This window comes from Rhinoraja longicauda, chromosome 1 (genome assembly GCF_053455715.1).
Source record: "Rhinoraja longicauda isolate Sanriku21f chromosome 1, sRhiLon1.1, whole genome shotgun sequence".
NCBI lineage: Eukaryota > Metazoa > Chordata > Chondrichthyes > Rajiformes > Arhynchobatidae > Rhinoraja > Rhinoraja longicauda.
In genome coordinates this window covers 115590428-115878785 of record NC_135953.1, presented here as the reverse complement: position 1 = coordinate 115878785, position 288358 = coordinate 115590428, and the positions used below count along the sequence as shown (strand labels likewise).

Here is a 288358-nt window from a genome sequence, read left to right as displayed (position 1 = left end):
AGAAGAGGGCATGGGATCCTTGATGATAGATGCCACATTTTTGAGGCAGTGCCTCATGTATATGCTCTCAATAGAGGGAGGGGAGACTGTGCCTCAATAAACTGGCCTGAGCCCACCATTCTCAGCAGCCTCTTGCATTCCTGTGTGTTGCAAATCAGGCCATGATACAACCAGTCAAGATACTTACTATACATCTGCAAAGGAATATTTAGAGACAAGCCAAATCTCTTTAAATTTCAAAGAAAGTTTAGTTGATTGCATGCTTTCTTCATAATTACATCTGTGCATTACATTTATGCATTCAGCAAACCGGTATTCTGTAAGGCCTAAAACTAAAAGCTTCATGGCCTTGCTACTAAACAACAGTGGGAGAGGAGGTAGGGGATGGGATAAATGTCAATGAACACCAACAAAGTAAACAACATTTACAGATGTACTGTAGAAATAGATCAGACAGCATCTCTGGAGAAAATGGATACCAACTTACTGTGTTTTGAGTGCAGGATGTGATATTGGGATGTAAATGGCCAGTGTTAAATTGTCTGAAATCCTGTTCTGTCTGAAATTCCTTTCTATGTTATCTTTGCAAAGATAACACTATTTATTATATATATAATATACAAGATATTAAATATACTAAATATCAAAGAACCTTTTCCTTAAATGTAACTTTTCAACTTAATCACTGCTTGAAAACATGTAAGATAAAACAGTAGAAAATTCAGAAATAAAAGACAAAATCCTGTCTTCGGGAGTTTGGGTTGAGACCCTTCTTCAGACTACATTTTGTTACTCCAGTATTTCATGTCTTTCGTTGATATGAGTCTGCATCTGCAGTTACATAGAAACATAGAGACATAGAAACATCGACATAAAGAGACAGAGAGACAGAGAATCATAGAGACATAGAAACATAGAGACATAGAAACATGGAAACGTAGAAACATAGAGACATAGAAACAGAGACATAGAAAGAAAGAAACTTAGAAAATAGATGCAGGAGTAGGCTATCTGGCCCCTCGAGCCAGCACCACAATTCAATATGATCATGGGTGACCATCCAAAACCAGTATCCTAAACCAGCTTTTTCCCCAAAAAAACCTTTGATTCCATTCGCCCTAAGAGCTAAATCTAACTCTCTCTTGAAAACAGGCTCCCTTGGAGCCAGCTCTTTTTATTACTACAGAAAATATCCTGATTGGTTGCATTGTGGCCTGGTACGGCATTTCCAACATACAGGAACACAAGTAGCTGTTGATAAATCGCAAAGTGGAATCAAGGCACAATATAAAATTTCAATATTTGCTTTTTGTTAAAGTTTACAATAACCAATCATTATCAGTAGCTATGGATCATAATTAAAGACACAAATTGCGCCTAACGCTCCAGTGATAATTCAATTTATAAAGTTTTTGAGATTATCCTTGTCCTTCAAATTCAAACTTAAATAATCGAAAGTTTGATCATGGTCACATCAAAGGTTGCAATTATCATCCATATCGTTGAGTGGAAGATGTACTGAAATCAATCTTAGCTAGGATTTTGCCTTTTATTTCTGAATTTTCTAGTTTTATCTTATATGTCTTCAAGCAGTGATTAAGTTGAAAAATTACATTTAAGGAAAATGATCTTTGATATTTAGTATATTTAGACAATAGACAATAGACAATAGACAATAGACAATAGGTGCAGGAGTAGGCCATTCGGCCCTTCGAGCCAGCACCGCCATTCAATGTGATCATGGCTGATCATTCTCAATCAGTACCCCGTTCCTGCTTTCTCCCCATACCCCCTGACTCCGCTATCCTTAAGAGCTCTATCTAGCTCTCTCTTGAATGTATTCAGAGAATTGGCCTCCACTGCCCTCTGAGGCAGAGAATTCCACAGATTCACAACTCTCTGACTGAAAAAGTTTTTCCTCATCTCTGTTCTAAATGGCCTACCCCTTATTCTTAAACTGTGGCCCCTGGTTCTGGACTCCCCCAACATTGGGAACATGTTTCCTGCCTCTAACATGTCCAACCCCTTAATAATCTTATACGTTTCGATAAGTTCCCCTCTCATCCTTCTAACTTCCAGTGTATACAAGCCTAGTCGCTCCAGTCTTTCAACATATGACAGTCCCGCCATTCCGGGAATTAACCTAGTAAACCTACGCTGCACGCCCTCAATAGCAAGAATATCCTTCCTCAAATTTGGAGACCAAAACTGCACACAGTACTCCAGGTGCGTTCTCACTAGGGCCCTGTACAACTGCAGAAGGACCTCTTTGCTCCTATACTCAACTCCTCTTGTTATGAATGCCAACATTCCATTGGCTTTCTTCACTGCCTGCTGTACCTGCATGCTTCCTTTCAGTGACTGATGCACTAAGACACCCAGATCACGTTGTACGTCCCCTTTTCCTAACTTGACACCATTCAAATAATAATCTGCCTTCCTATTCTTACCACCAAAGTGGATAACCTCACACTTATCCACATTAAACTGCATCTGCCATGCATCCGCCCACTCACACAACCTGTCCAAGTCACCCTGCAACCTCATAGCATCTTCCTCACAGTTCACACTGCCACCTAGCTTTGTATCATCGGCAAATTTGCTAATGGTACTTTTAATCCCTTCATCCAAGTCATTGATGTATATTGTAAATAGCTGCGGTCCCAACACCGAGCCTTGCGGTACCCCACTAGTCACTGCCTGTCATTCTGAAAGGGACCCATTTATCCCCACTCTTTGCTTTCTGTCTGTCAACCAACTTTCTATCCATGTCAGTACCCTACCTCCAATACCATGTGCTCTAATTTTGCCCACCAATCTCCTATGTGGGACCTTATCGAAGGCTTTCTGAAAGTCGAGGTACACCACATCCACCGGCTCTCCCCTGTCAATTTTCCTAGTTACATCCTCAAAAAATTCCAGTAGATTAGTCAAGCACGATTTCCCCTTCGGAAATCCATGCTGACTCGGAACGATCCTGTTACTGCGATCCAAATGCTCCGCAATTTCGTCTTTTATAATTGACTCCAGCATCTTCCCCACCACTGATGTCAGACTAACTGGTCTATAATTTCTCGTTTTCTCTCTCCCTCCTTTCTTGAAAAGTGGGATAACATTAGCTACCCTCCAATCCACAGGAACTGACCCGGAATCTATAGAATATTGGAAAATAATTACTAATGCGTCCACAATTTCTAGAGCCACCTCCTTAAGCACCCTGGGATGCAGACCATCAGGCCCTGGGGATTTATCAGCCTTGAGTCCCAATAGTCTACCCAAAACTTTTTCCTGCCTAATGTGGATTTCCTCCAGTTCCTCTGTCACCCTAGGATCTCTGGCCACTAGAACATCTGGGAGATTGTTTGTATCCTCCTCAGTGAAGACAGATCCAAAGTACTGGTTCAACTCTTCTGCCATTTCCTTGTTCCCCATAATAAATTCCCCTGCTTCTGTCTTCAAGGGACCCACATTTGCCTTGCTTATTTTTTTCCTCTTCACATACCTAAAAAAGCTTTTACTATCCTCCTTTATATTATTGGCTAGTTTACCCTCGTACCTCATCTTTTCTCCCCGTACTGCCTTTTTAGTTATCTTCTGTTGCTCTTTAAAAGAGTCCCAATCCTCTTTTATTTAATATTTAATATCTTGTATAATGTATATAAACCAGAGAAGGACGTCATATAGATTAACCTTGATTAATGTTATGGGATAAAGCTAATCATCTTAATCTGAAATTTCTCTCAACTATATGATAACTTCCTGGAAAATTTAGTTGATTAATGCCTTTACAAAGAAAACATAGAAAGGAATTTCAGACAGAACCGGATTTCAGACAACTTAACACTGGCCATTTACATCTCAGTATCACATCCTGCACTCCAAACACAACAGGTCTTAGCAAGTTGGTAAGCAGAAGATCAAAATACAAAACTTTGTTATTTGTGTGAAACAAAATCCCAATAAATTTGAATGTGAGGCATTTTTTTAAAATCCTACAAAATCATAAACTATGCAATTAACAATTACAAATAACATCAAAGAGTCAGTCAGCAAGAACTTTCCACAGTAAGCACTGCATAAGTACCCGTCCTAATATTACATGTACCCCCTGGTTCGTGATGAGCCTCGCTGCTCATGTATTATTGTCTACCCATCATCCACACCCCTCAGAGGAAGCAGGATACAGTGAAACGTTACATTACAAAGAATATCCCAAAGTCAATCTGTTTGCTTCCTTTCCGATCATCCCAATATATAAGCAACAAAAGCAACAAAAGAATCCAGCAGCTGATAATTGCACTGCTTACCAAAGCACCTATTCAACAACCATTGGGGTCTAGAGGTTTGACTGCCTTTGCATGAGGTAATCTTCAAATTATTACAGAAATAATCTTGATACATAAACTATACCTGCAGGATGATAAATGAACATTAGAGGGCAAGTTGATGATTCCTCTCAGCCACAGTAACTGGAAAGTTTAGACATTTTTTGGAAAACTACAAAGTAGTGGAAATTCCAACCATTAAACCTATAAACCTGGTGAGTGAATTATATCCTGAGTATGTTATTGTATCAGAATGTGCCTATTTAATGAAAAGAATAATGAAAAAAAAGTGTATAAATGACAGCTGATCTGATATTACCAGATTTCTGCCTTGTGAAACTTGAAAGGTTACCCATGTACAGAAGTACATTGAAATGAAGAACAGGTTAATGAATAACTCACATTTCCAGAATCTTTTTTTTATCCTGTAGGAATGGCAATCCATTGACTAGCCCTGCACACACAAGAAATACACTTTAATTCTGCAGTTTTGATTTACATTTGATGTAATTAGTAGTGTGCTTTCACGAGTGGGCTGTTATAGTGAATACAGGCTATTAATGATTACTCTTAACTATAGTCCTACCAATATGCGTGTTCCATAGAAATTCAGAATTGTTTTAAGTCAGCCTTGCATAAGATTCACAAATTTGTACTGTAATTCAGTGATATATGTACATAGCCTCTATTATTGTCACAAGATAAATTGCAAGTGCAAAATGTGCACCTTCCTCATAAAAAGATAAGTAATTCCAGCTTCTCTAGTTTCTTCACATAAGGAACAACTGTTGTCCCTGGCACCATTCTGGGAAATCTCTGGACTCTCTGCAAAGGTTGGATCTTCCTCAAGTTCAGTGGCTGTTAGGCTCAACACAACATGCCAGCCTTGATCTTAACCAAAGATTTATACAGACTTACCATATTACATTCAATTTTATGCACCATTCTTTCTAGGATGACTAAAGGGCCTGTCCCACAGGCGATTTTAAGGCGACTGCCGGCGACTAGGCTGTCGCCGATAGTTCGCCGGGATGTCGCGGGCATGATCGTGAGGAGTCTTCAAAGAATCGTAGTGGATCTCGGCGCGTCGCTGAGAAACCAACCGGTATGAAATTTCTCAGCGACAGCTGGCTTGTCGCCAGGTATCGTTGCTTATTGCGGGCGCTGTCGCATGCTGTCCCCAGGCTTGCTAGGTTCTCTTAGATGCATTTAGAAGCACATAATATTAAAATAAGTAAAGTCATTTGAAGATACCACAAAATACTTGTGTTTAACCAATTTATTTACCGTCAGGTTGTTTGACAGGTAAATTGGAGGCGACAGTTTGACAGTCAGGTAAGCGTGGGAATTTTCGCGATGTTTATGGCCATCAGCGATTACATTTAAAGTAGGCTCCCAACCCAGATATGCAACCCAGAAAACAGATATGCATCTCCCGTACATTTTCAAAGAATGCCCACACTCCGCAAAAAAATCCATTTAACCACTTTTAAAATTAAGTTTCTTAATACTACTATTTGTAAACTGGAAGTCAATCCAGTTTATGCCTTGTTACCGTTAAGCTTTGTATTCAGGTAACCCGGGCAAGATGTTATATTTCAAAACTCTCAAGTACTTACCGACTTGTCAGTGATTTCAGCAAAAATTAGGACGCCGGAGAAGCATTGACAGCATGGGAATTGCTCGATGTTTCCGAAGACGGTGTAATCTCGACCTGACTCGGCATTGTCGTGGTCATTGTCGTCGGGTAAAAGAAAATGTTGGCAATCTGCTACGACTTTGACAGTCGCCGGCAGTCGCCTAAAAAAATCGCCTAAGTGGGACAGGCCCTTTAGAGTCATCGAGTCATAGAGTGATACAGTGTGGAAACAGGCCCTTCGGCCCAACTTGCCCACACTGGCCAACATGTCCCAGCTACACTAGTCCCACCTGCCTGCGTTTGGTCCATATCCCTCCAAACGTGTCCTATCCATGTACCTGTCCAAATGTTTCTTAAATGTTGGAATAGTATCTGCCTCAACTACCTGCCTCAACTACCTCCTCTGGCAGCTCATTCCATACACCCACCACCCTTTGTGACTTTTTATGCTTTTATTTTTTAAGCACCATTTTTAAATCTTGCTGCTATCAAAGTTCTGTAAATTAAACTTTGGTCTCACTTTCTGAAGTTTGCTTAAAATTGTACTGTGTAGTAAATACTACTAAAGATTTATTTAACGCTTCCTTACAAAATTTACACTTATTATTAAATTGCATCTGACGTTTACTTGCCACTTCTTCGAATTCTCTCTACCCTCTGAAATCTATTTCTATCCTTAACATTGTTTACTACATTTCCAAGTCACTGTATGTGTCAACTGCAAATATTCGCATTATGTTCTTAATTTCCACCAGTAAGAAATTAGACCAGAGGTCATTATGTATTGGGAGAGAGGTTACTAAAGTAAATGAGGTTTTGGGATTCATAAATGGATAAATAAATTACAAAAGCATTGAAGATATGGTGAACTCAGGTTAGAAAATCAAGCATTCTTCATTAAATTCTTCCTTATGTCTCTTTGCTAATTTCATATCCACATTCAAATTAATCTTTTAATCAAAGAGTCATACAACATGAAAACTGGCCCTTTGGCCTAAATCATCCATGCTGACTAAGATGACCCTTTATAATGGTCCCATTTTTTTGTGTTTGGTCTATATCCATCAAAATCTTTCCTATAATGTTGTTATGGTACCTGCCTTAACTACTTCCTCTGGCAGTTTGTTCCATATATGTACCACCCTCTGACATTGTTATCCGTCATGTTCTTATTACTGATGAAGGCTAGGGGAGTGGGGGAGGGGAGGGTGCTAGACCCAATGCAGGAGAGGATTGAGGGAGTTTTAAGGGGGATTGAGGAGGGGATGGAGTGGGTGGGGGGGAGGAGTGGGGGATGGAGTGGGTGTGGAGTGGGGGAGGGGAAGGTGCTAGACCAATGCAGGAGAGGATTGGGGGAGTTTTCAGGGGAGGAGGGGGGATGAAGTGGCTGAGTGGGTGTGGAGTGGGGGAGGGGAGGGTGCTAGACCAATGCAGGGGAGGCTTTGGGTTCACGGCTCGCTCTGGCTGCAGTGCTAGCGGCACGGGGCCGACGTGAGTGGCACCCTCTCCCGTTCCCTGTCCCCCCTCACCTGCTCACTGCCCCGGGGCACACTCCCCACCCAGCAACGGCCTTCGTCAGTTGGAGAGGGTTGCCGCAGTTTAGATGACCAAAGCAGATATTAAGCAATAAGCTATTCATGGTGGACTGACACAACACAATAGACAATAGACAATAGGTGCAGGAGTAGGCCATTCAGCCCTTCGAGCCAGCACCGCCATTCAATGCGATCATGGCTGATCACTCTCAATCAGTACCCCGTTCCTGCCTTCTCCCCATACCCCCTCACTCCGCTATCCTTAAGAGCTCTATCCAGCTCTCTCTTGAAAGCATCCAACGAACTGGCCTCCACTACCTTCTGAGGCAGAGAATTCCACACCTTCACAACCCTCTGACTGAAAAAGTTCTTCCTCATCTCCGTTCTAAATGGCCTACCCCTTATTCTTAAACTGTGGCCCCTTGTTCTGGACTCCCCCAACATTGGGAACATGTTATCTGCCTCTAATGTGTCCAATCCCCTAATTATCTTATATGTTTCAATAAGATCCCCCCTCATCCTTCTAAATTCCAGTGTATACAAGCCCAATCGCTCCAGCCTTTCAACATACGACAGTCCCGCCATTCCGGGAATTAACCTAGTGAACACCTCAAGCAATAATACAAGCAAACATGTTCTGTCCTTCACACACCAACTTCACAGTTTTAAACTGTACAATTATCATATTCTTTTCTTGTAAACTTAATAAAACTATCAGAGATAATTCATTTCTATTAAAATAAATTCATATTCTTACTTCTGATCTAAATAACAAAGTGGCAGGAAAATTAATTGTGCGCTGTCAGTTGTCTGAATGTTATGATGTGATTGTCAGTGTTCACCAATATCGTAGATTCAATCATAATGTAACTTCCATTATCATGGGCCCTGGTGAGACCGCACCTGGAGTACTGTGTGCAGTTTTGGTCTCCAAATTTGAGGAAGGATATTCTTGCTATGGAGGGCGTGCAGCTATTCATTAGAATTCACTAGGTTAATTCCCGGAATGGCGGGACTGTCGTATGTTGAAAGGCTGGAGCGATTGGGCTTGTATACACTGGAATTTAGAAGGATGAGGGGGGATCTTATTGAAACATATAAGATAATTAGGGGATTGGACACATTAGAGGCAGGAAACATGTTCCCAATGTTGGGGGAGTCCAGAACAAGGGGCCACAGTTTAAGAATAAGGGGTAGGCCATTTAGAACGGAGATGAGGAAGAACTTTTTCAGTCAGAGAGTGGTGAAGGTGTGGAATTCTCTGCCTCAGAAGGCAGTGGAGGCCAGTTCGTTGGATGTTTTCAAGAGAGAGTTGGATAGAGCTCTTAAGGATAGCGGAGTGAGGGGGTATGGGGAGAAGGCAGGAACGGGGTACTGATTGAGAGTGATCAGCCATGATCGCATTGAATGGCGGTGCTGGCTCGAAGGGCTGAATGGCCTACTCCTGCACCTATTGTCTATTGTCTATTGTCTATCATATGTGGTTAAGTACCAAAACCTGAAAGTTGGTAATTAAGATACTTATCTTTCTGTGGGTTATGCTAATAGACTCAGCACTGAAGTTTGCCTCTTTCTGTTCATTGACTGTCTCATGATCTATTTATGCACTTAAATCCTCCATTAGTCACTTTAAATCTATGCCCCCTGCTTTTTGACATTTTGTTGGAGGGGACAATTCCTTCCTATTTACTCGATTAAAACTTCTCATAATTTTATGCACCTCAACTTTCTTTGTCCCAAAGAAAATAATAACGTAATCAATATTTCATCAAACTTACAATTTTCTTGACATGCCAAGATAAATCTCCACACCCTCTCCGGTGGAAAAAAGAGCTCTATTCTGTAATATGGAGACCCAAGGGACAGCGGTTGCTGGAATCTTGAGCAAAAAAACAAATTGCCAGAGGAACTTAACTGATCAGTCGGCATTGTATTGTATTGTAATTCATTTATTAGCCAAGTATGTAAATTTGAATTTGATTTGCCATACAACCATACCAAAAAAGCAACAAGACACACGACTACATAAAAATTAACATAAACATCAACCACAGCGCACTGTGATGGAAGGCAATAACATGACGGAAGGCAATAACGCATCTGTGGAGCCTAATGATATTTCGGTTCAGGACCCTTCTTTAGACTTCTGCATTGTGGTGACCAGAACTCCATGCAGTTTTCAACCAAGTAGCCCAGTCAGTCCCAATAATATACTTGTGCCATAATCTTCCTGCTCTTATATTCTGTGCCTTGGCTAATAAATGATAACTTCCTGTATGATTTTTAACCACTTTATTGACCTGCCCTATTACCTTTAAGGTGGGCATACAGTTTATGATCCATTCTCCACACAACTCAGCACCCTCCCATTAATTGTTTATTTCCTTACCATTTATTTCACATCTCCCTGGATAAAATTCCATTTGCCATTTTTTGCTCATGTAGTGGCAGCATCCATATCATTTGCAATCTAAAGATTTATTTCTGTCTCCCCCTATTTCTGTCAACTGCCAGAATTTGTGTTATGTGCAAACCCCTTCTTCCTACCCCTTACTTTAAGTGTAGTTCATGAATGTATATAACAAAGAATAAGCAATTGAGTACGTGCTCTCTGTTGAAGCTAACTAGTAATAACTTTCCAGTCGTTAACATTTATATTAATGATTACCCTTTGCTTCATGTCCCCATGACAAATCTGGATTCTATTTTCCACTTTCCCTTGGATGCCATGGGCTTTTTACCTGTTTGACCAACCCAGTTGAATAGTGTTACAATATCTGTGTATGCTATCATGTGCAAAGTGCGATCTGCATGTCATAGAGTCATACAGCGCAGAAACAGGCCCTTCTGTCCAACTTGTCCAAGCTGACCAAGATGCCCCATCTACGCTAGTCCAATTTGCCTGCATTTGCCCCATATCCCTCTCAACCTTTTCTATCCATCTTTTAAATGTTATTTTAGTACCTGCCTTAACTACTTTCTCTGGCAGCTCATTCTACATATCCATTACATATATGTGTGTATGTATATATATATATATATATATATATATATATATATATATATATATATATATATATATATAATGGATATATAAAATGAACTGTGTGCATATGTATGTATACATATGTATGTGTATATATGTGTGTGTGTGTGTGTGTGTGTGTGTGTGTGTGTGTGTGTGTGTGTGTGTGTGTGTGTGTATGTGTGTGTATATATATATATATATAATATATACAGTATATTATATAAATGTAATGCATTATTATTATTATTATTATACATACACATCTTTCCCTTCCCACCTGAAACCACTGTCATCTGGTTCTTTATTCCCTTCTGCGGGTGAAATATTCAGTGCATTCATCCTATCTATTCTCCTCATGATTTTATATACCGCCATAAGATCACCCTTCAGCCTTCGGTTTTCCAAGGAATAATGTCATAGCCTTCCCAACCTCTCCCTATAGCTCATGTGGACACGGAAGCAAACGGCCTGTTTCCATGTGACATCAGTAAGACTAAAACTAAAAAACTAAGATCAAAGTCGATGGCTCCTGGATTGTTGGCTGCTTCTCTCCTTCCTGGGCTTCACAAGCTGATCGTCAACTTTCAGCGGTGTTTGGATTCAATGGCAACCTTTGTCTTAAAGAGGCGAAAGATTGACAAGAATTATTGCATGAGTAAGGAATTGCAGATGCTAGTTTACAAGTCCAGACCATTCCTTAGATTGATTGTAGTAGAGGTTGGCAAGCTGGATAACAGATCAGGACAGCTCAAAGCCAGGCAATTGATAGATGGATACCCCCTTAACCTGTATCCACCTATCAGTTGCCTGGCTTTGTCCTGTCCCAGCCTCTTTTGCCGCTTTCAAACCTCTACTGCAATCAACCTGAAGAATGGTCCCGACCTGAAATGTCACCCATCCATGTCCTCCAAAAATGTTGCCTTACCTGTTGAGTGATTCAAGCAATGTGTTTTATCCTGAATTATTGCAGGATAGTTTCTGGTTGTGCATGGAAATTCTGTAATGACTTGCATTTAATATAGTTTAATGGGTAAACACCAGCACTGATGCTTATAACTTTGCTCAGTGTGTGTACATATAAACCATTCACCAACAACATCAGGACATCTAGAAAGGCAATATCCTTTTAGCTCATGTGTTTATGGTCTATTGAATTTTTGTATAAAACATTGGAAAAGTGAAATTCCATCATGTTTCTGGGTCATTTGAGTAACTGACAAATAAGAACAAAATGGCCTATTTCCTAGACACCAACAACAGTATACTCCCCGGCAAATGATTGAGGCTAAAGCCAATTGTTTATAGTTTTAGTTTATAGCTTATTCAGAGAAAAACCTGGCCAAACATTGACTCTAATTTCAGTTTAGTTTATTGTCATGTGTACCGAGGTACAGTGAAAAGCTTTTGTTTCGTGCTAAATAGTCATCAGAAAGACAATACATGATTACAATCGCTCCATTTACAGTGTATAGATGCATGACACAGGAATAACGTTTAGTGCAAGGTAAAGCCAGCAAAGTACGATCAAGGCTAGTCCGAGGGTCACCGAGGAAGGTAGATAGTAGTTCAGCACTGCTCTCTGGCTGTTGTAGGATGACTCAATTGCCAGATAACAGCTGGGGAGAAACTGTTCCTGAATCTGGTGCCGTGAATTTTCACGCTTCTATACCTTTTGCCTGATAGGAGAAGGGAGAAGAGGAAGTGGCCAGGGTGCGATTCGTCCTTGATTATGCTGCTGACCTTGCCGTGGCAGCGTGAGGTATGAACTAAGGTATCATTAAGGGTCCACTTCTGTAACATCGCCTGCTGCAGACATTAACTGCAGAAATGCTTTCCTTGTTAACTCTGTGCTGAAATAAAAATTCTGGATTCTGGATTCAGCAGGCAAAGCAATATTTTTTTCTAATCTTAATTATTCTAATACACACCTGGCAATCCATCCATCATTCTTCAACTTGAGATCATGCAAGCTTATGTCCTATCTCACATCAAGTTCCCATCAGCCCTGTGCTCACGAACTTAAAACGGTTTATAATAAGCCATGTCCCAATATTCCAATATAATAAACAGCGGAGAAAATTAGCGAGTTGGGCAGTATCTGCTACGAAAGGAACACAATGTTTTAACATGAATATTAAAATGAACAGAGTTAATGTTGAAACATTATTCCAGTTTTTCTTTATCCACAGGCACTAAATTCACAGGCTTGCTGAAATCAGTTTTATAAGTTCATAGGTTATAGGAGCAGAATTAGGCCATTTGGCCCATCAAGTCTACTCCGCCATTCTATCTTTCCCTCTGAACTCCATTCTCCTGCCTTCTCCTCATAACCCTTGACAGCCTTACTAATCAAGAATCTGTCAATCTCTGCCTTAAAAATACTAAATGACGACTTCTACAGCTGTCTGTGGCAACAAATTCCACAGAATCATCATTCTCTGCCTAAAAAAATCCCCTCTCATCTCCTTCCTAAAAGAATGTCTTTTAATTCTGATGCTTTCTTGGAGGCGCAAGAGACTGTGGATGACGGAATATGAAGCAAAAATAAGCTGATGCAGTCACGACTCAAAACATCAAAGATCACCTTGTTTCCACAAATGCTGCTTGATCCACTGAGTTTCTTGAACTGTCTGCTTTTCCATACTTGACTGCCTCACCTATTTTACTGTCCCACTATTTTCTGGAGCTCTGACAGAAAAGTTATATAGCCCAGTGTACTTGTGGGATTCTGTGATGTAGCGATGTAGCAATTAGGCCCCTTGCCAAATCCAACAACTAAAGTGACCTAGAAATCACATCCAGCTTCGTGCTGACTAGGTGCTGACACAATGAGAATGTACAAATAGTTTAATTCTATCTGCATCACAGTTATTTCATGTTAACACACCTCCTGGTGCATCCACTGTACTAAAGACTATTGAATCATTATCCACTTCGACTCATATTTTCCAAAGTCCTCAAAAATGTGAGCTTTCAGCCCCTTGTTCATATACTTTCTCCAACACTACAAGTTTTTCAAACATAAGCCTGGGATCAATTAATTATTTGTAAGCCTACTTATGCATATATTCTCTTCATTTACAACTTTGTTGCCATCCTAAGCATTTTACGGGCTAATGTTTTAAAATTCTTAATCCTGCTATTCTCCCTGCCCCCTTTTGTCTTCCTTTGCCACAACAAATCACTGGGGAAATGCAATCTTGCTGGCTCTGTACTGGACCACTTGCACAATAAAACCATACGTCAGGTTGTTGTTCATTGACCACAGCTCAGTGTTCAACTATCCACTTCAAACTTGTTTCCAAGCTCAGGGAACTGGGTCTCTGTGCACCCTTTTGCAACAGAATCCTCAAATTCCTCATCAACAAGCCATAATTAGTACGAGTTGGCAACAACACTTCCTCCTCGATAACCATCAACACAGGGGCATCTCAAGGCTGTGCGATCAGTCCTTTGCTCTACTCACTGTTTACCCATGATTGCGTAGCCGGACACAGTTCCAACTCCATCTTTAAATTTACCAACGACACCACCATTGTTGGATGATTTACGGGTAATAACAAATCGGAGTGGAGGGAGATTAATCGTCTGATTGAATGGTGCCAGAGCAGCAACCACCACCTGATCAATGGGTTGGTGGTGGAGAGAGTCAACATCTTCCTTTGAAGATTGAGCAGATTTGGTATGTCGACAAGCACTCACCTGAACTTCTACAGCTGTGCGGTAGACAGTATATTAACTAGTTGCATCACAACTTGGTTCGCCAACGAACACACAGAAATGAGGATTACTGAAAGTGATGGACACTTCAAAGTCCATCAGGGGTATTGATCTCCCTACCACAAGAGGTACTCAGCATCATCACAGACCCACACCACCTTGACCATTCCTTCATTTCGTTCCTGCCATTGGAAAAAGGGTGTAAGAATCTGAAACTGTGAGCTCCTGGTTCAGGAATAGTTTCTTCCCAAAAACTTTCAGGCCAGATTTAATAAGGGAACTCAAGGTAAAGGAACCGCTTGGAGGTAGTGACCATAATATGATTAGTTTTAATCTGCAATTTGAGAGGGAGAAGGTTAAATCACAAGTGTTAGTGTTGCAGTTGAACAAAGGGGACTATGAAGGCATGAGAGAGGAGCTCGTCAAGGTAGACTGGAATGGGATCCTAGCAGGAATGACGGTGGAACAGCAATGGCAGGAATTTCTGGGCATAATCCAAAAGTTGCGTGATCATCTCATTCCAAAGAGGAAGAACGATTCTAAGGGGAGTAAGAGGCAACCGTGGCTGACAAGGGAAGTCAAGGATGGAATAAAACTAAAAGAAAAGATGTATAACATAGCAAAGAGTAGCAGGAAGCCAGAGGAGTAGGAAACTTTCAAAATACAATAGGAGGTAACAAAAAGGGCAATATGGGCTGAAAAGATGAAGTACGAGGGGAAGCTGGCTAAGAATATAAAGAAGGACAGTAAAAGCTTCTTTAGATATGTTAAGAGAAAAAGAGTAACAACGTCAAATGTGGGTCCATTGAAAGTAGAAATGGGTGAAATTATTATGGGTAACAAGGAAATGGCAGAAGAGTTGAACAGGTACTTTGGATCTGTCTTCACTAAGGAAGACACAAACAATCTCGCAGATATACTAGAGGACAGAGGATCTCGGGAGACAGAGGAACTGAAAGAAATTTGCATTAGGTGAGAAATAGTATTGGGTAGACTGATGGGACTGAAGGCTGATAAATCCCCAGGGCCTCATGGTCTGCATCCCAGGGTACTCAAGGAGGTGGCTCTTGAAATCATGGACGCATTGGTGATCATTTTCCAATGTTCAATAGATTCAGGATCAGTTCCTATGGATTGGAGGGTAGCCAATGTTATTTCACTTTTCAAGAAAGAAGCGAGTGAGAAAACGGGGAATTATGGACCAGTTAGTCTGACATCGGTGGTGGGGAAGATGCTGGAGTCAATTATTAAAAAGTTAATAACGGCGCATTTGGATAGCAGTAAAAGAATTGGTCCAAGTCAGCATGGATTTATGAAGGGGAAATTCTGCTTGACTAATCTTCTGGAATTTTTTGAGGATGTGACAAGTAAAATGGATGAAGGAGAGCCAGTGGATGTAGTGTATCTAGACTTTCAGAAAGCCTTTGATAAGGTCCCACACGGGTGATTGGTGAGCAAAATTAGAGCACATGATATTGGGGGTAGGGTAGGTGGGACTGTCATATGAGGAAAGATTGGATAGACTGGGCTTGTATTCACTGGAGTTTAGAAGAATGTATGGGGATCTTCTAGAGACATAAAATTATAAAAGGACTGGACAAACTAGAAGCAGGAAAAATGTTCCAATGTTGGGGGAGTCCAGAACCAGGGGCCACAGTGTAAGAATAAAGGGGAGGCTATTAAAAACTGAAGTGAGAAGAAACTTTTTCACCCAGAGTTGTGAATTTGTGGATTTCTCTGCCACGGAAGGCGGTGGAGGCCCAATTCAGTGGATGAATTTAAGAGAGAGTTAGATAGAGCTCTAGGGGCTAGTGGAATCAGGGGATCTGGGGAGAAGGCAGGCACAGGTTACTGATGTGGATGCTCAGCCATGATCACAATGAATGGCGGTGCTGGCTCGAAGAGCCAAATGGCCTCCTCCTGCACCTATGTTTCTATGTTTCTATTGAACACTACAAACACCAACTAAACGTCGAACTATGAATTGTCTTGTTTGCACTAAGGACTTCTGGCTTCTGTTTTGTTTTGCACATATTTTTTTCATTAATTTAACTTTTTGTTTGTTTTATTATGTTATCTATTGATTACTGTGTTTACAGACCTATTATGTGCTTGCACGTAAGAATCTAGTTGTTCTGTAACGGTACATGTGTCAATTCAACAATCTTGATGTCTTTCTGTGTCTTCTTATATTTCCTGTCTACATTGTGCATTGTTAATTGACCTTCCCTTTATTTCCTGGTGGCTCCTGTTTTCTACTCAGCCTTTCTTGCCTAACCTCCTCTCACCAATGAATTGTTACTGCACTGAAAAGAAGCCGAGCCTTCCATATTGGCATCACTATTTTCAAAATCCCATCAAACCAATGTTTAGCCACATGCAGCACATCACCCCTGATGACCAATTTTGTCCTCCTTCTGTGTTCCCACAACGTGAGAGAAAGAGAGAGGGGGGGGGGGATTGAGGGAGAGGGAGAGAGAGACAGAGTGGGAGAGAGACAGAGAGAGACAGAGAGAGAGCGAGAGAATGTGAGTTGTTTGTCTGGTCATCAATACAAAGCCCCTTGTGCATTCTGAGGACGGTGGAACTGTCTTTTTACCATCATTATTCTCTAAGGTCCTTTCCTCCAGCAAGCCAATCCATCCAGTACATCACCCCAATTGCCAAAACACTCCATCTGTGTCACCAAAACAAGATGGTTTACAGCAAACCTAACTGCATTTTGTATCTAAAACTTTCCACCAGAATATTTTCAGTAATTTCAGTGATAATAGATTTTTGCAGTTTAAAAGCAAACCTCACAGTTGGACGTGAATGTAGAAGTTCCCAGAGTCAGTTGATAGTCCAAGGACTTTGGCAGCTGTACTCCCATGCTCAATGTTGGCCCGCCTGCATGTACACTTCAATATGCACAAGCCCTGACACTTCCCACAGTTTGCTTTCAGCTCGGAGTCAGAATGTAATAGGAACAGGAGGAGGCCATTCATCCTCTCAAGCCTGCTCTACTATTCAACAAAATGAGTGGTGATTTTCTGCCTCAGCATCATTTCCCTACCAAGCTGCATATCACTTGTTTCCAGAATATTATCCTTCACAGTTGTGAATGCAATCAACGACTAGGCTTTCACAACACTCTGGTTCATCGTTTTCTGAGTGAAGAAATTCCCCCAGAAAGGAAAATCTTTTATATTGAGATTCAAGCGAAATAGATACTCTGGGTCTAGCCTGTCAAATCCTCTAAATTAATGAAGGCCCAATGTGCTGACATCTTAAGCTAAACACAAAGAGCTGGAGGGACTGAATCTGTGGAGGGCGACATTTGGGTCGAGACCTTTCATCAAGTAGTATTGGAGGAACAGCACCTCATATTTCGCTTGGGCAGCTTACAGCCCAGTGGTATGAACATCGACTTCTCCAACTTTAGATAGTTCCTCTGTCCCTCTCTTCCCCTCCTCCTTCCCAGTTCTCCCTCTATCTTCCTGTCTCCGCCTATATCCTTCCTTTGTCCCGCCCCCCTAACATCAGTCTGAAGAAGGGTCTCGACCCGAAACGTCACCCATTCCTTCTCTCCTGAGATGCTGCCTGACCTGCTGAGTTACTCCAGCATTTTGTGAATAAATACCTTCGATTCGTACCAGCACCTGCAGTTATTTTCTTATACTACCTCTGCTCTCATTCTTGTAAACTCGACATATTAGAGGCTTTGACAATTCAATCACCTCATATGACTGGCTCACTGTCCCATGAATAAATTTGATGAAACCTCATTAAAACTGTCTTTCCAATGAGTAAAGTCTTCCTGAGGAAAGAAGACCCTCATTATACAATACTGGAATTTTCCTTCTTCCACCAACTGGCCTTACGGTTATTACATTGGGACACTTCCTTATGACAGATAAACTCAAACCAAATCTCTCATTTTATTCTCCCAACCATCCACCACAATCTCTAAAACTCTCCCCATTGTCCCCACATCCTCCTACCCATGTGTATCTCCACCATTACCTTAGCCCCATTGGAAGAACCAAATTTCAGGTTCTTCTTCCAATTATATTAGCTCTACTCAATGCCAAGTACGTCCTTTCTAAGAGGAGACTAAGGTTCCTCAGCTCTCTGCTCACTTCCACACAAATCTACTTCCATGGAGTTCGATAATCCCAAACAACACTCTGTGGTTAAAATAAACTGCTGGAGGAACTCAGCAGGTCAGGATGTTTGTTTTTTTATTCAAGATTCCAGCATCTGCAGTCTCTTGTGTCAACATCAGACATACACTGGCTTTGGACAAATAAGATAAAAATTAAATAGTCAGGTGAACCAATATCTTAGTTTAGAATTTGCAATTGTAATTAGGTGAGAAGTATCTTTGCTCACAATCATTGTTCTTTAAAACTGATATTGAAATATTGTGCACAGCCTATTAATCATTCTTGAAACATACTGAAGAGTAAAATCTCCCCAGGAACCATTAGGCTTCTGAACACTACACAATACTAACCTCAGTAAGTATGAACTTCTATGAATTGTGTCTCTTTGGTTGCACTATGGACCAGTTTATTTTGCATTAGTATTACAATTATTTTATTTAATTATTGAACTTTATGTGTGCATTATGTTTACGGGCCTGTTAAGTTGCCACAGATACGATTTTCATTGTTGCATTGATGGTACAAATATTCAATTTCTCTTTGAATCTTTTTTTGCATCTTCATCCCAAAAGCATAACCTCATGTAGATTTGTATCATCAGCAAACTGGAAAATACGACATTTTCAGTCCTCCTCAAATCCCACCCCACCCCCCAACTCCAGGAACATGTTTATGTTGAGCGTTAAGAGCTAGGGCACATACACTGATCCCCACTGGTCAAAGTGCACCAACCTGAGAAAGGTTTCTTTATTCCCATTCTTTGTTTTCTGTACAATAACCAATTTTCCAACTATGTCGGCATATTGCCCCCAACTCCAAGTGAACTAACCTTCTTAACCAATCTCCATTGTGAGATCTTACTAGAAGCTTTCTGAAAATTCAAATATGCCAAATAAATTGGTTTTGCATTGGTAGTCACATCCTCAAAGTGTACACCTCAAAGAACTCCAGCAAACTGGTCAAACGAGATTTTCCTTTGTGCCTTTGGTCAAACCAATTACACTTTTCAAATGATTAATCTTTTGTTATAAGTTATGTAATATTCCCGATTGCTGATATTGCATCATCAGTCAAACACATTTTTATACAAATTTATTTCTAGGTTTACACTTAACAATATGACAAATGAATGTACAATCACCACTTGATATTAAAATGTTCTTGGTGAATGGAAAATATCTATTCTGAAGCTTTGTTTTGTATTATGCAGATTGATTGATTAAAAAATATGGACCAGGGAGATGATTGTGTGTGATAAACAGCATCTGCTTTCAAACCTGAGGTTTTAATTTGTTGCCATAACAAAAGACTGTACAGAATATTTCCATTCCCATTATAATTGTGTGCCAGGACTTCTTTGGTAGCCAAATCTGGAAAGAAGTATACAAGCCACAAGAGCAGGAATAAGCACCATGTCCCCTTGAGCCCAGTCCATCACTTAATATGTTAAAGATCTGATTATTAGCCTGTTTCACATATCTGCCTAAACTCCATAATCCTTTATTCCATGTAGTTCAAATATCACTTTCTGCCATCAACATATTTCATTTATAGAGGCAGGTACAACTGTGACATTTAAAATATATTTAAACAGCTACCACACACTGCCCAACTCCGCCCCGCCCCGCACACACACCGCCCCGTCCCGCACACCGCCCCGTCCCGCACACCGCCCCGTCCCGCACACCGCCGTGTCCCGCACACCGTCCCGTCCCGCACACCGCCCCGTCCCGCACACCGCCCCAACCCGCACACCGCCCCAACCCACAGCCACGCCCCGCACACCGCCCCGCCCCGCACACCACCCCACCCGCCCACCGCCCCGCCTGCCCACCGCCCCGCCTGCCCACCGCCCCGCCTGCCCACCGCCCACACACCGCCCCACCCGCACACCGCCCCGCCCCTCCACACACAGCCCCACCCCTCCACACACCGCCCCGCACACCGCCCCGCACACCACCCCGCACACCACCCCGCCCCGCACAGCGCTCCGCACACCGCCCCGTCCAGCACACGCTGCACCGCCCCATCCCATGCACGGTGCAACACCCCGCCCTGCACACGCTGCACCATCCCGCCCAGCACAAGCTGTACATGCTGTACCGCTCCAGATCTGCACATGCTGTACATGCTGCACCGCACCAGAACTGTACACGCTGCACTACCCCACCACAGCACCGCCCCAGACCTGCACCATTGTAAACGCTGCACTGCCCGGACCTGCATCACCCAGCGCTGCACATGCTGCACCAGATCTGTTGCAAATACTCAGCAGGTCAGGAGACTGTAGAGAGGGACACAGAGTTAATGTTTCTGTTTGATGATCTTTCAACGATTTATTCCTTTTCTTGCTCCAGAGATGCTGGCCGACCAGCTGAGTAATGTATTTCCAACATTTTCTGATCCTATTTCAGGTCATAGTCATACATTATGGAAGCAGGCCCTTCAGCCCAACTCGTCCATGGTGACCAAGGTGCCCAACTAAGCTAGTCCCATTTCTTCACATTTGTCCCATGTCCCTCTAAACCTTTCTTATCCACATACCTGTCCAAGTGCCTTTCCAGTACTGCTTTTGAGCCAGACGATTAAATGTTGTTTATGTTTTGCTGTTATCCTTTTCTCTTTGTACCTTCAATCAATACAATACAATACAGAGCTTTATTGTCATTCGGTACCGAGATACCGAACGAAATTACATTTCCAACAGTCACAGAACACAACAAAAAAAGAAAAGAACACAAGACACACGACCCCAACACAAACATCCATCACAGTGACTCCAAACACCCCCTCACTGTGATGGAAGGCAACAAAACTTCCACTCTCTTCCCCCCACGCCCACGGACAGACAGCTCGACCCCTACCAAGGCGACCGACCCGCACAGCCCCCGCAAGGGGATGGAAGTCCCCGCGGCCGAGCCGCACCGAGCACTGAAACAACCTGCGGCCGTACCGGGCGATGGAAGGCCCCGTGGCCGAGCCGCACTGGGCGATGGAAGGCCCCGCGGCCGAGCCATACTGGGTGATGTTAGGTCCCGCGGCCGGGCCGCGCCGGAAGGCCCCGCGGCCGAGCCGCGCCAGCGATGTTAAGTCCAGCGGCCGAGCCGCACCAGGCGATGGAAGGCCCCGCGGCCGTGCCGCACCGAGCGATGGAAGGCCCCGCGGCCGTGCCGCAACGAGCGATGGAAGGCCCCGCAGCCGAGCCACACCGAGCGCTGAAACGTCCCGCGGCCATACCGAGTGATGGAAGGCCCCGCGGCCGAGCCGCGCCAGCGATGTTAAGTCCAGCGGCCGAGCCGCACCGGGCGATGGAAGGACCCGCGGCCGTGCCACACCGAGCGATGGAAGGCCCCACGGCCGTGCCGCACCGAGCGATGGAAGGCCCCGCGGCCGAGCCGCACCGAGCGCTGAAACGTCCCGCGGCCATACCGAGCGATGGAAGGCCTCGCGGCCGAGCCGCACCCCGAGGAAGAGACCTAAAAAAAGAAAGGTTTCCCCCACCCCCCCCCCCCCACCCCACACATACACAGCCAAAAACAAAAACCATCCCAAAACCAACACACAAACAAAAAAGGAAAAAAGACAAACAGACTGCCAGCGAGCCGCAGCCGTTAGGCGCCGCCACATGTGTGGACGGAGGACGTGGAAGGAATTATTTTAGTTTGGGAAATCTATGGACTTTGACAAATTCCACACAGCCCATATAATTTATTAAAAGGCAGACCATAAATTTGCTTTAAGATAGCATATCACCTCATTGTGGAATAAACATAAAAAATGCTTGTGAAATGTTGAGCTGCAGTTTTCCTTTGCTGCAGAAAATTCTGAACTCTACATCTCAAGAGAGAGAGTTTCAAAATAACTCTTGCTGTCTGCCCCACCTTTGTTTTTTCCTCAAGAACCTTGTTCTAACTAGCCACTATAGCCTGGGACATTTAGGTAATTTGTCTGCATTATGAAGGTTAAAATTATAAGTCGTTAACCAAGCATCTTGTTAACTGCTGTGGTGAAATAATGACAAAATTCTAAGGCTGAGGTAAGCAGAAATGACAACAGCAATCATTTATGACCCCTTTTGGAACACCCGATTCTGGCTGTACTTTGGTGCATCTAAACTGTTGAAGATTAACCAACTGTATAAAAACTAGGTCAGCACCAGTACCTGTACAGAGCAGTCAGAAGGCAGTGAGAACACAGTGTAATCGAGTGTCCATCCATTCAAGGTAATTTTGAAAGACTTTGAGATAAACCATATATTTAAAATATTTACAATATTTTTCTGTGGTGTGGGAGGGTTACATTTATTCAATGTCATTCTTTAATATTTTACACTGTTGATCATTTTGATTTTCTGTACCAGTTTTAAGAGAGTAGCTTAAGTATGGGAAACATCCAAAAAGACATTTATCTAATGAAGAAAAAACTATAATAACGTTCGTAATGGTTCAGTGAACACATCGAGTGCATGGAACCTGTGAGGATGAATTCTGTAAGGATTGGAGACAGCATTATATTTTGCGCAGAGTTGGGTCTCTTGATTATGCTACTTAAGTGATACCACCTCAAAAGAATACAGGGAATATTGGAAATAGTTAAACTCGGCTGAGGATGATTCTTCCATTCCACAAGTAGCTTTCCCATTTTCTTCATCACGGGCGATCCCTCGGTTTAGAGGATGTCCTGCTTCCATTCCAGTTCTGAAGAATGGAAGTTGTTTTTCCATTTATCCTTTCAGTGTGGAGTTGCACGTCCGCCAAGGACTTGACAGAGTGAGATCTTGGTCCATTTACAAGGAGATCCAAGATTAATGGGTTCTGCTGTGAACTCTAACCTTTATGCACGAACACGCCCAACATAAATGCTCACCATCCTGCCCAGAAACCTTCTTGCGCCAACTCACTGCCAAATTCCACAATCCACTGTGTTCTTCAGTCTCATTTTTCTCCTTACTGACTCTTCTCTCTGAGCTCTTTCCCCTTCCATCTCCAGTTCTCCATTCTCTTGCGACCATTCCTCGTCCCCTCTCCAGCTTCCCCTGATCCACACCTACCAACGTTCTCCCAGAGTAAGACCATTGTTCACCCTCTCGGGGTCATCCCCCAATTGCTGACCATTCACTCTCCTACCCATGATCCTAACCCCTCGCCCAGATCCCTCACCCAAAACGCAACTGGAAAGGCGTGTGAAATTTTTCAGGCACCCAATCATTTTGCATTCTGTCAGCCTCCAGGGGCTCTGAAGACAGGGCAGGACAAGTTTCAGGACAGAACAATCAAAACTGTAGGCCAATTATAAGGTTAAAACATTTGATCAGGTGAATTCCTGAATTATGTTTCACAATGTTGTAAGTTTAGACAATTAAAACTTGAATGTTAATAATGAGGGTTTTAAGAGAATGTTGCCAGGACTCAAGGGATTAAGTTCTAGGGAAATGTTGAACATGCTAGGATGTTATTCTTTGGAGCATAAGAGACTGAGGAGTGACCTAATAGAGGTTTATAAAAGCATGAGGGACAAACACACAGGGTGAATGCACTCTGGCTTTTTTCAAGGGTTGGAGAAAGCAAGAAATAGAAGGCATGTATTTAAGGTGAGAGGAGAACGATTTAATAGGAACCTCAGGAACAACTTTTTCACGCGGAAGGTGGTGAGTATATGGAATGAGCTGCTAAGCGAAGTAGTTGAGGCAGGTCCAATATTGAAAAGACATTTGGTAAGGAACATGGATAAGAAAGCTTCAGAGGGACATGGGTCAAAAGTGGGCAAATGAGATGGGGCAGCTGAGTCAACATGGACACGTTGGTTTGTTTCCATGTTGTTTGACAAAATTTAAGTGAATAGACTATTAATTCCAAGGATTCAAAAGTTTGCTGTACCTTTCTTGGTGGTTAGTTAACAAAGATGTTAACTACATGGTTGGAAGGCAGGTTTTTAAAGCAGCTAATTTTTTGTGTTTTTCCAGCCGCCCTGCAATTGTGTTTTTTCAGTGTGCTATCTGTAAATCCTTTTTTATGAACAAGATTATGTCATTTCAGCCCCTGCCCCCGTCCTAATAGAGTGTTAATAAAAACACAAAAATAATCACAATCGTCCATAAAATCAGTCTAGGAGACCAGACAGATGCTTATGTAATTCGCAAACATTGCAGCCTAATCTCTTGGCAAATATTCCCAGCATGCAAAATTTGTTCACAACATCTCTGCTATAGTGTAGGAAGGAACAGCAGATGTTGGTTTACACCGAAGCTAGATACAAAATGCTGGAATTAGTAAGTGGGACAGGCAGCATCTCTGGAAAGGAATGGGTGATGTTTTGGGTTGTCACCCTTCATCACTCTCGACCCAAAACATCACCCATTACTTTTCTCCAGAGATGCTGCCTGTCCTGCTGAGTTACTCCAGCATTTTGTGTCTATCCCTACTATTGTGGCGATACAGTTTGTGATTGATCCACCAGGACAATTGATAATATGTTTTAGATATTTAGATATTATTAGATAATATTACAAAAACTACAGTTTTTCTTGCTTTTGATAAAATGTGCTTTGAAAAATAATATTTTGTATTATGCGTTTATGACCAAAAGGCAGCTTTTACCTTAATTTTGAATTTGTCGCCAAAATGTGGGATGAATAGATTTGTCATTTTCCCTCCAAGCCTGTGGTAAGGAGCTTTTCCCTCTCCCCAAACACCTCAGTGTAGCTTGACGAACATCAAGTGCTGTTGGAAGATCATCAGCAAGTGAAAGATGCACTTTGGTCTACCCAAACCTTGCTGGCCTTCCAGTGTAACTGGATGCCTGCAGGTGAGTGCTGCCACCTGTCTCATTTGAGGTTGCAGGAGGATGTTGCTATGGGACACAGTGAAGGTCGGAGCAGCCAACACAAAAGGTTTGTGGGGAAGGACTCCAAACACCAGTCCTGTCACCGGAGTACTGAGTACCCTGCATAACACAAATACCTGAAAGGTGTTTCATTCAAAGGGGCCGAGTGAGTGGCAATGTACTTTGTACATAGAATGTATTCACTTGACGGTACGACAAATGTCGATTCTTGACAACATTGAATGCATAGAGTGGACAATACTATGAATGTAAAGAGAGTCATGCACTGTTATGTAATTCTTGTAAATATTATTTATGAATAACGGGTTTTTTTTGATGGTTGGTATATGGAATGAGCTTCCAGAGGAGGTAGTTGAGGCATGTGAAATAACAATATTTAACAGATACCTGGATAGGAAAGGTTTAGGGGGATATGGGCCAAGTGTGGCCAAATGGAACTAGCTCAGATAAGGCATCTTGGTCAGCATGGACAAGTTGGGATGAAAGGACAGTTTCCCTGCTGTATGACTCTACAAATATAAAACATGTAGCATGACAAATTGTAGGGATTTGGTGCCGCCATTAGGAAATGTGAAAATGGTATAACAATGTCTAAAAGGCTGCCCATGATTACCATCTGAAAGAGATCGTCTCCTGACCATAGTTTGGCTAGTGTGCCGAGTGTTCTGAAAACCCTGAGGTTGACACTATCCCAGCATGCACTTTGTCACCTAAAATCATTGATCGCCACAATGATAAAAATCGCACCAAACTAAAATCAAAACAACCAAGATGTAGGAGCTTAACTATAACTATCATTAACTTTCACAGTATTAGGAGAAAAGTGGCTGAATTCCATGCCTGCATTGACAGTAAATCTCCTGATATAATCCTTGACTCAGAATCATGGTTAGACGAGAATGTTTCTTCCTCAGAAATTTTCCCCAGCTATTACCAACTGACTAGAAAAGACAGGAACACAAGGGAAGGTGGAGGTGTTTTCATCGCCATCCAAGGCACCATCCCATGATCAAAAGACCTGACTTGACCCAAGAAGGAAGTGAACAGGTTTGGTGCCAGCTACTGATGAGCCCCAAAACCAACTTTATTGGGAGTTGCTACTGTCCTCCAACTGCGAGAGATGACTTAGATTTGTTAGACGAACCTAAGCCTGAACAAAATCAAGCGAGAAAATAAATCAACCTACATCATAGTAGGTGGGGATTTTAATATTCACAAAATGACGTGGACTACCAAAACTATTGATGCCCATGGACTTCTCTAAGAAAAGATAGTCAATATCGCAACTATGGTATGGATCAAATTATGACTTTCCCGACACGTAGAGATGCAAATGGGATTGAAAATCTACTGGATCTCTGCTTCACAACACATCCGACACATGTTATTAATGTTGACCCGCACACTTCTTTTGCCGACTACAGTACTGTTATGGTTGCAATACAAACCCAGATTTCTATCCCAGTGAAACGACAAGGAACTATTTATCTTTGGAATAAAGTGGATGAGCAAAGTATTGAGGAAGATGCTCAAGAATTTACCAGAGATTTTCTGGTCAGCAAACCGAAAGACAAGACTGTTAATGAAAATTGGCGCGCTTTTAAAAATGCTATCATATATTTGGTTAAGAAACATGTTCCAAGTAAGCAAGTAAAAGGCAAGCAACGTCCACCTTGGTTTACACAGAAACACAAAAGACTTTGTAGAAAAAAGGAGCGCTATTATTTGAAGGCCGTAAAGCACGGTGATCAACAACACTGGAACCAATTCAAGAAAATTCGTAATAAAGTTGACAAAGAACTTTGTAAAGCTAGCAGAGAGTATGTTGCTGACCAGTCTTCCGCTGATGACACAAAGAAATTCTGGAACTCCATAAGATCTCGTAGAAAAGACAATGTTGGCATTCAGACATTGAAGATTGGAAATTAGATATTTGTAGATGACCAATCCAAAGCTGACAAACTCGCCAACCAATTCCAAAGTGTTTTCTTAAGCGAAGACCCAAACTTTCCCTTATTACCAACCAGTCCATACCCAGATATGCCAGACTTGGAGATCACTGTTGGTGGTGTCGAGAAATTGGTTGCCTCGCTTCAAACAAATAAGGCTGTTGGACCAGACGAATTACCAAACGCTGCTTGCTTCAGCTGAGTTAGCACCTGCCCTAGAGTTCAGCTTTAAACAGAGTTTGGACCAAAACACATTGCCTGAAGACTGGAAGAAACCAAATATTTCTCCCATCTAACAGAAAGGCTCTAATTCCGACCCGGTTAAACACCGTCCCATTTTATTGATGTGCGTCTGTTGTAAACTAATGGAACACATCATTGACAGCCAGATTATGAAATTCCTGAGTTCACAAAACACTCTCACTGATGCTCAACATGCTTTTAGAAAATCCAGATCTTGTGAAACACAATTAATTGCAACTCTTCATGACTTGACTTAAACCCTAATAAGCACCAGATGACTGACATCGCCATTCTGGACTTCAGTAAGGTGTTTGATGTTGTGCCCCACCAGCGCTTACTGCTGAAGCTCACGTTTTATGGTATTAGCAACAAAACATCTCTGTGGATTAAAGCTTTTTTCACTGCATCTCCATAGGGTTATAGTCAATGGTTGTGCATCAACATGGAAACCAGTCCTGAGCGGTGTCCCTCAGGGACTGTATTGGGCCCGCACCTTTTTATCCTTTTCATAAATGACACTATTGAAGTTGTTAAATCTACCACAAGACTGTTTGCAGACATAAATAAAGCCATCAATTCTCAAGAGGATGAAACTTCTCTTCAGTCTGACCTCACAAGCCTTGTTAATTGGTCCAAAGAATGGGGCATGAGTTTTAATGCATCAAAATGTAAAGTGATGAGGGTGTCCAGGAAACGTAAACCAGGATCGGCAAAGTATTCTATGCTTGGCCAAACCTTACAGGAAGTCACTGAAGGCAAATATCTTGGTGTCTTTATACAAAACAACCTGAAGTGGGATAAGCAGTCACATTATGATGCTCAACTTCGTCCAGAGAAACTTCCACCATTGTTCCAAAACTGTTAAAAAAAAATTGTACCAAACTATAGTCCAACCACACTTGGAGTATGCCTCTGCTACTTGGAACCCCGGTACCAAGAAAAATAATGATGTTCTTCAAAATGTTCAATGAAGAGGAGCCCGGTTTGTGTACGGCAACTTCTACGACAATCCAGTGTAACCAAAATGCTCCCCGACTTAAACTGGGACTCCCTTGAAACCAGATGCCAGATGCTCAGGTTGACTACCCTTCACAAGATCATCAACAAGGACATCGACCTCGACGCTGACTTATATGTCAAAGAGTAAACAACAAGATCCAGAAGAAGCCACAACAGGCAACGTAGTTCAACAACACACATCTACTCCCTACATCCAGTCATTTTTCCCTGAAGCAATTTCCCTCTGGAATGCCCTCCCACAATCCTCTGTTGACATGCCCACCTATGCAACCTTCTAGCCCTCCATCCAGGCCCACAGACAGCACAGCCCCCACTAGACCAGACCCACTCTCGTCAACTTCCAGTATAGTCCCTGGTCTGTGGTGGACTCTTCTGAAGTGATAACCACAAGATACAAGATACAAAGTGGGAGGGGATACTGACGGCAGTGTAATCATGTGTTCTAGTCTTCAGGAAATGAATGGAGTAGGGACAGGTGGGGGTTGTAGGACTGGTGAAAAGACTATGAATACATGGTGCTGGAAGTTCCCATGGACTTATGAGAGATGTAGACTATTTACATATGGGAAAAGAGACGTACAATGTGTGAAATAGGACAGATTTATTTTTCTGTTCCAGTTAAATCCAATGAATGTAAAAAAGAACCTTCAAAGACAATGCATCACCCACATTCGTAACCTGAGCAGCCATCGACGTGCCTTCGTTCCTTCTCTCTAGGTCCTGGCGAGGTTTGGCAATCTTTGGTTAGGATGGTGGGGTTGAAACCATCCATAGTTCCTCCAACTCCCGGTGTGCGGTTCCTGAGTGCTGGCACGGCAGCTTGCATCGCGGATCTCATCACTTACCCCTTAGACACGGCTAAAGTTAGATTACAGGTAACGAGCAAAACAAACAAAACTATATTATTTTTTTGTACTCTCCGAAATGTATTTTGAAACTCAACTAATCGGAAATGTCTCGGTAAAGAAATCAGATTCTTGGTTTTAGCGGGGAAACTGAAATGAGAACATGTGCCGTCAATCTTTCATGTTCTTGTTATCCACGAGTAACTCGCGCGTCTGCTTTAGATTCAAGGAGAAGCTGCAAGTTGCCAAGGATCCAAAAGTATCAAGTACCGCGGGGTTTATGGGACCGTGGTTACAATGGTCAGAACAGAAGGACCGAGGAGTTTATACAGTGGTCTGGTGGCTGGGCTGCAGAGACAAATGAGCTTCGCTTCAATTAGAATCGGACTGTATGATTCTGTAAAGCAGTTTTACAGCAGAGGCAATGACCGTAAGTAACAATTTCCCGGGGAAGCGGAAATATCAAACACGCGCTTAAATTGGGCAATAAACTCTACATTTAGTATATAAAAGCGACGATCATATCAGATACTGTAGTAATGATATTGGATAAGATTGGGATATTTCTGCGGTACAAAGTAATTAATGCAATGAGTGAATGCACACACATCACAGGGCGAAGACGCACTGAGAATGAACGTTTAGGTCTCTTGACCAATCGGTTAACATAATGCGCGGAGAAATATCTTGGAGGGTCGAATATAATTAAAACCGAGTGACTGGACGGAGATCATCGATAGACGATTCAGAAGAGCGAATAGTTGAAGGCAGATTCCTACTGTGGTTGACACAACGATTAAGTAAAAATATCACATGATATAACATAATGAGAGCATAAACACGTTAGCGGCGAAAGATACATAATAAACCCGTGCGAGTGCACAATACTCCTGGTAGGAGTAGAAATATTTATGTTAGAAAGAATGTACAAACATTTCTAGTAGAAAGTTAACAGCGAGTGTGCAAATATCTCAGGTAAAAATATGTTCACAGTGCCCGAGTGCAGAAATTTATAATCACAGAATTTACAACTCTATCAACCAATGACTCTAAATGGAACTACCTCAGATGGGACATCTTGGTCGATTTGGGCTGAAAGATCTGTTTCCGGGCTGCAAGACTCTTATGGGTTGATGAAACAATTACAATGGCACAGATGGGGGTAATTCGACGCATCGAGTCGATACCAGCTCTCTTTACAGTTATCCGGTTCCTTCTATTCTCCCGCTCCCGTCTTGTAGCCCTGCACATTCATAGTGTCACGATGTTGATCAAGGCAATGAACACAGTAAGTACACATATTTATCAGATGGAAGAAAGTTGATTGAATTAATGTATTCCGGGTGGATTAATGAAATTCCGGGTTAAAAGATACAAATATCTTCCAGCGAAGCCTGTTAAAACAATAAATATCTCAGTAAAAAGTATTGCTAGGTAGTGAATGTACAGGTATCTAGAGGGTACTAATACTTAAATATAAATATGCTGTGCTCTGTTTCAGTTAGTATGAAACGCATTTTGGCCATTTTAAAGAGGATTAAAATAAAATGTGGAATATAGTCAACGGTAATTATATCTGCTATAAAATAACACAAAGATTTTTTACTATTAAACAGTTTGTAAATGCGTAGTTCAGTCCTGGTGTGAAATACTGATTAATCCCATCTTTCCCTGCAGATACCAGTATAGGGACCGCCTCACTGGCAGCCTGCACTACGGGTGGACTTGCTGTGGCACTGGCTCAACCAATGGATGTGGTTAAAGTTCGTTTTCAGGCACAGAAGAACATTCAGGGTGTTCGGAAACGATACACTGGAACCCTTCAGGCCTATAAATTAATAGCCAAAGAGGAGGGAGTTCAAGGACTTTGGAAAGGTGCACATGACCGCAACATTGATCTTGGTTGGCATATTGTGTATCTCGAGGTATTTCAGATGCATTAATCAGACCTTGTTTATCTTCCCTTAGGAACTTTCCCTAACATTGCTCGAAATGCTATTGTCAACTGTTCAGAGCTTGTAACCTATGACATAATTAAAGAGGCAATTCTGAGGAACAAACTGTTGACAGGTAGGTTGACAACCTGGGACTTTTTGGCAAAGTTAATGTTGGTTATTTTTCTCCTTTCACTTTCGCTTTGTTTAAATGTGCAAGGTAGTTCATAGAATGTAATACATTGCAGTTGTCTGTGTCATTAACAAACTGGTCAAGGTGAATGTGTGGATTATATTTTGTACTGTAGGCTAATTTTAGCAAAAATGTAGGTGCAACCAATGTTGGTAGTAAGTAGCTTAAGCCATCTGGTATTGTTCCAGAAATAAAACAGTGAAGAAATCCTTGCAAGGGAGAACAATTCTATTTAAGGTAATTGATTATTCTTCCATCGACAATTAAAATAAAGAGTATGTTTTATTTTGGACAAAAGGACACAAAGTGCTAAAGAAACGCAGCTGGAGAACATAGATAGGTGATGTTTCAGGACTTGACTATATTCTCCAGAGATGCTGCCTGACCCATTGAGTAACTCCAACACTTTGTGTCCTTTCGTCTATTAACCAGCATCTGCAGTTCTTTGTTTCTGCTATATTTTGGATATGCATTAAAAAAGGGGAAAATATATAAGGACCATCAAAGTGATGAGAAGTAAAAGGTGCAAGCTACAAAAGCTTTAGTGGAGCATATAGCAGCCCGGTAAACAGACAAGGAATAAACAGTGGTTTAGTGTGATAATGGATGAGAATGTTACCAAAAGTATCATCAGGTATAATCACCCAGTTTCAAGTTTAATGCTCCCTATATTACTTGATTATTACAGAGAACATGTTAAAAAACTTTTAACTTTTAATGCCACTGTTTCAAGGATAAACTATTTGCAGAGTTTTGTCTCAATAACAAACCTTGATTAATGATGAGACCATACAGTATAAGATGAGTGTACTTTCCCCCTATTAAATATCTTATAGCATTAATATTTAGGTTATGCTTATTGCCAGCAAATAAATGTATCCAATATCAGATTATTTAAATTTTCATTCCAGCAATCATTTGCATCAAAATTTAAGAATTATGATTATTCCACCAGAATATTGGATAGAGTGATTTCTCAGAACTACTATTTCCAGAAACCTTGGCACACTACACACATTACAATCCTAAAAAATCTTTATATTGAAATCACAAGATGGAACTAATCTTATGCCTTCATTAAAACAGATTCAGAAATTGATGTGTTTTTTCTCAATTTGCAGATAATTTTCCGTGCCACTTCCTCTCGGCCTTTGGTGCAGGGTTTTGTACAACTGTGGTAGCTTCTCCTGTTGATGTAGTAAAGACAAGATACATGAACTCTGTACCTGGACAATACAAGAGTGCACTAAATTGTGCCCAGACTATGTTATTTGAAGAAGGACCAACAGCCTTTTACAAAGGGTAAATACATTTATTTCTGATTAATTAGCAGTCAGGTACATCTGCTTAGTTTGGTTTTATATTTTTCAACCTTTATCCTCTGATTTTATCCCTCACTTTTCCTTGCTGGATGATAGTTGTATAGGAACCCAGGAGCCATATTGGCAATTATTTTCTTTACAACAGCCATCACTGATAGTTTCAAAAGTATTCAACCCAATAAAAGGAAGTTGAGGGTTGGGTTCAAGTCCATCTCTACCCTACCTCCAATCAGACAGATTCCTACTTTCTTGAGTACTTAATGTTCTGTGATTTATAACTTTTTATCCTATTCCATGTTCCATCCATAAATCACCATGCCAACTGTTGAATTAGATGTTGTTTCTGTGGAACTTTGTCACTGATGGGCAAACTTTCAACAATTTACATTTGCTGGACAACTATTTTATCTACAGATGCAAGTGACATTCAGTTGGCACTGTCAACTCACTTGTTAACTATTTTATATTTGTTTTGAAGGGATTTCTCCAAGTTGGATCTTGAAATGAAGCATTGCAATTTTTATTGACCATGAATAATAGGCCTGGTTTTATTCAAATTCTGATGCCCTTTCAAAGTACCTGTGCATTGTTTGCTTCTAATCTTCAGGGTCGAACAAGTGTTTAATAGTTCACATGATCAGCATAAATCTCTTACCTTCAACACCTTAGAACATTTACTATCTGGCCAAGGGATTCACTAGACTTGAAACATTGCAATTTTCATGTTTGTCAGCCCATTCACCTCTGAAGATCCTCCAGGATACTGGGCATGTTAGTTAGATAACAAATTAGCAAAATATATACTCCAAACATTTCTACCAATACAGTATTCATGTATATGTCAATTTTTAATCTTAAATTTTTTTTTTTGTTCTTTCAGCATGGCTGAAAGCAAAATAAGATAAATATGAAGAAGAAACGGAAGTGTTGATAGTTTCCTTGCAAAGAGGCTCAAGTCAAGCATAAATAATTGACTGACCTATTGTGCCAAAAGGCTCGTCTCTTTACAGTAATCTCCAAATAATAAAGCTTTAAAATTTTCAATTGGCACAGTCTCAACAAACCTTTATTTTGGCTACCTCTAGAAAGAATTTAAAACTCAATTTTTAACATCTCTATATAAATTTACATATGATTCCTCTTCATGTTTCTCCTAATATTTGCAAACCACTAGCAATTTTTTTTAAAAAGGACAGTGCTGGCACAACTCAGCAGATGAGACAGAATCGCTGGAGAACATGAATAGGTGTCATTTTGGGTCAGGACACTTCAGACTGATCATATGGGGGGGGGGGGGGGGGGTGTTGCAGAAAGCTGGGAGAATGGAGAGGCAGAGCAATGTGTGGCAGGTAAATAGGTGGAGCAATTTCCAACAAGGATTCCAGTATATATTTTTGTATTTGTCTGTGTGTTTTGTACTATTTTGTTCCCATTTGTGTCACCCCATTTGTTCATTTTATTTGCACTGCTTTTCTTGGCAACATTATATTATTATTGTAAAAGTACTCTCCTCATGCAAACAATGCCATCATGTTGTTTTATCCTTATCTTGCTTGAAGATTGGGAGATCTGCAGCTATCAATTATTTTACAATCATGCTTATTCGTCACTATATACTGGTTTCTCTGGATTTATAGGTTTGTTCCCTCTTATCTACGCCTTGGTTCCTGGAACGTGGTGATGTTTGTTTCATATGAGCAGCTTAAGAGGGCAATGATGCTGGCCAGACAAAGCTAAGATTGTTCAAACTAATGATCTTAAGACCCATTCGGCACTTCACTAAGCACACAGACCTACATGGACATGAAGAACTGGTGTTATAACATGGACCTCTTCTGTATAGGTTTCTAATATTTACAAAAAGGTTCTGTATGAAATGTACCTCCATGGGCAGCATAAAACAAATATTGGAAGTAAAACTGCAGCAAGATAAGGAGTCTGCACCCAGAAATCTCTACTTCTCTTTGCACAAATGCTGTTTGACCTACTGAATGTTTCCAGTGTTTTGATTTTATTCTGTTACATTAAAGTTTGTACACATTCATGGTAGACACTTTTAACCGGAATATGACTGAATACTTCATGTTCATATTATTTGTTATGTCAGGCAAGCAAAACAATCCAATGGGCTTTGTATTAATCATAAAGTGATACAACGTGTAAACAGGCCTGTCGGCCCAACTTACCCACACCGGCTAAATGCCCCAGCTACACTAGTCCCACCTGCCTGCGTTTGGTCCATATCCATCCAAATCTGTCCTATCCATGTACCTGTCTATTTCTTAAAAGTTGGGATAGTCCCCGCCTAAACTACCTCCTCTGGCAGCTCATTCCATACACCCACCACCCTTTTGTGTGAAAACGTTATCCCTCAGATTCCTATTCAATCTTTTCCCCTTCACCTTAAAACATATGTCCTCTCTTCACCTACTCTGGGCAAGAGACTCAGCATTTACCCGATCTATTCTTCTCATGATTTTATACACCTCTATAGGATCACCACTCATCCTCCTGCTCTCCAAAAAAATAGAGTCCCAGTCTACTCAACCTCTCCTTATAGCCCAAACCCTCTAGTCCTGGCAACATCTTCATGTTAGTTTAGTTTAGAGATACAGCCCTTCAGCCCACTGAATCAGCACCGACCCCCCCACAACTATACCAAGCAATTTCACCTACAAACCTGTACGTCTTGAGTGTGGGAGGAAGCCAAAGATCTCAGAGAAAACCCATGCAGGTCACGGGGAGAATGCACAAACTCTGTACAAACAAGCACTCAGTCAGGATTGAACCCGGGTCTCTGGCGTTATAAGGCAGCAACTCTACCACTGCATCACCATGCCACCCCTATTCTTTAAAATATATACTGTGTAATACGCACTTTACTGCCATTGTTTCATAATTTCAAAATCATGGATGCATAATACATAGTACATAATACATAGATGCATGAATACATAGTTTGAAAAGCTAATTTCAGTCCTGTCACTGGGCAATTGCTGTTAACTTGCATTGAATCTTGATAATATTAAATTATATTAAATTATAATTTAATAAATTTATTTATCAGTGTTCATATTGAATTGTTCTGAAAGCATATTTTATAGTAAACTACATAAACTTTCATGTTAATTGAGGGGAAATAAATGTTTTTTTGTATTACTTTGTATAAATACGTAATATAAATACTTGATATATTCCCACAGTGAAAGTTGATAACACTCTCCATGTGTTAGTGCATAATAAAATAGAAGGAAGCTTGGAATAAAGTACACTAGCTAATTACACACAACCAATGGATGAGTCATTCCTGATTACATTTTACTTGAAACAAGATCCTAAAGATGGTGTACTTAGATCTTTGATCCATTAAAATGTACTTGGCATCAATATTAACTGATTACGTGACATGTGCTTCCTGTAGCCTAACTCAACACCAAATCCATTCCCATCACTGACTTTAAAACACACTTCCTTTTTCCCCCCCAGACACAGGCAGTTACATCGTTCATCCTCCGTAAACTCCTCCAGGTTAATAACCTTCTGAGATATTGCATTTTCATTTCTGCTCCTTATGCATCCCATGTTTCAATCTCTTTACAACTAATGGTTTCACTTTCACCAGACAAGGTGATAATGCTCTGGAATTGTCGATGAACCCTGTGAAGATGCTCCTTATGTCCTACTCTGTCCAAACTTGTGACAATCTGTACTATTTAACAGCAAGGCACGTTGTAGGACAGTAATCAGGAATGTGTTGGAAGGGTCCACAACCATCAACTTCACTCAGGAATTGGATACACTGTTTCTAGTGCCTCTGCTTTACATTAGTGTCAGTGTAGAATTGGTGTAAACTCACAAAATTAAAAATATGCCGTTTTTAAAGAAACAAGGGTAGACTTAAGTTTGCAAAAATGCCTCTTTGCTGTAAACTTGGCAATCTGCAAATTAATTGCAAAAATTATAGAATGGAAGCCCAATTCCTCCAAGACAGATCCCAGATATGCTGCTGCCTCAATACAGTAACTGGAGCACATCTCTCAGTCCAAGGTATTTAGTGCTCTTTAAGTGGCAACATCCCTTTGCAATTATTAAAAAGGCTCAAAATTCAAAGTAAAAGAAAACATGCAAATAAATACATTTACACTTGGTTATTGCAGGTATATTTTTAATTGAGCAAACATTCATAAAATAAGTTCCAACCTCTCACCTATATAGAAAGCCATCTGGTACAAATCTATATAAACTTTAAACATCAGAGCATCTTTTTTGGTGGGAAGTATTTTGTTCAATAAACTACTTAATGTTCAATTACAAATGTATTATCTAGATTAATCACACCAGTAATAAATACAAAACATATGACCGGTGGTCATACACCAATAAGCAATCCTCAATAAAAAGCAGGAAAGGTGCATGGAACAACCATCACCTGCTACGGCCATCCTGAGTGAGATGAGGCTCAAAACAAAAAAATAATGTACATCTTCCTTGCATCTCTTCAAAACTTCTACCAACAATCATTGAAATTACTTTTTAATTGTCTGTGTACTTAATTTGTCTTCATGGAAAGTCATGATGAATACAATGTGGCATTATCAGCAGCTAGTTCACACTTCATATCACGTAACAAAAGCACTAAAAGATGAAATGTTCATACTTCATGAAGACCTCCACTTAATTGTACAAGCAAGATTGTCAACAATTTGAACTTGGCCACGGCTCTTTGTAATTGACAACCAATGATAAGGTTGGTTTATAAATTAATCTGCAATTAATAATTCTTATGTAATACACAGAGGTTTGGAAAATAAACACGTCAGATTAAAACTGATTATTGCTAGAAATTTTAGGTTTACAGTATATACAAGTGATAAACCATTCTTAAGGTACATGGAAATGCCCTGGTAGATTTAGCATGCTACCCATTTTCCCTTCAATTCTGTAATGCATCTTTATCATGAAAAGACTCATGGAATAGAATCTAAAACAGTAATTTCAATTGAGGATTATATTCTTAGAAATGTCAAGCTTTGGCTCTCGCAGTCTTACTCCAAAGATGTCCTTTAGTTATTTTAATGTAATAAAATAAAAACTCAAGAATTGTTGAAATTATTTTCAATTGGATTTATGAAGCTCTCTGCACTATCAGAAAAAATAAACTGTAATGCTTTTTTTAAAAATGCGATATAACAGGTTGTGCATTGAAGGTAAACCTGAAAAATCACTCAAATGCATTTCAGTGTTTGCAACAATAATTTTGAATCGCACTATAAATAAATTCTCCATATCTGCTATCAAACACAAGGCACCTTGAAATAATTTTGAAATATTTATATTGAAAAGGGGTTAATTCTGAATTCAGTCACATATTGTTCACAGGTTTCAATTTAAGAGAAACAAATCCATTGAGACCACAGATCCACTGCATAAACTCACTTTGTTCAATTAATCCCAAGCGGCACTTCATGGGTTTTATGCAATTTACTGTCTCTCTGCTTTCAGGATAAGCACTGAGTTAGGATCCAGCAAGAGCTCTTTTACCCTTTTGTGAAATTGTTCTCTGTAGTAGTTGAATTCCATAATGCAGGCTGGTTTCTCCTTGAACCAGAACTGATTAAACTCATACATCAGATAACCTAAAACAATACAGAAACTGTTATTCAAAGAGACTGGACACACTATTTCACTTCCATTCTACCCATTCACCAAATAGTTACCGATCTAAATGTGCTCATAAACATACCTAACTGAATATCTCTAGCAAGTTTTCCATTGTACAAATCGCCGATAGTTGAAATACCATTGTGCCCTCTGTATTTGAGCTCAAAGAGTAGAAAAAGCAATTAAGGCAAAGTAAGATTTAAAAAAAGTAAAGAATAAAATTTAAGTTTGCACAAAAATTGTCACAGGCTGAAGAAAGTTAATATCTAGACAGCCAGGTTAAAACAATTCACAAGGCAGCAAACAGCATAATTAACAAATCACATTCCAGGAACATCACAGAAATGTTATAAAGAAAATTAGGATAGGAAACCAAAATATTGGCAAGTTTTATACAGAATCTTAAAACAGGGAAGGGTGGTAGTGTCATTGGGTGGGAATTTGCAGTTTAACAGTCTTAGCAGTGGAAGGCATTGCTGCCAATGATGGGGCCATTACATTTGAGGCACGCTTGAGAAATTACTGAAGGGTCAGTAATAATTCAGAGGGTACCGACATGAAGACTCAACTCAGCATGCAGAGTAAATGGCAAAATTACCCAGATGTCAGAATAAATTCTGCCTGGGTTATACACAAGAAATAGATATTTGAATTTTCCACACATAAGAATATTTTTGGAAAAGCCAAACATGGAGAATATTGAAAATTGAGTGAAATACTCAGCAACATGGGCAACATTTTCAACAATCAACATTTAAAATCTGAAAAGTTGGAGAGAAAAACATTTGAAAAGGAAAATAAACAGGATGGAATGCTAGAAAAATTAAATGATAAAGCAGTGACAGTGAGGTGTGAAAGTAGCCCAATACCATTAAAATTAAAAGTCAGACGAGCTGACCTCTACCACACCAATGGCAAGTGCCAGCTCTTGGACACCTCTTAATCACCCCTGGACCATGACCCCACAGATGAGCACCAGGCACCAATCATTTAGCAGGCTCTCTCTAATTTTATTACTTCTGCTGTCTGCCCTCCACAACCTCCAACCTTATCGTTCCCCAGAACCACACAGCTCGGTTTTACATTTTCCCCAAAATCTAAACACAACTGCCTTGGCAAACCCATTGTTTTTGCCTGCTCCTGCCCCAGAAATAATTTTCACGTACCTCCACTCCATCCCATCCCCCTGGTCCAATTTCTCCTGACCCATGTTCAAGCTACCTCATGTGCCCTTTGTCTCTTTAATAACTTCCGTTCTCCAGGCCCCCGTTCCCTCATCTTTACTATGGACGTTCAGTCACACTACACCTCCATCCCCCACCAGGAAGGGTTTAATGCCCTCAATTACTTCCTTTACCTCAGAACCATCCAATTTACCTCTACTAACATTCTCCTCCATCCAGCGTAGCTGGGCCTCATTCTCAACAATTTCTTCGACTCCTCCCACTTCCTCCAAATCAAAGACATAGCCACGGGCACTCGCATGGGCCCTGGCTATGCCTGCCTCTTTATAGGGTACATCTAACAATCCCTGTTCCAGACATACACCAGCCCTATCCCCAAACTCTATCTCTGCTACATTGGCGACTGCATCGGGGCTACCCTCTGCACCCATGTAGAACTCATGGACTTCATTAGCTACACTACCGATTTCTACCCTGCACTAAAATTCACGGACCTTCAACACCTCCCTCGTCTTTCTTGATCTTAACGTCCTCATCACAGGAGATAGATTATTGACTGATGTCTATTATAAACCTACTAACTCTAACAACTGTCTAGACTACTCTATCCCATCCTGCCTCCTGCAAACACTATCCCGTACTCCCAATTCCATCTATGCCACATCTGCGCCCGATGAGGCTCTCTATACCAAGACAGAGATGTCCTCATTCTTTAAGGAACATTGTCCTCCCGTTCACCTCATCAGCTATCGCAAACAACACATAATCCTCCGACATGTTTGCCACCTCCAACAGAATCCCACCACCAGTCATATCTTCCCATCTCCACCCCTTGCTGCTTTCCGCAGAGATCGTTCCCTCCACAACTCCCTGGTCAACTCATCCCTCCCCAACCAGATCACTCCCTCCCCAGGTACCTTCCCCAGCAACCACAGGAGATGCAACGCCTATCCCTATATATTCTCCCTCAACCCTGTCCAGGGACCCCAATAGTCCTTTCAGGTGAGGCAGAAATTCACTTGTACCTTCTCCAACCTCATCTACTGTATGCACTGTTCCAGGTATGGACTCCTATATAATTGGTGAGACCAAGCGCAGACTGGGCAATCATTTCGCAGAACACCTTCGCTCAGTCCGCCTTGGCCTACGTGATCTCTCAGTTGCCAAACACTATATCTCCTTCCCATATTGAACTTTCTGTCCTGGACCTACCTCCTCCATTGCAGAATGAGGCCAAACGGAAATTGGAAGACAGCACCTCATATTTCGCCTAGGCAGCTTACTACCCAGCAGGATAATGATTTCTCTAACTTCAAGTAACACTTGCATTCCTCTCTCTCCTTGTCCCTCCCCCACCCTAGTCGTTGTACATGTTTCACTGTTGTCCTGTTTAGCTTCACTGTCTGTGCAACCCATTATCACCTACCCCACAGCCAACAATGGACCATTGTGGGCTCCACCTTTTCTTGATTGTTGCTTTTTGCACATCTTTCATTCACTTGTTCTATGTGCCATCTATATCTCTCGTTTCCCTCTCCCCGACTCAATCTGAAGAAGGGTCTCGACCCGAAACATCACCCATTCCATTTCCCCAGAGATGCTGCCTGACCCACTGAATTACTCCAGCTTTTTGTCTATCTTCGGTTTAAACCGCCATCTGCAGTTCCTTCCTACATTATTAAAATGCTTGAGGATACTAAAATATGTACTCCCAAATACTTCCCCATACACAAATACCCATTGATTTCAGTTAATATTGTACTAACAAAGTAATAATGATTGTAAAATAAATTACAGATAACACATCATTAAGGAAAAAGTGACATACAAAAGCCAAAGATAGCAGAAAACGTAATGACATTAATTCAGTTAAGTAAAATGTTGCAATTTATTGGCAAACTTTACATGCCATTTTCACCAAAATGTTGTTTAAATAATAGCTGTTAGTTTCAGTTAAAGTGATGGGCACTACAACAGTTTGAATATAATAATTAAGGTAATATTTTTTAAATCAGTAAATGCATTATCCAAAATTCATTTTTTAATGCAACATTAGTTCGAGCAGAGGTCGATTTTTTTCAATATCCTAGCAAGTTTGTTACAGCAGTCACAGAAAGACATGCACAATTCGCAAAGGAAAATAGGAGTGTAAAGTACAGCATTAGGTTTAGGTGAAGGAGAAAATTTGATATTTTGTAGCCCAGAATTGAGCAGGTCAATGTTTGAAAACTTGTCTGTGGTCATTAAATGGTTTAATGTTGTTTTGACCATTGTTTTTATTGGAAATTTCATCAATTTGTTTGTAGGACTTTATGACAATAACCCAGATCAAGGTTAGAATTGAAAGTTGGCCTTGCAAACAATGACAAAAAGCAAATAACAGGGGTCAGATATGCGAAATGACCAGATGACACGTTATTAGAATGCACAAGTTACAAAGATGTTTCTTTCTGCACGGTGAGGTGAGAAACACATTATCCAGCTGTAAAGCAGTGACAATCTAAGGCAGGAATATGCTGCAAGGTAAGAATATATTTTCACTGAAAATTAACTTTTTATATGCATGTAACAAATCACAGGACAATTTTAATTTCAAACAATTTACACAAATCTGGATATGGAATTCACTGAAAGTGTAATTTAACATTACAGTAAACAATATACAGTCTGCATGAATGAGAAACAGGCAGTAAATAGTGGAAGGAAACATTAAATTACTTACAATAAAACTCATGGAAATGGTGCATCCGAGGAGCCTCAGAAACTACGTTGTAAAGATGGGTTTTTAATATCCCAGTTTTCAGCATACTGTAAGCCATTTCAGTGAGATTTATTCCGACAATAGCATAAGAATATCTGAAATTGATAATACAAGATAAGATCTGTCAAAAAGATCTAAAGTACATTCACATTCCATGTATTCAAAAGGAAGCTAATTTTTAATTTACAAATCACAATTTTGTTAACTGTAAATTCAAGTGCAACTATAATGTAGATCATTTTCTTCACAATAGAAGGCCAAATCACCTTCCATCTATTGAGTTTTTTGTTTTTAAACCTTCACTGAACTTCACATTTGGTTCTCCATGCTCAGAGACTCAAAAAACTGATGATGCTGAAGTTTAGTTTAGAGATAGTGCAAAAATTGGTCCTTTGGCCCACCAAGTCCACGCCAACCAGCGATCCCTGCACACTAACCCTACATACTAGGGACAATTTACAATTATACCAAGCCAATTAACCAAAAACTTGTGCATCTTTGGACTGCGGGAGGAAACCAGAGCTCCCAGAGAAAACCCATGCCGGTCACATGGAGAATGTATGTACTCCATTGAGACACCATAATCCTCCAGGACTCTGCTCCAGGACACTCCAGGACCCAGGCGCTGTAAGGCAGCAACTCTACCGCTGCGCACCGTTCCGCCCTCTTGAGTAAAATATAACGTGTTGGAGGAACCATTTGCAGAGCAGATGGACAGATGATTTTTCAAGCTGGGATCCTTTAGATTGATAAGAGTGTGGGAGGGAGGGGGAAGAAAGGTGGGCTAAGCCTGGCAAGTGATAAATGGATACAAGTGAGGGGAGGGGGCAGTGAGTGTCAATGGGTGGAGTAAGTGACAAAGGCTTGGAGTGAAAAGGGTGTGAAATAAAGAGAGAGAAGGTGAAATAAAAAGTCAATAAGGATGGAAGGGGAAAGAGGGGACTCGAAGATGTGAAATAAGCATACACGAGAGGAAAGGAGCAGGGTGACTAAGGTAATGGAAAATGTTGGAAATGTAAGAGCAAGTGGGGTGAAGGAGAGAAGAAAGGGAAGGGCAAGGTGGACGCATTACTTGCAATTGGAGAACTCAATATTCACACCGTTGAGTAGTAGGCTAACTAAGTGGAATAGTAGTTGCTGTTCTTCCAGTTTGCTTGTGGCCTCACTCAGGCAATGGAGCTGATCAAGGACAGAAGTCAGTATGGGAATGGGAAGAGTTCAAATGGTTAGCAACTGCAAGATCCACAGACCTCGGAGAACAGAGAGTGAGCGGTTGGTGAAATGGTTGCTTGGTCTTGCCAATGTAATGGAGGTCACCGAATGCAATTGATAAGGTTGGAAGAGGAGCATATGAACCCGTCTTATCCAGAAGGGCTACCTGGGTCCCAGGGCCGTCTTAACGCATGGGCCTGATGGGCACTTGCCCGGGGCCCCACGAGCATAGGGGCCCCATGCTGATCTGTGTATGTTAAGTGACTTGCAATAAATAAATACTACTTTAAAAATGTAGGTTCAATAAGTGCTTTTTTCGCAACATTTTCCATCCCTAAGTGCTTCTCACAGCGATCTGTAAGTGCTTTTCGCAACAATGTAGCACCCTAAGTCCATCGCTAAGTGCTTTTCGGTAAGTGCTTTTCGCCGGCACGACAGGGGGGGGCTGGTAGGGAAAGGGGGGTGGGGAGAGTAATGGTAGGGGCCCCAGTACACTGCTTTGCCCGGGGGCCCATAATGCTGTAAAAACGGCCCTGCTGGGCCCCCAAGATGAAAGTTAGAGGTGTAGGACCAGGTGTTACATCTTCGGTTACAGGGAAATGTGCATGGAGAGGGGGTGGTTTGGGTGGGAACGCATTCGCGAACCAAGGAGTTGCATAGAGAGTGGTTTCTATGGAAAGCAAAAAGGGTAGAGACCAGAAGATGTAATTGAAGGTGGAATCAGCAGCAGGCAACAAATATGTAATCAAATGATCTGTTGGATCCGAAGGTTGGTGGGGTGAAAAGAGAGGACCAGGGGATCTCCATCTTTGTTCCGTCTGATTAAACAATTAAACAAATAAAACAACATCTGGTAATGCCACTGCCAGGAAACATAAAATAAATGCTACATCTGAATGATGTTATTAACAATGAAAACCTTCATCCAAATACGTATAATTTTCATATTACCCATTTGCAATTGAAGTTGCAATAGCAATTAATAAGTACATCCTCATTCTCTGAAAATATACTAGCAGTAAGTATGTCTTAAAATTGTACATAGCAAATTTGTTAATCAGGCATGCCCAAGGCTTTAGTGGTATCAGACCAGCAGATTTTCTGGTCTATCGGATGTTATTCTCATGAATACTCCAACACACTTCGATATTATGTGATAAAATTCTCCACCTGGGAAGGCACAAGAAATCACAGGAAAAAGGCTGCAGCAAGTGGAAGGGAATACAGGAATCAGGACATGGCAAACCAAATGTTGAACCGTCAGGATTTCCAAATAGTTGGATAAAGGATTATCAGATTATCAGAATTATTTTTAAGAGGGAGAGTTTTCTATTACATAAATAAAATCACAAACCTTGCTAAAAATGACAAAGTACTGCAAAAAAGGTTACTTGATTGTTATTGTAGCTAATATGTAGCTTGAATCTTCTATCAAATTTTGAAACTGAGAGTATAAAGATGCATCAAAAGGATCCATCAGACTCAACAATAAATTCTAGTTTTATCAGACCCCTTTATAACAGATGCCGGATATAGTGGATTGACCTGCCGACCCACTCCCGGCTTACTCCGTCTCCTGGCTGTTTAAAGACCCGGCCTCTGATGCCATTCCCGACTCACAAGGTGCAACAGCGAGCCCTTCTTCACCCACTGCATGGTCCGGTGACATGGCTGCTGTTGTGGCTCATGTTGTAGCCCAGGGAGATGGTGCCTTCTTCAGGCCGCTGCGAATGGCAGGACACGCTTAGTCCTCATGGGGCTCCCTCCACTCTCACCTGCTGCTGCTTCTTGCTGTTGGCGGTGGCTTTATCCACTCCCTGCTGGACCACTGCTTCCTCCAGTCTCTCTGCCCACTAGGCCTCGCCCCTATCTGCTTCTCCTTCTATCCTGGTCACCGATAAACTCCACCTTGGAAGCAGCAGCAGCTGAGAGGGGAGGGAGCCCCATGGCAACCAAGCATGTCCGTCAGTGGCAGTGGCCTGAACAAAGCGCATCCTGTGGGGGGCTACAAGAAGAGCTGCAGCAACAGACACGTGAACTGGCGAAGAAGGGCTCACTGGTGCAGACTAGGACCGAACTTTAAGGTGAAATGACACAAAATGCTGGAGTAACTCAGCAGACTGAATCAGTCTGAAGACGGATCCCAACGTCACCTATCCATGTTCTCCAGCAATGCTGCCTGACCTGCTGAGTTACTCCAGCACTTTGTGCCTCTTTTGTGTATTAGCTATCATCTGCAATTCTTTGTTTCAACTACATACAATGATAATCTATTACAGACCCACTGACTCCCAATCTGGACTACACATTTTCCCACCCAGCTTCCTGTAAAGACTCTATCTCCTACTCCCAATTCCTCCTTCTACTTCACATCTGCGCCCAGGATGAGGTTTTCCATACCAGGTCATCGGAGATGCCCTCATTCTTTAGGGTACGGTGGTTCCCCTCTTCCATTATAGACGAGGCTCCCACCAGGGTCTCCTCGATATCCCACAGCTCCGCTCTTGCTCCCCCTCCCCCCATTCATAACAAGGACAGAATCCCCCTTGTCCTCACCTTCCACCCCATCAGCCATCACATACTGCATATAATCCTCCAACGGGATCCCACTACTGGCCACATCTTCCCATCTCCACCTCTTGCTGCTTTCCGCAGAGGCCGTTCCCTCCGCAACTCCCTGGTCAACTCACCCCTTCCCACCCAAACCACCCCTTCCCTAGGTACTTTCCACTGTAACCGCAGGAGATGCAACACCTGTCCCTTTACCTCTCCCCTCAACTCTATCCAAGGACCCCAACAGTCTTTTCAGGTGAGGCTGATATTCACTTGCACCTCCTCCAACCTCATCTACTGTATTTGCTGTTCCAGGTGTCAACTCCTGTATATCGGCGAGACCAAGTGCAGGCTCGGCGATCGTTTCACTGAACACCTCCGCTCAGTCTGCCTTAACCTACCTGATCTCCCGGTTGCTCAGCACTTTAAGTCCCCCTCCCATTCCCAATCTGTCCTGGACCTGCTCCATTATCAGTGAGGCCCAACACAAAATGGAGGAACAGCACCTCTTATTTCAATAGACAATAGGTGCAGGAGTAGGCCATTCGGCCCTTCGAGCCAGCACCACCATTCAATGTGATCATGGCTGATCATTTTCAATCAGTACCCCGTCCCTGCCTTCTCCCCATACCCCCTGACTCCGCTATCCTTAAGAGCTCTATCTAGCTCTCTCTTGAATGCATTCAGAGAACTGGCCTCCACTGCCTTCTGAGGCAGTGAATTCCACAGATTTACAACTCTCTGACTGAAAAAGTTTTTCCTCATCTCCGTTCTAAATGGCCTACCTCTTATTCTCAAACTGTGGCCCCTGGTTCTGGACTCCCCCAACATTGGGAACATGGTTCCTGCCTCTAACGTGTCCAACCCCTTAATAATTTTATATGTTTCGATAAGATCCCCTCACATCCTTCTAAATTCCAGTGTATACAAGCCTAGTCGCTCCAGTCTTTCAACATATGACAGTCCCGCCATTCCGGGAATTAACCTAGTAAACCTACGCTGCACGCTCTCAATAGCAAGAATATCCTTCCTCAAATTTGGAGACCAAAACTGCACACAGTACTCCAGGTGCGGTCTCACTAGAGCCCTGTACAACTGCAGAAGGACCTCTTTGCTCCTATACTTAACTCCTCTTGTTATGAAGGCCAACATTCCATTGGCTTTCTTCACTGCCTGCTGTACCTGCATGCTTCCTTTCAGTGACTGATGCACTAGGACACCCAGATAACCTCACACTTACCCACATTAAACTGCATCTGCCATGCATCCGCCCACTCACACAACCTGTCCAAGTCACCCTGCAAACTCATAGCATCTTCCTCACAGTTCACACCACCACTCAGCTTTGTATCATCTGCAAATTTGCTAATGGTACTTTTAATCCCTTCATCCAAGTCATTAATTTCGCTTGGGTAGCTTACACCCCAGTGGTATGAACATTGACTTCTCTAACTTCAAATAGTCCTTGCTTTCTCTCTCTCTCTCTCTCTGACAATGGAACAGGCTCAGGACAGAAAGGTCACATCCCCTCCCGTTCTCCCACCAGTCTTACAGTCTCCAACTACATTCTATCTCTGCCCCGCCCACTCCCCTGACACCACTCCGAAGAAGTGTCTCGAACCGAAACGTCACCCATTCCTTCTCTCCAGAGATGCTGCCTGTCCCACTGAGTTATTCCAACATTTTGTGTCCACCTATTATGCCTTACTCAGTTACCACCGACAATCGGTAATAACGAACACAATTCCCTCCCTGGATGGTCCGTTACAACGAGGCTTACTGTAACTATTTTTGATAATCTTTCTTTGTGGGAAAAAAACATGCTTTTACTTGCCCCATCTTTGGGTGACTTGATTGAGAAAGAGTCTGGCGTGCCGTTTTGGGATAATGCTCTCCAAAGAACCTAAAACAACAAATTAAAATTCACTTACACCATTTCATGTCAAAAATCTAATAATTTAGGTTTTACTTCTTCCTTTTCCAAAGCAAAACATCTATATGTCAGACGCTGTAAACAGTAGGTCAGGCAGCATCCACAAGAGAGAAGCAAGTTGAATGATGAACATCATGTCATCACCCAGAAACACTAAACCCTTTCCCAGGAGCCGCGTATCATAAACGCTACAACCCAAACCCCGTCCGACCCACATAGCACCCCAGCATTCCACAGGAACTAGCTACTTCTAATAAACTGGAACGGCTGCCTTTCTGACATAGTTGAATTCAGTGTTGAGCCTCATGGACATCGTGCCAGAAGGTGATATGTAGGTCAAGTTTATACAGCTCAAATGAAGCCTAACAACGATCAGAGTGAGAGCGAAATGCAAAATTAAGTTTTTAAGCAACTGGAAGCTCAGGGCCATCATGCAGAGTGAACAAAGGTGCACTGCATAATGGTTACCAACCTGCTCTTCATTTTCTCAGTCTAAAAGAAACCACGTCTCGTACAGTAAATTGGAAGTAGCAGCAATTCGCTTGCAGTTGGCCTAGAAGCAAAGTTTGGGACCTTGGATGGTGGGAAGAGAGGTAAAGGAGTCAAATTTCTTCTGACGGCTTTACAAGACACTGAGAAAAAATGGAAAAGTGGATGTTTATGGAGAGAAGAATAAACTAGGGAGTTGCAAAGGGAAAGTCCCTTTGATATGCCAAAGGGAGAGAGAGATGTGTGTTTGCTGGTGGCATCTCGTTTAAAGTGTCAGAAATTAGAGACGATCCACTGAACGTAGAGGCTAGTAGGGTTAAAGGCAAGCATGCTATCCTGAAGATGAGAGGAGAAGGGAGAAAGCTAAAATGCGAGAAAACTGATCAATCATATTGACTGGTGTCCTTTTAATCATTGAAAATTAAGATGGTCATTCAGCAAGAAATTATATTTTCCTTTAACACCAAAGGATTTGAACATAAGAATAGGGATGTTAGTTCCAATTACAGAGAGCCCTAGTGAGAATATATCTTGAATATTGGCTAACTCTGATCTTCCTACTTAAAAGGATAAAATTGTGAGGAAATGCAGTAGAGGTTAAGCAGATTAATTCCTGGGACGGCAGGCTTCTCAAATGAACAGAGGGGTAACAGAATAGTTTAGAAGGATGAGAGGTGATCTTACTGAAGGATACAGAATTCTTAAGAGACTCAACAAGGTATATGTGAAGTTGATGCTTCCCCTAGCTGGACCATCTAGAACCGTGTACAAATTTAGTTTAGAGAAACAGCATGGAAACCGCCCCTTCGGCCCACTGAGTCCGTGCCAACCAACGATCACCTGTACACTAGTTCTAGTCTACACACTAGGGACAATTTACAGAAGCCAATTAACCTACAAACTTGCACCTTCGGAATGTAGAAGGAAACCAGAGCACCCGGAAAAAGCCCACATGATCACAGGGAGAATGTGTAAACTCAGTGCAAATAGCACCCAGAGTCAGGATCGAACCAGCAACTCCACCGCTGCACCACTGCGCCACCCCAACATCACGTTAAAACTGTCTAACTTCATTAGGATTTTCTAAGCATCATGTTATTATTTCCTTAATAATGAATTTCAGCAAGTGATATGAGGGTAACTAGCCTGTAGATCTCACCCTTTCTTGAATAGTCATTACATTTGCTGCTTTTCAATCCATTTCAATCATACATTTTAGAACATCCAATCCAGATTATTAGTTAAGTTCTACTTTCATTAATTACTGCTGTTTTTTAAATTAATATTACTTAGCTTCTCATTCCCATTAGACTATTTCATATGCCTTCACACTAGAAGTGACGTTATTTATTCCTTCTACTGGTTGACATAGAAAATATTCAATTAATTGTCAAAACACTTCCTTTCTCTCCCGATTATTTCTCCATGGGTTTACTTCTCTTCTTGCATACTTGCAGACCTAACAATCTGTGTTTATATTTATTATTTGTTCACTCTCCTTTATTTTACCCACAATTAAAAAAATCAAATCCAAATTCTCAGCCTTACAACTCTTAGCAATACCACCATCCACCATTTTGTCCTTAATCCCTTTATTGAGCCATCAATTTAATAAAGTTTTCAGTGATGCGTAAATTATATATTGAGAACGTCACTTCTAATTTCCAAAACTAATTTGATCAACTCCTCCATACACCAATACACAGTAACACAAGTTCTCTTCATTCAGCAAATGCAAGCATCTTGCTGATATGCATGCATTATCTTCTTAAAAAGTTACTCAAGTAACTTAATCCCAAATTCAACAAAAACAATCAAATATTGAAGCTCCCACCAGCTTAAAGGTGGGGGTTTTGCAGAGTTTAGAAAACCACAAAATTGAAATAATGGTATGCAGAATACAGATCCAACTGGAGGAGCTGCACGAAGCTCCCATTTTAAACCAACCTGTCTACCCCTCCTATTGCTAATTGCAGATATTTCAAGTCAAAAGTAATTCTTCAAAAAGTTGAGGATATCATACCAAGCCGTTTTTTTAAGACAATAAACAACTAAAAGATCACTTTGGTATCAAAATATATATTTTGTTCGCAAAAAACATTCTGGGTCACCCGAAGACTATAAATGGTCCAAAGAACAATTGTGTGTCCCCATTATGAACATATCTGAACTAATTAAAAGTTCGAAAATAAAAGCACCTAGTATGGAGATCATTTAACTAGTATGTAGTTAAAATGTTTTCAGATAATCACACATAAAGATGCAAGAACTTACATTAAATTATGCAACCCCAGCATTCCCATGCCTCTGAAGTCAGTTTTAGGATCTTCACCTTGGAAACCAATATCACCCCATTGCTTGGTGATTCTCGATTCCAAGGGTATATGGGGCATTAACAATTTCCACAGCTGAAAGACAGAAGAAATAAACAGTAATGTGATAATCCACCAGTCTCAGAAAATCATAATACAGCAAATCTTTAACCAAAATTACAATTATTAAAGAAAATCTGTGGATTTAAATAGAACTGTTTCTACTTTAAGACAGCTTGGTTATATTCAACTGCAGAAAATCATGTGTTTGAACCTATTCCATTCAATCAGACACAACTCAGTGTAAGCTGGTTTTAAAAATTGTGTTTCAGCTTTGCTTCTTAATAAAATCAACACTTAAGAATTTGTTTCATTTGCAAAGAGAAAGATTTGCAAAAAATCTTTTAGAATACATTTGCAAAATAACTGATCCATTATTATTTTGCATGCATCAAAATAATATTTCAGTACAAGGTACAACATAATGATCATAATGTAACTCACTTTATAACCAAAAATGAATCTGGTGACAAATGCTGTCTCCTCAAAATGTTGTGGAAATAACTGCCTCGGTGGTAATGCATGACAATGAAGGAGAAACATACCTTTATTAGCATATCTTCATGATGCTTGTTTGAAGAGTCAAAGGGCTGCTTGCGAAGGTTTTCTACATCAACAAAAAGTTTTTTAAAGCCCGTGACTTGATGTAAGCAAATCTGCAAACTTAACTTGAACCTACAGGGAGGAAAAAAACTGCCTTAATAATAATAAAAAATTAAATTCCAAAGTAAAAACAGCAAATGTTGCAAATATTCAGCAGCCTAGGCTGCATCTATGAGAAAAGAATCAGTGAATATTTTAGGTCAAATACCTTTCGTCAAAAGTGGAAAGGATCAAAAGAAGCTTGTTAAGCTGCAGGATGGGTAGGCTAGGGGAATGTCTCTGACAGGGCAAAGCCAGGGCGACCATGAGAATAAACTGTAATTAAGGTTAGCTGGTAAATGAGTGAGTGGGAGCAGTTAGAAAGCAGAATATACACACAAGAACATGGAAGTGGCAAAATACAGAGCAGGAACACATGCCCGGCAGGTCCGGCTGGGCATGTACCTCACTTCCAGAGGGAAAATAACACACGCTGAGCCAATATCCACTGATACAAAGCAAGTTAAGTTTCTTGGAATTTGTAGAATTAAATATTGGTTCAGATTGGTTTGTCATCTCCCCTTTCCCCCACATAATCAGTTTTAAGATGTTAAGAACCATTTAGAAAGCCATGCTGCATCAAAAAACATGATCACTGTGTCATTAATAACAGATTATAGCAAATTCTTCATAGCAGATGTTAAGCTAATAGACCAATAATTTCCCCACTTACCCTCCACTTCTATCTCAAAGTGGAAAAAAAAATACTCTCCCTGTCAAAGCTGCAGTTAGTTCGGAATTCAACAAAGCCAATATTGAACTTTTTTTTCGCCTTCCATCACAGTGAGGAATGCGGAGGAGTCACTGTGGTAGATGCTCATGTTAAAATGTATTTTTGTGTCCTGGTGCTTTTTATTGTTATGACTGTATGGTAAATTAAGTTCTTCGTATGTTGCAAAACATACTTGGCTAATAAAGTATTATTGTGATTGTGATATTTTGATTTAAATGTACTGTTTGCATCAAAAATCTGCCATTCTTTCAAACAAATACTACGTTAGATATAATCACTAAATGTTGGTCCTTTTTGGTTCTTCATTCATTCGACTACAAAATTAAATTGCCAGGTATGGAATTAAAACCCAAATTCAAAATGTGTACGGTTAATTGCAGCATTGTAGCATTTTTCTTTACAATAGTGGGTCTGTCACTTGTTAAAGAGAGCTTTCAAGGAAAAATGACAATAAGAACTACTGTATGACCAACCAAGAGCGAGGTTTAAATGAAAAATGCTCTATTGATATTTAATACAATTCACAATATAAAATTGAGGCACAAAGTGCTGGAGTAACTCGGTGGGTCAGGCAACACCTCTGGAGAACATGGATAGGTGTCATTTTGGATTGGTACCCTTCTTTAGAACAATTGCGGTAACCACAATCAGAAAGGTCCTAACCCAAAACATCACCTATCCATGTTCTCCAGAGATGCTGCCTGACCACAGTGTTACTCCAGCACTGTGTTTATTTGTAAACCAGCATCTGCAGTTCCTTGTTTCTACATACAAATAATATGAATTAGCAAGATTACCAATGTCTTTATTACTTAAATGTGCAAAGTATAACAAGTAATGTAGCTTAATTTTAGTGAAAATGGACAGTCTATAATCAGAAGATCTACTCCTTTGGCTGGTTACCACACCAAAAGACGATAAGTTAACTAAGCAGTTACTGGCATCAAATCTGAAGAAATGTTTTGAAAATACCAGACATATTATTTTTGATGTAGTTATGTAATGGATTGCAATGCATTTGAAAAGGGCTCAACTGCATAATGGGATCATTACAAAGGTTGTGAAATAAACTAACTATAGTTTATTTTATTTCTCATACAAGTTTTATGTTAAAATAGCAGTTTGAAAGATTAGTGCTAGCTTACAAGCAAATTTATTAAACAAACATTTTCCAAAATCCAAATCGCCATTAACAACTTTGTTATGGAACAAAAGTTTAGTTTAGTTTATTGTCCCATGTACTGAGGTACAATGAAAAGCTTTCTTTTATTGCATGCTATTGTCAGCAAAAAGACTATATACGATTACAAAAACTTCATCTAGTTTTATCACAAGATATTCATTGAAATGCTAATTATTTTGCAAACTGGCTCCCTCCTTGGCTCATCTAATTAAGCTAAAGAGCAGCTTGCTCATACTATTTTAAAAATTTAATAACTTGTCAGTCCGTATTCTATGGCACACATTTTGCATGATCCAAATGCACCATAAAATACCGCAAGTGGAAAGTAGACTCCTAGTCCAGAGGAATGGTCTCCAACCAAAAGATCTGTAATCTATTTCCCTCCACAGATGCTGCTTGACCCACCATATTCCTCCAGTAGATTGTATTTTGACAGAACAAATGATAGGTTAGATCGCACAAGGTCCAAGGAGAGATAGCTGAATGGATAGAAAATGACTTCATGGAAGGAAGCAGAGAGCAATGGTGGAAGGTTGTTTTTGTCAGACTGGAGGCCTGTGACAAGAGGTGTGCCTAAGGATTCAGTACTGGGCCTATGCTGTTTGTCAACTATTTCAATGATTTGGATGAGAACATATATGGCATATAGTCATAGAGTTATATAGCGTGGAAAACAGCCCTTCGGTCCAACTTACCCACACCGGCCAACATGTCCCAGCCACACTAGTCCCACCTGCCCACGTTTGGCCCATATCCCTCCAAACCTTTCCTATCCATGCACATGTCTTACTGTTTCTTAAATGTTGGGATAGTCCCTGCCTCAACTACCTCTTCTGGCAGTTCATTCCGTACACCCACCACCCTTTGTGAAAAAGTTACCAATCAGATTCCTATTAAATCTTTTATCCTTCACCTTAAACCTATGTCCTCTGGTTCTCAATTCTCCTGCTCTGGGCAAGAGACTGTGAATGAATGAATACGTTTATTGGCCAAGTATGCATATACAAGGAATGTGCCTTGGTGCTCCGCTCACAAATGACAACACAAACATACAGTTAACATACAGTTAACAATTAACAATTAAGAATAAAGCATATACACATCAAAACAAGAAGGATACACCATTACAATCTAAACATGTGGGTGAAAATAAACCAGAGCAAAAAAGAGACTACAGACTTTGGTTATTGAGTAGAACTATCACTCGTGGAAAAAAGCTGTTTTTATGTCTGGCTGTGGCTGCTTTGACAGTCCAGAGTCACCTTCCAGAGGGAAGTGCTTCAAAGAGTTTGTGGCCAGGGTGAGAGGGGTCAGCCCAATCCATTGGGTGTATCTACCCAATCTATTCCTCATGATTTTATACACCTCTGCAAGATCACCCCTCATTCTCATGCGCTCCCAGGAATAGAATCCCAGCTTACTCAACCTCTCCCTTTAGTTCAGACCCTCGAGTCCTGGCAGCATCCTCGTAAATCTTCTCTGTGCCCTTTCCAGCGTGACATCTTTCCAATAACACGGTGCCAGAAACTGAACACAATACTTGAAATGCGGCCTCACCAAAGTCTTATACAACTGCAACATGACCTCCCAACTTCTATACTCAATATGTAGGAAAAGAAAACTGCAGATGCTGGTTTAAATCGAAGGTAGTCACAAATTGCTGGAGTAACTCAGTGGGTCAGGCAGCATCGCAGGAGAGAAGGAATGGGTGATGTTTCGGGTGGAGACCCTTCTTCAGACTGATGTCAGGGGAGGGGGCAGGACAAAGATAGAATGTAGTTGGAGACAGGAAGACTGATGGGAGAACTGGGAAGGGGGAGGGGATAGAGAGGGAAAGCAGGGACTATCTGAAGTTAGAGAAGTCCATTTTCATACCACTGGGGTGTAAACTACCCAAACAAAATATGAGGTGCTGTTCCTCCAATTAGCGCTGGGCCTCACTCCGACAATGGAAGAGGCCCAGGACAGAAAAGTCAGATTGGGAGGGGGAGTTGAAGTGCTGAGCCACCGGGAGATCAAGTAGGTTAAGACGGACTTCCCAAAAGGCAATGCCTTCCATCTCTGTATTAAATGCTGTCAACCATTCCTCAGCCTATCTGATCCAGTTCCTGCTGCAATTTTGGACAACCTTCTTCACTATCTTTAATACCACCCATTTTTGCATCATGGTCATGAAGGTTAGATCACAGGGGATCCAAGGAGAGTTAGGTGAATGTTTAGAAAATTGGCTTCATGGAAAGAAGCACAGAGTGACGGTGGAAGGTTGCTTCGCAGACTGGAGGCCTGTGACTCGTGGTGTGCCTCGTGGAATTCGGTGCTGGGCCCGTTTCTGTTTGTCATCGACGTCAATATTTTGGATGAGAACGTGCACGGCAAGATTAGCAAGTTTACAGATGATACAAAAGTCGGTGGTATTTCAGATAGTGAAGATGGTTGTGAAGAATTGCAGCAAGATCTTAATCGATCGGCCAGATGGGCCAAGGATTGGTTGATGAAATTTAATACAGAAAAATGTGAGATGTTGCATTTTGGGAAGTCTAACATGGGTAAGACCTACATAGTGAATGGCAGGGCTCTGTTGTCGAGCAGAGTGATCTAGGAGCGCAGGTGCATGGTTCCTTGAAGATAGAGTCGCAGGTAGGTGGTCTTCATCAGTCAGAGTATTGAGTATACAAACCTACTGACTCCCATAGCTATCTTGACTACACCTCTTCCCACCCTGTTTCCTATAAAGACTCTATCCCCTACTCCCAATTCCTCCGTCTATACCAGGGCATCAGAGATGTCCTCGTTCTTTAGGAAATGGGGGTTCCCCTCTTCCATTATAGATGAGGCTCTCACTAGGGTTTCCTCGATATCCCGCAGCTCTGTCCTTGTTACGAATGGGGGGGGAGGGGGAGCAAGAGCAGAGTCCCCCTTGTCTAACGCAGGCAGCACCTACGGCTCCGGGAAGCATTGTAGAGCAGAAGGATCTAGGAGTGCACATACATAGTTCCTTGACAGTGAAATTACAGGTGGAAAAGGTCGTCAAAAAGACTTTCATCAGTCAGAGTATTGAGTGTAGAGGTTGGGAGGTCATGTTGCCGTTATGCAAGGCATTGGCAAGGCAAAATTTAGAGTATTGTGTTCTGTTTTGGTGACCTTGTTATAGAAGATATTGTCAAGCTGGAAAGGGTGCAGAGATTTATAGGGATTTTGCCAGGACTCACGGGTCAGAGTTATAGGGAGAGGTTGAGCAGGCTAGAACTTAATTCCTTGGAAAGCAGGAGGATGAGGAGAGATCTTTCAAGGTGTACAAAATCATGAGGAATAGATTTCGTAAATGTATAGTCGTTTGTCCAGAGTAGGGGGAATTGAGAACCAGAGGACATAGGATTAAGTTGAGGGGGGGGGGGGTTGGGGGGAAGAAGATTTATTAGGAGCCCAAAGGCTCGCTTTTTTTTTTACACACGAAAGGTGGTGAGTGTATGGAACAAGCTGCCGGAGATGTAGTTATGGCAGGTATTATCTCAATGTTTAAGAAGCATTTAGACCGTTATTTGGATAGGATAGGTTTAGAGGAATATGGGCCAAATGCAGGCAGGTGGACTAGTGTAGGTGGGGCATGTTGGTCGGCACGGGCAAGTTGGGCCAAAAGGCCTGTTTCCACACTGTATGACAATCCAATTCACAAATTCGGAAATCAGCAATAAAAACAAACTTCTGGAAATACTCAGCAACATCTTTAACATTTTCGGTCAATGACTAGCAAAACTAGGAGGGGGGGGGGGGGAATTACAAGTTTAAAATATAGATGATGCCTTTATCCAGTTTCTCTTTCTTTCCTTGGTATTGTCTGACCTATCAAGCACTTGTGCAATGACGTTTATAAATTATACATCAAGTAACAGTTACCCAAGTGTTACAATTCAAAGCATGCAAAACTTGGTCTGAATTGAAATGTTTAAATGGACAGTAAACGTTTGTAAAAATTTCAAACCGATTCACAACTCAAAGAAACATACTTGGGATCTTTCCGAGTGGAAATCTTTTTCATCTTCATTATCTCATCAACTCTGTTCTCCACATGCTCCTCACTGATGGCCACTGAGCCCTTTAAAAACTAAATGTGAAACGATTAACAGAGAGACACATTATTCAGCATAAATCTATTAAAGAGTAATGGATAAACATTTAAAATAGTGAATTATAAAAAATCATACAAATTATATTTTCATTTGTTTCATTTTTCAAATAGTAATTACAATACCCCCCAAAAAATAATCCTGGGAACACAATATCAAAAATGTGAAAATAAACAATAGACAATAGGTGCAGGAGTAGGCCATTCGGCCCTTTGAGCCAGCACCGCCATTCAATGTGATCATGGCTGATCATTCTCAATGAGTACCCCGTTCCTGCCTTCTCTTCTATTAAAAGCTTTAATATTATATTAGGATTATCAGAACATACTACAAATTTTACAGTAAGTCAGGTACATTTTCTTGATTACAGTCTAATAACTGCGAAAAAATTAATACTTAAATTTTGGAAAAAACCAATAACCCCCACAATTAAAATGTGGACTCCGGAAATGACAGAGACCCTGCATTTGGAAAAAATAAGGTTTGCCTTAATCGACAAACCTGAGTTGTTTTTAAAAATATGGTCTCCATTTATTGAATTTTTAGAAAAGTAAATGGGTTTGGCACAGGACTAAAATAAAAGATTTAAATTAAAAGTTGAAACTTGAGTTAGGGGTTGGATGTACAACTGTGGTTATTGTCTCCCGGATCTACTCCCTTTAATTTTTATTGTTAGATCCCTTTTTAAAAAAAAATTTTTTTAACCCTCTTACTCTCTCTCCCCAAGTTTATAGTTTTTTATTTTTATTTTTACTTTCTCTCTTCAAAAATTTTAAATTGAAGCTATGTAAGAACTTTGTAACAAATGTGTTTTTTCTTATTTCTATTTGTACATATGCTTTTCAAAAATAAAAAATATTAAAAAAAAAAAAAAAAGCTTTAATATCTATTTGAATATTTTGATTTTTTTTTTCACCTTATTCGCTCACGGCCAAAATGAACTAATAAATATTTTGGTCTATAGAACAATTCCAATCCTGGTGCTTAGATTGATATATGAAGGGATTATAATTATACAAATATAAGAATATTGTTTCCCAAATATTCCTAATGTACTGGCCATTATCATTATTATGCTTCAGATCAATATTTTTCCTACCCACTTCTCAGTTTGCCTGTTCGCCTGCTACAACCATAATTGTGATCCATGTGCTCGGATTAATATATGCATTTTAATAGGCCTGAATTAACTTCATAGCAAGTTCAACATTCTATCTTTTATGTACTAATGAAGAATGTTGTGAACTTCTGCTTACAGGAGAACAGGAAAGGAAACAAACTGGAAAATACTCATTTACATCTGATTTACTTTGATGTTCTCATGATTATCATCAGTTAGGAAGTCCAAAGTTAAGTCAAGTCCATTTCAAGCATATTATTTCCACACTATAATGCAAGAGGAATTTATAATCAGTTTTAATTTTTTTAAATCTCTCTTACACACACATATTAAAGATGAGCTTCACTTACTTCACTTCTGGAGGATTCCAATGAATATTCTATTGAATAAAAATGTTAAATGGTAAATGTTTTGGTGAAACACATTGAAATAATTCATAGATTTAAAAACATTTAAGAAATAAATTAAATCACAAATGAATTTGACAAAACAGGAAATTAAGCATATAAAAGACCGATTCGAAACTTCATTCGATTTGCTGTCAGAAATTTAAATACTTTTAAGCTTGATGAATTGCCTCAAGTATCATTATCTACAAATAAAGTCCAGGTCTTCATTTGAAAAGAAAATCAAGATGATTGTGTGCAAGTATGGACCAATTCCCTATTAATGATTATAAAATGTATTGGTTTAAAAAAAACCCCAATTAGATTCAAAGTAATATGTTCCCCAAAAGTTAATTTGCAAGTCGGGAAGGCAAACGCAATGCTAGCATTTATTTCAAGAGGACTAGAATACAAAAACAGGGATGTAAAGCCAAGGCTCTAAGGCACTGGTCAGGCCGCACTTGGAGTATTGTGAAATGTTTGGGCCCCATATCTGCGGCAGGATGTGCTGGCTCTGGAGAGGGTCCAGAGGAGGTTTATGAGAATGATCCCAGGAATGAGTGCGTTAACATATGATGAGCGTTTGACAGCATTGGGCCTCTTTTCGCTGGAGTTTAGAAGGATGAGGGGGGGACCTCATTGAAACTTACCGAATAGTTTAGTTTAGAGATACAGCGCGTAAACAGGCCTTTCAGCCCAGCTGGTCCGTGCAGACCAGCGACCCCCGTATATTAACACTATGCTACACACACTAGGGCCAATTTTACATTTATACCAAGCCAATTAACCTACAAGCCTGTTATGTCTTTGGAGTGTGGGAGGAAACTAAAGATCCCGGAGAAAACCCAAGCAGTCACAGGGAGAACATACAAACTCCGTACAGACAGCACCCGTAGTCAGGATCGAACACAGGTGTCCGGCGCTGCAAGCATTATAAGGCAGCAACTCTACCACTGCGCCACCGTGTCACCCTGCCAAATAGTGAAAGGCCTGGACAGAGTGTATGTGGAGAGGATGTTTCCACTAGTGAGAGAGTCTAGAACCAGAGGTCATAGCCTCAGAATTAAAGGACATTCCTTTAGGAAGGAGATGAGGAGGAATTTCTTTAGTCAGAGGGTGGTGAATCTGTGGAATTCTTTGCCATAGAAGGCTGTGGAGGCCAAGTCGATTGATTTTTTTTGAGGCAGATATAGATAAATTCTTGATTAGTACAGGTGTCAAGGGTTATGGGGAGCAAGCAGGAGAATGGGGTTTGGAAGAAGAGATGGATCAGCCATGATTGAATGGCAGAGTAAACTTGATGGGCCGAATGGTCTAATTCTACTCTTATCACATGAACTTATGTTGTCATAAATGCTGGGTTGCTTAATTGGTTATAAAGGGAACAGAACTGCAATTCAGATGAAAGCAATCATATACCACTGTACACAGAATTATTGAGTACCCAACCTAGAAGAGAATCTGGATTTTGAGAAAGAAGACATTTGGAAAATGCTGTTAAGCTTTTCATGTAAATATGCCACAAATGTGAAGAATCAAATCAGTTGGCATGAGCACAACATCGTATATGAGGAACAAGGGCAAAGTGAGAGTTGTGTATTAAGTTTTATCAGAAGGATTATCTATTCTATATAATAGCCTATTTAAAAAGAGTTTAGAAGAGTAAATTGTCTAATGAAATTGGAGAAAGATAACATATACAAGGCAACAACAAGGACTAATGGTTTAAATATCCAACGTTTCTCTTTCCCAAATCAAAATGCTAGATTTTCTGGTTGTTCTACATATGAATGGTAATTAACTGAATTATTTACGTACAGATTGACTGAAAGGATCAATAACACGTTAAAATATGTTCGATATTCAACATTTCATCAAAATTAAGTATGTGGCACTGATTTAACCAAAATACCAGAAGCCAAATTTAAGAGTGTAAAGTTATGCAAGACAACTGGCTTTGGTGGATGATTTTGTCCTAAACAAGTTAACTAGTTACTACCAATGCTTACCTATTTTCATAGTTCGCTCTGCTCCCTGAATAGTATTGGCACAAATGCGTTGAAGTTCACATCTTCCAGTGATCTTACGTAAAATCCACTTCACCCAAGACCTTAGAAAGGAGCTGTATAGGTAATGCCAAATTAAACTAAACATGCCCTATGAGGAGAAAAAAAGGGTCCAATTAACCCTTTAAATAATTTTACTTTAAATTAGAATTCCATGACAATATGCCTTGAAAATGAACTAAAAATATTAATAAACTAGGTTAAAAAAAATGAACAGCTATCATTACATTTTGTAACATGGTCTAAATTTAAAGCAGTCACGTAATGGCAAGAATTAACTACCAGGCAGTTGAAGCAGCTCCAACATTAAATTCCTCCTACTGCCCACGTATTCCATACCGTAAAGAGAGCAGGGTGAAAGACAATACAAAAGTTATTTCTTCCACTGTTTTGTGCACTGTTATTTATGTTTTAACTTATCTGATCGCTATAATTGGCTTCACCCTTTCTAAAGTGAATTGAATCTTGCAAAGAAATCAGAATTGAGAACAAAAGAAAATGAGCAAGTCATTTAGCTCAGCCGTTTCACCGTCCATTTATCCAACAATAGTTTCTCATTTCAATACTAAACAGTCAAACTTCTTATTCCATGATTGAAAGTGGAACAGAAGTAAAAGATTTGCCATGATTTTATTTAATTGCAGAACATATATGGGGGAGCTGAACAGCCTATTCCTGCTTCAGTTTATATTCTTCTTAAAATGCCTCATATCGCTCTTGTGCAGACTGAATACTGTTTGCCTACTGTGTGCTCACCCAACCAGTCCATTAATATCTTCCTGCAGTTTCAAGAAAATTCTTCTTGTAGACTGCAGCACAACAAAAAGATGTAAAATTATCATCTTAGAACAACTGTCACTTGTAGAAGTACTCTACATTTCTACTACCATTAGTGAAATCATTCCTGAAAGGCCCAATGCTCATTTTTTACATCAAATTTTCTTAGTCCTCAACCAATGAGAAGTTAAAACATAGTCTAACTTCCAGGGAAGACTGTAGTTTGTAAAACTGGTGCATTTCATTTTTGTCGTCCATGAATCATTCAGACAAACTTACTCTACAAAAACCAGAATATCCCTCCTTACGTATGATGTTCAGAAATTTCCACCAGAATTCAGAGATTACCTAATTAATAGAGCAAAAGCAGCTGCTTCTCGGGTTTCAAAAAGAATGCAGACTTTTTGAAATACAAGCGGTGGAGTCATATTTCAACGCGAGAGTGCGTTTTGCCTATTGATCGACTTTAAATGAAGAGTGGCTCGCTGGTAAACGTTCAGGAGTCAGCTTCAGCTGGTAACTTCCAGGTTACTCCGGTTTACACTATTGTAACAGAAACTACGATAACCGTGAACGAGTGCGAATAGACCCCGGGACAATTCTAACACCAGATGCATTAAAAGATAAACGGAGGTGTTGCAAAAATAATGCAAACAGGTTCCAGTAACTCCTATCATCTGGCGCATGTAAATGGAGCAGGATGAAGCCATTTAACTTAAGCAAGTAGACAGACACAAAATGCTGGAGTAACTCAGCGGGACGGGCAGCATCTCTGGAGAGAAGAAATGGGTGACGTTTCGGGTCAAGACCCTTCTTCAGACTTTGAGACACGCGTCCCGTGACGGGCACTGGTGCTGAGTGAGAGCAAGCGGCCCCGGCCTTGAATCAACAGAGCGGAGCGACAGTGCAACAAGTCTGCTCCGCTCTCCTCTCTAGGTATTAACGCCAGCGCAGGCCGACAACCCACACCGTATGCGGTGTTTGAGGGCAGTCGGGGGGAATGTGCTTGTACTCACAGGTCTGGGTCGGGTCGAGACAACGAGACGCGGCTCCAATTAACTTTCTCCGCGGCCCCGAGCTTCTCCTCACTCGCCGCCGTCACCAGGCCAACGGGCACCGGAAGCGCGTCACGAGCGGCCGCCGAGCGCGGAGAGGGGGGAGCGCTCGGTCCCGGGGATGGGGGGAGCGCGCGGGCCCGGAGATGGGGGGAGCGCGCGGGCCCGGGGAGGGGGGAGCGCGCGGCTCGGTCCCGGGGATGGGGGAGCGCGCGGCGCGTGCCCGGTCCCGGGGTGCTGGAATAACTCAGGAGGTCAGGCAGCAGCCCAGGAGATCATTGACAGGTGACGTTTTGAGCCGGGACCCCTTCTCCTGACCAGTCTGAAGACGGGTTCCAACCCGAAACATCGCCTATCCGCGTTCTTCAATGATGCTACCTGACCTGCTGAATTATTCTGGCATACGTGTCTTTGGTATAAACCAGCATCTGCCGTTCCTTGTTATTACAAGCCCCAAGGAACAGTGGGATTTGTGAGTTCTGCAGCTCGTATCTGGTTTATCAAAAGAGCATCTTAAACTTAAATAGCATCTTCACCATAGAAAGAGGTCCCAAAGTACACTACGACAAATGGACCAAAATAACACGGTTAAATTAGTCCACCCAATCAATGAGTGGGGGTTGGGAGAATGTAGGAAAGAAGTTGCTGGGAGTTAGGGAGAAAATACCAGAGCTTAGAACCAGAGCAGAGAGAACAAATATTCCATAAGTCATTTCCAGAAAGGTTTTGGTTCTGGTTGGTTACTGCGCAAACACCTCATAAGTGGTTATCTCGTGCAGGTGAAAACAAAACAGAAAAATGGAATTAAAAAAGGTCTGCTTCACAAGGAGAGAAATATTGAGGAATATATCCTGTCTATTTTCAGCTCTGAGATGAATTATTTACTTTGATATAAAGGATTAAAACAAAAACAGACTTTAGAAAAATGTTAACATTCTGCTAAATATCACCGTAAAGAGTTGCAAGAGTGCTGATGCATAAAACATAGAAAATTAAAATGCTATATGCTAAACGGTGTTTTGGCCTATATTTCCAAAGGGAAAAAGAAAAAAAACAGAATTTGAAACAAAAAATAAAGAATAGTGAGAACACTCAGCAGTCAAGTAACATTTCATAGAATCATAGAGGAATATAGCACCAAACAGGGCCTTTGGCCCATCATGTCCTGCTGATCACCAACAACCTAGCTATATTAATTTAATCTACAGTACTTCATTTATAGTCTTGAATACTTTGGCAATTCAAATGTACGTCCAGCCCTGTCTAATATCTCTCTGACAATGACCAACATTGTATCCTCTATGGGGTCAGGCCCTGCAGGAAAGTCTGTCCCATTTTCATTAGTTCTTACTACCTCTAATTGCAGAAACTTGTCTTCTACAAGAATGAGGAAATGTGGATTATACTGGGGTGGTGAGATTGACATGGTTCTACAGGCAGTGTATGCATGTTGTGGTATGAAGTGTGAGGTTTGCAGCTATACTAAGTTTATTGGGATGAAGTTAAGCAGCCTGATGTGATTAAGCACTGTAATTATGTGGTGCCATTCATCAAGGATTTTGGTTGGGATTGATGTGTTGCAAGTTTAATGCCGATTTTGGCTTCAGAGTCTCTGGCAGAATTCTGGCAAAAAACTGTGACAATTCAACGGCTGCTGGGACCGAAGATGGTCCCGCTGTACCGGCAGCCATTGTAAGTGCTTGCCTCCAGTACACCGCTTGTCCTCCAGAATGCGTTGCGTGGCAACATTATGGATCAGGGGTCGTGACCTCGCCAGCCGTGCAAGAGCCCTATTAATCAAGAATCTATCTATCTCTGCCTTAAAAATATCCATTGATTTGGCCTCAAGCCTTCTGTTGCAAAGTATTCCACAGATTCACCATTATCTGACTAAAGAAATGTCCCCCCCATCTCCTTCCTAAAGGAACCTCCTTTAATTCTGAGGCTATGACCTGTAGTCCTAGACGCTCCCATGAGTGGAAACATACTCTCCACATCCACTATATCCAAGACTTTCACTATTCGGTAAGTTTCAACGAGGTTCCCCCTCATCCTTCTAAACTCCAGCGAGTACAGGCCCAGTGCTGTCAATGCTCATCATATGTTAACCTACTTATTCCTTGGCTCATTCTTGTAAACCTCCTCTCCAGAGCCAGCACATCCTTCCTCAGATATTATCCATATAGAGCCGTACAGAGATCCTCAACAGGCATTACATCCCTGTTTTTGTATTTGAGCACTCTTGTAGTAAATGCAAGCATTGTGTTTGCCTTACTACCGATTCGACCTATAAATTAACTTTTTGGGAATCCTGCACCAGCACTCCCAAGTCCCTTTGCACCTCCGATTTCTGGATTCTCTCCCCATTCCAACATCTGCAATCCCTTGTGTTTCCTGATCTTTCGCACTTTAATTGTGTCTGATGCAGATGGGATGTTCTTCCTGGGAGCGAGAAAAGTGGTTAAAAAGCAGGGCTTCAAAGGTTGTAATCTTGGAATTAGTACTTTTACCACATATTCATTGCATTGAAAGAGGAGGTTAGAGCAAAAGCCAGTGTGGCTGGAGATGGTGCAGGAGAGAAGGCTTTATATTTCTGAGGCATTGGAACTACTTTCTTTTCAGGCAGATTGGGCAATATCCTTGTGTGGGTGATACAAGAAACTGCATATGCTAGTTTACAAAAAAAGACACAGTGCTGGAGTAACTCTGCGGGTCAGGCAGCAGCTGTGGAGGGAAATGGATCTTTGAGATCAAGACCATTCCTCAAGACTGGAGTAGGAGGAAGATAACTGGGAGAGGAGAAGTTTGTGTGGGCAAGAGCTAGCAAGTGATATGTGGGACCAAGTGGAGTGGTTGATTAACATGATTCAAATGTGGAAGAAAGTATGGAGAATGTAACCAAGGATGGTGTGACAAGTGGTGAAGACAAATGGGTGCACTTGGTAGTATCTGATAAAAGTGGGAAATGAAATGTAGAACAGAGATGGATGGTGAGTAGATGTAAACAGATGGCGGGGGAGGGGAACAATGGGGGTCCTGGTGTAGGGAGGGGTGGGTGATAAGCAGATGGAGGAGGGAAAATGAGCTGGGTGGGGAGATGGAAAGGGAGGAGGGAAAAAGTGCAGGAGTGAGGAATAACCTGAAATTGGAGAGTTCAGTGTTTATCCATTGGGTACGAGATTACACAAACGGAATATGAAGTGTTGTTCCTACAGTTTGCTTGTCACCTCACTCTTGCTAAGGAGGAGGTCAATGCCAAATACAGTGCATTCAGAAAGTATTCATACACCTTCACCTTTTCCCCATTTTGTTACGTTACAGCCTTATTTTAAAATGGATTAAATTCATTTTTTTATCATTAATCTACACACAATACCCCATAATAAAAAAGTGAAAATCTGTGTTTAGAAATTTTTGTAAAGTAATTCAAAAGAATTACTGAAATGTCACATTTACATAAGTATTCAGACCTTTTGCTATGAATGGTATGTGAAGAGGAAAAAAATAGTCAAGGCAAATGTGGGTCCCCTGAAGACAGAAGCAGGGGAATTTATTATGGGGAACAAGAAAATGGAAGACGAGTTGAACCGGTACTTTGGATCTGCTATGAGGTTGCAGGGTGACTTGGACAGGTTGTGTGAGTGGGCGGATGCTTGGCAGATGCAGTTTAATGTGGATAAGTGTGAGGTTATCCACTTTGGTGGTAAGAATAGGAAGGCAGATTATTATCTGAATGGTGTCAAGTTAGGAAAAGGGGACGTACAACATGATCTGGGTGTCCTAGTGCATCAGTCACTGAAAGGAAGCATGCAGGTACAGCAGGCAGTGAAGAAAGCCAATGGAATGTTGGCCTTCATAACAAGAGGAGTTGAGTATAGGAGCAAAGAAGTCCTTCTGCAGTTGTACAGGGCCATAGTGAGACCGCACCTGGAGTACTGTGTGCAGTTTTGGTCTCCAAATTTGAGGAAGGATATTCTTGCTATTGAGGGCGTGCAGCGTAGGTTTACTAGGTTAATTCCCGGAATGGCGGGACTGTCATATGTTGAAAGACTGGAGCGACTAGGCTTGTATACACTGGAATTTAGAAGGATGAGAGGGGATCTTATCGAAACGTATAAGATTATTAAGGGGTTGGACACGTTAGAGGCAGGAAACATGTTCCCAATGTTGGGGGAGTCCAGAACCAGGGGCCACAGTTTAAGAATAAGGGGTAAGCCATTTAGAACAGAGATGAGGAAAAACTTTTTCAGTCAGAGAGTTGTGAATCTGTGGAATTTTCTGCCTCAGAGGGCAGTGGAGGCTAATTCTCTGAATACATTCAAGAGAGAGCTAGATAGAGCTCTTAAGGATAGCGGAGTCAGGGGGTATGGGGAGAAAGCAGGAACGGGGTACTGATTGAGAATGATCAGCCATGATCACATTGAATGGCGGTGCTGGCTCGAAGGGCCGAATGGCCTACTCCTGCACCTATTGTCTATTGACACTCAAAATTGAGCTTAGGTTCATCCTGTTTCCATTGATTATCCTTCAGATGTTTCTACAACTTGATTGGATTCCACCAATGGTAAATTAAATTGATTGGACATGATTTGGAAAGGCACACACCTGTCTATATAACGTCCCACAGATGACAGTGCATGTCAGAGCATAAACAAAGCCATGAAGACGAAGGAATTGTTCGTAGACCTCCAAGACAGGATTGTATCGAGACACAGATCTGGGGAAGGCTAAAAAACAATTTCTGCAACATTTCAGACCCCGAAGAGCACAGTGGCCTCCATCATTCTTAAATGGAAAAACTTTGGAACAACCAGGACTCTTCATAGAGCTGGCCGTCTGACCAAACTGAGCAATCGGGGGAGAAGGGCCTTGGTCAGGGAGGTGACCACGAAACCGATGGTCACTCTGACAGAGCTTCAGAGTTCCTCTGTGAAGATGGGAGAACCTTCCAGAAGGACAACTATATCTGCAGCACTCCACCAATCAGGCCTTTATGATAGAGTGGCCAAATGGAAGCCACTCCTCAGTAAAAGGCACATGAGGCCCGCTTGGTTTGCCAAAAGGCACCTAAAGGAACCTCAGACCATGAGAAACAAGATTCTCTGGTCTGATGAAACCAAGATTGAACTCTTTGGCCTGAACGCCATGCGACACGTCTCATCACCTGGCCAATACCATACCTACGGCGAAGCATGGTGGTGGCAGCATCATGCTGTGGGGATGTTTTTTTTCAGTGGCAGGAACTGGGAGACTAGTCAGGATTGAGGGAAAGATGAACGGAGCAAAGTACAGAGAGATCCTTGAAGAAAACCTGCTCCAGAGCGTTCTGGACCTCAGACTGGGTGGAGGTTCACCTTCCAACAGGACAATGACCCGAAGCGCACAGCCAAGACAACACAGGAGTGGCTTTGTGACAAGTCTGTGAATGTCCTTAAGAAGCCCAGCCAGAGCCCGGACTTGAACCCGATCGAACATCTGGGGGTAGGGTACTGACATGGATAGAAAATTGGTTGGCAGACAGAAAGCAAAGAGTGGGGATAAATGGGTCCCTTTCAGAATGGCAGGCAATGACTAGTGGGGTACCGCAAGACTCGGTGCTGGGACCGCAGCTATTTACAATATACATTAATGACTTGGATGAAGGGATTAAAAGTAACATTAGCAAATTTGCAGATGACACAAAGCTGGGTTGCAGTGTGAACTGTGAGGAAGATGCTATGAGGTTGCAGGGTGACTTGGACAGGTTGTGTGAGTGGGCGGATGCTTGGCAGATGCAGTTTAATGTAGATAAGTGTGAGGTTATCCACTTTGGTGGTAAGAATAAGAAGGCAGATTATTATCTGAATGGGGTCAAGTTGGGAAAAGGGGATGTACAATGAGATCTGGGTGTCCTAGTGCATCAGTCACTGAATGGAAGCATGCAGGTATAGCAGGCAGTGAAGAAAGCCAATGGAATGTTGGCCTCCATAACAAGAGGAGTTGAGTGTAGGAGCAAAGAAGTCCTTCTGCAGTTGTACAGGGCCATAGTGAGACCGCACCTGGAGTACTGTGTGCAGTTTTGGTCTCCAAATTTGAGGAAGGATATTCTTGCTATTGAGGGCGTGCAGCGTAGGTTTACTTGGTTAATTCCCGGAATGGCGGGACTGTCATATGTTGAAAGACTGGAGCAATTAGGCTTGTATACACTGGAATGTAGACGGATGAGAGGGGATCTTATTGAAACATATAAGATTATTAAGGGGTTGGACATGTTAGAGGCAGGAAACATGTTCCCAATGTTGGGGGAGTCCAGAACCAGGGGCCACAGTTTAAGAATAAGGGGTAGGCCATTTAGAACGGAGATGAGGGGAAAAAAATTCAGTCCGAGAGTTGTAAATCTGTGGAATTCTCCGCCTCAGAAGGCAGTGGAGGTCAATTCTCTGAATGCTTTCAAGGGAGAGCTTGATAGAGCTCTTCAGGATAGCGGAGTCAGGTATGGGGATGTAAGATTTGAGAAGTTTCCCCTCATTCTGCAATCAACATCAAACCAAAAGCTGCAGTTTGGACATTTTACATGGGAGGCTGGGGCTGATAGCGGAGAAAGGCTGCGGTCAGTTTACCAAGGGATGTCACAATCCGTGGGTCCTAAGATGGGCGCAGGACCTCGTGTCCAGCCACAAAAGCAAAAACCTTACAGCCCAGTCTCTAGGTTTCTGCAAAGCCACGGCCAGAACAATGGATGGATATTGGCCATGCAGAAACCTGCGAAACCAGGTCGAAGTCCAGACACTGGGGCGCTGACATCAGCATACTCACAATGCCCCAAGCCGAACTACACAGTTAATCTCGTTAAGGGGGCACAATAGCCCATAGAAAACTACCTGGTAGGTGATGGGAAACCAGTTAAACCCATCACCTCGCTACAAAATACCAATTAACACCGTCTGGCCATCCCCGGTACCCCCGGACATAACGCAGGACAAAGGGAAAACTCAATACATATCTTTTAAACAAAGAGATCCCGAGATCTGGCGGGAGATAGGACAGGTCAGAATAGTATAACTGGCCACGACTTTTGGGTTTTAAACTCAAGAAGAAATACTGCAAGAAAACCTGCAAGGAACGCAAGCCAGGAGGAAGACGAAAAGACAGGCAAGAAAGACACGCTCGCAGCAGGGACAGCAACGCTCGCAACGACTGGCCAGGAACGCTCGCAGCAGGGACAGCAACGCTCGCAACGACTGGCCAGGAACGCAAGAAACGGAAGGAAGAAACTCACGGGACAAGCACGACCCTCACGGAAAGCAGCGGAGAAGCAGCACGAACAGCCAGTAACCCCAGTAATAGCCCCATGGTGAGCATGTACCCCGATCCTTCACATCCTGGACATAGTTTTAGTGTAGAGGAGAGGGTGGTTTGAATAAACGTGGGTGTGTAAATGAATATGTGTTGGTCAAGTTTGCGATGTGTCGTACGTTCCCCATCTTACAGTCAAGAATATGTCTAATAGAACTGTGTCTAAGTATTCGTGTAGTTATGCATATGTCTTTTAGAACTGCGTCAAAAGTGTTCGTGTAAGTGTGCATACGTCTAGTAGAACTGTGTCTAAGTATTCGTGTAGTTGTGCATATGTCGTTTAGAACTGTGTCTAAGTATTCGTGTAGTTATGCATATGTCGTTTAGAACTGTATAAGTATTCATGGACAATAGTCCCAAGTGCTCAATAAAAGCCTTTTCCATTTAAACCCTGGTCTTCAAATCTGGTCTGGTTGAGTTTTTCTGCACTATCAACGCTCCTGCATCTAAGTCCAGTGTCTAGAACCATAGGGGGTGAGTGGGTCGAACCACTCACGGGGAACCAGTGTGCGCGGCCTGGTCAAGGGATCAGAGCAAGGCACGGGGACCTTAGGTCGGGCGAAAGCTCGGCGCAGAAACCCCTTACAGGGAGAAGGCAGGAACGGGGTACTGATTGAGAATGATCAGCCATGATCACATTGAATGTTGGTGTTGGCTCGAAGGGCCGAATGGCCTACTCCTGCACCTATTGCATATTATCTATTGTCTATCTCTGGAGAGACCTGAAAATAGTTATGCATTGACGCTGCCCATCCAACCTGACAGAGCTTGAGTGGATCTGCAGAGAAGAATGGGAGAAATTACCCAAATACAGGTGTGCCAAGCTGGTAGCGTCATACCCAAGAAGACTTGAGGCTGTAATCGCTGCCAAAGGTGCCTCAACAAAGTACTGAGTAAAGGGTCTGAATACTTATGTAAATGTGATATTTCAGTTTTTCTTTTTAATTACTTTGCAAACATTTCTAAACACCTATTTTCACTTTTTTTATTATGGGGTATTGTGTATAGATTGATAATTAAAAAAAAGAATTTAATCCATTTTAAAATAAGGCTGTAACGTAATAAAATGTGGGAAAAGTGAAGGGGTCTGAATACTTTCTGAATGCACTGTACGTCTGTATGGAAAGGGGAATTGAATTGGTTAGTAACCATGAGATCTGGCTGGCTTCGGAAGTTCGGCATGTCCCCACCAACTCTTACCAACTTCTGCAGATGAGCCATAGAAAGCATTCTATCAGGATGCATCACAACTTGGTTTGGGAACAGCTCGATCCAAGACCGCAAGAAATTACAGCGAATTGTGGACGCAGCCGAGACCATCACACAAATCAATCTCTCTTCTATTGACTCCATTTATACCTCAAGCTGCTTCGGCAAGGCCAACAGCATAATCAAGGACAGGTCGCACCCTGGCCACTCTTCTCCCCTCTCCCATTGGACAAAAGCATGAAGTGTGAAAACGCACACCTCCAGATACAGGGACAGTTTCTTCCCAGCTGTTATCAGGCAACAATCATCCTCCCACAACTAGAGAGGAGTTTTGAACTATTATCTACCTCATTGGCGACCCTCAGGCTACTTGATCAGGCTTTACTGCCTTTATCTTGCCCTAACCGTTTTCCCTTATCATGCATCTGTACACTATGACAGGCTCGATTGTAATCATGTATTGTCTTTCCGCTGACTCGTTAGCACGCAACAAAAGCTTTTCAAACTGAAGAAGCACAAACTTCAGACTGAAGAAGGGTCTCGACCTGAAAGGTCAGCCATTCCTTCTCTCCAGAGATGCTGCCTGACCCGCTGAGTTACTCCAGCATTTTGTGATACCTTCGATTTGTACCAGCATCTGCAGTTATTTTCCTACACATATTTGAAGCTGCCTCTTATTTATCACAGAGGGAGGAAAGATACTGTCCTTTGGATAAGATGTTAAATTCTGTCTCCGTCTGAACTCTTGGATGAGCAAAGAAGAGGTTGTCCCCAATGTGTAACTCATAATTTGTCTTAAACCAATATCAGTAAAACAAAACATCTGGTTGTGGGCTTTCTTGAGTGTTATCTCAGTGACTACACTTTGTAATTATTGAATTTGCTGTAAAATGCTTTGTGAAGACCTGAAATTGTGAAAGGGGTCATGTAAATGCAAGCCTTTAGAAACAGCATCAAAAGATTACAGTTCATCTGTCTAGACCCAAAACAAAGTTGTATGCCTCAATAGGAAGATAGAAAAATCTTGAGGTCAGTATACAAAATGTCATTGAGACATGATTTATTTTTGCAGTTTGTAAATATGTAAGCTGAACAATTGTGGAAACAAGGAACGGCAGATGATGGTTCACAAAAGAAGAGACAAAGTGTTGGCGTAACTCAGCGGGTGGTGCAGCATCTCAGGAGAATATTGATGCGTGACAATTTGGGTCAGGATCTTTCTTCAGATCTATTGTGTTACACTTCATAACATTTTCCATTCTATAGTCTTTAAAATTATTGCCATCTGAATTTACGGCAATCAAAATTAACGGGAACAAAATTGTAACCTGTGTGCTAATCAACTGTTTTGATTGCAGATATAATATTAACATATTTTAGAAGTACTTCAATGTTCCTAGAGGTTTTGGGGAAATTCCGAATTTGTGCAAGCAAGTCAATTTATGAATGCAAATCTATATTTTTTTGCACCAAATAAGTAAAGTGAACTCTTGCTGTGAATGCCCACTTCTCACTTCATTTATTATAAACATTGCACTGTACGAGAACTGCCACCAAGTGGCTCCATAGCACTTTTCAACATAATTCGGTTTCAAGAGTCAGGAGTGTTTACTTGTCATGTACTGGGAAATAAACAATTCCATTGTTACTTGCTGCAGCCTGAGAGGTATATTAACGCAACAACAAATAAATATACCATAATCAATAATGCACTAAATTAAAAGTAATCCTAAATTTAGATAACAAGACCATAATAATGCAAACCAAAGTACATAGTGCAATTTATGCAAAGTCCATAATAGTTTGTTGCAATGGTAGAGTTGTGGTTAGGGTTGTGCAGTGCGGTTCAAGGGCTTGATGGTTGATGGGAAGAAGTTATTCTTGAACCTGCAGGAAATGGTTCTCAGGTTTCTGTAGCTACATCTTTGTGCAAATTAATTGAATCATGGGGTGACTTTGCTATTGTTTTCACATTGACAAGTTTCTATGTCAACCATTTGTTCTTGTATTTTTCTGAAACCATATAAATCTCTTCGAAAAAAATTCTTCTAGTCTTTTTGTATTCTCTGGGTATTAATTTTGAGCTCTTTCTGTGAAATCTGCCTTCAGCTGGATGGATGATGCAATATTGCAACATCCCAGTGTGGCAATCAAGCAACATAGAAAATCGGTGCAGTAGGCCATTCGAGTCAGCACCGCCATTCAATATGATCATGGCAGATCATCCAAAATCAGTACCCCGTTCCTGCTTTCTCCCCATATTCCTTGATTCCGTTAGCCCTAAGACCTATATCTAACTTGAATAAAACAAAGCAAAATAGATATCACCCCAAGGAGGAAAACAAAGATCATAACCTTGCACCAACATTGCTTGAAGTCACAGTGAGAGATTGCAGATTGGCTGGGGTGGGCCAACCTTTTGTATCTAGGATTGTCAAGCGAGTCTGAAACCAGATCACTATCACCCAAGAGGACAGGCAGATGTGGCTGCAAAAGGAAGATGACTCCAAGGCCTTGCTGATTTGGGAAAGCAAGATGGATCCAAGAAAGAGAAGTGATGCCCAGAAGAAACATTTAGAGGCAGCAAGAGTCACCATAAACTCAAGCACCATGTTTGGATGCCTCATTGAGATCAGTCATATCACCAGAAGACCTTTGTAAAAACAATTTCTAACTGCTGCGAACACCAGTGGGCCTTAAAATATAAAGATTGGGCATGGGAGGACTGGAGAAGGGTGTTATTCAGTGATGAAAGCCATTACTTGGTTCTGGATCAACGTAGCCAACATCTTCAGAGATCAGTCAGAGGTCCGGTGAGAAAATGCATCATCAACCAGTTCATCAAACGACCTGACAAGAAGATATTCTGGGGTCGTTTCAGGTGTTGGTCTGCTGCACCCAGTGATGGAATGATGAGGCTGCTGCAATATATCGATGTATTATAGAGAAGAGTGGTGATAGCGAAGACTTATCCAGATGTATCTGGGACATTTCAGCAAGACCTTGCACTGTGCCACACATCAAAGATGGTGACCCAATTTTTCCAGCAGAAGGGGATACATGTCTTGGACTGGCCTGGTAACTCACCTGAACTGAATCTGTGGCTAATTATCAAGGAGAGACTGAAAGGAAATGACTGCACCATGAGACAGAAGCTCACCAATTCAGCTGTGGTATCAAGATGAAAAAATCCTCAGAAACTGTCAAAATCAATTTCCCTCATCAGCCAAGCTTCCTTACATTTGCCTGTCTTGCCTTTCACTCTAACAGGGATATGCCGAATCTCCACAAACATTTGAAGAAGTGGAGGTGTTGATGAGCTTTCTCAGCGTTTACATCAATGTGTTGGGCCCAAGGCAGTGATACTGTATGCATGCCCTGAAACTTGAAGCTGGTGATTCTCTCCACCACTGTCCCATCGATGAAAGCAAATTCTGCTTCCTTTTCTGAAATCAACAATCACCTTCATGGCCTTGCTAATGTTAATCGCAAAATTACTGTACTGGCACCAATCAATCAGATTATCAATCTCCCTCCTTTACTCTGACTCATCAGTACCCATTATTCATCCAACAATGGTGGTATCATTGGTGAATTTAAAGATTGCATTAGAAATGTGTTTAGCTACATAGTTGTAGTATAGAGAGCAGGGGACTGATAACATAGCCTTGAGGTGCACCTGTACTCATGGTCAGTGAGGAGGAAGCGTTTCCAATTCCTACAGTTTGTGCTTCATCAATGAGAAAGTTGAGGATCCAATTACATAGGAACAAGCAGTCCCTGAGTTTGACACTAGGTTTAGAGGGGATGATAATGTTGAACGCTGAGCTGTAGTCTATGAACAATAGCCTGACACGGGTGTTCAACAAACAAATTAAGAACACCGTTTACTTAATAATGTTATTCTGCATACTTCACAAAGTAAAATATATCGAGTTGCATCCTAGAAGTATGATACAATTCTGGATATCAAATTTAGATATATTATGACAGATAGCTAGGAAAAACTTTAAAGAAGCTTTTTAGAGAAGGACAGAGAAGCAGAGGAGTTGGGAATTCCAGAGTTAGGGTGGTGGCAAGGGAGGCACAATCACTGAGCCTAGTGTTGTTTAGTTTATTGTCATGTGCATGGATGTGGATTTCAGCAGCAAGGACCAAGACAATGAAATAAATTTATATTCTTGAACTCGGATAAACATTCTGAGAGTGTACAGACAATTAAATGAGGGGTCAGGAGAGGTGACAACATGAGAGAGCTGAGTAACACCAAGAAAGTGGTTAAAACTGAGCAATTTTCAGATGATCTTGCTGGCTTTGGCAGACACTAATTTGATCAATTTCTCTCCTGGGATGAATAAAGTTCTATCATATCATATCGTAAATGAAAAGAAAGTGGAGCTTGGAAGATTTTCGCAGTGGAAATATCAGTTATAATGATGTCAATTTAGGAAGAGAAACCTTTCTAGGAAGTTGTCTGGTTACAACTGGATTGGGGAATTAAAGTTACATTTCAATTGCGTTCATAACCCCTGATGTGGTATTTTCTCTTCCAATGTATTACGTTGCATTCTTTGCATTTGCATTTCTTATGATGAGAAAGCAAATGCAGATTAGATGACCAAAGATTCAACAATTTTTGACCTGAAATGCTTACTCCTGTCAGAAGGCCCCAAAATGGAAAGGACTCGAATGCAGACTCACCGAGAAGTACTGAAGAAAACCCAAAATCCAGACACGAATGGAACCAAAATATATAGACCTGGAACCGACAGAACTCAGAACTGCTATCGAACCTGCAGAATGCAGAACTGATTAGTCGGCACCAAATTGATGATGCTCTCAGATATTTATACCGTGATAGATTAGGGGAGCAGATTAAATGCAGTTATAACTCCTAGTAGCTCAGTGGAGGCGTGTGGAAAGAGTCTCAAGTGTCTGGAGGCATGGCAAGTGTGACAGGAGCCCCCCCCTCCCACGGACGCCTCCTGGCGTCCTCTTTTGCTTGTCCGCATACTGCTGATGACAGTCACAGATCAGGGAGGAGTCCAGGATGTCACGGGCAGGAATCCAGCTCCTCTCCTCTGGACCGTAGCCCTCCCAGTCAACCAGGTACTGGATCCCTCTGCCATGCCGCCGGGACTTCAGCAGCTGCTTCACCGTGTACACTGGACCACCGTCAATGATGCGGGGTGGCGGAGGGAGCAGAGGAGCGGGAGACAGGGAGGTGGAGGACACAAGTTTTACCCAGGATGCGTGGCAGGTGGGGCGAATCCGCATAGACTGGGCCAGTCTAAGGTGGACAGCAGAACAGTTGATGATCTTGAGAATCGAGAATGGGCCAATAAATTGGGGTGCCAACTTACGGGACTCAACGCAGAGGGGGAGATCTCGGGTGGGCAGCCATACCCTCTGACCAGGGCGGTAGCGAGGGGCAGGGTTCCGGTGATGATCCGCCTGTTGTCTGTACCTGGAAGCGGTGCGGAGCAGGGGAGAACGGGCCTCCTTCCAGGTCCGACAACCGCAGCGCACAAACTCCTGGGCAGAGGGAACGGAGGGAGACCTTCTCCTCTTGGTCTGGGAACAGAGGTGGCTGATAACCAAGGGAGTTAGTGGAATGGAGACAGACCGGTGGCAGAACTAGGCAGAGAATTGTGGGCATATTCGATCCATACCAATTTGCTAGACCAGGTGGTAGGGTTGGCGGACACCAGGCAACGTAGGGTGGTCTCCAGGGCCTGGTTGGCTCTCTCTCCGACTGACCATTAGATTGTGGACGGAACCCAGATGAGAGGCTGATGGAGGACCCAACCAGGGAGCAGGAAGCCTTCCAGAACTGTGAGGTGAACTGCGGACCCCTGTCTGCGACGATGTCTCGAAGGAAACCATGGAGTCTGATGACCTGGTTTACGATGAGGTGAGCGAGTTCTGCAGCAGGTGGGAGCTTAGGAAGTGAAAGGAAATGAGCCGCCTTGGAGAAACGGTTCACAATGGTAAGAATAACCATGTTACCCTTGCACGGAGACAAGCCGGTGATGGTCCAGGGCAATGTGGGACCAGGGACGGCGGGGAACAGGCAGGGGATGAAGGAGACCCGAGGGACGTCTTATTCTGTGCACAGGCAGAGCAGGTGGAGACGGAAAACCGGGTGTCGGCCTCCACGGTGGTCCACCAGAACCGTTGGCGCAGCAGGTAGAGGGTGCGGCCAGCGCCAGGATGACAGGCGGGATTAGAGGAATGGGCCCACTGGAGTACGTCAGAGTGAGCGGAGATCCGGACAAATAACTTATTAGGAGGTCCAGAACCAGGATCAGGGTGATGACGCTGGGCATTGCGAACTGTGGTCTCGATCTCCCAGGTGATGGAGCCCACCAGGCAGGTGGGAGGCCGAATGGGTTTGTGGGAATGGCTGTCCTGGTCAGAACTGAACTGGTGGGAGAGGAAGTCGGGCTTGACATTCTTGGACCCAGGGCGGTATGACAAGGTGAAGTTAAACTGGGTGATAAACGGGGCCCACCGGGCTTGACGGGTGTTGAGACCCTTCGCCGAACGCAGGTACTCCGGGTTTTTGTTGTCCATCCAGACCTGGAAAGGCTGCTCAGTGATCTCCAACCAATGCCTCCACTCCTCCAACTCCAGGAGCTCTCTGTTGCCGATGTCGTAATTCCTCTCAGCCGGGGAGAGGCGGCGAGAGAAGATGGCACACGGGTGCATCTTCTGGTCCTTGGAGGAGCGTTGGGAAAGCACCGCCCCAACTCCAACATCAGAGGGGCCAACCTCCACCACAAACTGACAGACTGGGTCAGGATGGGGCGGTAGTGAAGCGTTGCTTTAGGTCCTGGAATGTCCTCTCAGTGGCAGGGGAACAGGCAAACATGATGGCGGTAGACGAGAGGGCAGTGAGAGGAGCAGCCAGGATGCCGTAGTTGCGGATAAAGCGGCGGTAAAAATTGGCGAAGCCGAGGAAGAGTTGTAGCTCCCTCCGACTGGTAGGCTCAGGCCAATCTACCACCGCACTCACCATTCCTGGATCCATCTCGACATGGCCAACAGAGAGGATGTATCTCAGGAAGGACACCATGGGCTGGTGGAACTCACACTTCTCCGCCTTGACGAACAGCTGGTTTTCCCAAAGCCGTTGCAGGATGAGACGAGCATGGCGGGTATGTTCCAATGCAGAGCCAGAGTAGACGAGGATGTCATCCAGGTACACGAAGACAAACCGGTTCAGCATGTCCCGGAGCACATCATTGATCAGGGCCTGGAAGACAGCCGAGGCGTTGGTCAAGCCGAAGGATGTTACGAGGTACTCGTAATGTCCGCTGGGTGTGTTGAAGGCTGACTTCCACTCGCCTCCTTCCTGGATTCGGACCAACTGGTAGGCATTGTGTAGATCCAGCTTGATCAACATGGTGGCATGCTGCAGGCAGTTGAAGATAGAGGAGATGAGTGGCAAGGGGTAACGGTTTTTGACAGTGTTGTCATTCAAGCCTCGATAGTCAATGCAAGGACGAAGGCTGCCATCCTTCTTACTCACAAAGAAAAATCCCTCCCCGGCAGGAGAAGAGGATGGACGGATTATACCAGCTGCCAGAGGCTCAGAAATGTATCTCTCCATGGCGTTGGTCTCAGGAGCAGAGAGTGGGTACAGGTGGCCGCGGGGTGGAGAGGTACCGGAAAATAAGTCAATGGCACAATCATAAGGGCGGTGAGGAGGTAAAGATGTGGCTCAGAACTTGCAGAAGACCTCTTTCAGGTCATGATACTCGGATGGTACTTTGGACAGATCAGGATTGTCACAAGGAGCAACAGACACAGAGGTGAGGGGAAGACAAGCGGAGGGAAGGCAATTAACGTGACAAACCTGCCCCCCAAGTGGAGATGTTGCCAGTAGACCAGTCTACGGTGGGGTTGTGAGTAGTGAGCCAAGGCCGACCCAGAACGACAGGGACATGAGGTGAATTTAGCAGGAGCAACTGAATTCTCTCCCGGTGGTGTCCATTAACACAAAGTTCTAGAGGGAGAGTAGTGTTAAAGTTTAATCCGCGCTTTCAGACAAGCCACATTAGACACCTTAAGAATGAAACAATGCCTTTTTATTTACGCATGCAGGTGTGGGCCAGCAACACAAGTATAGCCAGAGGCATACTTGCTGTCCCTCGTGGTCCCACACAAAGGTCTGATCCAAAGCCCTGCTTATTTATACAGGGGGGGGAGGTCACATTCCTCTTTCATCCTCAACACCCTAGAAACAAAGCCCCTCATGTTAAGACATGCTCGGACTGCTCGGACATGCTCCACTGTACTCACACTTAACCCTTTCAGTCCTGAAACCCTTTCCGTAGAGAGTGAAACCATACCAATTATTCTTCCATCAAATGCATTGGCTGGGTGGGGCTCTTCTACTTTAACGGTGGGAATCAGAAATTTCTGAGCAACAGTGATATCAATGAAGCTATCATCTGCCCCGAGTCAATCAGAGCATTAAGTTTCAATAGCGGGGACTATGTATAAACACTGCTGTAATTTCTACATAGTGAAACCAAAATGTATAAAAATACCCTTTAATAACATCTGACAATGTGCACTTTAACCACATGTGATTTTTTTCTATTACAAATCTCAAATTGTGGAGTACAGAGGCAAATAAATAAATGATGGGTCTTTGTCCCAAACATTATTAAAGGGTATTTTTATACATTTTAGTTTCACCATGTAGAAATTACAGCAGTGTTTATACATAGTCCCCCCATTTCAGGGCACCATAATGTTTGGGACACATGGCTTCACAGGTGTTTGTAATTGCTCAGGTGTGTTTAAATGCCTCCCTAATTCAGGTACAAGAGAGCTCTCAGCACCTAGTCTTGCCTCTAGTCTTTCCACCCCCCTTGGAAACTTGTATTGCTGTTTATTAACATGAGGACCAAAGTTGTACCAATGAAAGTCAAAGTAGCCATTATGAGACTGAGAAACAAGAATAAAACTGTTAGCGACATCAGCCAAACCTTAGGCTTACCAAAATCAACTGTTTGGAATATCATTAAGAAGAAAGAGAGCACTGGTGAGCTTACTAATCGCAAAGGAAGACCTCCACAGCTGATGACAGAAGAATTCTCTCTATATTAAAGAAAAATCCCCAAACACCTGTCCGACAGATCAGAAACACTCTTCAGAAGTCAGATGTGGATTTGTCAATGACCACTGTCCACAGAAGACTTCATGAACAGAAATACAGAGGCTACACTGCAAGATGCAAACCACTGGTTAGCCATAGAAACAGGATGGCCAGGTTACAGTTTGCCAAGAAGTACTTAAAAGAGCAACCACTGTTCTGGAAAAAGGTCTTGTGGACAGATGAGACTAAAATTAACTTGTATCAGAGTGATGGCAAGAGCAAAGTATGGAGGAGAGAAGGAACTGCCCAAGATCCAAAGCATACAACCTCATCTGTGAAACAGGGTGGTGTGGGTGTTATAGCCTGGGCATGTATAGCTGCTGAAGTCGCATGTATAGCTTCTGTTGTCGTAGGTTGCTGCCTGTGTGGTCGTAGGTTGTCGTAGGTGTGGTCGCAGGTGGACGTCCTAAGCCGCGACGTGGGTTACTGGTTGTCGGTAGCTTGCTGTAGCTTAACGTCGACTAGGTGGTAGGTTGTTGGAGCTTGTCGTAGATATTGTCATAGGAGGGGTCCAGTCGCCGTTTTTTCGGCGAACTGCTAAAAGCCGCCTAAATTTTTTTAGTCGCCTAAAAATATGCCTAAATGTGACAGGCCCCTAATAGCTCAGTGGAGGAGTATGGAAAGAGTCTCAAGTATCTGGAGGCGTGGCAAGTGTGGCAACTCTATTCTTCTTTCCACAGGTGCTGCCTGACCTGATGAGTGTTTCAGCATTTTCTGGAGATTAGATAATTACATTGCAATACACTTTTTTCAGTTTGCAAGATTGTTCCACTGTTTACAGTTCCTTGGCACTTCTGGTCCCACTTCACCTTTGCAACAGAGTTTAATGAAAACCCAGACAAATGCCACCTATCTTCCTACTTGCTATTCCTTTGCTGTTGGATTCCTCTTGTTATTTTCAAGCACATCAAAAATAGAACTGTTAAACGTTATGAAAACGAATGCAACCTTCAGAGGGCTTTGTAAAAATATGTGCTCTCCAGACAGGCATAAGCTGCAAGTGCCTTGGTTTTTTTTTTCACGGGGAAAGCTGAAATGCAAACAGATATACGAATAGTCAATGGAGACACGAGAGACTGCAGATATTGTAATCTAGCGCAAAAAAACACAAAATTTTGGGGAACTAAGGTCATAAGAGGTCATAAGATCATAAGTGATAGGAGCAGAATTAGGCCATTCGGCCCATCAAGTCTACTCCGCCATTCAATTATGGCTGATCTATCTATTCCCATTCTCCTGCCTTCTCCCCACAACCCCTGACCAGGCAGCATCTGTGCAGGCAAAAGGATGGTGGACGTTTCGGACGGAGCCCCTCAACGGTGATCCGGCAGTTTTTGCATTGAGCAACTAAAGCACACAGCAGGAATGCCAAGATCATTGGTGACTACAAGAGAGATTGGCGTGCAAGGTGTGACAAATAAGGAAGAAGGAATAGCAACACCGAGAGTGGAAAAACAAGCAGGAAGCATGATCGGAGGGACGAACCCAAAGATCATCATCTGAGAGAGAAACACACACGGACCAATAAACGACAGAGAGCACAATATCTCGAACCGAGGGAATAATCGAGTTAGCAACAGTTGAGAGAGAGCGAGAGAGAGAGACAGAGAGAGAGAGAGAGAGAGAGAGAGGAGTGAAACTTTGCGTGTGTCTGTGAGAATAGATAGTTAGACGAGAAGGCAGTGAGGGCGGCGAGAGACGAGAGACCGCGGTCGGCTGGAGATTGAAACAGTGGCGGTGGTCTGAGCGGCGGGGGAGAAAGAACTACCAGATAGATAGCTTACGAGCCTTCGTGGGAAACATCGTGTGTGACTGAACTGACCGGGAAGTACAGAAACAGAAGCTGCCCGAAGGAACAAGACATGGATACATTTGGAAATAAATAGCTAAAAATGAACTGAAAAGAACAGGGAACTGAAAATACTGACACTTAAAAAGAGAGGGGATTTGAGGAAATGAATGAATGAAGGCGCGCCGCTCGCTGTCCCTGTCAGATTCCCCACCGGCTCGTTGTGTGTGGAGAGCTCGTTGTTGAGAGCGGGACTGTTGGAGAGAGTGAGACCCAAGTGCCTTCTCTAACCAATACCGCACAAAGTGTCCGATGCCCACCGTTCTGGGATGACATGAAATGAGGCTCAGGAATGGAAGGATTTTAACAGTTCTCTGCCTGGGTGCATTTCTTTCAGTGTCCTGGTTCACCTCTTGGCTGAAAATGAAAGGTAGGTGAGGCATTTCCAAACTCGGGTGCATCTATCTCCGCCCCGCTGGGATCGAAGTAACTAACACCATTCCAACCTGTTTTCGGTCCTTCTGAGAGCAGACCAGCAGTTTCGGATTGAGAAGATATTGTACACACCACTTACTTTGCGATTATCTATCTGTCCCTTTACCCGAGAATCGTTACTCAATCATTTCGCTCGTAGTAAATCCAAAGTCCGACCTAATATGATTCTCTTTGTCGCAAGAGGGTTTAGATGGCGCTGTGTGTTTGTTATCAACGACACGGGATATAGAATATGAAAAATATTAACAAACAACTGCTTCTTGTTTTTTTCCCTTAATTTTCTAGATCGTATTTAATGCTGAATCTCTCTGGCACATACACTGCTAGGGTATTTTTAAAATAGTTCTTTTACCATGAAATTGCAGAGATTCTGGTAGAAAAATCTAAATTCTCAGAGAAATCCGATAAAGAGCTAGATGCCCCCACCAGCCCCGGAAGGCTTATATTGGTGTCTGAGGGTAGTCGGCCCAACTTTGTCCCCCTTTGTTCATTCTCAATTAATTCTGAACTTGACGTGATGTTTATTCTCCCATGGCTGCCTGCCACTGTATGTTTCTTTTTTTTCCTAATCAGATGTGCAGCACTTTGGTCAACGTGGGTTGTTTTTAAATGTGCTATACAAATAAAATTGACTTGACTTGACTTGACTTCTGATCCCATTTCTCTGATCAGGCAGCTTCACTGCAAACGGTGGACCTTTCACATCTTCAGTATCCACCTGAATATCCCCCTCTGACCAAATACCCTGTCTAGATCTACTCATTGCTAATTGCTGATGTGGCATTGACTTTGTCTTGATTTTTCCACCCATTTTTAACCTATCCCTGACTGAATGTGCAGCACACCATTCACTCAGGCAACCTCGCTAATGAGGTTGGTGACATTAAGGCCTAACAAACTGATCTCTATGTTGCAGAAGCCACACATCAGCTCGGACACCTCCTCGTTCTTCCCTTTAGATTATGTGCCCAGCATCAGGACATGGCCACCCTGACAGTTGTGGACCTCATTTCCTCAGGAGATCTTCCATCCACAACTTCCAGTCTTATGGTGTTCCAGCCATGTGCAGCCTGTTTCTCCCTTCTGCCCAAAATGCCCAAGGAGGACTGCCCCAATAGACCCATTGTTTTAGTATGATCTTGCTCCACCAAACATTTTTCTTCTACCTTGGCTTTATTCTTTCTCCTCTGGCCCAGTCCCTTCCCACTTACATCTGTGAAACGTTTGATGCTCTCCACCATTTTGATTGTTTCCAATTCACTGGTCCCAGTAAACGCATCTTTACCATGGACATACAATCTCTGCACACCTCCGTCCCACATCACATTGCTCCCCCGGCATTTTCCTGGAGCAGAGAACGAACATGGACCCCTCCACCAACATGCACACTTGCTTGACTGAGCTTGTTCTCACGTTGAATAATTTGTCCTTTAACTCCATGCACTTCCTCCAGCTCAAAAATGTAAAAATGTAGCAATGGGCAGTGACATGGGCCCAAAGTATGCCTAGCTTTTTGTGAGGTATGTGGTAGGTAATGGCAAGCTCAGGGTGGATGGTGAAATCTTTGAAAGTTGCGAAATTTGTGGAGAATGATCTATTGAATCAAAAGGCTGGTGGGTGGAAAGTGAGGGCCCACTGGAATAACTGTTCTTTGTTCTGTCCTGGATGGGGGTGGGGGGTTGGGGTGAAAGGAGAGGCATGGGAAATAGATGAGGTACAGTCAAGGCCTCTGATGACTCCATCTCATCCATTTGATTCAGTCCTACGTAGGCCCATTCACTCAACTCTTTTTCTAGTACATTGATGACTGCATTGATGCTGCCTTCTGCAGCCATATGGAATCAACAGTTTCATTACTTTTGCTCCACTCACCTTCACATGAACAACATCTCTCTTCCCTTCCTTTTCTGGGTCTCAGTCTCTCCCTCAGGAGATGGGCTAGCTGCTAACATCCATTGTCTACTGACTTCCAGAGCTTTCCTTTCACCACTTTTTGTCCCACCCTCCCCCCTGTAAGAACTCTATTCTCCTAGTTTCTGTATCTTTCCACATTTGCTCTGATGTTGAGACTTTCTATGCAGGTGCCACTGAAATGACTGCCTTCTTTCTAAACTGTGGCTTCCCCTCTACAAATGTTAACAAAGTACAGCTGCACCTCATTCATTTTCCACACCTTTGCTCTGATCCCCTCTCCCCCACGTCAGAACAAAGTTATTTGTCTAGTCCTCACTTTACACACAACAAGCTATCTATAGAGCATGACATAAAATGGCGGAGTAACTCGGCAAGTCAGACAGCATCTCTGGAGAAAAGAAATGGGTGATGTTTCGGGTCGAGACCCTCCTTCAGACTGGTCTGTGCTCTGTGGAGTATGCGCTTTCTCCTCAATCACAAAAAACATTCTCTGCAATTTCTGTCACCATCAAAGAGACCAGGCACATCTTTCCCTCTCCTCCACTTTCAGCATTTCCCAGGTACTGTTCACTTCATAACTCCCTGATCCTTTCTTCCATTCCCCGCAGCCAACCCCCTTCTTATGGCATTTTTTTAACACTTATTCTTTTCCCTCTTTGCCCCCAACCATCCAGTGACCCAGCAGACTTTCCAGGTGAAGCAGTGATTTACGTGCACTTCGTTCAGTCTAATGTACTGTGTTCGGAGTTAATAATGTGGTCTCTTCTACATTGGGGAAACCAAACACAGATTGGGTGATTGTTTTGTGGAGCTCCAGTGTTCAGTCCGCAGAAGTAATTCTGAGCTTCCTGTGGCCTGCCCCTTTCATTCTCCGAGAAATCATTGACCAGAGGTATCATAGATAATCAGAGGCCAGGATAACGACAAGTGACTAGACAGTTGTTCTAGAAAACGTCGGGGCATTTTGGAGATATTAGAACTTAGGCAACATTTGCATCAGATCCCAGTAATTACAGATACCTAGCAGCAAGTTAAAGTGGTGGACCATTTGTATTTTGGTCTATTATGTCACTGGCAGCAACCATCAGACAAGGTTTAAAAAGTGGGTCGAGATCCCACTGAAGGGGTGACTGAGAGAAGGGCAAATGAAAAGGTAAGGATGACTAGGAAGTTGTGATTGGAAGGGGGACAAGGCTGTGGTTAGGTTATGGATGCAGTAAATTTGAGTCAGAGTGTATGTCATGGTCAAAGGGTGAAATTTGTTACTACCCATCCTCTGTCTTAATGCCAAGGAGCCAGTGCATGAAAAAAACATTCAAACAAGTACAGTATTTCTGATAGAGTGAATGGTGAACACCTGTAATGTTGATGGGTTGCACTGAATGCAGACCTGAATGCATCAAACTGATGAAAGGGGTATCAAGTGGCATCAGCTTCTTAATTTGCAAGGGCATTGAGCTTAAACACCTGTTTCAGGCATATGTCCTGAAAACCTCTTTTGATGCCTTTACCAATCTTGACAGGTGGCACACTTCATGTTCAAAATGTAAGCACGTAAGCTCACTGACATCTTAGATGCCACAGTGTTTATTTTAAGGGGAAAAATGGCAGCAATGGGAACATTGGTGAGTTGATTGGAGCTGGTAATATATGAGAAACCCAGAACCCCCCAGAAAATGGATTCAGTCTGTATAATGAATTAATAAATAGTGACACCCTGTATGTTATAACAGAGTTATTATCTAGCTACTGAATTACGAGTCTCATCTGATTTTAAGCACATGTCTGTGAATATCTCTGTATACACACAAAGGGTGGTGGGTGTGTGGAACAAGCTGCCAGAGGAGGTAGTTGAGGCAGGGACCATTAGGAGGTAGTTGAGGCAGGGACAGGAAACAGTTAGACAGGTTCACAGATAGGACAGGTTTGAAGGGAGATGGACCAAACATGGGCAGGTGGGACTACTGTAGCTGGGACATGTTGGCTGGTGTGGGTAAGTTGGACAGAAAGGCCTGTTTCCACACTGTATCACTCTATGACTCTACAAGCTGGGTTTGCAGTCTCTAAGCGTGTAAGTCCAGTGCATATCTGGATACTTTTAGCTGCTTCCAATAATAATATAAAACAAATCGCCAGAGGATCTGAACAGGTGGAGGGCATCTATGGAGGGAAATGGACCAGATGACATTTTGGGTTGGTCCACAATGTCGTCTGTCCATTTCCCTCCACAACTGCTATCTGATCCACTCAGTTCCTCCAGCTTGTCATATTTCACTCAAGATTTCAGCATCGGCAGTGTCTTCAATAAGGTTATTATAAGGTTATTATAGGCATGATGGTTTGTCCTTTCCTTTCATGATGGTTCTGTTTTGCAGTTCGAGTGGCAGCATAACTCTTTCAATAATGGGGCTCTATTAGTGACATTTGTAGTTTAGATTTCCTTTGGAAACACTAATAAAAGTTAAAGCTGGGAGGTTCAGAAGAAATATGAAAAGACATTTCTTTGCACAATGGAAGTCTAGAACTCACTTTCACAAAAGAGTGAAAGTCAACTGAAAATGTAAAAATTGCAGTCTGACTTTTATTTGGCAAAATAATTAATAAGTATGGAAGTAAGATGGGTGGGTGGAGTTAAAATAAAGATCGGACATGATTGAGGAATTAAATGATTACAGTTAAATATTTTTAAATATTTAAGTATTTTATTTCATTGTAAAATTTGACGGTGCAGAGGGTCAGCGAGTTCAAGTTTCTACATCCAACCCAGGTAAGTGTCGGGACTATTGGCAGCGATCCTGGGTATGGTTCAGCCTGGAATGCATTTTAGTGTTTGCAGAAATTTGGTTTGGATCAGGGCAGCATTGCCAGCTCAATGAAACAGGGTACAGATGTTTCAGATGTGACAGAAAAGAATATAAAACAGGTGAGAGAGTCGCACTGCCGATTAGGAAAAACAATATGTCTGCACTAAGAGAGGACTTTGCATCGGTATTCACCAAGAAGAAGGACATGGATGATGGTGAGATTTCGAAAGAGGTATGTTCATATTAAGGAGGAGCTGTTGGGTGCCTGAGAACCATTAAGGTGGATAAGTTGTGAATAGTGAGGAAGGTAGTCAATATATAACGCAGGGTATAGATCGCTTGAAAATTTGGGTGGAGAAATGGCAGATGAAGTTTAATCAAGACAAGTGTGAGGTGATGTATTTTAGGAGGTCCAATAAAAGAAGAAAATACACAATAAATGGCAGGACTCAAAGGAGCATTGATGTACAGAGGGACACGTTGACATAAGATGCTTGCCTGCAACCAATTTCTTGACTGTAAACTTTGCTTCATAAAAGGTTTTTCAGCTAGTTTTGGAATCAAACTGCAGCTTCAATAGATTGGAAACTCTTCAACTGCGAGGTCTTGTACATCCCATTGTATCTGATTGTTGTAGTCTGTGGCCTATTAGAAAAAACAGGCAGACAACCGAATTAGTTTAACCTCTTTATTCTACTCACCCGGGTGGGAGAGAGTCTAGAAACCGAAGCGTTCAGAAACGCTCAGGAAGCTAGTGTAGTCTCTCTCTTCGAATGCTCACAATTATACACATTTTATACCCTTAATACATGTGCCAGTACATTTCCATTGCTACCTTATATGGCAAGTTTTACAATGTCCTATAAATCTTTATGTGTCTTTCGGGACCTCCGTGTCCGTTGTGTCCTTCGTGACCTCTTCTTTCTTGGGAACAAAGGGCAGTCCATATGGCAAGATGTTCTTCTTAACACTTCAAAGGATGGCTAACCATCAAAGCCTTAAAGCCAGTTGCCCGTATCAAAGGATACCCTTAGCCATAAACCGCGCTTCCATGCTGACAACAGGATGTCCTGGCAACATAATCGAGCTGGAGCTTTTACACCTTTTTTACACCCCTGCAATAAAACCCACATGCCAAATGTTCGCCCTTACATTCCCCTCTTTGATTATACTATAATCACTATACTATAATCACAGTCTTTTAAAGTGGTTGATTGACAAATATTTGGCATATACATGTACCGAACCAATAACAGATTAACAGAATCACAACAATTAACGCAATGATACTGCCATCATGGAGAATCAGCCCCCACAAATATCCTAAACCAAACCAATCCCATCCTGAAGCATTAATTCGATCTTGGGCTAAATCTGCCCCTATTTTCTTAGTCAACTCAAGTCAATTTTATTTGTGTAACACATCTAAAAACATCCCACATTGACCAAAGCGCTGTACATCAGTTCAGGTATTAAGAACAAACATACAATGGCACACAAACATAACAGCACATACATAAACAGTTCACAGCACCCCCTCAGAGGGCTCAAACGCTAAATGCTCTTTCTATAACCTTCACATGCCCCGCGATATTGGTGATATCAGAGGATACATCTCGTACAAATGTACAAATGTTCGGCTAGCAGGAAATCTAGAGCCATACGATTCTGGAGAGCGACAAGACGCAGGGCCATCATTTCAGTTGTTAGCTGGCCTATTTGTTCCTGAGTCTCGTACAGTCCATCAGCGGTACAATTTGCTAATTGTTCCAGGGCACTAGCTAAGTTTCAAATTTCAGTTCCCGCCCGAGCGGTTCCCCATCTCGGGAATATTATCCACCAAAACCCCTCAAACTCCGATACAGCTCGATTAGAGCTCCACTCTGGATGCTATAGAGAATGATTTATGATTCGTAAATGTGGGATTACAAAAGCTAGATAACAGCACCCTGTCCAGGTCTCATAAGATCCCTGATCATACCGTGGCGAAAGACCTGGTAACCAGACATATGCCCGGCTCCCACATATTAAGTAAGTCCCATTAAGAGGTCTTGGGGGAACTGCAGTACTGATATGGGTGCATGTGCTGAATCCCACAGACAGGCTAACTTTATTTGGTCTAGATCCCATTCTACAGAAACAAGTTGTATTTATTGGTGTTTCTGGAGAGTCATGAGGAGAATTAACTTGTATCCGGGGCCAATTCTCCTGTGTTTGATTAAGATAGGGTCTCAAGGACCACCCATTAAAACATTGACATTCACAGTCATCTGATTGGTTGTCATAATCCGTACACCAATTATTGGGGCCAGGGCTCTGTGAGTGATTCAAAAAGAACCCGGCAGACCTGATGTTCTAAAGCATCAGCTCACCCTCCGAGCAAATGGTTATCGCTCTCAATACTAGGCAGTAAATAAGACGATAGTAAAGCGGCACGGAATAGGAGTAAGGAAAGGTGTTATCCATAAAATAGTTCACCATGAGGTTGCTATGCCTGATTAAAAGTTTTGTCAACTTGTAACATGAATTTTAAAATACCTGGACTGAAAGACAAAAACAAAATTCCCGTGTAATCTCCAATTTTTCCAAAGTACAAGGCCAATTTATTTCATTGTGTGCCATTTGCTCTTTCCACTATACCTGCAGCTTGTGGATGATGTACGCAATGGAACTGCTGGCGGATATTTAACTGTTCGCACATTTCCTCATTAACTTTGGCTGTAAAATAGGGTCCATTGTCCAAAGTGCTCAATGTACACAGTACTCCAAACCTCAGCACTATTTCTTTCATCATACAGTGGGTGTAATTCGAATTTAACTCCGTTTGATCCTGCATTACCCTTTCCAGTTCTTTTTCTACCTCTTTACTCTGTCTCCAAGTCATTACATCGGATAACCATCCTGAAAATTGCGTTTCTTGTAATCCTTTATCCCAAGCATTTCGTAGTTTTATTCCTTTTCCCATCAATCCTCCTACTATCTGTATCTTATTTTGTAGGGTCTCTATATCGAAGGAATTTAATGTTCCTATTGCAGTTCCAACACCTCCGTGTCAACGTGTCAGCAACGTTACATTCACTCTGCTTCCTGGATTCATATTCTATCCTGACGGTCAAATTTAACACATTCGGGGATCTAACCATTGGGGTACAAGATGTATACATTCGTCTTAAATGTACTACATTGGATTCTTCCTGGGTAGTCTCTCGTACTGACCAGATTATTACTAGGGGGTGCCTTCCTTCTATCTGGGTAGCATTGGTACACGCCAGCCAATCTTCTTTCTTCAGAATGTAAGTGCTGCTACTTGCCCCCCCAGCCATTCCAGCCCTTTCTGCTCCATCCCCTTAACGCAGTTTGATTACTCAACCATGCGGTTCCATCTCCTCTTTCACAAGTCATACTTACATTCCATTTAGTGGTCAAATTGACCTTCCCTTGGTTATGTGAAATAACCATTGGTTGTCCTTTTGCTGCATACCCTCCGCACCCCTCAGGGCATTGTACTTCATACTTCTCTACTGCGCATGCTGTGTTGGCTGGACATGTAAAGCTCTCCTGCGTTCTACTGCAAGAGTCCCTTCTCCAGTCTATTCTTCCCCTCATCTCTTCTCGTAGGGACGACTGATGTAACCCTCGAGTTCGTCTAGACCGACCCTGATATGGCTGCTGCTTCTTACATGGAAAACTAAATTCATCTGTCAGGCATTGGAAATTAAACTGGCACAAAGAGTGTCCGCAGGGTACAACCCAATAGGCTTGGACTCTCAATTGTTTAGCTCTGGTCTTATTAAACCATCCTGAGCAGGGTCCTATTCTTTCTGCCTTCCAGGGTATTAGTATTGTGCCATTGCCTCCTCTGCACATCATCTGATCGTCTTTACATAAATGTCATGAAGTAAATACAGATTAACCACAATCCCATATAGATCTTGAGTGCACTTCCCCTAATAGCGGGAGTAACAATAGCAAAATAGCAACATCAATAGCAAAATCAATCTATCAGCTAAACACATCAACAATAACTAAGCAATACTTATAACTATGTACACGTGGCAATTCAATAAAATCAATTTGTAAACCCCAATGTATTTTGGGGTGATACCATGTAGCATTTATTACATCCAACATTCCCCTCTTACCAGCATAGGTAAGAGAGTGCACATAATGCAACAAAACAGGTAAAAGCGCGTTAGGGACACAAACTTTGCCAGAGGCAGTAACCCAAAGCGAGTCAGATTCACGAGGGGAACACCCATCCTGGCTCCACTGGTGTCTCTCAGCCTCGGGGGCGTCGCCCTGAAGCTGGCAGAATTCCGAAACACTGGGCATAGCGGTAGTTGCAGAAAACTGCTGTTGTTCACCTGAAGAAACTAAAATGGTAGGGGTCAGGGCCTCTGTGCGTGCCAATGTGTCAGCCAATGCATTCCCGAAAGAAATGGGATCCTTGACAGATGTATGCGAATTACATTTAATGACAGCCAAGGTTTTCGGGAGTGTTAAACTCGCTAGTCGATTTCGGACAAACAGGGCATTTTTAATAGGAGTGCCTGCTGCAGTCAAAAAGCCCCTGTGCTGCCACAGGTTACCAAAATCATGTGCAACCACAAAGGCATATCGTGAGTCAGTGTAAATATTAGCACGTTGGTCAATGCAAAGGTGGCAGGCCCGCGTGAGGGCAAATAATTCAGCCTGCTGGGCAGAATGAGGTGTACTGAAAAAGGCGAGGGTAGGCAGTATCCTCAATCTCTAGCGCCGATCGTGCGGATTCTTGTTCGTGGCGCAACTTAACCCTTTGTCTGGGACCTATCCATATTCCCTGATGCTGTCTCATAATCGGGGGGTTATCCCCAATATTCTGGCGGGGAGGTAGAACCGGTATTGGCACCACCGCAGCCGGTGGCTCTGCCTGTGGGGCTGTGGGGATCAGACACGTCCAGGGTTCCTCATCACCCTCGGATTCCTGATTACCTAATAAAGCCGCTATAGACTCCAGTGGTTCGGATTCTGACTTTTGTTGTTGTTGTGCGGGATATATCCCTTTGGTACCAGTTTTAAATTCATCTCGAGCTCGGGTAGCACAGTCAAGTCTTAGATCATACACCTTACATTCCGCTTGCAAAATATCGCATGTTTTCGGTATTCCCAACCTATCACACACTGATATCCCTCTACTACTTGCATTTTCCCTCTACTACTTGCATTTTCCCTCCAACTTCGCTCCCTCGACTCCTGGTGGGGCTTCTGCACCCCCTCTCTCCATTCTTAATTCCTCTTTGATAGTCTCTACATTCCATTTACCTCCCACCGGCCAGGCCTCGTTTCCCAATCTTTTCATTAACGAAGCAAATAAATAAATAACACATGTGTTGTACCAGGGGCACCGCCATCACTCTTATCCAAAGACTGTCCCATATGTCTGATTGCCAATTATCCGAAAATATGTTATCAATAAATACTACCAATAAATATTACCAATAAATATTAATTGCACCCAGACCAAGATAATGACAACAAGAGTGACCGCCCCCTTATCTTCCAAATCCGGAACCTTATCCTTGTCCTTATCCTTGTCCTTTTCCTTATCGGTTCGTCTGTGACCCCAAACGAGGGACTTCAGTGTCTGAAAGACGTCAACGTCCGGGGTCTCGAACAACGGTCGAGAAGTGCACTCTGTCCCCTTCGGACGTGTTTCAGCCACCGATGCCGCTTAGTCGTTCGTGGTTGACGGTGCCAAAGAGATCCTGCCGACAACGCCAAATGTTGTAGTCTGTGGCCTATTAGAAAAAACAGGCAGACAACCGAATTCGTTTAACCTCTTTATTCTACTCACCCGGGTGGGAGAGAGTCTAGAAACCGAAGCGTTCAGAAACGCTCAGGAAGCTAGTGTAGTTTCTCTCTCTGAATGCTCACAATTATACACATTTTATACCCTTAATACATGTGCCATTACATTTCCGTTGCTACCTTATATGGCAAGTTTTACAATGTCCTATAAATCTTTATGTGTCTTTCGGGACCTCCGTGTCCGTTGTGTCCATCGTGACCTCTTCTTTCTTGGGAACAAAGGGCAGTCCATATGGCAAGATGTTCTTCTTAACACTTCAAAGGATGGCTAACCATCAAAGCTTTAAAGCCAGCTGCCCATATCAAAGGATACCCTTAGCCATAAACCGCGCTTCCATGCTGACAACAGGATGTCCTGGCAACATAATCGAGCTGGAGCTTTTACACCTTTGTTACACCCCTGCAATAAAACCCACATGCCAAATGTTCGCCCTTACATGATGACCATTGTGAATTAAACCATCTAGACCTGGCTCTTGAAATATTGTGACATTTAATTCTCTTTGATCTGATTGTATTTCATTGAGGAAGTAGTCAGTCGGGTGTGCCTGTCATTTCCTGTGAAATGTAAATTAGAGATTGTGGTCAATAACCATACAAAGCATTTTTTTATGAATCCATTAACATACAATAAATATATTATGGAGCTTCAAATTTAATGCCCCGGTTTTGCATTTGTCTCAATTTCCAGCCACAATTCCATCAGGTATTTTATAGAAATCATATCCCACCCACACCAGCAAGAAAGAACATAAATAATCACTTCCTTTGTGGGTTTGGGAGAAACCTCTTGCACATTAATGGCCTGCAAACATAAACTAGAAACTTTAGTCCGTATCTCAGAAACATTGCAAAGCATTTGGCATGCAACGTATTCCTTTAAAATATATTATAGTGGTGCATAAAATTGATAAAACTGTCATAATACTGGACAACATGTATATGGATGGTGCATAACTTCTGATGGGAGCTCATTTAAAGATTGATATCAGGTAGTCCAATAAAAGGAATATTTTCTGATAGAGAACTTTAATGATGGGAAGTGGTTAGATTGGCTCTGTGCATTTTCCCTGGAGTGATGGAGACCTAGGTAGTAACAATGGAGATATTTTAAATTATAAGGTTATAGACAGGGTAGATGGTCACCCTCTGGAGGGCATGGGCTTAAGGTGAGAGGATGTGGTTTTAAAGGGGGTTCGAGGAGAAAGTTTTAAACACAGTGGTTAATATCGGAAACTCGCTGCCAGAGGAGGAGGTGGAGTCACATACATTCAGTTTAAAAGACATTTATATAAATAATTCAGCAAGGCTCGGTAGGAATGGACGTAATGCAGGCAAATGGCATTATTGTAGATGGGCAAAAAGCTGACATGGACATAGTGGGCCAAAGGGCCTGTTTCTGGGCCAAAGATTCAATGCTATGAGCCAAGTGATCTCGGTGAAACACTAGGGGCAGCACAATGGTGCAGTGTTAGAGCTGTTAACTCACAGTGCCAGAACCTCGGTTCGATCCTGATTACGGGTGCTGTCTTCAAGAAGTTTGTACATTCTCCCTATAACCGCGTGATTATTTCTCTGCTAGATTCAAGCCATTTTGTTCACCGTTGATTCATTAGAACCTCAACTGCAAAATTATGATTTGTTGCATTTTAATTGGAACTAGACTGAGGTGGACCCGTTGGGTCCAAATCTCTCCTGTGGGCCTCTCCTGGGGCAACCCTCCCCCAACTGACAATCCTGCGGGCCTGGCAACCCTCTCCAACTGATGAAGCCTGTTGCCGGGCGGGGAGTGTCCTCCGGGGCCGTGGATGGGTGAGGGGGGACAGGGAAGGGGAGAGGGAGCCACTCACCTCGGCCCCGTGCCGCCAGCGCTGCAGCCAGAGCGAGCCGTGGACCCAAAGCCTCTCCTGCATTGGCCTAGCACCCTCCCCCACTCACCCACTCTATCCCACCTCAACGTCTCTTAACTTCCCCCTCCCCCTCCCCCTCCCCTCCCCTCCCCCCTCCCCTCTCCCCCACCACCTCCACTCCCCCCACCTCCACTCCCCCCTCCCCCACTCCCCCCTCTCCCCCCTACCTCCACTCCCCACTCCCCCCTCCCCTCTCCCCCCACCTCCACTCCCCACCACCCCCACTCCCCACTCCCCACCACCCTCCCCCCTTCCTCTCACTCTTCCCCCCTCTTCCCACTCATCCTCCCCCCCTCTTCCTCCCCCCACTTTCCCCCTACTTTCCCCCCATTCTTCCCCCCTATCCCCTCTTCCCCTTTCCCCCTCTCCCTTCCTCTTCCTCCCCCTCCTCTTTCCTCCCCCCCCTCTTTCCTTCCCCCCCTCTTTCCTTCCCCCCTCTTTCCTTCCCCCCCCCTCTTTCCTTCCCCCCCTTTCCTCCCCCCCTCTTTCCTCCCCCCCCCTCTTTCCTCCCCCCCTTTCCTCCCCCCCTCTTTCCTCCCCCCCCTCTTTCCTCCCCCCTTCCCCCCCCCTTTCCCCCCCCTCTTTCCCCCCCCTCTTCCCCCCCCTCTTTCCCCCCCCTCTTCCCCCCCTCCTTCTCCCCCCCTCCTTCTCCCCCCTCCTTCTCCCCCCCTTCTCCCCCCCTCTTCTCTCCCCCCCTCTTCCCCCCCCCTCTTCTCCCCCCCCTCTTCTCCCCCCCCTCTTCTCCCCCCCTCTTCTCCCCCCCCTCTTCTCCCCCCCTCTTCTCCCCCCCTTCTTCTCCCCCCCTTCTTCTCCCCCCCCTTCTTCTCCCCCCCTCTTCTCCCCCCCCCTCTTCTCCCCCCCCTCTTCTCCCCCCCCTCTTCTCCCCCCCTCTTCTCCCCCCCCTCTTCTCCCCCCCCTCTTCTCCCCCCCCTCTTCCCCCCCCCTCTTCTCCCCCCCTCTTCTCCCCCCCTCTTCTCCCCCCCCTCTTCTCCCCCCCTCTTCTCCCCCCCTCTTCTCCCCCCCTCTTCCCCCCTCTTTCCCCCCCTCTTCTCCCCCCCTCTTCTCCCCCCCTTCCCCCTCCTCTTCCCTCCCATCTCCCCCCCTCTTCCCCCCTCCCTCTTCCCCCTCCCTCTTCCCCCTCCCTCTTCCCCCCCCTCTTTCCATCCCCCTCAACCCCCCTCCTCCCTCCTCCCCCCTCTCTTCACCCCTCCCTCCACCCGCCCCCTCCCCTCCTTCCCTAGGAGATAGATTTAAACTTTAAAATGTGAATAAAAATAGAACACCAATTTCAATGAAACTTCTTCCATCAGCACCAAAGGGACGACGGTGAGTAAGGTTGGCTTAAAATTGTGGTGCTACCGTGTACCGCTTTGGCTGTAGTTCAGGAACAAACAAACGACAGTTTTAGTAAATAGAATATAGATTGATAGATCGATACAGCATGATGCTAGATTGTGTTAAATGGAAACACCTGCAGAAAGATAAGGTTTACAATATAGATGATTATACACCAAGTAATGTTAAATGCAGGTGTTCATTTTCTTTGAAGTGTACTATTTAAAAAAATAACAAGTACTTCATTTGCACACCTTAAATACACAACAGAGTTCAATGGCTCGGTGATTTAAAAAAATGTACCTTGCAATGTTAATGGTTTACCATTTTCTCCACCCCAAAACCAAAGAATTGCAGAACACTATTTTTTGTTGTGGATCATTTTACACTCTTAATAGTGGGAGGACAGGAAAAAATGGAGTGGTGTTTTTTGTCCTTTGAGTGACTACAGAAGCAGGTATTCATTAAATTCAGCATGGAGTTTATAAAAAAGCAGGTTGTTTGAATGGTGTGATCTGCTTAGTATTTTGAATGGAAGGAGTATAAGTTACCCAGCTGCTCACTATACATTGCAAAAGATGAGTAGCGCAAATAATTGAATACCAATCATGAGAAAAATCTACAGGAGACAATGGAGTAGATCCCATTTAAGTGTGTCAGCTTGTCTTACAGTGATGCAACAAAAAGTCTCCAGTCACATAACAGCTTTGGGTAGAATGATTTAGTTGTTAAGTTACTGACCTGGTATCCAGACATCTGTATTATTGATCTTGAGGCATTGGGTTAAATTCCAGGTAATTAAATAAAATCTGTAATAAGAAACCTAATATTGGTAAACTATCAGGTTGTCTTAAAACACACATGATTCACAGACGCCCTAATGGAGAGGAAGTCTGCCATCCTTACCTAATTTGGTCTACATGTGACCTCAGACTTGCAGAAATTTCATAGACGATTAACTGCCCATTGAGATAGATTGTCTGCAGTTCACAAATGAGTCAAAAGATTAGAGAATCTGTGCAAATGTTCTTCAGAGATTTTTATTTGTAAGTTTATCTTTAATTAACACGAACATAAACTTAGATCTCAAAACATGACACAGGAATGGGAAACAAAGTTCTAAAATATTTTATTCCAAAGTGAAACTCTTCAAAAACTGCAGATGCTGGAAAGCTGAAGTAATATACACAATGTGATTTGTGACGAGTTGGAAAAATAACCTTTAGCCCTGCTGACTATTTGGAGCTTTGCAGTCACCCTCTGTCTGTTCTTTCATAATCTTCGAATCCCACTACCTTGAATTCGCTTCTAAATTTAAATTCACTTCTAAATTTAAATTCACAAGCAATTTGACATACATCAAACGGACATACTTCTATTAAGTTCAAGAGAGCTAAATGTTGATGGTGTGGTTGATATGTCCATATAGAGCCAGATGTAGTTAGCACCAGCACTTGGGAATACATTTCTTGCCCATAAAATACACCTGAAAATTAAATGGGGCCTCAGTTTATATCATTTCAACCAGGCTATTCTTACAAAATTAATTTATTTTTAAAATGTTGGCTTGGTACCATCATTTTACTTCATTCATTATAGAATGTTTGTAGCCAATTTATTTTCTGAATATTTTTTGTTCTGTCTCCAAAGATTAAAACCTGAACCACTTGAAGAAGAAAGCAGTAACAAACACAACTATCCTCTTTCATGAATACTGGAACACCCTCCTGCAACTTGTCTTGAACCTGATTGCGTTAATTCAAGTGTAGATATCATGTTCTATTCAGTTGTCAGGGTGTTAGTAATTTTAATTTAATTTCTTGGGATAAAACCAAGGCAAATCCTAAGATTTTTATGTCAGATTGATTTCAGTGTCTATAGAAAGGAATATGTCAACATTGGGAATGTGAGATGATCCTAATAATTCAATGAATTAATAGTCCAAAATGATATTCAATATCTATAGAAATTTCATATATCATATTCTCAATATATGTTCGCTAGAGATTCCAATGCACCCAAATAAGTTCATAAGTTCATAAGCAATAGGAGCAGAATTAGGCCATTTGGCCCGTCAAGTCTACTCCACCATTCAAACATGGCTGATCTAATGAGTTCCTTCTGTGAATGTTCACTGGGCACTAGCATTTAAAGATCAATGGCTGTGAGCTCAATTAGGGAGTATTGAGTTGATCAGTGTGAATGGGTAGGGAGAGGAAGAGTGTGGATTGATTGATTCCTTGCCTGAGGGCATTGGGGCAACTGAACCAAGCGGCACCTGGGAATGTGGTGTTGAGAATCCTGAAAGGTGGTGTTTTGGACTTGGAAGTTGGTGTGGGTGGGAAGCCTGCAAATATCAGGCCTTAGATTTGACAATTATTTTGGGGGGGGATCATGAAAGCTGGAATGATCAGTGCCTTGAGTTTGGGTTAAGTTCTGGAACTGGAGTCTGATGAATCGGTGCCTTAGTAGCTTAATTAGTAAAGTGCTCTGGTGTGTGGGTGAGTGGAAGATTCTTGGCGGGGGGAGTTGATGAAAATGCTGAGAGAATTCCCTCTTCTTTCCTTTCTTGTTGCCACTCATTTTGTGGCAGTGAGGGCAGTGGCCTGTGATGGAGCTGACTGAGTTCACCACTTTCTATGGCATAGGATTAGAGACACGTTCATGCATGGGCCTAGTGGGCCGCAGGACCTGTTTTCTTGATTATATCATTCCCTTTAATGCAGAAATATAAACGTTTCAATTCATTCATGTAACATAGCTTAACTTTTAACATCAGAAAATATTTCAAGTTGTAAAGCATGTTCATCTACTGTCTAAAGGGCAAGTCAGTTCGATCCTTGTGCAATACTGTATCAGAATGCGGCTTTAAGGCCCCTTTTGTGAGAAGGCTAAAGGAAAATTCACCATTTTGCCTTTTGTGGATCGAACTTCATAATGATACCTATTTCAATATGCCCAAATTAAATTTGATTCAACATGTATATTCATCAGAACCATTCATTTACTTTGGAAAGTTGTCAGCACCTTTGTTTTAGCACAAATTAAGATACTTGGAACTCTTCCAGTTTGACTTGTAGGTCAGATATTGTACAGTCATATACAAATTTAATAGACCCAGAGTTTATTTTCCTTTAGTTTGGACCAATGCAAATCATTTTCTCCATTTCCCACACAAGTCAACCTGCAGCCCTTTTGAGTGTCAGTCAAGTCTGAAGAAGGGTCTCGACCCGAAACGTCACCCATTCCTTCTCTCCCGAGATGCTGCCTGACCTGCTGAGTTACTCCAGCATTTTGTGAATAAATGGTGTTGCAGTAACTAGATTGAGACCATTCCAGGTGCAGGACTCAATTCCCCCATTCCATTGCATTATAAAAATTATTAAGGGAACAAGAACACATTGCATCGACTCATTTGTATCGACTTGCAATTTATGGAAATTCAATTCCCATTTTCTTTGAAATGCAACACTAACAAGATGAACGTACCAGCACCTTTTGCACACAGTGAACTCTAGCTATTCCCAGAATCTCTGGTTATCGGGGCTCTGGAGTCCTTGGAGCATGCTGTGTGTCTATTAGGAAGTCCATTATGCAAAAGAGTGCTAAGACATTGGTGGACACTAGAAATTTAGGCATATAATGCTGTTTTATTTCTTGTCTCAGTGCGCCTTTTTTTTTTCATCATTTATCTTTGCAGTGGGAATTGGACCAAGTACTTCTGGCCAAGTTTCGCCCTGGCAACCCTGTTATACATTTGTTAACTCTCTTATTTGCATTCATGGGTTTTGTGCGTATGCACAGGACAAATATGTCTGAACATCTTCCTGCCATCGCCAGATGCGTATCAGATGTTTCAACAGTAAACATGCACAGTGGATCTTATGGCTGCAGCCTGAAAGAGTTTTGGCTTCAGCTAAGTACTGGTGTGAAATGAGATGAAAAACCATTTAACTCAGTTTTCTTTGGTGACATTGGTTAAGAGAATAATATTAACTATGATATTACGTCAATTTAATTATTTTTGGATAATCTACTGAGATCTATAGCAACCACCTAAACGAACTATGTAATGGTCCTTTCGTCAATGTATCCCTTTATTGAAGTTACTACTCTAAAGTAATCAAAGTGAATTTCCAATCAAGCACGAGATATTTGACACCAGCACTTCAGAAATCTGACAAGACTGTGTAAATTGAATGCATGTTGTTTTTGCTCCAGGACCTTGGCAGGACACTTAGGTTTGGCTGAAATCATCGCCTCTGTTTCTGTGCTGTATCTCTGAACTAAACTAAACATAACTGAACTAAAAAATCCTCCTCTTCCAAGGTTTACAAACAGTTTGTTTTGCTTTTCACTTTTCCTGTCCTTATCTCTGTCTGACTGTGTCTATTTCCCCAAAAAATCAACTAATAATTTACTTTCCAGGAAGTTCCTTTGAGACATTTCTAGCATTAGGTAATGTGTTATGGAGAGAATTATTTTCAATAACTTTGCGTTTATTTCGCCTCATTGCTTATGTTTGGAAGACAGATAGTCTATGAAATAGCCTACTATTTTAATTGATCATTTCCTGTGCTGGATTTTGTTTTCTCTTGTGTATGTTTGAGTGTGATCACAAAGAAAATGTAAAAATAATAAAATGTTTCACTTATGCACAGAAAAATGTGTGGATCGCTTAGTCCACAAACCTTTCTAACTTATGGACTTTACTAATATGCCGTTTGTTCACAGTACATTTGTAAAGTCTATAGATATAAATTAAAAGATCTGCAATGGGAAATAATACAGCAGAAATATCTCGCAAGTAAAAAATAATGAAAAATTTAAGCAATATATTTTAATGAGGAAAAGCGATCATGCATAATCATCAAAAATGGCACAATGGCGTAGCTGGTAGAGCTACTGCTTCACAGGCCAGACAGCTGGGTTCAATCTTGACCTTGGGTGCTGTCTGTGTGGAGTTTGCATGTTTCCCCTGTGACCGTGTGCATTTCCTCCAAGTGCTCCGGTTTTCTCCCACATCCCAAAGACATATGGGTTTGCAGGTTAATTGGCCTCTGCAAAATTAACCTTAGTATGTAGGGATTGGACGAGAGAGTGGGATAACATAGAACTAGTGTGAATGGGTGATCGATGGTCAGTGTGGACTACGTGGGCCAAAAGACCTGATTCCAAGCTGTATCGCCAGATTAAAATGGGAGTTCTCGAGAGGATTAGCATCAGCCCAGTCAATCATATCAACATTAATAGAATCTACAATAAATGACCGGGGAAGTTGAGGAGTTTGTAGAGGAATCTGATGGCGGCAGGATCCTCAGTGGTGATAAACAAGGGTAATATCAATCGTGGGAGAATGGACAGTACGTGCTCTAAATTTCCAGAAGGGAGAGGCTATAAACCAGTTTAAATGCTATGATTGGAATTTTAAATTGTCAGTGGTGGAGATCCCACGACTGAATGACATTAACCACAGAGGTGATAAATGAGTGTGGAGTACAATATGAGCAGCAACAATATCGTCATTTAGATGAGCTGCAGTTAAACGTGTGAAATCATGGCGATTGCATTTTAATAGTACATTCTAGAAATGAGATAAATGTTCCGGTTGCAGATAAACTGTAATAGGGTTAATGGCAAAGATAATGCAAGGGTCAAGTCAGCCAATTTTTCTGATGAAGAGGACATAATGTCAAAGGTTCAGCTAAGGATCAAAAATGATGTAAGGACCGAAGGAAACAGTGTAGAAGGATATGGTCCTAATGAAGGATTAGTGCAGATAAACAAAGAGGTTGGCGTGGATGTGGCGAGCTGAAGTGCCCGTTTCATGCCTCCCTCTCTGCCTCTCAATACTAGTTCTATCTAAAACGATCCTTAAATTAGCAGCTAACTTATTCACGAGGATATGGAGTTTACAGCAGAACCAAAAACCATAGGTTTAATTCTTCCAGATATTTACTTGGCGGATCTTGGAGACCATCCAGGATTGAAATATCAGAGAAACACAGCCTGACGGGAAGCACTGGATGATGAAGTGCAGCAGAATAGATTGGCATGAGTTTGAGAGGTGGCAACACGTTCAAGAAGCTTGCAAGGAAGGGAGGATTGGGTCAGTGGCTGATCACTGGGCAAGGTCAGCATACTATGTAGTATTGATTGCAGGTCCAAGAAATAACATGGGCTTAGTAAACAAAGACCAAGCATATTTTACTGACCCAGGTGTGTTCACCTTGCCCCTCTCCCCAGCTGGTTCCATCAGCTGGGTTTTCTTTCCTTCTTAATTTTACTCCTACCTAAAGATACTAGAGGAGCAAGATAGACCACTCGACCCTAAAAACCACAGTACACCACGGTGCCATTTTAGTAGGCAGAAACTTGCAGAAACATTTAAAAAGAAAAATAACAAAAATCTGTGAATAGATAGATGAGATATATTCTGCATTTTAATGGTGTCATCACACAAACTGTTCCCCCAAAACACTGATTACACTGCGAGAGGCAGAGCGAACGGCGGGTTTTGCATACTAAAATGGCTGCTTTGCGTACTACACCAGTATACGCGATTTCAACGGAGTGATCCATCTTGTTCCTCTAGTATCTTTGCTCCTACCCCTTCCCCACCTGGCTCAACCCATGACCCTTCACCCTTCTTAGGTCCACTGCTGGGCCCTGTCTCACCACTCCTCCCATCCTCTTTGTACTGGCTATCTTCCCTCTGAACTCTTAGTCCTGATGCAGGATTTCGACACAAAATTAGATGTGGCTCCAGATTCCAGCATCTTTTGTCATGTCAAGTCAAATTTATTGTCATTTACACAACTACAGTAAGGTACAGGTACAATTAAAACCTTGCTTGCAGCCAAATTTATTGTCATATGTACAATTACAGTGTGGTGCAGGTACAATTAAAATCTTGCTTGCAGCAGCATTGCAGACAAAGCATTTTAAGCTGTTTCTTGGATCTCCGGTTGGTCCTTGGGACTCAATAAGTTAAATAATCTCGGATAACCAGTCTTTCCTGTTTGTGTCAGTACAAGCCATTCTATTATCCACCCATAATTCCATTTTATCCACCCAAAATTCCATTTTGTTTTCAGTTTCTACCCATTGCGATATATCCTACAGTTTAATAATGTTCCCTTCTTGTATCTACTTCTCCTCATTAACTAGAAAGTAATTATGTTAGCGATACAGACTTGATATTCACTCCAAGGCAGATTATTCTTCTGTTTTCTCCATTCCTCTCCCCCTCTCTGAATTTAAAACACCTTATTCTCCCATTCTATTGAAGGGTCAGTGATCTGTAATATTAACTGTTTCTTCACAAATGCTGCTTGACCTACTGAGTGTTTCTGTCAATTTCCATTTTTTCTTTATTAACCCAACTTCCTTTGAAAGCATGTGTAGGAAGAAACTGCAAATGCTGGTTTACGCTGAGCTATTCCAGCATTTTGTGTCTATCTTTAGTGTGAACCAGCATCTGAAGTTCCTTCTTTTGTAACAAAACTCCTTGTCGTTGCCTTGTTCATATTATATTTTGTCGCTTTGAATTAGCTGCCGATCATACCAGCTGGGTTAGATTATAATAGTTGGATTAATTTGTGACACATCAGTTAGGAATGCTGTGCGGCATTGGAAAATGTCAGTATTGGGGTTGTAGTGCATATGAAAATCTGATGGGTCGTTCTGTATCTCCCAGTTAAAGTTACGATACAATACGATAGAATTTTATTTATCCCAGGGGGGAAATTGATCGATTGATCTGCCAACAGTCTTAAAAAATACAAAATACATGGACCATGAAATTAAAGTGACGAGTGGAAAGGATTGGGGATGTGCAAAGATTGGGAGGGGGGAGGGGTGGAGAGGGGAGGGGAGTCAGTCAGTCTCAGTCTACCCTTCGACAGAAGGGGGAGGAGTTGTACAGTTTGATAGCCACAGGGAAGAAGGACCTCCTGTGGCGTTCTGTCCTGCATCTAGGTGGAACCAGTCTGTTGCTGACGGTGCTCCTCAGGTTGACCAGTGTGTCCGATTAGCTTCCGCAGCCTTCGCCCTGCTGTCCCAGCCCATGGCAGCGAAGAAGATAGCACTGGCTACCACCGATTTATAGAATATCTGCAGCATCTTACTGCCGACATTGAAGGACCAGAGCCTTCTCAAAACGTACAGCCGGCTCGGTCCCTTCTCTTACAGGGCCTCATCATTCCTGGACCAGTCCAGTTTATAGTCTAGGTAAACTCCAAGGTATTTGTACTCCCTGGTAACTACACTGATTGAGATGGGACAGGGGTGTTCCTCTCCTCCTAAAGTCTACCATTAACTCTTTAGTCTTGTTGGTGTTGAGCTGCAGGTGATTCAGCCCACACCACTCAACAAAGTCATTGACAACATCTCTGTATTCGGCTTCTTTGCCCTCACTGATGCAGCCCACAATTGCAGACTCATCTGAAAACTTCTGCAGGTGGCAGGAGTCCGAGTTATATCTGAAGTCCGAGGTGTAGATGGTAAACAGGGAGAGAGGACCGTCCCCTGTGTTACTCACTACCATGTCCGAGACACAGTTCTGTAGCCTGACATATTGTGGTCGTCCAGTCAGGTAGTTGGTGATCCATAACACCAATGGAGCATCCACCTGCATCTTCGTCAGTTTGCTCCCTAGCAATGCAGGCCAGATGGTGCTAAAAGCACTGGAAAATTAAAAAACATGACTCTCATAATGCTTCCAGGTGAGCATAGGAATGATGGAGCAGGTGGATGAGGGCGTCCTCAACCCCCATCTTTGTTTGGTAAACGAACTGCAGGGGGTCCAGGTAGGGTTTAATCAGGGGTCACAAGTGAGTGAGCACCAGCCTCTCCAGGGACTTCATGACGTGTGAAGTCAGCACCACCGGTCTATAGTCATTCGAGGAGCTGGGGCACGTCCTCTTTGGTACAGGAACCAGGCAGGATGTCTTCTACATCACAGGAACCCTCTCCAGGCTCAGGCTTGGGCTCAGGTTGAAGATATGCTGGAGTACTCCACACAACTGGCTGGCACACGCCTTGAGTACCCTAGGGCTGACACCAGCGGGACCCGTGGGTTTGCCTGGGCGGAGTCTGCTCAGCACCTTCCGTACCTGCTCAGCCTTGATGGTCAGGCGTGACAAAGAAAGGGCAGAGGAAGTGGACCAAGGGGATTGAGGGGGAGAGTCTTTTGGGGAGCAAAGATGTTGGCCTCTGTATGACCTTTGGAGAGTTACATTGATCTATGATACTCTAATGTCAATTAAAGGGAGGAACGCAATTCATAGCCCCACATATCACATAAAGGAAGTCATCCTCTTTGGATTTAAGGGGAATGTTTCGTACAAGATACAAAGTTGGGAGCCTTGGAAGACCAAACAGATTTAAGGTCCAGGCTATGGTTCACAATGCCTTTTGGCAATTTCAGTCAATGCAATCTGAATACTTCATTGAACCTTTTAACTCTAATATCAAAGGGTTGAAGGAATTCTACATTTGCATATAATACTGCTTGGGTCTCAGCTGCCACACCACATTTTCTGTTTAGGACATTGCATCTCAGGAAGGATACAATGGAGATGTTCAAGCAAAGATTAATCAGAATGATCTTAGCATTTAAAAGGATTTAATTGAGAGGATAGGTTGCATTCACTGAGGTAGGCCAAAAAGATTGATAATATCATGATCCCTTGCATATACACAGTCTTTTAGCCAGAGTAGGGGAATCAAGAACCAGAGGACACAGGTTTAAGGTAAGAAGGGAAATTTTTAATAGCAAATTGAGGGGCAGATTTTTCACACAGAGGGTGGTGGGTATGTTGAACAAGCTGCCAGAGGAGGTGGGTTGCAGCAGGTACTATAATAACATTTAAAAGACATTTAGACAGGTACATGGATAGAAAAGGGTTAGGGGCGTACGGGGCAAACACAGGCAGGTGGGACCAGTGTAGATGCGGCATCTGGATCAGTATGAGCAAGTTGGGTCAAAGGGTCTGTTTCTGTGCTTTGTGACTCTATCACTAAATGTAAGATTTAGGCGATTAAAAGGTTCAGTAGGGTATAAATAATTTCCTCTGGTGTTCCAAGGAAAGGGTTGCATACTTTTAGTTTAAGTGGGGTCATTGAGGGTGAAGTACTTATCATACAAAGTATAAATCTAGAATGCTCTTTATTAAAATGTCATTGAGGTTGAGTAGGTTTGAAAACTGTAATGGATAGACAAATGATTTGAGCACAGAAATATTGCAGGGCAGACAAAAAAGAATGTATTGTGGGAACAGATGGAAAACTGAGTGGCTCCTTCAATGAGGTGGAGCAGGAATGTTGGCTATGTGGCCTTCTTCTTGTTCCTAGGGCACTAAAACCTCCAACCTTGGAAGTCTTTGCTTTAAGCTCCATCTTCTTTGTCCGAGTCTGAAGAAGGGTCTCGACCCGAAACGTCACCCATTCCTTCTCTCCCGAGATGCTGCCTGACCTGCTGAGTTACTCCAGCATTTTGTGAATATATACTCTTATTTAAAGTCGGTGCTCAATAAATCAATTGTAAACTTTTGATGAAGGTTGAGGACTAACATTTCAAAGTCATCATTTTTAATTAGAATTACGATGTAAGGGCACCAAAATCAATGCCTGTTTTTTACTTTGTGTCTGATTCATTTACAATGCTAATTATGGTGCAGACAAGGTAAGGTGAACATTGACAACCACCCAATTACTTTGGTCACAAGGACCTGTAGTCGCAGAATTATTTGGATTTTGCATGTCAGACTACTCATTCTACTCTTATAATGGAGTCATAGAGTCAGAGAGCATGGAAACATGCCCTTCGGCCCAACCTGCCCACACCGATCAACACATCCCATCAACTCTAGTCCCATCTGCCTGTGTTTGGTTCACATCCTGCTAAACCAATCCTATCCATTGTTGAATCAAAATTTGTGGGAACAGATGGAAAACTGAGTGGCTCCTTCAATGAGGTGGAGCAGGAATGTTGGCTATGGACAAGATTGATATTTGGCTGTGAAATGCATGCAGATGTAAATTTATCCGGGGTTAAATCATAGAGCCCCCCCTCCCTCCAAAATAGGCATGCAGATCTTGGTGTGCACTGTTTGCACATCATGTCAACTTAGTGCTAGCTGCTCATTTTGAATGATTTCGGTATCTCGCCAGTGATAAGCACAGTGCTGACTGTCTCATCATGATAGTTTATGATAAAATTGAGAGGTAAGCTCCTGTTAAAGTTAGCAACTGCGCGGTGCAGAAGCCTTGAAGTCAACATCGGTGGTGAGAAGCCCCAAACACAATTCAGAGTCTGAACCGTGTTCAAGCAGTCACAAGCCCATGAGGGCAGGATGACATCTCAAAAATTACCACGGTATGGCAATGCAGAGAAGAGGGTTCTCCTTCTGCTGAACCTTTTCAGCTTTCCAAGGTGAAGAAAAAGAGTTGACTGGAGGGTAAGCTCCAAAATGATTCAGGAGCCATAAAATAATTATCTATCATGATCTGTCTGCTCAGAGCAAGTGTGATAACCCAACTCCCCCAGACCTGCCATAGAAGAATAGAACTGGTGATTCTTAGTAACCTCAGACTCTAAGGTTACGAATAACCTAAGATTCTTAGGTTCTAACTTGGTACATTTCAATTGAGTATTGTGTCATCCGAGTGGCTGGATGACCCAATATGTGTGTTGAAGTTGCACTCTATTGACGAGTACAAAAAATCTATGTTGAAGCTCCAATGCAATGTGGAGGAAACTGCCATAGACAGATGTTCTATATTTCTATAGAGACGTTACCTCAAGTCCAATCTGTAACTTGGTGGCGGCGCCTAACGGCAGCGGCTGACTAGCAGTCTGTCCGTCTTTTTTTTGTTGAGTGTCGGTGTTGGGGTGATTTTTATATATATTTTTTTGGTTGTGTATGTGTGGGAGGGGGTGGTGGTGTGTGGGGGGTGGGTGTGGGGGGGGGGGACTTTTCTCTTCCTCACGGCGCGGGGTGCGGCTCGGCTGCGGGGCCTAACATCCCCCGGTGCGGCTCGGCCGCTGGACTTTACATCCCGGTGCGGCTTGGCCGTTGGACTTTACATCCCGGTGCGGCTTGACCGCTGGACTTACATCGCCCGGTGCAGCTCGGCTGCAGGGCTTAACATCGCCCGGTGCAGCTCGGCTGCGGGGCTTTACATCGCCCGGTGCAGCTCGGCTGCGGGGCTTTACATCGCCCGGTGCAGCTCGGCTGCGGGGCTTAACACCGCCCGGTGCAGCTCGGCTGCGGGGCTGAACACCGCCCGGTGCAACTCGGCTGCGGGACTTAACACCGCCCGGTGCAACTCGGCTGCGGGACTTAACACCGCCCGGTGCGGCTCGGCTGCGGGACTTTTCACCGCTGGTGCGGCTCGGCTGCGGGACTTAGCTGCGCAAGGCTTGGTCGCGGGCCTTTCATCGCCCGGTTCGGCCGCGAGACGTTTCAGCGCCCGGTGCGGGGACTGTGCGGGTCGGTCGGGGACGAGCTGTCTGTCCGTGGGCGTGGGGAAGAGAGGGGAAGTTTTGTTGCCTCCATCACAGTGAGGGGGTGTTTGGAGTCACTGTGATGGACGTTTGTGTTGGGGTTATGTGTCTTGTGTTCTTTTTTTTTTTCTATGACTGCTATGTAGTTTCGTTCGGTACTTCGGTACCGAACGACAAATAAAGCTCTGTTATTATAATCATCTTGGGAAAAAAAGTTTAATTCGGTTGACTTGGCCAATATTGTTCTTCCAACACTGGGCAGTATGACATTTCTATTTAAGGCTTCGCTGTGTGCAAATTGGCTGTTGATTTCAAATTTACCACTTCCTTATTGCTTCAGCCCGAGACCAAAGACAACCATCAATAACCCTTTCACATTAATTCTATGTTATCCCACTTTCTCATCCACTCCCTACACACTAGAGGCCAATTAACCTACAAATCAGCACGTGTTTGGGATGTGGGAGGAAACCTGAGCACCCGGAGGAAACACACGTGATCACAGGTAGAACGTGCAAACTCCATTTCGACAGCACCAGAGGTCAGGATCGAACCCAGGTCTATGGGCACTGTGAGACAGCAGCTCTACCACCTGCGCCAGTGTGCCACCTGCACAAGTTCATTAATTATTTGGTAGAAATGCAATGCTGAGCCATTGGGGGCCCAGCATTGCTATTTATTTCCAAAGTGAACTACAGTTTGAAAAACATGTAAAGGAAGTGTTTTATCATTGACATGCATCAGTACTAAAAGTCCTTGGTTCCCTGCCAGAAAATTTCTACTAATGGTTTTTCCGATACCGACAATTATAATGAAGATTTGATAAAATAACATATCTTTGTAATTCAAGTAAATCAGACCTTTTGTATTTATTTCTAGATGATGTGGATGGAGTAACTCAATACCAACAAGAATTTCTGGATTTTGATAACAGATTGCACAAAGCCGAGAAAGAAATTTTGACTTACTCCCAGAAATTGAAGCTTCTCATGGACGAGGTTAAACACGGAAATGCTATCAGGACAAAGCCAACAATTATTGACACATCCATAAAACTGTCCAACTTTTCAGGTAAGCGCACCAGCAGCTCACTTACATTTTATTTCTACGAATTCAAATGATAAATAGTGCTGATCTGATCTCTTTAAATGCTGGTAAAGATTGGGAATAAGCAGGACACCGATGTTATTAATTAAACAAATGATAATTGTTCATCAAACGCTAGGGAACAAGAATCCAACTAAATTAAAATCAGAAATCTGCTAATGCTGTAAATTGAAACTAAAAACAGGAAATGCTTGAAGCAGTTGGTTGACTAAGTGGCATTGTTTTTCTTTCCGTGGATGATTTGCTGAATGTTGACAAACACCGACTGATGGCAGGAATGCCGTGTGATAACCTCTCAAAACCAGATGAAGAGATTTTGGGTCCAATTATTTTTTCTTACCGCACGGTGGCGCAGCGGTAGAGTTGCTGCCTTACAGCGAATGCAGCGCCGGAGACTCATGTTCGATCCTGACTACGGGCGCCGTCTGTACGGAGTTTGTACGTTCTCCCACACTCGGTTTCCTCCCACACTCCAAAGACGTACAGGTATGTAGGTTAATTGACTGGGTAAATGTTAAAAAAAAATGTCCCAAGTGTGTGTAGGATAATGTTAATGTGTGGGGATTGCTGGGCGGCGCGGACTCGGTGGGCCGAAGGGCCTGTTTCCACGCTGTATCTCTAAATCTAAAAAAATCTTACCGCCTTGAGAATTGTTTCAAAAAATTAGATCAATTCTTAACCTGGGGACTGGGTGAGACTAAGCTGCGACAATATTTAAACATTAAAGTATCCACGTAAAGAGAACATCTTTCTTTGACATTTCCTTGTGTGGCTTATACATAAATACCAGGAGGATCTTGTGTTCTTACCCTGGTGTGTGCTTAATTGAACAATTTAAGTCAAAGGTAGAGTAGAGAAACAGACCATTCAGTTCAACTAGTCTATCTTCATGATTATTGTCTCCTCATAATTTGTTGTTCAGTTTCCCTTTCTTTCATGCACTTGTCTGGTCTCCCTTTGAGTGCATCCAAGTTACTTCCTCAAGATTGACCCTTGGAGGTGGGTTTTACAATCTGGCCATGCTCTAAGTCAGTCGCTCCCAAACTTTCTCATCTACGGCCAAAAATTAATCAAACATTTGGACTTACGACTGATGATAGCACAATAATGAATTGATAATCCTGTCAAAATCATTTGCTTTTTCAAAACATTTTTATTTTGGCTTTGCAGCTTATTAAACACACAATGAAATCATACATAACATCATATTAAATCATTAAAACAAAATTAAAGCATGAAATGAAATGTTTTGGGCATCCTCACAGAATTGGGCCGCGATTGGAGGTTAGGAACCAGCACGCTATGTGAAGTTTGTTGCAATTGACATTCACAGACAAGCAGAAAGGTAAAGATTGGCTGACCTAAAACCTATTCTTAGTTTTGACACATATTCTTCAATACCAGTGGTTATTGAAGAATTATCAATCCCAAATTTTTAAATTAACACTTGACCTCTCGTCAGGTGCTGAGTTTGAAGTTTCTACTCCCCCTTTCACACAAATATTTCCTCATTTTCTTTGCCCCTCCTTTTTAGACTATGCTCCATCTAACCAACAGGAATAATAATTCTCTCTCTACCCTACTAGTTCTCTTAATACCAGGAAACTTTGAGGACATTTTCCTGTAACCTAAATTCTGGGTATGCAACTCTTGTTTATGCAATCCCTCTAGATATCGAGAAACCGAGTATATCCACCCAAAGGTGAAACACTCAGGTGTGCTCCAGGTGTAATCTTACCAGGACCTTTTACACCTGTAGCATACCTAACACCTGCATTCTAATCTTCTGGAATAATAATAATAATTTTCTAGTGTTAGATAAGACTTTATGATTACTTTTTCTGTGCCTATCCATATCTGTTAATGTATATGCTTCTCAATTTTTCACAATTTTATCGTACTCTTCTATTCTCTAATTTCAAGTAAAATCCCGCAGCCCCATCCCCCATCCCCCGAGCAATGCGCAAACATTTCTCCCTCCTCTCCCGTTATCCTGTTCCAATCCCCTCCTTCTTAGGTTTATCTCCCACCCTTCCCTTTCATCCCCCTCCTTCCAATTCCCCTGTCCCTTTCCACCCATATCCGTCCCTCCTACTTTACATTTCATTTCTCGTTTTCTATCCTTTTGTCTCCTTTTCACCTCCGGACTTTGTCACTACCTCCACCCATCTGCCAATCACTCTCCTCTCATCCGTATTTGTCACTACCTCCACCCATCTGCCAATCACTCTCCTCTCATCCGTATTTGTCACTACCTCCACCCATCTGCCAATCACTCTCCTCTCATCCGTATTTGTCACTACCTCCACCCATCTGCCAATCACTCTCCTCTCATCCGTATTCATCTATCACTTGCCAAGCTTTGCCCCATCCCTACCTCTCTTTCCAACTTTCTCCGCCGTACTCCAATCAATTTGTAGAAGGGCCCCAACCTGTAACAATGCATTTCCTTTCCCTCCATAAATGCTGCCTGACCCGCTGAGTTCCTCCAGCATTTTGTCTTTTGAGCAATAATGGCATGGAGAGTGAATGAATATAGTGTATGAGAACTCATTTCTCGATCGCTGTGCAGAGAAACCAACAAATCAACATGCTATTCTAGACCTAGTACTGTGTGATAATGAAGGATTAATTGATGAACAGGAGGTTCAATGGGCTTTCCTGAACACGGATGATAATGTCGAGTTGCAGATTCTGTGGGTAGAAACTTGCAGTGTCAGAAACTCCCATTATGCCTGCTGTCAAACCAATAGTGTAGTTAACACTACCTGGGAAAATGGTGCGGTCCTACAGACAGCAAATAAATAAATAATATGCTGCTCTGTTTTTAGTGATGTTGTTCAAGATAAAAGTTCACCTGTGCATATGCATTACATCCCACTTCCTTCAAAACATACCGTGGGACCTGAGTGGAAAAACAAGGCCTTGATTCATCAAATGTTCCATCTAAATAAATGCACTTTCAACATTCCTGAATCATGCAAAGACATGTCATCTTAAATTAAGCACTCAAATTTTAGCATGCAGCTTGAAATTATGATTTTCTGATTCGGAGGCCAGCAAGTCTAAGTGACACTTAGATAAAAATCCGAAAAAACATGCTAATGGATTTTGCTACAAAATGAAAATCATGCACCATTAAATTCTCACTGGATACCCTTGCCCAAGATGTCCAGTACAGATGCACATGATTATACTGGAGTGAACTGTTGCTGTAATAATTGTTCTGGCCATTGACCCCATTCCAATTTTTTATCACACCCAAGGATTTGGGCATCATGATGATTAAAAATATGGAATCCTGGTTTGGGTTCATGAAAGGGGAGTGAGCTGGCTTGATTGGTTGCTGGGAAGGAGGATGCAATGGGGACTAGAGAAGTGATGTGTGCAAAGAAAGATTGAGCATGGAAGGCTTCCGAAGAAGAATCAGGACCTAGTTTAGGGCTGATAAAAAAGGATGTTTTGCAGGACGGATTGGTGTGTGGGGTTAGGTTAGTGGGATGGTGGAGAACAGGGTTTGCATTAGAAATCATGGGATGTTGGACTCGAATGATCATATGAGATAGTGGGAGAAGAACAATTGAAGGTGGGTCATGGCCTTCGGATATTGCACAGGGTTAGAATTATCAGATGGCAGGACCAGAAAAGATCAGAGAGTTTGGCTGCCACAAAATAGGTACTGGGACTATGAGGTGATTGAGGAGATGTGATAAATGGTAGGCGGGGTAAGGGTATTGGTTTCACTTCAATGGGATAATTGAAGTGAATCTGGAGACTCTTTGCAGAGATCCCAATCCAAAACTGTGGATCTTAATCTGGATGTGCCAGGATTGTTGAATGATATCTTGAAACCATTTAAAAAGAGCATGGCATAGGAGATGATGTCATACTACTTGTGACTGATGCATAAGTTACATCACATGAGTAAAGAAGAATCACTGCAAATTGTTCAGTTAACATTATTGGAAAAGTTAATTTTCAGTTTAGTTTAGTTTACTTTGGAGATACAGTATGGAAACAGGCCCTTCAGCCCACTGAATCAATGGCAACCAATGATCACCCATACACTAGTTCTATCCTGCACACCAGGGACAATTTACAGAACCAATTAACCTATAAACGTGCACGTTTTTCGAATGAGGGAGGAAACCGGAGCACCCGGAGAAAACCCACGCAGTCACAGGGAGAATGTGTAAATTCTGTACAGACAGCACCCGTCAGAATCGAATGCGGGTCTCTGCCGCACGGCGGCAGCTCTACCATCACGCTACTGTGCCACCACTCTGCGTTGAATAATGCATTAAATACCATTATGTGAGCACATTTCATCGCATGTTCTTTCATGAGGCTGTGTATACTGTTTGTTTTTAATCATGCCCACGCAGGAAGCATCTTATGTTAATGGGTCTTTGGCCATAGTTCTGGCAGATTTTTTTTCTGTTATAGTACACTAAGATTTCCATAATACATCAAAATAGGATCTGTTCCAAAAATATCAGTGACTGCAAAACAAATAAACAATGAACTGAAGTTCAATACTATGAGCATGGAAGGAAATAGACATTTCGGTTAAACAGAGGTTTGAAAATTGTCCAACCAAATGCCATTGCATAGAAGCAAATCCAAAATCTGATTAAAATTAATCAGAGAATCATATGCCAATTAAATCCATGTTGGCTGGGAGAAAATCAAAGAACTACAGATACTGGAAATCTGAAATATAAAACAGGAATTGCTGGAAACTCTCAGCAGGTCAGGTGGTTTCTGTGGAAAGAGAAACAGTTAACGTTTCATGTCAAGATCCTTTCATCAGAGCCTTATTACAGTTACAGTTTAGTTTATTGTCATGTGTACCGAGGTGCAGTGAAAAACTTTTGTTGCGTGCTATCCAGTCAGTGGAAAGACCATACATGATTACAATTGAGCCATTTATAGTGTACTAAACCAAGTGGACCCATTGGGCCCAAACATTGGTGCAGCACCCTCCCCTCCCCTCTCCTCCCCTCCCCTCTAACCATACAAAATCTTGTTCACCCAGCACAATTCCATTACCGTTCTCCGTCCTTACAATGTATTAAAATACGTGTCTCTCGATCATGCCAGAATGTAATTTTTCCACCATTGGCAGCCACACCATTGGCTGCCATTGTTGAAACTTCTGTCGTTATTTCACTAATCGATTCTGTTTCTCCTCCTTTCATTCCTTCTGTAAGATATTCCTTAAGATCTGAATGTTTGAGCAAGCTTTTTGGTCATTTGCCCAACTGTCTCTTCATGTGGCATGGTTGTACGTTTTGTTGGCAACTTCACAGGGAAGTGCACTGAGAGGTTTTCCTATGTTAACGTGTTTCTGTAAACACAAGATATTCATTCTCATCTTCACCAGCCTGGTGCGGTTTTGGTTACGAAAGAATTCAATTTTCTTAATGTGTAGGTTTTTCAAACATGGGCAGAACAACATGATGATCTCGCCTCAGTTTTCTGGCAGTGGTCAGAATTTATGTAAGCTGTGACAGTACTCTGCGCCACCTTTACTCCAACTGGGCCATCAGCTACAGGGAGACTCCCATCACAAACAGCATTGTTCGTAGTCGCAGAATACCCTGCTACCTTCCATATCCAAATGATTGCTTCCAAATTGTAGTTGGTGCTGCTTATTGTGCAAACATGGACGCTCATTTCATGTTGCTCAACTGTGTGCACTGGAAGTGAGTTGAATGGCAAATGGGTGCACATTGAGGGCTGGGTGTTGCCCAGGACATAAAGAGGCTTTCCAAACCAGTATCAATAATGCTTTGGAATTTTTGTCCCATCTAGCTAACAAGATTCCAGTGGACAATTTTATCTTCAATACAACGTCTTCAACCAGTTGAGCACTCCCTATGGGAGCCGGGAGACACGCCATTCAGCCCTTCCACCCGCCCCCCCCCCCCCCCCCCCCACGCTGACCAGGCTGCCTAATTGATTTAGTCGCACTTACTTGCACCTGGCTCATATCACTCCAAACCTTTCATATTCATGCACCTATTTAAGTGTCTTTTATAAGTTGTAATTGTACCCACTTCTACCACTTCCTCCAGCAACTCGTTTCACAGAAGCACCACAGTCTGTGTGAAAAAGTTGTTCCTGAGGCCCCTTTTATATCTTTCTCCTCTCATCCTAAACCGATGGTCTCTACTTTTGGACTCCTCCACCCTGGGGAAAGGATTGTGACTATTCATGTTATCTATATCCCTTATGATTTTATATACCTCTATAAAGGTCATCCCTCAGCCTCCTACACAGTAGGGGAAAAAAAGTCCTGGCTTATCCAGCCTCTCATAACAAAGCTTCCAAACCCAATAACATCCTCGTAAGTCTTTTCTGCGCCATTTCCAGCTTAACAACATCCTTCCTATACCTACATGACCTTAACTAGAACATTATTCCAAATGTGGCCTTACCAAGATGCTGTAAAGATGTAATATGACATCTCAACTTCTCTCATCGGCACTTTGACCGATGAAAGCAAACATACCAAATGCCTTCTTCATGGTCCTGTCTACCTGTGTCGCTACGTTTTAGGAACTGTGTACTCCTCTGAGTGTCGTACTTCAATCTTGCTATTTAATGTGTGAGTCTCGGTTTGAATTTCATGCCAAAGTCGTGACGCTGAACTTGCACCACATGCTGCACAATAATTATACCAGATTGCCACAATCAATAATTATACCAGATTGCCACAATCAATAATTATACCAGATTGCCACAATCAATAATTATACCAGATTGCCACAATCAATAATAAACAGTTGGGGAATCTCAAACTCAAAAATAAAACAGGCTGAAAGCATCTTAATATTGATCTCCTTGTTTTACAGGTGCAGTGAAGATGGGAAAACTTCATGTTCAACTATCAAATATTTTCTATTACTTTCCTCATCTGGTTACTAATAAGGACAGCCTTCAGCCAAAAGTACTAATAGGACAGGGAAGAACTGGAGGTAAGAAATTAGGAGCTTAGAAGAGTGTAAAAATTAACATGAATAGGTACATTTAGAAACCTTGCAAAAAACTGTTCTCACATTATCCTGTCGTACTTGAAACAGTTCAATGATTAAATGTCAATTCCTTTTGCTTTCAATTTTGCGAAACCTTTCACCTCGAATTTTGCAGTGGGACTATTGCTCCAATCTAGACAGGATTTGTCAACACTTAGATTCTGTGAATGACGGGGACAATGTGTAAAAGTTTAAAGAAAGCCTTGGATTTGAATAACATTTTCCACAAACTCTGGATGTCCTAATGTGATTTGCAGTTGAAACACCTCTGTGGCTTCAGTATAGGAAATCAGACTCATTTTGCGCATGGTTTGTTCCTAAAAATAGCATTTAATAATCTCCTTGAAAAATAAACCTTGGATGGAACACAACCCTTCAAAATAATGCCATGGGTTCTTTTATTTTGCCCGAGAGGGCTCTCCCGAATGATGGTGTCACCAATAATGCAACCACTCCTTTGTCCTGGATGGGAGTGTTAACCTAGGTTTTTGTCTTTCTTCAGTGGAATAGGACTTGAACCACTCGATAAGAATTTCGCATTGAGTCATAATTGATTAGCTCTCAGAGGCCACAAAGCCGAGAGAAACTATTTTGCCAATTTAGGATAAACCTAAAAAAAAATCCTCCATGAACATCAAAGGCCACGATGTAAACTCCATGGCGACTGATGCATTTCATCATATCAGGCATGCTGACTGGCTGAGCAATCTTCAGTAACTATAAGGAAGTAATCCATAAAACAAATCCTAGCCCCATACATAGCTTCTTTATTCTGAATCTCCATAAATTATCTGCCTTAAATCTTATCCATGTGGACATAATATGTATTTTATGTTAAAGTTTAAATCTTTCATTATTTAAAAAAACTCAATCACTTAGGTTCGTGCATTTTGCAGATTAAACTCCCCAGCTCTCTAATTTTATTGGTAACAATAGAGTCTTTTAATTACGTATCTGGCAGCTCTTAATCCACCTTGTGAGGGATTTTGAATGAGGCTTTGCACTGAGAAAGAGTATTACTTCTTATTTAGGAAAGAAAACTGCAGATGATGGTAGACACAAAATGCTGGAGTAACTCAGTGGGTCAGGCAGCATCTGGACAGAAGGAATGGGTGACGTTTCGGGTCGAGACCCTTCTTGAGTCTGAAGAAGGGTCTTGACCCGAAACGTTACCCATTCCTTCTCTCCAGAGATGCTGCTTAACCCGCGGAATTACTCCAGCATTTTGTGTCTACCTTCCATTACTTCTTATTTAATATCCAAGCATCCTGGTAATATGTTGAAGTGAACAGTGAGGTCAGTTTTCACTTTTCATGCCTCATGTTCACAGGGTACTAATTGCTGCAAAATGGGTTGGGTGGCCTGAACCCCATTTCAGCAGTTTACTGTTGGATGACTGGTTCAGTGTGTAGTTGCTTTTTCCAAGGTTTCAAAGGTCTTTTATTGTCCCATGTACCAATTAAGGTGCAGTGATATGCGAATTGCCATACAGCCATACTAAAAAAGTAACAAGACACACAACCACATAAAAGTTAACATAAACATCCACCACAGTGGATTCCCCACATTCCTCACTGTGATATGGAAGGCAATAAAGTCTATCTTCTTACCTCACGGTCGGGGCAGTCGAACCATCCGTCGGGGCGATCGTAACTCCCACATATGGCGGTCGTAACTCATGCGTCGGGGCGATCAAAGCTTCCGCATCGGGGCAGTCGAAGCTCCTGTGGCTTGAAGTTCCCGATGTTGGTCTCTGACCAGAGACCGCGAGCTCCACGATGTTAAAGTCCACAGGCACCCGCGGTAGAGCTCAGAGGTCGATCACTGGCAAAGGGATCGCAGGCTCCGTTATGTCAAAGTCCCGGAGGCACCCACGGTGGAGCTCTCGAAGTCGGTCTCCAGCAGAGGCCGCCAACTCCTTGATGTTAGGCCGCAGTGCGGACGGAGATACGATACGGAAATAAATCGCATTTCCGTCGAGGTAAGAGATTAGAAAAAGTTTCCCCCAATCCCCTTCCCCACCCCCCACATAAAACAAGATAAAGAACACTAAAAACATATATTTAACACATACTAAAAAAAACACCAAGAAGAAAGGGACAGACAGACTGTTGATGAGGCAGCCATTGCTGGCACCTCCCAGTGATAATAGGTAATTCAGGGTGAACATGATCCTGATTTGCCATCACCACCCCCACAGCACACATGACAACTCACGGCAGCATTTATTTTGCTGGTAGCTTAGACCATGCCACAGTTGGAGAACCCAATACTGGCAAGAGGCTTTGGACATCCATGTGACAGCTATAGGTTTAGGTCTATTATTGTCACGTGCACCAGAGAACAGTGAAAAACTTTGTTTTGTGTGCTAGGTTTTTGGGGACAGTACCATAGGTTATGGAAGGACTGCTCAGAAGCCTGATAATGAACAACATTAAACCAAAATGGAGCAAAGAAGTGGGAGATATTACTCATTGCCATCCCAGATATTTGCAGTGCCTCACTGCACTGATGTCAATGAATTCACTACCTCAGAATCACAACTGTGAGTTTCAGAGAGCTGTTGATGTAGCCCAATTCATTACACAGACCAGGCTTCCCATCACTAACATGATCAAACAATTGTCCCACCCCTGGCATTCCTTCCTCTCCCTGCTCCCGTCCAGCAGAAGGTACAGAAGCTTGAAAGTGCGCACTGCCAGGCTCGGGAACACATTCTTCCCCTCTGTTATCAGGCTTCTGAGCAGCACTTCCATAACCTGTGCTACTGTCTGTTTCACCTCTACCCATTGTGGACATTGGATTTTTTCTAGGGGAACTAATGCACTACAAAATTGAGAACTATATTCTGCACTCTGTATCTTGCACTTTGCTCTATCTATTGTACTTAGGTTTGGATTGATTGCATTTCTATCTAGTTTTATCTGATTTGATTGGATAGCAAGGATAGCTATTCACCATAACTTGATACACGTGACCATAATAAACCGATACCTAAAGTTGGACCTTCAGTAACGATGAACATAACAGGATGTCCTCTGCCTTCTGGGTGCAAATAAATCAACCCCCCCCCCTCCAGGTCTTGTGGCACTAATCATCAACTTTGATTCATTATTGAGCCTACTAAAATTATTTTTGTGCCTACTAAAAAGACAAGCATTCTCCATTATGCTAACTTAAGAAAAGGGGTGTGCATTCACATAACAATTGCCATGATCTTGGGATATCTCCAAGTGTATTTCAGAACCAATGAAGCCCTGCTGATGTCACCAAAGTAAAGAACCGTGACTAGACACAAAAAGCTGGAGTAACTCCCAGCGGCATAGGCAGCATCTCTGGCAAGAAGGAATGGGTGACCTTTCCGGGTCGAGACTCTTCTTGAACCGTGACCATCCCTTCAATATATGCCTCCATTATTTTGTATTTATGGACGTTATCCAATTTTCACTTTACGACAGTATGAAAAGGCAAATGAAAATAAAAGAAAGATTACAGATGCTGGAAATGGAAAAAAATAATCAGAAAGTACAAGATGCGGCACGGTAGCGCAGCGGTAGAGTTGCTGCTTTACAGCGAATGCAGCGCCGGAGACTCAGGTTCGATCCTGACTACGGGTGCTGCACTGTAAGGAGTTTGTACGTTCTCCCCGTGACCTGCGTGGGTTTTCTCCGAGATCTTCGGTTTCCTCCCACACTCCAAAGACGTACAGGTATGTAGGTTAATTGGCTGGGTAAATGTAAAAATTGTCCCTAGTGGGTGTAGGATGGTGTTAATGTACGGGGATCGCTGGGCGGCACGGACTTGGAGGGCCGAAAAGGCCTGTTTCCGGCTGTATATATATGATATGATATGATATGATAAATTCAGCAGATCAGGAAACAAGAAATAGTTAACATTTTAGGTCAAAGATCCTTCATCAATTTTCATGTCAGCATGAAACAGTTTAAGCCACTGCTTCAGTTATCCTTCAGCTTTGTTCTAATAACTGGAGAATTTGGTAGGAGCAAATCAAGTCCAATGACCCAGTACTTCAAAGAGATGGTATGGTGAGTCCGGAAAACTTGTTGGTTGTAGAAGAAGTTTATTGCAGCAGCAATATTCGAATACAAAGTTAAACAACAAGGTAAAGGACAACCATCAAAAACTCACTGTCTTCCTTGAAGACTTCTCCGAACTGAACATTTCGGGCGCCAAAAGCGCACATGACAACGCTGGCCAATCAGCGATGTCGCTCTCTGGACCAATCCCTACGGTCGCGCTCACACGTGACCTTTCTGGCCAATCTGAGGGTTCGACGACCCGGACCATTCTCTATGGTCGCTACAATGGGAGGATATCAAGCCTAATCCTGTTTAATTTCATCAGATGTTGAACGTAAGGAGCTAAAAGACATTGAGCTTGTGTTTATTTGCTTTGTATCTTAATTTCCAAGAAGCTTGAGTAAGCTGTTTGGTGCACCATCTGAAATGATCACAGCAAAACCACAACAGTGTGGTGCGGCGATAAGCCCGAAATGAAGGCGGGGAGCCAGGTGTTTCGGGAGGAATTTTATTAGCTGTTGTTCACTTGTCCAGTTGGGTCTGCAAGAGAACGACCCCTGCCCTTTATCCCAGTAGCTAAGGGCCGCCCCCGGACTAGTCCATTCCCGTGCCGAGGGATTCGATAGTGGAATGGCCCGACACTTGGGAGCCGCTACAGGACCCCCCCCAGAACAGGAGGCACGAAACAGACTGGCGGCCGCACAACCTGACCCGACCGCATACGGAAGTCGGCCGACAGAGGCACAGGTGGAGAGACAGGTGGAGGGAGCCGCGAAGGGGGGCGACCTCGTGGCCGAGGCTGGGCAACCAGCACTGGCTGGTCAATGTACAAATGTGCCGGCTTTAACCGGTCAATCGACACGGCCTCTGGCCGGCCCCCCATGTCCAACACAAAGGTTGTCTGCCCGTGCTCCAGCACCCGGAACGGGCCCTCATACGGCCTCTGGAGTGGTGTCCGGTGGGCGTCACGGCGCAGGAAAACATAGGGGCAGTCCCGGAGGGACGTGCGGGCGGGCAGATGGAATGTCCCATGGCGGAACGTCGGCACGGGTGCGAGCCTGCCAACTCGCTCACGAAGGCGCTGTAGGGTGGGTGAGGGCGGTCCCTGCTGCCCCGGTGCCGACGGCACAAACTCCCCAGGCACCGTGAGCGGCGACCCGTAAACGAGCTCCGCTGAAGATGAGGCCAAGTCCTCCTTAGGGGCAGTTCAGATGCACAGCAAGACCCACGGCAATGTGTCCATCCATTCTGGGCCGGAGAGTCGCACCTTCAGTGCTGCCTTCAGCTGCCGGTGGAACCTCTCCACCAGGTCGTTTGCCTGTGGGTGATAGGCCGTGGTGTGGTGCAGCAACCGGAACTGTGGGGTCAGGATGTCCGGGAACTCGGCCACAAGACCCGAGCAAAACAGGAATCCACAGACGACAGGGGGCGTGCAATCGGCTCATCTAGACGCAGCGCGATTGGTTTCATCGTGGCAGCGTGGACCAGGCGCTGCCGCCTGACGTCCACCAGGAGGGAGTGAGCCCGGAGGAAGTCGGCACCGAGCAACGGCTGGGAGACTTCGGCGATGGTAAACTGCCACGAGAAATGACAGGAGCCAAAAACCATCGGGACCGTGCAAACCCCATATGTACGGATGGGGCTGCCATTCGCTGCGGTGAGAACGGGCCCCCGCTTACCAGAACGAATGTCTGCCAACGAAGGGGGCAGGATGCTCAGCTCCCCCCCGGTATCCACGAGGAAGCGACCCCCGGAGCGCCGATCCCAGGTGAAGAGGCGGTGAATCTGGCCGGCCGCCACGGGGACTATTGGCAGCCGGCCCTGACGTTTCCCGGGAACGTGCACGGCTGGCGGCACTGTCGGGCTGCAGCCGGGGGTCTTCGATGAACTGGGTGACTTCTCCAGCCGTGTCCAGGTCGAGGACCCCCACCAGGTAGAAATAGCAGGTGTCGTCCACTGTAATGCCCCGCAGCTGAAATTGGGCCTCCGCCTGCTGAAACCAAACGCGAGGCCGGGCAGTCCAGAACATCGATGTTTAACCCAGACCACTTCAAGAAACAGGGCCCGGTCGGGCTGTGAGGCAGACGGACAGGCGGCTCTGTCTTTTGACTCCATTACGACACCAATGGAGCGTCGGGGTCACCAATGTGGCACGGCGATAAGCCCGAAATGAAGGCGAGGAGCCAGGTGTTTCGTGAGGAATTTTATTTGCTGTCGTTCTCTTGTCCAGTCGGGTCTGCAAGAGAACAATCCTGCCTAAACCCCTGCCCTTTATCCCTGTAGCTAAGGGCCGCCCCCACTAGTCCATTCCCGTGCCGAGGGGTTCGATAGTGGAATGGCCCGACCCTTGGGGGCCACGACAACAGAGGACAAAAGAGAAAGTATGTTAGAGATTTAAAGATTATATGTTACTGATTTAAAGATTGAACGAGATAACACAGTCATGAGTCATACAATGTGGAAACAGACCCTTTGGCCCAAATTGCCCACGCTGACCAACAATACTATTTGTGTGCTAGCCACAAAAAGTAGATCAACAAACGCATATTACAATCGCTCCACATCTTAAATCTCTATTCCTACAGCTATACACTGTAAATGGCTTGATTGTTATCATGTTTTATCTTTCTGCTGACTGGTTAGCACGCAACAAAAGCTTTTCACTGTACCTCGTTACCCATGACAATAAATTAAACTAATCTGAACTCTACATTAGTCCCACCCACTTGTGTTTGGCCCATTTCCCTCTAAACATATCCTGTCCACTTGGCATGAAATTGTCTTTCTCTTATCATATGTTATCCCACCAAGTGGAAAGAGCAGCTCATCCGTCTGCCCCCACATCTATGACAGAGGAATGTGAAGAGCTATTAAAATCTATTCACTACCCAAGCTGTCAAACATCCACTAAGTCACAATCACAGAGTGGCTCTAACTAATCATAAAGGCTGACTTCATCAAACATTTCAGAATAATAAAGCTATTCATTACCCAGGACTCTTTCTCCATCCAATTAAGGCTTAATTGATCAACATTCAATCTCCCTTGGTACCCCTATGTAATGACAATCTATTGATTCCATCCAAAGCCTTTTGGAGGTTCCAGATTCCCACTACTACTCAGTGGAAAAAGTGCTTTTTAATTGGGCTCTGGTGTCCGTCGATCAGGAAACAAGAAATAGTATTAACATTTCAGGTCAAAGATCCTTCGTCAGTTTTCATGTCAGTATGAAATATGCAGTATAGAAAGCTTCTATCTTTCAGTGAATGCAACTATTTTCGAGGAATGGAAGAGTGTGGATCACATGCAGACAGAGGAGATTAGTTTAACTGGACATCATGTTCAATGCGGGCACTGTGGGCTGAAGTTCCCGTGCTGCACTTTTCCATGCTTTATGCTTACTGCACTGGCAGCAACAAGGTATCTGGTCAATATCCAATTTACATTTGGCCTCACTCTGACAGAGGAGGAGGCCCAGGTCAGTATGGGAATGGGAGGGGGGGTTAAAGTGTTTAGCAACCAGGAGGGTGAGGCCCAATGCAAATTGGAGGAACAGCACCTCATATTTTGCTTCGGCAACTTACAACCCAGCACTATGAATATTGACTTCTCTAACTTCAAGTAACCTTTGCTTTCCCTCTCTCTCCGTCCCTCCCCATCCTAGTTCTCCTACTAGTTTCACTGCCACCCTGATTAATTTTACTGTTTGTATGCCTTGTTGTCACCTTCCCAACAATGAACCATTCTACATTTCCTTGATCACCATCTGTCATTTTCGCACCTTACCCATCCATATTTCTAGTCTCCTTCCGCCCTGACTCTCAGTCTGAAGAAGGAACTCGACCCGAAATGCCACCCATTCCTTCTCTCCAGAGAGGCTGCCTGAGTTACTCTAGTATTTTGTGTGTATCTTCTGTGTAAACCAGTATCTGAAGTTCCTTCCTACACAAGGTATCTGGTTATTCACAAAATGCTGGAGTAACTCAGCAGGTCAGGCAGCATCTCAGGAGAGAAGGAATGTGTGATGTTTCGGGTCGAGACCCTTCTTCAGACAGTCTGAAGCGGGGGGGCTAATTTTTCAAGGGCTACCATTAGTTAAAGTTACCCTGCATTACTCAAATCCAGCCTGCATCCCTTAAACTGGGTAATGGATTGTAGTTATGGTCAATGGAGCAGGTGTTCTGGAATTGAAAGTACTTGGGTGACATTCAATAATAAATTAATAGATGTTCCTTGTCGCATTGTTTTCCATGGTTGCATGAGAGGGTGCGCTGCAGGAAATTAATGGAAGTAGAGACTTACTTGTCCTGCAACAGGCCAACAAGACCTGGAGACATGCACTTAAAAGACCATGAATGGTGACAGCTGCAGTGGTAAGGCCAAGAGTCAGTCCCCAAAGTTCTAGATTCATGTTAAATAGGGTTGTACAGAATGGATAGAGGCCATTTGACCCACCACATTTATATCGTCCATCATGTCTGCCTATACTATTCCCATTTGGTTTAATTCTGTATCACGCTACACCTTACTAATTCTAATATCTGCCCAGATGCCTCGTAAATGTTATTAATATCCCTGCCTTCGCCATCTCCTCTGGCAGCTCATTCCAGAAACCAGCTACCCTTTGTGTGAAAGCATAGTGGGTTTCTCTCTTTTCACAAGGAGTGTTCCTTCTCACATTAAACCCAGGCACCACTGTCATGGGAAACCTGGGACTCTGAGTATCTACCCTATTTATAACTTTCATATTTTACTTACTTCTATCATTTCACATCTCAGTTTCCTTTCCTCATGGAAAGCAGTTCCAGACTATTCAATCACACTTTATAATCTGAGCCCTCCTATGCAGGCAGCATCCTTCTGAATGTTTTAGTTTAGTTTAGAGATACAGCGAGTAAACAAGACCTTCGGCCCACTAAGTCTGCACCAACCAGTGATCCCGCACATTAACACTATCCTACACACACTCGGGGCAATTTACACTTATACCAAACACACCTACAAATCTGTACGTCTTTGGAGTGTGGGAGGAAACCGAAGATCCCGGAGAAAACGCACGTGGTCATGGGGAGAACGTACAAACTCCGTATAGACAGCACCAGTAATCAGGATTGAACCCGGGTCTCTGAGGCTACAAGCTCTGTAAGGCAGCAACTCTACTGTTGTGCCACTGTGCCGCCCATGGTGGCACCTTTTGCACCTTCACCTGGTTAATCGCACCTTTCTTATAGTGTGGCTACCAGTGCCTTGGTCATTGAAGGCAGGCATGCCATATTCCGTGTTCATCACCCTGTCTACCTGTGTTGCCACTTTCATAAAACCATGTAATTGAAGTGAAATATCTCTGTTCAAAGAGCCGTCGGAAAATGCATCCGCAGTTCCTTCACTGCTCACCTCAGTAAGAGCTCATTATACCACACACCCATTGCTCTCTACCGATATTTTTTGTCAATATACATTCATATGCTACATTGCATCCTCAAACACTTATCAATATTGCAAGATGAATCTCACAGTTTAGCAATTTTGTTGTGATGACTACATAATTCAATCAGGCTGCACAATGTTCACTGACACACTCCTTGCACTTTTACGACAAATGGGCACAATATCAGGGGTATTGCCTGCAGCCAACGGTTGGTCTCAAGCCCAGTGGTTTAATCTAAACCTCATACAGATGGTGCTGGTCAACTCTGGAACAACCACAACTCTGTGCACAACAGCTGCTGGGGAGGTGGGGATGGGTGCAGGGTTTAAGAATGTAAAAGGCAATGAGATCCTGATGGTCTCTCATTCTCCTCACATTCCAATTCCTCCCACAATCTCTTCTGATTTAAACAATACAGTACGTATAAATGTATACCTGTTCTTCCCCACACACCCCAATGGTCCCTGCTGCATCTTTCTTTTCAGATATCTACAGTCAATAGCAATGGTAGATGAGTGAGAAAGGTTTTGAGATAAAGACATGAATCACATGCTTGAATGCATTCACTCACCAGCTCAGATTCGGACACTGTATTTGTTTATTATTGTCACATGTACACAGATACAGTGAAAGGCTTTGCATGCTATCCAGTCAAATCACAATATACTTGGGTATAATCAAACCTTGAACCAGTACAACAGGTAAAGCAAAGATAAAAAATACCAGAATACCAGAAGATGGTGTTATAGTGTTATCGTGTTACAGTTGCAAAAAAGGTGCAGATGAACAAAATATGCAAGGCATCACAAAATGCTGGAGTAACTCAGCATGTCATGCAGCATCTCTGGAGAGAAGGAATGTGAAGGAATGTTACATTCCTTCTCTCCAGAGATGCTGCCTGGCCTGCTGATTTACTTCAGCATTTTGTGATACCTTCGATTTGTACCAATCTGCAGTACCGACTTGTACCGATCTGCAGTTAATTTCCCCAAACAAAATATGCAAGATCTGCAATAAGGTAGGTTGGGAGATTGCAACTACACCCTTAACTTATGGGAGGTCCGTTAAGGAGAGCTGAAAGGCTGAGTCTGTACTAGGGTAAGGTATGAGAAATTAACGGAGAGACAGGAATAAGGATAGACCAGGGACCGGCTGGCTGTAGGGTGCGCACCAAGTGAGTTCTGTTGCAGAGGACATAATTGAGCAATCTGTCAGGCAGGCCACAAACAGAGGCAAAGTGAAATGCTTGGTTCAGTCTATTGTTCCAGAAAACCCATATAGTGTCAAGCCTGCAGTAGGAGCCTGGGATCGACTTCACACGTTGTATTTTATGGAACGGAGTCAGTCCTGGATGCAGTGGCCAGATCGGTCATCCAACAGGTGAAGCCAACCATATGTAGCTGCTGTTGGCTATGGTGCAGTTTGGAGAATGACACAAGTTGAACCTGAATCCAGCAGTGGACGTTGAGGTGCAACGATAGTTTAATCAAGAAGGAGCTCAGACTATCCCTCATATGACTGTAGCACTTAATAGGACTGACAAGACTCCTCCCTCGGGAAGTGACGCGTCAGCGGCCACATTAAGATAACTGCATGTCCTCTCCAACTGTTGTGTGTCAGCCAGCCAAGACTGCCCTTGTTCACTCCAAAACCAGGCCTTTAGACCCGGAGCTGTTCAAGGTTGATTCTAAGAGCAATCTCCTCTCTTGATAGTCAGCAGCCTTACATAGTTTTACCTCTATTGGTTGAGAAGCACTCAAGGTCAGTTGTCTTTTCTACAAAGATGCTATGGTTTTAATTATGAATTGGGAGTTTATTATTTAGTGCTGGCTTTTACGTTTGGAGGACAGTAGAAGAGGAAGGTACAGTGTTGGTGAAAGGAATCACTTCCAGTGAGACATTCTAAATAATTTCAGTCTTCTGAGAGGTGTGCATTTTATGTTTTTTCTTTGATCTGCAGCTTCAGTAATTTTGTTAATTGTTCATGTTTATTACAACTTCACCAGCTCCCATTTATTGCAGCAGTGAAAGATCGGGCAGGTGTTAATGGAACAATGTCTCACAGCTTTATCTGTTCAATATGTTGCAGCTTTGTAAATATGTTTGTTTCCCACCAATTATAGACCATCTCTGCTGAAGTTTGCTTGTGTAACATTATATTATTGGAAGTTTTGTGCTGTGAATGTACAATTACCTGAAATTGAGCTGAAGCCCCCTCAATTTACTCCATTATGTGGGTCTTCAGAATCAGGAAGCGATAAAACATGGGAACAGAGGGTTCAATCTGCACAGACCATCAAGCACTCAATCACGCTGACCTACATTAATCCCATTTCATTGTCCCTACATTCTCAGTAACTCTCCCCCAGAGTCTACCCCTCATGTATCCATGAGGGGTACATTTACAGTGGCCAAATAAAATAGGTGATGGTTTGGGACCCTTCTTCAGACGGAAAAATGGGCCCAACCCAAAATGTCACCTCTCCATGTTCTCCGGGGACACTGCCTGGCTCGCTGAGTTACTCCAGCATGTTGTGTCTTTCCTTAGTGAACCAGCAGCTGCAGTTTCTTGTTTCTATACTCTGAGAGCGGAGCACCAAGGCACATTCCTTGTATATGCACATACTTGGCCAATAAACTCATTCATTCATTCATTCATTCATTCAGATAAAAGGTTGCTTTCCATTGGCCACAAGCACAGCCTCACAGAACCTCATAGCTCCAGCCACAATTAAATCCTGCCCTTCAATGCTACCTGTGTGGAGTTTGCACGTTCCCTGTGACTGTGTCGTGCAGCAATTTCCTCTCACATCTCAAAAATATATGGGTTGGTATTTTAATTGGCCACTGTAAATGTACCCCTCATGGATACATGAGGGGTAGACTCTGGGGGAGAGTTACTGAGAATGTAGGGACAATGACATGGGATTAATGTAGGTCAGCGTAATTGAGTGCTTGATGGTCTGTGCAGATTGAACCCTCTGTTCCCATGTTTTATCGCTTCCTGATTCTGAAGACCCACATAATGGAATAAATTGAGGGGGCTTCAGCTCAATTTCAGGTAATTGTACATTCACAGCATGAAACTTCCAATAATTTAATGTTACACAAGCAAACTTCAGCAGAGATGGTCTATAACTGGTGGGAAACAAACATATTTACAAAGCTGCAACATATTGAACAGATAAAGCTGTGAGACATTGTTCCATTAACACCTGCCCGATCTTTCACTGCTGCAATAAATGGGAGCTGGTGAAGTTGTAATAAACCTGAACAATCAACAAAATTACTGAAGCTGCAGATCAAAGAAAAAACATAAAATGCTCACCTCTCAGAAGACTGAAATTATTTAGAATGTCTCACTGGAAGTGATTCCTTTCACCAACATTGTACCTTCCTCTTCTCAACCAATAGAGGTAAAACTATGTAAGGCTGCTGACTATCAGGAGAGGAGATTGCTCTTGGAATCAACCTTGAACAGCTCCGGGTCTAAAGGCCTGGTTTTGGAGTGAACAAGGGCAGTCTTGGCTGGCTGACACACAACAGTTGGAGAGGACATGCAGTTATCTTAATGTGGCCGCTGACGCGTCACTTCCCGAGGGAGGAGTCTTGTCAGTCCTATTAAGTACTACAGTCATATGAGGGATAGTCTGAGCTCCTTCTTGATTAAACTATCATTGCACCTCAACATCCACTGCTGGATTCAGGTTCAACTTGTGTCATTCTCCAAGCTGCACCATAGCCAACAGAAGCTGCATATGGTTGGCTTCACCTGTTGGATGACCGATCTGGCCACTGCATCCAGGACTGACTCCGTTCCATAAAATACAACATGTGAAGTCGATCCCAAGCTCATACTGCAGGCTTGACACTATATGGGTTTTCTGGAACAATAGACTGAACCAAGCATTTCACTTTGCTTCTGTTTGTGGCCTGCCTGACAGATAGCTCAATTATGTCCTCTGCAACAGAACTCACTTGGTGCGCACCCTACAGCCAGGTCTATCCTTATTCCCTGTCTCTATGTTAATTTCTCATACCTTACCCTAGTACAGACTCAGCCTTTCAGCTCTCCTTAATGGACCTCCCATAAACTAAGGGTGTAGTTCCAATCTCCCAACCTACCTTATTGCAGATCTTGCATATTTTGTTTAGGAAAATGACTGCAGATGTTGGTACAAATCGAAGGTATCACAAAATGCTGGAGTAAATCAGCAGGCCAGGCAGCAACTCTGGAGAGAAGGAATGTGACATTCCTTTTCTCCAGAGATGCTGCCTGACCTGCTGAGTTACTCCAGCAGTTTGTGATATCTTGCAAATTTTGTGTATCTGCACCTTTTTTACAACTGTAAAGGCCCTGTCCCACTTAGGCGATCTTTTTGGCGACTGTCAAAGTCGTAGCAGATCGCCAAACTATTGTTTTACCCGACGACAATGACCACGACAATGCCGAGTCAGGCCGAGATTACAGCGTCTTCTGAATCATCGCGAAAATTCCCACGCTGTCAATGCTTCTCCAGCGTCCTGGTTTTCGCTGAAATCACTGACAAGTCGGTAAGTACTTGAGAGTTTTGAACTATAACACCTTGTATGGGTTACTTAAAAACCAAGCTTCACTGTAACAAGGAATAAACTGGATTTACTTCCAGTTTACTAATAGCTGTATTAAAAAGTTTTTTTTAAAGTGGTTCAGTGGATTTTTGTGAAAAGTGTGTGGGCATTCTTTGAAAATGTAGGGGAGATGTATATCTGGTTTCTGGGTTGCATATCTGGGTTTGGAGCTCACTTTAAATGTAATGGCTGAGGCCAAAAACATCGCGAAAATTCCCACGCTTACCTGACCGTCAAACTGTCGCCTCCAATCTACCTGTCAAATGTCCTGACGGTAAATAAATTGGTTAAACATAAGAATTTTATGGTATTTTGAAATGACTTTACTTATTTTAATATTATGTGCTTCGAAATGTATCTTAAGAGAACCTATCAAACCTGGGGACAGCATGCGACAGCGCTCGCAATAAGCAACAATACCTGACGACAAGCCAGCTGTCGCCGAGAGATTTCAAACTGTTTGATTTCTCGGCGATGCGCCGAGATCCACTACGATCCACTACGATCTTTGGAAGACTCATCACGATCATGCTCGCGACACCCGCTGTCAGAGTATAGAAACAAGAAACTGCAGCTGCTGGTTCACCAAGGAAAGACACAACATGCTGGAGTAACTCAGTGAGTTAGGCAGTGTCCCTGGAGAACATGTTCGCCTATCCATGTTCTCCAGGGATGCTGCCTGACCCAGTGAGTTACTCTAGCATGTTTTGTCCAACCATTGATGTCACACAGCCGAGACTTCAGTAAACCCAATGTAGGATGGGAATCATCCATTTAGTGCTGTCTGTAGTACAGACCACTGAATAAATGTGGAAGAATGTGGACAGTGCTCTAACTCTCCTTGGTCAGGCAATTTCACACGTTTTGAAAAATCAGACTCAATGGCATTGGCAAACATACATCCCTTTTTGTGGACTGCCCAATTGTTTCCACATTTTCATATTATTAGCACCACCAAGGGCCACATACAAGCTGCAATGAAGATGGAATCATCTTCAATAAATATAGCAAAATATAACAACAAGAAAGGTTTCAAAGGTCTTTCATTGTCACATGTACTAATTAAAGTACAGTGATATGCGAATTACCACACAGATATACGAAAAAAAGCAACAAGACACATAAATACATAAAAGTTAACATAAACATCCACCACAGTGGATTCCCCACATTCCTCACTATGATGGAAGGCAAAAAAGTCCAATCTACTTCCTCTTTATTTCTCCCGCGGTCGGGGCAGTTGAACCATCCGTCGGGGCGATCAAAGCTCCCGCAGCCGGCAGTCGTAACACCCACGTCGGGGCGATCGAAACTCTCGTGTCGGGGCGGTCGTAACTCTCGCGGCTAGGAGTTCCCGAAGTTGGTCTCTGACCAGAGACGGCGGGTTCCGTGATGTTAAGTCCACAAGCACCCACGGTTGGAGCTCCGATGTCGATTCCTGGCAAAGGGATCACGGGCTCTGCGATGCTAAAGTCTGCAGGCGACGGCAGTGGAGCTCTCAAAAGTCAATCTCCAGCAAAGGCCGTTAATTCCACAATGTTAGGCAGCAGTGCGGACGGAGATACGATACAGAAAAAAATCGCATCTCCGTCAAGGTAAGAGATTAGAAAAAGTTTCCCACAACCCCTCCCCCCCACCCATCCCCCACATAAAATAAGCTAAAGAATACTAAAAAACATACTTTTAAACCAAACAAAACAGACACAAAAGAAGGAAAGGACTGAAAGACTGTTGGCGAGGCAGCCATTGCTGGTGCCACCCACGTCTTCATTATTGGTCTTGTGCTAATGAAGGCCAAGTAGAACTTGGCTATTGGCCATGCACATGCACATTGACATCAAATGGCACACAACTCACTGTTGATCTTTCTGGCAAATACCTGAGAGTCAAATGGAGCTTTGGACCCCAGAGGGGTTCCATCTTTTATGTTTCCATCATCAGTGACTGTCCCCTTCACTGCTGTTCCTCGTCATACAGTGAAGTATGTTAAACTGGAGGTCTCATACAAAAAGACATAGACCTGTGCTGTACAGTATGTTGTACACTATTCAAAAGCTTGATAACAGAGTGGAATGAGCCGTACCTCAGTCTGGTGGTGCACACTTTCAATCTTCTGTACCGTCTGCTGTGAAGTATGTTTTAAAGTGCAGTTGAATTTCTGTCCTTGTATATTTGGTGCTTCATAATAACATGTAAATTTGTGTAGAGGTGCCATTAACTTTTGTTGGAAGTAAAAGCCAATCTCATTTATTTCTGTTCAATGTAGATAGAGATCTACATGCTGTGAATTCAGCATAAAATATCTTGTATTTGCATGCAGTCGTTTTTGAGTTTACAAATAGAGTGATAGTTGTGCTTTATTACTTCATTGCCACCTTTCCATTTCTCTTGTTGTAGTCACAATGGTGATGGGCATACCTACAGTAAAGAGGGAGTCGCACAATTACCTTCTGGACACGTTGAACTCCCTTATCTATGAGCTCTCTCCTGATGAAAAGAGAGATTGTGTCATAGTTATTCTCATTGCAGAGGTTAGTTAACTTTTCAATGTTATTGCAACTTCAACGATGTCAATGTAAATTTTATTTTCAAAGGAGGTCAGAAACATTATCATCTATCCATGAGAACTACCAGATGTTTGATATTGTTCTTGGAATTCAAGGTTATTCTATTGACATTTGTCACTAGTCTAATTGTGTGAATAACTCAAAAATGGGAGTGAAGGCACTGCCTGTTAATTATAGTTCATTACTCCATCGATTAGGTATTCAACACAAAGCAGGCATTTCCAATACGCAAACATTAATTGATCAATATTTGCTCTTGCACGATACCATAAAATTTGCTGTGCATTTGAAATACTTTTTGTTTTGGTCAAACTAATTTTCTAAATGGTCTCTGAGCTTGCAGTAATTCTTCAATTATTTGATGGCCTCATTGTTTTGAAAACGCAGACCTCACAAAAAGAGAGGCTCCCATTGTGCAGCTCCCATTGCGGTGGTTATTCTCATTCCCACATTGTCTGGCACAATGGTTCAGATTCTAAGTGGTCTGAAATTATGCTCATTACTTTCCTCAAGAAGTGCAGCTTACAGATATTCAGCAGTCTCAGTGGCATTATTTGTCCATTTCCCCAAGTCGCTAAGTTCAGGCGTTAGCAATGGGTGATCTCTGGTGTTCACCAATAGTGATACCATCAAACAACCTGAGCTCCCATTGAAATAGTCCTAGCAAACCTCTCTCAAGGAAGGGAAAAGCTTTACATTTTATCCAATTGTAAGGATTTTGAAGCCTGCAAAATTTTAAAATGGAATATACAGATAATATAATTATTAAATGAAAGAATTAATCTCCATGCATATAAAATTAGTATTGTTCAAGGCCAAAGAATAGTGCTTGAACTTTGAGTTATGAAATACTGAAGAAACAAAACACTATAATTGCTGGAAATTTGAAATTAAAAACAGAAAATGCTGGAAATATTCAGCAGGTCAGTCAACATTTGTGAAACGAGAAAAATTGAGATAATGTCACATTAACTTCACATCACAATTGACCCGCTCTGATACAATCTGGGTAGGTCATTTATATGTAATTGGTACATTCATTGTCCTGTTCGTGCCGAGTAGGAATTAGAGATGTTGTTCCTTGAATTTCACTAAGCTTTGTAGAAATAAGGGCATAGAAACCAGTGGGAGTATAATGGACAATGTGTTCTTTTCACTAATCTGAATTTCTTGAGGAATTAACATTGATAGCATTGACAATAAAATTAAATGGGGTTATGTTCTGGTTTCCTCCATCACTTTGGATACGGATTGATTGTCTAGAACCTACCAGAATGGAGAATTAAAGTGATTCCTGAATCACCTGGAAACAGGAACCGGATCCCTGGCACTGAAGTAGAGATGGTCCATAGCTTCAAGTGGCTGGTCCAGCAATATGTCCTGGACCAGCCACATCGAGGCAATGGCTAAGAAAGCGCTCCAATTCCTCTACTTCCTTAGAAGGCTTTTGAAGTTCAACATGTCCACATCAATCCTCACCAATTTCTACAGATGCGCCGTAGAAAGCATTTTATCAGGATGTATCACAGCTTGGTTTGGGAACAGCTCCATGAAAGACTGCAAGAAATTGCAGAGAGTTGTGGACATAACCCAGACCATCACACAAACCAACATCTACTCTTAAATCTACACCTCACGCTGCTTTGGCAAGGCCATCAGCATAAACAAGGACCAGTGTCTTTCCAGTCAATACCTTTTCTCCCCTCTTCCATCAGGCAAGAGGTACAGAAGATTGAAAACACATACCTCTAGATTCAGGGACAGTTTCTTCCCAGTTGTTATCAGGCAACTGAACTGGCCTCACACCAGCTAGAGTTCAGTCCAGACTTGCCATCAATCTCATTGGAGAGCTATGAACTATCTTTATTAAGACTTTATCTTGCACTAAATAATATACCCCTCATCCTGTATCCGTACATTGTGGATGTCGTAGTTGTAATCATGTACAGTCTTCTCGTTGACTGGATAGCACAAAAAAAGCTTTTCACTGTACCTTGTTACATGTGACAATAATAAACTAATCTAAAGACATAGTTAAGAATCGAAGGTATTTATTCACAAACTGCTGGAGTAACTCAGCAGGTCAGGCAGCATCTCGGGAGAGAAGGAATGGGTGATGTTTCGGGTCGAGACCCTTCTTCAGTCTGAAGAAACGTCACCCATTCCTTCTCTCCCGAGATGCTGCCTGACCTGCTGAGTTACTCCAGCAGTTTGTGAATAAATACCTTCGATTTGTACCAGCACCTGCAGTATCTTCTTATACACATAGTTAAGAATTTTCTGTTTTTGTTTTCCTACCAAATTCTTACAATCTTGGGGCCTCCTAGCCAAAGCAGGTAGACTTCCATAATCTACAAATTGAAATATAGTTTCACCTGTTATTATTCGAAGTAAACTCTGATAACAAGAGCAACAGTTGAATGGCCACCAGTGATTGATGGTACCAATTGTGTGTCTGTTTAACTCGTGAGGTAAAGCAGCAGAGAAAGAAACAGGAATAATGGGCAAGGAACAAGAGTGAATTAAAGTGAAATTAGATACAGGAACAAAAATAAAAAGAGAGAACGAAGAATGGACAGTTCGGGGGCTCTGATCTGAGTTTCAGATAATCTCATGTTGAAACTTAAATGGTTTGAAAAACTCCTGAGGGATTTTCCAGCAGTAATGATTTGTCATTCATACTATATTTTAACATTTTCCATCTAAAAAGTCAAAGCATTCAGTTAAAATTTATGATTGAACATATTAGTTAATTAGACACCACTGTTGGAGTGACGATGAGCCAGTGTAGTGTTGCCAAGATATGATTAAAAACATAGAAACATAGAAACATAGGTGCAGGAGTAGGCCATTCAGCCCTTTGAGCCAGCACCACCATTCAATATGATTATGGCTGATCATCTAAAATCAGTACCCCGATCCTGCTTTTTCCCCATATCCCTTGATTCCTTTCGCCTTAAGAGCTAAATCTATCTCTCTCATGAAAACATCCAGTGAATTGGCCTCCACTGCTTCTGTGGCAGAGAATTCCACAGATTGACAACTCTCTGGGTGAAGAAATTTTTCCTCATCTCAGTCCTAAATGGCCTACCCCCTATTCTTAAAGGTTAAGGTTGTGCTGGTTGATTGAAGAATGTTATAGGTGTAGGATAGAAGCTCTTTCTGAACCTGATGTTGTGGGGCTTCAGGCTTCTGTACTGCCTATCTGATGGTAGCAGGGAGACCACTGACCTGCACAACCCTAATCGTACTTTGGCAAAATAAAACTTTGTTTGGCAGCTGATTATGTTATTAAACAGAAGATAGACACAAAATGTTGGAGTAACTCAGCAGGACAGGCAGCATCTCTGGAGAGAAGGAATGGGTGATGTTTTGGGTCGAGACCCTTCTTCAGACTAGACTGGGGAAAGGGAAACTAGAGATATAGACTATGATGTAGAGAGATATAGAACAAATGAATGAAAGATATACAAAAAAGTAACAATGAGAAAGGAAACAGGCCATTATTAGTTGTTTGCTAGGTGAGAACGGGACCATTATTAAACAGTTTTATCCAAGTGAAAGTGATAGCAGCAGGTTCCCAGCTATAGTGAAGGGCTTGCAAATCAATTAGATTGACTCCAATGACAGCAGACGTTTAAAATTTCAAAAACACACAGTGTGAGGAAATTTAAGGTCCCAGAAAATAAACATGTAGCCACCACGATTCCAGTACCGCACACTCTCATTTCAACAAAACGTTGTGGACTTCATGAGAGTCAAGGATCAAGAGTATTTAATTTTCATATGCATCTGGAACAGAACAATGACATTCTTACTTCCTGCAGCTTTACAGGGAACAACACAACAAATAAATACAAAATAAACAATAAAGCAATAAATTATCATTTATACTAGTTAAGAAGACTGTAATACTGCAAACTGTAGCACGTGGTGCAACCTCATGCAATGTCCATAGTAGTTCAGTGCAGAGATAGTGTTATGTTAGGATATTGCAGGATGGTTCATGCACTGCTAGTTGAAGGGAAGAAGCTATTCTTGAACCTGGATGCAATGGTTTACAGATTCCTTCATCTTCTTTCTGGGGGACCAGGTAAGAGCCAGGGTAATGTGGGTCTTTAATTTTAGCTGCCTTCATGAGACAATCCTTCCTGGAGGTCCCTTTAAAGGTGGGGAGGTCAATGCACTTGATAGACTGAGCACACTTCATGCAGCCTCCTTCATTCTTGGTTACTCGTTAGTGTGATGCAACCAGTTAGTATGCTTTCCACTGTACAGCTATACTTTCAATTGTGTATTCTGCAATATGCTAAATGCGGAGAGGATGTTTCCACTGGCGGGAGAGTCTATGACCAGAGGGCTTAGCCTCGGATTAAAAGGATGCACCTTTAGAAAGGAGATGTGGAGGTATTTCTTTAGTCAGAGGGTGGTGAATCTGTGGAATTCATTGTCACAGACGGCTGTGGAGCTCAAGTCAATGGATATTTTTAAGACAGAGATTGATAGATTCTTAATTAGTAAGGGTGTCAAGAATTATGGGGACAAGTCAGGAGAATGGGGTTGAGGGAAAGATAGATCAGCCATGATTGAATGGTGGACTAGACTCGATGGGCTAAAAAGCCTACTTCTGCTCCTATGACTGATGAATTTATGAACCATCTCGAAATGTTTGAGGAAGTAAAGGCATTCATGAGCTTTCCTTGTGATTGCATCAATGTGCTGGGGTCATCATAGTTGTACACACCCAGGAACTTGATTTTGCGCATTCATACAAAACTCTAGCTGAGAAGGATCTTGAAAGGACCATGCAAGTGTGTAGCTCTGTTATTTTCTAAATCTAAATATTTATTACTACACTGAGTTGCAGGTGAGGGGGGGAGTATGACTTACATTAATCAATAGTCAAAGAGAGAAAAAAAACCCAGATCTAATGCCTTTGGTGTGGCATTGGACAGAAACTCCTTAATTCACCATGTTCATCTTTATTCACATTCTAGACTAATAACAAGGCACAGCCAAACATCTATAACAGCTTCAGAGAGAAAAAAAAATCATGATAGTATTGGTTTATTTAAAAGATGATCAAAGTCAACAGGTTTGTGGAAGCAGTTATTTCTTGGTATTCCACATATACTTAACCTACCTTTAGAGATAATAAATCTCTTTATTATCTCTAAAGATCGTTCCGATATCCAGCACATTGATGCAATCATAAAGAAAGCCGTCAACGCCTTTACATCCTTGGAAGATTGAGGAGATTCTGTATGCCAACGAATATTTTCTTGAACTTCTACTGGTGTAGAGTAGAGAGCATATTGACTGGTTATATCATGACCTTGTTGGGCAACTCAAATGCCCAGGAACAAAGGAGATTACAAAAAAATGGTGAACGCTGCCCAGTCCATCACAGGTATTAACCTCCCCACCATCGAAGCGATCCATAGAAGGCGCTGTCTCAAAAAGGTGACCATCACCATCAAGGATCCACACTATCCTGGTCATGTTCTCATTTCACTCCTGCCAATGGGAAGAAGGTATAGGAGTCTGATAATTCTAACATCCATGTTCAGGAACATGCTGCAAGTAAGAATTTCATTGTTCTGTTTCAGTACATATGACAATAATGCACTCTTGACTCTCTTGGCTAGCTGTTACTGACCCAAGGTTACAAACAAGATGCACAATTGAATCATGACTAACACTGGGCATTACATTTCACCACGAGCAAAAAGGCTAAGGACACATTCAAGCGTCTTTGAGTTTCCAGAAAAGCGCTATACAAATGAAATGTATTATTATTATTATTATTATTATTATTATTATTATTATTATTATTATTATTATTATTATTATTATTATTATTATTATTATTATTATTATTATTATTATTCAGAGATTTACCAGAATGGTATCAGGGTTGAAGAAAATCGAGAGAAAAGAGAAAGTTATGGGGAGATTTAACAGAACTATTCCAATTATGAGAGCTTTTAATTAACAAGGATAAATAGTCTCATGATAATTGGAGGGGTTGGGTGGTAGATTGGAGGTGAAGGAGCATAGGTCAATAACAAGAGGGCATTAATTTAACAAAAGAAACAGAAGAAATTGGTGGGGAATTATTTTACCTGACCTTTTTACGACTTGGAATGCATTGGAATGGATAGTAGCAGCAGATTCAGTTGTAATTTTCAGAAGAAAGTTGGATAAATACTTTGGACAAAGAGTGATAATGAAGAAAGAGCAGGGAATGTGATTAATTGAAAAGCTGTCAATAAATGATACAGACATGATGCGCCAAGCAATCTAATTATATGTTGCACAATTTCAGGCTCCTAAATGAGAATACGGTGAAAATTTTAAAAATGTATAATACATGACGAATTTTCAACCATCTTGCACATCAGAACTGTGTGCACTACATCAGCAATGTTTACTACACCTGGATAGATTTTATTGGTCTTCACTGATTTGGTGGGAATCTGACAAAGCTGTCTTGCCTGCTGTTATTAAGTTCACTTCAGTTTCATTCTCCCAAAACAAGAAACGAAAATCAGATTAATTCTATATCGTGTGAGGCCTTTAAATCATGAGGCAAGAAACAAAATCCATCCATAGTTATTCCTCCTTATGTAACTATGATACTGCTTGGGATTATCTTTCCATTCATGGCAAGTGAAGTGCACGGTTAATCATCTTTGACTGAACATGGTATGATTGCAGCAAACAGAATTCTTGGATCATATTTTAGGCTACAGCATGCGACTTGTCACAGTAACTAGAATCTCTCCAGTACTTTGAGCTTTTAATGTGTGTCTAACCAGAACATTTGTCATGCTGACCTATCTGAATTGTCAATTTTCTTATTCGGTTTGGCTCCTGTCCTTTTAGCCTTGAGACCTGGCATCTATTAGCATTTAGATTGATGTCTCTACTAGTCCTGTTTAAAGTCAGCTCAACAAGTTCTGACTGTGCCCCACTGGTGCGAAAGTGCCATTATAAGTGAACAATGGTGCAGAGGAGAGCACTATTTTAAAGTCAGGAATTAGATTAAATTGTTTGGGATTGGAAAGAAAACTTTACTCTGCAGGTTTAATTCAGTATGAATTATGCCACTCATCTGAAACATGGACCATGAATGAATGAATGAATGAATGAATGAATGAATGAATGAATGAATGAATGAATGAATGAATAAGTTTATTGGCCAAGTATGTGCATATACAAGGAATGTGCTTTGGTGCTCCGCTCACAAATGACGACACAAACATACAGTTAACAATTAAGAATAAAGCATAAACACATCAAAACAATAAAAACAAAACAACCAAATCATAAAGCTGCATGATATTCTGAGCTCTGTATAATGAGATTTTGTCTTGCATTTACTGCTCTGTACTTGACCCAGCGGGTGACTGCACGTCCAAAGTATAAAATGCCTTCTGATAGTCATCAAAATTAAAATTAATAAACATGTTGTGAAACACCTCGTGTTAAATCTACATTCTCTGTTTTATTGCACAGGTGGAAGAAACGTATGTAAATGAACTGGCAGAAAAGTTACAAGACACGTAGGTATTATGTAGGTTGATAACACGTAGGTTGATAACACCAATTTTTATCGTTTCACAAGAAATGTCTTAATATCTTAATGAGCTCTAATCTCACTAAGGTAGGTGAGGAAGTGCTGACCAAAGGTCAGGAGGAAAGAAAGATTCCATTCACCTCCGAACAACAACTCGACAGTAATCTTAGTGGAGACCTTGAAAGCATATAATTCACTCGTCTTCCTTACCAGAGCAAAAGGTGTGCCTCTGGGAGGCCAAGAAAGTAGGAAAACGGTTTTAAAGATTAGACAGATTACATCAGGGTGCTGCTGGTAAGATGTTATAGGCATGGGCTTTTGGTAAATGGAAATCAAGGATGGGACATTGCTGGTAATGATGTTTAGTGAGAAAATCAGAAATTCTGCTCATTTTGACAATTAATTATTATTTTAAAAATTGTTGCACAACAGTCAGGAAGGAGCCTTGTGTGCCACAACTTCATTTTGGAAATAAACTTAATGCAGACATTTCAGATTCCTTTCTCTGTTACATTATGGAGTTAACCCCACACTAAATGTTGGTGCTATAAACATACACTGAATAATGAAATTTAATTTAAATTACATTCTATTTTTCAGTGTATGTTTTAAGTGCACTTTTTAATTTTGCATCCTAATTCATATAAACTATCTTATTATTCCATTTATTCATAGTTCATTTCCTTAGTCTGGTTCTCATGGACCATAATATTTCTGTTTAAAATAATTTACTCTTTTAAAATATTGTAAGGTACAGCAAACTTTGTGTGATACAAATGAATTGAAATTGCTCCATGGGATGTTGTAAACTTGTTAGTGCGACTGTTGAAGCAATTCTTGTTGCAGTGATAACGTTAACCTTTTTTAACGAAACTAATTATTGATAGTGTCAAATTAGCTGCAAGGTAATGTGCTGATCATTATCATAACTGCAATTTCAGCTTTTAAGAACTTACAACAAAAAAAATCAGTGGGGCAGATTTTCCACATAGATTTGCAATTCTCCACAAATGTCCCAAGTTCCAGCGCTAACTTGGGCTTATGCCAGCCATGGTATCCCACGCTATGTTGCTCATGCGATTTAATCCCTAGGACTCCATAAATGGACTCCCAATAGAAGCCAACAGTACATCACAAACTTGCACGGACTCTTTAGGTCACGGAAAATCTGCAAACTGAGTCCTCGCTGGGTTAAGTCTGGTGCCAGTGTGGCAGTCTCACTGAAATCAAAGAGAAATCAGAACTGTCAGGAAAATGGAAGCCTGTTTTATTCGGTTATTTTAATTGTAGGTCATTCATTTTACATATGTGGTCAATTTTCAATCAGTGTATTTTTAATAATTCAAGGCTCAAAGACATTTGTAGGTGTTCAATTTCAGTGATAGCTGTAGCCATTACTGAATCCGGTGCCAGGGTCTCAGTGGCTGTCAAAGCCATTGCATCAGTGCAACTCTTGAGTGGGAAGAGGCCCTGGATTCGGAGTGACCCTGGGCCCGGAGTGCCGCTGGGCCCGGAGTGTTACTGGGATGGATGGAGCTGGGCCCTTTGCTGGGAGAGACCCCAGGCTGGAGGTACACTGGGCCGCGAGTAGACTGGGCCAGAAGTAGCTTGCTGGTCCAGGAGAGGGCCTGGGCTGGGAGTGGTCTTGGGATGGGTGTGGCCCTAGGCTGGGAGAGACCCCAGGCCAGGAGTGGCCCAGGGCCAGAGCCAGGAGTGGTTCTGGGACGGGAGTGGCGCTGGTGTGACCCTGAACTGCACCATGCTGTGCTGGGCCTTGGGAAGTGCACTTGGGACCATGCTAGAACAACGGCATGATCCCGACCAACTATCTCAAGGACAGCAGTAGATCTGCCACTTTTTTAAAGTTGTTCGCATGGCAGAATAAATGTCTGCTTGTCTTTGGCATGTGTCTTCTGAAAATTGGTAACTCTGGTTTCATTGATATGTTGCAAAAAGGTACCCGAAAGAAATACAATCAGGACTTTTGGAGATCATCTCACCTTCAGCAAATTTTTATCCAGACCTCTCGAAACTGAAGGAAACCTTTGGAGATTCACAATCCAGAGTAAAGTAAGTAATTCATGAATATAAAGATGGTCTTCCAAATTATTTTTCTAATTAAAAGTAATTTTACAGCTAACTGGGCTCAATGTTAGTAAGCATCAGGAAGCATTTCTGACACTTTCCAAACTTTATTAATAGAGTTTGTGACAGAGTTTTGTTCAAAATGGAGTTTATACAGAGTGGCCTTTATAAAATCCAGTTGCATAGCATATAAATGGATAAACTAGGAACTTTAGATGGTGGAATCTGGAGTAGCTCTGGAGTAGCTCAGCAGGTCAGGCAGCATCCATGGAAAGCATGGACAGGACAGATGACGTTTAGAGCCTGATTGTGATACATTGTGTCCTCTGGATTTGACACTGATGTGACATTGCAGCAGAGGAGCAGCAGAAACATGTGGAGGATTACAGATGTTAGCATGAATGATGGGGCACTGAGTGTCATTGGAGGTGGATTTGAAAAAATACATATTCAATGGCACGGACTCTTGAACATCAACTCTTCCTAATAGTAGAAAAGCAAGATACCAACCAAAGAGACTTCTTCCTAACCCCAAAAATGTCTCACAAAAAGCTTATGGCTATATCTTTGACTGCAGAGAGTTTATAGGCAGTGCAATTACAATGACTGCAAACCCTTGAAACTGCAGATGAAACCGTTACTGAATTTAATTTGAGCAGTGTGTCCGGTAGATGTTTACTGGAAGAGTTCAATGTTACCCCAAGCACTGTTGCATATGATCCCTCCTTAAAAACTTAATGGACGGGAATGAGTGAGGACGGAATTGGGCTTAAGATGGCGACTACCTGGGAGAGATTGCTGACAACTTCTAGGTACATGTGGAACTCTGGATCAACATCAGCCACAAGAATATCTTCAGGAGAGGAAAGAGAAAATGATTCCACGAACAAAACAATAGCTCAATGGTTCTTTATTGTCACATGTACAGATGCTCCCCGACTAACGAAATTTCGACTTTACGATGGTGCAAACGCTGGGCAACGGCAGCAAGCCACAGCTCGCTTCCAGCCACGTGATCAGGTGTATTAAATGCATTTCGACTTTTCTGTTTACGATGGGTTTATCGGACCGTAACCCCATCGTAAATTGAGGAACAACTGTACTGAGGTACAGTGAAATCCTTTTTTTTTTGCATACAGTTCAATAAATTATTACTATGCCCAAGCACAAACCCCCAATTAATTAGAAAGTGTATAGAAATAGTCCACTGACACAGGATTTACGAGTCGGCAGGTTTTGGCACCATTTTCAAAGTCGAGTTGGGTCCGGTTCACGCGCTCGGCCTACGGCGACAAAATAAATACTTTATTGCGGTGACTTATCAGATGCTTCTGTTCATTTTGATCAACTGGGACGAGTTTGTGAGATGAGGTATGACCGGGCATGAACTGAGTCATGTGTCGTGGCACGTCTACAGACAAAAGTGAAACCTTTAGGGACAGCTACTTTATTTTCAGGGAGGAAGATATCTGTTGTTAATGACTGGAAACATCTGTGGCACAGTTAATTAAATCACTGCTACTAATTCAATATAAATCAACCCATGGCAAAGCAGCTGTTAGAAAGCTGTGGTTTAGTTAGTTCCCTAACTGATTATAAACTAAAATAAATAAAGTAATATTTAGACACTTGAAGCAACAAGGTGTCATCCCTCACAAAAAGCATATGAAATCTCACTTATCAATTCACAACAGATTTCAGGAAATTGGAAGGCAGTTTTGCTGCAGTCATTGTAATGCATGGTTATTTGCCTTGTACGCTGTTAAACTCTGTTGGCCTAATCATTGCAAATGTGTTTGAAATTAAATACTGAGTGAATGAACTCCATGCTCTGCTGCATTTAAAGTAAACTTACTCATCATCCAATGAAAATTGGTATTTTTAAAGATAAAATGCTTATTAATGCAATGTAAACATACAGCACTTGAGATCATTGAGTCATAGACTCGTGGAGTCATGCAACACGAAAACAGGTCCTTCGGCACAACCTGTCCTAGCCGACCAAGGTGCCCCATCTCCACTAGTCCCACCTGCCTTCGTTTGGCCCAAAACCATCTAAGACTTTTCTATGTATGTAGCTGCCCAAATGTCTTCTAAATGTTGTTATCGTACCTGCCTCATCTACCTCCTCTGGCAGCTCATTCCATATATCCACTATCCTCTGAAAATGTTAGCCCTCAGATTCCTATTAAATCTTTCCCCTCTCACCTTAAACTGTCTTGATTCATGATTCCCCTACTCTGGGTAAAAGAATCTATCTATCTATATAGTGCATCTACCCGATCTATTCCCCTCATTTTATACACCTCTCATCCTCCTGCACTCCAAGGAATACAGTCCTGGCCTCTCCAACCTCTCCCTATAATTCAGGCCCTCAAGTCCCAGCATCATCCTCATAAAATTACCATGAATATTCTTTAAAGAATGTACATACAATTTTCAGGGTTAGAAAAACATTTTCACTTTTATTTGCTGGGATTTGGTCATTGTCTGTATTTAATTACTCTTGAGACACATACTCACAACTACACACATATATACACACACACACACACACACATATATATATATATATATATATATATATATACACACATAACTCCAGCATTTTGTGATACTATACATATACACATATATAACACGTGTGTGTGCATACACACACACACGCACACATATGTGCACACAATAAACAAACAATAGTAGTGCAACAATAACAATAATAGTCTATTGTAGTTCAGAGCTTATTTGAGGTTGTAGAGTTTAATAGCCTGATGGCTATAGGGAAGAACCTGTTCCTGAACCTGGACGTTACATTTTTCAGGCTCCTGTACCTGCTTTCCAATTACAGGAGTGAAGTGAGTGTGTGGCCAGGGTGGTGTGGGTCTCTGATGCTGCTGGCTGCCTTTTTGAGGCAGCGACTCCGATAAATCCAAAGACGTACAGGTATGTAGGTTAATTGGCTGGGTAAATGTAAAAAATTGTCCCTAGTGGGTGTAGGATAGTGTTAATATACAGGGATCGCTGGGCGACACGCAGCCTTGAGGTGCTTCTGTACTGATTGTTAATGAGGAAGAAGTGTTTCTGCCAATTCGAACAGACTGTGGCCTGTCCAATTGCAGTGGGATGTGCAGACCCAGTTCCATGAGCTTGGTAACCAGCTTGGAACGGATGATGGTATTGGAGGCCGAGCTGTAGTCTATAAACAACAGCCTGACGTAAGTGTTTTTATTGTCCAAGTGGTCCAGAGCAGAGTGGAGAGCCAGGGAGATCGCATCCTCCGTTGACCTGTTGTAACGGTAGGCAAACTGTAGTGGCTCGAGGTTCTTGTTGACGTAGGAGTTGATAAGCACCATAATCAACCTTCAAAGCACTTCATCACCACGGACGTTAGTGCCACTGGTCGATAGTCGTTGAGGCACGTCACCTTACTCTTCTTTGGCACCGGTATTATTTTTTTTAATTATTTTTTTTAAATTTTATTTAAATTTTAACAAAGCACATACATGTTACAACTCATAGTACCCAATGATACCTACGTTATAAATTCGATTATACATGTATTGTTCTGTATTATCTCCCCACCCACAACCCCCCTCCCCACCACCCCCGTTAGAAAAAAGAGGAAAGAGAGAAAGAAAGAAAGAAAGAGAGAGAGAGAGAGAGAGAGAGAGAGAGAGAGAGAGAGAAAGAGAGAGAAAGACAGAAAGAAAGAAAGAAAGAAAGAAAGAAAGAAAGAAAGAAAGAAAGAAAGAAAGAAAGAAAGAAAGAAAGAAAGAAAGAAAGAAAGAAAGAAAGAAAGAAAGAAAGAAAGAAAGAAAGAAAGAAAGAAAGAGAGAAAGAAAGAAAGAAAGAAAGAAAGAGAGAGAGAGAGAGAGAGAGAGAGAGAGAGAGAGAGAGAGAGAGAGAGAGAGAGAGAGAGAGAGAGGGGGCGTGTCCAATGCTTGGCTGAGTAGACATAACTTTTCAGCACTCCCGAAAATAAAGCCCTATTCTGCCAAAAAAAGACGTACTACAGGAAATCAAGTACTTTAAATTAAATCTAAAAGTATACAGAACGTACTGATGCCTTGCAAGTAAGAAAAAAGAGGAATACAACTGCCACAGAAGCAAAGAAATCCAGCAAAGGAATCAAGGAAAAAAATCGAAGATAGGCCTACAGGCCAGATGGAGCAGGGGCCTAGATTTTGTGAGCCCTCAGCAGGCGGATTGTCTGGGGAGGGCTCCGGTGCGAAGCTGGAGTCTACTACTCCCAGGAATCGCTCTTCGACTGGGGGCGAAAGACAATGGGGTCTTCGCGAGCTAACAAGAGGGCGCACTGTTCGCCGAGAGGTTGCTGAAGTCGTGTCTGAAGCCTCGGACACGAGTGAGGATGAGGGAATGGGAGACCTCATTAGCAGTGATAGTGGATACGAGGAAGAAGGAAATCAAGAAGATACAGAGACTAACTTTAAAACGATGTTGGAAGAAATTATTAACAGGCTTAAGAAAATTGAAGGAGATAACAAATTGATGAAAAAAGAAGTGAAAGCACTTAGGAGGGACACCAAGGGAATCCATAAGACTTTGAAAAAAATGGAGGAGAATTTTCAAACAGATAGTTGATGATATACAAATGGAATATGAAATGTTAAAATCTACAGTGGAAAAAAATGAAGATAGTATTATTGCGGCAGCAATTGAAAGCAAAAAGATGGTGGAGAAGTTTGACGCCATGGAAAATTATAACAGGAGAAAAAATGTTTAAATTGTTGGTTTGCCAGAGGGAGTGGAGGGGGAAGACCCAATCAATTTTTTCCAAGATTGGATAGTGACTTGTCTGGGAATACATAAACAAGGTGTGATGGAAATAGAAAGAGCACACAGGGCTCTAAGACCGAAATCTTCAGCTAATCAAAAGCCATGATCTGTTTTGGTTAAATTCCTGAGATACCAAGATCGAGAATTGGTTCTGAAGTCAGTCGGGAATAACATAAGAGCAGGGAAACCAATAGAGCATGAAGGTACTAAAATAATTTTCTACCCAGACATCAGTAATGCCTTGTTGAGCAGAAAAAGAGAATTTAATAATGTAAAAAATATTTTATGGAAGAAAGGTTATAAGTTCACTTTACTGCACCCGGCTACTTTGAAGATTACGATCAACCCTGGAGAAGATAAATTTTTCAAAGACTTTGTCCAAGCACAAGATTTTGCTGAAGAATTGCCATGGAGAAAAGCTCAAGAAGACTCAATGAATAATTATTAACTATTATCAGTTTCAACAATTTTGATATTTTTGACACCGATTTGAATCTTTGCTCAAAGTTGACAAGAATTAAGAATATAAAACCAAGATAAGATAATGAATGGTTGTAACCTACTTCCTAATGTATTCTATTAATAAGATCTGTATACTATAGAGGGGACTAATTGGATTATCGATTGTTAATTTTCAGAAGTTCTTGATATATCGGGGGGGTTGGAGAATATGGATGCTCCACCATAAATCATGGGCACACCTCATATAATAGAGGGGGGTAATGTTGTTAATCTATTTATTAACAACATTAGAGGGAGGGCTTACTTTTCTATCTTTCTTTTTTCTTTTCTGTTTTTGTACCTGGACCATGGAAGGGAGCACACTGAAATACGGCGCAATGTAAATATCAGAAGAGGTATCAAGGTAAGGAAGGAAAAAAAAAATGGAATGAATGGATAAAACATTAAATTTTTAAAGTTATAATGCGAATGGGTTGAATGGACCGATAAAAAGGAAGAGAATTTTAACACAGATGAAAAAATTGGAAGTGGATATAGCTTTTTTACAAGAAACACATCTAACGGAAAAAGAACATCAAAAGTTAAAGAGAGATTGGGTAGGAAGTATGGTAGCATCTTCTTTTAATTCAAAAGCAAGAGGGGTTGCTATCTTATTTAAGAAAAAGCTGCCAATTAAGATAGAAAATATTGTAAGTGACCCAGTAGGTAGATTTATAATGGTACATTGTCAAATTTTCTCAGAATTGTGGACTTTAATGAATATATATGCACCAAATACAGTTGATGAGAAGTTTGTGCAGGATACCTTTTTAAATCTAGCGGAAGCACATGAAAATATATTGATAGGAGGAGATTTTAATTTTTGTTTAGATCCAGTAATGGATAGATCATCAAGGACAATGACAAGGACAAGAGCAGTGAAGATAACCTTGAACTTAATGGAAGATCTAAATTTAATAGATGTTTGGAGGAAAAGCCATCCTAGGGAAAGAGACTACTCCTTTTATTCCAATAGACATGATACATATTCTAGAATAGATCTATTTTTGATTTCAGTTCAAGGGGTAGAATAATACAAAGAGATTATAAGGCTAGATTGTTATCGGATCATTCACCATTATTAATGAAAATTACAGTGCCAGATAAAGAACAGTCAGTATATAGATGGAGACTCAACTCTTTACTATTGAAAAGGCAAGACTTTTGTGATTTTATTCGAGGACAAATTGGATTATTTTTGAAAACAAATTTAAATTCAGTTAATGATAAATTTATTGTATGGGATGCAATGAAGGCTTATTTGAGAGGCCAAATTATAAGCTACTCATCTAAGATAAAGAAAGACTATAGGAAGGAATCTGAAAGATTAGAAAAAGAAATCACCGTACTAGAAAAAGACTTACAGAAAGCTTCTTCAGATACGAAAAAAATACAACTTGCAAATAAAAAATTTCAATATAATACTTTACATACTTACAGAACAGAAAAACTAATATTACGAACTAACCAAAGGTATTATGAATTAGGAGAAAGAGCGCACAAGGTATTGGCATGGCAATTGAAAGAAGAACAAATATTAAGAACAATAAATTCAATTAGAACAGATCAAACCATTATTACTTATAAACCTAGAGAAATCAATGAGGTATTTAAGCAATTCTACACTAATCTGTATCATTCTGAATCTGAAAAGGATGAAATTAAGATAAATAATTTTTTATCCAAGATACAATTACCAACAATCTCTAATGAGGAGCAGATGGGACTAAATGCCTCCTTTACTTTGAGAGAAGTGGAGGAAGTATTCCATTCTTTACCAAGTAATAAATCACCAGGGAAAGATGGTTTCCTGCCTGAGTTCTATAAAAAATTTAAAGATTTGTTGTTACCAGTATTTATGGAAGTGATACATCAAGCGGAAAAAACTTCTACATTACCAGAATCCTTCTCAATGGCAATTATAACCGTAATTCCAAAAAAAGGGAAAGACCCTTTAAAAGCATCTTCTTATAGACCAATATCATTGTTGAATGCAGATTATAAAATAGTTGCTAAGCTTTTGGCAAGGAGATTGGCAGAATTTTTACCTAAGCTGGTTAAAGAGGACCAAACTGGATTTGTCAAAAAAAGGAGAATATCTGATAATGTAGCAAGATTTATAAGTATTTTACATTTAGCACAGAAAAGAAAGGAATTAAGTGTAGCAGTTGCTTTAGATGCTGAAAAGGCGTTTGACAGGTTAGAATGGGATTTTTTATTTAAAGTATTAGAGAAGTATGGATTGGGAAATGGTTTCATTAACTGGGTAAAAGCCCTTTATAAACAACCTAAAGCCAAAGTGGTGACAAATGGCCAATCTTCTCAATCATTTAATTTGGAAAGATCTAAAACATAGCACAAAAAGTAAGGAAATTTGTGTTTGGTAGATTATTTCTTTGTTGTAACAATGCTTCTTGGCAATAAATCTTATACCGTTGGAAAGCCTGTTTATTTCCCTTTTAAACGGTGCCACATTTGTAAGGAACATGCATTTGTGGGATGAGCAGCAGAGCTGAGTATGTTGGTTGCGCCCATGAAAAACCTGCCAAATCTTCTCTGCCAATGCCAAACAGCTTATTCTGCCATTGACTCTTGTTCGGTGTTGTTTGGTGGATTGGATGATTGAAGTCTGAAGAAACAAGACATATTGGCAATTTAACAATTTATTCATTTAATAAACAGGAGCCTCAGTAGTTTGTGGAAGAACCATACACAGCCACAACAGCCTGGCACCTCCTCCTCATGCTGGTCACCAGCCTGGTCACACACTGTTGTGGGATGGCATCCCATTCTTCAACCAGCATTTGTCGCAAGTCAGCCAACGTGGTTGTGTTGGTCACTCTGGCACGAACAGCACGCCCAAGCTGATCCCACAAGTGGCAGAATCTGTACTCATCGCTGAACATAACGTTCCTCCACATGTTCAGGTTCCAGTGCACGTGTTGCCGACACCAGCGCAAACGGGCCTGACGGTGAAGGGCAGTCATGGCAGGCCTCCTGGCAGCCCTATGAGGCCGGAGATCAGTCTGTTCCGAATTGTCTGGGCAGAGAGCCGTCGGCCATATCGTCCTGCAAACCTTGACTGCAAATCTGTCAGGGTGACAGGGTGAGAAAACGGTCTTCTTCGGGTGGCGTCTTCTTGGGACGCCCACTTCGCGGCCTGTCTCTGACATCCCCCGTTATATGGAACTTGGCTTTCACTTTGGAGATGGTTCTAGGGCTCACTCCAAATAATGCCGCAACTTGGTTTTGCGGAACACCAGCTTGAAGTTGCCCTATCGCACGGGCCCTATCCATATCAGTCAAACGTGGCATGCCGATTCTTGGAGCAGACACCTACTGACCACTGTAGCAGGGCCCATGCTCACAGATGCTGCCAATCAGGTGCCAATCAGGCACCTGATTGTCAGCACCTGGGGGTACCAGAAACTCAAAACAAGAGTCAATAGCAACAGCAGAATAAGCTGTTTGGCATTGGCAGAGAAGATTTGGCAAATTTTTCATGGGCGCAACCCATATACTCAGCTCTGCTGCTCATCCCACAAATGCATGTTCCTTACAAATGTGGCACCATTTAAAAGGGAAATAAACAGGCTTTCCAACGGTATAAGATTTATTGCCAAGAAGCATTGTTACAACAAATAAATAATCTACCAAACACAACTTTCCTTACTTTTTGTGCTATGTTTAGTAGACAGGGATGTCCCTTGTCACCAGCTTTATTTGTACTGGCTATTGAACCTCTGGCAGAGCTAATAAGATCCGATTTAGACATTGAAGGATTTAAAGTTAATCAGGAAAATCACAAAATTACTTTATTTGCAGATGATGTTTTAATTTGTCTTACTAGACCATTGGAATCCTTAAGAAAATTATATTTCAGACTGGAAGAATACGGGAAAGTATCAGGATACAAAATTAATAAAGATAAAACTGAAATAATGCCTCTTTTTGAAGGCAATTATGATCAATGTAAAAGAGAAAGTCAGTTTAAATGGCAAAAAGAAGGCATTAAGTACCTAGGGGTTAAAGTAGATAATAAGTTAAATAATCTGTATAAACTAAATTATAAACCACTAATTAAAAAAATAGATGAGGACCTGAAGAAATGGATGAATCTTCCAATTACATTGCTAGGGAGAGTGAACTGTATTAAGATGAATATTTTTCCGAGGATACAGTATTTATTTCAAACACTGCCTATACCTTTACCAAATAAATTTTTCCAAGAATTGAATAAAATTGTGAGACATTTTCTTTGGAAAGGTAAAATGCCAAGAGTGTCTATGGAAAAATTAACATGGAAATTTGAATTAGGTGGATTGCAATTACCAAATTAAAAAAATTACTATCTGGCAGCACAAATGAGTTTTATTTCATCCTTTTATCAAGAGGGTGGAAAAACAGCATGGGTTAAAATTGAAATGGATAAAATAAAAGAATTATGCCCAGAAGAATTTATCTATAAATGGGAAGCGAAGCTATTAGTTAAGGATAAAGAGTCACCTTTGCTAAAACAGTTAATTAATATATTGTTGAAAACAGTGAAAGCTAATGATAAAATATTTTTTTTAACAGCTAAAACTCCATTAGTAAAAAATAGATTACTGCCGTTTGCTTGGAATAATCAAATATCACAAGTTTGGGAACAGAAGGGTATTAAACATATAGGAGATTGCTATGAAGGAAATAATTTTTTGACATTTTCTCAATTGAGAAATAAATATCAAATTCCAGGGAATAGTATATTTTTTTCTATTATCAACTACAATCTTTTTTAAGGGAAAAGTTAGATAATTCAATGTTTCTATTTCAAATTAAGGGAATTGAATCCTTGATTCAGGGCAAGGGAACTAAAAAAATTATATCTTCAATGTATAAATTATTACAAAAATCCAGTCCAAAGATAGGAATTCAAAAATCAAGACAAAGATGGGAAACAGATCTGAATATTAGCATTGATGAACCAAGTTGGGAAAGATTGTGTTTAGACAGTATGAAAAATACTATTAATGTGAGATATAGTTTAGTACAATTTAATTTTTTACATCAATTATATTTAACTCCGAAAAAATTAAACAATTTAAAACCAAACTTATCTGAAATTTGTTTTAGATGCAACCAAGATGTGGGTACTTTTTTTACACTCCACATGGGCATGTCCGAAGGTAACTCCATTTTGGAAAGACCTAAAAAAAATTTGGAACAATTGATGAATAAGACCATACCATTGGATTCAAGGTTGTTTTTATTGGGAGATACTAAAGGAATATTACCAAGGTTAATTTTAGATAAATATCAGGAAAGATTTCTCAAAATAGCAATAGCAATAGCAAAAAAATGTGTAGCGGTCACTTGGAAAGATCACAATGAAATAAGAATTGAAAGATGGTACGCAGAAATGCGTAGTTGTATCCCATTAGAAAAAGCTACTTATAATCTGAGAAATAGATATGATTTCTTTTTGAAAGTTTGGAACCCATTCATTTTAAAACTAGGACTAAGAATGGGAAATATTTAAATTCAGGATTGTTTTGATACCCTTAATAAGAATTTAATAAGAAGTTAGCCGGAAGTGTTTCCTTCTTGACTCCAGGTTTCTTTCTTTCTTTCTTCCTCTTTTTCCTCTTTTTTCTAACTGGGGGGTGGTGGGGAGGGGGGTTGTGGGTGGGGAGATAATACAGAACAATACATGTATAATCAAATTTATAATGTAGGTATCATTGGGTACTATGAGTTGTAACATGTATGTGCTTTGTTAAAATTTAAATAAAATAAAAAAAATTAAAAACTCCATTCTCCTGCCTTCTCCCCATAACCCCTGACACCCTTACTAATCAAGAATCTTTCAATCTCCATCGTAAAAATATCCATTGACGGTCTCTACAGCCTCCTGTGGCAATGAATTCCACAAAATCACCACCATCTGACTAAAGAAATTTCCTCCTCATCTCCTTTCTAAAGGGACATCCATTTATTTTGAGGCTATGACCTTTGATCCTAGACTCTCCCACTAAGTGGAAACACCCTCTCCACATCCACTCTGTTCAGGCCTCGTAACAAAATGGATAACCTTGCATTTCCCCACCCAGTACAGTTGCCAAATCTTTGCCCACTCATTTAACCTATCTATATCCCTTTTTTATTTCTCTGTGTCCACCACACAACTTGTTTTTCCGTCTGTCTCTACATCTTCAATGAATATCCCAACAAATAGTTTCTTCATCTCTGTCAGTAATGTAAATAGTAAACAGTGGAGGCCCCAGCACCGTCCGGCACGGCCTGAAATAGGCAGCGGGATTTTCTCTGCCTGGCGGGGGCTTCAATGTCAGGAGCCACGACCGCCCCGACGTGGCAACTTCAACAGTCTGACCGCGGGAGAAGATGGCAGGGGAAGAGAAAAGACATTCTGGCCTTCCATCACAGTGAGAAGGTGACTGGAGGAGACTCACTGTGATGGATGTTTCTTGCTTATTTTTCTTGCTTATTTTTCTTGGTCTTATTGTTGGACTGTGGGTAATCTTTCATTTCACTGCACATCTATGTGCATGTGACAAATAAATTGACTATTGACTATTGATCCCTCTGGTACCCAACCAATTACAGCTTGCCAACCTGGAATGCGTCCATTTATTCTGACATTTGTTTTCTGTTTGTTGCTGGTGGGCCAAAGGGTCTGTTTCCACGCTGTATCTCTAAACTAAACTAAACTAAACTAAACTTAATCCTCCACCCATGCTAAGAACCACAATGCCATGAGGTCTGGTGCAGTAGGCATTTGCATGGAGTCTTTCCAAATGACCCTGATGTGCAAGTCTTCCTTTCAGCATTGAAAAGATATTGATTTACAAATTTGTGAACATAAATAATTTCCAAAATGATCCCCATCGATTAAAAAGAAATGTTTAATAATTAAAATTGAGCAGATGCATATTGTAGTTATCTCTGCATGCAGGCCAGTAGATTATGAATCTGTAACCTTGGCAAAAGGCATCTATACATTACATGTTAATGAAAGCTTCTAGTTTGTGCTCTGCTGCTCTAAAAATGACGAGTCATTATTGCCTTTGAATATCTTACTACATTATATAACTTCCTCAGAGTGTTATTATGTTAAATGTTCAAAAATTAAGAACATTTTTTTTTAAATTGAATATTTTTGCACCATGATATACACCCATTTAAAAATAGTCTGTGAGGCTTGTCCAGAGTTACTATCATGCAATGGATGGAAATATGCCTTATGTTAAGCTGCTGAGGTATGCAATGTATTTTACAATGGGCACATATGAGAATGTGGCTCGAATCTCCAGTCAGAAATCTGGGAACTACTTACATGCGTTATAAAGAACAGCCTACCCGAAACGTCACCCATTCCTTCTCTCCCGAGATGCTCCCTGACCTGCTGAGTTACTCCAGCATTTTGTGAATAAATCGATTTGTACCAGCATCTGCAGTTATTTTCTTATACTATTTAGCCTACTACCTACTTTTCTTTTCTCATAGCCTAAACTTTTTGCTGTTTTAGTGAGTAAATTGAAAAGAACAGTGGGCATCTTGGCAAAGATTGGCAAAAATGAGCCACTATAGAGCAGCAGTAGAGTTGCTGCCTCACAGTGCCGGGTTCGATCCTGACTATATGTGTTGTCAGTACAGACTTTATACCTTCTCCCTGTGACCACTTGGGTTTTGTCCGGGTGCGCCATTTTTCTCCCACATTCCAAAGACATGCAGGTTTGTAGGTTATTTTGGTTTTTTAAATTGTCCCTGGTGTGTAGGATAGAACCAGTGTAAGGGCGATCGTGTTCGGAGTGGACTTGTTGAGTCAAAGAGCCTGAACCCACGCTATATCTCTAAACTAACCATCTTCTCTAACTTGTGGAAAACTATTTCCCAATGGAATTTTTTTCTCTCATTACTCATATTGTATTAAATATTTCTGTCAAATTTGAATTTACTTCCTGCTGATTCTTATTCTGAAGAATTTACTTCTATCCATATCTTTTTTTCCACTCTCCCTGCCTCCGTCACATTCTCACTGTGGAAGGCTTCCCATTTTTTTTACCAGGCAATGGAAAGCCGAGTCGTTTTGTTGACTTTTATTTGAAGAGAAACCAAGCATTTCAAACACCTACCCAGAAATAGAAGGTATTTATTCACAAAATGCTGGAGTAACTCAGCAGGTCAGGCAGCATCTCGGGAGAGAAGGAATGGGTGACGTTTCGGGTCGAGACCCTTCTTCAGACTGATGTCAGGGGGGCGGGTACCAGCATCTGCAGTTATTTTCTTATACCTACCCAGAAATATTCCTGCCCCTTGATACTGATGGCTGATTGCTGAAATATTTAAGGGAGGCCCCACTGCTAGTGATGGGATGGTAGGGATGAAGATGTGAGGCTTGCAGGCTTGGAGCAGCTCTTTGCAATTTCAAGTGGCTTCCTGTTGTACCAGGAGCCAAAGAAGAGACACAATAAAACCCACAAATGAGCTTCTTTATTTTAGTTTGTCTCTCTCATTTTACTCTCAAGTGGCCTAAATATACCAAAACATATGTATAGGAAGGAACTGCAGATGCTGGTTTAAACCGAAGATAGACACAAAAAGCTGGAGTAACTCAGTGGGACATGCAGCATCTCTGGAGAGAAGGAATGGGTGACATTTCGGGTCGACAACCTTCTTCAGAAAAATGTATAATTCTCCTTCTGCCACAATGTGCTGGCATATCATAGCCCATCAGCTAATCAGCTAACAAATGGATTGGCATTTAATGCCATATCACCATAGGTGGACATCTATTATTTGTGCACAAAATGCTGGAGTAACTCAGCAGGTCAGGCAGCATCTCGGGAGAGAAGGAATGGGTGACGTTTCGGGTCGAGACCCTTCTTCAGACTGATGTCAGGGGGGCGGAGGAATGGGTGACGTTTCGGGTCGAGACCCTTCTTCAGACTGATGTCAGGGAGGCGAGATGCTGCCTGACCTGCTGAGTTACTCCAGCATTTTGTGAATAAATCGATTTGTACCAGCATCTGCAGTTATTTTCTTACACTCTATTATTTGTGCAGTGGCTGAAGGTATTTATGGAGCAGTATTCTCTTCGCTATTCTTTATCTTTTTCTCACATTACTCAATAACAACACTGCTCAAGATGTTTCTGTCAAATTTTGAATTGCAACGGTTTTACAGCTGCTCCACAAATGGAAAGTCATGACACAGCTTTATAGGGCATTGCTTAGGCCACATTTGGACTATCGCATGCAGTTATAGTCGCCCTGTTACAGGAAGGATGTGGAGGCTTTGGAAATTTGCAGAGGAGGTTTGGGGTGTATTAGCTTGGATTGGGGGGTATTAGCTTGGATAGACTTGGATTGTTTTCTCTGGAATACCGGAGATTGTGGGAAGACCTGATTGAAGTACATAAAGATTATGAGAGACATAAATAGGGTAGACACTCATAACTTTTTCACCAGGATGGACAAATCAAATACTAGAGGGCAGAGCTTTAAGGTGAGAGGGGCAAAGTTTAAAGGAGATGCACAGGACAAGCATTTTTACACATAAGGTGGTGGGAACCTGTATCTTTAAAGTTTCACATTATAAAAGTCTCAGTAGATCCCTTTTCCACAATTCAGATGCTTATTCCACACGATGTCAAACTGCATTATGGTGTTCAGGCAACCAGCAATATTGTTAAGACACAAGAGATTGCAGATTCTGGAATCTGGAGCAAAGTTTCAGAATAGCATTCCAGAATTCCAGTGCATAACTCCCCAGTTCTGGCCACATTCTTTCCTATGCTACTGAGTCATAGAGTCAGACAGTCCTTTGGCCAAACTCGTCTATGCCGACCAAAATGCCCCATCTAAGCTTGTCCCATTTGGCTGTGTTTGCCCCATATCCCTCTCAATCTTTCCTATCCATATGCCTCACCAAATGTTTTTTAAAAGTTGCTATTTTAACTGCCTTTCTCTGGCAGCTCATTCCATATGTTATCGAAACGTATAAGATTATTAAGGGGTTGGACATGTTAGAGGCAGGAAACATGTTCCCAATGTTGGGGGAGTCCAGAACCAGGGGCCACAGTTTAAGAATAAGGGGTAGGCCATTTAGAACAGAAATGAGGAAAAACTTTTTTAGTCAGAATCTGTGGAATTCTCTGCCTCAGAGGGCAGTGGAGGCCAATTCTCTGAATACATTCAAGAGAGAGCTAGATAAAGCTCTTAAGGATAGCGGAGTCAGGGGGGTATGGGGAGAAAGCAGGAACGGGGTACTGATTGAGAATGATCAGCCATGATCACATTGAATGGCGGTGCTGGCTCGAAGGGCCAAATGGCCTACTCCTGCACCTATTGTCTATTGTCTATATATCCACCACCCTCTGTGTTAAAGGCTTGGCCCTCAGGTTCCCATTAAAATCTTCTCCTCTCACCGTAAACCCAATCCTCTAGTTCTTGATTCCTCTACCCTGGGAAAAAGACACTGTGCTGTCACCCGATCGATTCCCATCATGATTTCATACATTTTTAATTTACACACCTGCCCAACCTCTTTCTGTAGTTCAGGTCCTCGGGTCCTGGCAACATCTTCATAAATCTTCACTGCATCCTTTCCAGCTCGGCCTTGAATGTGGTCAATTGAACCACAAATAAAATAATGCTATAAGCAGACAAAACAAACTATTAACCTCAGTTTGTGAAGCAGCATCTGTGGAGTTAGAGGGATGTTTAGTGCCTCCACAGATGGGGTTTCACACACTGAGTTCCTCCAGTAGATTGTTTTTTGTTCCAGATTCCAGTATCTGCAATCTCTTGTGTCTTCATGATATTGCTGGTTGCCTGAATAGATATCAGGTTCCCAACATAAAATCTCCTGCAAACCTGAAGCTTTAACATATTCATTATTTGATCATTTCTGCTTTCAGATGGAGAACAAAACAGAACTTGGACTACAGCTTTTTGATGATGTATGCTCAAGCCAAAGGAAATTTTTATTTACAGGTATAGTAACAGCAACTTTATGGTGCCTATTGTATAAAAACTTGAAGAAATCAATTTCAACCCAGCATCTGGCACTCTAGGTACTACTAAAAGGTCATCTTATAAGAGATAGAATCAAGGATTTAATAGTCTAGATGAAATAAAAGCAGCTACTGGAGGTTATGACAACTGCACTGAGATTCGTCTGAATTGGTAGTATGATTTCTGTCTTAATGTAAGCATTTTGAAAAATCCTTAGAGGTAAGTGCAGAGATCAGAAATCAATTTAGAGGGCAAAATAAAAATTTCATTCCTCTGTTTTATGACAAAATTTAGGAGAAGGAATAACATTCTTCCATCACACCCTTCTGTCTATTAGTAAGCCAGTTCTGAATCCATACAACCAAGTCACTGGGAATCCCATGCATTTTAATTTTCTGGATCAGCTTACCAGGGGGGACTTTATCAATGCCTTATTAAAATCCATGTAGACAACATCTACCGTTCTACCCTCATCCTCATATTTCCTTTCCTTAAATGTTGTAATAAATAGAGGCATGCAACTTTTATTTTGTTTTCTAACTTGATTTCTGTTCCCTGCACTTCCCTCTTAGGATTTGTCAATTTATTTTTATATAAAAATGTTTACATTGCTAAAAATCCCAAAATATTTCACTGGAGCCACATGAAACAAAAATGTCCACTGAGCTAAGGAGATACAGGGGACAGATGATCAAATAGTAGGTTTTAAGGATTTAAAGGACAAAGAGGTGGTACAAATGTTTGAGGAAGGAATTCCTGAATTGGGTCCTTTCTTGAGCTAACATTCAATATTTGAATGTCCTCTAATTTTAGGTGTTTTTCTTTGCAATAATGACAGGAGAGGTAAAGCTAAACAGGAATAGGCTCATGAATTCTTTCATCCTGCATTAAAACTACCTTTGAATCACTCTAGTTATATAGTACTGGTGTAGGCAGGTTAAAGGGTTTGTGGTAGTACTTTGCAAGTTGCTAAACTCCTTCCCATTCTGACAAAGAACATTACTGAGTATTAGTGATGGTCTCATATTTGACAGACTGGAGAAGTGGCTATGTGCTCTTTGCATGATTTTGCTGACATCGCAAGAATGAAACTGAATTGGGAATGAGGGAATGCCAAGTTAAACAATGATGACCGACTGGATGAGCTTGGAGGCCGAAGATAAGTGATAGATGCTATCAGGACTGAGGTGAAGAGAGTCTTCTGATGCTACATTGGCTGACATTAACATGATTGTCATGACCTCCCCATTCCCTACTGAATGCTTCACTGTCAGGTCACTTGTTTGTAGTGTTGGCTCTAATGATGGTTGTGTTATCAGGAGTGGAGTGATCTGCTTGCCAGATGGGACAGGCTGCAAGTGTGCATTTTGACCAGAGCTGCTCTATGCAATCAAAGCCAACAATTTTGACCTAATTATTGATTCAATTATTTTTAAGTGCAGGATCTGCAGTGAACTGCAAATAAGACAATTTGACAAAACTTAAATTAAAAACACCAAAGTAGAGCATAAAGATATGCTTAGTTTTGTTTTGAGACACAGGGTGGAAACAGGCCTTTGACCAATAATCACCCGCACACTAGTTCTATCCTGCACACTATTGACAATATACAGAAGCCAATTACAAATCTGCACGTCTATGGGAGGAAACCGGATAAAACCCACGTGGTCACAGGGAGAACATACAAACTCTGTACAGACAGTACCCATAGTCAGGATTAAACCAGGGTCTCTGACGCTGTAAGGCAGCAACTCTACCACTGCGCCACCATGCCACCGCACAATGCATCCAGAAAATCTTCACAGTCTCTTTTCATTTAGTCTGTTTGTTCCATTATTGTGCCCACATGCCCATATCCTTTGTCCTTTCCGTCTATTCTGTAATGTCTTTGTCTATAAATAAAAATCAAAAACAGCTGAAAGCAATTAATATCTGTGTAACTCTGATCCAAATGTTACAATTTTATACATCCTTTCATAAATCTATTGAGATGACCATAAGAGTCTCACAGGAGCTTGCCAAGAGACTAATACTGTCGGTATAATGCGATAATAACAGCAGGCCACATGATCCTTCTGCGAAGAAATGAGATGGTATTATTCCCTGTGCCCATTAAAGCACTTTCAGTATTTCTGATAATCGTGCAATTCTAAAGCTCAGTGTTTCAGGTGATTTGGTTACAAACTGATGGGCAAGGGTTTTGTGTGATAGAGAGACAGAAAACTAGAAGCGTCAAATATTACAGCTACTTTTAGCATCTTCATTCTTAACTCATGTAACAAACACAAAGTTAGTTATGAAGTGTAATGCTTCTATTTGCCACTATTTGCACAGCCTGTGGGCTGACAAATGTTTGCTCTTTCTCAATGGCATCTGAACACTGTCCAGTAATTACTTTAGCCATTCACCACTTTGTACACTGGCTGCTTTCATAGGAACAAATAGGACTGCCTCGCCAAGAGATAACTGTGATAATACCTAATTGAGGTAAAATAAAGATGTTCCTGAAAGAAATACATGCCACAAATACTGATTTATTTTTAAACATGGCTTAGCTTAGAAAGCATAGATTAAAGGTTTTCTGTACTTAACACACTTAAACATTAATTGTGTTACAATTGTCATGTACCTGTGCATTTTAATTTTGATTTGTGCAAGTTTGATTTTCTTTTGAAGTAATTAGTTTAGTTTAGGGATGTAGCATGGAAATAAGCCCTTTGGCCTCCCGAGTCCATGCCAACCATCGATCACCCGTTCACACCAGTTCTATGTTATCCCACTTTCGCATCCACTCCCTACACATTAGAGGTAATTTTACAGGCCAATTAACCTACAAACCTGCACATCTTAGGGATGTGGGAGGAAACCGAGTGCCCAGAGGGAACCCACACAGTCACAGAGAGAATGTGCAAACTCCACACAGACAGCACCCGAGGTCGGGATCGAACGCGGATCTCTGGTGCTGTGAGGCAGTGGCTCTACCGCCTGCATCACTGTAAAGATAAGCACAAACTAAAATGAAAGCATTTTCATAAAGGTCAATTCTGGTATTAAAACAGCAGAGAATAAAATCCTTAATTAATACGTAAATACGTAAATATGACTAAAAATAAATAAAAAGCTGCAAATACTGGAAACACTCAACAGGTTGAGTAGCATCAATGGAGAGAGAAACAAACTTGAGAAGTTAATTCTGTTTCTCTTTCCACAGATGCTCCTGATCTGCTGAGTTTTTTGCAGCATTGTCTATTTTTTAAATGTAAATATAATTGTTAATAAGGATATTTGTGGGGGCTGGGTTGGAAATAGAAAAAACATACACATTTGTCATATGACGAGGAATGAAGCAGTTTGAGCCTGTACACTTTGGAGCAAAACAACGCTGGTGCTGGAATTCTAAATAAGCATTTTCTTCTTGCACATTATACCTCAAGTTTCGAAGAACGAGTTAATTTATTTGAATGGGATATAATTCATACGGGGTTTGACAGGTTTGATGCAAGAATGATTTTTTCCCTCGCTGGCCTGTCTTGTACCTGGTGTCTGTTTCAGATCAAGCAAACAGCAATTCAGAACAAATATTAGAAGAACCTGTGGGTAGGAATCTTGGAATTTCTGAAACAAGAGAGCTGTGAAGTTTTAGTCACTGAGAAGGGAAATTAATGTTTTTTTTGCATATAAATGATCAGCCATGGCTTAATAGCTTGTGGAGCTGAATGGTTTTTCCAGCTTCTATTTGTAGATTCTTATGTTCTGTTTTTGTGTACCTGTCGTCACAAGACTTTTGATTAATATTGTGTAATCTGTTTTGATGTGGTTTAGTGGTAACAAAATGTATGTTATGTATATTTTGTTACATTGGCTTTAATTTGACAACAGCAAGAGCTTATGTGCAACTACAGGGGAGGAGCGGAGTGGGTAAATAAATGGTGTATTTAGATAGTTCATTTATCTAACCTCCAAACCAATGCAAACATTTAGCTTGGCACAGGCTCCATAGTTTGCAACAAGCCAGTTATTGTATATGATGTTAATGTAAAACAATTTCACCTTTGAATTGATGTAAAATGTAGAACACAATCGTACAATGTGCAATTTGCTAGATTGGACAATGGCACCAATTTGCCCTTGTGCCAAGAGGTCCAGCTACTTTGCATTATTTTTTTTATCACTTCACATTAGCAGAAAAGTCTTTGTCCTGTTTGTTCTTCCTTAAATGTATGACTGAATTAATTAAATCCAAAGGCAGTGGTGCACATTAATGAAAGGATGCACATTCAAAGCTTTCTTTGTTTGAACAGGGAAAATGCAGAGTCAGTAGTGTCACTCACACCCAATTTTCATCAGGTCTCATATTGATGACTGTAATTCCAATACACAAGCATATTTTTCTTTTACTCCTTGTTTGGACTATTGATGTCAGCTCTGCATTTTATTTTATTAATCCAGTTTGCCTAAACAGCAGAAAATTGTATTATCTGTGATTTGTTTTAAAAAGATGTTTGTCTTCACTCAAATATGGAATAACATTAAACAGGGCAAACTGTCAAATTCTTTGTAATTTATCATCTCATATCGTCATGCCATTTTGCATCAGAGGAGACAGTACTGATGAAGGTTAATACAATTGCTTTAATGACAACAGAGGGTTGCAGCAGAAAATAATTGAATCTTGGGCTGGAGATGACAAACAAATGGCTTGAGCTTTACTTCCTAGTCTCATTGAGTTGTTTTTCAGTTGGGTTGCTGCTTTCACATTCACATGGCAACAAAATTTGAAAGAAAAGCTTCAGTGAAATGCAGCCTTAGGAAGATTTGCAATCTATTGCAACTGAAAGGAGAGAGGTCAGCTTCGGTTGTGCTTGGCCATTGTGCTGGAGGTGAGCTTCAGCCATGAACAGCAAACTCTTCCCCAGTAGTTATAGCTCCACTCACCAGATGCCCCCCTGCCTCACCTCCAGACTTAGACAATAGACAATCGGTGCAGGAGGATGCCATTCAGCCCTTTGAGCCAGCACCACCATTCACTGTGAACATGCTGATCATCCACACTCAGTACCCCGTTCCTGCCCTCTCCCCATATCCCTTGACTCCACTATCTTTAAGAACTCTATCTAACTCTCTCTTGAAAGCATCCAGAGAATCGGCCTCCATTGCCTTCTGAGGCAGAGAAATCCACAGATTCACAACTCTCTGGGTGAAAAAGTTTTTCCTCATCTCCGTTCTAAATGGCCTACCCCTTATTCTTAAACTGTGGCCCCTGGTTCTGGACTCCCCCAACATCTAGCCTGTCCAATCACTTAATAATCTTATATGTTTCAATAAGATCATTTGTGCCTACATGCACAACCACTTCCAGCTGCTCACCTTCCCTCGCAAGGATGTTCTGAAGACGGTCTGAGACGTCTTGGACCCTGGCACCAGGGAGGCAACACACCTTCCTCGAGTCTCGCCTGCTGCTACAGAATCTCCCGGCCGCACCTCGGATGATGGAATCACCCACCACTATGAATTTGCCCGACGTCGGTCTCACCGGTTGAGTCTCATCCCTAGCTTTGGAGCCACCGACCTGACCTGTCTGCCGCTCCGACAGCTCCCAAGAGGGAGTATCTGTTTGCAAGAGGAACTTCCACCGAGGTCTCCTGCGCTTGCTTCATCCTCTTTTTTGTCGTCTCTACCCGTTGCACCTCCTGCACTTTTGGAGTGACGACCTGTCCAGGAAGCTTTCGTCTTCTCGGATGGACCACAGGTCATTCAGATGCTGCTCCAGTTCCCTAACTCGTTCATTTAGGAGCCGCACCTGGACGCAGTTCCCGCAAGTGTAGTAGTCAGTGACACCACCAGTGCCCCTGGCTTCCCACATCCTGCAGCATAAACTCTGCACTAGCTTCCCTGCCATATTTAGCCTAAGTGTTTAACTTAAACACACAACAGAACAGAACAAGTGTAGCCTCCTTGCCTCAGCCTCCTCGCCGAAGACTCTTGAGCCATAGACTCGCACTTTACTCACCAAGGCACTTCACCTCAACTAGGCCGCTCCGCTACAACTGCACTTGTTTATATCTGTTACTTAATCAACTACTTTTGGGCTAATTCGTAAATTACCTGAATTTTAATCTCTTTTTGAACGTCTTTCCCTGTGACTCACCTTCTTTCCCACTGACTCACCGACTTTCAGCCAATACTCTCTTCTCTCTGCTTCTGCCTCAGCCTGGTCTCTGGCATCTGTCCTTGGTGACGCACCTACCTTTACACGGCTTCTCCAGGCGGAAATAGTCTGCAGAGTTCTCTAGTTATCATTGGAAATGTTGGATTTCTTGAAAGCTTGTTTGGATTTGTGGCTGTGTTGAAGCTTTGGCCTTCCTCATGATGAACAGAGAGCAAAGCCTTCAATGGATGACCTTGAAGCTTGCGCTCCATGTGCTCTCCCAGCAGTAAGCCAGTAAACATCCGGTTAAATCAGCATGGATTATAGCCAGTACACTAAAGGATGTAATTGATGGCAATGGAAAAGCAGGGAACTGCACATGCTGGAATCTTGAGTAAAACACAAAGTCAGCAGTTTGAGCTATTCTAGCAAGTTGTGTTTTGCTCCTCATTGGCAATGCTTTGCTTCCACATGATTAAGTCAAAAGCTGTTTAATCTTCACTGTTGTGTGGAGCACATGAACCAGCTTTCACAGGTCATCACAGTGGTGCAGCTGGTAGATTTGCTGCCTCACAGCGCCAGAGACCTGGGTTCATTCTGACCTCAGATGTTGCCAGGGTGGAGTTTTCACGTTCTCCCTGTAACTGCATGGGCTTCCCCCAAGTGTTCCATTTTCCTCCTACATCCTAAAGACATGCGGGTTTGGAGTTATAATTGGCCTCGGTAGATTCCCTCAAGTGTGTAAGGAGCAAATGAGAAAGTGGGATTACATAGAACTAGTGTGAATGGGTGATCAATGTTCAGCATGGACTCAATGGGTCAAAGGGCCTGTTTCCATGTTGTATCTCTATACTAATCTACACAGCCTTAATGAAGAGTACTGAAGCCATACACCCACTGGATGGACAACTTTATGTTCAGGGGCAGGACCTTTTTGTTCCAGACAAATGAAGTCAGTTAGCCATAGGTGACAGGCATTGCTGATCTGAGCACCATTCTTCACCAAGGCCGAGTAAGCTGCTTAGAGGTGAGTTAAGACTTCAGAAGTGATTACATTGGTCAGAGCTTCAGTGGTGACAGAGATTTTGCATGTGATATTCTAAATCTGCAACATGGACCTGGTATACACATCTGAGAAATTGTTCTTTATGATCTGTAATTTACCAGGTCAGTTATAGAGTCATAGAGTCATAGATTGATTCAGTGTAGAAACGGGCCCTTCGGCCCAACTCGCCCACACCAGCCAACAATGTCCCAGCAACCCTAGTCCCACTTGCCTGCGCTTGGTCCATAACCCTCCAAACCTGTCCTATCCATGTACGTGTCCAACTGTTTCTTAAACGATGGGATAGTCCCAGCCTCAACTACCTCCTCTGGCAGCTTGTTCCATACAACCACCACCCTCTGTATGAAAAGGTTACCCCTCGGATTCCTATTAAATCTTTTCCCCTTCACCTTGAACTTATGTCCTCTGGGGAAATACCACCTCTGAACTGTCACCTCTGAAGAACAAATCATGAATCGTGAATTGGTTGAGACGTCTTATGTCTGAAGCCAACTGATGATGAACCAGCTTCCAACCATCCAAGGTCCCAACAATGCCAAAGTGGTAGGTATTAAGATGCATCTTTGCTTCAAGCCAGTATCGATGTTGACCTCAAATGGTTTTCCATTGTTCATACATAATGGTTTCCTTTATTGCCCCCATGTCATTCCAGAAGAAAAGAGAATACTTTTTCAGGTAGCCACAGCCAGAGGTTAATAGGATCTTGTAAATGCCTTTCCCGATTACCATGTCAACCTCCCCCCTCAACTCCATCCAAGGACCCAAACAGTCTTTCCAGGTGAGACAGAGGTTCACCTGCACCTCCTCCAACCTCATCTATTGCATCCGCTGCTCTAGATGTCAACTTATTTACATCGGCGAAACCAAGCGCAGGCTCGGCGATCGCTTCGCTCAACACCTGCGCTCGGTCCGCGTTGGCCAAACTGATTTCCCGGTGGCCGAGCACTTCAACTCCCCCTCCCATTCCCAGTCTGACCTTTCTGTCATGGGCCTCCTCCAGTGCCATAGTGAGGCCCACCGGAAATTGGAGGAACAGCACCTCATATTTCGCCTGGGCAGCTTGCAGCCCAGTGGTATGAACTTCGACTTCTCCAACTTTAGATAGTTCCTCTGTCCCTCTCTTCCCCTCCTCCTTCCCAGATCTCCCTCTATCTTCCTGTCTCCACCTATATCCTTCCCTTGTCCCGCCCCCCTGACACCAGTCTGAAGAAGGGTCTCGACCCGAAACGTCACCCATTCCTTCTCTCCTGAGATGCTGCCTGACCTGCTGAGTTACTCCAGCATTTTGTGAAGAAATACCATGTCAACAGTTGTTTCTGGGCCAGCTGCTGCTACCTGGAGAGATGCCCGTTGTTCACAGACTTTATTGCCAACAAGTGTACAATGAATGGCATGTCAGCCATAGACATCTAGCTCCACATTTATACTGGATAGACCCTTTCAGTAAAGAGCTGAAACATTTTCAACTGGATCCATTACAGACATCATCAACTACATTAAGTTGAGATTTCTTCAGGGGAGGTTGCAGCCTCCTTTGCCCCTTCTGTGGTTAGAGGGTCCTGGCATCTTTCATTTCCTGGGTATTTGGTTTTCTTCGAGGTCTGGGTGTCCTAGTGCATCAGTCACTGAAATGAAGCATGCAGGTACAGCAGGCAGTGAAGAAAGCCAATGGAATGTTGGCCTTCATAACAAGAGGAGTTGAGTATAGGAGCAAAGAGGTCCTTCTGCAGTTGTACAGGGTCCTAGTGAGACCGCATCTGGAGTACTGTGTGCAGTTTTGGTCTCCAAATTTGAGGAAGGATATTCTTGCTATTGAGGGCGTGAAGCGTAGGTTTACTAGGTTGATTCCCGGAATGGCGGGACTGTCATATGTTGAAAGACTGGAGCGACTAGGCTTGTATACACTGGAATTTAGAAGGATAAGAGGAGATCTTATCAAAACGTATAAGATTATTAAGGGGTTGGACACGTTAGTGGCAGGAAACATGTTCCCAATGTTGGGAGAGTCCAGAACAAGGGGCCACAGTTTAAGAATAAGGGGTAGGCCATTTAGAACTGAGATGAGGAAAAACGTTTTCAGTCAGAGAGTTGTGAATCTGTGGAATTCTCTGCCTCAGAAGGCAGTGGAGGCCAATTCTCTGAATGCATTCAAGAGAGAGCTAGATAGAGCTCTTAAGGATAGCGGAGTCAGGGGGTATGGGGAGAAGGCAGGAACGGGGTACTGATTGAGAATGATCAGCCATGATCACATTGAATGGCGGTGCTGGCTCGAAGGGCTAAATGGCCTCCTCCTGCACCTATGGTCTATTGTCTATTGAAGTCCGAAAATTATCTATATACTAAAACTCTTGTTTGTTTGTTTGTTTGTTCCTGAACTACAGCCAAAACGGTACACGATAGCGTGACAATTTTAGGCCCACCTTATTCACCATTGTCCCTTTGGTGCTAATGGAAGAGAATTCATTGAAATCGGTGTTATATGTTTAAAGTTATTCACATTTTAAAGTTTAAATCTATCTCCTGGGGGGGTTGGGGGAGGGAGGGAGGGGGGTGGAGAGGGAGGGAGGGGGTTGGAGAGGGGGGGAGGGAGGGAAGGGGGAGGATGGAGGATAAAGGGGCTTGAGGGGGAGGGGAAGTGGGGAGGGGAGGAGGGAGGGAGAAAGGAGGGGGGGAGGTGGAGGAGGGAGAGGGGAGGGGAAAGGGGGGAGGGGAGAAGAGGGGGGGGAGGAGGGAGGGAGGGGAGGGGAGGGGGGAGTGTGGGAGGAGAGGGTGCAAACAGTAGGTGGAAGATATCTGACCAAATTTCCTGCAGTGATGTGTAGAAACAAGGAACTGCAGATGCTGGTTTACAAAAGAGACACAAAGTGCTAGAGTCACTCAGTGGGTCAGGAAGTATGTCTGGCGAACATGGATAGGTGACATTTTAGGTCAGTTTGGACGTTTCAGTTTTATAACCCCCTCCCTGCACTCCATCTGAAATGTCACCTATCCATGTTCTTCAGAGATGCTGCCTGACCCGCTGGGTTGATCCAGCACTTTAACTTAGCACATAAGGAATGCCTTATCTAAGCAAATTAAGATGACTGGAAGCATATTAATAACTTAAAGACATGTAGTAATGACATGTTTTGTATTCTTAACAGTTAGAGGACGATATTATAGCATCACCCAACTATTTACAAACAATCCTGAACTTTGCTCATCACCAGTCTTCTGATGAATGGATGATCCTGGAGTTTTCCCAGCTTGGATTTATTGGTAAGCATGTTTGTAATTATCTCTTGTAATCACAAGATAGATTTTCAATAACAAATACATTTTCAAAATGCAGTTGTCTTTCAAATAACCAAATGCTACAAAGGCACAAATATATTAATGCTTTTTATTACAAAAGTCATTTATGGATCCTTGTGCAACTGTAAATTTTAAAGGTACTTTACCAGTCTAACATTTCAAATTTACATTGCTCATCAGGTAAAAAGCTATCTTATGGTCATTATTAAGACTACTTCAGCTGCCTTCAATGTTGGGGTCAATGAAGACAGTATAAGTCTGGGTTCAAGTACGGGTTTTTTTCCTGATAATCAAATTATGATGGATTTGATCACAACCTCAACTCTGCATTCCAACTGCCTGTGGTAATATCCCCCCCCCTCCCCCCACCCCAGCTTATCATGTAACTATATAGTTCTGCCTTAAAAAGATGTAAAGACTCTGTATCAATAGACAATAGGTGCAGGAGTAGGCCATTTGGCCCTTCGAGCCAGCACCACCATGCAATGTGATCATGGCTGATCATTCACAAGCAGTACCCCGTTCCTGCCTTCTCCCCATACCACCTGACTCCGCTATCTTTAAGAGCTCTATCTAGCTCTCTCTTGAAAGCATCCACTGACTGCCCTTAGAATAGAGTCCAAAAGACTCATGACAATCTGAGCGGGAAAATGTCACCTTGTCTCTGCCTTAAATGAGTGACCCTTTGCTTTTAAATAGTTACTGGTTCGAGATTCTCCTACAATGGGAGTTAATGCAATGCTGATAAATGCTGCCAAATGATTAGGGGCAAATTTGGGCACATTTTTAGAAATTCTCTGAGGCTTGTCTTGCCACAAATTCCAATGAGTGGTGATTTACTGTATATCTCTAATTCAGTCTCTACCCATCCCATCCTTAATGCTTGGGTTAGATACCCTATCTGATGTAAGAATGCTCACATGATTTACAGTGAAGTGTGGGCATACAATAGAATCAATAGAATCAATAGGCAATAGGTGTAGGGGTAGGCCATTCGGCCCTTTGAGCCAGCACTGCCATTCAATGTGATCATGGCTGATCCATTCACAATCAGTACCCCGTTCCTGCCTTCCCATACCTCCTGACTCTGCTATCTTTAAGCGCTCTATCTAGCTCTCTCTTGAAAGCATCCAGAGAATTGGCCTCCACTGCCTTCTGAGGCAGAGAATCATTGCTGCTTTGCTCAGGCAAGGGTGTAAAAGTGTAGGAAGGAACTGCTGTTCCTTACTGTTCCACAGTTACTTACTGTGACACCTCTTTTTTTCTTTCAAATAACTGGCTGAGACAGAAAGGTGTTGTTGAAATTTGTGTAAATGTACATTGATACCTGAGCAGGGGAATCAACGTCTGAAATTCAGTATCACAGATGACAACTGAAGTGAATTTCAGGAGCCATACAATATGCACTTAAACATCAGTCTGAAGACATTTTTTTGGTGGAAACATGAAATTATTAGTACCAGTAACCATTTCTTAAAGGTTATCAATGGTGTGATCAAGTGCTGCTGGGAAACTGGCTTTCGGCCATCCCTCAAGAGGTTGGTAGAGTAATAAGGGTTAAGTGAATTAAATAGAAAGTGCTGGAGACAGCATCCGTGTTGAAAGAAGAAGAGTCAATCAGAATTCAAGGTTTCAAGGTCAATTTATTGTCACAATTAAGGTACAATGACATTTGAGTTACCATACAGCCATACTAAGTGAAAAGCACCAAGACACACAGCCACATAAAATAAAAGTTAACATAAACATCCACCATAGTGGCTCCCCACATTCCCCACTGTGATGGAAGGTAAGAAAGTCCAATCTTCTCCCTTTTTATTCTTCCGTGGTCGGGGCTGTCGAACCATCCGCAGCCGGGGCCATCAAAGCTCCCGCAGCCGGCGATCCCAAGCCCTCACGTCAGGGTGATTGAAACTCCCTTGGCGAGACGGTTGAAACTCTCCGCGGCTTGGAGCTCCCAAATCGGTCTCTAACCAGGGGCCGCAGGCTCCACGGTGTTAAAGTCCACAGGCCCACGGTTGGAGCACTCCATAGTCGATCCCCGGCAAAGAGATCGCAAGCTCCACGATGGTAAGTCCACACCGCGCCCGCGGTTGAAACGCTGGGTCGGTCTCCAGGAAAGGCCGCGCCACTCAACAATGTTAGGCTGCAGTGGGGACGGAGGTACGATATGTTAAAAAATCGCATCTCCGTCGAAGTAAGAGATTGAAAAAAGTTATCCATATATCAGGCTGTTGTTCATTGGCTACAGCTTGGAGTCCACCACCATTCCCTCTAAATCTATTGTCAAAATCAGGGAACTCGGTTTCTGTCCTATGCACTTGGATCCTTGACTTCCTCATTGGCAGTCCTCAATCAGTAAGGGTTGGTAACAACACTGACCATCAGTATAAGGGCACCTCAGGCCTACGAGCTCAGTCCCCTGCTTTGCTCTCTCTGTTCATTACTGTGTAGCAAGTCACAGCTCCAAAGCCATCTTTAAATTTGTTGATGATCCATCATTGTTGGATGAATAAAGGGTAATGATGAGTCAGAGAACAGGGGGAGGTTGATAATCTGATTGAATGGTGCCAGAACAATCTTGCTCTCAATGTTAGCAAGATCAAAGAGCTGATTGTTGACTTCAAGAAGGGAAAACCGAGGATCAATGAACTGTGTTTGCGGCGGCGCAGTGAGGCAACAACTTAATGTTCCTCAGTGTGAAGATCTGTCCTGGCTCCAGCACATCGATGCTATTACAAAGAAAGCTCATCAAAGCCTCTAATTTTGGAGAAGTTTGACCATGTAGAAAGACATTTTCCTGTACTTGGTAAGTGTTGACCTCTCCACCACCAAAGAGATCTACAGGAAGCACTTGCTCAAGAAATCAGCTAATATCATCAGACCCACACTACTTTGGCCATGCCCTCAACTTACTGCTACCATCAGGAAAAAGCTACAGGATTCTGAGAACCATTACCTCCAGGTTTAAGAATAGTTCCTTCCTATCAACCATTAGGCTCCTGAATACACATACCCTTACCTCAGCAGTGAACTACTGTGGACTTTTTATGGGTTGCGCTATGTATTTGGAATGTTTTCATCTGGTTACCCAGTATAACTGATAATGTATTATATTGTTTATAAAGAGCTTTGACTAATTGTATACATCTCCAGCCTCTCTGCCTAAGGAAAGGTATGCCCGTGATAGTGGACGTGCAGATCGATTCCTGAGATGAACTAAATCTATCCTCTCTTGAGTTGAGAAAAATGAAATGTGATTTCACTGTAACACACAAAATTCTTAAGGGGCTTGACAGGTTCTCAAAATAAAGGATTGACTATTCAGGACAGAGATGAGATGAGATTTCTTCTCCAGAAAAGAGTAAATCTATGGAGTTCTCTATCTAAATGGGCTGTGGAAGCTCAGTCCCTGAATGTAATGAAGATAACGTTTTTGCACATTAATGAATTGGTGCAGGAAAGTAACTTTGAGGTAAAAGATCAACCTTGATCTTCTTGAATAGTGGAGTCGGCATAAGGCCTGGTTTGGCTTCTTTTTCATCTGGTTCAATTGAATGATAGTGAATTTAGGACTTTATTCCTTGGAGTGCAGGAGGCTGAAGGGTGATCTTATAGAGGTGTTTTTCTATCAAGAGGGTAATATATAGGATGGACGCATAGTCTTTTACCCATAATAGGAGAATTAAGAATTAGAGGACATGGTTTTAAGGTGATATAAGAAAATAACTGCAGATGCTGGTACAAATCGATTTATTCACAAAATGCTGGAGTAACTCAGCAGATCAGGCAGCATCTCGGGAGAGAAGGAATGGGTGACGTTTCGGGTCGAGACCCTTCTTCAGACTGATGTCGGGGGTGGGACAAAGGAAGGATATAGGTGGAGACAGGAAGATAGAGGGAGATCTGGGAAGGAGGAGGGGAAGGGAGGGACAGAGGAGCTATCTGAAGTTGGAGAAGTCGACGTTCATACCACCGGGCCGCAAACTTCCCAGGCGAAATATGAGGTGCTGCTCCTCCAATTTCCGGCGGGCCTCACTATGGCACTGGAGGAGGCCCATGACAGGGAGGTCAGACTGGGAATGGGAGGGGGAGTTAAAGTGCTGGGCCACCGGGAGATCAGTTGCGTTAATGCGGACCGAGCGCAGGTGTTCAGCGAAGCGATCGCCGAGCCTGCGCTTTGTTTCGCCGATATAAATAAGTTGACATCTAGAGCAGCGGATGCAATAGATGAGGTTGGAGGAGGTGCAGGTGAACCTCTGTCTCACCTGGAAAGACTGTTTGGGTCCTTTGATGGAGTTGAGGGGGGAGGTAAAGGGACAGGTGTTGCATCTCGTGCGGTTGCAAGGGAAAGTGCCCGGGGTTGGGGTGGTTTGGGTAGGAAGGGACGAGTGGACCAGGGAGTTGTGGAGGGAACGGTCTCTGCGGAACGCAGAGAGGGGAGGGGATGGGAAGATATGGCCAGTGGTGGGGTCCTGTTGTAGGTGACGGAAATGTTGGTGGATGATATGTTGGATCCGCTGGCTGGTGGGGTGGAAGGTGAGAACGAGGGGGATCCTGTCCTTGTTGCGAGTGGGGGGAGGGGGAGCAAGAGCGGAGCTGCGGGATGTAGAAGAGACCCTAGTGAGAGCCTCATCTATAATGGAGGAGGGGAAGCCCCGTTTTCTGAAAAACGAGGACATCTCGGAAGCCCTAGTCTGAAACACCTCATTTTAAGGTGAGATGGGCAAGATTTTTTCAATTTGTTCACTCAGGGTTGTGGGTATATAAAATAAACTGCCAGTGGAGATAGTTGAGGCAGGTACTGACTATCACAGCATTTAAAAGACACTTGGACAGGTACAGTACATTGAGAGGAAAGGGTTGGGGGGGATATGGGCCAAATGTGGGCAGGTGGGACTAATGTAGATGGGGCACCTTGGTCAATATGGATAAGTCGGGCCTAAGCAGTATGACTATGATATAGAAGGCAGAGGAGATATGGGAATGAGAGTTAATGCCAAAGATGACTAGCTCAGGGTCATATTTGTAGACTAATGGAAAGCATTTCATAAAGTCGATGCTCAGTCTGATGTTGAGAAGACTACATTATGAGCAATTAATCTTATTTAACAGCTAATTGTAAAGAGCAAGTAAATTGATGACTCACCCGAAAGTGGGAAGAAGATGAGAAGTTGCAGTAAGGAGAGGGCATGTTGGTGAAATGAACCAGAAGGAACAATCCTTTCCCCTATGGTCCTGAGAGAACAATCCTTTCCCCTATGGTCCAGAGGGAACAATCCTTTCAGATTCTTGATAAGAGGGTGGACAAAATCACCTTACTTGTAATGTATATTTACAATTTACATTAATGATTTCAATGAAGGAATTAAAAGTAACATAAGCAAATTTGCAGATGACACAAAGCTGGGTGGCAGTATGAACTGTGAAGAGGATGCTGTGAGGATGCAGGGTGACTTGGACAGGTTGGGTGAGTGGGCAGATGCATGGCAGATGCAGTATAATGTGGATAAATGTGAGGTTATCCACTTTGGTGGCAAGAGCAGGAAGCCAGAGTATTATCATGGTGTCAGGTTAGGAAAAGGGGAAGCACAGCAGGCAGTGAAGAAGAAGGCATGTTGGCCTTCACATCAAGAGGAGGAGTATAGGAGCAAAGAGGTCCTTCTACAGTTGTACAGGGCCCTGGTGAGACCACACCTGGAGTATTGTGTGCAGTTTTGGTCTCCTAATTTGAGGAAGGACATTCTTGCTATTTAGGGAGTTCAGCGTAGGTTCATGAGGTTAATTTCCGGGATGGCAGGACTGTCATATGATGAAAGAATGGAGCGACTGGGCTTGTATTCACTGGAATTTAGAAGGATGAGAGGGGATCTTATAGAAACATATAAAATTATTAAGGGATTGGACACACTAGATGCAAGAAACATGTTCCCAATATTAGGGGAGTCCAGAACCAGGGGCCACAGTTTAAGAATAAGGGGTAGGCCATTTAGAACTGAGATGAGAAAAAACTTTTTCACACAGAGAGTTGTGAATTTGTGGAATTCTCTGCCTCAGAAGGCAGTGAGGCCGATTCACTTGATGCATTCAAAAGAGAGTTAGATAGTGCTGTTGGAGCTAGCGGAATCAAGGGATATGGGGAAAAGGCGTGAACGGGGTACTGATTGTGGATGATCAGCCATGATCATATTGAATGACGGTGCTGGTTCGAAGAGCTGAATGGCCTACTCCTGCACCTATTGTCTATGTATCTAAGTATCTATGTAATAAAAGGGTCGAGGTGCTGAGAGTGGGAATCCTGGGTGCATGCCGATGATTTTCTAAATATGCATTCCCAGTAGGGGAGATTCCTGAACCACACATTCAGTAAAAGTCCTACATCACATAATAGAAATTAATGCTCAATATTTACTCAGGTGGTCATGTTAATACAATAATACTCACTGCTCAATAGCTTCCCCTTAAGCAGTTCCTTGGGATTGAGGATGACTTGTTTCCAAACTAGCCTGGTGTAATTTATACATGGTGAAACCAAAATGTATAAAAATGGCCTTTATTAAAATCTGACAATGTGCACTTTAACCACATGTGTTTTTTTTTCTATTACAAATCTCAAATTGTGGAGGACAGAGGCAAATAAATAAATGATGGGTCTTTGTCCCAAACACTATGGAGGGCACTGTATATCTGAAGAATTAGTCAGATTTTAACAGAAAACATAACACGTCTGGCACAACAAACTGGAACGAATGTCTCGGCTATAGATCAGTCCAGTCTACATAGGATATTTGGTGGAGGAATTAGAAGTAATGCAAGTTGGTGACGTTCATGAGATTGTTGTTGCCTGTAATACTAGAGAAGCAATTCTTCTTCTTCAGAGTACTTCATTCCCTTGGTCAAGGAAGTGAATGTGAAAGATGCAAAATTGTTTCTTGCAAATTTGAATGAAAAGAACAGGGGGAAAGTTGCAAACCTAATTTTTTGAGTTGGTTTCTGCTTTCTCGAGCACAGTGAAAATATCGATCAGAATTAATGTTAATCTGTCAAATTGCTCAAAATCTCAAATAAGGTTAGCATCTCTCAGATAAGTTCTCGCACTGTTAATGATTCTTTTTCTTTTTTTTTTAGCTATTCCAATTTAACTGGTTAAAACCACAGTTTGACGTAAATCTCTATTTGACTGTTTGAAAACTACAATTGTATTGTCCTGCACATGCAAGGTTAAAAATAAATCCCCTTCAAACATCCAATGCTTTATAATGACAATTTAGTAATAGAATTTCTCTTTAACTCTGTGTACTGAATAATTTGGTTTCTGTATTTGTTATTATCTTGAAAAAAAATAGTAACTGTTAATAATATTAGAAAGTCTAGCATTGATTTGGACTCTCTTAACTATAGTACAAAAGCTTTATATTGTATTTGAGAACTTGAATTGGAATTTGATTTGCAATATACCTATCAAATTTCTTTGCAGCATTTAAGGAGTTCATTGTTGATATCAATCGGTAACAAGATGAAGGCAGATATCTGAGCTATGCTGCCTCAGTTTCTTTACAATGAGATATTTTAAGCTGTTCTTATTAAAGTAGATACCATATTGATTCAAGGATCTTAGCGATATTAAATTTGAATATGAAGTCAGCCTTTTCTGGTCTCTAAATTTAGAAGGCTGTCGCTGCCTATGGTATGAATAATAGAACTGAGGAGAAAGCAGTTTTTAGATGTGACATTCTTTTTGTTAGTAAAAAAAGTGGATGTTTATTCATGAGTAATTTAAGCACATTGTCGACATCTTGTGTACTGCTATTCTTCATATTTATGAATGCACCTGCACTCTCATTATTGAACATGCGACTGAATGTCAGTTCACAAAGGTCCATATTGACCAACTCTTGTAATTCAGATATTAGCAACACACAATTATCTGTTTCACAATCTTCCAATACATTTTGCCACAAAGTCAATACAGTAAATCACTCTAATTCACAATACAATCAAAGTAGTTGGATTTGGCAGTCAGCTTTGCAAAAAGAGTTGTTTCTGAATGTTCATAATGAATCTGCTTTTATAATATTACTTAGATTATAGTCACTTACTTCATTTGTTTTCTGTTGCGAACTTTTTCAAATATGATTATGCTTCAATTGTTAAATATAAAATCTCCCATAATACACAGAGAGTCAAACTAAAGTATTCTCCCTTTTGTGTTTTGTTTGATTTAGGAAAATTGTTCAAGTCTCCTGATCTGACCTTAATCATAGAATTCATTATCATGTTCTACAAGGACAAGCCAATAGACTGGTTACTTGACCACATATTGTGGGTGAAAGCTTGCAATCCTGAGAAAGATGCTGTAAGTTTGTTTATCTTTCACGGTCAGTGTGACAATAGAAATGAAACTTGAAATTACTGCTGCTGTCTCTGTTTTATTTAATCTCATTTTGAATATTAGAAACTGAAGGGTACCTTTATTTAACTTTGAGGATGTTTGAGACTAATGAAAGTAACTTAAGTATTACATTCTCATAATTAATCCAGAACCAGTTGGGGAGAGCTGTACAATGAATTATTTTGTACGAGGAAAAGATTTAAGAGTTGAAGTATTATGTTTAAACTATTGAATAATGTGTTTTTGTAGTATCAGTATTAAGCGACATATTTGTTGGAACAATGATCAGTTCAGCCTAGAATGCTGTTCATTTACTTATCTCATCTTCAGTTGGGTTGGAATTTGCTTTTGTTTTCTTTTCCACCTTGATTTTGCTCATCCCTTTATACGGTGCTAATTTACAACTGGGCGTACATTCCAAAGATTCCACCACCAGTATTAATCAAGTGTGCGCAGGTTAGAGGATTATGGAGGACCGCACAGTTGAGCCCAATCAAAATAATATCAAGGTAATTTCCCATTAAGTGAAGATCCATACCAAGAACACATGCTCAAAACATACCCCTAGAATTTCAATGACAGCAAAATCATGAAAAGGCATCCGGAGGATTTTGCGCTGAATGGAAAAAATATTAACCAATAACTGGTGCCACCATTTGCATGAAACAATGCTAGTGACTTCTGTTCATTAATGATCTGAAAGTTAAATTTCTCCAATATTTCAAGTAATCCCAAATATGAGTGATATTTTCTAACTTGTGCAAGCCTGATAAAGAAGTGGATGGGAGAAACAGCAGAACTACTCTGGTAGAAAGATGCAGTAGAAACAGAGAGAAAACCCACAGGGAGCTCCGGTTTCCCCATTCCAAAGACATATGGGTTTAGGTTCATTGGTTTCTGTAAATTGTAAAATGTCCTTAATATGCAGGATAGTGCTAGTGTACGGAATGATTGCTGGTTGGCGCAGACTCGGTGGGCCGAAGGGCTTGTTTCCACGCTATATCTCTGAAGTAAAGTCGAAAGGCCTACTTCTACCAAATTTTCAAATCTGTGATTAAAAATTAGAACAAGAAAAGATTTCTCAATTGCCCTTAAGAAATGCAGTTTCCCCAATTAATGTAATTATGAAAATTGATTTTATTACTCAGAGCAAATTCTGGTAATTAGTTGCACGAAGAAAGAACAAGATTTCAAAATTACTATTTATTTATTAAAATTTCAGAGGTCTCACAAAAAAAGCAGGGCACAGCGGTAGAGTTGCCACCTTACAACGCCAGAGATTCGGGTTTGATCCTGACCACGGGCACTGTCTGTACGGGCACTGTCTGTACGGAGTTTATACATTCTACTCGTCACCTGCGTGGTTTTCTCCGGGATCTCTAGTTTCATCTCACACTCCAATGATGTACAGGTTTGTAGATTAATTGGCTTAGTAAAAATTGTAAATTGTCCCTAGTGTGTGTAGGTTAGTGTTAGTGTGCGGGGATTGCTGGTCGGCGCAGACTTGTTGGGCCGAAGGGCCTGTTTCCGCGCTGTATCTTTAACCTAAATAATATTTCCATCCCAAAGTGAAGTTACAGCTTAAAGCCTGCATGTTTCATTGCAGGCAACATGCTCATCGAAAACCTTTGGCCTAGTCATTCTTCAGAGTATGAAGTATGAGGAGTCTGCATAAAGTATACGCAGTTGGTTTTTATTGAAATTATTTTGCTTGATAATTCTTTTTAAAGAAAATTAGTGGCATGATGTGAGGATTAGTTCCACAATTCTAAGGATAAGGTAAAGTGCATGGTTAGGAGACAGTGGTATGGCATTAAAGTCCTACTTCTTAAACCTGTACTTTTTACAAACACAGTTTGCCTTGAGAAGCAGGAGAATACATAATTGTCCGTATGATTTTTAAATAGAAGCCTTTACTATATTATTCTTTCTGCCAGGAAATGTATCATTTTTACAATAGGTTTCTGGCTGGTTAGATTCCAGGAAGGGAGTTGAATAGTAATCTATGAAGGGTAGGTGATCTATTCTACCTTGTTTCTACTCATGTGATAGGTGTGTACATGTTTTAATTGTTGCTCAAGACCGTTGCAGCTCATACTTACAAATTTTAAAAAGAGAAAATATTGTCAAAACCAAAATGCTTAATAATAATTTTGTGCATATTGAACTCTCCCTGATTACTTACAGTCATTGTATCTAGAAACAATCTTACTTCTGCTAACCCCTAGTCCTTACCTTTCACCCCATCAGCTGTTGCATACAAACACATAATCCTCTAACATTTTCGCCACCCTCGACGGGATCCCACCATTAGTCTCCTCTTCCCATCTCCACCCCTTTCCTCCTTCCGCAGAAACAGTTCCCTCCGCAACTCTCTGGTTCACTCATCCATTCCTACCCAAACCAGCCCCTCCCCAGGTACCTTTGCCTGCAACCGCAGGAGATGCAACACCTGTCCCTATACCTCCTCTCTCGATTCTATCCAGAGACCCTGACAGTCCTTTTAGGATAGGCAGAGCTTCACTTGCACCTCCTACAACTTTATCTACTGTATCCGTTGTTCAAGATGTGGACTCTTATACATCGGCGAGACCAAACGTAGACTGGGCGATTGCTTTGCTGAACACCTTCGCTCAGTCTGCCTGGACCCCCCAGTTGCTAAACATTTTAATTCCCCTTCCCATTCCCACACTAACCTTTCTTGTCAGAGTGAGGCTAAACGTAAATTGGCGGGAACAGCAACTCATATTTCACTTGTGCAGCTTGTGCAGTGATATGAATATTGATTAACTTCAAGTAACCCCGGCATTCCCTCTCTCTCCATCCCTCCCCCACCCAAGTCGCAGCAGCTTCTTGTTCTCATCTAGCAAACAGCTAACAAAGGCCTGTTTCCTTTATCATCGTTACTTTTTTTGCATTTTTTTCATTCTTTTATTCCATGTCTCCCTACATCACTGTCAATATCTCTCATTTCCCTTCCCCCTGACTTGGCTGAAGAAGGGTCGAGACCTGAAACATCACTCATTCCTTCTCTCCAGAGGTGCTATCTGTCCCGCTGAGTTACTCCAGCATTTTGTGTCTATCTTCGTCTTTATAACACTGTCTGAAAAGCAGTTGGAAGAATTTTCTGCATGTCACTTGGTGTTAACATTATTGTGCAACACAGAGATCGTGAGAGCTTCCTCTATACAAATCAGAGGCATTACATCTGACTCTTAGGCCCAAGGAGTTTTGGTTAAAAGAAGCAATGGTCAGGAAATCACTCTCCCAGACACATCAGTTTTCTATATCTTTAAATTAACCAATAATGGGAGTTGAAAAGTGCTTTATTTTATTAATCTGTTTTGTGATCCCTCAGTGAAAAGAAGCATGATACACCATAATATTGATTTGCATTATCCAAAGGGACTGACTTTCAAAGTATGTGTAATCCATTAGGACATAATGCACTCATCCTTTGGATACAAGGCTGCAGTGATTTTATTGTGAAAGCACTGAAGTGATTAGGGATTTAGGAATAAGTGGTAAGCTTTATGCAACAACTCTTCTAATGGTTTTCTCAATTGCTCAAATCATCTTCTAAAATCATGTTAATGTGGGCGGTGATATCAGAACAGGATTGATGAGTATCAGGCAGCAGACATGGCCATCAGCAGTCTGCTGGGTTTTGGGGACGACATCATCCAATGAAGGATTGTGTATATTTCATACTCTGGTAGATGATATGATCAATCAACATAACAGAATGAGCATGACTATTTCTTTTACGAATTAACTGTGTTTTGAAGACATTAATCACAGAAGATGTTACAAATATAGTTTAGCCAGTTCCCACTAGAATAATAAGAATCATATTAATATTTTAGCTACCCTGTTAAATGATTTTCAAGCTATTCTAGAATTCAAGACTGTCATATCATGGAATATTAATTACAATACCCAGAAGATTATCACATTGCGGATCATAATTGTACCAAAAGTAGGAGAGTAATATATAATTACATATATGTAGTTTCCTGTAAGCATATTAAAAGCATGATTCCTGGGACTCTGATATAAATAGTGGTCAGATTTTCTTTTGTTAAAGGTAGTCAACTTCTTTTAAAGTAGTCGTGGGTGTGACCTTGATCGAAGGAAGCTGATTGAAGATGGAAGTGGCCATAAATCCTGGCAAATGTCCCTTGTGATCTAAGATGCCCTGTTCAAACTAATTTCTGGAGTCATAGAGTTATTCTGCGCAGAAACAGACATTTCAAACCAACTTATCCCGCCGACCAAGTTGCCTCCCTGACACAGTTCCATTTGCCTGTGTTATCCGTCTGAACTTTTTCTATCCATGTAGCTATCCAAATGTATTTTAAGCATTGTCATTGTACCCACTTCTATCATTTCCTTTGACAGTTCGTTCCATATATCCACCAACCTCTATATGAAAAAGTAACCCCTCAGGTCCCCTTTAAAATTTCCCCCGCTCATCTTATATCTATTCTCTTGTGTTTTGGGAGAAATCCTGCGGCCATTCACTTTTTTATATGCCTCTATATGTTCACTTTATTGCCTTCCTATGCTCTAGCAGAAAATGCACCAGCCTATTCAACCTCTCCTTATAACTCAAGCCATCCAGTCCCGATCGATCCCGATATCATCCTTGTGAAACTTTTCTGCATCCTTTCTAGATAAATTACATCCTTCCTATCACAATGTGACCAGAACTGCACAAAGTACTTTAAGCTTGGTCCCACCTATGTATTGTATAGCTGCAACATGATGTCCCATCTTGTGTATTCAATGCCCTGACGGATGAAGGCAAATGTCTTCCTCACCGACTTGTGTCGTCTTTTTCAGGGAACTATGTACTTGCACCCCGTGTTCTTTCTGTTCCACAACACCCTGGGTACTGAGTACATTCAGCCCTGGTTTAACTTGCCAAGATGTAGCCCTTCACACTTGTCCAGGTTGATGTTAGGCTCACCGGCCTGCAATTTCCTGGCTTGTCGTAGCCTTTCTTAAATAAAGACATAACGTTAACCATCCTCCAGTCTTACCATGGCTAACAGTGATACAAATATAGACACAAAATGTTGGAGTAACACACCGGGCCTGGCAGCATCTCTGGAGAAAAGGAATCTATGATGTTTCGTGTTTAGTTTAGTTTAGAGATACAGCACGGAAACAGGCCCTTCGGCCCACCGGGTCTGCGCCAACCAGCGATCCCCGTTTATTAGCACTATCCTACACTCACTAGGGACAATTTTTACATTTACCAAGCCAATTAACCTACATACCTGTACATCTTTGGGGTGTGGAAACCGAAGATCTCGGAGAAAACCCACGCAGGTCATGGGGAGAACGTACAAACTCTGTACAGATTGCACCCATTGTTGGGATCGAACCCGGGTCACTGGCGCTCCATTCGCTGTAAGGCAGCAACTCTACCGCTGCGCCACCGTGCCGCCTCGAACAGTCTGAAGGGTTTTGTCACGAAATGTCACCTATTGCTTCTCTCCAGAGATGCTGCCTGGCCCGCTGAGTTACTCCAGCATTTTGTGTCTATCTTTGTCGTAAACCATCACCTGCAGTTCCTTCCTACACACAGTGATATAAATATCTCTGCCAGGGCCCCAGCATTTTCTCCTTGGCTTCCCATAATGTCAGAGGGCACATTTGGTCAGGCCCTGTGATTTATCCACCGCTTTGCACTCTTAGTCTGCCAGCATCTCTTTATTTGTAATGTGTTTATGTTTCAAGACATCACTACCCTCTTTCCTGAATTCCCAGGGTTCCATAACCTCTTCCACAGTAAATACAGAGAAATATTAATTTAAGACCTCACCTATCTCCAATGGCTCCACACACATAGAAGAGTACATTGATCCTCAAGGGGCCCTTCTCTCCCTAGTTACTCTTTTGTTCTTAATATACATTAAAATCTCTTAGTATTCTCCTTCACCTTATCTGCCATATCATGCCTGTAACATCTGTACCTCAGAACACTGAGCTACTAGTTCCGCCCATCCCAGAACGATGTTTCTGTAATCCCAGTCCCCTGTACCTATAAATGCTCTGTGTTCACCTGCGTTACCTCTCGGGATTCTTTTATTAAAATAAGAGCAGTTTCTAAACAGTGGAAAATTTGAAACGGATGAACTTCATGATATTACATCCATCCTTAAAGATTCATAGATAGCACAGAAGGATATTGCATTTAGACTTTTATATTCGGTACGCTGCAATACAAGGAGATTGACATCCCTGCCATCAAGGTTTATCCTTGTGGTTTTCATTCCCCCACCACTAATTTGGCATGGTCATGAAATGTTTCCCGTCATACATAAAGTCTGTCATAGCAATTGCCTTTGTCAATGTTTGCCTATGCTCTTGAGTTATTTTTGTTCTCGGTCAGCACAAAGCAAAACAAAAACATGTCAGAAGATTACAGATAATAACAGCAGATACATCCATGCATAAATTTGCTTACATATCTTTCATGTCCTTAAATTCTGAACATGTTCATATCATTCTACTTACAGTTATTCCTGCACAGGGAACAACTTTTTTTGGATGACAAATAAAGCTATCTTGAATCTTGAATCTTGAATGGGTGAAAACATGAGTGGGCTTTCATTGTGTTTCTTATCAGATTAGATGTAATATAATCCTAAAAGCTCATGAATTGAAAAGTAGCAAACAGTGGGAAAATGCTTGATGGTAATATAAATGATGTGATAATACAAACTATCAATGGGATTACAAAAATTCAAAATGGATCAGCCATGATCATCCTAAATTGTAGAACAGATTCACTGGGCCAAATTGCCTATTCCTCTTCCTATTTCACTATATGTTCTCGTTATATGCTAACATATTGTAGATAAAAGATGCACACATTTCCCAAACTGCCCCATTTGTCCAAAATTAGATCACTTAGGACTGGTTTTTCTATTCACTCTCTTGCAAGACCAGCAATTATTGACCATTTAAAATTTGCGATTGAGGTGGTCGTCTTGAGCCATGGTGATGATATTCATATATTGCTGTTAGGGAGGGGGGAACAATTTTAGGATTTAGTCTCAGTAATAATGAAGGACTAGTGATATATTTCCAAGTCAAGATGGTGTCCAACTAACTATGAAGATTGGTAGGTTAATTGCTCCTAATGTGTGTAAGATGCAGAGAGGGGGATGTTGAACTGAATATGGAGGGAATAAGATTGGATAGTATTAGTGTAAAATTGGTTACCAGCTTGGACTCGGTGAGCACAAGGACCTGTTTCCATGCTCTATTTTTCTGTGATTATGACTTTACAGGCACTAATAAAAGCAACTATATTTTGTAGCTGCATTTATAGCAACAAATCTAATCTTACCCCATTGATGAACCAACCATGTGATGCTGTGCAGATAAAGTTTACAACACCTGTGCCTATACCACCTCCCTCGACTCTGTCCAGGGACCCCGACAGTCCTTTCAGGTTAGGAAGAGGTTCACTTGCACCTCCTCCAACCTCATCTACTGTATCCGTTGTTCAAGATGTGGACTCTTATACATCGGCGCTACCAAACTTAGACTGGGCGATCGTTTCGCTGAACACCTTCGCTCAGTCTGCCTGGGCCTACCTGATCTCCCACTTTAATTCCCCTCATTCCCACGCTGACCTTTCTGTCCTCGGCCTCCTCCATTGTCAGAGTGAGGCTAAATGCAAATTGGAGGAACATTGGAGATTGACTTCTCTAATTACTAAGTAACCCCTGTATTCCCTCTCTCTCCATCCCTCTCCCACCCAAACCGCACCAGCCTGTTGCCTTTATCATCGTTACTTTTTGTGCATATCTTTCATTCATTTGTTCTATATCACTGCACATCACCATCTATATCTCTTGGTTCCTTTTCCCCCCGACTCTCAGTCTGAAGAAGGGTCTTGACTGGAAATGTCACCCATTCCTTCTCTCCAGAGATGCCGCCTGTCCCGTTGAGTTATTCCAGCACTTTGTATCTATCTTTGGTTTAAACCAGCATCTGCAGCTCCTTTCTACACAGAAGGATTAGCACTCCAGGAATTAATCTTGGAGTTAATCCCACTGAGGAATAACACCCATGGGGAGCAATTGGTGAAAAAACACACTTATACATACATGATTTTGTCCTTTTAAATGAATATTAGGGTATTGTTAATATACAGTTTCTAACAGGTGCTCTCTTGATGCACCAGTAGTTGTTAACCGCAAACTATTGCGTGAACATTTAATTCTTCAAAAATATCTGTTATATTTAACTCACAGCAGTCAGAAAATTTGTAATTAACAATAATAGTAGTGGCAAATATTTAGCATTTTTTGGCAGATTAGTGATGGAAGTTGTATTAAGCCAATTTTGCTTTTTCATGTCTGAGAGGAAACAAAAAATGTTTAGGGTCTCAAAGTACTCTGGAGATGGTACTTTTTAATTCTGCTCTTGAATGCAGATTTAACAAAAAATGCTTTTGGTTCTGCAATGAATAGTTATGCAATGTCCTTCTGTAAATTACACCAAGGGAAAGATTATGTAATCAATCAGATTATGGTTTTAAATTGCAAATAAATAGATTAAACTATTTCCACATTTTCCTCTCTCAGAAACATTGTGAAAGACAGAAAGCTAATTTGCGAATTCGCTACAGACCCTCCCTTTTTCAGCATGTAGGAACTCATTCTTCATTGGCTGGGAAAATTCAGAACCTAAAGGTATGTCAAAGTATCTCTGTAGTGAAAGCTTATTGTATATTACTTTGGTGTGTGCAGATTGTATGCACTATTTTAACATGGTGGTAAGCTGTTAACAAAAATGTTTTACCAGTTCAAAGTAAACTGATACAGATGGCACTCAAAGACTTTCTCCACTGCATAAATTTATGCAATGAGGTTTTTTTTTCTACAGTCAATAACAGTGGATTCAGTTCTTCTTTTCTATGTCAGGGAACTGCAAATCATCTTGTATCGGGTCGGTTACAATTAAGTGCTCTTTTCTGCAGGCGATTTTGGTTCTGCTTAATTACTTTTGGTGCTTTTCTCACGAAAGTCATTGATACCATCTTAAGCATTTATTTGCCAGCCTAACAGGCAATTATGTAGGCAAATGAAAGTTACATTTCTGCGGGTGTAAAGCTAGGGTTCTGGTTTGGAAAGTCTTTTCCCACTGGCTTGGTCAGTTACAACGAACAGTCCTAGGCATGGTCTGAAAAGGCTGAAACAACAACATGTAGTCCTCAACTTGCAGGCTAGAGCAAACAGACTGGGACCCATGGAACATATTCCCTTATTCTTTATAGGTCTCAAACCTGTAGAAACATAATGGATTCTGGATACATGGCACAAACAATTAAATCTGACGCTCATATGCCTTCCATGATGCAAGCAGTCACCACTATCTTCCAATACCAATCAACGTTCATAATACATGTGTCAAAGAATTGGCTGAGTGCAAGAAGGCACCTTGTGAATAGCATCTTGCGTTTGAAAAGCATCTTTAATGCAACAACATCCCAAAGTATGTCACAAGAATATTATCAAACAAAATCGGCCACAATCACACAAGGAGTCATTGTGTAATTGAGAATGCAGATGCTGAAATCTGGAGCAAAAATTTTTTTGCAAATAATCTGCTGGAATAATTAGCATCTGCATGGCATAGTTGCACAGCGGTAGAGCTGCTGCCTTACAGCGCTTACAGTGCCAGAGACCAGGGTTCAGTCCCCACTACGGGTATTGTCTGTACTTTCTCCCCGTGACCGCGTGGGATTCCTCCAAGACCTTCCGTTTCCTCCCACACTCCAAAGACGTACAGGTTTGTTGGTTAATTGGCTTGGTATAAATTGTCGCTAGTCTGTGTAGGATAACTGTTAATGTGCAGGGATCGCTGGTCGGCATGGACTCGGTGGGCCGAAGGGCCTGTTTCCATGCTGTATCTCTAAACTAAACTAAACAGTCATTTGTTAATTAGATAAAGGCCATTTCATTGCCGTGCCAGAAGTCGAAATTTGGAAGAGAAAATAGTGATGAAAATATTCAGTGTAGTGCTATGCCTCAAATTATCATGTGCCTCTTCCATGTTATATACGGCTTTATTTACAAAGGAGGCAGAATAGAATTTGCAGTTAAAACACAAGCAAAAATAAATGATGAATGTCTATATGAACTTCAGTTATGTGGAAAGAACTATTGGATTTTTGAATCTGGCTGTCAGAAAATAAAACACAGCATAATCTTAACATTGTAGAGAAAGACTTTGAAGCCAGTTGTTTTGAAGAATAGATTTGTAATAGAGCCACACATGCATGGAACAGCAGTGTGACTCCATTTAGGACATAACAGACTTAGAGGAGTCAACCGTCTATTATGCTTTGAAAGCAGGCAGATCTGAGATTTGTTTAGATAAATCCAACAAAGTTATCAACTCAGCATCTTGGTGCAAAGAAAAATGCTGGCAAAATATGAGTCCAAATGCATTAAAAAAACCTCTCCATTAGCAAATATTAAGCAAACAACAGACTTATCATTTGCAGAAACCTCGACAAACAGAACTCCACAGCATTCTCAGAACAATGAGAAATTCAATATTTGCTCTGAAATTACATTGGTTCCAGCTGGCCATCAATCTTTTAACAATGAGGATTTCACTCACAGCTCAACTTTCTGTTTGTAGTGTGGGTCATTCACAGGGATCAGGTAAAGAGTGGCAGACTGCAATTTCAGGCCTGTTGGCATTCAGTTTGGATTGGAATATTAAAGTTGGTGCAGAAGCAGGGACCTAGATTTCTTTTCCTCCAGCAATGCCAAAGAACTCGAAGGAGAGTGGACAAAATTATCTACATATTTCCACCCAGAATGTCTATCTTAGGTGACAGAAAGAATATTACAACCCAAATTGTTGAATTCAAACTCTATCCATGCAACACATAGTGTAATAAATCCCAGTACTACTTTGGCAATGCCATGCAAAACATACTGTACACGTTTATTTCTACCATTCAAACAAACGAGTCTGCGTGCCTTCTTTTAAATGTTTTCTGCTTTAGAGGTTGCTTAGTAATGACAGAAAAAACTTCACAGTAGGCTTGCTCCTACCTCAATGAATGTCTGCAGTTATGTGGCCAAGAAAATAACAAAAACAGAACATTTTGCAAAATAACTCAGCAGTTTAGCAAAGGGTTTATAGGAAGAGGCCATTTCAAGTGAATTATCACCCAACTCTGATGAGCAGGAACAGTCATGGTCTAAAATATCAGTAGACAATAGACAATAGGTGCAGGAGTAGGCCATTCGGCCCCTCGAGCCAGCACCGCCATTCAATGTGATCATGGCTGATCATTCTCAATCAGTATCCCGTTCCTGCCTTCTCCTCATATCCCCAGACTCCGCTATCCTTATATCTAGCTCTCTCTTGAATGCATTCAGAGAATTGGCCTCCACTGCCTTCTGAGGCAGAGAATTCCACAGATTCACAACTCTCTGACTGAAAAAGTCACTCTAAATGGCCTACCCCTTATTCTTAAACTGTGGCCCCTTCCATTTAAGGAAATTTAAGGTATTTAAGGAAACCTGATTCCCAACCAGACTTCAAGCTTTCTTAAAAAATTGGCAGGTCTCTCTCCAATTGAATATTTCACATGTTATTTACAGTACATTCAGAAAGTATTCAGACCTCTTCTCTTTTTCCACATTTTGTTATGTTACAGCCTTATTTTAAAATGGATTAAATTATTTTTTTATCATCAATCTACACACAATACCTCAGAATGAGGAAGCGAAAACAGGTGTTTAGAAATTTTTGCAAAGTAATTAAAAAGAAAAAAACTAAAATATCACATTTACATAAGTATTCAGACCCTTTGCTATGACACTCAAAATTGAGCTTAGGTTCATCCTGTTTCCATTGATTATCCTTGAGATGTTTCTACAACTTGATTGGATTCCACCAGTGGTAAATTAAATTGATTGGACATGATTTGGAAAGGCACACACCTGTCTATATAAGGTCCCACAGTTGACAGTGCATGACAAAGCAAAAACCAAGCCATGAAGATAGTGTCTGTAGACCTCTGAGACAGGATTGTGTCGAGACACATCTGGGGAAGGGTATAAATCAACCTCTGCAGCATTGCAGGTCCTGAAGAGCACAGTGGCCTCTGTCATTCTTAAATGGAAGAACTTTGGAATCATCAGGACTCTTCATAGAGCTGGCCACCCAGCCAAACTGAACAATTGGGGGAGAAGGGCCTTGGTCAGGGAGGTGACCAAGAACCCGATGGTCACGCTGACATAAAGCTCCAGAGTTCTTCTGTGAAGACGGGAGAACTTTCCAGAAGGATAACTATATCTGCAGCACTCCACCAATCAGGCCTTTATGGTAGAGTGGCCAGACGGAAGGCACTCTTCAATAAAAGGCACATGACAGCCCGCTTGGAGTTTGCCAAAAGGCATCTAAAAGACTCTCAGACCATGAGAAACAAGATTCTCTGGTCTGATGAAACCAAGATTGAACTCTTTGGCCTGAATGCCAAGTGGCACCACTCATCAGCTGGCCAATATCATACCTACGGTGAAGCATGGTGGTGGCAGCATCATGCTGTGGGGATGTTTTTCAGCGGCAGGAACTGGGAGACTAGTCAGGATTGAGGGAAAGATGAACAGAGCAAAGTACAGAGAGATCCTTGATGAAAAACTGCTCCAAAGTATTCTGGACCTCAGACTGGGGCGGAGGTTCACCTTCCAACGGGACAACGACCCTAAGCACACAGCCAAGACAATGCAGGAGTGGCTTTGTGACAAGTCTGTGAATTTTTTTAATAGATTTTTTTTAGATTTAGAGATACAGCATGGAAACAGGCCCTTCAGCCCACCGAGTCCACGCCGCCCAGCAATCCCTGCACATTAACACTATCGTACACCCACTAGGGACAATTTTTTTAAACATTTACCCAGTCAATTAATCTACATACCTGTACGTCTTTGGAGTGTGGGAGGAAACCGAAGATCTTGGAGAAAACCCACGCAGGTCACGGGGAGAACGTACAAACTCCGTACAGACAGCGCCCGTAGTCAGGATCGAACCTGAATCTCCGGCGCTGCATTCGCTGTAAGGCAGCAACTCTACCGCTGCGCCACCGTGCCGAATGTCCTTGAGTGGCCCAGCCAGAGCCCCAACTTGAACCTGATCAAACATCTCTGGAGGGACCTGAAAATAGCCGTGCATCGACGCTCCCCATCCAACCTGACAGAACTTGAGAGGATCTGCAGAGAAGAATGTGAGAAATTACCCAAATACAGGTGTGCCAAGCTTGTAGCATCATACCCTGGAAGATTTAAGGCTGCCAAAGGTGCCTCACCAAAGTACTGAGTAAAGGGTCTGAATACTTATGTAAATGTGATATTTTCAGTTATTTCTTTTAAATTATTTGGCAAAAATTTCTAAACACCTTGTGGTGTTATTGCAATGTGCCTTTAAGACTACACAGGTCTTTTGGTAGAGGGGTCATCAGAGGGCGACAGAGAGGGAGAAGCCCGGCGGGAGCAGATGTGCGGTTGAATAAACACTCACGTAAAAACACAGTCGGACTCATTATCTTTTTAAAGAACACAACACACCTGTTTTCACTTATTTATTATGGGCAGATTGATGATAAAAAAAAAAGAATTTAATCCATTTTTAAATAAGGCTGTAACGTAACAAAATGTGGAAAAGGTGAAGGGGTTTGAATACTTTCTGAATGCACTGTATCTCTTCCTGTTTACCCCCCCCTTCAGATTCACCTTTTGTTATTCATTTGGTGATGTCTTTTCCCCAGCCCGATTTTGTCATTCGGTTTCTCCTGTCCTCCATCCTAGAAAAGTTCATAAGTCCTGGGAGCAGAAGTAGGCCATTCGGCCCATTGAGTCTACTCTTCCATTAAATCATGGCTGATCTGTCTTTCCCTCTTAACTCTATTTTCCTGCCTTCTCCCCAGAACCCTTGACACCCTTACTAATCAAGAATCTGGCAATCTTTATCTTAAAGATATCCAATTACTTGACCTCCACAGCTGTCTGTGGCAATGAATTCTACAGATTCACCACCCTCTGACTCAAGAAATTCCTCCTCTTCTCCTTTCTAAAGGTGCATCCTATTATTCTGAAACTGTGCCCACTCATCCTCGATTCTCCCACTAGTCGAAACATCATCTTTGCATCCATTCTATGCAGGCCTTGCACTATTCAGTAAGTTTTAATGAGGTCTACCTGCATCCTTCTAAACTCCAGCGAGTACAGGCCTAGTGCCGTCAAACGCTTGAATGAAGGATTGTATGGACTTAAAGAGAAGGTCTCTCTTGCCATTCATATGGTCTTGGCTGTACTTTTATCAGCACCAGTTTCCTACACTAACCCATATCATCTAATGTTCCTTTTCACCCACCATCATCACCATCCCCTCACCCCTTTCTCTTCATCTTAAATCATGTTTTACCTCTAATTTTTCTTAGTTCTGAGGACAGGTCACCAACCTGCTACATTCCTTTGTTAACAGATAGTAACAAAGTGCTAGAGTAACTCAGTGGGTCTGGCAGCTGCAACTCAGCTTGAAAGCAGGCAGCTTTCAGTCTGAAGAAGGGACCTGATCCGAAACGTCACCCATCCTTTTTCTCAGAGATGCTGCCTGACCTGTTGAGTTACTCCAGCACTTTGTGTTTATCTTTGGTATAAACCACCATCTGCAGTTCTTTGTTTCTACATTCTTTCTGTTGTCAGATTAGATGAATACCTTCCGCGTTCTCAGTTTAATTTCAGTAACGCAGGTGGATTTTGCCAAGATGACCTTTATTGTGTGACTTGGTTTCTAAATGTAGTCTGATAAATTTGTCACGCGTGGAAGTCAACACTTGAAAAATTCAGATAAACTTCGAGAATGAATAAGCACCCAGGCCTTAGGGAAGCATAAGGGTGAGTATTGATTGAATTGCAGCTGGTGTCATTGCTGGGATTAATACTATTCTCAAGTTATATAAGTAATCTCGATCAGGAAGTTAAATGCAAAATGACCAGATATGCAAAATAAACCAAATAATGCATGCAAAATTGTTAGAAGCAAATCAGAAATAAAAAACCAAAATAGGCAAATTAAAATTATTGCAGACAAATGTGAAACACTGTTAATAGGCCAAGAAAATTGACAAGTCTTGCAAATGACACTAAATTACAACTGTGAAAAATAGAATTCTATTTGGGGAAGTGTGAGGTAAGGCACTCAAGGTATAAGAAAGATATTTTTTTTGTAATGGAGAAAGAGCAGGAGTTGTAGCAAAGGAACTGGGTATCAATTTATACAACTGACAGTATTAAAACCTGATGAACAGGTTGCAAAAGGCAACAACAAAGGTGAATGAGGGGTCAGAACAAAAGTGAGGAGACTATAATGAACTTTAACGAGACTCCAACTGAACCAATTGATAATGAAACCAGCTGAGGTTGAAATGGAGACTTTTTTTTAATTACCCAATGGGTGTGGATTACCACATCCATTTTGAAATGTACAAAACTGGGAAAAATAGATTTTTGTTAAGAGCGCAAAAAAAGTTAAGTTGAAATGCAGATTGGGTGTGATTTAAAAATAATGATTTAGCAGTTCTTAAATATTACTTCCATTAAAGTGGGGTAATAGATTTAGGGGATACTTTTGCAAACTAATGAAGGAATATTTTTGTTCAGAGTTCCAGAAATACCTCATCATACTATGGAACATAATTAAAAACTGGTGAACGGGTTATAAAAAGCAACAGGAAAAGTATCCCCTAATTCCATGACCCCAACTTTAACGAGACTCCAACTGTACCAATTGAAAATGAAACCAGCTGAAAGTGAAATGGAGACTTGTAAAAAAAACATTAACTTATGCAGGAGGCCTGTCTTTTCTGTAATGGCTGTGGTTGCTAAGCCAGGCCAATTGAAATTTACAAATCTGGGGAAAAAAGATTTTTGTTAGGTCAAGGAAAATGGGGAAAAAAAAAGGTTAAGTGGAGATGCAGTTCAGCGTGATTTAAAATGATGATCTAACAGTTTTTAAATATTACTTCCATTAAAGTGGTGTTCTAGAATTAGGGGATACTCTTTCAAACTAATGAAGGAATATTTTTGTTCAGAGTTCCAGGAAATGCCTTCTTATGGTATGGGATAATATTATAAAAATACATGGAAAATTAGTGAATGTTATGTTGTTATGATTAGATGTTATGAGTTATGATTAGATGAATAAATCAAGATAACCTTCCTCATCTGTAATTATCTTATTAACATTATTTTATTAACATAGAACAGTGCAGCACAAGAACAGTCCCTTCGGCCCACTATGTCTGTGCCAAACATGATGCGAAGACCAACTCATCTACCTGCACGTATCCTTCTCCCTCCACTCCCTGCATATCATGCCAAACCAAAAGTCTCTTAAATGCCACTATCATATCTGCCACTATCATATCTGTTCCAGGCACTCATCACTCGCTCTGTAAATAACTTGCCCTGCACATCTCCTTTAAACATTGTCCCTGTCACCTTAAAGCTATGCCCATTAATATTTGAGTTTTTCAATCCTGAACTTGTAATATTGCTGGCTACTTAAACAGATTTTCAGACATACCTCCCAGTCAAAGGTATATTTGCTAATGAAATATCAAAATAAATCTGTGGCTTTCAGTTTTGCCTCCAGTGAAGCTGAGGATTGATAGACAATAGGTGCAGGAGTACGCTATTCGGACCTTCGCACCAGCACCGCCATTCAATGTGATCATGGCTGATCATTCTCAATCAGTACCCCGTTCCTGCCTTTTCCCCATATTCCTTGACTCTGCTATCTTTAAGAGAGCTCTATCTAACTCTCACTTGAAAGCATCCAGAGTATTGGCCTCCACTGCCTGAGGCAGAGAATTCCACAGATTCACTCTCTGGGTGAATTTTCTTTTCCTCAACTCCGTTCTAAATGGCCTACCCCTTATTCTTAAACTGTGGCCCTTGGTTCTGGACACCCCCAACATCAGGAACATGTTTCCTGCCTCTAGCATGTCCAATCCCTTAATAATCTTATGTGTTTCAATAAAATCCTCTCTCATCCTCCTAAATTCCAGTGTATACAACCCCAGTCGCTCCATTCTTTCAACATATGACAGTCCCGCCATCCCGGGAATTAACCTCGTGAACCTACGCTGCACGCCCTCAATAGCAAGAATATCCTTCCTCAAATTTGGAGACTAAAACTGCACATAATACTCCAGGTGCGGTCTCACTAGGGCCCTGTACAACTGCAGAAGGACCTCTTTGCTCCGATACTCAACTCCTCTTGTTGTGAAGGCCAACATGCCATTAGCTTTCTTCACTGCCTGCTGTACCTGCATGCTTACTTTCAGTGACTGATGAACAAAGACACCCAGATCTCGTTGTACTTCCCCTTTTCCTAACTTGACACTATTCAGATAATAATCTGCCTTCCTGTTCTTGCCACCAAAGTGGATAACCTCACATTTATCCACAATAAACTGCATCTGCCATGCATCTGCCCACTCACCCAACTTGTCCAAGTTACCCTACATCCTCGTAGCATCCTCCTCAGTTCACACTGCCACCCAGCTTTGCGTCATCTGCAAATTTGCTAATGTTACTTTTAATCCCTTCATCGAAGTCATTAATGTATTAATGCACCGAGCCTTGCGGTACCCCACTAGTCACTGCCTGCCATTCTGAAAGGGACCCGTTAATCCCTACTCTTTGTTTTCTGTCTGCCAACCAATTTTCTATCCATGTCAGTACCCTACCCCCAATACCATGTGCTCTAGTTTTGCCCACTCATCTCCTATGCGGGACCTTATCAAAGGCTTTCTGAAAGTCCAGGTACACTACATCCACTGGCTATTATGCAACCTTACTGGATATTAAACAACCTTACTATAATAAGGTGCTTGTTTTGAAAAGTTAAATTATTCTGAGCTGATCTTGTTTATGAGTAGCGAAGAGTTCGGGTTTTCAAGTCCTTAATCTAATCTTTCTGTTTTAAATGCAAGGATAAGGATTTTAAGAAAGAATTATTACACAAAGGACATTCAAATCCTACTGCAGAATTAACAAGTAGCCTGAAAATCTACCTCCATCACAGTCTGGAGAAGGCCTATAAAGGAGAGGATTTCTTGTGGGCATTTAATCCGGTGGCAGGGGACTTTATCAAATTTAGGTTCTTCCAGCCACTGAAAATAGAAAGGTTGGTATAAAATTATATTATGTAAACATATTTCATGTGTAATTTGCAATGTTCACTCACCCATAATCTCTTCAATCTAGGATGCTGATAGTTCTAGCCATTTATACAGTGAAGTTATATTTTACATTTATTTTGTAGGATTATTTCCCATTTTACTTAAATTATATTTCATTTCACTGAGTTAGAAGTTAATAGTAAGGTTGAAGATCTAAAATGTAACTATTAGCTGGTGGTGTCCTCGTGCATTAATAAACTGCAACAGGTGTGAGAATTGTAATTCATATCTATGATTTATCATATTATGTTTTTATCTTGATCAGGAAAGGAGAAGCTTAATCAGATAGGGTGCAAAATGAAGCCAGGCTTGTCATTAAATTTATGTAACAAAATTGGTAGGGCAATCCAATCCAAAACCCAATGCTTTTTCTGTAGACCTGTAACATGCTAAACTTTCTATATCTATTCTACCATTAAACACCAGGTGCCTTGACTGGTTAAAAAAAATCATGTTCTGATTCTGATACTGAATCATGCTGCTTTTGATCATTTTGCAATGTTCATTTTGGTTTTGAAATGCACAGTTTAAAATATGGTAGTGGTAGTTGCAACAGAAATGCTCTCAGGTGTTTAAGAAATATCTACTCAACCATCATCTGTGGAACTATTTACTAGCACAAGAAAAGAGACAAAGTGCGAGAGTAACTCAGCGGGTCAGGCAGCTTCTCTGGAGAATATGGACATATGATGTTTTGGGCTGGGACTCTTCTTCAGACTGATTTTAGTGGAGGAGCAATATAGGTGGAAGGAGACAGGGGGGTAGGGGATAGGGAGAAGGGGAAGGGAGATTATACGTGGGGAGAAGGGCCTTCAGAGTTCATTGTAACCTCATACCCAGTGAAAAAGGTACGGGCGGGGGTCATTGGAGGTGGGTAAAATAAAGGCTTGGCAATGCAGGGATGGAATCACAACTCGAAAAAAGCTGCAATTTAGAATGCCAACAGTAGTATTTTAGAAGGTTTTATTAGAAGTAGATAAGCTCCTCCACATCTCAAAAGCAACGTGAACCCCAGGCTTCAACATCTCTTCCCCTATCCACATACCTAACTGTGGACATTCTCAGAGGCTCCAAGTTGTTGCCTCCTCCAACTCCAGCCATCACCTTTCACACATCTTCGTGGCAACAGCATTTCAGGCTTGGTATATTTTGATGAGCTCTGAGAGTTAAAAGTAGCAGAAACTTACAGGTGTGTCAGAACTTCACACATCCCTCTCACTCATCTGGGAATATCAGGGCTGATTAATTAACTGCAAACTAAACAATCATCTATTCACCTCTGAAAATCTGATCTTTTGGAAGGTTTTCTGGATTATACTACGTTCTTTGTTTATTGTAGCATTCTGGCCCCGTAAAGAGATGGGAGGATAGAAATAATGGCACTCCTTTAAAAGTGGCCCTCCTTATGTCCTGGAGCGCCACTCATAATACTTGATAGGTTGATTCATAATTCTTCATTCCTTTATGCTGACAAAAGGATTAACCTATTTAAAATAAGTAGGTTGGCACTCTACTAAAGGTGTGGAAAGAAAGAGATTTTGCAAAAGAAGATAAGCATTCGCCTACTGCCATCATACTGGCATCTGAGTTTAACATACTCAGACGGTGCATGATGCATAACAATTTTACAGCAAAGGTACAAGTTTGGCCCATATTCTCTCTCATTCACTATTTTTGCAATCTTTACCTCAAAGATACCGTTTTAGAAGTGGCGATGCAGAACATCCAGGAGATAAACTCTTTAATACAACAGTGGAGGTTCTACCAGCTGATGTAAGTCTATCTGTTATTAAATACTGGGATAGAAATTTGTTTTCACAGCAAACACTAAATCCAAAATTCCTTTGGTTTTATAACCATTTCCCCCTCTTGCAACATCGTAACTCACAGATTAGCCCTGACTCTTGAGTCTGAATGGAAGGAAACCCTTGCAAATCTCCTTAGAATCTCCAACCATGAAAGATAATTTTGAGACCCATGTTATTTGTTACAGTATTAATTTAACATTCATTAGTGCTGGTTTTATGATGCAAGAATATAGTGTGAAACCAAGAAACTGTTTTTCCTCATGGTCTGTCAATATGATCTTGAAATATAAGCAGATTATCTAGTTTTAATCAGCCTGGCTCTGTGATGAGACCTATAAATTAAGGTTAGCATTCAAATAACCATGCAATCTTTGAATAGTTAACGGGGTTCCATTTGAGCAAGTGTTGAGAAGCTCTGTTAGCAGTTTGCTCGGCTTTTAGGATACCCATGCAAACATAATGACCATCAGCATTGATTTTGCTGCATTGTCACTATTTTAATGATATTACAAGACAACTAATATATCTAAATTCATCACATCCCTGTACACCAACATTAAAAAAAATTAACCATGAATTACATTTGTTCACTGTGAATGGTTCGTTTACTCGACAGCATTCAAAATAAGAGCTAGACGCAAATTGCTGGAGTAATTCAGCGGCTCAGACAGTATCTCTGGAGAAAAAGTATATGTGATGTTTCGGGTTTGGGACCCTTCTGAAGGTCTGAAGAAGGGTCCCGACCCAAAACGCCACCCATCCTTTTTCTCCAGAGATGTTGCCTGACCCGCTGAGTTACTCCAGCACTTTATGTCTATCTTTGGTATAAACCAGGATCTGCAGTTCTTTGTTTCTTCATAACATGAATGTTTGCTTACATTTTTAATAATTGAATTTGAAAAAGTCTAATCCCTTCCATAGTCACTTCCTTACAATATGTAAAAGTAAACATATATATCTCCTGTTTTTTATTGGGCCAGATCATGCTGGACCTAGAATCGCCATTCATGGCCCTACATATTTCGCTGGGCCAGATGCAGAGGGCCAAACTTGTTAGGCATCACTTCAGATCGGATTGTCTCGACTCCACATTCTCAACTACCTGCACTAATCTTTCACCATCTTGCTACTGTGAACATATTTAAAACTTTGCTTCTGCCACCCTTTAAAAAAGAGTTGAAAAGACCCACAACCCTCTAAAAGAAAAAAAAATCTCACCTTTGACTTAATGTGTGACTCCTTATTTTTAAACGGTGACCCCAGCTGGTTTCCCCCACAACAGGAAACATTCTTGCCACAGACATTTTACATGTTGCTATCAAATCCTCTCACTCTTTTAAGCTCAAACAGAAATGAGTTTAGCCTGACCAACCTTTTCCCATTAGACAACTCACCCATTCCAGATATTAGTCGACAAAAAATCTTCAAACTGTGTCCAATCCACTAATATTCTGGTTTAGGATATCAATATTATAGACCATACTCCAGATGTGGTCTCGTCAATGCGTTTTATGACTGGAGTATAACCTCTAGAGTTTTGCATTCTAATTTTGCATTCAATTTCCTTCGCAATAAACAATAACAATTTGACATCTTTCCTAATTATATTCTGTCTGCAAATCATGCACTTGGACACTCAGATCTCTTTGCATCTTAGAGGTTTGCAATCTCTCATTATTTATATAATATGCTTCATTTGCCAAAACTTTGCATCACTAAGGTATCTATATCCATTTATAATATAAGACAATAACTGCAGATGCTGGTACAAATCGAAGGTATTTATTCACAAAATGCTGGAGTAACTCAGCAGGTCAGGCAGCATCTCAGGAGAGAAGGAATGGGTGACGAAGACTGAAGAAGGGTCTCGACCCGAAACGTCACCCATTCCTTCTCTCCTGAGATGCTGCCTGGCCTGCTGAGTTACTCCAGCATTTTGTGAATATATCCATTTATAACCTCATTATGTCCATTTCACAGCTTACTTTCCCAACTATGTTTGTGTTATCCCCAAATTTAGCAACACTAACATTGTCCAAGTTATTTATAGTTAAGATGTTGAGGCCATTCCCCCATTGAACCAATCTCTATGTCATACCACTCACCATACCAACTTGAAAAGGATTGATCTATCCTCAGATAAACCACAAGACAATTAGGATTTGTTGACTATATCACTTTATTTTCTGCTTTTGTTGGTTTTATAACAACGGAAAATATTATGAAGCTGGTTGAAAGATAGATATTTATATTCAATTGTTGCCAGCCAAAAATAGCTTTTATAAACTCAAAACACCAAGCTCCCACCACCTTACACGATCGAAAAGAGATGGAAATTATATTTAACATGGGAATTGTGATGGAACAATCTTAATCACAAGGTTTTCTCAACGATGTAATTTCTATATTTTTATTAAATGCTTCCAATCAATGATGAATATATTTTCATAATTTTTCAGAGAACTGATTTGACGAAGAAATCTCTACACAACAATAGCACAAAATATTCCAAGTACCAAGAAACAGATGATGGCTATTATAGGATAGGTAACCAGTTATTTTTTTTTTTTATTAAAGATTAATCCAACAATAAAATTATATAATGTAAACGTGTAATTTGTCAGAATGCTGTCAGCCTTACCATCAGACCAACTTTGAATAACTTCCTTTTGACTGCATTTTTACACAGAAATAACTAGATTATTTTAGAGCAACAAACATCTGGGGGAATTTATTGGGTGGAACAGCATCAATGGGGAGGGTGGGGTGCAGGGGGAAAGAAATTGGACAATTCCTCAAGCAGATTTTTTGTTGCTAGGTATTCATTTCGTACCACACCAATAGCAATATCTAGACTTTATTTATAGAATCTTGTTCTTCCTTTGTGTGAAATCTTAAAATAATTCTGATTCAGGCTTTCAACACACTTATTATTTTATTTTCAAATTTATTGGACAATTCTGTGAATCATCCACTGACTTTGTTTTAGTAACTTCATCACTGGTCCTTGGATTAGCCATTGAGTTTGACATTTAAACTCGACTTTTGACTCTTAAAGATCAAGCACAAACTTCAGGTCTGAATTTTCCTTACCTTCAGTACAACTAGTCTTCAAACACCAATGTCACGCCATTAAGAGGCAACACAATTGACCTTACTGTGCTTTCCATTCATGTCCATGCTCCACTCCAGGCACTACAAATAGCTTACTTCTGGAACAGGTGATTCATTCAATGCTGTTGCTGATATTGTCAAAATTAAGATGTTGAGGAATGAGTTCTGAACTAATGCTGCCTCTCCGTTTCCTCCAACATTCTATTCAATGCATTTATTGTGATTTTCATCATTTTCTTTCTGATGAAACAGACATATTCTGCTGTTGATCTAGAATCTCCCAGTATTATCATCTCTATATTCCTTTAAGGCAATTAATATAAAAATTCTACTCAGTGACCGTCCGGTAGGTATTTAAAACTATTAATATCTTTATGTAAATTGTGATCTTGTTTCATTTTATGTTTTAAGATGCATTTAGGAATGGAATTGCAGAAGGTGAAGTCGATGGATTGATTGGAAAAATTGAAGCTTTTCGATTATTCATTGTTACAGACTCCCCATTTTGGGTTTTACTGAATGAGGTAATATGTCAAAAAGGATACATCGTTCTCATTTGCCACTGGTCTCATGCAGTTGATAATGTATTGCTCACATAAATCAGCCAAGACTTTGTTTCATTAACAATAAGGATTTACATCATCACTGAGGGGGAAGGATTTGGCCACAAAATCATGAGAGGAATACATCTGGTAGACGCAGAATCTCTTGCCCGGAGATTCGAGAACCGGAGGTCATGGGTTTAAGATGAGGGGAGAAAGATTTAATAGGAACCCAAGGGGTAACTTTTTCTCACAAAGGGTGGTGGGTGTGTGCAACAAGCTACCAGAGAAGGTAGTTGAGGCAGGTACTATCGCAATATTTAAGAAACATCTAGACATGGATAGGTCAGGTTAATAAACATCTAGATATGGATAGGTCAGGTTTAGAGGGATATGGGACAAATGCAGTTAGGCGAGACTATTGTAGATAGAACATGTTGGTCGGTGTGGGCAAGTTGGGCTGATTTATGACTATGGTCCCTGGATCAGCAATCGGGTCCAACAATCGGGTGCGGGTGAGACAAAGCACTTGCCTATCGCTTGCCAGACTTTGTCCCATGCCTACCTCTTTTCTAGCTTACTCTCCACTACAAGTAGTCTGAAGAAGGGTTCTGACCCTTAATGTCACCTATCCATATCTCCCAGAGATACTGCCTCACTCACTGAAATACTCCAGCACTTTGTGGGGTTTTTTGTAAACCAGCACTTGCAGTTCCTGTGTCTACATTTCCTTGCAGATTCTTGCACAACTCCAGGCACTATAGTTTATTTCTGGACCAGGTGATCAATTCAGTGTTGTTGCTGATAATGTCAAAGAAAACAATTTGATTCCAGGCAATCTCTCAGATTATTTTCTTCAGGGTCATTAATGTGAAAGCTCTTCCATTGTAATACTTAATTGGGCAATTAAGGATCTCAATGTAATGAGGCCTAAAAAATGACAAGTTCCAGGCCCATAGGACGAGGTAGTGTTAATCCTCACTTTATGTGAAAACTGGATTGGATATCACGTTGCCATGCAAACTTCCTTCACAAGCTTTTCCTGAAAGATAATGAACAGTTGCTTCAACCCTCAAAGGCCTAGCCACCTCAAAGGTTTCCGCTATTGTACATTGTGGGAGATCTAAAAACAATAATTCAATGAATAGACATTTATAAAGCTAAACTTGCCTTAAACAATACAAAAGTGGAGAATTTGTTGACAATTGAGAATGTATATGATTATTTTGATGAAGAATGTCGAAGTGGGAATTTAGTGGACATAGAGGGGAATCTAATGTCAACGTGATGCAGTGGTAGAGCTGCTGACCCCCAGTGCCAGAGACACGGGTTCAATCCCATATGAGTGCTGCATGTGTGGAATTTGAGTATATGAAAAGCGCTATATAAATAAAATGTATTATTACAATCAATTCCACTGTCTTAAGGGGATTGAGCTCCAGGTTGTTGCGATGGCACCAGGACGTCAGCTGTGTCACTTCCTGTCTGTAGACAGATTCCGCCCCATCCTGGATCAGTCCAATCAGGGTTGTGTCATCTGCAAACTTGAGAAGCTTGGCAGAGGAGTCTGTGGAAGTGCAGTAGTTGGTGTAGAGAGAGTAGAGGAGAGGAGAGAGTACGCAGCCTTGCGGTGCTCCTATGCTGAGGGTCAGCGGGTCCGAGATGTGCTTTCCCAGCGTCACATGCTGCTTCCTGTCTGGCAGGAAGTTGGTGATCCAGGTACAGGGGTGAAGGGGTTCAGGCACAGTCAACTGGGAGAGTTTGGTGTGTAGTAGCTCTGGATGTTGAATGCAGAGCTAAAATCCACAAGCAAAATCCTTACATAGGTCCCCTGGCAGTCTAGGTGTTGGAGGATGAAGTGCAGGCCTATGTTGACTGCGTCATCCACTGATCTATTGGCCCGGTATGCAAACTGCAGGGGGTCCAGCAGGAGGTTTGTGATATTTTTCAGGAGGGCCAGCACATCTTTCAAGGGTCTTCATGATTACAGAGGTCAGTGCGATAGGCCTGTAGTCATTAAGACCGGTAATCCTTGGCTTTTTGGGTACAGGAACAATAGTGGAGACTTTGAAGCAGGCAGGGACAGTGCAGGTTTGCTGGGACTGGTTGAAAATGTCTGTGAAGACTGCTGCCAGTTGTTTGGCATAGAACTTGAGGGGAGAGTGGGAAACATTTGTCCGGTCTGATTTCCAGCTTTTCTGTCTCCTGAATAGCTTCTCCACCTCCTCAATTTCTAGTGTTAGTGATGGAGAAGTGGCCAGACTGATGTTGGGCAGCAAGGAGGTGGTGGGTAGTGGACGAGGGCCCAGTCTTTGCAGACTGGAATCAGGCTGTAAGTGGGTGTGAAGTGGTGTTTGGGGAGGGGTGGGTGGGGAAGGGTCCAGTCTTTGCAGACTGGAGTCAAGCTATGAGTAGGTGTGAAATGGTAAGTGGGGAGGGGGGGGGGGGGGGGGGTTAGGGGGTACCGGGGTTATGTTTCTGTTTCTCGAACCTGCAGTAGAACTCGTTCAGGTCGTTGGCCAGCTGACGATTGTCCAAGGATTATTTTCCTCTTGTGGCTGGTGATTTCTTCCAAGCTTTTCCACACTGGAGATGAGTAATTAGCTGAGAAGTTGCTCCTCAACTTCTCAGAATACCTTTCCCTGGTAGCTCTGATTCCTGTTCTCAGCTTGACCAGGGCTTGTCATTGTTGATCCAGAACCAGTCTTAGTGGGAATGCAACTGTCCTCACAAAAGCTGACATATATGATGTCACAGTGTCTGTATACTCATCGAGGCTTATGGTTGCTTCCCTGAACACATTCCAATCAGTGCAGTCAAAAGCAGGACTATAGGTTTTCAATGCTCTCACTTGTCCACTTTTTCATTGTTCTGACCACAGGCTTTAGATTTTAGTTTCTGCCTGTAGGTCGGAATAAAGTGAACTAAGCAATGATCAGAGAGTCCCAGAGCCACACGGGGAACAGAACGATATGCATTCTTGATTGAAGTATAACAATGATCGAGTGTTCTCTCCCCTCTGGTGGGGCAAGTAAAGTGATGTCTGTATTTTGGAAGCTCTCGCTGAGGTTAGCCTTGTTAACGTCACCCAAAACAATGACCATGGAGTCTGGGAAGTCACTCTCTACCCTCAAAACCTGGTCAGCGAGTTGCGTTTGCGCCTCACGTACGCAGGCTTGGGGGGGGGGATGTAAACTCCAGCGAAAATAAAAGAGGTAAATTCCTTCAGAATAAAAGGGTTTGCAATTTATAAAAAAATATTCCAGATTAGGAGAACAGAAGTTAGACAGTACCGTGATGTCGCTGCACCAGCCCTGGTTAGTATAGAAGCATATTCCACCGCCTCGATTTCCCCGCTACCTCCACTTCGCGGTCCGCTTTGTGTAGTTGAAAGCCAGCCAGTTGCAGCACATTGTCCGAAGTCAACTCACACAGCCAGGTCTCGGTGAAGCACAGGGCAGCGGCTCGAAAGAAGTCCTTGTTTGTTTGGCACAGGAGTTTCAGTTCATCCACTTTGTTGAGAGAACGTAGATTTGTAAGGAATATACTCGGGAGCCTTTTGCGTAATCCACGTCGCCGGAATAGGATGAATGCTCCAGAGCGCTTCCCCGAGTCCTCCTCCGTCTCAAGACCTTGAACACAGCCACAGCCCCGCCGACAAGTATGTCCAAATAATCCAGTGAGTGAGAGAAATCCGGAACAATGTTTGGAGGTACCGAATATCTGATGTTAATGAGTGCCTCTCTCATGAAGTGCTATTTGTGGGATTTTCACAGACGACACGAACGATCAAACAGACAAAACAGCAAGGAGCAGTACACCATGGCAGCCATCGTTAGTGCCAGTGTAGGATGTGGAAGTGGGATAACATGGAACTAGACGGTCAGCGTGGACTTAGGGCCACATGTATCTCTAAACTAAATTGAATACAAATCAAGGCATGCAATGAGTACTGAAATCACTGAATGATGCAGACTCACAAGCAAGGGATAGCTTCCTAATAGCCTCCAACACCTGCTGAATACTCATACCTCCCTGTCTTAGCTTTCGTTTAGAGATACAGTGCGGAAACAGACCCTTTGGCCCACCGGGTCTGCGCCAACCAGCGATCCTCGCACACTTACGCTACCCTACAATTTACAATTTTACCAAGCCAATTAACCTACAAACCTGTACGTCTTTGGAGTATGGGAGGAAACCAGAGATCCCGGATAAAACCCAGGCAGGTCACGGGGAGAACGTGCAAACACCATGCAGACAAGCAAGTAGTCAGGATGGAACCCGGGTCTCTGGCGCTGTAAGGCCGCAACTCTACCAGTGCGCCACTGTGTCTGCAGAACTAGATTGGCTGTTTCAATGCAGGATGCTCGAGCTGGGTTCCTTTACAATCCAATATCAGATTGTGAATTGTACCAGCTCCCAGACAAATATATCCATAACTCATGAGTCACAGAGTCATACACAGAGTGGTGGGTGCCAAGAATGTGCTACCGGGAAGGGTGGGGAAGCAACACAATAATGTTTAAGAGGCATTTAGAGAGGCACATGAATATGCCGAAAATGGAAGGAGATGGATCAGGTGCAGGCAGATGGTTAGTTTAATTCGGAATCATAGTTGGCACATAATAGTACAAAAGGCCTGTTCCTATACTCTACTAGACATAGACATAGAAAATAGGTGCAGGAGGAGGCCAGTCGGCCCTTCGAGCCAGCACCGCCATTCATTGTGATCATGGCTGATCATCCACAATCAGTAACCTGTGCCCAACTTCTCCCCATATCCCTTGATTCCACTAGCCCTTCAGAGCTCTATCTAACTCTCTCTTAAATTCATCCAGTGATTTGGCCTCCACTGCCCTCTGTGGCAGAGAATTCCACAAATTCACAACTCTCTGGGTGAAAAAGTTCCTTCTCACCTCAGTTTTAAATGGCCTCCCCTTTATTCTAAGACTGTCGCCCCTGGTTCTGGACTCCCCCCAACATTGGGAACATTTTTCCTGCATCTAGCTTGAACAGTCCTTTTATAATTATTATATGTCTCTATAAGATCTCCTCTCATCCTTCTAAACTTCAGTGAATGCAAGCTTAGTCTTTTCAATCTTTCCTCATATGACAGTCTCTTCTATGTTCTAGTATATAATGCTGTCCCATGAAGTTTACAAAATATACTTAAAGCCTTTGGTTTATATTCTGCATTTTTTTAATCAGATATTCATTGACGCAACCGCATAAGCAAAGGGAATTATGGTCCCCATCAAAACTGCAGCCATTTCTTGTGCTTTTGAGGTTTGCCTGCGATGATTTCTTCAACAACTGCGCCATCTAGTGTGATGATATAAAAAGAGCAATCGAGTGAAAAATCAACCAGTGAGACGACAGCTTACGCACTAAAAATTCTGTGGGATGCTCAAGCTATGCAAATTTTTGAAATTGTCTTTGACCAAAATAATTTTGTTTATTTATTAAACCATGTTGTTGCCATGTTATTATATTTCACCAAACACGACAAGAGTGAATTAAAAATGTCCTTTTAATTGAAATTGTCATATTTCAGAAAACCAATAGGTTACTTTGTAATTAGCATTAACATAAATAACTGAACATTAAATTATAATGAATCATTCTGATTGTTATTTCTCCCAATCATATATTACTTCTTTTATGGAGGGGGTGGAGGTGGTTCTTTTATACTTTCCGTGTCATTACTGCCATAATGTTCCTTCTACATCATGAAGTGCTTAACGGACTCAGTGGGTCAGGCAGTGGAGGGAAGAGACAGGTGACATTTTGGATCCTGGCCCTTCGTCAGATTGATTGTAATGAGAGGGAGGGAGGGAGGGGGGGGGAGCAAGTTGGAAAAGAGAGATGGGGCTGGACAAAGCCTCGCAAGTGATGGGCAGATACAGATGAGAGGGGGCAGAATTTGATTGGCAGGTGGGTGGAGTAAGTTATAAAGGCTAGAGGTGAAAAGGTGACAAAAGGGTGTCAGATAAGGAAAGGGGTGAAATGTAAAGCTAGAGGGAGAGATGTATGAGGAAGGAGATGGGGGGAGTGGAAAGAGGGGGGGGGGTTTCTTCCACTGTCTCCCAATAATCTTGATCCTTTCCTCTCCTATGTACACTCATTTCCTATCCCCTATGCATCCCCTATTTTCCTCTCTTTCCCCTTAAGTCTCTCCCTCTGGCTTTATATTTGATTCCCCTTCTCTCCTTAATTGATACCCATATGACTTATTTTCATCTTTGGCATTTGTCACTTACTCCAGCAACCCCCACTTGTATCTACCTATCACTTGCCAGGCTTTCCTGCCCCCACCTCTCTCTTCCAGCTTTTTCTCGCCTTCTACAATCTGTCTGAAGAAGGGTCTCAACTTGAAATATTGCATATCCATTCCCTCTACTAACACCTGCCATTCCTGCTGTATTCTTGCAGTACTTTGTTTTTTTGTTCAAGATTTCAGCATCTGCAATTCCCCGTGTCTCTGGATTAGATAATTGTTCTGGGCAATTGCATTCTATAAGGTGAGAGGGTATTTTGTGCTTTTAAAAAAAAAATTGAGAGATAAAGAGCTTCACTCTTATCAATCTTTGACGGTAAGTCTGCCAACGAATTGTCAAAAATTACAACACTATAACTGAGGGAATCAAGGCCATAAGGGTGAATTGCGTGTTTATCTGTTTACATCTTTTTAAAAAGTGCACATTTTATAACCTCAATGGAGGTGGATATCACTTTAAAACAGTTTTCTTAGAGTTTTGTGGTTGGTAGATAAAATGTCAAATGGACTATTCATAAAAAATGTTAAATAAAATTGTGTTAAAGTTTGTTTATTCTTGTCACATGAAGCACATGCATAATTCTGCATGTTTTCAATACAAGTATTGATTTAGGATTCAGGATACTGATTTTGCTTGAACACATGCAACAAATAATCTGGGATCCTATTCTTCCTGGGTCAGCATAATCTGTAACTCAGAGGCACAGAGCAACTGTTGGAGACCGCAAAGTGTTGGAGTAACTCAGCAGGTCAGGGAGCATCTCTGGAGAACATGGATTGGTGAATTTTCGGGTCGAACCAGCATCTGCCATTGTGTGTTTCTACATTTTGACACTCCAGAGTTGCTGCATTACCTGCTGAGTTACTCCAGCACTTTGTTTCCTTTTATGTATTAACCAGCATATGCAGTTCCTTGTTTCTATAAACTGCTGGAGGAACTCAGCAGGTCAGGCAGCATCTGTGGAGACTCCAGTCTGAAGAAGGCCCGGGGGCTGGAAGGTTATCTGTCCATTTCCCTCCACAGAAGCTATGTGAACCTCTAGTTCCTCCAGCAGTTTGTACTTTGCTCAAGATTTTCAGCATCTGCAGTCATTTAAGCCTCCAGCTCTAAGAAGTCATTTTTGTTCTCTCTGAAAACATCACAGCAGAGCCTGCACTTCATCCTGTGTTCACATGCATGCACTTTATCAAAGGATTTACTGGAACCGGATAATTTCCCAGTATTAGGTCAAAAGTACAAAGATTAATAATACGAGTTCTGCGTTTAAGGATTTTTTTTAGGTGCTACTAGCGTTGGGAATTTCCATGGTGGAGGTTCTACTCCCCTTCAAAAGCATTGCCTTAAGGATGAAAAACTATTAAAAAAAACTCCAGATACCAGAAATATGAAATATTTCTAGTATTATATTCTCCCTGTGATCGCATGGGTTTTCTCCGAGATCTTCGGTTTCCACCCACACTCCAAAGATGTACAGGTTTGTAGGTAGGAAAGAACTGCAGATGCTGGTTTAAATCGAAGGCAGACACAAAATGCTGGAGTAACTCAGCCGGACAGGCAGCATCTCTGGAGAGAAGGAATGGGTGACATTTCGGGTCGAGACCTTTCTTAAATTGGTTTTGTATGGAAGTAAAATTGTCCCTAGTTTATGTAGGATAATGTTAATATACGGGGTCACTGGTCGGTGCGGTCTCGGTGGGCCAAAGGGCCTGTTTCCGCACTGTATCTCTAAACTAAACTAAATCTGATGAGGTAATTAATGCTAGGGTGGGTGTGGGATAAGCTGTTAAAGTCATAGAGTCATAGAGTGATACAATGTGGAAACAGGCTCTTCAGCCCAACTAGCCCACACCGGCTAACACTGTCCCAGCTACACTAGTCCCACTTGCCTGCGCTTGGTCCATATCCCTCCAAACCTGTCCTATCCATGTACCTGTCTAACTGTTTCTTAAATGATGGGATAGTCCCAGCCTCAACTATCTCCTCTGGCAGCTTGTTCCATACACCCACCACCCTTTGTGTGAAAAAGTTACCCCTCGGATTCCTATTAAATCTTTTCCCCTTCACCTTGAACCTATGTCCTCTGGTCCTCGATTCCCCTACTCTGGGCAAAAGACTGTGCATCTACCCAATCTATTCCTTTGATGATTTTGTATACCTCTATAAGTTTTCCCATCATCCTCCTATAACAGTGCCCAGACCTGAACACAATATTCTAAATGCGGTTTCACCAACGTTTCATACAACTGCAAAATGACCTCCCAACTTCTATACTCAATACTCTTTGATGAAGGCCAAAATGGCAAAAGCCTTTTTGACCACCTTATCTACATGTGACTCGACCTACAAGGAACCATGCACCTGTACTCCTCGATCCCTCTGCTCTACAACACTACCCAGAAGCCTAACATTTACTGTGCAGTTCCTGTCCTTGTTCGACATCCCAAAGTGCAACACCTCACACTTTTCTGGATTAAATTCCATCAACCATTCCTCCGCCCACCTAGCCAATCGATCCAGATCCTGCTGCAATCTTTCACAACCAATATCTGCAAAACCACTAATTTTTGTATCATCAGCAAACTTGCTAATCTTGCCCAGTATGTTCTCATCCAACTCATTGATGTACTAGATGACAAACAGTAACGGGCCCATCACCCAACCCTGAGGCACACCACTAGTTACAGGCCTCCAGTCCGAGAAGCAACCTTCCACCTTCACCCTCTGCTTCCTTCCATGGAGCCAATTTGCTATCCATTCAGCTATCTCTCCTTGGATCCCATGCGATCTAACCTTCCAGAGCAGCCTACCATGCGGAACCTTGTCGAATGCCTTACTGAAGTCCATGTATACAACATCTACAGCTCTGCCCTCATCAACCTTTTTGGTAATGTCTTCAAAAAAATCAATCAGATTTGTGAGACATGACCTCCCACGTACAAAACCATGCTGACTATCCCTAAACAGCCCTTGCTCATCCAAATGCCTGTATAACCTATCCCTCAGAATACTCTCCAGTAACTTACCAACTACAGATGTTAAGCTCACGGGCCTATAGTTTGCAGCATTTTCCCTGCAGCCCTTCTTGAAAAGAGGCACAACATTTGCCAGTCTCCAGTCTTCCGGCACCTCTCCTGTATTTAAGGACGATTCGCAAATTGATGAATTTATCTGGTTGATTGGTTGATTAGGCCAGTTAGAGAGAAAGAGAATATGGAGAAAGCAACAGATGCCAAATACAGAGTTGCAGGAAATGCCCAGTAGGTCAGACCACACCAACGAAGGAAGAAACACAGACAATATGAGAGATAAAAAACCTCCATCAAAACAGGCCAATTCTAATATAGACAAATAATTCCAGAGGTTTATTTAGGTCAGAAGTGATAGGAGCAGAATGAAGCCATTCAGCCCATCGTCTACTCCACCATTCAATCATGACTGATTTATCTCTTCCTCCGAACCCCATTCTCCTGCCTTCTCCTCATAACCCCTGACACCCATACTAATCAAGAATCTATCTTTGCCTTAAAAATATCCATTGACCTGGCTTCTACAGCCTTCTGTGGCAAAGATTTCCACAGATTCACCACTAAAGGAATTCCTCATCTCTTTCCTAAACGAAAGGCCTTTAATTCTGAGGCTATGACCTCTAGTCCGAGACTGTAGGCTTTAGGTAATGCTACACACTGCCTTCATCACTCCTGGAGGCCATCTGGAAAACAGGGTAGGGTGAGCTTGTTGGGGATACAAAAAAATCTAACCAGCAAATCAAATTCATGTGTAGGAAGAACTGCAGATGCTGGTTTACACCAAAGATCGGCACAGAAAGCTGGAGTAATTCAGTGTCTCTGGAGAAAAAGAACCAGGGGTCACAGTTTAAGAATAAGGGGTAGGCAATTTAGAACTGAGACGAGGAAAAACGTTTTCACCAAGGAGTTGTGAATCTGCAGAATTCTCTGCCATAGAAGACAGTGGAGGCCAATTCACTGGACGTTTTCAAAAATTAAATTTAGCTCTTAGGGCTAAGGGAATCAATGGATATGGGGAAAAAGCAGAAACAGGGTACTGATTTTGATCAGCCATGATCGTATTGAATGACGGTGCTAGCTCGAAGGGCCGAATGGCCTACTCGTGCATCTATTTTCAGTTTCTATGTTGCTACCCACTCTATGACACCCACCTGTACCCACTGATCTTTTAGTTGTCTTTTATATTTATTGCCTTGGACCCTTGATTCTGCAATGCCAAGACTCCCTTTAAGTCTCAACTGGAATTGGTGGTTATGGCTCTCAAATAGAGTGGTTATGGCTCTCTTTGCATGTGATGGTTGACAAGTGACTCAAGCAGTGGGACAAATGTTTAGCAAGCAACACAGTATTTAATTATTGTATTCTTTGACTTTTCTATCTTCTTTCACAACTTAGACCATGATGTGGTTGTTAAACAAAATGCTGGAGTAACTCAGCGGGACAGGCGGCATCTTTGGAGAGAAGGAATGGGTGATGCATTGAGTTACTCCAGTATTACTCCAATATAAATACTGTCCCGTTGAGTTACTCCAGTATTTTGTGTCTATCTTCGGTTTAAACCAGCATCTGAAGCTCCTCCCTCCACATGTGGTTGTTATAAATGGCCTTCACAAACAAGTGAAGGCCATTTATATTTCTCCTCACCTGCACTTTGCTTTACCTGACACTCCTCCTGTACCCACCCCTTCAATGTGCCCTCTCTCTCAGCCCCTTTATTCATCCTCCCCTCTTCCCATCTCAATGCCCACTCCCGGTGCTGCTTGATTACTTTCTCTTCACCTGCAGGTGTCGGAGCCTCCTCCACCATCGACATGGTTGCACATTTTCCGCCAGCCGACTGGACACAACCGGCCGCGCCGCTCTCCTCTCAGCCCCGCCCCCTCCGGCCCCGCCCCGCCCATGTTGCCCCGCCCCGCCCATGTTACCTCGACCCCGCCCCGCCCATGTTCCCCGCCCCCCTCGACCCGCCCCGCCCATGTTGCCTCGCCCCGCCCCGCCCAGGTACCCCGCCCCCTCGACCCCGCCCCGTCCATGTTACCCCGCCCCCTCCGGCTCCGCCCCGCTCACGTTGCCCCGCCTCCGCCCCGCCCACGTTAGCCCGCCCCCTCGACTCCGTCCCGCCCATGTTGCCCCGCCCCTTTATTTCCAAGCCCCGCCGCGCCCCATCATCCCAGCCCCGCCATGCCCCGCCCCATCATCCGAGCCCCGCCCTCCGCCCCGCCCCATCATCCCACCCCCGTTGCCCCGCCCCATCGTCCCAGCCCCGCTCCTCCAAGCCCCACCCCATCACCCAGCCCCGCCCCTGTTGCCCTGCCCCCATCACCCAGCCCCTCCCATCCAAACCCCGCCCTCTCCGGCTCAGCCCCACCCATCCAAACCCCGCCCCGTTGCCCCGCGCCATTATCTCAGCCCCGCCCCCGTTGCCCGCCCCATTCTTCGCCCCGCCCCCTCTCTTCCCCCCGTTGCAGTTTGAATCTGACGTCCGCCTCAGCGTGAGGCGCGCATGCGCAGCGGGGTCTGGCGGTTATCCATGAGAACAGGAGGCGAGCGGTTTCGGGGATTGGGTAAGTCATTGGCGGCGGGCGGAAAATAATAGCAATCATTAATAAAAATAAAGATCGCACGGGCAGATTGTGTAAGTATTGCAGGTTAGACGCTGTTGAGGCATCTGGAGGTAAATGATCTCTCTCCGGCTGCTTTTGCTGGAGATTTTCTGCAGGGCTCGCAGCAGCTCCGCAGTCCAGATACTCCATTTCCATTCATTGCAACACCGGTCTGTGCGCCGCAAATTAAAGTCCCCCGATGGTCAGCAGAGCTTTAGTTATTGATTGTGAGCTTTATTTTCTTATAATCTTACCAGTCAGGCGTTAGTAATTAGTTTTTAAATGATAAAACTGGTCGAGCAGGTTAAATATTTATTGCAGGCCCGTTATTGCGGGTTGTATATTTTGGGGTAATGCATAAGAGGGATGATGGTGTGTGAAATGGGTGTGAATAAGGGAAAGATAAAGATTGTAAATGTCGCTCAATGTTTCATAAAGATAAAAATGTGTGGCCTCTTCTTGCGATTCAGGAGGGTATTATCAAAGGAGGGCCTTCCCTTGGAAAGATGGGACAAAATGGACCAATGCTACACTGTATTACATTTTTCAGGCCGATGTGGCTTTCTGCAAACATTTTTTATTTTTTAAATATAAACAAAACTGGGTTTATTAAAGATGAAACCATAGCTTGAAAATGAGGTAAATATAATTGGTCAGATTTTGTGGTCCACCTGGTTGGTGATAAATGGAAGTGAAGTGACATTTATCCTTTGCCTACCAGTTAAAATGGAGAACAGATTGGAACATTTTAAGTTAACAAAACAAAGTAAATCCAGGACATTATATTGAGGTATTTTCTTCAATTGTTTACCCTACATAATTTAGTTATTTAATTATCACTTTTAAATGGAGAAGATTGGACATTTTCAGCTGTTGCTGAGGGAAAAGGTTATTTTTTATGGTGGTTTGGTGATACTCAAATGCTCCTTAACCTGTTTGGTATTTGCAGCATTTTTTACATCTGCTTCAGATTTACAGTTTTGGTGAGTCTTTAATTTGAAATGTTAATTCTGTTAATCTTTCCAGAGTTTGCTTGCTGGGTGTTACTACCATTTTTGGTTTTTATTTCATATTTGCAGTATTTTGTTTCTGGTTTTGTGTGATTTCTAAATAACTAATCGCACTAAATGTAAACTTTGTGAGTTTCTAATGTGACAGCTATTGCAATTAGTTTAATTGATATTTGATGAATTTTGTTCTTGAATTCAAAAATTCAAATGACATTTTTAATCCATCTGTTAGATTTTTTATAATGCACTAACAAAATTGAAGTACCTGTTTTTGAACATTTTATGCAGTTATTTCAACAAGTCAAGTTTTTAAAAAGTTAAAGATAACTGAAATGTAGTTGCCTTTTTTTTGTTGGACAAAGCCACTTAAAATGTCATGTGGGATAATTTCTATTTACCAAATACAGTGCCCATGCACACCCCAAACATTGAGTTTTCCACGTCAATTTAAATCTTTTCCTTGGACCTATGTATTTGACTCTATTAGTGTTCTATCATTGTTAATGTAATGCCAGTCCTCTTAATAAGAGTTGCAACATCTTCCATCCTTTTAGTCCTGCTATTAGCAACACACAACACTAACAAAGACACATCTACATCAAATGTCAATGCTGATCCATTTTGTCCCAGCTTTCCAGAGATATTCCCTTTGTTCTTTCCATCTCTTCATTTTCTCTGCAACTTAAAAATTCCATGTTCCGGGAAAGCTTTTTAGGCATGAAACATTAAATCTGTTTCTTTCTGCAAATGCAGCCAGACCTGAATGTTTCCTACATGTTTTTTTTCTATTTCAAATTTCTAGCACCTACAGATTTTTAAAATCTATGTTTAAATTGCTGCATGACTTTGCCTTTTCTTGGCATTATCCCTCTGCATTTCTTGTAATCTTGAGACCTACAATTTTACATGGATTTGCTCCATTGCATACTTTTCTAGTTTAGAGATAGTATGGAAACAGGCCCTTTGGCTGACCAGTCCTATGTTGACCATCAATCACCCATACACTAGTTGTGTACACTGGGAGTAATTTACAGAAGCCAATTAACCTGCATGTCTAGAAAGTGGGAGGAAACCGGAGCTCCTGGAAAAAACCACGCGGTTACAGGGAAAACATGCGAACTTCACACAGGCAGCACTTGTAGTCAGGATTGAATCCAGATTTCTGGAGCTATAAGGCAGCAGTTTTACTACTGTGGCAGTGTGCCACCCTTTTTGCTTCACCATTCTAGCTGCAACCTTGGCTTTCTGTGTCCTGAACAGTGGGATTTACCCCTGAACTTCTCAAATAATTGTTGAAACCCTACTGCTTCACCAAGACCTTTCTCATTCCCAATGTGCTATTTGGCTGCTGCTAATTGGACATGTGTCAGCATGTTGGTATATTTTTCCATGTCAGCATTGCTATTCGAGAGAGAAATGACCACTTGGATCAGTACCCAATTATTGAATTGAATTAAAGGAGGATATGAACAAGATTTGTGGACCGAGATCACAAGTAAGCACCTGACCGTTCCCATAGTTTAACCAGCTAACGCCAAACACTGTATAATGCCTTTCCTATTTCTAATCCCACTGGGATGTCCAGTTGAAACTTTGATCTGCAGTTTTGTTGAGAAGATTACCACGCTTCCCATCATTGACTTTAAATTTGATTTAGCAATACAAGATGATCGAGAGCTTCCTGAAGAAGTTCTTAACACCTCAAGCCTTCTATGATGTCTGGCTGTGTTGAGGCATTAGAATATCAAGAATTTGCATGTTAAACAGCAAGGACCTCTGTTTTAAATATTAAGCAGTGCTGCCATCTGAGCTACATTAAATTTGATGTGAAGATATCTAGGGCTTTAAATCTGCATCAAAAAATTATTTGTTATTCAAAAATTCATAAAGCAGGGGGTAGCATTCTAATGTTGCCTTTGGTTCAGCCTGGTACCTAGTGCTAAAACCTATAACGAACTGTGGGGGGGGGGGGGGGGAAAGCAATCAACTAATGTTGATTTTAATTATGTAAAATCTTTCAGAGGGCATAGAGACCAAAAACATCTCTTTTCATATGAAGGTGTTATACAAGATTAACAGATAATCTATGTTTAAGGTAATAATGGTAGAGAAGACAGGTGGGTTAATCGTGTGTTGAGACTTCTGGAGCAGGTGTAGGAGGATGGTGGACACTTGTTTCGTGGAGGCAAATATTAATGGTTTAAGGGAAGAATCGATAGAAAACTTTGTCTTTTGGCTGCTTTTTTCATACAGCCAGTTTTTAAAAATGATTCGATGAAATATGCGGATAATATTTATTATATTTCATTTCAGATCATTATCTTTGCAAATTGCAAAATCCTCTTCTAAGTTAGAAAATAAATCCTTCAACCTTTTTCAGTAAGATTTCTTGAAGTGACAAGACTTAAATTCTGGCTTAGCTCATGCTGCTCCTTGGCTCTTAAATATCTTCAGTTGCAGGTTCCTTGGTGCATGACACAAAAACCACCTTGATTCCTTTCATGTGGACACCAGCAGTGCCAATGTAACTTACCAGGGAAACTATGTTTTTAGAAACAGAAAATAGGTGCAGGAGTAGGCCATTCGGCCATTCAATATGATTATGGCTGATCATCCAAAATCAGTAACCCGTTCCGGCTTTTTCCCCGTATCCCTTGATTTCCTTAGCCCTAAGTGCTAAATCTAAATCTCTCTTGAAAATATCCAGTGAATTGGCCTCCACTGCCTTCTGTGGCACAGAATTCCACAGATTCGCAACTGTCTGGGTGAAAAAGTTTTTCCTCATCTCAGTCCTAAATGGCCTACCCCTTAATCTTAAACTGTAACCCTTGGTTCTGGACTCCCCCAACATCGGGAACATTTTTCTGCATCTACCCTGTCCAATGCTCTAAGAATTTTATGTTTCTAAAAGATCCCCTTGCATCCTTCTAAATCCCAGCGAATACAAGCCCAGTCGACCCATTCTTTCTTCATGCGTCAGTCCCGCCATCCCGGGAATCAACCTGGTGAACCTATGTTGCACTCCCTCAATAACAATAATGTCCTTCCTCAAATTAGGAGACCAAAATTGCACACAATACTCCCGGTGTGGTCTCACTAGGGTCCTGTACAACTGCAGTAGGACCTCCTTGCTCCTAAACTCAAATCCTCTCGCAATAAAGGCTAACATACCATTGGCTTTCTTCACAGCCTGCTGTATCTGCATGCTTACTTTCAGTGACTGGTGTACAAGCCCACCCAGGTCTCGTTGCACTTCCCCTTCTAATCTGACACCATTCAGATAATAATCTGCCCCATTGTTCTTGCCACCAAAGTGGATAACCTCAAATTTACCCACATTATACTGCATCTGCCTTGCTTCTGCCCACTCACCCAACCTATCCTAGTCACCCTGCATCCTCATAGCATCCTCCTCGCAGCTCACACTGCCACTCGGCTCTGTGTCATCCGCAAACTTAGAGATGTTACATTTAATTCCCTCATCTAAATCGTTAATATATATATTGTAAACAACTGGGGTCCCAACAACGAGCCTTGCGGCACCCCACTAGTCACTGCCTACCATTCTGAAAAGCACCTGTTACTCTGGGATACAGACCATCAGGCCGTGGAGATTTATCTGCCTTCAGTCCCAACAGTTTACCTAACACCATTTTCTGACTAATGTGGATTCCCTTCAGTTCCTCCCTCCCACTAGATCCTCGGTCCCCTAGTGTTTCAGGAGATTGTTTGTGTCTTCCTTAGTGAAGACAGAAACAAAGTACTCAATTAACTGTTCTGCCATTTCATTGTTTCCCAATATAAATTCACCTGTCTCTGACATTCGTCTTCACTAATCTATTCCTTTGTGCATACCTAAAGAAACTTTTACAGTCAGTTTTTATATTCCCCGCAAGCTTTCTTTCATGCTCTTTTTTTCCCCTTCTTAATTAACCCTTTTTTTTTTCATATTTCATATTTCAGATACAGCGCTTAAACAGGTCTTTTCGGCCCACCAAGTCCGCACCGCCCAGCGATCCCTGCACATTAACACTATCCTACACACACTAGGGACAATTTTTACATTTACCCAGTCAATTAACCTACATACCTGTACGTCTTTGGAGTGTGGGAGGAAACCGAAGATCTCGGAGAAAACCCACGCAGGTCACGGGGAGAACGTACAAACTCCTTACAGTACAGCACCCGTAGTCAGGATCGAACCTGAGTCTCCGGCGCTGCATTCGCTGTAAAGCAGCAACTCTACCGTTGCGCCACCGTGCCGCCTTTGTTATCCTCTGAGTTCTAAATTTCTCCCAGTCCTCTGGTTTGCCGCTTCTTCTGGCCAATTTATATGCCTCTTCCTTGGCTTTAACACTACCCTTAACTTCCCTTGTCAGCCACGGTTGATCCGCCTTCCCAGTTTTATGTTTTCGTCAGACAGGGATGAACAATTTCTGGAGTTCATCCATGCAGTCTTTAAATCTTCGCCATTGCATCTCCACTTAACCCTTTAAGTATAATTTGCCAGTCTATTTCTAGTCAATTCCCATCTCATACCTTCAATGTCTCCTTTATTCAAGTTCAGGGCCCTTGTCTCTGAATTAACCTTTCTTAATGCTGACAACATGAGGGAAGCATTTGAAGTAATTCACTGCTTCATGCCGTAATCTCCGACAAACTGTGTCATCCACAACTGCTTCACTTCATCCCGTGACTGCTATATTATGGTTTTATTCATGGTTTATTTCTATGCAGCAGTGAATGATAGTGAATCATCTTTCATATTTTCTCTAATACCTTGATGCATTATATGACACATAATAAGCCTCTAATGTCGAAGTGTCACCTTGGCCAATCGGCTGTAATTTGCTTGTGTTAGATCTACCTTTTGATAAGCCTTTTTTGTGTGATCAATGAGGCATAGTTTAAACTTGAAATCGCCATAAACCTTTCCCACAGGGGCAACGGTTAAACAGTCCTTGACTGCTTTGAATTCTGGGGTAGAACATCTTCGTCCAAGACATGAAAGTAAGATCTAGTCATCTTTTCTAATTACATTTTATCTTGTCAAAAATAAAATCTTGTTCTGATGCATATAATCTGCAACCCTTCAGGATATCATTGGGAAGCAGCATTATCTGAATCAGCAGCCTTTCCAGCCATCTTAAGCAAATGGAACGCTACAGTAAAACTCTGTTAATGTGGCACACTTGGGGGTTTTGATTGTGCTGGACGAGTGGATATTTGAGACTAATGGATATTATTATATTACTGCTCCAACATATAATTGTCACTTTTATAGATGGTAAATAGTAGAATACATTTCTAGTGAAGTTGGATGGGGACCTGGTGTGGGAAAGAGGATTGTGGGAGCTGGGCCCCAGGAAGTGGATGAAGAGTGTAGGAAACTTTGCCAAGTCAGCCAGATGCGGAACCACTTTTTTTTAGAATTATCAGATAGTAGATTATTGCAATTATATTGCATAATATTTGTGAATATGTGCCTTACAATAAATGTCAGTTGGCTGCTTTTATCCATTGGCAATAGATAGTTCATGCCTTTTGCCCATCATTCTGCTGCTTAAGATCCTGTCATGTGATTTATGCCTTTTAAATGATGCTGAAGGAGGGGGACAATGCTGGTAATTTGATCCCCGCTTCTTGCGATTGGTATCTTCTCGATTATTGTATCTCTACCCCTCATGTTACTCCAGAACCGACAGTCACTGATATTTATGCCATTTTCCTTGCTGCTTTGTTTTTTGCGCAGGTTGCCAAAGTAGAGTCCACTATGCTACGTTCCCAGACAGTGAATGATATTTTCGCTCTGCTTTCCTTCCTTTTCACAATGCCCAACTTCATCTCATGTTATGGCTTTCCTTTACTGGGAAGGATGGCTAATTTCATTTTTGGTTTCAAGATACCATGATTTTTGGATTGGATTACAACAAATCTTCAAATACTACCTGGCACAAGATGCTTTTGATGATTAATATCTTTGAGATTGTATAAAGGATGTAAAATGCATTCCTCACTCTTCATGGTTGAAAATTAAAACTTTATTAATCAATGAACTTTAATTTAAAAAATTGCAGTATAACGTTGTTAAATGAACGTTCGCTAACTGGGAAAGATTTGCATCCAGAGATGTCCTCTCCTTTAGTGGACACTAGCCAATGATGTCCATAACATTGAATCTTGAGGAAGTAGGCAAACATTTTTCATTCTGTCTTCAACTTCTTGTTATTGTAAGAGCTGCCACAAAATGGTTTTATTCATTTTGTTTCAGTAGACCTTAATTAGAATATACATCTAACTTCTTAAAAAATACATAACACTTTGCAATTCCCATTAGAAGTATCATTCTGTTTTTGTTAGAGCATTTATACATGTCGCAAGGCTTCTTATGTGGGTAGATTTTGTACTGCAACTTTTAAGTGCTTGTGTGATTGGGAAAGACATTTGCATATCACTTAAATTTTCATGCATTTGCAGTTGTCTCCCGAAACAATTTGGAACCCAGGCTGCATTAGTCTAAATTTGCATGGCATGGATAAACGTGATCTTTTCTTGTGCTATAATCTTAAGATTAAAATTCTTGGCCCATAGTACCTTTTGATTATGAAATGAATTGTAGCCCTGTTTAAACTTCACCATATTCTTGAATTGTATTTAAGGACATTCTTGAAAACACATTATTTTCTACACCGAGCTTGGGAAGTATGTATTGCAGCACTTCATTTAAAAAGGCAAAAGTTTATTAAATTCAATCTTTTTCATTGATTGCATGACCCTTGAAATTTGGTACCACTTTGAAGCATTTGTTTTGTTTTGGATTCTGCATATTCCATGGAAGGTTGGTCAACTACAACCCAAGGCAAAACAATGTATGGAAGAGATTGTCTGTAAATATCAGATGTGCACAAACATTTAAAAAAACTATCGACAATTAAACATTTTTAAAAGAATTAAAACATAAAATATATTGATATTGAAAAAAATAAATGTAAAGGTTGTATCTTACCTGAAGCTTGCATCTTTTTCTCTTGGCTATTCTTCACCATCAGAATGAATGAACCTGTGCAAAGTCAGTCATCTTTGTGATCTTGCAGTAATAAGTGACGTGATAGTTGAGGACCTCCTGCACAAGTGGGTTTTTTTCAAAAAGAATGTCCTAAATTTCCCCACAATTAAAAGACAAGGGCCAGCAATTTTCTGTTATTGCATAATATGTGCCATCTTGAAATGATAATTTAGCTTTTGTTTTCAAGTGAATGCTTCATTTTGGTTTATTATTGTCATGTGTACTAAGATATGGTGAAAAACCTTATTTTGCGTGCTATCCAAGCAGGTCATACCACACAAATATAATGGTTGTGCAAAAGAGAAAATGAATAAAATATAGTGTTGCAGCTGCAGGGAAAGTACAGATTTTTTTTTTAAGTACAAGAGCTGCAATGGGGTAGATTGCAAGATTGGAAATTCATTCTTTGCATAAGCGAAGTTGAAGAGTCTGATAATGGGAGAAGAAGCTATTCTTGAATCCGATGGTATGTGTTATCAAGATTTTGCCAGAGGGGAGATGCGAGAAGACTGGTATAGGTAGTCCTTGATAATATTGGCTGCCACTATGTCTACATTAAGTACTTGCCTATAATATATGCTTTTGCCAGAACTTCATCCTTAGCTTACTATGCCTTTGTGATTTAGGTGGTGCTTCAAATGTTCTGCATTAACCTGAGTCCTCCACCTCCTCAGGCAGTGAATTCCAGACTTCAGCCATCCTCAAGGTCAAACAAAAATAATTCCTGTGCTACCTCTAATCCTTTTATTTCTCACATAAACCTATGCCCTCTGGATTTAAACACCTATGTCATGCAGGAAATTTCTTGCTATCTACTCTAGCTATAATCAATTTTGTGTCAAGCAAACTTTGATGCACTTCTGAGGCATCTTGGCATGTTTTACATTTTGAGAAATACATTCCACTAATTTGGCATTCATTTGTGTAATAAGACACATATCCTGACTAGAAGATGCTCCACATTCTATCATGTTTATTTGGATTGCTCCTGCAGTGACCTGGCACCAGACATGTGAGCAGGAGTTAGTTGAACACTGAATATGGTTAGGCTTTTTATATTGTGACATTTTATTATACATTGTTTTTTTCTGCTCTGACGTGAATACGAATAATGACCCAGAGAATGCTAACAAGAGTTGGTGATTTTGAAGGGAAAGGAAGCAAATTGTTGCAATTTAAAAGTTGAAAAATAACTGATTCTCAATAATTCTGTATCTTCGTTGCAGGCAAGGGACCAAAATGAGGCTGAAGTGGGATCATATTTTTCTGGGATTTTTGATCATAATAGCCGCAGTCCAGGCTCAAAATGATGACGATGATGATGAAGAACCAGACGCAGATGCCTTGGAGGTGGAAGAAACAAATACTGGGAGTAAATCAACAGTTCAGGTGACAGTTAAGAAGGGTCTCGACCCGAAACGTCACCCATTCCCTCTCTCCTAGATGCTGCCTGAGTTACTCCAGCATTTTGTGATACCTTCGATTTGTACCAGCATCTGCAGTTATTTTCCTACACTAGTTAACTTTGAGTAATTTATCCAAAATGACTTAATGGTTCAGTGAAGAAAAATTGGATCTGTTTTCATGTTGTTTGTATTTGTAACTTCGTTTTTTTTATCGTGTCCACACATGCTAGATATTGTGTTTCAGCCAAAACTGACAACTCTTAGCAAACACAACTCTTATTTGTAACTAAGAAAAGTAAATGGTTTTTAAATAACAAATATATTTTTTAAGTTGAAATCTCAGCCCTTCTTAGTTTCCAGACAACTGAAAATTAGTTTTATGGTCAGTATTTTTGTACATTGCCATGTATTTTTGTGTTGCACATCATGCATCATGTTTCTGCTTATCATTGGAGTTGATAAGAGCTGAGCAGTGGAAATAATTTGCATTTTGGGCATGTCACAGTTGATCTTGTTCAGTGAAATATGACCATATATGCAGTGTTATCCAAAACCAAAAGTCAATTCCATTCTAAGGGTAATATCCCAGACCATCAATAGTCAATAGTCGTTTATTTGTCACATACACATAAATGTGTAGTGAAATGAAACATTACCCGCAGTTGAACAATAAGACCAATAAGATTAATCAATAAAAATGCAATAACACATACAATCACAACTAACACCAAACAAAAAGAAACATCCATCACAGTGAGTCTCCTCCAGTCCCTCCTCACTGTGATGGAAGGCCAGAATGTCTTTTTCTCTTCCCTGCCGTCTTGTCCCGCGGTCAGGCTGTTGGAGTTGCCACGTCGGGGCGGTCGGGGCTCCCGATATTGAAGCCCCCGCTTGAAGATGATACCTGATCTCTATGATATTATACATTTTACTGTGGAGAGAGGTTGAGTACACATCTAATGAAGAGTTTTTGTCCTATCTTCATTATTCTAGGTGAGGGTCAACTAGCTTTCTGGACCATAAATGGACCTGCATGTTCACAACAAAAAATCAATATTATCTGTACCTGAATTGGCTGTTTAAGATTCAAATAGTGCAAGAATAATTTAATGTGGTGGGAGTTTTTTAAAATATATATTTTAAATAACCTCTATTTTCAAATTTGTAACATTTGAAAAGGGGCCAAATGTAAATCTAGAAGAACAATATTCCAGCAAAAATATTTTTTCTGTGTTATATAATATTTTTTACTTCTGGCTCATATTAATGAAATTTCAGGTATCCTACAAGACACCGGTGCCTAGTGAAGAGGTATACTTTGCTGACACATTTGATCAAGGATATTTGGATGGGTAAGAGTTTTTCCACTGTACTTATTGGTAACTAAATTAATACATTAACAACAGACACAAAAAGCTGAACTAACTCAGTGGGTCAGGCAGCATCTCTGGAGAAAAGGAATGGGTGATGTTTTGGGTCTTGAAGAAGGTTCTCAACTTGAAACGTCATCTATTCCTTTTCTCCGGAGATGCTGCCTGACTCGCTGAATTAGTCCAGGTTTTTGTGTCTTTAAACCAGCATCAGCAGTTCCTCCCTACACATAAATTAATGCATCATTATTAGCATTTCTCATAGCTGTACTAATATACTGATGATATCAGAGAAATGCAAGATAACTTGTGTTCCTCTCTTTTACAGATGGGTTGTCTCCACCACCATGAAAGATGATGCAGATGAAGATATCGCAAAATATGATGGTAGGTATCATTCAGGGTAAATAAAGTAACATAATTATAACTATATTTTGAAAGTTGATAAATATTTACAAAGTTCCTTGTTCTGCAGCTTTAGATTGTTTTGTACAAATTGATTTGGTGTTTGGAAAAGTGGTGAGCAACCTTTCATAGCATTGCTGCAATGAAGTTTCACCTATCAAAAACTGGGAGCCATGAACAATCTGCATTAAAAGCATTGAACTGAATTTTGTTGAACTTGTGAGGAAGAGAAGTATGTATAATCTATAAGTCTTGGAAGCTCCTTGGAATTCACACCACAGATACAGTAGCTCAGCCAAAGAGTGGTTATATTGACTTGGAGTGTAAGCACTTTATCAACTTTTTACCGTTTCTATATTGCACATTTGCTTCACAGCACAAGGCTCAGAATGAAGGTGCACTCTGTTGTATATTTACTCTTGGCCCGTCATGAGTTCAGATCAGCATTGCTAACTAACTAGGCTTTAGTTGCTTGCATTGGCCATCCAATTTCTATTAATTTGCCTCCCAATTAGTGAGAGCTCACATTCTGTAATTCTGATCTCAAGATTTAATTACATATTCATTATACAGAGCCTTTTGTTTAGCAGGACTGCATTCAATGCAAAAGTAGCCCCGGTATATACAGTACCCTCCATAATGTTTGGGACAAAGACCCATCATTTATTTATTTGCCTCTGTACTCCACAATTTGAGATTTGTAATAGAAAAAAAATCACATGTGGTTAACGTGCACATTGTCAGATTTTAATAAAGGCCATATTTATACATTTTGGTTGCACCATTTAGAAATTACAGCAATGTTTATACATAGAGTCCCCATTTCAGGGCATCACAATGTTTGGGACACAGCAATGTCATGTAAATGGAAGTAGTCATGTTTAGTATTTTGTTGCATATCCTTTGTATGCAATGATTGCTTGAAGTCTGATTCATGGACATCGCCAGTTGCTGGGTGTCTTCTCTGGTGATGCTCTGCCAGGCCTGTACTGCAGCTATCTTTTGCTTATGCTTGTTTTGGGGGCTAGTCCCCTTCAGTTTTTATTTTCAGCATATAAAAGGCATGCTCAATTGGGTTCAGATCGGGTGATTGACTTGGCCACTCAAGAAATGACCATTTTTTATCTTTGAAGAACCCTTTTATTTCTTTAGCAGTATGTTTGGGATCATTGTCTTGTTGTAGAATGAACCGCCGGCCAATGTTTTGAGGCATTTGTTTGAACTTGAGCAGATAGGATGTGTCCATACACTTCAGAATTCATTACGCTATTACCATCAGCAGTTGTATCATCAATGAAGATAAGTGAGCCAGTTCCTTCAGCAGCCATACATGCCCAGGCCATAACATCCCCACCACCGTGTTTCACAGATGAGATGGTATGCTTTGGATCTTGAGCAGTTCCTTCTCTCCTCCATACTTTGCTCTTGCCATCACTCTGATATAAGTTTATCTTTGTCTCATCTGTCCACAAGACCTTTTTCCAGAACTGTTGCTGTTCTTTTGGGTACTTGGCAAACTAACCAGGCCATCCTATTTTTGTGGCTAACAAGTGGTTTGCATCTTGCAGTGTAGCCTCTGTATTTCTGTTCATGAAGTCTTCTGCGAACAGTGGTTATTAACAAATCCACACCTCAAGAGTGTTTCTGATCTGTCGGATAGGTTTTGGGAGATTTTTCTTTATTATAGAAAGAATTCTTCTGTCATCAGCTGTGTAGGTCTACCTTGGCCAGCTAGTCCCTTTGCAATTAGTAAGCTTACCAGTGCTCTCTTTCTTCTTAATGATGTTCCAAACAGTTGATTTTGGTAAACCTAAGGTTTGGCTGATGTCTCTAACAGTTTTATTCTTGTTTCTCAGTCTCATAATGGCTTCTTTGACTTTCATTGGCACAACTTTGGTCCTCGTGTTGATAAACAGCAATAAAAGTTTCCAAAGGTGATGGAAAGACTGGAGGAAAGACTAGGTGCTGAGAGCTTTCTTATACCTGCAACTGAGCAATTACAGACACCCGTGAAGCCATGTGTCCCAGACATTATGCTGCCCTGAAATGGGGGGGGGGGGGGGGGGCTATGTTTCAACATAGCTGTAATTTCTACATGGTGAAACCAAAATGTATAAAAATGGCCTTTATTAAAATCTGACAATGTGCATTTTAACCACATGTGATTTTTTTCTATTATAAATCTCAAATTGTGGAGTACAGAGGCAAATAAATAAATGATGGGTCTTTGTCCCAAACATTATGGAGGGCACTGTAGGTGATGTTTCCAAATCCAAAAATCTACGCAGTGAAAACAAATTTATTAAGTGATCGCAGATTTTTTTGGAGGTTTACTTAAATGAACTTGTGAATAAGTTTTCATTTCTGTTCTTGTCTTTTGTAGGAAAATGGGCAGTAGAGGAGCTGATGGAAAACAAAGTGCCCGGGGATAAAAGTTTAGTATTGAAGTCCAAAGCAAAGCATCATGCAATTTCAGCTCCACTGAAAAAGCCCTTTACTTTCGATGGCGAATCTTTAATTGTCCAGTAAGTAGAGATGGTAATGTTTTAGGGAGAATTGCTTAATTATTTGTGAATTCTGTGTATGCCTGTTTCATGCTTGAATTAAAAATGTTTTGTCTTGTAGTATGTGTGGAGAGAGAATTGGAATCTGTTTTGGATCAGTAGACTCTCATCAGAGTAAGGGACAGTTGGTGTGAAAAGGTCATAAAATGCAGAGAAGGGGAGGTGAGAACCAAAGAGAACAATTGCAATAGAGTGGATAACAAGTGGTCCGCCAAGTGAAACTGGATAGTGATGAGACAAGTAAAGAAACAAAAGATTACTTAGATGGGATATAAATGGGAGAACTGGACTCATCTGAATTTAAAAAAAAAAGAAAATCGGATGCTAGAAATCTAATATGAGAAACTAATTCTGAAATGGTTGATTTTTAATGTTTCACTTTCAATGGTTGCCATGTGCCTATGACCATCGCCTGTATTCCTTTAAAAAAAATTAAGGTAATTATGCTTCTTCACATTGAACATCAACCATGACTTTCCTTTTTGTTAATCCAATTAATTAGAATTGAAATCGTGCGTAATCAGAAGAATCAGAATAACCTTTATTGTCATCCAAAAAACAAGTCTTTTGGACGAAATTCCGTTACCCACAGTCCAACAATAATAAGAGCAATAAAAATAAGCAGTACCAAATTCCCACTGCATTTGGTCTCCTGCCTTCCCTTTTGATCTCTGCTCCCCTTGTCCCTTTCTTTGTAATCGTATAACTGCTTGTCATCCATTCCTGGTTCTGGTGAAAGACTATTGACCTAGAGAATATTAAATCATTTCTCCCTCCACAGGTGCTGACACATCCAAACATTTAAGGTATTGATTGTTTATCAGATTCCCAAAATTGATTTTTTTTTGGCTTCTGAAAATTCTATTGTGATAGCAAAAATTATACATTTTATTTTATTTCAAATGTTTAGGTTAGGTAACAAGATATAACCTAGTTTGTTCTCTTGGTAAAGGATATTTTATGATTGTAAGGGTATTTTTGTTGTAACTGTTATTTGTAACAATTGTCAGAAACCACAATGTTAATTTATCAAAAATATGCTGAGATCATTTTAATCAATATCCAATTAATTAGAATTGAAATCGTGCGTAACCATCAGAATCAGAAGAATCAGAATAACCTTTATTGTCATCCAAAAAACAAGTCTTTTGGACGAAATTCCGTTACCCACAGTCCAACAATAATAAGAGCAATAAAAATAAGCAACAACACACACAATCACAAACAAACACAAAACAAAAAAAAGAAACAACCATCACAGTGAGTCTCCTCCAGTCACCTCCTCACTGTGAAGGAAGGCCAGAATGTCTTTTCTCTTCCCATGCCGTCTTCTCTTGCGGACAGGCTGTTGAAGTTGCCACGTTCCAGGCCGCGCCGGACGGTAAAAGGTCCGCAGCGGGCTGACCCAAGCCCCGCGATTCGGGGCGGGCGAAGACGCTGCCGCTGCACGTCGGGGCGATCGTGGCTCCTGACATTAAAGCCCCCTGCCAGGCAGAGAAAAATCCCGCGGCCTATTTCAGGCCACGCCGGACGGTGAAAGGTCCACAGTGGGCCGACCCAAGCGGGCGAAGACACTGCCGCTGCCGGAGCTCCCGATGTCGGCCCCCACCCAGGGGCCTGCGAGCTCCCGATATCCACGCGGCCCGCGGCTGAAGCCTCCAAAGGCGAATCGCAGCCACTCTCGCAGCGCCAGCACAGCCTCCGAAGGCAGCCAGCTCCGCAGATGGTAAGTCCGGTCCGCGGGCTCTGCGAACCAGCGCCCAGGTGGAGGCCGCCAGCTCCAGGTGTTTGGCCGATGGTAGGCCGCAGCAGGAATGGAGACACGACCCAGAAAGAAAAGGTTGGGTCTCCGTTCGGAAGAGACAATTTTACAGTCCCCCCCCCCCCCCACACATAGTACACAACCACAAAAAACACTACATCACATCTAAACACTACAATTAAGACAAAAAACAAAACAAAAGACAAACGGACTGCAGGTGAGCCGCAGCTGCTGCGCAGCGCTGCAAAGATCAATATGAAAATCGATATAGAATCCTATCGGGTACAGAGATTGGAATTAACAGGGTTTTTTTAAACTTGGATGTTGCAAAAAGAACATGGTTTTACTTTAAGGTGCCCTCGTACTAATCTAATTGCAGTAAAAACAAATTAAAGTGAAGGTTAGTATCATAGAACTGGCTAAAATTTCAATGTGATTCGCCTATGCCTGGCCATCAAGCATTAGTCGCATTGTTCTAAATTTAATCAGATTAAAGTGGCAAAATGTATAAAATTGGCCATCGCTTAGAGCAGCAGAGGAACTGTTAAGATAACTGGAGATGGGTTGCTCATTGCAAAAGTAACCACAAAGTAAGGAGCAGCAGTGAAATGGGCAAACGTAAGTAGAATGCAATATATTGAGTTAGGGGTTAAATAAAATAAAAGGAATTTGAGGAAAGGAACATGTTTATTTCATACACATGACCATCGTTTTAAAACAAGAACAAAATTTTACTTGGGGTATCTGCCAGAACAAATTTGTAAATGTTTTGGTTCAGAAAGACTTGGTGAATTATATACCAATATGCCTGAATTGTTTTACAGGTATGAAGTGAACTTCCAAAATGGTATTGAATGTGGTGGTGCTTATTTAAAGCTGCTTTCCCATACTGTGGATCTGAAGCTCGTAAGTAATAAATGATTGGATGGCTATTTTTTCCCCCTTTTTAATTTAGTTTAGAGATACGATATGATAAAACCTACTGTGCTGAAACAGGCCCTTCAGCCCACCAAGTACAAGCTGACCAACAATCCCTGTATGACAGCACTACCCAACACACTAGGGACAATTTACAATCTTTACTGAAGCCAATTAACCTACAAACCTGTCTGTCTTTGGAGTGTGGGGGTGAAAATCCACAAAGTCATAGGAAGAGCGTACAGACAGCACCCGTAGTCAGGATCAAGCCTGGGTCTCTGATGCTGTAAGGCAAAAATTCTACCCCTGTGCCACCCTTTTAAAAATATAATTGGTTATTCTTGGTCACAGATCAGAACTGAGGAAGATCCACGCCTCTCTTAACTTGCATTCTTTTTCCTTTTGGACAACTTATCAATGATGATGAGCAGAAACTCTTGGGTATCTTTGAACCAGACTTTTTCTTAGTTGCTAAACTTAACCCAAGGTTCATCCTTATGGTTTGACATCTGAATCACTGGGTGATGTTTCTCATGCTCTTTATAAACCCCTCGGGTTATAAGAGGTTCACATGTTCCCATGCTTTTAAGAAACTTACTAGGCCTCTGTAGAATTTATTATGCTACTATAAAATCTGTCAGACTGGTCATCTTGCTGACTGTTGTGTTAATACTACATCTGTATCCAATCTTTCAGAATATTGTGCTTCATCCTTGCTCTTTCCATCGTGAATTTTGAGCTCTTCTACCACCTTCTTAGTGTTCATTTATTTGACCAGAATTCTTGTTTTCCCCCAGTATCTTTTCCCATCCACTTTGTATATCCATCCCTCAACTTTTGAATTCTCAGAACCTCACAGCCTTACTCTCTTTGGGTCTTTTCAATGCAACTTGTTGCCATCATCTAAATTTTTTCATTCTTTACTCGCTCACTGTGACTTTCCCACTCAATACACAATAGACAATAGGTGCAGGAGTAGGCCATTCGGCCCTTTGAGCCAGCACCACCATTCAATGTGATCATGGCTGATCATCCACAATCAGTACCCCGTTCCTGCCCTCTCCCCATACCCCCTGACTCCGCTATCCTGAGGAACTCTCGATTATAATTTAGAAAATAAAGTTGCCTGTAGCTTCCTATTAAATCTTTCTCCACTCGGAATTTACCAAATATGATTGCCTGAAATGCAACCATATTTGCAATCAATCTGATGTCAATGGTACATCTCATAGAGGCATACAGGTCCTCCAGTCAGTACACTAGTCCCATCTGCTTGCGTTTAACCCATATCCCTCTATCCTATCCATGTACTTGTCCAAATGTTTTTTAAATGTTGTGATAGTACCTGCTTCAACTTCCTCCTCTGACAGTTTGTTCCATATACCTACCACTCTTTGTGTATATAAATATAATTTAAAAAATAAAGTTGCCTGTAGGTTCCTATTAAATCTTTCTCCTTCGCCTTAAACCTATGTCTACTGGTTCTTGATGCCCTACTCTGGGTAAAAGACTCTGTGCGTGTACTCTATATATTCCTCTCATGGTCTTGTACATTTCCTTAAGATCACCCCTCATGCTCCTGCGTTCCAAGGTATAAAGTCCTATCCTGCTCAACCTCTCCATATAACTCGGGCCCTTGAGTCCTGGCAACATCCTCTGTTATTGATTTGGCTATTCTCCACCGTCTTGATGCTTTTTGACTTCTCAAAGCTCCTTTTTGATAATGATGGGTGACAGTGGTGCAGCTGATAGAGATGCCGCATTGTGGCGCCCGAGACCTGGGTTTGATCGTGTCCTCGGGTGCTGTCCATGTGGAGTTTGTGCATTTTCCCTGAGGCCCACCCTGTCCTTCGGGTGTGCTGACTTTTCTCCCATATCTCAAATACATCATGCAGGTTTGTAGGGAGTGGATAAGAAAGTGGGATAACAGAACTAGTATGAAGGGGGAATCAATGACTCAAGGGCCTGTTTTCACACTGTACCTCTAAACTAAACCAAACATGACCTTGTCACTAAATATCAGACCATCATTTGTTAATAAGGAGATCTCGTTGGCTAATAATATTATTACAGATATTCATGTGCTGCAAAATTAATGAGAACTCTTTGCTTTCCAGGAAGAATTCTTTGACAAAACTCCATATACAATAATGTTTGGACCAGACAAATGCGGTGAAGACTACAAATTACACTTTATTTTCAGACATAAACATCCTGTAACTGGAGAGCATGAAGAAAAACATGCTAAACGCCCTGATGTAGATCTAAAGAAGTTCTATACAGACAAGATCACGCATTTGTATACTTTAGGTGCTGTATACATTTTGCCAATTTCCATTGCTTGCACATTTTTTTGCATTGTTATATTTATCTGTTTTGTCCATGTTCAAATGTTTAGAAATTAAATAAAATGTTCACACAGATACAATTGTGGGTTGGGGGGGGGGGGGGGGGGGTGGGGTGGGGGAGAAAATCAAGTGCACTTAGAACCCTATAAATCCAAAATGAAATGTTCCCCTGCTTTACTTATTATGTTTGCATTGTGTCTTTTATGCATCCTACTGGGATCCAAAAGCACAAATATACAAAATACATTTGATTATTTTGGGCGGCACGGTAGCGCAGCGGTAGAGTTGCTGCTTTACAGCGAATGCAGCGCCGGAGACTCAGGTTCGATCCTGACTACGGGTGCTGCACTGTAAGGAGTTTGTACATTCTCCCCGTGACCTGCGTGGGTTTTCTCCGAGATCTTCGGTTTCCTCCCACACTCCAAAGACGTACAGGTATGTAGGTTAATTGGCTGGGTAAAGGTAAAAATTGTCCCTAGTGGGTGTAGGATAGTGTTAATGTGCGGGGATCGCTGGGCGGCACGGACCTGGTGGGCCGAAAAGGCCTGTTTCCGGCTGTATATATATGATATGATATATAGTTACTGAGGATATTGGTTTCTCATCCAAACTTGAAACATTTTTTAGCAAAAATTATCTTTCATTTTCTCTTATCGTTAGTTGCTGTGTGTGTAGATTTGGAAAATGACAAAGATGCATCAAATATTTTGGAGGGAAATTGCTCACGTGCTATCTTTGACAGCTATAATTTATTCATTGTGCATGCCATATTAAATAAGGTAATCTCCATTCATGAAATAGCATAGAAGTGTTATAGTTGACATTTATTTTGAAGTTCTACATCTGGAAATTGGGTAGCATTACATTGCATGATATAATTTCTACTGAAACTAAATTACTAAAATTTGGAACTAGTGCAAGTGTCTTGAAATCCATTGTTTTCCACGTTAGTTCTTCACGTGAATGCATGAAGAACTCTGGACATGTACGATACCCAACTAAGTTCTGTGCCATTCTGAAATGTTCAGTTGTGCATGCAGGGGAGTACCTGTAAAACCTGCTTCTCAGGCTTAGAGGACATCCCCAAGCAGATCCAAGGGCAATACCCCTAAATGGCCTCTAAAGTAATTATAATTACCTTGTCCTCCTAACTGCCCCATCATTACTGACCAACCAATTAATTCACTTTTCACCCATCCAACTAACACCCACAACATCCTGAACCTTTACAGTTCAATCCCCAATCCGACTCTTCCATTGATTTTTCTTTATTCTCTTTTCTTCTGTCCCTATTAGGCCCCCCGCCCCCCCCCCCCCCCCCCCCCCCCCCCCCGATCTTCTGTAAGACCTGTCTCTAAGCATAGCCAGTGTAGAATCTAAAGATGAGGGGTGAATCTTTTTGTGCACTGGTAAACCTTTCCTTTAAGGCTGCCTCAGGCACTTCAGAATTGCCTGACAGCAGATCTTTGAACAAAATGTCCAACCTTTGCAACTGCCAATCAAGTTCTATGAATTCCTACTGGATGATTTATAACATTCTGTTACCTTTTGTCTTGCTTTTATAGCTTATCTTCCAATGACGAGGAGCATAGCTTTCTTCTTTTATTCCAGTTGTACACGTGTATTACGGGTGGATAAAATTAAAAGGTGGACATGCCTTTGAAAAAAAATCCTAAAGAAATGAAATAATATGACATCTCTAATTTTAGTTTCGAGACTTTCGGCCCACCAAATCCACACCAACCACCGATCCCCGTACACCAGCACTATCCTAAATACCAAAACCAATTAATCTACAAACCTGTACGTTTTTGGAGTGTGGGAGGAAACCGGGACACCCAGAGAAAACCCACAGGGAGAACGTACAAACTCCATACAGACAGTACCCGTAGTCAGGATCGAGCCCAAGTCTCTGGGGCTATAAGGCAGCAACCCTCCCGCTGCGCCAAGGTGTCGCCTTATATTATCCCCATTGATAAATGTTATAATATGCATGTAGATGAAGAAAGCTTCCTTTGTAGTTAAGATAATTAACTAATTAAGATAATTAAGAATACAGATTATTGTATTGGAGATGAAAGTGCAAATTGAAGATGGTTTCCTAAAAAAAAATCTTTAGTCAAATTAGGAGATGACTATTGCAGGACATATTTCAATATTGCTTTGAGTATTATATCTAGATATTTCAGTCATTAATTTTCAAAATATAAACTTATGACCTTGACTGAACCAAATTATCCCACCCATTTTTTCCTTTGTCTTGAACATGTGGCTGTACACTTTAGCTGGAGCTAGGAGGTTAACTGTTCAGGGATCACTATATGACTAGAACACTATCTTTGACTTAACATGAGATTTTATTTTTTCAGTGCTGAATCCAGATAACAGCTTTGAGGTGTTGATTGACCAAGCTGTTGTTAGCAAGGGAAATTTGATGCAGGACATGACCCCACCTATTAATCCCCCAAAAGAAATAGATGACCCTGATGATAGGAAGCCTGAAGACTGGGATGAGAACCCAAAGATTCCTGATCCTGATGCAAACAAGCCTGAAGACTGGTGAGTACAGTCTTCTCAACAATTTCACTAGTTTAATGTTTACTTTGACATTTTTAATTGCAAATTCGTGGCTGGTTTTTTTGTGCTTTTTTTCAAATTGCACTTTATATCACATAATTTGGAAAGCTTCTACAGTTACAACTTCAAAATAAAGGATCTTCTTTCAGGGATGAAGATGCACCAGCAAAGATAATTGATCCAACTGCTGTTAAACCAGAGGGATGGCTTGATGATGCAGCAGAGTACATTGGCGATCCCAATGCAGAGAAACCAGAGGACTGGTAATTTTTTTAAAGCATTTGATTAGTGTTATTTGTTCTGAAGTTTAGGGTCCTGTACAAATAGTGTTCTTGCAAGATTCTTTCAAAGTCAGCACATCAAGCATTTGTGTGTTTTCGCTTGGGATTGTGTGTGGGTGGTTGTAGTTGGCATCCATATACTTCCCTATTCAGTTTGGTTAAAATATCTAACACTCCCATAATCAGAAATGGGTAGAAGTGCTTGTTTTGTTTAAAAATTTCAAATGTCTGCCATGGAAAATGGTGATGTAAATTTTAATTTAAACATAATTTATACCCATCCAATAAATGGAAAACAAAAAATGAAGAAACCTCTTGGCATATCAAGCAGCATCTGTGGAAAGTGAAGCAGACTGAACTACCCTCTTATTTTCTCAATGTACTTTCTTGCTTTTCCAGTTCTGGCATAGGGTCATCAACCCAATGTGTTATTTAGTTTTGTACTTCCACAGATGTCGCCTGACTTGCTAAGCATTTCCAACACTCTTTTCATTTCAGATATCAAGTGGCTGCAGCTTTTTGATTACCAATTTACCAGTAGATAAACAGGCTATGTGGATGAATGCTTTGTGTTTGAATATTGGACAAATGCAGGCAAATAATAGGTGGTTTCCAATTGTGCCATTTGATGTGAACATTTTCTTTTTTAAACGCAAAATGCATGCATATTGCAGCACAATCATTTGTTGCCTGCGTTCATTATAAATTGAGGTAGAAATAAGGGATTTCAAGTGAAATTCTTCAATTACCTAATCTTTATGGGTTAAGATATGTATACTCCAGGGTACGATGTCTCTAAATTTGGTGAGACAGCGATGGCAAGTAATTGACATCTGAATGTTGCGGTTCTAAAGTGGCTAAGGTGTTTGCATATTTCAAGTTTCTTTGTTTTTTTTAAGTGGCAAAAGTAAAATGATTCTTATCATAGTAACATGCGTGTGGCAATGCACACTGAATGTCCTTTCCATTTTCAGGGATGAAGAGATGGATGGTGAGTGGGAAGCTCCCCAGATTCCTAATCCAGATTGTGAAACGGCACCTGGGTGTGGAGTTTGGGAACCACCTATGATGAGCAATCCCAATTACAAAGGGAAATGGAAGTCACCTATGGTTGACAATCCTAACTACCAGGTATGAAAAATACATTTTTAAGTTGTTCAGCATTGCAGAAAGCGCTTGTAACCATAAAATCCAAGTTTCAAGATAACTGGAGAAGTAAAGGTACTAACTAATGGCGGTGTTAAGTATGGGGTTTGATTAAATACTTTTGGATGGTTGGACTAAACTGAGTGAAGGAGGGGTGGGACTATTGTATAATTCATTGTAATTATTTGTCACTATCCTCTTCAAATTCTGTCTGTGCCGGGGGGAAAAAACTGTCAAGGGGTCTAATCTTCCTAATTGCCTTGAATTCCTTCAAATAGTTTACCCAGTTACCACCTACATTCAAATTAATCTCAATAGACAATAGGTCATTCAGCCCTTCGAGCCAGCACCGCCATTCAATGCGATCATGGCTGATCACTCTCAATCAGTACCCCATTCCTGCCTTCTCCCCATACCCCCTCACTCCGCTATCCTTAAGAGCTCTATCCAGCTCTCTCTTGAAAGCATCCAACGAACTGGCCTCCACTGCCTTCTGAGGCAGAGAATTCCACACCTTCACCACCCTCTGACTGAAAAAGTTCTTCCTCATCTCCGTTCTAAATGGCCTACCCCTTATTCTTAAACTGTGGCCCCTTGTTCTGGACTCCCCCAACATTGGGAACATGTTATCTGCCTCTAATGTATCCAATCCCCTAATTATCTTATATGTTTCAATAAGATCCCCCCTCATCCTTCTAAATTCCAGTGTATACAAGCCCAATCGCTCCAGCCTTTCAACATACGACAGTCCCGCCATTCCGGGAATTAACCTAGTGAACCTACGCTGCACGCCCTCCATAGCAAGAATATCCTTCCTCAAATTTGGAGACCAAAACTGCACACAGTACTCCAGGTGCGGTCTCACCAGGGCCCGGTACAACTGTAGAAGGACCTCTTTGCTCCTATACTCAACTCCTCTTGTTACGAAGGCCAACATTCCATTGGCTTTCTTCACTGCCTGCTGTACCTGCATGCTTCCTTTCATTGACTGATGCACTAGGACACCCAGATCTCGTTGAACTCCCCCTCCTCCTAACTTGACACCATTCAGATAATAATCTGCCTTTCTATTCTTACTTCCAAAGTGAATAACCTCACACTTATCTACATTAAACTGCATCTGCCGTGTATCCGCCCACTCACACAACCTGTCCAAGTCACCCTGCAGCCTTATTGCATCTTCCTCACAATTCACACTACCCCCCAACTTAGTATCATCTGCAAATTTGCTAATGGTACTTTTAATCCCTTCGTCTAAGTCATTAATGTATATCGTAAATAGCTGGGGTCCCAGCACCGAACCTTGCGGTACCCCACTGGTCACTGCCTGCCATTCCGAAAGGGACCCATTTATCCCCACTCTTTGCTTTCTGTCTGTCAACCAATTTTCTATCCATGTCAGTACCCTACCCCCAATACCATGTGCCCTAATTTTGCCCACTAATCTCCTATGTGGGACCTTGTCGAAGGCTTTCTGAAAGTCGAGGTACACCACATCCACTGACTCTCCCTTGTCAATTTTCCTAGTTATATCCTCAAAAAATTCCAGTAGATTTGTCAAGCATGATTTCCCCTTCGTAAATCCATGCTGACTCGGAATGATCCTGTTACTGCTATCCAAATGCTCAGCAATTTCGTCTTTTATAATTGACTCCAGCATCTTCCCCACCACTGATGTCAGACTAACTGGTCTATAATTACCCGTTTTCTCTCTCCCTCCTTTCTTAAAAAGTGGGATAACATTTGCTATCCTCCAATCCACAGGAACTGATCCTGAATCTATAGAACATTGAAAAATGATCTCCAATGCTTCCACTATTTCTAGAGCCACCTCCTTAAGTACTCTGGGATGCAGACCATCAGGCCCTGGGGATTTATCAGCCTTCAGTCCCAACAGTCTACCCAAAACCATTTCCTGCCTAATGTGGATTTCCTTCAGTTCCTCCATCACCCTAGGTTCTCTGGCCCCTAGAACATTTGGGAGATTGTGTGTATCTTCCTCAGTGAAGACAGATCCAAAGTAATGGTTTAACTCGTCTGCCATTTCTTTGTTCCCCATAATAAATTCCCCTGCTTCTGTCTTCAAGGGACCCACATTTGCCTTGACTATTTTTTTCCTCTTCACGTACCTAAAAAAACTTTTGCTATCCTCCTTTATATTATTGGCTAGTTTACCCTCGTACCTCATCTTTTCTCCCCGTATTGCCTTTTTAGTTACCTTTTGTTGCTCTTTAAAAGAGTCCCAATCCTCTGTCTTCCCACTCTTCTTTGCTATGTTATACTTCCTCTCCTTAATTTTTATGCTGTCCCTGACTTCCCTTGTCAGCCACAGGTGTCTCTTACTCCCCTTAGAGTCTTTCCACCTCTTTGGAATAAATTGATCCTGCAACCTCTGCATTATTCCCAGGAATACCTGCCATTGCTGTTCTACCGTCTTCCCTGCTAGGGCCTCCTTCCAGTCAATTTTGGCCAGCTCCTGCCTCATGCCTCTGTAATCCCCTTTGCTATACTGTAATACCGACACTTCCGATTTTCCCTTCTGCCTTTCCATTTGCAGAGTAAAACTTATCATGTTGTGATCACTGCCTCCTAATGGCTCTTTTACCTCTAGTCCCCTTATCAGATCAGGATCATTACACAACACTAAATCCAGAATTGCCTTCTCCCTGGTAGGCTCCAGTACAAGCTGTTCTAAGAATCCATCTCGAAGGCACTCTACAAACTCTCTTTCCTGGGGTCCATTTCCAACCTGATTTTCCCAGTCTACCTGCATGTTGAAATCTCCCATAACCACCGTAGCATTACATTTTTGACACGCCAATTTTATCTCCTGATTCAACTTGCACCCTATGTCGAGGCTACTGTTTGGGGGCCTATAGATAACTCCCATTAGGGTCTTTTTATCCTTACAATTTCTCATTTCTATCCATACTGACCAGGTTTTATTTAAATAGGCCCATCTATTTAGATTAGTGGGGTTAATTTCAATTTGTAGACCTGGTGCGTTGCAGTTATCAGATTTGCATGTAAAAATTCAAGGAATTAATCATTATAATTTGTGAAAGGTTGTTTGCAGGATTATTTCTCATTATGGGGAAAATGGGTGGACCTATATGTTATCTGGTAAGGAATCGGCTTTTGTGTGAGGGGATACAAATACTGCTGCAGGAAGTGTCAAGTGATGCTGAGTTACTGGATCCAGCATCACTTGACACTCCAGCATTTCATTGAGGTATTTAATTTGACCTGTAACATGTATGAGCACATTGGATCATCCTTATTATCTGCAGAGATGTTTTAAGACGTGCCCGTTTGTATGTAAATTGGCTTCTGTAAATTGTACCTATGGGATAGAACTAGTGTACAGGTAGGTGATTGTTGGGCGGCATGGACGGTGGGCCAAAGGGCCTGTTTCTATACTGTACCTCTAATTTAAACTAAAATAAATTTGAAAGGTGCCAGATGAATGAACCTAGAAGAACAGCTCAGATTGCATTTTTGATTTTTAAATATACAGGGTGTATGGACTCCAAGGAAGATCCAAAATCCACATTATTTTGAGGATTTGCAACCTTACAAGATGACTCCAATCGTCGCTATTGGTCTTGAATTGTGGTCCATGACTGCTGACATCTTATTTGACAACTTTATCATTTGTGCTGAGAAGAAAGTGTCTGACCAGTGGGCATCTGATGGATGGGCACTAAAGAAAATGGTGGCTACTGCAAATGAGGTACCTCGTCAGTCTATTATTACATGGTTAATTAATTAATTAATTATTGATGTCTAGTCATAAAATTAACATTTGGTTTCCATGCTTTGTTTAAAGAGAAATCTTGGGGGAACTTTGTCCTTCATTGTTTCCATAAAACATGTAATAACAACTGCATGATATGCTCCCAGGTTTTGTTTTGTAGAACCAAATTAAGGAAGCACATTCTTAAGAATAGAATGATTTTTGCACATTACATCAGTAGCTTGAGATGTGCATGATCATTGCTTTAAATTGTATGTTTTTATCTTGACGATGTTCTCATCTTAACTCTGCACATTACATGTGCCCTGCATGAATGAGCTTGGAGTGGGTCAGTCTGACACTGCAACAGGTCATAGCAACACCATGGCACTTGATCTTGTGCCATGTGTCCAATACAAAAATACTTTTCCTTTGGCATGTATTCCAGGTTGCCCTAACTCTCCAATGCATGGCACAAATCTGTAGATAGTCACTATTGGAAGCTGTTGTACACAATTGGCTGATGCGTTACAATAATAACACTTATAGAAGTACCATTAACTGTGAAGCATTTAGGATGATATGCTACAAAAGGTGCTATATAAAAATCCAAAGTTTCCTTCTAAATACAAGGTAATTATTCTCTCTGCAGGATATCCATTTAGGGTGCCCTGAGGTGTTAAACAACAGGACAGGTCTTCTCCCTCTTAGCACTTATTGTATTTTTTCAAAATTCAAACTGAAATATTGGTGTTGAGTTGGAACAATTGAACAGCACCTAGTAAAACATCCTTCAAGCTTTCATATTGAGCTATGAAAAACATTTTTTTCCCAGCCTAACCAATCAAACTTTAAAATTTCATTTGAAGATCCACAGACTTAAGTGTTTGCCGTGATTTTTGTAGATTTCTGTGCTTTCTATGTGAAGTGGTTTTGGATAGACACATTGATATGGAGGGATACAGATCATGTTTAACGGCATCGTGTTTGGTGCAGGCATTGTAGACAATCTTCTTTGGACATGTCGCTGGTTGAGGGGGATGAGGGGGGATCTTATTGAAACATATAAGATAATTAGGGGATTGGACACATTAGAGGCAGGAAACATGTTCCCAATGTTGGGGGAGTCCAGAACAAGGGGCCACAGTTTAAGAATAAGGGGTAGGCCATTTAGAATGGAGATGAGGAAGAACTTTTTCAGTCAGAGAGTGGTGAAGGTGTGGAATTCTCTGCCTCAGAAGGCAGTGGAGGCCAGTTCGTTGGATGCTTTCAAGAGAGAGCTGGATAGAGCTCTTAAGGATAGCGGAGTGAGGGGGTATGGGGAGAAGGCAGGAACGGGGTACTGATTGAGAGTGATCAGCCATGATCGCATTGAATGGCGGTGCTGGCTCGAAGGGCTGAATGGCCTACTCCTGCACCTATTGTCTATTGTTGGGCCCTTTTGTGTGATGTACTCAGTTTTACGTTTAAAGTGCACTTTCATATTAATTCCATATATCTCATGAGTTTTGTGGACTCTGTCATAATTGTGTTCCAAGTATTCCAAATTGCACCAAATAACAAGTTTTTTGTTTTAATTTAGTTGCTTCGATTTATTGATGTGCATAGGGAAATGGCGTTTTCTTGATGACTATTTTATTATTTACCAGGGTAAATGATATTAACACAAAATAACCAAACGTGAAAAGGTGTGTCTTGGGTAGATAGATTGCTGTAGTTCAAAAAATGTATTTACATTTTAATTAATCTTGCTTTTCTTTATGACTAACTCATCACATTTTACGTTTAACTATTTTCATGGCTCTTATCATCCACTTCAGCATTTTCTTTCTCTGAGTATTGTAATGGTAAAGCTACCTAATGTTAAAATGATTAATAATACAATCAGGTCATTTAGAGAATTAATTCCTTTCATATTCATGGAGATATTGTTCTGGTACAATTTATCTACAGTGATTCTAATCTATTTAAAAAAAATAGCCCTCATGGATATCTGAATAACATAAAAACTGACTTCATGTAACTGACAAGATTTTCATTTTCAGCCTGGTGTGTTGGGTCAATTGACAACTGCCGCAGAGGAACGTCCATGGCTTTGGATTATTTACATCCTGACGGTTGTTTTGCCTTTGGGGCTGATTGTATTGTTCTGCTGGCCAAGCAAGGTAAATACATCTTTGCAAGTTTAAGCTAATGCTCTTGTCTGATTTTTAGGCAGCGAGTAGCTAGGCTTTGGGAAGGTACCAGGTTTAATTTTCTTGCTTGGAGGGAAGTACTTTGGTTGGACTTGGCCACACGCTCCTCCTGGATTAATGGGGGAAGTAGATGATTAAATTCTGATTCGTTATCATTGCAGGAAATGTGAATATCTGCTGCAATGGCTGACCGTCACATTGTTTCCCTCTGCTTGTTCCATCTTAATTCAAGTAAATGCTAAAGTATTGCAAAGGACAGCCACAGAGTTACACCACATGGAAGTAGGCCATTCAGACTGCCACATTCATACTGACCAGTGGATGCTCATCTGTATTAATCATATCTTTTGGCCCTTTGCCCATGCCCTTCCTTCTATGTTTAGGTGATTCAAGTGCTCACTAGACATTTTCTTAGAGCAGTTGGTGATTCCTATGACTGTATATTTGCCTATTTCTGGGCGAAAAGGATTTCCCCCTCTAAATCTCTTGTCCATTACCCAAATCAACTTCCTCCTTTTTCTACCTTTAAGGAGATTTTCCCTTATTGACTGCCTTATCTACACCCCTCAATTACGTCCCCTCTTTCCTCCTGTGCTCCATGGAAAACAGACCTCATCTCTTCAGTTTCACCCCATAACTGACATGCACCTTCAAAGCAACCCTGCTGAATTACCTCTGCACCCTCACCAGGTGAGGTCTGACTAATGTCATTGTCGTATAGTGGGTGTAGCTGCAACTTTAGTCTTCCCAATAAAGTCCTTAAGCTTACCGTTGACGAAGGAGGTGGTGCGATATTTCTTGACGCAAATAACAACAACAGAGAGATCTTCACGATGTTGCAGTTTAGTTAGTCGTTTATTGAAGTAATAATACAAAACAGATTAGTATATCTTCCGTCATTTACTTGTTTGTTTCGTAAGAACTTAGTATCTCACCATCACTCCTTCGTATCATGTTACTGACTTACTAAAACCCTATGTTTAGTTGGCTACTGTGATCACTGAAGCATTACGTCAGTGCTGGGTGAATTATACTCATAATTATGGCTCCTCCCAGTCCATATACGTCAGCCTAATATTATCTCACAACAACCCCCTGGTGTCCAAAAATAATACAGCAGGATACAAAATAATATAATAACATGCTAAGATAGCTAATAAACACAAAATGGCTCCTACAATGGGGAAATAGGACCCATCTCAGCCATGTGCAGGAAAGAACTGCAGATGTTTGTTTAGTTTAGAGATACAGATACAGTGAGAAAACAGGCCCTTTCGGCCCACCGAGTCCATGCCGACTAGCGATCCCCGCACATTAACATTATGTTATACCCACTAGGGAACATTTTTACATTTACCAAGCCAATTAACCGACATACCTGTACGTCTTTGGAGTGTGGGAGGAAACCGAAGATCTCTGAGAAAACCCATGCAGGTCACTGGGAGCACGTACACACTCTGTACACACAGCACCTGTAGTCGGGATCGAAACCGGGTCTCCGGCGCTGCATTAGCTGTAAGGCAGCAACTCTACCTCTGCGCCACCGTCAGTTTAAATCGAAGGTAGGCACAAAATGCTGGAGTAACTCAGCGGGTCAGGCAGCATCTCTGGAGCTTCTCTCCAGACCCACTGAGTTACTCCAGCATTTAGTGTCTACCCATCTAAGCTAGGTTTGTTTGCTGTCATTTGGCCCTTATCTCTCTAAACCTTTCCTATCCATGTACCTATCCAAATGTTATTGTCCCTGCCTCAATGACTTCTGGCATCACATTCTATATACCCACTTCCCTTTGTGTGGAAAAAGTTGCCCCTCTGGTTCCTATTAAATCTATCCCCTCTTAAGCCTGTGCCCCTACCCTGGAGAAAACACCTTTCATTCATCCTATCTATTCCCCATGATCTTACACAGCTTGATAAGGTCACCCCTAGCCTTCTCAATGTCTCCCTATAACTCAGGCCTTTGAGTCCTGGCAACATCCTCATAAATCTCAACTCTCTCCAGCTTAATGGCACATTTCCTATAGCAGGGTGACCAAAACCAAACACAATACTCCAAATGTAGCTTCATGAACATCTTGTGCAACTGTAACATAATGCCCCTACCTCTATACTCAATTCCCTAACTAGTAAAGGCCAGTGCCCCAAAAGCTACCTTCATCCCATATCACTTGTGATTCCATATCACTCCCATATCAAGTGATGTCACTTTCAGAGATCTATGTACTCCTAGATCATTCTACTCTACAACTCCCCAGGCCCCTACAATTCTCTGTGAAGATCCTGCCCTGGTTTAACTGCCCAAAAGCAGCACCTCACACTTAACTGAATTAAACTTCCTCAGCCATTCCCAGGCTATTCTTTTGCTGATCAAGATTCCACTATAATTCTTGATGACTACCTTCACTATCTATATTACCACCTATTTTAGTGTCATCTGCAAACTTACTAATCATGCCTTGTATATTCTCATCCAAATCGTTGATATAGGTAACAAGCAGCAATGGTCCCAGCACCAATCTCTAAGGGAAGTCACCAGTCCCAGGCCTCTGGTCCAACAACCAACCTTCCACTATGCCCTCTGCTGCCTGCCGTGAATCCGATTCTCTTTCCAGTTAACTAGCTGTTCCTGGGTCACATGTGATCAAAGGCACGGCATTTCTTTCTACTGCTATGCCGATGACACTCAGCTTTACCTCCCCCTGAAACCCAACAACCAATCAAATTTAAACAGCCTCTTGCACTGCCTTGAGGACATAAAATGTTGGATGGCACAGAACTTCCTCCAATTAAACGAGAGCAACTCTGAGGTCATCCTATTCGGCCCCCCCGACTCCATCAAATCGATAACAGGCAGTCTTGGAAGCCTATCCTGCCTAGTCAAACCGCATGTCAAAAACCTCGGCGTGATATTTGACTCTGCATTAAAATTTGACAAGCAAGTCAACGCTTCTTCCAACTTCGTACCATAGCTAAAATCAAACCTTTCCTCCAATTCGACGACACAAAAAATCATTCACGCTTTCATTTCCTCCCGCCTAGACTACTGCAACTCCCTATACACTGGGATCAGCCAATCTTCCCTGTCCCGCTTGCAACTGGTCCAAAACGCCGCAGCGAGACACCTGACGGGTACCCGTAAAAGGGACCACATCACGCCGATTCTGGCCTCTCTCCACTGGCTCCCTGTACGGTACAGAATCAACTTCAAGCTCCTCCTATTCACAAATAAAGCCCTAAATGGACATTCCCCCCCTACATCAAAAATCTTCTAACCCACCTCTCTAACTCCAGGTCCCTCAGGTCGGCCGACTTGGGGCTACTCACTATCCCGCGGTCTAGGCTTAAGCTCAGGGGTGACCGCGCTTTTGCGGTTGCAGCTCCTAGACTGTGGAACAGCATCCCTCTCCCCATCAGAACTGCCCCCTCCATCGACTCTAAGTCCAGGCTCAAAACCTATTTCTACTCCCTAGTGTTTGAGGCTCATTTAGGAGGCGCTGTGAACTGTTTTGTATGTGCTGTTATGTTTGAGTGCTACTGTATGTTTCATTTTTTTTCCTAATCAGATGTACAGCACTTTGGTCAACGTGGGTTGTTTTTAAATGTGCTATACAAGTAAAATTGACTTGACTTGACTTGACCTTTCAGAGCAGCCTACCACATGGATGCACACAGAGACTATGTCCATGGCCTTGCCCTCATCAACCTCCTTGGCTGCTTTTTCAAAAATTCATTTGATGCGATCTCCTCTGCACAAAACTGTGATGACTTTCCCGATTCAACCCGTCTTTCCCAATACATTTATATCTTGTCTCTCAGCACCTCCCGACTAATTTTCCGACTGCAGATGTTAGATTTGCTGATCTGTAGTTCCCTGTTTTTTTCCCCTTCGTAGCCTTTAAATAGAGAGACAACATCAGCAATCTCCCAGTCAGCTAACACCACGCCCGTGTCGAGTAATAATTCGTATATCTCAGCCAGGTCTCTTGCAATTTATTCTCTAGCTTCCCAGTGTCATTGGATATATCTGATCAGGCCCGGGAGATTTATCTACTTGCATCTTTGGACATTCAGCACCTTGACTATAAAACAAATTGTCCTCCAGTACTTTGCTGTTAAACTTGCCCAACTTCCCTAATCTTTGTGTCTTTCTCTGCAGTAAAAATGGGAGATTGAAGACCTTGCCCGTCTCCAGTAACTGCAGATCAGGCTATCACTTTGGTTTTCAACAGGTCCCATTCTCGCTCTGGACACCCTTTTACTGAAAGGCTGGTAGATGGAGAAGGCAGATATGATAGTGCCATTCAGAGGCTTTTAGATAAGTACATGGAAGTGCAGGGAATAGAGGGATATGGATCATGTGCAGGCAGATTAGATCAGCATAACTAGGCATAATGTTCAGCCCAAACACTGGGCCGAAGGGCTCGTTTCTGTGCTGCACATTACCATTCATGGCATATATCCTAGCCTGATTTGTACTCCCAAAATGCATTGTTTCACATTTATCAGTATTAAACTTCATCTACCATTTTTTCATCCTGTTTTGTCAACATGTCGTTATTGCCGTGTAGATTGGACTGCCTTCCACACTGTCAGCATCTCTGCCAGTCTTTGTGTCATTCATAAACATGCATCCTACATCCTCACCCAAGTCATTCACATATTATAAACAGCAAGAATCTAACTCTGATCCTATGGAACATCACTAATCATAGGCATCTTATCACAAAATGTTTTCTACCATCACTCTCTGTCTACTTTACCAGTACTGGATTCATCATCATAGATCTCATGGACCCTTTCCTTTTGGACCAGTTTCCCATGTGCAACCTTGTCTAAGGCCTTGCTGAAGTCTGCATAAGCCTCATCTCCTGCATTGTCCTCACAAATGCACTTTTTTATTACCTCAGAAAAAAAATAGTGGCCCAAGATTTACCTTTGACACAGTCAAGCTGGCTATCTCTGGTCAGTTTCTGCCTTTCCATTAACCCTGTCGCCCAGAATTTTGTCCATTGTCTTTCCGACGACTAATGTTGGCCTTACAAGTCTTCCCCATTGCCCAGTTTTGTAACTACAATTTTTTTTAAATGAGAGGAGAGAGAAAGTATGTTGTGGTCTATAGCAGGCTCGCGATACTGTGTACATCTGTGTTAATATTCTGGAAAACTATTCTCAACTACATCTTTCACACTGGAAAGTTTAGGAGATGTACTCCTGGATTGTGATATGTTGTGGCTAAACAATTCTGATCAACTTTATTCAAGAAATAAAAGAGTTCTTGATAAAATGATCAAGAGAGAACATAAATAATTACAATTTTTTAATTAAGAAATCAGACCCTGCAGCTGAGTACAAGAAGACTGATGCTGTGCAGCCCGATGTTAAAGAAGAACAGGAGGAAGATGAGCAAGAAGAAGTGATGGATGAGAAAAAGGAATGTAATAATCTAAAAAAAGGTACAATAATATTTTAATTTGGGTTGTTTAATTTTGCTATTATAAAAGTCTTATAGTGCATACACCATTTGTTGACTTCCATTTGTACTTTGGCAACAGAGTATTTTATTGCCACCTGTCGTAGTTCTTCCAGTTCCTGATTTGCAAACTTGCCTGTTCAAAGTCCATTCGTGGATGAACTGCCAATCCCTTTGATAAAGGTTAAATGTACTAAATCCATCACCTTTGCAACCTGTAGCCTCACACTTCAAATTAACACTTGTTTGCAGCTTCCTTATTTTGTCCTCTTTCTTTATTATAGCTGAGCTTCTGAGGCGCCAACATGAGCACTTTCTTTTTGGCTCTGAATTCCACATCTATATCTTGCTAATCTAGACTCTCCAGGTAGATTCGGGATACACCAATTTCATCTCATCCATTGTGCTTTTTCTTATTGACTCCTATAAAATAATTAGGTATCAAATTCTGAATATTGTATTCAAATCTGCCATTAATACTGGTTTATTATTGTCACTGAAAAAGTGAATAACTTTGTTTCACGTTAAGTCCAGGTAATCCAGAAAGAAAACACGTGGAGAATATAACTTGATGGTAGCCCTCAATAATCATAGTTTACTGTGCTCTGACTGAAATTTGGATTAATTGAAGACCAAGGGTGCATTTATCAACATATACGATCCGTTCATCATGATTCCTCAATGAGGGAAAATTGGCACATCTGCCTTTTTCAAATCCTTAATGTTTTAAGGTCATCTAAGAAATTACTATTCCTATGCCAAGAAATTACTGATCAGTCTTCTCCTGTATTTGAACTTTACAAACCCAATTTTGACCCTAATTCATCCTTCTCAAACCTAATTTTGCTAACTCTGCAATGCATACCTTCCCAAGGTTTACGCAACCTTATTAAAGTGAGTTCAAAATGAATACACATCTACAAGTAGGATTTGACTTGAGTCTAGACAAGCATAAATACAGGTAGCTCAGCGATAGAGCTGCTGCCTCTCAGCGCCAGAGCCCTGGGGTCAGTCTTACCTACGGATGCTGTCTGTGCAGAGTTTGTATGTTCTCCCTGTGTCCGTATGGGTTGTCTCCAGATGTTCTGGTTTTCTCCCACATTCCATGGAGGTTTGTAGGTTAATTGGCTTCCGTAAATTTCTCCGAGTGTGTAGGATGTGAAAGTGGGATCACAGGGAACTAGTGTGCGGGTTTTGGATGGCCAGAGTGGAAATGGGCCGAAGAACCTGCTTCCACCCTGTATATCTAAACTTGCAGAAACAAGGAAATGCAGCTGCTGGTTTACCAAGGAATGACAAATGCTGGAGTCAGGCAGCATCCCTTGAGAACACGAATAGGTAACATTTTGAGTCAGGAGCCTTCTTCAGACATAAATACTTCTCCTTTTTCACTCCAATCCCTTTACTGCAGACTTGCAACCATCCCCATCCTCCCCAAAGTACCTTTGAATACAATTTAATAAATTATTTTTATCTTTACTTTTTGTACCAGGATATTAGCTTTCAAAGTACTTGGCAAGCATAACTTCTTTCCCCTTTTCACTCCAGAAGCTGAAGAAGAAAAAGCAAGTGGAGATGATGAAAACATTGGAGATGGCAGTCAAGAAGATGATGAGGAGGAAGAGGGAAAAAAATCAAAATCTGCTTCAGAGGATGAGGTTAATATTTTGTTCAATTGAGTGCCTCTTGGAAATCTTTTTTGCTGAGGAGTTAACATTAATTTATATCCAACTCATCAGTGCAATATATTTTGGAAACATAAGAGATTGCAGATGCTGAAATCTTGAACAAAATGCAATGTGCTGGAGGAACCCTTCAGGTCAGGCAGCATCTATGGAGGGAATGTATATACAACGTTTCAGGTGGGGTTCTTACTCTAATCAATGTGAAGAAGCATCCCATCCCGAAATGTCCAAAAGGGCCGTTGCATATTTTGAGCATATGCGGATTTCATATGAGGACTCATTTTCATACTCGCTATACTAATCAGAAAGCCATATGATTTGTCTAAAATGAAAAATTTGGGGCTGTTTAATTTGATTATTGATTAACTTATTTTGTTTAGTTGTGATGAGTTATACTAAATGAATTAAATATCAGTTTCTCATCTGGTCACCCAATATCTGCCAGAGAATTCCCATTCTGAACAAATTTTCAAGTTGTGTTGAGCTGGGATTTGCCCATGATAGGCATCTAGAATGAGGAATAACCCAAAATGAACATAAGATTCTGTGTTGTGTGGAGCAATTTGAAACCCACTTTAAATCAGATGTAATAGCACTTGGTTTAAGGGTAGATTAATAAAAAGGGAGGAGCATACTTTAGATGTCTTCAAATGAGTAATACGATAAGCTAACTATGTCGTACCTAATCCTCTGCCCTGTTGTCCACGTTAAAATATTAAGATACAGCCATAAGTATATAAAATTGGAAAAGAGCTTTGTAATTTAATTTTAAAAACCATAATGGTGTATAGCTCTGAATCTGATAGCAATACTCAAGACAGAAGAAGGTGAATAGTGCAAATGAGGTTACTTCCTTTGGCAGTGGCACTTTAACTTTTGTAATCCATTTTTTGCTTTTTTAGATGAAAGAAGCAGATGAAGGAACTGGCTCGGGTGACTGTCCAACAAAACTGAGCCGTAAGAAAAAACTGAGGAAAGAATAAATGCTTTAATACTCTTGGAATGGAGGCATTGTCATTTTCTGGGTGGGCATAAAGCCCTCTGTACTTCCTGAAAGCATGCAGATTTACTTGGCTAATGGCTGAGTGATAAATCGGCCTTGTAGAAGTACCTATCTAATCCTAGCCTCCATACTATTATCTTCCCTGCTTCATTTACAAACCTCAGTCTTCCTGGCAAGAAACAAAAATGCTCCGAAGATGTTGTTCATTTTTAACTTAATCAGAAAGTGGCCTAACACAAATGACCCGTTGGGAAAGGAAATTCTGGTATTGCAAAGAAAGTTGTAGTAAGTATTTGATAACTTTTGTGAAAGAATTGTTAACCAGGGAAATTACAAATATTATAAAATGAAAGGTAGTTACAGTTATATGGTAACATTTGTATTGTATTGAAAGGGGAGAAGCATTGGCATACTTTATGACTGGTATTTGATGTTATTCATTTCAGTTTTCACCCTATTATGGGGAGGATAAATTAACATGAACGCAATTCTAATGTACATACTGTATATGAATTTAAATGATGCAGCTCTTGGCACAACTCCATTTTATCTTTGTTGCCAATGTTTTCTTCCCTAAGTAGATCTCCTCGATTGTATTGTTGTAGAAAAACAAAAAATGCACTGAATTTCTTTGTATATACGAATTGTTCGGGTACGCACAAAGGTGGTACAAATGGTTGTGTTGCATTTTATCTGTACCACTAATGTAAAACATCTCTCGAGATCTGCACTCCATATTATCAACCTAGCTGTGAAAAATTATCTTTCCCCATATTTTTTTTGGTGTGCATGTATATTTTGGTAAATAATTTGTATTACAGTGCAGTGACATTCCTAAGCCATCTCCTGTCTAAGTTTCAATGTTATGAATACAGCGATGAATGATTTAACAGACCCCAATGGCTGCATTTTGGGAGATGAATGGTATGGAGTGTACTGAATTTTCTGGAGTTTTATAGTTTTAATGTTACTCTGAGTTAGCATAATCCATGTTTACACTGATGTTTGCAAATGTACAATTGCTCTTTGAAATAAATATTTAATATAATGGAAATATTTGTGTTGACTACATATTAAATCTATATCTGAGTGAACTGGTGAGTTGCACTGGCAAATTTTGTTGCTGCAGGTTCCAGCATTTGCTATTTCTTGTGAATCCTATCTAAGTATAATTCATTTGAATTTTTTTTAACTGGTATTGTAGGATGGGGAACAAAACTGAAATCCAAGCAACTGAAATTCACCTTAAATACTCTTTTTGGTGTTCCCATTCCTTGATGGCCTCATAAATCATCCTCAACACCAGTATTTGCATTTAACACCCGTGGATTTTTCCCAGTAAACGATTTCTATGGAGGGGTTTTTTTGTGCAATATCTAAAATGTCAGTGCAAGCAGAACAAATTTTTAAAAGCAGCAATGACATGGATATCCTATATATTGCAAGTTGTTTAAGAAAACCCAACTCGTTGACATCCCAATGGGTATCATCAGAATAAGAGACTGTGTATACTGCAAATACCCTCTAAATGAATATCCCTGACGGTACTTTAATTTTGTCAAGTAAGTAGCTATTTATAATTCATTCTACCTTGATCTTTTGACTTTATTTATATAGCATTTTTCATGCAATTGAATGCAGCCCAAAGTGCTTTCCACAAAATCAAACATGTCTAAACAAAAATACAATTTAAGCCAGTAAAGACATAGGCTGTTAATAGCATACAAAGTACAGATTTATATAAAAATATAAAATATAAAATTGAGAGTGTATAAAGACAAACAAAGTTAAAAGCTTGATTAAAAAGATATGTTTTTAGCTGCCATTGAAAAATGTCAACTGAGTGGGCGTCTCTCATAGCCCTGGTTAGGGTATTCCACAGCTTGGGGGTGTGTTTATCAGTTTATCCGTTCTTATTCATAATTACTGTTGCACATTTTTTTCCGTGAAGTTTTCAAAATTGACAGCGAGCAGTAGAATGGTAAGCAGTTAATCTACTGCATGCCATTTTTCTATTACTTTTTTTTCTAATTACTTTTTAAGCTTGCCCTATTCTGTGTTTTCTTTTTGTAATCTAAGTTGGTGCCATTTTAGGAGGGAGAGAGGATAGCTATTTTTAAACTATGGCATGATATTTCCATCGTTAAGGTGCATCTGGCGTTTACTGTCTGGAGCCCTGACCTTTATTGTCATGATTGGGGACCAGTGGTAACACACAGGAATGATAGACACGTGAAGATTTGAAGCAGGGTTTGTCATGGGCTGGTGATAAAGTCTCAAATTTAAAAATTCAGTGTCTTGACTTTTTTGGGAATCACTGGCAAGGCTGCTATTACCTATCCTAATTATCTTAAGTATTGGTGATTGTTCACATTGCACTTCTGCAGTCCATGTGGTGAAAATGACCCACAGTGCTAGTTGATTATAAATTCAGAATAAGCCAAAAGTTTGGAAAAAAGAATCTGTAACAAGTGAATGGCCAAGACTGGGAGTATTTTCTTTAGAGTTTTTGTGACGTTGGCCTGTTTTGGAGTCCTGATGACTTTAAGAAATACATACGAACATTCAACCGCTTGCGTCTGCTCCACCAAACAGCAAGATTGGAGCCCCTCATACCTCTGCGCCACTTTTCTGTACAGATCCCTCTAATGTGGAAGGGGGTAGTTTTGTTTTGAGTAAATTGAATCTCCACTGTTTGTAACACACCTGCATTCAATCCCAGTGTTTCAATGTTTCTGCTGTTACTTCTTGTCAGTCCAGCTACTAAAGGGCACTACAAAGTAAATTGGGAATAAGCTATGTAACAAATTGTATCATGGGAAGAAGCCACCGCTGTCAGGCTTTCCTTTGACTTATTTCAGGTTCCTAGGATTTTCTTTTGTAGCTATATATAATTAAGACTGATTTAAGTAAACGCCGATGTATTTACTTTAAAAGCTTCATTTCTCATGGTCATGTTTTTTCATTTTCAGTGGTCCGTACAAGTGACTGAAACACAACTACTCTGCATTGGAAATGCCAAATTAGCACATTTGAAGCAAGTAGGCTATTTTTTAATACATCTTGCATTAACTTTTCATGGTACGGTTTTAAAATCAAACACATGTTTCCAATTGATTCAGGACCAGGAATTACATCATACTAACTTGTAAACACATTATTTAAAGTTATTTCTTTAGTTAATGGCAGATGAATGAAACATGACTAGATTAGTCGCCTGATCCAAGAACACTACTTATTAGCTCCTCATTACCAAGAATATATTGCAATCCCCACTATGTCTGGCATTATTGGCACCTTCCACAGATGCACCCTAGTCTTCTACGGATGTGCCTCCAGTAACATTGAGTTAAAATGGTGCTCACAATTAATTATCCTTTGAGGAAATATAAAATCTTTACTGATGCACAGGTTTTTTTACTTACATGTTTGACTTTGCTGCTACTTTTTTTTACTCAATCACTACATTATAGAGATATGCAAAATGGCTGGTTTCCCAACCAGTAAGGAGGCAATGAAAATCGCCAAACTTGAACAGCCAGGACAGCATACCAAAAAAAAGGATGAAGTACTTCAAAGTTTCGTATTACACATTGTGATTAAATTACTCATTAAATGAATACATTTGGGAGTAGAATCTTGGCCTGCTGTAGCAAACATTGATGAACACAAATTGACAGATTGACTAACATCAAGCTAAACTGCAATCATTGACTTCAGTTAAATGGATTTGGTGTGCACTATTCCCTTCATGTCTTTTGCCATCTGTCTGAGAATAGACATCATCCCAGGTGCCTGCCACATCTGTTCTGTTGTTGGTTAGGAGAATGACATCCTGATTACCTCTTCTGACATCAAACATCTAGAATTCTCAAAGCAGTCATAATCCTTCCATCCTGCTTCCTGTCATTTATGTGGCTGGAGGAAACCCAGCTTCCTCAAATGCCATCTTTGGTGATTCTGATAATGTCTTGCCATTGTACAATGGGCTCTCCAAATGGAAATGTACAACACATAAATTGCTCCTTACAACCCACTTACTAGTCCATGCTGACTTTACGTCAAGATGTAAACTTGCCATCTTTCCATCTTACCCTTACAGGAAAACAATGACTTACTACTTGCTTTTAAATACCTCTCACTTATCAGATGTTTTCCCTATCATACCCTCAGCAGTTTTTCCAGTCTATCTCTCCCAGCTCCTGTCATCCATTATGGAAATCTGCCTTCCCCCAATTTAGCACCCTAACTTGATGACCAACTTTATCTTTTCCCATGGCTACCTTGAAGCTACTGAACCCATATCGCTGTTCCCCAATGACTTCTCCACAAACACTTCAATCACTTGTCTGTCGTCATTTACTAAAGATGTCCAATACAGACCCCTCCTTAGTAAGAGTCGACAAATTGTTTCAAAAACCCCTTTTGAATGCAATTTACAAATTCCTGCCCATATAAACCATAGCACCAAGGTAATCTCTGTCAATATTGGAAAAGTTTTAAATCTATCACTACAACCTGATTGCTTGTACACTACTGTGATCGGCCTACATATCAGTTCTTCTAATTTCCAATATTGGAAGGCCTATATTATAACCCTATTAAAATAATCACCCATTTTATATCCCTAAATTCATGTAGAAAATAGCCACTAATTAATCCCTCTAAGATATCTGCCCTAGATATTGCTCTGTGCAACACCCTTTCCTCTTCTGCACCTGCCCCAATCACGCCTGAAATCTCTGTGTCACTATAGAGCAGAACACGAGTCCTGCCCTTTGGCCTTGTTTCCGTGACTGCAACAATATTATTTTTCCATATGCTGATCCACACTCTCAACTCATTTATCTTTATCTGTGGGGTTCCTTGTATTAAAGTAAAGGTAGTAAGACAAATACATTTACTGGCAACCTCATGCTTGTCTTTGCCTACTCTTCTCACTGGACTTGGATGTTCCATTTTTTTTTACACATGAGCCAGCCTTGCTGCCCCGTCATTCTGAGTTCCATTCCATTGTGTGTGGAAGGTGACTATGCCACAGCACACAGCACCTTAATACTTAAATGAGATATAATTATGAACAGTGAAATATTTCATTGCTTTGCACCAAATTGGAAAAGGACTTGAAATATTTCCAGCCCACCTCTTTTGCATGAGCCATTCAATTAAGTCCCATCTGTCTGTGTGAGTGAAAATTAAAAAATAACAAGCATTATATTAAACAGTGGAATTATGCTGGTGCCTGACCAATATTAAACCCTCAACCAACAGCGTTAAAAAGAGTGAAAGGTTAGTTCTGTCTTTCTGGCATTCTTCTGCAACAAATTGGCAGCAACATTTTGCTGATAAAGAAATGTGTTTCAAAACTAATTCATATATTGCAAACTGCTTTCCACATCCCAAGCATATGAAAGGCATATGCCTTTTCAGTCTTATCAAAGAGAGCAAGAAAATGTGCTCATTGAAGATTTCATACTTAAATAAGGGATATCATTTGTTTGGAGGCAATTAAATAGGATTTCCACAATATTTATTGCAAGTTATTCCTAATTTTGTATCCATCAGTTTGTTTTTATTGCAGATGGGTGAATTGTTTGTTCACAGATAGTACCTGAACACCATGAGAAGTAATGCAGGATTTAAACATGTATTTGTCAATGCCTTTATTATATTATCACCAACCTTTTCTAATGGACTACCCATCAATGTACACAGTAAAATGGAAAAAATAACAATTGTATAGATTACTCAGCTAAAACAAGTAAAGATAGCTTAAATTCCGGTCATTCTATCAATTTCTATCATGAATAGCGAATTCAGAGTTTCCTAGATTCCTAGACTTTAGATCACACCAGGGCATGTGATTGGGCTTTAATTCTTCAACTCAGAAATAGAGCCGTGGCAGGACTCTTCTATCCAGCTAAATTCACATCCTTTGCTAAATGGGAAATCAAGAATCTTGGGTCCTGGAGTCCCTAGCCTCCCTTTAAACATTTCTATGCTTTTTCATTTCAACTACTCTCCGTGGCACATATCACCACCTTGAGAGAAAAGGTTCTTCTGAATTTTCTATTGGATTTCTTGGTGACTATTACAAATTCCTGCCCATATAAACCCTAGCAACAAGGTAATCGCTGTCAATATTGGGGAAAGTTTAAAATCTATCACTACAACCTGATTGCTTGTACACTACTATGATCTGCCTACATATCAGTTCTTCTAATTTCCACTATTGGAAGGCCTATATTGATGAACAAATGGAAACATTCCCTTTTCATCCACTCATTTAAAACTTTTCATCATTGGAAAACCCTCTTAAGGTTAGCCTTCAGCATTCTAGTAAATGGCCAACTGGCCCTGTGAACTACTATGATAACGTGTCCTTCCTACACTACATTACCTTATGTTCAGTCTCCACTCTTTCCCCTTCAGCTGGTACTGTGGTGATTTGTGACTTGGACAGACAATAGGATAGGATGCGCATGGAGCATCACTTTGGGACTTCAATCCTCCAACAGATTGATGATCTAGTCGTTTCATCCAATCCTCTCTTACAACTGAGGTGTTTTTGGTCAAAAGTAAGTACATTTCTCAATTTCCTTGAACTTATCAGGTTGTTAAAAGTTTCCCTCTGTCAATCGGCCTTGACATTTGTCATGGAGCTAGTCAGTGCCATCACCACCTCCCACCAGGCTGGCTCCCTCAATGCTTGTGAAGTGTGGACCGGCTAAGCCACTCATGCATCTTCACCATTCCTCACTCACTTGAGAATGTCCAGCAGCTCCCATCCACAACATTATATACCCTCCTGTCAATCGGCAGCAGGATGGCAATGTTCAGAAGTACTTTCAGACTGCTTGGCATATTGATCAGGAGAGTATTTTAAAGTATTCAATATTCAGTGCTAAGAGTTAAACCAATTTGCAACATGCTCTGATCATCCCTCTTAAAATGACTTATTAAAATCAGGCTCACTTATATCAGCCAATTGCAGTGTTCTTAAGAGAATTTGCCATTCACTTAAAACTCATGTAATCAAAATTATATTTATTGAAATCAATCAAATAAAAGCAATTGAAAACAAGATGTCCAAACTGTTTATATTTAAAACATTTTGGTTAAAACTTAAGCATTAGGTCAATGAAATACATCAGACCTTAGGCATGATTTAAAGAAAGTAAAGTGTTCTCTTACCTTTGAATCATCTACAGAAAGATTAAGTGGCTAAACCTAACTCTGAACAAAACCCACCAGGCTTGAGGTCTGATGGTAAGGAAGTGAGTTTAGACAAAACTTGAGCTATAACTGCCAAAAACATAACTGCAAATTAGAAATTCTGTACAATTTCAAGCATATTTTCCTGGTATATTGTCCCTGGTGTGTAGGATAGAACTATTGTCAGCATGGACTCGGGCCAAAGGGCCTATTTCCACACTATCTCTAAAACTAAAAACTAAAATAACTTTTCTGGGTTTTTTTAACATAAATTTTTGTTTCTCATTGAGTGAATTAAAAAATGTGATCATTTACGCATGTTAGACATGCACTTCATGTCACCCTCACATTGTCACAATGAACGACTCATAAAGGATACAAGACATAGGAAGAAGGATGGGCCATTGGCTCTGAAGCCATTTCTGGCATTCAGTAAGATCATGGCAAGTCTTCCACCTCATCCACTTTCCATCTATTCCCCTGCACCTGATTCCTGTTCTTGGGGCATATCATCAACTCAGATATACAGAGATTCTGGTATGCTTCCATTCATGCGTACTTTCTCTACTTTCACCCTTTGAGTAGGCCATTGTTCAGAGAAACCTACCTTAAAACTATTAAACCACCATGATCTGTTGTCTAGACTGCAAAAATAAATGTGAGAGTAGAATTCACAGTTGCCTTGTAATCCTACACCATGACTCAGGCAAGTGGTTGCACTGTGCACCACTGCATAGCTCACACTCATCAGATATGTCCCAGACCAAGATTCAGTTAGATTTTACAGGCCCTCACCATGCAATGCCTTCAGGTTATTAGTATTGCCAGTCTTGATGGATCACTTAACAAAATGGGTTGAAGTCTTCCCCTGCCAACTCAACACACAATAATACATTTTTTGTATGAATGGTCTACAGCTGGTGAAAACCAACCCAGGAGTCATACTTCACTGCGAAAATCTCTTCAGACTTCCAACAACTTAGGAAAACTTTCTAATTGCCCCACATAAAGACAGCTAGAGTATTAAAAAGAATAATTAAAAGCCATGACAAACTGCCAAGCACAATGCCACCCTGATGGGCAGAGGAGTGACCCCACATTGTACCACAGACAACAGCAGCACAGCTGATAAATATTCCAGCACACCTCTTTATTCCATCTCCAATCGCATCACTGCAAGGAAAAGCCAATTAGAAAGGTTAAAGTAATGATTCTATACATTTAAAAAAACCATATGAGCCTAAGGCCCTGCATGCTGGTAAAGGCAGGGAACAAATTCAAAGATATTTTGACAAATAAATCCAACCAGGCAGGAGATGTAGTTAAGAATTATCTGGCTGATGGGTCCCTCTCTCATTGTGGACATATGATCATAAAATCATAAGATATAGGAGCAGAATTAGGCCATTTGGTCCATCGCATCTGCTCCGCCATTTGATCAAAGGTGATTTATTTTTCCCTCTCAACTCCATTCATCTGCCCTCCTCATAACATTTGATGCTCTTTGAACAGCCTAATCAAGAACCTGATTTAACAATACCCAATGATTTGGCCTCCCCAGCCTTCTGTGGCAATTAATTCCACAGATTCACCACCCTCTGGCTCAGAAATTCCTCTGGCTAAAGGAATTCCTCCTCATCTCCATTCTAAAGGTAATTCCTTTTATTCGGAGGCTCTGGCCTCTGGTCCTAGACTTGCCCACTACTGGAAACATCTTCTCCACACCCATTCTGTCTAGGTTTTTCTTGGCCTACCCAGGCCTCTAAACCAAATTTAAATGCAAGATAATGCAAGATTTAGTGCAGCACACTGGCGTAGCTGCTGTGCACAGTGTAAGAGACCTGGGTTCGATCTGTACCCTTAGTGATGTCTGTGTGGTGGTTGCATGTTCTCCCTGTGAATGCATGGGTTTCCTTCATGTTCTCCCGGTTGCTCCCACATCCCAAAGACGTGTGAATTCATAGGTTAATTACCCTCTGTAAATTGCTCCTAATGTGTAGGGAAAATGGAATAACTTTGTAGTAGTGTGAATGGGTGATCAATGGCCACCATGAACTCCATAGGTTGAAGGGCCTGTTTCCATGCTGTATCTCCAAACTAAACGTACAAAAAGGAATGCTAACAGTTAAAGACTGAAAAATAGAAAACCACACATTTTCTGCTGCAGCCATCTACTCATCACAAGATTCTGACTTCAAGCTTCTGACAGGATGAATCGTGCTCATCAACACAACTATCCATCTTCCCAAAACAAGGACTAATCATACTCTCCAACAGCACTTCTACATTTAATCCTTAGAGAATTAAGGAGGACGGATGTGCTCTAACTGTTCTCTGCTGCAACTGAAGGGGATGTCCTCATGGATGTCAGAACTCCAGGGAAGCTGGCCTGTGGTTTGACCAGAGACTGTCACCATCTTGTGACAATGAACTATGGACAGATGGAGCCTAAATAATGCAAAATACATACATCTGAAAAGAGTAAAATATTGTCAGTGCGAAAGCCTGAACAATGAGAATAATCTGGTGAGGATGACTCAACAGAATGAGTAAGTAGAAAAGGAAATAAACTGTAAGAATGATGATAATGTTGGTAAAATACTTGTTTGGGTATGCTCTTGCTAACAGTTCAAGGGCTTGCCTTGATCGTGCCAAAAACCCTTGTGTGGCTACTAAAGGTGTCTGATCAAGTACGTACACATGAACAAGTAAAGGGTGATTAGAGGTTAATTGGGAGATCACGATAATGATATCATGTTTTAAATGTGGGTAAGCGTATGGGATTTGGGTTACTACATAGTTAATATGCTGAGAATTTGATTACAAATGAATAGAATTACATTCATAATCTCAATCCAGTGTATTCCTGCTTATGATACAGCAGTTGAAATTGTGAAAGGGGAGCACCATGTTACATTTTATTTTGGTCATACAACAACAAAGTAATAATGAAGTTGCATTTTAATTTAATCCCCAAGAGATCACTGAAATATTTTTTTAAATGTTTTCCAACTGGAGATCACACCTATAAGCCAGCTATCTTCCCCTACAAAGAGAGCAAAATACAAAATCTGTCGCAGGGTCCAAATAGGACAGCCAATATAGTTTAGTTTACTTTAGAGATACAGCACGTGGCCACTGAGTCCATGCCGACCTTCGCCAAACACACGTTTGCACTAGTTCTATGTTATCCCACTTTCACAGTCACTCCGTACACACCAGGGGACGATTTACCGACACCAATTAAACTACAAATCCACACACCTTTGGGATGTGGGTGGAAACCGTAGTACCCAGAGGAAATCCACATGGTCACGGGGAGAACGTGCAAACTCCACACATACAGCACCTGTCAGGATCGAATATGGGTATCTGGTGCCACCCGTACTTTTAAATCAAGACAGAAACGAGGAACAAATTAAACTGCTGCTTTGACAAAGGCCATGTCTGGAGAAAGTGTACAAACGAGATATGGGGAGGTGACCTGAACAAGCCCAAAGATAGAGGAAAGACATGAGGAATGACATGGCAGTCAGTTCCTTGAGGAGTCATCATTAAGATACAGCAAACCTTCATTTTAACAGATTTTGGTTATGGCACCTGACCTATGACGGCTGCCCAGTTGGCGTTGCCTCCCCGGGCTGTCTCCATGCTGCCCCGTTTCCAGGCCGGACCTTCTACTGCCACCGCCGGCCCACACTGCTGTCTTCTTTGGCCGCTTCCAGGCTGCGGTTACCACCTCTTCTGCCACCTACCTGCGTTCCGGCCACCTGCGGGCTGTGACCAATGACTGCTGATCCTCGTCTCTCTCCCGGCGGCCAGCGGGCCGAGGCCATCAACTCACCTGGATTCCAGGCCCAGTTTCTCACCGAGAGTTTGAAGAAGGGTCTCGACCCGAAATGTCACCTATCCACGTTCTCTAAAGATGCTGCCAGGTCCATTAAATATAGTTTTGATGCCTAATAGGACAGGCAGAGAGTTTCCAAAGACAATATTAACGTTGGCCTTGACCAAACGGCCTGATCAGTTCAAGGTCGACCAAAGAAAAAACACCGTTGCTCACTGTCTTGCTGCTTGCATTGAGCCTTACAAACACAGGGCTGCTTGTTTACCTGGTGTTATGTTGGTGTCATATTTTGTGCATTTATGTATTGGAATAATTACTGTAATTATTCTTTCTCTTTTCCTGATTTGTGGAATACATTCTTTTTACAGCCAAGTAAGGCACAATTGACATAGTAAGGCTCCAGGGTTCATTGTATTGGCTTCAATCTTCTCATGCTCATTTAAAAAAATACTACGAATGAAATTGTTGAGGAAAAACATTTTAAGACATTGGATACAACTGAAATGTTATTTACATTAAACATGTTGCAACTTGAGTTAAGGATAATTTGCTTTAGATTATTGTATTCAAGTGCATCGTTTAATTAATCAAGCATACACACCGATCAGCCGAAACATTATGACCACTGACAGGTGAAGTGAATAACATTGGTTATCTTGTTACAATGGCATCTGTCAAGGGGTGGGATATATTAGGCAGCAAGTGAAGTCAGTTCTTGTAGTTGATGTGTTGGATGCAGGATAAATGGGCAGGAGTAAAGACCTGAGCGACTTTGACAAGGGGCCAAATTGTTATGGCCAGACGACTGCATCAGAGCATCTCTGAAATGGCAAGGCTTGTGGGGTGCTCCCGGTCAGCAGTGGTGAGTACGTACCGGCAGTGGTCTGAGGAGGGACAAACTACAAACCGACGACAGGATGTTGGGCACCCAAGGTTCATCGATGCGCGAGGGCAACGAAGGCTATTCTGTCTGGACCGAACCGATTGTGGGAAGTCGACAAGCCTGTGGAGGGAGTGTGATGCTCTGGGCAATGTTCTGCTGGGAAACCCTGGGTCCGGCCATTCATGTGGACGTCAATTTGACATGTGTCACCCACCTAAACATCGTTGCAGACCAGGTACACCCCTTCATGGCAATGGTATTCCCTGATGGCAGTGGCCTCTTTCAGCAGGATAATGTGCCCTGCCACACTGCACACATTGTTTGGGAATGGTTTGAGGAACATGATGAAGTGTTCACGGTGTTGCCCTGGCCTCCAAATTCTCCAGATCTCAATCCGATTGAGCAGATGTTATGGATCGACAAGTTCGATCCACGGCTGCTCCAACTCGCAACTTACAGGACTTGAAGGATCTGCTGCTAATGTTTTGGTGCCAGATACCTCAGGACACCTTCGGGGGTCTGCTCGAGTCCATGCCTCGGCGGGTCGGTGCTGTTTTGGCGGCACACGGAGGACCAACAGCATATTAGGCAGGTGGTCATAATGTTTTGGCTGATCGGTGTAAAGTATTCATCAAATATAATAAGAAGTTTAGCAAGGACCAAATCTGCCACAAAAAGGTATGTCCTTAGACAGCTATCACCCCCACACTGCAAAGGAAAATCTACTTAGGATGAAAGGGATCAAATGTGTTTTTAAGGAAGTCACCTGCCTGGTGATGGAATGGAGAATAATATCAATTCGGTGCAGGAAATTGTGCACCTTTCATTCTGAGGGAAAGGAAATAAAAATATTTGTTACAATGACCAATTTCTCTATGTGCACTTCTTGCAAGTAGCAACATGGACAATCTCTCCGATTTCCAGGACAAGGTTCCACTTAGTGTGTATTTGCACACTGAATCACAGAGGATGCAGGCTCCAGCCTGCTCACAGCTCCTACAACCTATTGTTTTTTTCAGAAGTGTAAATTCTGTCTCACAGGTATGGAAGAAAAATACTACAGGGAATCTGCTATAGTCCTTAAATTAATTCTTGCATTCCTTAATCTTTGATTTAGTTCTGTATAACATATGCTTCAAATTCAGATCGAGGCAGCCAAATAATTTTTAATTGGGGGTGGCAATGTGTTTCTTGGAAAAATGTGTTAAATGTCAAATACTGTGACAGAGTCAACCACTTAATTGAATTGAAAGATGCATCATAGCCTTGTAACGTAAAAAATAAGCTCACATTTTAATATGACAAATACAAACGACACCATGTAGAATTATAAGCATTATCTCACGATACACAAAAGAGGCCATTGTACAGGTTTTAAAAAATCATGCATCTTCTGCTCAGCATATGCAATGTTAAGACAATTCAATTTTCTAAATGCTAATATGATATTGCACTTTTTTTTCTGAATCTAAGCTATACTTTGCATGTCAAGTTAAAAACTAGACGCAACAGCAACATATAAATTACTTTGATCCCAGGGCTCCAGTCCTAAGAATGTGGACTTGCTGTATGAACATAGTTATAAAAGGTTTAAGAATGCGAAGCTGTTAATGATGGATATCTGAAAACAGAAAATGTTGGAAATACTCTTGGGGTCAGGAGCATTTTCCCTCTCTCCACGGACACTGCCTAATGAGTATTTCCAACCAAAAGATATCTAATGTACTGTGATAATCAAGTTAAATATGGAAACATTTAAATGTTAAGGATTATGCTTCACATGTTACTAAGATTAAGCTTGTTAATAGGGACTAACCAGCGATGATCTGTAGAGTTTTCAATAATTTAATCTTCGGTAAATTCAGGTTAGGGAGTTCATTTTAGAAAGAATACACAGTCTTACAAATGTCATTTCAGACACATTTTATCAGCTGCATCAGCTAAGAAAATGAAGTGGATCTTGATATTCTGTAGAATAAGAACATGTAACGTGTACATCAAGCAAGCCCTCACTTCCGCTTGCCTTTTGTGTCTGTTGTTTGGAAAACGCTTGAAGCTGACATAAGGTTTTCTATGTACTGTCCAAGAACTTGATTTTCCGATTTTAGTTTCAGATTCTCTTCTTTTACAGCATCCACACGTGCAGACAGCTCTGAGTAGGCAAATTAAAAATATTAAGCCTTACTCGCTGATTGCAATATAAAACAGCAGAACTGTGGCATTGTATGTACTGTAATATTTTAAATTGATATAGAAATAAACTTTGCCAACTCTGCTGAATGTCACCACAGGCAATTGTTATTTTATATGACAAAAATAAAATGAAAGCAACACTAAAGGCTCATTTTCCAAAAATATCTCTCCTTTGTATAAAGTTTTTCCATTGAGATTTAAAGTGATAGTATTATGACACTGAAGGATAAGGATTGAGGACAATGCTTTCAGAGTCAAACGGAACAAAAACAGACTGTTCACCCCACCGTGTGCACGCTGACCATCGTGTACTAGTTATACTAACCCTATTTCCGTGCACTTTGTTAATAATGTTCTGTGCCTCAACATTCAAGTACTCATGGAGCTATTTCTTGATTGTTGTGAAAGTCTCCGCCTCCATCGCCTCTGGCAGTGCATTCCACATTTGGACCACTCTCTTTGAGTTGAAAAGTTCTTCCTCAGATCCCCCCTTTACCCCTACTTTTGGTACAGGGGAAAGTTTCCCACAATCCATCTATCTGTGCTCATCATTTCATATCCCTCTATCAGGTCCCTCCTCAGCCACCTTTGTTCCGAAGAAAACAAACACAGCCTATTCCAATCTTTCCTCATTATTGAAATGCTCCATTCCAGACATCCTGGTGAATCTCTTCTGCACTGTCCAGTGCAATCACATTCCTCCTATTGTACCAGGACTATACACAGAACTCCAGCTGTGGCATTACCAATGGCTTGTAAATTCTACCCATCACCTCCCTGCCTTTATCTTCTTTGCTCCTGCTAACGAAGGCATGCCCTTCTGCACCACTTTATACACCTGTATTGCAACCTTCTGGGACCCTTTGACTGGTACAAGTCTCTGTTTTCCTCAATACGCGTTCAGGCTTCATCATTTGTTTTGTATGTCCTGAAGTGCATCGCCTCACATTTAACAGGATTAAATAAATTCCAGCTGCCATTGCTCTACCCACTTTACCAACTGATCTATATTATGCCACATTTAGCCCATAATTACCTTCCTCGCATCAATGCCACTACTGAGTTTTATGTCACCTCCTAACTTATTAATCATACCTCCTATATTCATATCCACAGTTAATGCGTATAATGAACAGTAATGGTCACACCACTCTGCAGTATCCCTGCAACTCTATGATATCCCCACCAACCACAAGCCATAATCTCAAAAGCGTTTGTTGGTCAATTGGCCTCAGTAAATTGCCCCAAGTGTGTTGCGAGTGGATGTGAAAGTGAGATAACACAGAACAAGTGTGAATGGGTGATCGGTAGTTGGCGTGGACTCGATGGGCTGGACGGCCTCTTTCTATTCTATATCTATTAATCAATCAATCCAAAACATCCTCGCCATCGCCCTCTGCCTCTTCAGCTTGATTTATTGTCACGTGTACCGAGGTACAGTGAATAGCCTCTTATTACCAAGCCAATTTTGGATCCAATTTGCCAACTTGCCCTGGATTCCAAGGGCTCTAATCTTTTGGACTGGTCTCCAAGTTGGGACCTTGTCAAAGGCCTTGCTGAAGTCCAATAAGTCTACTTCAACTGCATTGCCCACATCAATATTTTTTTGTTCATTAAAATATTAATCTCTCGACTGTATAGTTCCCTTCACCACGACCTGTCCTCTCAGTTCATTTGATTGTCCTCTTACATATGCAAAGTTGTTGGCGAGGGTCTGAAAGTAGTAGAAATGCCAAGAATTAAACAGCTAGACAAAAATCTGGAGATAGAAAGGTGAGGGAATGCCTTTACACTGAAGACTGGAAGATTCAAAGCATTGATTTCACCTGTGATGTTAAGACATATTAAATTTACCTTCTAAAGTGTGTTGAAGTTCCAAAACCTGATTAATTAGTCGTGTCTTCTCTTCTAATTCGACTTGACTCTCGGGGTCGAATACTAGGATGGGAGGATTACACAAATTTACGTCATAAACACAGAACCCTGCAAACTAGAAACCAAATGGGACTCAAGACAACTAATAGCCAACATATTTAGTTACTTTAAAATGAAATGCTGCCACGTAGTCCTCCTCATTCTTTCCTCCTCTCTTAATTATGAAGAGATCTATGGCTAATTTTTCAGATGTTTTCAAGATGAAAACCAAAATCGTATAATTGGCCAAGCCCGGATATAGATAATGAACATAAGTGGTAGTCTTTGGCTATAATCACTTGTACAGATGCTGTTGCAGTGGGTGGTCTGAATGAAAACATAATTTGGTCGAGCTTGCTATGAAGTCCTCAGTATAGATAAAATCGCTCTGAAAAGGACAAGTCTGAGCACTAATTACGAGGTTAGACTGCCTCAAACAAAATTGAGGTTTTCTTCCACACTCCCTTCGTCGATAGAAACAATCATGACAAGTTTCAATTACTCACTGGATCTAAGGACTCCCGAGAATGCAGCCCTTGATGTGGAGATCACTGTGTGTAGAGGAATGACACGCCGCAAGGCTTTCTAAACTTCTCACACAATTGGAACTACTTGCTTTTAGACAAGTACTGGTCTTATACTTGAGCAAAAACAAAGGTGCTGGACTGAACAATCAGTCTGAAGAAGGGTTCTGATCCGAAATGTCGCTTGTCCAGTCCCTCCAAAGATATTCAGCATATAATCCTCCAACACTTTCGCCACCTCCCAAAGGGATCCCACAACTGGCCACATCTTCCCATCTCCACCACCGTTCCCTCCGCAACACCCTGGTCAACTGTCCCTTCCCACCCAAACCACCCCCTCCCCAGGTACTTTCTCCTGCAACAGCAGGAGATGCAACACCTGTCCCTTTACCTCCCCCCTTGACTCCATCCAAGGACCGCGACAGTCTTTTCAGGTGAGGCAGAGGTTCACTTGCACCTCCTCCAATCTACTGTATCCGCTGTTCCAGGTGTCAACTTCTGTACATCGGCGAGACCAAGCGCAGGCTCGGCGATTGTTTCGCTGAACACCTCCGCTCAGTCCACCTTAACCTACCTGATCTCCCGGTTGCTCAGCACTTTAAGTCCCCCTCCAATTCCCAATCTGACCTTTCTGTCCTGAGTGAGGCCCAGTGCAAATTAGAGGAACAGCACCTCATATTTTGCTTGGGTAGCTTACACCCCAGCAGTATGAACATTGACTTCTCTAACTTCAAATAGCCCTTGCTTTCCCTCTCTCTCCATTCCCTCCCCCTTCCCAGTTCTCCCACCAATCTTATTGTCTCCGACTACATTCTATCTCTGTAGGGAAAAAATTGCAGATGCTAGTTAAAATCACAGGTAGACACAAAATGCTGGAGTAACTCCGGGTCAGGCAGCATCTCGGGAGAGAATAGGTGGCGTTTTGGGTCAAAACCCTTCTCTCCCGAGATGCTGCCTGACCTGCTGAGTTACTCCAGCATTTTGTGTCTACATTCTATCTCTGTCCTGCCCATTCCCCTGACATCAATCTGAAGAAGGGTCTCGTTCCAAAACATCACCCATTCCTTCTCTCCAGACTTCTCTCCCGAGATGCTGCCTGTCCCGCTGAGTTACTCCAGCATTTTGTGTCTACCTTCGATTTAAACCAGCATCTGCAGTTCTCTCCTACACCTCCAAAGATATTGCCTGACCCGCTGAGTTCCTCCAAAGCCTAGTTTTTGCTCGGTTCCAATATCTGCAGTTCCTCGTGTCCCCATTTTATACTTCCTTGAACACAACTGTAGTTTCAAATCTACTGGGAAAAAAGAGAGCAAACTCAGATATTTTTTGGTTCTCTTAGAGTAAGGCCAAAGCACAATGTTTTGTAGAAAATTATAACCACTTTAAAGTTGCAATATGTCTTTTGGTAAAATAATCTTTCAAATTCTATTACATCCGCATTGTTTCATTAACCCCATTGAAAGATCAACAAGTAATACTGGCACCATACGTTGGACCAACGTTGAAAATATGTCATGGTGTTTTCATATTAAAAAGGGCTATATAAAAATGTAGATGTCAAAAGATTGTAATAATCAAAGTTTTGATCATAGTTAAAGGAGTTTAAACAGCAAATGCGACAAGTATTGTCCTGCTTTCTTAAACCTTGTTATTTAATAATGGGTACAGCTCCAACAGTATAACTATATGTAAAGTGTAGCATTTTATTTTTTGAATAAGATTATTTATGGAGTTTAAGTTCTGCCTTGTAGGTTTGTTCATGGCAATTGAAAGCTTGCATTCTTAATGATGCCATCTGAAGTGGAAGCTGAAGGAGGAAGTGAACATTCTCTCCACAGAAAGGAAAAATGTGTCTCCTGTTTCCACACCTTTTAAGAGACAGTCCTGGAATAGCAATAGCAGAAGCCTCAGCAGATTGTCTGTTGGCCTGTTCAGCCAGGTGCAGTGTAGAAATCAAGTGATTTTTACTTCCAACACTTTTATAAATCCCATCCAAATATTTAAGGAATTATTCTTCCATAAATACCTCAAATGCTTTTGATGAGGGGAACAGAACATCACAGCTCATAATGTTTCCAAGTTATCAAATTATTCCTGCCATATTAATATTATTTTGCAATTACCACTGAATGAACAAAAGATGCCCAACAACAGCCAAAAATCTACGTTATGACTCTTAATTCTTTGTTGAGGACTCCTACATCTTAGCTGGTATTTCCCCCTTTGCAAAATACTATTAAAAAGGCAGGATATATTTTAAAATGTATGAGTAGCAAACACTGGTAGCCAGGAAGATTTGGGCATTTTATTTATTGTTGCTGCTTCTTTGCCAAGATTAACAACATAACATGCCAGTCTGAAGATTTTTCAAATGTGATAGAGAAGGATGTAAAAGGGTGGGGTGGGGGGGGGTAGCATTACTGATTATGGAGGGTTTAAAGGCCAGCAGGTTAGAGTTCAAAACCAGCATGTTTTATGTGGATGAAAGATAAGGATGGCAAGGTTAAGGATCCTGGAATAACAAGAGATATTATAAAATTAGTCAAAAATAAAAAGGAAGTATATGAGTATATGTAAGGTTTAACATGATGGAATCTGGCAAGGTCCTTGAGGAAGATAAAGGAAGCAGGAAAGTAGACAAACATTAGGAGAATTAAAAGGGGACATGAAAAGTCTTTGGAATGTAGGATTGAGGAGAATCCCAAAGCATTTTATACACACATATGGGGCATGTATTTTTATACATACAGGGGTGTGTTTATTTTCTTATACACACCCCTGTATGTATAAAAGAAAAGGATGTGTGTGTGCCGAGAAACATTAAGGTGGATACATTCCCAGGGCCTGATGGAATAGGAATAGGAATGTCCCAGGATACTGAGGGAGGCCAGGGAGGAGATTGCTGGAGCTTTGTCAGGGATCTTTGTATGCTTTTTCCCCCCATGTTCAAGGTCTCAGAAGACTGGAGAATAGCCAACATTGTGCTTTTGCTTAAGGAGAGTAACACGAACAAACCAATAAATTATACGTCAATGAGCCTTACATTAGTGGTAGGAAAATTATTGAAGAAGATTCCTAGGTCTAGGTTTATTGTTGTCACATGTACTGGGGTACAATAAAAAGCTTTGTTTTGCAAATACAATCAAGCCAAACTCAAGTACAGTTGATAGGGGAGGAGTTACAGAGTGCAAAATATTGTTCTCACCATTGTAGAGTATCAGTTCCATAGACAAAATCCAATGTTCGCAATGGGGCATAGGTTAATCAGACAGTACCCTAGCTTATGGAAGTACCATTCATAAGTCTGATAACAAAGGGGGAGAAGCTGTTCCTGAGTGGTGGTGCACGCTTTCAAACTTCCTAAGGACAAGATTTATTCGCATATGGAAAAACGGATAGGTTTGTGTGGGGGGGGGGGGGGGGCGGGGATTCTGTCTCCCTCTTTCATTTGAGTTTTAGAGGAAGTGATGAAGATGATTGATAAGTGTAGGGCACGGGATGTTGTCTATCTAGCATTTGACAAAGCCTGTCAAGGTAGGCTGGTCCAGAAGATTAAATCACATGGAATCCACAGTGAGTTGGTAAGATGGGCACAATATTAGCTGGATCATTAAAGACAGAGTGTAATATTTTTAATTTTTTTTTCATATTTCAGATACAGCGCGGAAACAGGCCTTTTCGGCCCACCAAGTCCGCGCCGCCCAGCGATCCCCGCACACTTACACTATCCTACACACACTGGGGACAATTTTTACATTTACCCAGTCAATTAACCTACATACCTGTACATCTTTGGAGTGTGGGAGGAAACCGAAGATCTCGGAGAAAACCCACGCAGGTCACGGGGAGAACGTACAAACTCCTTACAGTACAGCACCCGTAGTCAGGATCGAACCTGAGTCTCCGGCGCTGCATTCGCTGTAAAGCAGCAACTCTACCGCTGCGCCACCGTGCCGCCCGGTTGAGAAATTTCACTGGAAGTATGTGACCAATAGTATTTTGTACGGATCAGTGCTGGGACCCCAGTTGTTTCTGAATGAAAATTATGTGGTCTAATTAGTAAGTGCAGATGACTCAAAAAATTGGTGGATTGAGGAAAGTTATCAAATTATACAGCAGGATACAGGCAAGATGTAAATTTGGGTGTAGAAATAACAAATGAAGATTATTCTGGACAAATATGAATGGATTTTGTGAGGATAAATGCGAGAGGAAATTAAACAATAAATGGCATTGATGTGGAGAGATATTTAGACTTTAGAGATGCAGCGTGGAAACAGGGTCTTCAGCCCACCAACTCTGTGCCAACCAGTGATCACCCCATATCCTAAACTACACGCACTAGGGACAAATTTTAGAACTTACCGAAGCCAATTAACCTACAAACTTGTACCTCATTGAAGTGTGGGAGGAAACCAGAGCACCTGGAGAAAACGCATGTGGTCACAGAAAGAATGGACAAACTCCATACAGACAGCACCCATAGTCAGGTTCAAACCCAGGACTCTGGCGCTGTAAGGCAGCAACTCTACTATTGTGCCAGTGCCGCTAATTTTGTTGTGCAAATCCATAGCTCCCTAAACGTTCATAACGTGGCAAAGAAGGCACATAGTATGCTTGCTTGCATCAATCAAGGCACAGAATATAAAAGTCAGGAAGTCATGGTACATCTGTACAAAACCCATTTTTATCTTTTTCTCACTTCCTATCAACAAATTTGATTCCTTGCCAACACATTCCACCAAGACCATGCGCTTTAGTTTTATGCAATGTGGGAATTTAACAAAGGCGTTCGGAAAATCCAAATACACCACATCCACTCATTTCTCTCAGCTATTCTAGCTCATCTCAGGGTGTAAACAGGATGGAATAGATTCAACTGCTAAAGAATATATTTTGTGTCATGGACCTATGATGATGATTTTGAACTTAATGATGTGTGTATCTAGGAACTGCTGATGCTGGTTTAAACCGAAGCTAGACACAAAATGCTGGAATAACTCAGCAGTACAAGCAGGATCATCACTGGAGAGAAGGAATAGGTGATGTTTCAGGTCGAGACTGAAGAATCAGAAGAATGGTCTCGATCCGAAACGTCACACATTCCTTCGCTCCAGAGATGCTGCCTGCCCCGCTGAGATACTCCAGCATTTTGTGGCTACCTTGAACTTGATGATGTTGAGTTGAAAAAACATTCTCCCTCCCTCCTCAAGGTCAGATAATCTGAAGAGAATGGAAAGGATAAAGGTGGTGATGCTGATAAATAGTTGGGTGCTGCTACTTATGTGGAAACAGATGCTGTGGTGGAAAAGAGGTACAAAAGGATTGCAAATCTTTGGAATTCACTATCCCAGAGGAATGTGGAGACACAGTTCTTAAATAAGTTGAAGATTAACACTGAAAAAGAATCAATGTATACATGGACAGGGCTGTACCATGAAGCTGAAGTAGAAGGTCAGCTGAATAGTAGAATGGGCTGAGACAAGGATCTGTCGATGCTGGAATCGTGAGCAAAACCTATAGTGCTGGACTAATTCAGCTGAAGAAAGGTTCTGACTCAGAACCTATTTCCTATTTCCTCCAAAGATGCTGCCTGACCTTGTGAGTCACTCCAGCACTTTGTGTTTTGAGGTTGAATGGGTTTGAAAAGAACTCATGCCCCACTGTGCATTCTTTGTCTAAGGAACAGCATTGGGGTCTTGGGCAACACTTCTCTCAACTAACGTCAGAAAAACAATTAACTAGTCATTCATTTAAATGGTCAGCAAGGTGGCACAGCTGTAGAGTTGCTGCCTTGCAGAGCCAGAAATCTGACTACGGGTGCTGTCTGTACGGAGTTTGCACATTCTCCCCGACCTGCATGGGTTTTCTCCGGGTGCTCCAGTTTCCTTCCACACCAAAGAGGTGCGGGTTTATAGGTTGATTGGCTTTGGTAAAAAATGTAAAAATTGTTCCTCATGTGTGTAGGATAGTGTAAGTGTGCGGGGATCGATGGTCGGTGTGGACACGGTGGGCCGAAGAGCCAGTTTCCGCCCTTTATCTCTAAACTAAACTAAAATATTACCTAAGCATGCAATTGCTGACTGTGTATACACAGAAACATTTCTGAGATAAAATATAAGTTCTAACAGCTCCAATGATTAGCACGAGACTGGAAACCCGGTGACGGAAAGGTAATATTTTGGCAATGTGACCAGCAGGCCACAGGTAATATTAGAATAGAATTTTCCAATCTCCACTTTCCCTGCAAACAGTGAAGAGGGAACAGTAAACACGATAATAACAGGAAAAGAGGAGAAGGTTACATTTGAAAGTTATTACAGTCATTGTGGATTTTATATACCTTCCATATCAGCGTTCATTGTAAGCAGCTCACTGTCAAGATTTGAATCAGAGATTGGTGATCCAGAATCCACTGAAAGGAAATAAAAAGCAAAAGTTTACTTGTGGATACAAAAGATACCAGTAAAAGATCTAGCTTCATTTTATCTGACTGGTCCATCAGTACATCACAAATCCATGACCTCTACCAACTGGAAGTACAAGGGCATCATTTGCAGCTTCTGGTCCAAGTTGTGCATCGTCCCAATTCTAAAATATGTTGTTGTTCTTCATCCTTCCAGGGTCCAAATCACAAACTCCCTACCCATCGGGACCCTGAGAGAACATTCACCAGAAGGACTGCAGCAGGTCAAGGCGGCAAATCACCACCACCTTTTCAAAGCCAATTCGGTGCTGCCAATAAACTCTAGCCTTTCCAGCAATGCCCAAATTCAGAAAAATTAATGAAAAAAAACTTGGCAAGTACAACACCCAATGTAGACAAAAGTCACAGGTCTGATGTCCAAACATCTGGTAAAATATACATTTTTAGCTGTTATGGAATCATACAGTGTGAAAATAAGCCCTTTAATCTAACTTGCCCACACTAACCAACATGTCCCATCTACATGAGTGCTACTTGCCTATGTTTGGCCCATGCCCCTTTAAACCTATATTATCCATGTAACTGTCTAAATCTATATACTAAAACTCTCGTTTGTTTGTTTATTTGTGATGGAACTACAGCCAAAACGGTACACGATAGCTTGACAATTTTAGGCCCACCTTACTCACCGTCATCGCTTTAATGGTAAAGCAAGTAGTTTTATTGAAATCAGTGTTATATTTTTTAAGTTATTCACATTTTAAAGTTTAAATCTATCTCCCAGGGAGGGAGGAGGGAGGGAGGGAGGGAGGTGGGAGGAAGGTGGATAAGGGGGGTTGAGGGGGATGGAGAGGGGGAAGGGGAAATGGGGAGGGGGTAGGAGAGGGTGCTGCACCAATGCAGGAGAGGTTTGGGCCCAACGGGTCCACTTGGTCTAGTGTTTCTTAAAGTTGTGAAAGTACCTTCCTCAAGTACCTCCCCTGGTAGCTCATGTGTGGAACACCCATCACACTGTGTGGAAAAAGTTACCCTACCGCTTCCTATTAAATCTTTTTCCCCTCACCTTAAACCTATGTCCTCTGGTTCTTGATTGCTACTGATTGAGTACTGATTGTTACTCAATATCAGTTGGAACAGCAAATAAAAACAGCATCTTAGGTTTGGGAGCAGAAGGGTTAACCTTTCCCCGCCTCCTGATCGTGATCCAATAACATGCTGGACAGTGTGTACGTATAGCGGTGTCAGATGACAAAAATCATGCACAGTTAATGTCAAAAAGCCTGAAAATACCATGTTCAAACCACGAAGAATACCAGCTGAGAGATGGCTGCTCAACTAAACAGAAAGCTTTCCCCAGCAAAGGAACCAGATTTAAAACCAATAAAAATCCTGCTTAAAAGTAAGGAGGATTCTTCTGATGAATTTGAGAGGGTAGTATAGTGATTGGTATTTTTGAAGCAGATTATGTCGAACAAATGATATTAAGTGTCAAGCCAATTGCACACAGATTTCTGTTCTGAAACACTAACTCTGTTTCGCTCTCCACGGGCGCTGCCTGACCTGGTGAGTGTTTCTGGTATTTTCTGTTTTTATTTCAGATTTCTAGCATCTGCAGTCATTTTATATTCAATTCAATTATATTGCTCAGGTGTTGTGGAGAAATGAAAGTAAATTCTATTATTTATAAATAGTACAAATTTAAAAATACAATTGGGATGTCAATACTTATAATTCTGCTATAATGCATAATACAATACCTCACAATATAGAAAATCACGTTATAAAAACAAATGTCAATGGAGAAAAAAGGGTTATGGAAACATAGAAAATAGGTGCAGGAGGCCATTCGGTCCTTCGAGCCAGCACCGCCAATCATTGTGATCATGGCTGATCATCCATAATCAATATCCCGTGCCTGCCTTCTCCCCATATTCCTTGATTCCACTAGCCCCTAGAGTATCGAACTCTCTCTTAAATCCATCCAGTGATTTGGCCTCCACTGGCCTCTGTGACAGAGAATTCCACAAATTCACAACTCTCTGGGAGAAAAAGTTCCTTCTCACCTCAGTTTTAAATGGCCTCCCCTTTATTCTAAGACTGTGGCCCCTGGTTCTGGACTCGCCCAACATTGGGAACATTTTTCCTGCATCTAGCTTGTCCAGTCCTTTTATAATTTTATACGTCTCTATAAGATCCCCTCTCATCCTTCTAAACTCCAGTGAATACAAGCCTAATCTTTTCAATCTTTCCTCATATCACAGTCCCGCCATCCCAGGGATCAATCTCGTGAACCTACGCTGCACTGCCTCAATTACAAGGATGTCCTTCCTCAAATTAGGAGACCAAAACTGTTCACAATACTCCAGATGTGGTCTCACCTGGGCCCTATACAACCGCAGAAGAACCTCTTTACTCCTATACTGAAATCCTCTTGTTATGAAAACAGACATTTCAAAATAATGTGAATATGTTTCTATACACTAATAACATTTTGAAGTAAATTTGCACATTAATTGATAATCAGCTCAAAAAGGTGGTAATTGGCTTCTCTGCTGTGTTTTATATTTTAACCCTGTCTTAATTAATTTAGTTATATAATCTTGCACTGAAATTTAATATTTACTCATTACAGTTCCACCACTGATTTTCTGGCACTCTTGGTTCCAGAGCTTTGCTGTTTTATCCAGCCGGCCAAGGAAGTCGCTCGGCGATGGGGATAGATGTGCTGGCTCCAGCTGGGCTGGAGTTCCAGAGCCCCGGCCGCAGGTTGCAAATTCAACCCTAGTTAAGGGCTAGAGATTCAGATTCACAATAACAGAGTGAAAATAGCAGCGATGTTCCGAATAGACAATGGTGTACGATTACTGCAGAAACGTTACTCAGAAAGTCTTTTACCCTGGACTGTTCTTTCTCAAGACAGCTTTTTTGCCACTTTACAATTTCCAAAGTAACTTTTAAGTGGTTGTCTAATTCGTAATCAAAATCGCATCATAACCAATTCGATCCTCCTAATACAACAAGCGTTCCCTAATTCATCAGTTGCATTTTATCCAATTAGTATTATGGAAACACAGATTATAGCAGAACTATCTGTACATCCATTACTCAGAAAGGCAATATCCATTTAGCACAAACATCAAACCCAAATACTAATTTTGGCTAAAATTTGCATCATCTTGAATCTATATTGGTTTTGTCCTAGTCATTAAACACTAGGACGTTCACAAAAAGTGTTGCCAGGGATTTAAAAATTAACAAACGCTGGAAATCTGAAATAATGTAGATAACATGAGCAATACTCAATTGATAGACAATATGTTTTGAGAGACACAAAGAGCTACCATTTAAAATCAATAACTTTTCATTCCAATGTGTTATTTGCACCAGTTTCTATTTAATTTCTACAGATAAAAAATTGACCACCACTATCACCCTGCCAAATTTATCTCACCCAACACCTCTTCAGCCCCAAAAAATCAAATATGTTTTATTCATTAGCTGCGGCATAAGTTGGTTCAGAATTTAAAAATAAGTGATCAGAGGCAACAAGATGTCTCTTTTGTCAGGCAATGGTTCAGACATTTAGTGAAGAAAACAATTGTACAGAAGCACAGACTAGAAAGAAAATAGCATTGTGCAAAGATATTTTCCTTTGAGAGGCTGCAAGCAATAGAAGATTGAGTTCACACACACATATATAAAGAGAACCCTTAAAAAATGTTAGGTTTATTCAAATACATTTATGTCGACATAGCAGTGTGTGTTAGGCACCAATTACCATGGTAGAATGTACGACAATTACATTTTGCCTGTTTACCTTACATTAGAAATGATGTCGTTGTTGAATTTGTTATCTATATGGTTATCGGTGAACCAAATGAACATCAGTTGACTTTAAATGCACAAGACGGCTATATTCAAATAAATCTGTACAGGAAATCGAACATTTATATATCGCACAATAATCTTTCAGTGTCAATAATAGATGTTGTAGAAATATTATACTAATTGTTTCTTTGCTGCAATATTTCACTTTTAATTATTAATTCTTTACTTAGGTTCTAGCTTGACAGAATACAGTTGTTGGTAAACTGCAAGTGTGTTTTAAGTATAACGAAGAGAATACAGGAAAAACTCTCCATTTCTGGAGAAATAAACCATCTGTGATCGACCTGAAATGCTAACATGGTTTTTCCCTTTCTCAACAGATGCTGCCTGACCTGCTATTTCTAGTACAGTATCCACTAGTTTTCAAGCAAATTTGCTAACTAAAATTTATAATTTAAAAAAAAAATTGCATCATGAATAGGAAACATGAAAATGGTTGATTTTCTGAGAAAATGGCTAATTTCCACTGAAAATAATACTCAAGATGGTTCACCTAAGATCCTAAATTTAATCCCAATCATGTCCTAAATTTTAGTTTGTCACAGGTTCTAGCACAAGTAGGGGCACAAGTATAGAAAGAAAATGCATATCCGAGTATAACGATAAAGTGTATAACATCATGAGGGGAATAGAAAGGGTGAATGCACTGCGTCTTTTACTCAGGGTAGGGGGAATTAAAAACAAGAGGACATATGTTTAAGGTGAGAGGATTTAATATGAACCTGAGCAGCAACCTTTTCACTCAGATGGTGGTGGGTATATGGAACAAACTGCCAGAGGAGGTAGTTGAGGAAGGTGCTGTAAAATACACTTATTTATACAGCTACATGTATGGGGAAGGTTCAAGAGGATATGGGCCAAACGCAGGCAATTGGACTAGCTTAGAGGAGGCATTTTGGTTGGCATGGACGAGGTGGGGTGAAGGGCCTGTTGCTGTGCTGATTGACACTATGTCTCAATAACGACATCACATGGAAGCTGGCAAAGATGTGGAACAAACTGCTCCAAGTGGGTTGGTTGGGGGTGGATGCATATAGTGTGGTAATTTATAAAGCAGATAAAGCAAAGGCACATTGGACAAATGAGAGAGGAAGCAAGGCAAGCTGGTACATTTTTTCCAACGGTGACCAGTCACCCACCGGCAGCTTACTGGTCTTGTCAAATCTGCCTGCAATATTCAACTATATCATGTTTTTGGCTGGAGTGTCTCAATCATGAAGGGGAATTGTTCCATGCCTCTGGTTGTCACACTTTTAGAGGACATAATTTCCTGCTGCCGTGGTATGTAGACCTCTGATCCCACTCCATGGTGTTATTCCTGTTGGCTCCCATTAGAAAATGTCTTTTAAGGATGAAGTCCTGCAGTGATAACTGTGATAACTGCCAGCAGCTGAATGAAATTCCCAAGGGATCCATCATGAAGGCCACAGCAAGGGCATGAGTGTATTGGAAGAAGGCAAGTGGGGGGAGGAGTGCGGGAGCTAGAATGGGACAATATAGTCGATGCTGAAAGTCCCTGGCTGGACATCAGAAATTGCACAAATGCCTTTGGAAATTCCAAGCTTCTATTTCCGTCGACTCCACTAGAAAGTACATATACTATACATATTTCCATCTCTCCCTTGCAACAGCATCAATTCTAGAGAGTTGCTGCTCTAAGTGCATGGAGCACCACCTGCACGGTTACCTTTGAATCCTCTGTTGAAAGACATTTGGACAGGTATATGGATAGGAAGTGTTCAGAAGGATATGGGCCAAATGCAGGCAGGCGAGTCCAGTATAGTTAGGGCATCTTGGTCGATGTGGGCAAGCTGGACTGAAGGGCCTGTTTCCATGCTGTATGACTCTATGACTTAAGGAGAGCAAATATCCCAGATTCATAACACAGCCTGGTTGTACCTCCAGCATTCGACACCTGCAGCCCATTCTTCTGCAATTACTTTACCAAGAATTCTGAGGATGCCAGGCCTGACTTATCTTAACCTTGGCTGGGATCTATTAACAGCACCGGCGGAGCTTGGAACCTTAGGCCTTAGTGAGTCAGCTGTTCTCCGATTTCAAAGTTCGATAAAGACTAAGGTCAATAGTTCTATTTTTCAGGGGGCTAAACATGTTGGCCTGGAACATCCACACATGTTTGTGTCCATTATGAAAGATTGTCATGAATGTGCAGAAGTGCCAGTGTGTTAAACCTAGCAAATGCTTCCATCCAGGGGAAGCAGTGTGAATCCCAATGTTTCACTCAGCTGTTGGTGGCCATCACTGCAGGGCCTCATTCTCAAAGGACGTTTTCTAATGGGATCCAACGGGAAAAGCACCATGGAGTGGAGACCGAGACATACACACTGGGGCAGCAGGAAATTCTGACCCCTAACGGTGTGACAAACAGAAGCACAGAACAATGCGCACACCCTAAAAGGATATCAGATCTCAAGAGATTATATAGAACATAGAACAGTACAGCATAGTAACAGGCCTTTGGCCTACAACATCTGTGCCGAATATGATGCCAAGGTCAACTCTTATCTGCCTCCACATAATCCATATCCCTCTATTCCCTGCATATCTATGTGCCCATAAAAAATCTCTTAAATGACACAATTGTTTCTGCCTCCACCACCAACCCTGGCAATGTGTTCCAGACGCTAACCACCTTCTGTGTAAAAAGACTTGTCTCGCACATCTCCTTTAAACTTTGCCCCTTTCGCCTAAAAGCTATGTCCTCTAGTATCTGCTATTTCCACCTTGGGAAAAAGGTTTTGACTGTCTACTCTATCTATGGCTCTCATAATTTTATGTACTTCTATTCTATTACATTCCTCTCAGCCTCTGCCTTCCAGAGAAAACAATTCTAGTTTTTCCACTGCTCACTCTAAAGCTACTTTTTTGTAACGAAAGGCAAAATTAGTTTGCATTGAAATAACAGTACAGCATTGGTAAAATCCCAAGCCAGTCCATTGATTTTTATTATTCTGAACAGTAACAATAGATTAGCTCTCCTGTCTACCATATCTATGCCTCTCATAATGTTAAATACTTCTGTCAGATTCCACTCGATCTCTGGCGTTGCAGAGAAAACAATTCAAGTCTGTCCATCCTCTCTCCCCCTCTAGTTAATGGTCCCTAATCCGGACATTATTCTGGTTACTCATTACATCAAGCAGGGTTTCCTGGCATTGACATCATATCATATCATATACATACAGCCGGAAACAGGCCTTTTCGGCCCTCCAAGTCCGTGCCGCCCAGTGATCCCCGTACATTAACACTATCCTACACCCACTAGGGACAATTTTTACATTTACCCAGCCAATTAACCTACATACCTGTACGTCTTTGGAGTGTGGGAGGAAACCGAAGATCTCGGAGTAAACCCACGCAGGTCACGGGGAGAACGTACAAACTCCTTACAGTACAGCACCCGTAGTCAGGATTGAACCTGAGTCTCCGGCGCTGCATTCGCTGTAAAGCAGCAACTCTACCGCTGCGCTACCGTGCCGCCACTACTGCTCAATCAGGGAAGCACTGCCATTGACAGAGTGTATTTTGGTTAAGGTAGCAGATCCACAGATATACATTGCTGCATTCTGTCCAAAATACACAAAGTTATTTATTTTATACATCAGTCCTCTCTTTAACACCACAGCGAGCCGCAAAATGATGTATGACACAAAAGCCTGAAATACTCCTGGGGTAGGAAGTCATGACCTATTGTTAGAAAGTACAGGCGTAGGTGCTGTCAAATACCTCCGTGATCTCTGGTCTGATAAAACTGCAGAGGCAATGCTCCTAGGAAAGTTCCAATTCAAAAACTGTATGATCATAGTAAATATCTATGAAACATTTTTTTTTAAACTAAGCTTAAAGTAATATGGTGAAATAAGATGACACAGTCGCACAGCTAGTAGAAATGCTGCCTCCCAGTGCCAGAGCCCTGAGTTCAGTTTTGACCTCAGATATGGCTTGTGTGGAATTTTCCCATTCTCTGTTAGCTTGTGAGCTTCCTCCTGGTGCTCTGCTTTATTCCCACATCCCAAAGACATGTCGGTTGATTATTTAAATGGCCAATTATATTGTCCATGGTATGCAAGTGAATGGTGGGATCTGGAGGAAAGCGATGGGAATGTGGGGAGTATAAAGAAATTGGGTTAATGTAGAATTTGTGGAGAAGGGTAGGTGTTGATTAGATTTGGTGGGCTGCAGGGCTTGTTTCCATGATGGAGTCCCCCTGAACACTTGATATTGTGCAGACAGAGCTTCCAACAAAGTTCAAAAGTGGCTGCAAGCACAAGAGTGCCATTCCAGTGGAACCCAAATCACATGGAGACCTGCCAAGCTCTTTCTGTGGATGTTAATCCAGTCATTTGCCAGGCTTGGATCTTGCATCTTACGTGGGTGTTGCTGAAGCCCTGGTGATGTGTGACACAATAACACACTTCATAAATCTCCAATCCAAATTGCATGAACGATACAGTCCAGAAGAGGCATCGTGTATTCTTGGGTAAAATTGTAATTTCCTTCACATTGTGTTGAAGAAGAGAGTGATCTAAATGTGCAATCTAATTTCTGGCTGTGCAAATCAAAGCTCAAAATGCACCGTTGCCCCACTGGAGGGGTTCAATAGATACTGGGCACCAACCCTGGGGGGGGGGGGGGGGGGTTTGGACAAGGCCTTGGTCAGAGGTTGAGCCAGGCCTTGCATCCCATCCCATCCCGGCCCGGCCCGGCTCCCCTCCCCTCCCCGGTGCCCGGCCTGCGGGCGGAGCTGGGCCCCCGCTACACCGGCGTTGCGGGTCAGGCCGGGCCGGGCAGGGTCGGGTCGCCCCGACGACAGCTCGCCGCCTCTGCGGGGCCCAGCGGATCACTCACCTCCCTGCGCCGCCGCCGCCGCCGCCGCCACCACCGACACCACCGGCCGCTGCCCGATCCGTGTCTCCGGGTGAGGAGGAGGAGGAGGAGGGGGAGCAGGAAGGAGCTGCCATTAACGAGGCGGCCAGCAGAGGGAGACAGACCCGGCCCGCACAGGAAGGCAGAGGGACCGCCTCTCCCTCTCCCCATCCCCCTCCCTCCTCCTCCCTCTCTCCCTCCTTCTCCCTCCTCCTCCTCTCCCTCCTCCCCCTCCTCCCCCTCCTCCCTCCATCTCCCTCCTCCCCCCTCTCCCCTCTCCTCCCCCTCTCTCCCTCTCTCCCTTCTCCCTCCTTCTCCCTCCTCCTCCCCTCCCTCCTTCTCCCTCCTCCCCCTCTCCCCTCTCCTCCCCCTCTCCCCCTCTCCCTCCCTCCCCCCTCTCCCCTCTCCTCCCCCTCTCCCCCTCTCCCTCCTCTCCCTCCTCCCCCCTCTCCCTCCTCCCCCTCTCCCTCCTCCCCCTCTCCCTCCTCCCCCTCTCCCTCCATCTCCCTCCTCCCCCTCTCCCTCCTCCCCCTCTCCCTCCTCCCCCTCTCCCTCCATCTCCCTCCTCCCCCTCTCCCTCCATCTCCCTCCTCCCCCATCTCCCTCCTCCCCCATCTCCCTCCTCGCCCCATCTCCCTTCTCCTCCTCCTCCTCCTCATCTCCCTCCATCTCCCCCCTCCCCATCTCCCTCCATCTCCCCCCTCCCCATCTCCCCCCCTCCCGCACTTCTCCCTCAGTTGTACCACTCCCTCCCTGTCCCACACCAACCGCCCTCTGTTTCACACCCCATCCCTCTTCCTTACTACTTTTCTCTCCCTTTGCTCATCCTACACCCCCTCTCCCCATCCCACACCACCCTCTCTCTCTCTCCCCATCCCACACCTCCCTGGTCCTCAGCTCCCCCTCTCTGGCCCCACCACTCTTTCCCCCCACCACCCTCTCCTCCACCACTTTCTCCTACTCCCTGTCCCAGTGTCCCTCCACCCTCTCGCCATCCCCAACACCCTCACCCTCTCCCCCACCACTCTCTCTCTCTCCCCCAGTTACTATTCACTGCAATTACAAACATGCAGCACCATCAAGTTAAAAATCCAATCTTGCCCCCCTTTTCGTTTCGCTTTCCAGAGTGTTCACTTACTGAAAGCCACTTCAAACAAAAGAGAACCATCGCACAATTCATATACATTAATCTTCATCACAACTTTTTTCTTTGAATTAAAAGCTTATTTTCCTCAGCAAATTAACTCAAACCAGCTATAGTGGGCAATCATGCTACACAATGTTATTGCCATATCACCATCGTGCCATGGTTTTAAAGGTTTGAGAATTTCCAAGCAAATAATTCTCCACCCATCTCCATTCTAAAAATGTGGCATAATAAATGGCTAGAACACAGCTTCACAATTATGAACCAAGAGCAGCTGAATGGAGCTGCAATGAAGATACGGGATCAATGAGTCGATCATTGTGATACGACAGAGCTTTTGAATGGGAGCTTATGCAGTGTGAAAACATATTTTCCACATCAAAATAGTTGCAGAGGTTTGTGGCTATGAATTTTTTTTTTCCAATGCACATACATTTGATCTTGTCTCATCTAGTTCTCGAAACAATAGTACACCATCCTAACAATGCTATAGACTAATATACTAATTCCAAATCCTGTGTGGATCCTAGGTCCTGGGTGCACAAGGTTCAATTTGTGTGCTCTGAGAGTAATTGAAAACCAATGCTTGTCAATTCCCTGTGTACTTTGAGTTACTGATTACCCATTAACTAGACTTTACCTGAATCATCAGCCAGAGAAATAGTTGTGAAGGTGTCGTCCTCTTCTAGATTTTCAGCTTGATCCATGATTCTCTTTCTAAGTTCGACCAGGCAGCAACCAATTTCCTAACAATCAAACAAGAGCCCAAAGTGACCAGCTATGGATCTGCCGGTCCATGTTGAACAGAATAGAATGCTCAGCAATGAATAATTGAAACTGTACCTGCTACCTTGATACCTGATCTGCTCTTCAGCAAACTGGTTAAAGGTTAAAGCTTACAACTAATGGCTGGAAAAAAATGAGCTAAACAGAAACAACTCTGGACTTTAAACATTTGGTCTACTCCTTTTGCTTCCGTTTCCTTGTCATTAAATTGCACCATAATTGGTAAGGGGGTAATTTAAAATCCATATACTAGTTTCCCTTTTGAACAGTTTTGCTCACTCTAAAGCTACTACTTTTGCAAGGAAAAGCAAAGTTAAAGTAATGCATTGAAATAACAGGACATGGTAGGTGAAATGCCTAGCTAGTCCAGTAATATTTTTATTCTGGACAGGAACTGTATACTAGCTCTCCTGTACTTAGAAGCAAGGAACTGCAGATGCCGGTTTATAATAAAAGATACAAAGTGCTGGAATAACTCAGTGGGACAGGCAGCATCTCTGGAGAGAAGGAATGGGTGATGTTTCGGGTCTGAAGAAGGGTCTTGACCCGAAACATCACCCATTCCTTCTCTCCAGAGATGCTGCCTGTCCCGCTGAGTAACTCCAGCATTTTCGGTCTATCTTCGGTTTAAACCACTATCTGCGGTTCCTTCCAACATATTTCCTTAGCATTCTCTGGAGAATGTGGATCAGTGATGATTTAATGTCAATTAAATAATTTTGGCATATTCCTCAGCCTCAACGTTTGAGCATCATTGGGAGGAACCAAGTACAACCAATGACTTCAGGTTATTTGAAAATGGATTAACCTTTACAAAAAAAGGATACAAAGTGCTGGAGTAACTCAGCAGCCCAGGCAACATTTTCTGGAGAACATGAATAAGTGGCCTTTTGGGTCAGGACTCTTCTTACGAAAAGTCCAGACCACCTATCCATGTTCTCCAGAGATGCTGCCTGATCCAGTGAGTTACTCCAACAATTTGTGTCCTTTTTTACTGCTTGTAAATCCTAATTACTCCAGCCAGATCCCAGTTGTTCCAGCCAGACCCCAGTTGATTGAGGCATACATAGTGTTGAAATATTCATGCTTCTATTAATGACTTTAAATGTTAGATTTTATACATTGTACTTACTATTCATTTGAAATAGATAAAACAGGTTTTAGAGCCTATGGTGCTACCATCAACAGCATAGCAATCTACCACAGGCAATGATGGTCCAATTCTATACTGCTATCATTGAGTCAGTCCTCACCTTCTCCATCATGGTCTGGTTTGGCTCAGCCACCAAGCACGACATCCGGAGGCTTCAACAGATCGTTCGCACAGCTGAGAAGGTTGTTGGCTGCAACCTTTCCCCCATTGACGAACTTTCCCCCAAGGGCCAGGAAGCGAGCGGGCAAGATCATCTCTGACCCCTCTCACCCTGGCCACAAACTCTTCGAAGCACTTCCCTCTGGAAGGGACTCCGGACTGTCAAAGCAGCCACAGCCAGACATAAAAACAGCTTTATTCCACGAGTGATAGTTCTACTCAATAACCAAAGTCTGTAGTCTCTTTTTTGCCCTGGTTTATTTTCACCCACATGTTTAGACCGTAATGTTGTATCCTTAATGTTTTGATGTGTTTATGCTTTATTCTTAATTGTTAACTGCATGTTTGTGTTGTCATTTGTGAGCGGAGCACCAAGGCACATTCCTTGTATATGCATACTTGGCCAATAAACATTCATTCATTCATTAATTCATTCATTCATTCATAGCTACTCTGTATACATTCCTTTTCTCCAGAGATGCTGCATATCCTGCTGAGTTATTCCAGCATTTTGTGTCTGTCTTTGGCATAATAAGATGCTAGGTCAAAGATATAACAAAGACGTTTAAGATTTGTGGTCAACCAAGCAACCAATTACTAAAAACAAGAATGCAATAAGAGATAGACATGGAATTATTCTTCACAACATCTTTTAGAATTACCAGCAGATTGATTTGTGTAGGAAAATAACTGCAGATGCTGGTACAAATCGAAGGTATCCAAAAAAACTGGAGTAACTCAGCGGGTCAGGCCGCATCTCTGGAAAGAAGTAATGGATAACGTTTCGGGTCGAGACTCTTCTTCAGACTGATGTCAGGGGGGGCGGGACAAAGAAAGGATATAGGTGGAGACAGGAAGACAGTGGGAGAACTGGGAAGGGGGAGGGGAAGAGAGGGACAGAGCAACTATCTAAAGTTAGAGAAGTCAATGTTCATACCGCTGGGCTGTAGGCTGCCCAAGTGAAATATGAGGTGCTGTTCCTCCAATTTGCGGTGGGCCTCACTATGACACTTGAGGAGGCCCAAGACAGAAAGGTCAGACTGGGAGTGGGAGGGGGAGGTGAAGTGCTCAGCCACCGGGAGATCAGGTTGGTTAAGACGGACTGAACGATGGTGTTGAGCCTCACCTGGAAAGACTGGTCCCCTTGTCCTCACCTTCCACCCCATCAGCCAGCGTATCTAACAAATTATCCTCCAAAATTTCCGTCACCACCAACTGGATCCCACTACTGGCCACATCTTCCCATCTACTCCCCTTTCTGCTTTCTGCAGAGACCGTTCCCTCCGTAACTCCCTGGTCCACTGTGGAATTCTCTGCCTCAGAAGGCAGTGGAGGCCAGTTTTCTGAATGCTTTCAAGAGAGAGCTAGATAGAGCTCTTACAGATAGCGGAATCAGGGGGTATGGGGAGAAGGCAGGAACAGGGTACTGATTGAGAATGATCAGCAATGATCACATTGAATGGTGGTGCTGGCTCAAAGGGCCGAATGGCCTACTACTGCACCTATTGTCTATTGTCACTCGTCCCTTCCTACCCAAACTACCTGCTCCCCAGGCACTTTCCCCTGCAACCACAGGAGATAGACAATAGACAATAGACAATAGGTGCAGGAGTAGGCCATTCAGCCCTTCGAGCCAGCACTGCCATTCAATGCGATCATGGCTGATCACTCTCAATCAGTACCCCGTTCCTGCCTTCTCCCCATACCCCCTCACTCCGCTATCCTTAAG

The 288358-nt window shown here is 41.8% G+C and overlaps 5 protein-coding genes across 7 annotated transcripts; 3 read left to right on the top strand and 2 right to left on the bottom strand.

Annotated features, from left to right (window-relative positions):
• The first annotated feature begins 29199 nt into the window (after window positions 1-29199).
• Window positions 29200-35995, top strand: ucp1 (uncoupling protein 1). The gene is made up of 6 exons (XM_078404913.1): window positions 29200-29325; window positions 29518-29725; window positions 30973-31170; window positions 31264-31365; window positions 32544-32724; window positions 34382-35995. The coding sequence occupies exons 1-6, from the start codon at window positions 29200-29202 to the stop codon at window positions 34479-34481; spliced, it is 915 nt and encodes a 304-aa protein (XP_078261039.1). The 3' UTR covers window positions 34482-35995.
• A 906-nt stretch (window positions 35996-36901) lies between these two features.
• elmod2 (ELMO/CED-12 domain containing 2) lies at window positions 36902-63091 on the bottom strand. The gene is made up of 9 exons (XM_078404899.1): window positions 62957-63091; window positions 61107-61254; window positions 59062-59090; window positions 57472-57569; window positions 51455-51584; window positions 50812-50945; window positions 47950-48018; window positions 42312-42445; window positions 36902-38380 (listed from the first exon to the last, which is right to left on the bottom strand). Exons 2-9 carry the CDS (start codon window positions 61249-61251, stop codon window positions 38226-38228), a joined length of 894 nt encoding a protein of 297 aa, XP_078261025.1. The 5' UTR covers window positions 61252-61254; window positions 62957-63091; the 3' UTR covers window positions 36902-38225.
• Window positions 63092-82059: 18968 nt separating this feature from the next.
• LOC144600399 (alpha-1,3-mannosyl-glycoprotein 4-beta-N-acetylglucosaminyltransferase B-like) lies at window positions 82060-208576 on the top strand. The gene is made up of 15 exons (XM_078411988.1): window positions 82060-82930; window positions 110196-110387; window positions 117284-117406; window positions 133940-134073; window positions 141631-141677; window positions 143648-143761; window positions 159996-160071; window positions 170450-170564; window positions 178826-178956; window positions 187605-187712; window positions 197045-197238; window positions 198988-199066; window positions 201561-201648; window positions 202627-202739; window positions 207966-208576. The coding sequence occupies exons 1-15, from the start codon at window positions 82840-82842 to the stop codon at window positions 207987-207989; spliced, it is 1629 nt and encodes a 542-aa protein (XP_078268114.1). The 5' UTR covers window positions 82060-82839; the 3' UTR covers window positions 207990-208576.
• Window positions 208577-214528: 5952 nt separating this feature from the next.
• LOC144596501 (calnexin-like) lies at window positions 214529-252654 on the top strand. 2 transcript variants are annotated; one of them, XM_078404854.1, is made up of 15 exons: window positions 214529-214625; window positions 223967-224129; window positions 225425-225498; window positions 225845-225903; window positions 228305-228446; window positions 231072-231153; window positions 233283-233475; window positions 235883-236072; window positions 236240-236353; window positions 237346-237502; window positions 241035-241250; window positions 243299-243418; window positions 248775-248901; window positions 250467-250576; window positions 251506-252654. In XM_078404854.1, exons 2-15 carry the CDS (start codon window positions 223980-223982, stop codon window positions 251584-251586), a joined length of 1815 nt encoding a protein of 604 aa, XP_078260980.1. In that variant the 5' UTR covers window positions 214529-214625; window positions 223967-223979; the 3' UTR covers window positions 251587-252654. The 2 variants fall into 2 exon arrangements, with proteins under 2 accessions (XP_078260980.1, XP_078260991.1); XM_078404865.1 differs by lacking the exon at window positions 214529-214625 and adding an exon at window positions 214767-214891.
• A 12171-nt stretch (window positions 252655-264825) lies between these two features.
• LOC144600385 (short coiled-coil protein) lies at window positions 264826-283531 on the bottom strand. 2 transcript variants are annotated; one of them, XM_078411968.1, is made up of 4 exons: window positions 283367-283511; window positions 274526-274597; window positions 267599-267682; window positions 264826-265703 (listed from the first exon to the last, which is right to left on the bottom strand). In XM_078411968.1, the coding sequence occupies exons 2-4, from the start codon at window positions 274542-274544 to the stop codon at window positions 265561-265563; spliced, it is 246 nt and encodes an 81-aa protein (XP_078268094.1). In that variant the 5' UTR covers window positions 274545-274597; window positions 283367-283511; the 3' UTR covers window positions 264826-265560. The 2 variants fall into 2 exon arrangements, with proteins under 2 accessions (XP_078268094.1, XP_078268103.1); XM_078411977.1 differs by lacking the exon at window positions 267599-267682 and having other exon boundaries at window positions 283367-283531.
• Between the last annotated feature and the right edge of the window lie 4827 nt (window positions 283532-288358).

Excerpts from the sequence above, each read along its gene's own strand:
- LOC144596501 (XM_078404854.1), top strand. The coding sequence starts at position 223,980 with ATGAGGCTGAAGTGGGATCATATTTTTCTGGGATTTTTGATCATAATA. Across the intron at positions 231,154-233,282 it reads ATACTGTGGATCTGAAGCTC|GAAGAATTCTTTGACAAAAC; the intron begins GTAAGTAATAAA and ends TTTGCTTTCCAG. Across the intron at positions 248,902-250,466 it reads ATGTAATAATCTAAAAAAAG|AAGCTGAAGAAGAAAAAGCA; the intron begins GTACAATAATAT and ends TTTTCACTCCAG.
- elmod2 (XM_078404899.1), bottom strand. The coding sequence starts at position 61,251 with ATGTTTAGTTTAATTTGGCATTACCTATACAGCTCCTTTCTAAGGTCT. Across the intron at positions 57,570-59,061 it reads TGGAATCCTCCAGAAGTGAA|TTTTTAAAGGGCTCAGTGGC; the intron begins GTAAGTGAAGCT and ends TTTCACATTTAG. Across the intron at positions 48,019-50,811 it reads CTGGGGTTGCATAATTTAAT|GTTCTTTGGAGAGCATTATC; the intron begins GTAAGTTCTTGC and ends TTGTTGTTTTAG.
- ucp1 (XM_078404913.1), top strand. The coding sequence starts at position 29,200 with ATGGTGGGGTTGAAACCATCCATAGTTCCTCCAACTCCCGGTGTGCGG. Across the intron at positions 29,726-30,972 it reads TTACAGCAGAGGCAATGACC|ATACCAGTATAGGGACCGCC; the intron begins GTAAGTAACAAT and ends CTTTCCCTGCAG. Across the intron at positions 31,366-32,543 it reads GAGGAACAAACTGTTGACAG|ATAATTTTCCGTGCCACTTC; the intron begins GTAGGTTGACAA and ends CTCAATTTGCAG.
- LOC144600385 (XM_078411968.1), bottom strand. Across the intron at positions 265,704-267,598 it reads ACTTCAACACACTTTAGAAG|AGCTGTCTGCACGTGTGGAT; the intron begins GTAAATTTAATA and ends TTGCCTACTCAG.
- LOC144600399 (XM_078411988.1), top strand. The coding sequence starts at position 82,840 with ATGAGGCTCAGGAATGGAAGGATTTTAACAGTTCTCTGCCTGGGTGCA. Across the intron at positions 143,762-159,995 it reads GATTCACAATCCAGAGTAAA|ATGGAGAACAAAACAGAACT; the intron begins GTAAGTAATTCA and ends TTCTGCTTTCAG. Across the intron at positions 202,740-207,965 it reads TTTGGGTTTTACTGAATGAG|ATATTCATTGACGCAACCGC; the intron begins GTAATATGTCAA and ends TTTTTTAATCAG.